The sequence below is a fragment of the Hyla sarda genome, chromosome 1, assembly GCF_029499605.1.
Source record: "Hyla sarda isolate aHylSar1 chromosome 1, aHylSar1.hap1, whole genome shotgun sequence".
Lineage (NCBI taxonomy): Eukaryota > Metazoa > Chordata > Amphibia > Anura > Hylidae > Hyla > Hyla sarda.
The window spans coordinates 179,866,745-180,155,102 of NC_079189.1; the positions used below are offsets into that span (position 1 = coordinate 179,866,745).

The following is a 288,358-nucleotide window of genomic DNA, read 5'->3' on the forward strand; positions in this document are numbered from 1 at the left end:
CTAAATATGAACCATAAAATCTCAATGATAAAATTTATACATAGGATCCCGTATTCACTCGGGTTTCTACACAGAATAGGAAAAAGAGCAGACTCAAAGTGTCCAAAGTGCGAGATGGAAGAAGCTGAATTACAGCATATGCTATGGACATGCCCGAAATTACACTCCTTCTGGAAAGAGGTTTATAAAACAATAGAAGAGAAAATGCAAATAAACATAGTATTCTATGTTAAATCGGTAATTTTGGGGATTGAACTAAGGGATCAGGAGAAGAACAGTGTGATTTTGAAGGTCTTTGGCATGCCAAAAATAATTATCTTGAGGAGATAGTTTGCGCCAGAGGGCCCAAGTTTCGATGAGTGGAAGAGAGAAATAGAACAAATGAGAAGTTTTGAGGAGATTTATTTCAGAGGAAGAAAGATTGGGTTAAAAATAAAAAAGGAATGGAAGAGATGGGAGGAGACATCCTAGCTGGTAAAAATAAAATTAAAATTAAAGCGCAAAATAACTGTGAACTCTCCCATTAAAAATGAATGGGGTCAGTTGTACCATCATTTTCTTTCCAGCTTTGAAGGGAAATGCTGCCTTTTTACTGGACACATGTGAAGGGGGTCTATAGACATGTGCCCAAGCAAAAATGAATGCTGACAAATTGGTGAGGTAAGTTATTAGGTAGAAAAAAAGTGTGTGTGCGTGTGATGGTTCGGGGGGGGGGGGGGGGGCATGCCAGGGGGGTCAAATAACTGTGTTGTTTTACTATGTGAGCTTTTAACCTCTTAAGGGCCCATGGCGTATTGGTATGTCATGAGTCCGCTCCTGATCTATAACGCGGGGCCACGGCGCTATTAACCTTTTAGACGCGGCATTCAAAGTTGAACGCCGCATCTAAAGTGAAAGTAAAACCATGCCGGTTAGCTCAGGGAGCTGTTTGGGATCGCCGCTGCAAAATCGTGGCATCCCGAACAGCTTACATGACAGCCGGAGGATCCCTACCTGCCTTCATGCTGTCCGATCGCCGAATGACTGCTCAGTGCCTGACATCCAGGCATGAGCAGTCAAGCGGCAGAATCATTGATCAGTGGTTTCTTATGAGAAACCACTGATCAATGTAAAAGATCAATGTGTGCAGTATTATAGTTCCCTATGGGAGCTATAACACTGCAAAAAAAAGTGGAAAAAAAAAGTGAATAAAGATCATTTTACAACTCCCCTATTAAAATTTTGAATCACCCCCCTTTTCCCATAAAAAAAGACCAGTGTCAATAAAAATAAACATATGTGGTATCGCCGCATGCGGAAATGTCCGAATTATAAAAATATATAATTAATTAAACCGCACGGTCAATGGCGTACGCGCCAAAAAATTCCAAAGTCCAAAATAGTCTTATCAATGCAAAAAGTCCAATAAGTCCTATCAATGCAAAAATGGTACCGCTAAAAACTTCAGATCATGGCGCCAAAAATTAGCCCTCATACCGCCCCATATGCTGAAAAATAAAAAAGTTATAGGGGTCAGAAGATGACAATTTTAAACGTATACATTTTTCTGCATGTAGTTATTATTTTTTCCAGAAGTATGACAAAATCAAACCTACATAAGTAGGGTATTATTTTAATTGCATAGACCTACAGAATAAAGATAAGGTGTTATTTTTACCGAAAAATTTACTGTGTAGAAGCGGAAGCCCCCAAAAGTTACAAAATGGCGTTTTGTTTTTCAATTTTGTCTCACAATGATTTTTATTTTCCGTTTCACCGTATATTTTTGGGTAAAATGACTGAAATCATTACAAAGTAGAATTGGTGGCACAAATAGTAAGCCACCATATGGATTTTTAGGGGCAAAATTGAAAGAGTTATGATTTTTTAAATGTAAGGAGGAAAAAACGAAAATGCAAAAACGGTCCTTAAGGGGTTAACTTGCTTTTTTTGTGAAACTTAGAATCTTCCACTGCAAGACAGTACAGAAAATGGTGAAAAATTTTATTAGTTGCATTAGTTTGTACTGAAATAATGTCAGTGTTGAGGGACTTAACCCCTTAAGGATGCAGCCCATTTGGGCCTTAAGGACGCAGAAAATGTTATTTTTACGTTTTAATTTTTTCCTCCTCGCCTTCAAAAAATCATAACTCTTTTATATTTTCATCCACAGACTAGTATGATGGCTTGTTTTTTTCACGACCAGTTGTCCTTTGTAATGTCATCACTCACTTTACCATAAAATGTATGGCACAACCAAAAAAATACTATTTGTGTGGGGAAATTAAAAAGAAAACCACAATTTTGCTAATTTTGGAAGGTTTCATTTTCGTGCCGTACAATTTATGGTAAAAGTGACATGTGTTCTTTACTCTTTGGGTGAATACGATTAAAATGATATCCATGATAACATACTTTTCTATTACTGTTGTGCTTAAAAAAAATCACAAACTTTTTAACCAAATTAGTACGTTTAAAATCCCCCTATTTTGAAGACCTATAACTTTTTCATTTTTCCGTATAAGCGGCGGTATGAGAGCAAATTTTTTGCGCCCTGATCTGTACTTCTTATTGATACCATATTTGCTTATATAAAACTTTTAATACTTTTTTTATTAATTTTTTTTTGAATAAAATGTTATAAAAAAGCAGCTATTTCAGACTTATTTTTTTACGTTCACGCAATTCACCGTACGGTATCATTAACATTTTATTTTAATAGTTACGATATTTACACATATGTATATAAAATATTTTTTAACCCTTTTTGGGGGTGAAATAGGGAAAATGGGACAATTTACGTTTTAATTGGGGAGGGGGTTTCTCAAATTTTTTTTACTTTATTTTTTTACTTTTATTTTTACACTTTAATAGTCTCCATAGGGGACTATTTAAAGCAATCATTCGATTGCTAATCCTGTTCAGTGCTATGTATAGGACATAGCACTGATCAAGGTTATCGTTCATCTTCTGCTCTGGTCTGCGGGAAGGCAGATCAGAGCAGAAGACTCCTGGAAGAAAGCGGAGGCAATTGAGGGGACCTCCGGCTGCCGTGCTAGATGACCGGATCGCCGCGGCAGCGCTGCGGGCGACTCTATCATCCAATTAAGTGACCGCGATGCTGCAGATGCCATGATCTGTATTGATCACGGCATCTGAAGGGTTAATGGCGGACATCCGCGCAGCGCATGATCCGGTCAGCGCTCCGATGCCCGCGGTTATGCTTAGGACGTAAATGTACGTCCTGGTGCGTTAAGTAGCGCATCACCAGGACGTACATTTACGTCCTTCGTCGTTAAAGGGGTTATCAAGAAAAAAACTTTTTTTATATATATATCAACTGGCTCCAGAAAGTTAAACAGATTTGTAAATTACTTCTATTAAAAAAATCTTAACCCTTTCAGTACTTATGAGCTGCTGAAGTTGAATTGTTCTTTTCTAAGTGCTCTCTGATGACACCTGTCTCGAGAAATGTCCAGAGTAGAAGCAAATCCCCATGGCAAACCTCTTCTACTCTGTGCAGCTCCCGAGACAAGCAGAGATGTGAGCAGAGAGCACTGTTGCCAGACAGAAAAGAACAACTCAACTTCAGCAGCTAATAATTATTGGAAGGATTAAGATTTTTTTAATAGAAGTAATTTACAAATCTGTTTAACTTTCTGGAGCCAGTTGATATATAAAAAAAAGTTTTTTCCTGGATAACCCCTTTATCTAGAAATGTGTTCTGGGGGTAGAAACTAGGACTGCTACTGACAATTGGGGCATGGGCTGACACCTTGAGCTATGCTGAGAAGCCACCGATGGCATGGGATTGAAGGACTCTGAGGGTAAGGAGTTGTGTAGGATTTATTTGTAAAGGAGCACCTTGGTTGCCAAATATTTCTAATTTTCTGTACAGTCTGTAAAAATATGCAACTTTTTTCTAGTCTTTGTAATACAAAAACATAGATGTATCCATGATTTTGTCAAGGCTCCTGGTACTTAAAGCGGTATTCCACTGGAAATTATTATTTTTTTAATCAACTGGTTTCCGAAAGTTAAACAGATTTGAAAATTACTTCTATTTAAAAATCGTAATCCTTCCAGTACTTATCAGCTGCTGTATACTACTGAGGAAGTTCTTTTCTTTTTAAATTTATTTTCTGTCTGACCGCAGTGCTCTCTGCTGACACCTCTGTCCATGTCAAGAACTGTCCAGAGTAGGAGAGGTTTGCTATGGGGATTTGCTCCTGCTCTGGGCAGTTCCCAACATGGACAGAGGTGTCAGCAGAGAGCACTGTGGTCAGACAGAAAATAAATTTAAAAAGAGAAGAACTTCCTGTAGCTGATAAGTCTTGGAAGGATTAAGACTTTTAAATAGAAGTAATTTACAAAATTGATTAATTTTCTGGCACCAGTTGATTTAAAAAAAAAAAAAAAAAAAATGTTTTCCAGTGGAGTACCCCTTTAAGCAGGTCATTGTGACTGTGTATCTCATGCTGAAATGAGTTCATAGCAGGATATTGAATTATCCACATACATATTTCTCATTTCCTTTATTTTTTCATTTGTCTGTGAAAAATGCTGGCTGAATTTTGGATAATTTGCCTTAAAAAAGAAAAATTTGGGTTGGTGCTTAACACATAGTAATAGACTCTATATAAGCCCAACATAATTGTAAGGCTCAACTTTTATTATCCCTATATTGTAGTATGTTAAATAAATGTGGTCATTTATTTTTCAGGAAGTTATCAAATGTTTTCAGTTTCATATGTTTTACCCTGGACAATGTTCATGGCTTCTAACTGCAGGTATCACGATCAACTAAACTCTTCCAGCTTCTTTATAGTTTTTAAAACAGAGAATGATGGGAAGAAAGAAGATGCAGAGCATTACCACAACAGTAATTCAGCTACAAATGTAAGGAATTGACCTACAGATCAAAAAGGTCGAAGGGCACAAGGCAAAGAGAAAGGCAATCTGGAGAAAGGCAAAACCCCTATCATGTGCACGTGTCTTAGGTCATGGAAGGCTTGTTCTCTAAAGACCCAAATAATGTGTGTCAGAAACCCCCCTCCACCTGTGATTTACTTCGCTATTCTAGGAGAAATTGTGTTTTCAGCAATTCCCCAATATAATAACATTGTTGCCATTGATCCTTTAATAAAAGGATGAACTGTTAAAATCCTAGAAACTAAACATTCATTCAACAATGATTCAACAGACTAACAGCAAACAGGGTATTCCCATCTCCTTGATAGGGCTTCCCAGCCCCCTCCAGCCTCTTTGTGGCTCCAAAGGGGGTTTATTTTATGCAATTTGCGTAAGGCCTATTATAGCTGCGTAAGCAGCGTAGCACTATGTAGGTCGAGGTGTGCAATATTATACATATATATCAGGGGCGGATCCAGAATCTAGTCTCGGGAGGGGCACTATTAGAGAATTTCGTTTTGGTGGACAGAAAATAAGGTGTTTCTTAAATCAAATAATAATAATAATAATCAAATACACCAATTGCCACAGAATGGGAAAGCGCTAAAGAAGTTTTTACCATTTAAAACTACAGCTCCCAGTATGACCTAAGTAGTGGTGAGGAGATGCTGGGAGTTGTTGTTTCACCCATCATTACTGCAAAACTTACAAGTGACTACAGCTCTGATGGGACAGTCAGGACAATACACAATGATATCAGTGACTATAGGTGATGTCTTCTCTATAGTCTTTCCTTATCTAATTCAGATGGTACATACCACCGGGTCCAGCTAAATATTCTCGCTGCATAACTTGACGACCAGACGGCTCTTCACTGTGTCAGCGGATTCTGATCCTCTATATGAAAAAAGTATTATTATAATACTGCCAAACACCATATCCTTTGAATATAATTCTGACAAACTGTACTCTCCGAATATACTACAACTCACTTTACCCTTTGAATACAATACTGCCACACACTGTACCCTCTGAATATAATACTGCCACACACTGTACCAACTGAATATAATACTGCCACACATTGTACCCACTGAATATAATACTGCCACACACTGTACCCTCTGAATATAATATTGCCACACACTGTACCCACTGAATATAATACTGCCCACACACTGTACCCAATGAATATAATACTGCCACACACTGTACTCACTGAATAATACTGCCACACACTGTACCCAATGAATATAATACTGCCACACACTGTAACCTCAGAATATAATACTGCCACACACTGTACCCTCAGAATATAATAATGCCACACACTGTACCCTCAGAATATAATACTGCCACACACTGTACCCCAGAATATAATACTGCCACACACTGTACCCCTGAATATAATACTGCCCACACACTGTACCCTCAGAATATAATACTGCCACACACTGTACCCTCTGAATAATATACTACCACACACTGTACGCTCTAAATATCCCTCTGAATACAATACCGTGATGTAATTTCTTATACTCTGTGCCCCTCATATATAGTAGTAATACCCCATCCTGTGCCCCCACATAATTACCTGTCCTGTTTCCCCTCATAATAATAATGCCCTCTGTCCTGTGCCCCTACATATAATGCCTCCTGTGCTGTGCCCCTCACATATAATGCCCCTGCAATGTTTCCCTTACATATAATGCCCCTCAAACCTGCTCCCTCAGGGGGCATTATAAGTGAGGGGAACATAACAGGGGGGCATTATAAGACAGGGCACATTATATGTTAGGGGCACAGGACAGGGGGGCATTATATGTGAGGGGCACATGACAGGGGTTTCCTCACTTATAATGCCCCCCTATCATGTGCCCCTCACATATAATGCCCCTGCAATGCTCCCCTCACATATATTGCCCACTGTCCTGCCCCTTCAGGGTGCATTATAAGTAAGGGGCACATAACAGTGGGCATTATAAGTTGAAGTACATTATATGTTAGCGGCCCAAGACAGGGGGGCATTATAAGTGAGGGCTCAAGACAGGGGGCATTATAAGTGAGGGTCTGTTATGTGCCCCTCACTTATAATGCCCCCCTGTCATGTGCCCCTCACATTTAATGCCCCCTGTCATGTGCCCCTCACATTTAACGCCCCCTGTCATGTGCCCCTCACATTTAATGCCCCCTGGCATTGCTGACCACGAGCGCTGCTCCCTGGTCCCTGGAGGGGACGCGATCCGGGGCACGGCTCGTGCCCACCCTCGGATCGCGCCCCATCTCACTCACCTTTTGCCCCCGTATGCTTCCTCCCGGCACGCGTGGCCCCACTCCCTAGGGCGCGTGCGGGCCGGCTTGCTAAAATTTAAAGGGCCAGTGCACCACTAATTGGTGCCTGGCCCAATCATTTCCAATCACTCCCTAACATATAAAAACCCACTTCTCCTTCCTCTCCTTTCCGGATCTTGTTGCCTTGTGCCCTGAGAAAGCGTTATAGTGTGTCCAAAGCCTGTGTACCCAGACCTTCTGCTGTTGCCCCTGACTACGAACCTCGCTGCCTGCCCTGACCTTCTGCTACGTCTGACCTCGCCTCTGTCTAGTCCTCGTGTAGAGCGCCAGTCTCAGCTGCCAGAGAGGTCGAGTCGCTACTGGGGAACACGACCTGGTAGTTACTGCCGCAGCAAGTCCATCCTGCTTTGCGGCGGGTTCTGGTGAACACCAGTAACTACTTAGAACCGATTCCCCAGTACGGCCCGCGTCATCGCCTCTCTGGCACAGAGGATCCACCTCCAATGTCTTCACCAGCCGCTAGTCCGGACCCTGACACCCCTGTTATGTGCCCCTAACTTATAATGCCCCCTTCATGTGCCCTCACATTTAATGCCCCGTTATGTTCCCCTCACATATAATGCCCCCTGTCCTGCACCCTCAGGGGGCATTTTAAGTAAGGGGCACATGACAGGGGGCATTAAATGTGAGGGGCACATGACAGGGGGCATTAAATGTGAGGGGCATATGACAGGGGGGCATTATACGTGAGGAGCCCCCCTGTCATGTGCCCCTCACTTATAATGCCCCCCTGTCATGTGCCCCTCACTTATAATGCCCCCCTGTCATGTGCCCCTCACTTATAATGCCCCCCTGTCATGTGCCCCTCACTTATAATGCCCCCTCTGTCATGTGCCCCTCACTTATAATGCCCCCCTGTCTTGGGCCGCTAATATATAATGTGGTTCGACTTATAATGCCCCGTTATGTTCCCCTCACATATAATGCCCCCTGTCTCGCACCCTCAGGGGGCATTTTAAGTAAGGGGCACATAAAAGGAGGGCATTATAAATCAGAGCACATTATTTGCTAGCGGCACATGACAGGGGGGTATTATAAGTGAGGGGCACATGACAGGGGGACATTATAAGTGAAGGGCACATGACAGGGGGGCATTATAAGTGAGGGGCACATGACAGGGGGGCATTATAAGTGAGGGGCACATGACAGGGGGGCATTATAAGTGAGGGGCACATAACGGGGCCCTGTCAGTCTGCCGGAAGTGGCCATTCCAATGTCCCCCGCAGGAAGCTCCGTGCAGGGTTCAGCACCCCCTTCCAGCAGACTGCAGGGGCCCTGTTCGGGAGATTGTAGGGGGTCCTAGCGCTCGGATCCCCCACAATCTATAACTTATCCCCTGTCTCAGCGTCTACATAGGCTGTAAGTAAATGAAAAATAGTAGCTGGCAGCAGTGGGATAGGTATGATATAGATATATAGATAGATATGAGATAGATAGATAGATATGAGATAGATAGATAGATATGAGATAGATAGATAGATAGATATGAGATAGATAGATAGATAGGAGATAGATATATATAGATAAATAGGTAGATAGATAGATACATAGATAGATATGAGATAGATAGATAGATAGACAGATATGAGATAGATAGGTAGATAGATAGATATGAGATAGATTGATATGAGATAAATAGATAGGTAGATGATAGATAGATATGAGATAGATAGATAGATAGATTGATATGAGATAGATAGATAGATAGGTAGATAGATAGATAAATAGATTGATATGAGATAGATAGATAGATAGGAGATAGATAGGAGATAGATAGATAGATAGATTGATATGAGATAGATAGGTAGATAGATAGATAGATAGATATGAGATAGATAGATGATATATAGATATGGGATAGCTAGAGGATAGATAGATATGAGATAGATAGATAGATAGATACATAGATAAGAGAGATAGATAGGAGATAGAAAGACAGATAGATCAGTGTTCCCCAACCAGGGTGCCTCCAGCTGTTGTAAAACTACAACTCCCAGTATGCCCACAAAGCCAAATACATGCTGGGAGTTGTAGTTTTACTATAGTTAGAGGCCTCTGCTGGGAAACACTGATAAGAGTTCCCCTTTACCTGTCTCCCGAGCCTGACCCCCCCTCCCTCCTCCTCCCCCAAAGTTACTTACCATGAAGGGCAGCATCAGGGTGGGCAGGGGGGGGGGGTCTGGAGGCATTGAGTGGGTGTCCGGGCCTGTGGTGGAGGGCAGTAAGCTGAGCCTGGCCTGCAGGAAATACAGAGGGGTGAGAGGGGGAGGAGCTTATCTCTTCCCAGCCCCTGCACAGTGTAATGGCTGCAGACTGCATGATGCTGAGACCGGAGCATTCTCAGCACTGACAGGCAGCCAGCGCGGCCTGCAGAGAATGGTGTCCTTGGCGATTCACACGCTGCAGGGGAGGGGACAGTGCAGCCGGGGCTGACAGCTCCCGCTCATCACTAATATAGTATCGGGAGGGGCAGCAATCTCGGGGGCGGGCAATTGCCCCCCCCCCCCTGGATCCGCCACTGATATATATATATATATATATATATTTATATATATATATATATATATATATATATATATATATATTGTAGGCGTTTCACCCTGGGATCGTTCTTTGCCATAGCTAAAGGACACATTTTTTCACAATAAACCAGCAAACAGCAAGTCCTTTCTGCAATTCTGGCTCCTTGTCAGGTTTATTAAAGCGTTATTCTGCTCCCCAGCGTCCGGAACTCAATGTTCCAAATGCTGGGTGCGGGCTTCCGTGGGAAGCCCGCACCCAGCTTTCGGAACATTGAGTTCCAGACACTGGGGAGCGGAGTAACCCTTTAAACAGGTTGCAGGATAAACAAAAATAAACAAAGCATAAAAATAACACCTAGGCCGTCTAGCCACTTCACTTCACATGTAGCATGCCCTGACTCTTAACTGGGGGGCTTTTCCCTGCCATTTTAAACACAATGGGGGGGATTCATCAATCTATATAGAGTCATTTTAGGTGTATTTTCTTGCGCAAAATCTTGCGCAAGGTTATTTCCTGCGTTATTCTTGTGCGTCTTTTTGGTGGAACTTTTTCTAAAGATGTCACCCTTCAGGTGTACTGTAGAGCTGTTTTTCTGGTAGACATGAATTTATTAACTGCGTCTTTTTTTTTTTTGCGCAAAAAAGGACGCAAGTGTAATTTTCTTGCGCAAATATACACCAGCTCCGAGCACACGTACAAGTCTGCCTTATATTTTTTTCAAGAGCTGAGATGGGCTGGATTCTATTACTGCACATGATTCACAGAGAACCGTGCGCAAGTTTAGTAAATTTTGCGCAGGTAAATGACAAATACACGCAACAGAAAGGGGTAAAAAAGCTCTACCATACACTGATGTTGATGAATCCCCCCCAATAAGTCCTGCAGCCTTATAAGATACAGTTCACATTTGAACATAAAGTCCCATTCATAGATACACCTGCTGTATGTTACCAGAGCCACTGCTCTCACCCCGGGAGTCCACGCTTGTGTCCTTTGCAGCTCTTACTGTGCCCGCCTGGCAATGGACACGATGTCTCCCCCTCTAATAGCCACTGCTGTCTAAGGGAGAGCCCAGACTATTCTGTTTTTCGGCTTTTTAAACAGACTTCCCCTCTCTGCTGCCTCATTGATTAGGCCCCAGGTGGTGGTTCCTCCAGGATCAGGTAATGAAATACACCCTTTCCTTGCCACACTGTCACAATATATATAATTTGTATACTATGTATTTGCCACAGCGGTATGCACCCATGTATTAGGTAGTTATGCTGGCTGTGTGTTTCTTGCAGTGCAACTGAGGAAAACCCACTATAGCCATGTACCCCTCCCTTTCCTCAGGAGGTTTTTAAATTGATAGTGGACCCTGCATGTCATCCAGTCAGAGGCTATATGCCCAGCAGAGGTGAGTAGAGTGTGTTAGGGTCCCATCTAATGTGAGGCCAACTCCGCGTAGTGGATGTGGGGCACATTTTGATCATAAAGTGCACAACATTTTTTGACCAAGATTGCAGCTGCAACCTTCTGTTTGTATATTATACAGTATAGTGTGAAAGAGAAGGGCTTTGTGACCCTTCTCTTTTCCATTTTATTACGGTATGATGACTGCATTAATTGGGTTGGTCCCACTATAGGTTTACAAAGATTTCAAGAAAAAGAATGTATCCAGCCGGACTTGGCTTAAAGAGTCCATCCACTGCAGAAGTCACACACTTTTTGATGAAAATTGATGATTTCAACCCTAATGAATGTCAGTCAAATAAAGCCACAATCATTGTAGCTGACATGCTGAATTTTTAACCACCTGACATTTTGTTCTGGGTGGGATAAACCGGTGCTGGAGCTCTATGTCTATGGCTCAAACCGTAATCCCCTCCCCCTTAGTGAACGCAAAAACATTTAGCCGTGTTTTCTTCCCATTGTCTGTCCATTAAAAGGCGATGAGTAACAACTGTGGTTTTCCATCATTCTGCTGTCTCTCACTGCACACCTTGACTATGTGCAAGACAGAGGGGACCTGGGAAATGATGTACTCTCTTTTGCCGGGTGTCACATTCACGCTTCAAGGCAGAGACACATAATGACAGGCCATAAATAGGTGCAATACAAGAACTAAAACAAAAAAATGGATGGAACCCCTTTTATGTTTTGGAATAAATAACTTGTATATGTTTAATCAATACTTCTGCCAGTACTGTTGTCCATTTGCTTTAAGAGCTCTGTAAGCAGTCCTACCATCATACCAAGGCTTCCCCCTCTCTGTATTGACAATAAGCTTAGAGCTCACATTAGATATAGATTTGTACTTTTCATATTACCTAGAAGGACAGCATGAAAAACCACCATGTTTGTTATGATGCAATGGCAAGGGTCAGTCCTTTTTAAATTAAAATTCAAATCTATCTGGAAGACTGATGTGTTCTATCCAGATATACATCGTCTGAGCTATATTTTGTGCATCACCCTCAAATAACATAGTTCATGACCCAGACATTAGAGAAAACATATCATAGTAGAATACCAGATGAGTAGAAGCTTTGCAAATAATTATAATATATATATATATATATATATATATATATATATATATATATATGCTACTATTCAGCCATACTATTTAGTGCATTGTTGGTAAACACTGGCCATTCCTAGCATTAACTGAAGAGTTAGCATCCATTGCTATCAACCTTATAATACAGTGATGAAGAGGATCTCACATAAGTCCATACCTCACATTTTTGTAAATATTTTATTATATCTTTTCATGTGACAATACTGAATAAATGACACTCTGCTACAATGTAAAGTAGTGAGTGCACAGCAGGTATAAGTGTTTAATGTTTTGTCCCTCAAAATAACTCAACACAGCAATTAAGGTCTAAACCTTGGCAACAAAAGTGGAAATGTCTAAATTGAGCACAAAATGTCAATATTTTGTGTGACTACCATTATTTTTTAGCACTACCTTAATGGGGTACTCTGCCCCTAGACATCTTATATCCTATCCAAAGGATAAGGGATAAGATGTCTAATTGCGGAAAGTCCCTGTGGCGGATCTCTGCAGAGCACCTGGCATTCTATACAGTATGTTTAGTCACTGGGTTCCTGCGGTGGGAAGATGTCTAGGGGTGGAGCACCCATTTAAGTCACTAGGGAATGGAGTACACCAGAGCTTCATAGGTTGTCACTGGAATCCTCTTCCAATTTTCCATGACGACATCACAGAGCTGGTGGATGTTAGAGACCTTGCCCTCCACCCACTTTCCATTTAAAGGGGTACTCCGGTGCTTAGACATCTTATCCCCTATCCAAAGGATAGGGGATAAAATGCCTGATCGCGGTAGTCCCGCCGCTGGGGACCCCTGGGATCATGCACGCGGCACCCCATTTGTAATCAGTCACCGGAGCGTGTTCGCTCCGGGACTGATTACGCCCCCTCCTGTAGGCTTGCATTGAGGGGCGGAGCCTGACATCACACGGGGGCGGAGGCATGACGTCACATGCCGCCAGCCCTGCGGTCAACCGTAATCTGTCCCGGAGCGAACACGCTCCGGGGACTGATTACAAACGGGGTGCCGTGTGCATGATCCCGGGGGTCCCCAGCGGCGGGACTCCCACGATCAGGCATCTTATCCCCTATCCTTTGGATGGGGGATAAGATGTCTAAGCACCGGAGTACCCCTTTAAGGATGCCCCACATATTGCATCAGTCCATCACTTTTACCCTCTGCTTCTTTAGCAAGGCAGTGGTCGTCTTAGAGGTGTGTTTGGGGTCTTTGTCATGTTGGAATATTGCCCTGCAGCCCAGTCCCCGAAGGGAGGGGTTATGGTCTGCTTTAGTATGTCACAGTTGGCATTCGTGATTCCCTCAATGAACTGTAGCTCCTTATTGTCCTCAGCACCCATGCAGCCCCGGACCATGATACTTCCACAACCATGCAGGCAAGAACCAAATTAGTTTATGAAGCTTAGCACCTGTACTCAACTTCCTTGGTGTGCCATGGCAAGGCCTCTTCTGAGTGGAACCTGTCCTGTGAAACTGCTATGTGGTCTTGACTACCATGCTGCAGCTCAGGGTCTTTGAAATCTTCTTACAGCCTAGGCCATCTTTATGTAGAGTAAACATTATTTTTTTCAGATCCTCGGTGAGTTCTTTGCCATGATGTGCCATGTTAAACTTCGTATGACCAGTATTAGAGAGTTTAAGAGAGCGATAACACCAATTTTAAGACACCTGCTCCCTATTCAGGGAGGGAAAATGGCTATTTGGGCCCAATTTGAAACACTTCCACTTAGGGTGTACTCACTTTTGTTGCCAAGGTTTAGACATTAAAGGGGTTCTCCGGTGCTTAAACATCTTATCCCCTAGCCTGATCAGGGGAGTCCCGCCGGGAGTCGAACACGCTCCGGGTCTGATTACAAACGGGGTGCCGCGTGCATGATCCCGGGGGTCACCAGCTGCGGGACTCCCGCGATCAGGCATCTTATCCCCTATCCTTTGGATAGGGGATAAGATGTTTAAGCACCGGAGTACCCCTTTAATAGCTGTGTTGAGGGGACACAAAACTAAACACTGTTATACAGGCTGTGCTCTCACTACTTTACATTGTAGCAGAGTGTTCTTCATTCAGTTCATGTTTTATCTGTATCTGTGTGCTAGCAGTGTGCTGCTGTATTCTCCTGTTTATTTCTTCAGTGTTGTCACATGAAAAAGTGATACAATTTTTACAAAAATGTGAGGGGTGTACTTACTTATATGAAATACTGTATGTGAGAAATATGATAAAGATGTTTGTCCATTAAAAATGCTATCTGATGCAAATGTCTGAAAGAGCTCAGGCACATTACATCCCATCGATCAGATAACATAACATATATACACCCTAGCCCTGTGACAGTTTTTTGCACAATGCACTTCCATATTCCACTACCTGCCCCACATACACAGAACAGGCCACCTCCCAAGCACAAAGCATATGTTGAAGGTTGTAACAGTAGACTAATCTGAGTTTGGATTACAGCTGCTTGAAGTTTCGGTATTTACCTTGCAATCTAATCCATGACGTCCCTTGCACAAGACCTACCACGTTCACATGCTTTGCGTTACATTTAAAACAGCTGTAAGCTAAATAAACACGTAGAATTCAATATGAGCAGAGAGGACCATTTATAATGCACTGTACATCTGCCTGCATGGACTCTATTAACACCTTAAGGACTCAGCCCTTTTTTGCAATTCTGACCGCTGTCACTTTATGCATTAACCCCTTAAGGACCTGGGGGTTTTCCGTTTTTTCCTCCTTAGCTTTAAAAAACCATAACTCTTTAAATTTTGAACCTAACAATCCATATGATGGCTTATTTTTGCGCCACCAATTCTACTTTGTAATGACATCAGTCATTTTATCCAACAATCTACTGCGAAATGGGAAAAAAAATCATTGTGAGACAAAAAATTTTTTTCAAACGCCATTTTGTAACTTTTGGGGGCTTCTGTTTCTACGCTGTACATTTTCCAGTAAAAATGACAAATTCTCTTTATTCTGTAGGTCCGTACAATTAAAATGATACCCTACTTTTATAGGTTTGATTTTGTAGTACTTCTGAAAAAAATCATAACTACATGCAGGAAAATTTACACGTTTAAAATTGTCATCTTCTGACCCCTATAACTTTTCTATTTTTCCGCATATTGGGCGGTATGAGGGCTCATTTTTTGCAACGTGATCTGAAGTTTTTAGCGGTACCGTTTTTGTATTGATCGGACTTATTGACCACTTTTTATTCATTTTTTCATGATAAAAAAAGTACCAAAAATACACTATTTTGGACATTGGAATTTTTTTGCGCATAATACATTGACCGTGCGGTTTAATTAATCCTATATTTTTATAATTAGGACATTTCCGCATGCGGCAATACCACATATGTTTATTTACACTGTTTTTTTTAATGGCTAAAGCCGGGTGATTCAAACTTTTATTAGGGAAGGGGTTAAATGACCTTTATTCACTTTTTTTTTTAAATTTTTTTTCAGTGTTATAGCTCCCATAGGGGGATATAAAACTGCACACACTGATCTCTTACATTGTTCAATGGTTTCTCATAGGAAACCATTGATCAATGATTCTGCCGCTTGACTGCTCATGCCTGGATCTCAGGCACTGAGCAGTCCTTCGGTGATCGGACAACAGGAGGCAAGGTAGGATAGCAGCAATTTAAAAAAATGTTCACGAAAATTTCAAAATCTGAATTTTCCAGGGACCAGTTAAGTTTGAAGTGGATTTGAGGGACCTTTCTGTGAGAAATACCCCATAAATGACCCATTATAGAAACTACACCCCTCAAATTATTCAAAACAACATTCAGAAAGTTTGTTAACCCTTTAGGTGTTTCACAAGAATAGCAGCAAAGTGGAGGAGAAAATCTAAATCTGCATTTTTTACACTAACACGTTCTTGTCGCCCCATTTTTTTCATTTTTAAAAGTGGTAAATGGAGAAAAAGCCCCATAAAATGTGTAGCCCAATTTCTCTTGAAAGTGCGTACCTGTAGGCCCTGAGTCCTTAAGGACTTGGAAACGGGGGCATATGGGTACACCCTGCATCCTTAAGGGGTTAAACCACAGTAGAGAACACAATATTGCGCCAACTTTCTAATAAGTTATCTCTTACATTTATTGGAATTGTTGGCACACGGCTTCATTAAGTGACACAAGAGAAGTTGCAGATCATACAGTTTTACTCTGTGTTCAAATTTCTACAAAACGTGTTACTAAAACATAACTTTAATACACTAACAACAAGAAGGGAAAGCCATAAAATTATGGAAATCAGAGGATCAATAGACATGTTAATAATATACAAATTCTAAAAAAGTTAAAACACAATATAAAAAACATCTTGATTTATTCAGTATTGAGTATGATGTGCAGAAATACACATACCCACACACCTTGGCATGCTATCATTGAGGATTTTAATGGTTGTCTGGGTAATGTTCTGCGATGCTTAATGCACTTTGGCATGGAAATCATCATCTTTTACACTGCTAACAAATGATGTCCCAGATGTACTTGATGGGAGAATGAAGATGGCCTATTTTAGGCCACAAAGGCTGCTCACAGTCTGTCATTTTTATGTTGAAAAAACGGCACCTGTGACACTTCTGAGAAATGGCCACCAAATCAATGTAACACCAATTGTTTATATACAGTGGGGCAAAAAAGTATTTAGTCAGCCCCCAATTGTGCAAGTTCTCCCACCTAAAAAAAGATGAGAGGCCTGTAATTTTCATCATAGGTATACCTCAACTATGAGAGACATAAAGAGAAAAAAAAATCCATAAAATCACATTGTCTGATTTAGAATTTATTTGCAAATTATGGTGGAAAATAAGTATTTGGTCACCTACAAACAAGCAAGATTTCTGGCTCTCACAGACCTGTGACTACTTCTTTAAGAGTCTCCTCTGTCCTCCACTAGTTACCTGTATTAATGGCTCCTGTTTGAACTTGTTATCTAGGGATCGACCGATATCGTTTTTTTAGGGCCGATACCGATAATCGGTGGAGGTTAGGGCCGATAGCCGATAACTTATACCGATATTCCGGTATAAGTTATCGGCTATTTATCCCCCCTCGACACCGCTGCAGATCATTGATTTAAAGCGGGCGCTTTAAATCAATGCACTGCAGTGGCTTTTGCGGTGCCATAGGCCACCGCCACCACCCGCTTCTCTCCCCCTACCTGTCAGGGTGGTCCGGGCCATCCATCCTTCCTTCCTTTATTGACTCGGAGGGTGGGGGAGGGGCCCGACCAATATAGCGGTATGTGCAAAAATCCATACCGTTATACCGCCCAGCACTACGGTGGGGGGGTGCGACGTGGTGCGGTGGGTCGGGGGGGGGCGGTCGCGGTGCGGCAGGTCGGGGGGGAGGTCGCGGTCGGGGGCGGGGCATTATCGGCTTATCGGCAAGGTAATTCCCGATACCGATAATGCCCAAAATCGGGATTATCGGCCGATAATATCGGCCATACCGATAATCGGTCGATCCCTATTGTTATCAGTATAAAAGACACCTGTCCACAACCTCAAATAGTCACATTCCAAACTCCACTATGGCCAAGACCAAACAGCTGTCAAAGGACACCAGAAACAACATTTTAACCCTGCACCAGACTGGGAAGACTGAATCTGCAATAGACAAGCGGCTTGGTGTGAAGAAATTACTGTGGGAGCAATTATTAGAAAATGGAAGACATACAAGACCACTGACAATCTCCTTCGATCCTGGACTCCACGCAAGATGGAGATACTCCTGTGGTGTCAAAATTATCACAAGAACGGTGAGAAAAAAAATCCCAGAACCACACGGGGGGACCTTCTGAATGGACTGTAGAAAGCTGGGACCAAAGTAACAAAGGCTACCATCAGTAACACTCTACACTTCCAGGGACTCAAATCATGCAATGCCAGATGTGTCCCCCTGCTTAAGCCAGTACATGTCCGGGCCCATCCGAAGTTTTCTAGAGAGCATTTTGATGATCCAGAAGAGTATTGGGAGAATGTCATATGGTCAGATGAAACCAAAGCAGAACTTTTTGGTAAAAACACAACTCGTCGTGTTTGGAGGATCAAGAATGCTGAGTTGCATCCAAAGAACACCATACCTACTATGGAGCATGGGGGTGAAAACGTCATGTTTTGGGGCTGTTTTTCTGCTTAGGGACCAGGACAACTGATCTGTGTAAAGGAAAGAATGAATGGGGCCATGTATCGTGAGATTTTGAAAATCTCCTTCCATCAGCAAGGGCATTGAAGATGAAATGTGGTTGGGTCTTTCAGCATGACAATGATCCCAAACACACCACCCAGGCAATGAAGGAGTGGCTTCGTAAGAAGCATTTCAAGGTCCTGGAGTGGCCTAGCCAGTCTCCAGATTTCAACCCCATAGAAAACCTTTGGAGGGAGTTGAAAGTCTGTGTTGCCCAGCGACAGACCTAAAACATCACTGCTCTAGAGGAGATCTGCATGGAGGAATGGGCCAAAATACCAGCAACAGTGTGTGAAAACCTTGTGAAGACTTACAGAAAATGTTTAACCTCTGTCATTGCCAACAAAGGGTATATAACTAAGTATGGAGATGGACTTTTGTTATTGACCAAGTACTTATTTTCCACCATAATTTGCAAATAAATTCTTTAAAAAAACAAAGTGATTTTATGGATTTTTTTTTCTCATTATGTCTCTCATAGTTGAGGTATACCTTTGATGAAAATTACAGGCCTCTCTCATCTTTTTAAGTGGGAGAATCCCACAATTGGTGGCTGACTAAAATACTTTTGTGCCCCACTGTGTCTTGAATGAAGACTACAGGTGTCCAGCTACAATGCAATATGTCTCCTCACACCATAATCCCAGACTAGACCAGTGGGATGTTCCCTCTTGAAGGACTCTTCATTGCATTACCCAGATGTTCTTCAAACAAATATCTGGCTATCATAGCATCCTTGACAAAAGCTGGATGGATAGACCTTCATTCCAGCCATCTTGCTCTGCACCATGATAGCCTTTAAGAGCGGTGATGTGAGGTCAATGTTATACTTTTAGCTGAACATACGGCTTGTTACAAAAAAAGTCCTATACACTGGGACACTTCTAAGTCTCTTTTTCTTCCTTCCTCCATCTCGGGTGCTCATTGACTGTATATAGAGCTAGCACAGCATTATAGCAATATCCAAATCAAGGATGAAAGTCTATAGCACTCAACCAGTGAGTCATTGTCATTCTGCTCTTCATACACTGTTCTCCATACCACCATTTACACAGACTCCTGCTCTTCGCTCCCTCTATTCTGTGACTGTGACTCTTGTCAAAATGGGGCTTGCAGAAATCTGTGCACTTGCTGTAGAACAATTTACTGTAAATGCATGGAACTGATATTTTATTCACAGAAATTTCTGCACTGAATATGCTGAATATGAACATATCCTTAAAGGGGTATTCCAGGCAAAAACATTTTATCCCCTATCCAATGGATAGGGGATAAGATGTCTGATCGCGGGGGGGCCCGCCGCTGGGACCCCCTGAGATCTCCCTGCAGCACCCGCATTCTATGTGGGAGCTGCGTCTCCAGTTTCGGAAACCTCCGGGTTTCCGGGACTGGGGACGTGACGTGCCGTCACGCCACGCCCCCTCCATTCATGTCTATGGGAGGGGGCGTGATGGTCGTCACACCCCCTCCCATAGACATGAATAAAGGGGGCGTGGTGTGACGGCACGTCACGTCCCCAGTCCTGGGATAGGGGATAAAATGTTTTTGCCCGGAATACCCCTTTAAATAGCTAGTGAAATCTCCCACAATTCATCTATTGGAAATTTCAAGGAACTGTCAGGATGATGTGAGATACATACATGGATGAACACACGTAAACAAATAAACAACAGGTGTAGTCTGAAGTATTTTTTTTATTCAATCAGGAAATAAGACATTTGATAAAGCCTATGTATCTGCATTAAAGGGACACTAAACCTAAATTCTCTGGACAGTACAATGCTGTCTATTTTCCCAAGTTATCAGACCAGGAGAGGCTAACTTTGGTGTTCTTCAATTAGATTAATGTCGGAAATATTTCTCCTCCCATGATCGCTACTTTATCTTATATATATGTCCAGATCTGCGGACCTTCGCTCCTTAGGTTTTGTGCTCCTTTACATGTCGTAATGCATTTGTATTGGTGTCTTATGATCAATGTCCTTTGTAAATGTAACATACTTATATCTGTGGTTGTGGACTATATTAACAGCAGCTGTAGACACAGTAGAGATGACTTATGTATTTCACAAGAGATGTATGCAATGCATTTGTTTTTGTGTTCATTTCAGCAGTATTAGACAATATATACATTAATGGAAACATAACATCTAGCTTCATTAGGAGTGGGTCATACATAGGGGCCATCTCTACACAAAAAATGTTTGCCTTGTTCAGTAGTTGCGGGCATAATGATATCACAATAATCCAGGTACCTGGGAATATTTGACATACCAGCCCTTTTGGCAATACAACAGTCTACTCCCACATATTACCCGATTCCCAAATATTTTCCATAGGTGAGCATCTGCACATTATTTTCCAGGTGAGAAAAGCATGGAGAAGAGTGAATCTGTTCTCGTCTGGACTGTGGAATCCTTAGTGATTTATTCACAGTTAGATCTTTGTCCAATTCACTATTAGTTTATACATGACAGGGTGCTTGGGCCACACTCTGTAGACCAATAACATGTCCATTCCCCGATTTCTCAGCCTCACTGGACACTGCACAAAAGAAAGAATGCAGATAAGTCAGCAGCACGTACAACTAATATTAGTGCTTCCAGTTATGCAGAAACATATTTGCAGTTGTGACAAGCAGACATGACATGACAGAATGTGATTACAAGTGGTAAGGACTCCCTCCTAAGAAAAAATAATAATAATTCAGAATAGGAAAAAGAAAATTCAATAAATTTAGGAAAATTTGGAATTTTGTATGATATCGCCATCCATAGTATATAGTTTATATTGTATAAAACTGATTGTAGTATATCCCAAAAATCTTTGGTATATATTTTGGTATATATTGCATCACATAACAAACAGGAGCAGGTACATTGGGGGACATGTATCCTTATTTGTGTATGGTAGAAGCAGTTTACCCTTTTCCCGAACTCTAAATTATGCGCAGAAGCGCTAAATTTATCAATCAAGCGCAATGAGCTTCATAAATTGCTGGTAAATATAGTAATTTCCTTAATCCACTCTTTGGAAAATAGAATCAATGATTTAGAGCATCTTGCTACGTTAAGTCCAAGATGGCTTATATTTGCGCAAAAAAAACAGCTCTTGCGGCAAAATTTTGGGTGTAAAAAAAAAAGTACGCAGTTAATAAATCCAATGTACCCTGATTCATCCACATCTGGAGGACATGCTCTACCAAAATGTGCGCAAAAAAATGTGCAAAAAAAGGGCTTGCGCAAAATTTTGCGCAAAAAAATGCACACAAAACAGGGGTAAAATCTTTGATACATGTCCCCCATTGAGTGTACTCTAGTAAGAATATATGTATATTTATTTATACAGTTAGGTCCAGAACTATCTGGACAGTGAAACAATTTTCATCATTTAGTCACTGTACATCACAATATACAAAGCCATTTAATATTTGACAGAAGCATAGAGTATCAGCCTTGAAGCGGACTTGCCAACAGGAAAAAAAGGATTTAAATAAGCACATAATAGTTCCAGGTGTACCTTTTTATTTTATTAGTCCTCTGCATATAAGCATTGTTGTCATTATGTAAATGTGGCTCAAGTGCCTATGGGAGTGTTCCCCAGCATGGAAAGAGCCCAGCCAAATCCAATCCATGCCCATTTTCTCAACACCCCTTGGTCTGCTTGCACCGACCTACCCAGTTTGACTGACAGTGAATAGATAAAGAGGACATGGGTTGGACTTATCTTGGCTCTTGCCATGTTGGAGAGTACCCCCACTCGACACTTAAGCTTCATTTGCATATAAACAAAAAGGCGTCTACCTTTGCCCTGTAAACTGTATAAATTAAAGAAAGATATGCTTGGAATCTTGGAAAGAAGCCCTATCAAGCCATGTGCTTATTTTACCTCTGTTCTCATGCTGACTGGCCCGCTTTAATTCAAAATGGTTTAACAAAAATATTGTATTAACCTTTTAAGAATTACAGCCATGCATTCCATAGTTCCTACATTTTTATAACCCTAAAAGTAGTTGGACAAGCTAAAATAAATATAAGGATTATTTTTAATACATGGATGCAAACACTTTGCAGCCAATACCTGCTCATAGTCTAGACATCCCCAAATACTAAGTCTCCTCCCTTGAGATGCTTTGCTGGACCTTTACTTTAGCAGCTTCAGTTGCTGTTTGTTTGCAGGTCTTTCTGTTCTCACTTTTGTCTACAGTAAGTAAAATGTTCAACCAGGAAGATCATGAAATTCATTAAACTATATCCAATTAATTTGCCCTAAAAAGTTCTTGGGTTGCTTTTGTGGTATATTTAGTGTAAAGCGCTGTCCTACCATTTTTGCAGCATTTGACTCAATCTGATCAGAAGTATAGGGGGTTTTCCCCTGGATGGAAGGGCCCAGGATTTACTCCAGAATTCATCCTGCTACATCTACCAATTACTGATGAACATCAATTGATTGATAAATAATAGTGACCCCCGTCTGTGTAGGGACTATGTAAAAAAATAACTATAATTTTTAAATGGTTTATGCGTTTTTTTTTCTTGCTAAAACAAATACATTTTGAAAGTCTACACTTCTATTAGATATTGATGGCTTTGTTTCATGTACATATACAAAGACTAAATTATGAAAGAAATCTGTCACTGTATAAATACTTCTGGACCCAAGTGTACATTTTTTTTGTTGCTATGATTTTGTACTATTTTATACTGCCTCGATGTAGGAGATAAAGAGAATGAAAGAGTTAGTCTGCAGCAATAGAACCTCACACAGAAAACTTCAGCTGACACAGGGCTTAGGAGTATAGCTTTAGAAGCAATAAGAAAACTGACCTCAGATACAAAAAGACATTTCATTGCTCTCCTTCCCTAAATGTCACTATGATTCATATGCCTTTTGTGTACAATTTTTATTAATGGTAAGAAAACATACATGTGGCAGTAAATCCTCTGGAGGAAAATACTAATTATCAAGGCATGGTAAATAAACTTAATATGGGGACCTGTTTCCTGGAACAGATAGATGCGGTTTAGCAATGAATATACACTGGTCTACTGTGCTGTGGATCTAGGCCCTTTTTATTCTCTCCGCATAGTCTCTAGCTGACATTTACATTCCTGTCGCCTATAGTTTATATAGAGAAATTATGCGGTGATGTGTGTATCCTTTGGAGACTGCCGACAGCACAGTTAAATGCAAGTTTGTGTTATTAATATATACATCATGGAATATATTATTGTAATAAACAGAATGAAAAATGACTTTCCTCCTAGTTACCCTAATGTGTTATGGACTTGTATTAGCCCTGTGTTTGGTCTCAGAGAAAATAGAAACATTTATTATATGAACAAAAAAAGTTTAAAATACTAGTTCTCTATGAGGTCAACAAGAATCTCTTAAAGAAGCACTCAAGTTTTTTTTTCCAATTTATGCATGCCTCCCATCACTAGTCATACACAGCTATTTGTTTTGTTACAGCACAGCTGCATCTATGTGGGTTATTACTATAACTTGGTCATGTGATCACCAGCTTGACTTCAAATCTTCCAGTGTTTAAAGGAAATCTGTCATCAGCATCACCCGCACTAAACCTGTTACACAGGCTCGTAGTGCGGGTGATGCTGATTAAAACGCTATGTACCTTATTAAAAACCGAGCAGTGGATGTTTAGAAATCTTTATATTTACTTACCTGTCAATCACAGGCTTGGGGCTCAGTTACGTCAGCGGGACTCGGAAGCGGGACTCGGCCGGCCATTGATGTAAAGTTTCCTGTGATCTAAAGTTTTTACAAGTGCGCATGCGCAGGTTAACGCTAGCGTAAACTCGGAAGCGGGACTCGGGACTCGGAAGCAGGACTCGGCCGGCCATTGATGTAAAGTCTCCTGTGATCTAAAGTTTTTACAAGTGCGCATGTGTGGGTTAAAACTAGCGTAAACCCGTGCATGCGCACTTGTAAAAACTTTAGATCACAGGAAACTTTACATCAATGGCCGGCCGAGTCCCGCTTCCGAGTCCCGAGTCCCGCTGACATAACTGAGCCCCAAGCCTGTGATTGACAGGTAAGTAAATATAAAGATTTCTAGACATCCACTGCTCGGTTTTTAATAAGGTACATAGCGTATTAATCAGCATCACCCGCACTACAAGCCTGTGTAACAGGCTTTGTGCGGGTGATGCTGATGACAGATTTCCTTTAATGTGTCAGTCCTGGGTTCTTATATCCCATCAACTACAGGATGACATCATCATCTACCAGATTCCTCCCAGAAGCAAACAAATCCCTCCCTTTTGAGCTCCATCTGCTATCTCTATGGGATCAGGATATATCACACTTATACACCTCCCCTGAGGCTGTGTTCACACAATGTGTTTTTTTTTTTTTTTTTTTTTTTTTGCTGTGTTTAAGCTATCTTTTTCTGTGATTCCCCCCCCCCCCCCCCCACATTGTGGCAAAATATGTAGATATTTGACCACAAATATAGATATTTGACCACAATTGTGCAAATTACGGTAAAAAGTTTTGCAGCCAAAATGCTGAAAACTTGTGTAAAAAATGCCGTAAAAATGCAATGTGCAATCACAGCCTAAACAACTCCATTGTGAATATAAGTCTAATGACTTTTTCCTCACGGCAATATTTTTCTAAAAATGAAATATGAATAGGAAAATGCATCAAAACTATGGGTTAACTCCAGCACTAGCAACTTAATTGGATAAACAGGCTATGATGATTTATATAAGGAAAATATAAAGCAGCATCTTCAATCCTCTATTAGTAAGGGTCATATGACGTGCTGAAGAGCAATATAAAAAAGTACAGATCTTGCAGATCAGTGCTCATTAGAAAAGCCTATTAGAAGGCTTGACCATTGCACAAGGAGGGCTGCACATGGTCACTGGATAGATACTTCCATGGTTCATCGGCCACTCATCACCTATTGCAGAGGAGATGTGCTGCCAATGAAAGGTCAAAACAATGTGATCTGCCGAGGAACGTCCTCATTCATCGCTGGCCCTATTAAACAAGGTGGTATCAATCTCTTTGGCCAATAATCACAAATAAGGCAAAAGATTTCACAGTGATTTTCCCCAAGAAAGTAACCTAGTTACAAATTGCCATAGAGGTAAAAGAGATGAGTATGGAAAAGCAGTGGGAGCTATTATGTCTAATGTGTTATGTAAAAAACGCAGTTGTGGGTTCATTGATTATTCATTTGCACCTATAAATAGGAATGGTGAATACGAGAGGATCACATACTGTTTTGAATAACTAAAGCGAGCTACACAGGGATATATATGTCATAGACTGTGCAGTGGGTTTAGTGCAGGTGAACCAGCTGTCAGTTTCCCTTTAAGTGTAGTTTTTTTTAGTCTTGACTTGAACATCATTTGAACCTTTAAATGTCTGGTCAGTTGCAAACCATTCCAGAAATGAATGTTTTACGTTAGAGGTCCCATGCCGGACCCAATGGGAAAAAGAGCAGGACTGGCTAAAATGTTTTCGGGATTTCCAATGGTTTCTCAGATTATCACAAACTTTGTATTTTGTGACAGTTTCATTTTATAAAGATGATATCCAGCACTCACCAATCTTGCAAAGTGAAAGTTTATTAAGCCATAGCGGGTACAAGGATGCGTTTCGACATAGAAGCTTTGCTCAGCTGTCTGCAAAAGGCAGACAGCTGAAGTAGGCTCCTACGCTGAAACGCATCCATGTACCCGCTATGGCTTAATAAACTTTCACTTTGCAAGATTGGTGAGTGCTGGATATCATCTTTATTACAAGTTACTTTACCCTACCTCGTGCACAACCACATATTCTACTGAAGTGCCGACATACTTTCTACATTGAATCAGCTGCATTTTATAGGCTGGTAAAAAAAAACCCTGTATACATGAAACTTATCATTCTTGGCTCAAAAGCCATATCTAGCAGTTTTCAAACTCTGTGCAATATGACAAAGAAATCTATCTGTCTGTCTATCTATTCATCACCTATTTATTTATTTATTTATCTGTCTGTCTATCTATTTATCTATCTATTATCTAGCATTATCATCACATATCTGTCTGTCTATCTATTTATCTATCTATCTATCTATCTATCTATCTATCATCTATCTATCTATCTATCTATCATCTATCTATCATTATCATGACATATCTATCTATCTGTCTAATAGTTTTTTATTGTCAAATTGGACAAACAGCTCCCTGCCTCTGAAGCCCAAGGGTGCCCACTTATTTGCTGGGGTGACGCTGTGTCATCACTTTGTCATTTCCTTAACCTGTTCAGGACCCATGACGTATGCATACGTCTTCACACCCTGGGTCTTAAGGACCCATGACGTATGCATACGTCATGGCGTTTTCCGGTCTCTGCCGCTCGCCGGGCAGAGATCGGAACTGGATGCCTGCTGAAATCCTTCAGCAGGCATCCAGGGCAAACGCCGAGGGGGGCCATGTAGGCCCCCCATGTCGGCGATCGCCGCAAATCGCAAGGGAAATCGCCCTTGCGATCTGCGGCGATACCGGGCTGATCGGGTCTCTGGGACCCGACCGCCCGGTAATTTCGCATGATCCCGGCTGTCACAGACAGCCAGGACCATGCTGGAGTATCGGAGCGAGGTGGCAAGCCGGCCACCTCCTCCGATCCCCTGCGATCTGTCGGTTAGTTAACCGACCAATCGCTGGGGGGGGGGGGGGGCGGTTACTTCCTCCCGTCCTGCCCGGCCCCTTGAAATCCGGAGATGACAGGAGGAAGACCGGAGGACGCGGCGGGGGACGGGGGAGTGCTGGGGACCGGCCCCGGTACTTACCTCGTCCCTGAAGACCCGGATCCCGGCGAGGAAGATGGCGGCGGCGACAGGTGAGTAGATCTTCAGCCGCGGTCGGGCCCTTTACAGCAATGCACGTCGCCGTAAAGCGACATGCATTGCTGTAATAGGACCCTGTAAACTACAACTCCCAGCATGCCCAGACAGCCCTTGGCGTCTGGGCATGCTGGGAGTTGCAGTTTTGCAACATCTGGAGGTACACAGTTTGGAGACCACTGTGCCCTTCCAGATGTTGCAAAACTACACATCCTCAGCATGCCCTTACTGTCCAGGCATGCTGGGAGTTGTAGTTCTGTAACATCTGGCCCTTCAGATGTTGCAGAACTACAACTCCCAGCATGCCTGGACAGTTTTGGCATACTGGGAGTTGTAGTTTTGCAACATCTGGAAGGGCACAGATTGGGAACCACTGTATTAGTGGTCTGCAAACTGTAGTCCTCCAGATGTTGCAAAACTACAACTCCAAGCATGCTGGGAGTTGTAGTTCGGCAACATCTGGCTCTAAAGATGTTGCCGAACTACTACTCCCAGCATGCCTGAGAATGTTTGGGAGTTGTGGTTTTGCAACAGCTGGAGGCACACTGGTTGGGAAACATTGTTTCCTAACTCAGTGTTTCCCAACCCGTGTGCCTCCAGCTGTTGCAAAACCACAACTCCCAAACATTCTCAGGCATGCTGGGAGTTGTAGTTTTGCAACAGCTGGAGGTCCCCCCCCTGTGAATGTACAGGGTACATTCACATGGGCAGGGGGCTTACAGTGAGTATCGGGCTGCAAGTTTGCGATGCAGCAAATTTTGCGCGGCAGCTCAAACTCGCTGTAATCCCCCGCCCGTGCGACTGTACCCTAAAAACACTACACTACACTAACACAAAATAAAATAAAAAGTAAAAAACACTACATATACACATACCCCTACACAGCCCCCCTCCCTCCCCAATAAAAATGAAAAACGTCTGGTACGCCACTCTTTCCAAAATGGAGCCTCCAGCTGTTGCAAAACAACAACTCCCAGTATTGCCAGACAGCCGTTGACTGTCCAGGCATGCTGGGAGTTTTACAACAGCTGGAGGCACCCTGTTTGGGAATCACCCCTATGCAAATCCCTAATTCAGGCCTCAAATGCGCATGGCGCTCTCACTTTGGAGCCCTGTCGTATTTCAGGGCAACAGTTTAGGGCCACATATGGGGTATCGCCGTACTCGGGAGAAATTGCCTTACAAATCTTGGGGGTCTTTTTCTCCTTTCACCCCTTATGAAAAGGTGAAGTTGGGGTCTACACCAGCATGTTAGTGTAAAAAAAAATAAACTTTTTACACTAACATGCTGGTGTTGCCCTATACTTTTCATTTTGACAAGAGGTAAAGGGGGAAAAAGCCCCACAAAATTTGTAACACAATTTCTCCCGACTACGGAGATACCCCATATGTGGGCGCAAAGTGCTCTGGGGGCGCACAACAAGACCCAGAAGGGAGAGTGCGCCATGTACATTTGAGGTGATTTGCACAGGGGTGGCTGATTGTTACAGCGGTTTTGACAAACGCAAAAAAAACAAAACCCCACATGTGACCCCATTTCGGAAACTAGACCCCTCACGGAATGTAATGAGGGGTGCAGTGAGAATTTACACCCCACAGGTGTCTGACGGATCTTTGGAACAGTGGGCTGTGCAAATTAAAAATGTTGTACAGCCCACTGTTCCAAAGATTTGACAGACACCAGTGGGGGGTAAATGCTCATTTTATTCCTTGTTACCTTCCTCAAGGGGTCTAGTTTCCAAAATGATATGCCATGTGGGGGTTATTTTGCTGTCCTGGCACCATATGGGCTTCCTAAATGCGACATGCCCCCCGAGCAAAATTTGCTCTCAAAAAGCCAAATATGACTCCTTCTCTTCTGAGCATTGTAGTTCGCCCGTAGTGCACTTCAGGTCAACTTATGGGGTACCTCCATACTCAGAAGAGATGTGGTTACAAATTTTGGGGGGTATTTTCTGCTATTAACCCTTGTAAAAATGTGAAATTTGGGGGGAAACACACATTTTAGTGATTTTTTTTATTTTTTTTTTTACGTATGCAAAAGTCGTGAAACCCCTGTGGGGTATTAAGGCTCACTTTATTTCTTGTTACGTTCCACAAGGGGTCTAGTTTCCAAAATGGTATGCCATGTGTTTTTTTTTTGCTGTCCTGGCACCATAGGGGCTTCCTAAATGCGACATGCCCCCGAGCAAAATTTGCTCTCAAAAAGCCAAATATGACTCCTTCTCTTCTGAGCATTGTAGTTCACTCATAGTACACCTCAGGTCAACTTATGGGGTACCTCCATACTCAGAAGAGATGGGGTTACAATGTTTGGGGGGTATTTTCTGCTATTAACCCTTGCAAAAATGTGAAATTTGGGGGGAAACACATTTTAGTGAAATTTTATTTTTATTTTTTTAAATATGCAAAAGTCGTGAAACCCCTGTGGGGTATTAAGGCTCACTTTATTCCTTGTTACGTACCTCAAGGGGTCTAGTTTCCAAAATGGTATGCCATGTGGGGGATTTTTGCTGTTCTGGCACCATAGGGGCTTCCTAAATGCAACATGCCTCCCAAAAACCATTTCAAAAAAACGTACTCTCCAAAATCCCCTTGTCGCTCCTTCGCTTCTGAGCCCTCTACTGCGCCCGCCGAACACTTTACATAGACATATGAGGCATGTGCTTACTCGAGAGAAATTGGGCTACAAATATAAGTATACATTTTCTCCTTTTTCCCCTTGTAAAAATTCAAAAATTGGGTCTACAAGAACATGCGAGTGTAAAAAATGGAGATTGTGAATTTTCTCCTTCACTTTGCTGTTATTCCTGTGAAACACCTAAAGGGTTAAAACGCAGACTGAATGCCATTTTGAATACTCTGGGGGGTGCAGTTTTTATAATGGGGTCATTTATGGGGTATTTCTAATATGAAGACCCTTCAAATCCACTTCAAACCTGAACTGGTCCATGAAAAATTGTGAGTTTGGAAATTTTGTGAAAAATTGGAAAATTGCTGCTGAACTTTGAAGCCCTCTGGTGACTTCCAAAAGTAAAAACACGTAAATTTTATGATGCAAACATAAAGTAGACATATTGTATATGTGAATAAAAAAAAAATTATTTGGAATATCCATTTTCCTTACAAGCAGAGAGCTTCAAAGTTAAAAAAAAATGCAAAATTTTCAAATTTTTCATAAAATGTTGGGATTTTTCACCAAGAAAGGATGCAAGTTACCACAAAATTTTACCACTATGTTAAAGTAGAATATGTCACGAAAAAACAATCTCGGAATCAGAATGATAACTAAAAGCATTCCAGAGTTATTCATGTTTAAAGTGACAGTGGTCAGAATTGCAAAAAATGGCCGGGTCCTGAGGTGTAAAATGGCTGGGTCCTTAAGGGGTTAATATAGAATTTGTTCTCCAACTGTTGTGTGCCACGGCTAACAATAACACTAGCTCATAGCTGCAGTATATCCAGGCAGCTGGGAACTTTGAGGGATAACAATGAAGTAAGATGAACTGAAGTTCAGGGCAAAGCATTAGATGAATCTGGCAGCTACTTAATGTATAGAAGATGTGAATTATTTCATGGCTAATCTCAAGTGGATCCCTTCTACCCTTTGATCCTTCCCTCTGTGACTTATTACTAATAAAGGGTTACAGTACCGTAGGCCGCCTTCCACTCGCTGCTAATGCTGCTCGCCGTGGCGTCTGCCAGTGTTTCTGCTTTGCTTGAGCTGATGCCTTGTAATAAAAACAAAAATAGATTGATGGCCAAATCACACAAGGCATGGAAGCTTGTGAAAAGTTCATTGCTAATAATGTTGTATTGTATGGACATCCTTATCATTATTCCCAACCAACTGCTGGTAAAACATGGTATTAACAACTCAACCTTTCCCCTTAGATCCCTCAATATCCAGGAAACACACAAAAAACTTATCTTTGAAATTTTATTTGGGAACACAAAAAATGTAAAATGTACATAGTAAAATGTAAATAGGCATAATGGCTTATTTTTCCTGTGATAATAATAAGTCACCTGATAATATCACCCATCATTTTTTTTCCATAATAAAACATAATAGGTACTAGGTGGCTGGAGGTGGGCAAATGATCAAGAAAGTTTCTGCTATGTTTACAACATATTACAACTCCCTTAATATTAAACCTTAATTTATTGGCTACCACCCTTTGCAGTCACACAAGAAGAAAGCCAAAACTGTTTTTTTTATTAAAGAGTATCTATGTATGTTTCTGTGTTTCTTCATTGGGAGTTTCATATGCTACTTAATGAATGAATTGACAAGTTGGTACTATTAGGCTCTTTTTGCACCATGGTTTCTGGAAGCCAAGACGGCAGCGCTGTAGCCCACAGAGCAAAGGACACAAAGTGGGCCCTATAGACCCCACTGACATATAATGAAGTCTGTCAAGTTCCAGCTGTCTGTCTGTTGTTTTGACAGGAAAACTAATGAAGAATGCTGCACTTCTTCCTGTCAAATCTAATGGAACTATTAATGGATGCTCCAAATGGCGCATCTGATGGTAGTATGGACATATTCACTGTCAACTGGGCATTATAGTTTTCCAGGAATATACTATTGATTGCCTATCTATGAACCCTAGGACCCCCCCCCCCCCATCAGCTGTTAAAATATTGACCAAAATACGTCTAAACTCAGGCTAGAGGAGATGGAAAATGGAAGTCACAGATAGAGAAGGATCTGGGTATACTTAGACCATAGACCACAGAACAGCATACAATGCCAAGCAGCTGCTTCTAAGGCAAACAGGATATTGTCATGTATCAAAAGAGGCATGGACTTGCGGAACAGGGACATAATACTACCACTTGATAAGGCGATGGTGCTTTAGTATGGAGTATGCTGTTTTGCTTTGGACCTCCCAGAATAGATTCCACAGAGTTATACAATAAGGGACATGGAGGATCTTAGTTATCAGGAAAGATTTATTTATTTGCTCTTGAGATGTTCAAGTCTATAATGGCCCATACTATGTAAAACCCCTTTAAAAGAAAAGGAGCAGTCCTTCTGCTTGGAGAAAAAAAGGTTACATTTCTTCTTTACCATAAGAACTATGGCCCAGATTTATCATACTGTGTGAGGGAAAAAGTGGAGAGATTTCCCCACAGTAACCAATCACAGCTCAGCTAACGAGCTGAGGTAAAGTGAAAGATGAGCTGTGATTGGTTGCTGTGGGAAAATCACTCCCCTTTTTCTCTCACACAGTTTGATAAATCTGGGCCTATATGTATGGAACAGTCTACCTCAGGAGCTGGTCACAGAAAGAACAGCTGAGGGCTTCAGAACAGGCTTAGAAGATTTCTTAGAACAAAATAACATTCATACTCATGTAAATGTACAGCATCCCTTGCACAGTGTACAGTACCAGTCCAATTTCACTGGGGATTTCATAGAGGCAGCAACGCTGACTAGAAGGCGAGTGGATGGGTTACCCATACCTCTTTTCTTCATCCATGCATCATTCTATGTAAGCATGAAAGTCTGCTGCCCCTGCTGGTTAGGCTGTTTCACGAGTTTCAGGAACAGGATCCTTTAAAGGGGTACTCCACTGGAAAGCATAAAAAAAAAAAAAATTGTAAAATTTCTTCTTTTGAAAAATCTCAGTCCTTCCAGTACTTTTCAGCTGCTGTTATGATCCACAGGAAGTTCTTCTCTTTTTGAATTTCCTTTCTGCCTGACCACAGTGCTTGCTGCTGACACCTCTGTAAATTTTAGGAACTGTCCAGCGTAGGAATAAATCTCCATAGAAAACCTCTCCTGCTCTAAACAGTTCCTAAAATGGACAGAGGTGTCAGCAGAGAGCTCCGTGGCCAGGCAGAACTTCCTGGGGATCATAACAGCAGCTGATAAGTACTGGAAGGATTAAGATTTTTAAATAGAAGTAATTTACAAATCTGTTTAACTTTCTGACACGAGTTAATAAAAAATAAAAAAATGTTTTCCAGTGGAGTACCCCTTTAGCTGTGCAGTATGGGAGAAAACAAGAAATCTGAAGACCCTTTCATTTTAAGGAGATGCTTGTAATTCTTTATTTCCCGTAAAGTGGTGCAGCAGGGTAACTGACTTAACCCTTGCTTACCCTGTTATGATTCGTAAAAAAGGGGCTTGTTCAAAGCATATAAACCCCTCTTAAGCATGCTAAATTTTTAAGCACCTCATAAATATATTTTGTATTTGCAATGTGCACATAGTAAAACAACAGAATAAGATAATAAAAGTAATGCATTATAGAGAAAAATAGTTTTGTGCTCATTCAATAAGCACCAGATCAGTAGCATTGGCCACACATGTGCTTGCTTATTTTATATAACACCTTATAGACAATATCTCATTCCCTGTACACCACACATGGTTTCTAGCACCATTACATTATGTCATCCGGTGAACTAACATGTCAGCCCGGGTGGGTGATCTGAGACCATAATGAGTAAGGATGCAGTGGTCTATATACCACTTGTCTTCACAGATCATTGAGATGTACTGTTTCCAGGGTTCCATGAAAACACTCATCCACAAATATAGTCATCTAAGTCAAGATAGCTAAGATAACTGTGACGTGATGGTGAAATCAGGAACAGATGGAGGAAGTGAGGGATTATTATATTGCTGGAATTCGATCATAACATGCCAGTTCTCAGTAGGAATAAGTATCCATTTCCTTTTAATACTGGCTGTACCCATTAGACAGCGTTCACATGTGTTTGAGAAATCCAAAGGTACATTATTATCAATAGTATTAATCTATAATAGTAAGGGTTTGCCTGTTTTGGACAATCCCTGATTGATAAAAGAGTACTCCAATGATAAATCCTGCAGGGACCACTAGGGATCAGCTCTAACGTGTGGGAAAACTAACAGTAAGTGTTTCATTTTAATGCAGCGCCACCAGAGAAGAAATGAATCATTACACCATTCTCATTAAAATGGGCAGTAAATGTCATTTTAGGAACAAGTCAGGTCCTTTAGGGAGAGAGCTGCGGTGTAGTTTGTTGAATGATGGGAGACTCCTCTTTATGAATGCAGAATTCCTTTATAGACTATCTGTATATGGGTTTACTAAGCTCTAAATGTGTCTATATTAGGTACTGCTGTTATAGAAGTCTTCAGTGGATTTACATACTATTCAGCTAAGCAGCGGCTAGAGTAACACTAGCGTTAAATACTATTCTGTATTTTAATGCTGTTGAATAGCACAATTAATGTGTAGTGGCATCTGAGGAAGGAGGGTTCTACCTCCGAAATGCGTCATTGGTTCTTACTTTAATAAATATAGTGCCTGCTGGCACTTTAACCGCCATTTTGCTTTGGCTACGTTTATTTTACCTTGGAAATTGGAACAGGGCCTGACGTATGGCCAACCGTAAGGCTGGTGCCCTGCCCTAACCCTCATTCCACCCTGTGTCTTGGGTAATACACGAGGCGCGGTCCCTCTTCTTTCTCTTTTATTATAGATATGGACAATACATGTCCTTTACGGCCCACTGGGTAAATGTGGTTCCTGCACTGCCACAACAGCAACTTGGACAGGTCACACCGCTTCCGCCTCCACGATCTCAGGCCGTTGGTCATGTGACACTGTGCGACTCTGCCTCCTCATCCTCCACAGTGTCCTCAGCCTCCACTGTACAGACAGTGTCACGCTGTTCTTCACATAGTTTGCCTTGGCAAATGGAGTCACACAGGGGAGGAACTGCTAAAACTAATTCATCAAGAAATCAAATCATGGCTTAATCCATGAAAACTGAAAATGGGAACCATGGTGACCGACAGCGGGAAGAACAACTTGTCTGCGCTGCAACAACGAAGCCTGAGCCTTGCGCCCTGCAGGGCACACGTGTTCAATCTGGTTGTCAAGCGGTTCCTGAAGTGTTCCCCCCCATCTGCAAGACATCCTAACAATGGGAAGGAAACTTTGCATGCACTTGAGCCACTCGTACACCACAAAGCACACCCTCCTTGAGCTGCAGCGTCAGAACGGTATCCCCCAACATAGTCTGATTTGCGACGTTTCCACACGTTGGAATTCCATCCTCCATATGTTGGACAGACTATAAAAACAGAGAAAAGCCATCACCGATTTCTTGATGATCCAAGCAGATAGAGGGACACCCCTGTGTAACTTCAATGTCAACCAGTGGCAGCTCCTACGTGACACCTGCCATTTGCTTAGGCCCTTTGAGGAAGCCACATTATTTGTCAGTCACCAGGATTACGGGATGAACGATGTCATGCCACTGCTTCATTTACTACAACACATGTTGGAAACAATGGCTGGTCAGGGCACTGGAGATGAGGTGCCTACATCTCATGGCCACATGAGCCCTGTGGGGGCTGAACTGGAGGTGGAGGAGGAGGAGGGGCACAGTGGTGCACAGTTTAGGTTTTGCAAGATGGGTGGTTTTTCTAGTCATCTGACAGGAGAGGAGGAGCAGGAGCAGATAGAGGAGCTAGAAGGTTATGAGGAAGGCGAGAGAGAGGACCCAGACACACCATGGAAGTATGCAGTGGAGATGGAGGCAGGGAGTCCCTCCGAGTCACTTGCACAAATGGCACGATGCATGCTCACCTGCTTGCGTAGTGACTGCCGAATTGTCACCATTCGGCAGCGGGATGACTTCTGGCTCTCCACCTTATTGGACCCTTGCTACCGGCACAAAATGGGGCACTTTTTTACACCCACTGAGAGGGAGGACAAACTGATCTACTACAGAGACATCCTACGTAGTCAGTTGGCCGATGCCTATCTGCGCCATCGTCCATCCTCTTGCAGGTCTGATTCGGGGGGCCCTCTGCGCTCACCTTTCACTGCCATGGCTGCTGGGAGGGGTGGCTGGAGCAGTACCAGCACCAGCTCCATCAGCAGCCTGAGTCTACAGTCGCTGATGAGTACCTTTCTTTACCCGCATAGTGAAGCAACTAATCAGCAGCAGGTAGACCTGGAGCAGGACCTGAACCAGCAGGTGGTGGCATATCTTGACATGACCATGCCAACACACCTTGAAGAGCCGCTGGACTTCTGGGCAGCCAAATTTGATTTGAGGCCACAACTAGCAGAGTTTGCCCTGAAAAAGCTGTCCTGCCCGGCCAGTAGTGTGCCATCAGAGCGGGTGATTAGTGCGGCGGGGGCCATAGTAACCACAAGGAGAACTCGTCTGTCCACGAAAAATGTGGAGAGATTGACCTTTGTGAAGATGAATCAGCATTTCCCCCCACCAATGCCTGATGCATCAGAGTAGATTGGCCATGGTGCCACACCAACACTTCACAAATATGTAACATAGTAACATAGTTAATTAGGTCAAAAAAAGACCAGAGTCAATCAAGTTTAACCTATAACCCTAATGAGTCCCTACTGAGTTCATATAGATTGATATAGATCTAGAATCCATAACCTGTAATGTTATTATTCTCCAAAAATGCATCCAGACCCCTTCACCATGACCACCTCCTCTGGCAGAGAATTCCACAGTCTCACTGCTCTTACAGTAAAGAACCCCAGTCTGTGCTGGTGTAGAAACCTTCTTTCCTCTAGACGTTGAGGCTGCCCCCTTGTTATAGATATAGTCCTGGGTATAAATAGACCATGGGAGAGATCTCTGTAAGGTCCCCTGATATATTTATACATAGTTATTAGGTCGCCCCTAAGCCTTCTTTTTTCTAAACTTAATAACCCTAATTCTGATAATCTTTCTGGGTACTATAGTCCTCCCATTTCCCGTATTACTCTGGTTGACCGTCTTTGAACCCTCTCCAGCTCCACTATTTTCTTGTACACAGGTGCACAGTACTGTACACAGAATTCCATGTGTGGTCTGACTAGTGATTTGTACAGTGGCAAAATTATTTCCTTGTCATAGGCATCTATACCCCCTATTGATGCACCCCATGATTTTATATGCCTTGGCAGCAGCTGCCCGACACTGGTCACTACAGCTAAATTTACTATTAACTAAGACTCCCAAGTCCTTTTCCACGTCAGTCGTCCCAAGTGTTCTCCCATTTAATACATAATCCCAGCCCGGATTTTTCTTCCCCATGTGCATTACCTTACATTTATCAGTGTTGAACCTCATGTGCCACTTCCCAGCCCAAACCTCTAACCTATCCAGATCCATTTGTAATAGTGCACAGTCCTCTATAGTGTTTATTACTTTACAGAGTTTAGTATAATCTGCAAAGATTACTACTTTACTATTCAACCCCTCTACAAGGTCATTAATTCATATATTAAACAGAACAGGACCCAAGACTGACCCCTGTGGTACCCCACTAGTAAGTCACCCAATCAGAATAAGTACCATTAATAACCCCCCTCTGTTTCCTATCACTGAACCAGTTACTTACCCACTTGCATACATTTCCCCCCAGTCCAAGCATTCTCTGTAACGCTCACGTTTCACAAGACAGGAACTCCGGTGGATGTGGATCCGTGGACCTGTGTGGCAGATGACTCAGACTGTACCAGGTAGCGGAGTCTAAGGTGCCGCTAGTTTTCACCGGAGCCCGCCGCAAAGTGGGATGGACTTGCTGCAGCAGGCGACACCCAGGTCGCTACCCCTGGCATAGCTCAACCACACAGGCGGCTGAGGAGATGCAAGGCACAGGAGGGATAAGGCAGCTCGTAGTCAGAGTAGCAGAAGGTCATGGCAGGCGGCACAGTAGCGTAGTCAGGAGGTCAGTAGCCAGGTGGCAGAGGAGCAAGGTAAAGTCACAAGGCAAAGGATCAGATACATGGCAAGACAATACTCAGGAATGCTTTCTCTCAAGCACAAGGCAACAAAGATCAGGCAGGGAAGTGAGGAGGTAACGGAACCATGCACTCAGGGCCAGCCTTTGCGGCCGGAGCGCATAACGTAACAGTACCCCCCCTTTGGTCTCCCCCTCCTTTTATTCAGAAAACTCCTGAGAAAGTCAAGGTCCAGGATATTCTCCTCAGGCTCCCAAGATCTCTCCTCAGGACCGTAACCATCCCAGTCGACAAAAAAAAAAATTGTTTACCTCTCACGGTTTTTGTAGCAAGAATCTCTTTAACCTTGAAGATGTCAGAAGAGCCGGAGACAGGTGTGGGGACAAGATTCTTCTGAGAAAATCAGTTTATGACAAGAAGCTTGAGGAGAGAGACGTGGAAGGAATTGGGAATACGTAACATAGCTGGTAGACAGAGTTTGTAGAAGACAGGGTGGATTTTTTGTAGAATCTGGAAGGGACCAAGGTAGCGAGGATCAAACTTGTAACAGGAGAACTTGAAGCGGATGTATTTGGATGAAAGCCACACCATGTCACCAGGAGAGAAGGATGGAGTAGGTCTTCTACTTTATCAGCTTGCACCTTCATACGTGAAGAAGCCTGGGATAAAGACTGTCGGGTCTGTTGCCAGATGGTGGAGAAGTCACGGACCAGTTCATCAACAGCAGGCACTCCGGAGGAAATTGGGAGAGGAAGAGGAAAACGGAGATGGAGTCCGTAGACAACAAAAAAGAGAGACAACCTCAGGACTCGGAATCCTTATGATTATAAGAGAATTCAGCCCCGTCTTGGTGAGTTGAAACAAAATGCCAATGATAAGTCTCAAGGATTTGATTAACCCTCTCTGCCTGACCGTTGGACTGAGGGTGGTAGGCTGAGGAGAAGTCCAGCTTGATGTCCAGAAGGTTACAAAGGGCTCGCCAGAATTTAGAGACAAACTGCACACCACGATCCGAAACGATATGCTGAGGAAGACCATGTAAGCGAAAGACATGCAGCAAGAAGTACTTTGCCAGCTGTGGAGCAGAAGGAAGACCTGGTAGAGGAATGAAATGAGCCATCTTGGAAAACCGATCTGCAATGACCCAAATGAAAGCGTTATTATGAGATGGTGGCAAAACAGTGATGAAATCCATGGCAATATGGGACCAGCGAGTCTCCGGAATGGGTAAAGGCTGTAAGAGTCATGCAGGTCTCTGTCAAGGGGTTTTGTCACAGGCACAAGTTTCACAGGAACGAACAAAATCAGAAACATCACGTTCAAGATGGGGCCACCAGTAATGCCTGGAGATTAGAAGTAGAGTCTTGCGTATTCCAGGATGTCCTGCTGTCAAGGAAGAATGATCCCATTTTAGCACCTTGCGTCTTAATCTGGCAGGCACAAAGATTTTTCCCGGAGTAACTTGCTGAATTTCGGCAGGGGCGGCAGGAATCAAACAGTCAGGAGGAATAATATGCCTAGGCGTGGAGTCCAAACCAATGACGTCAGAGGACCTGGAGAGATCATCTGCTCTAATCTTCTTGTCTGCATGATGGAAGTGGATGAAGAAGTTGAATCTAGAAAAGAACGCTGAACGCTGAACAGACTGAAGGTATAGAAGATTCTTATGGTCGGAGTAGATGCTGACTGGATGAGAAGAACATTCCAATAAATGTCACCATTCCTCCAAAGCTAGCTTGATAGCAAGGAGTTCACGATCTCCAATGGAGTAATTCCTCTCAGCAGGAGAGAATGTCTTGGAGAAGAACGCACAAGTTACAGTCTTGCCCTTGGCGTTTTTCTGAGTAAGAACCGCACCCGCTCCAATAGATGAAGCATCAACCTCCATAGCAAAGGGCTTCTCCGGGTCAGGTCTTGTAAGCACGGGAGCAGAGGCAAACGCAGACTTTAAATGGGAGAAGGCCTCTTCAGCATCTTGAGGCCAAGACTTAGGATTAGAAGCCTTCTTAGTGAGAGCCACAATTGGAGCAACCAAGGACGAAAAATGTGGGATAAATTGATGTTAATAGTTAGCAAATCCCAGAAAGCGTTGAATAGCACGTAGGCCCGAAGGACGAGGCCAATCCAACACTGCAGACAATTTATCAGGATCCATCTGCAGGCCTCGATGAGAGACAATGTAGCCAAGAAAACAAAAGACTAGACTTCTCGAACAGACATTTCTCCAGTTTGGCGTAGAGATGATTCTTCCGTAGTCGCCAAAGAACCAGACGAACATGAGTACGATGCTCCTCTAAGTTGGAAGAGAAGATCAGGATGTCATCCAGGTATATGACAACACAGGTGTAGAGAAGATCACAGAAGATATCATTAACAAACTCTTGAAAAATGGCTGGAGCAATGCAGAGACCAAAAGGCATTACCAGATACTCAGAATGTCCATCACGAGTATTGAAGGCCGCTTTCCTTTCATCTCCCTTGTGGATACGAATGAGGGTATACGCTCCACGTAAGTCCAACTTGGAGAAGACCTTGACACCACGTAGACGGTCAAAAAGTTCTGAGATAAGTGGTAGTGGGTAACGGTTCTTGACCGTGATTTTGTTAAGTTCCCTGTAGTCAATGCATGGACGGAGTGAGCCATCCTTCTTCCCTACAAAGAAGAAACCAGCTCCAGCAGGAGAAGAGGATTTACAGATAAATCCCTTTTGGAGATTCTCCTGGATATACTCAGCCATAGCTGTGGTCTCAGGAACTGATAGAGGTTATATCCTTCCACGAGGAGGAGTGGTACCAGGCAGAAGATCAACAGGGCAGTTGTAAGGACGATGTGGAGGCAGAGACTAAGCCTGTTTCTTGCAGAATGCGTCGAAAAATCTTGGTAAGGTGGAGGCAGACCAGGCAAAGGAGGAGGAAGAGGAGAAACAATTTTAGACTGGACTGAACTGTCCCCAGCGAATTTCTCCAGTTCTCCAATCTAGTTGCGGAGAGTGACATCTGAGCCAAGGTAGGCCAAGAAGAAGCTCAGAAGTACAGTGAGGCAGTATGCAAGACACCCACATGCATGGCGAGAGGCTCAGAACGGAATAGCACCTCTGTCCATTAACAGAGGAGATGAACAAAGGCTTGGCAAGCAGAGTAACAGGAATATGATATTTGTGGACCAAAGAAGCATCAATAAAGTCACCTGCAGATTCAGAATCCAAAATGCTGTAGCGCTAAAGTAAGACTTGGCAGAGGCGAAGACTTGTACAGAAATAGTCAAGCGAGGAGAGGTGGTATTCACACCTAGGGACGCCTCTCCTACGTGACCTAGGTGCGAGCATTTTCCCGAATACTGAGGAAGAACAGGACAGTCTTTGAGGAAGTACTCCGGGCTAGCACAATACAAACACAAATTCTCACTGCATCGTCGTGATCTCTCCTGTTGGGTAAGACGGGAATGATCCACTTGCATAGCCTCTTCAGCAAGAGGCACAGGAAACTGTAAAGGAGGACGTTGAAACACGGGTGCCAGGCGAGGATATCTCAGTTTTCGAGCAGATTCCCTCTTTAAGCCCAGTTCTTCCTGCCTCTCAGCAAAATGCATTTCAATACATGTGGCCAGGTGGATAAGTTCAGTCAGAGAACTGAACTTACCTGCACATTAGTTACTCTGTCAGGTCTGTTGGTTAATAGGTGCCCCCTCTGGTCGGGCCCTGCACCATTTGTGACAGATAATTGTCTTTAGCTATAGTCACAAACCTGTTCCCTTTATTAGATTCACAGGTCTCAGTCTCCCAGTTTATATCAGGATAGTTTAAGTCCCCCCTTATTATCACGATTCTAATTTGTTGCCTTGTTTATTTGCCTCAGTAATTGATCTTCTGGCTCTTCCATTATGTTTGGTGGCTTATAGCAAACCCCTAATATAATTTTTAGTATTTCAGTATTTCAGACTGAAAAAGCCAGTCAAACTACTTCCCCCCCCCCCCCTTCCTGCTTGGACACATACTAGTCCTGCTGCGTCCATGCATCATCAACTATGTCATGGACACACTTCCTTGATTGACAGCTGTGAGCGCAGGGCCAATTTCAGCTTGTGTCCCGCTACGGTCAGTGAGGACAGGCTGGGAGTTGTAGTTTTGCTAATGCTAGGAGAGATGTGAGCCGACAGCATACTGAGGGAGGGGGTGGAGACCTGCACAATGAGGCCACACCCCCTCCCTTTGAGAGGAATTCAGACTAGTGAGCTAAATTAAAAGTGTAATAAAATAAAATAAAGGTGCTAGACACAAAAATTTGATGTACATGGTCAGGATTAGGTACTTAGTGATATATTAAAATATGTTTTTTGTTGGATCTGACGGGTACGCTTTAAGCTTGCGGCCTAAGTCCCTGAAATCATTTTTAAAGGACACTCCACCTACCTCTTACTTTGTCATTGGTGCCAATATGTACCATAGTATAGAACAAAGACAACAGGTGTCTTGGACTCACCGTGTAGATTCTGATAAATCATCTCTAATCTCGGGCTTTTAATCCAGCATGGCAGACGAGGTAGCGTGGGGCGTTCAAAGGCGACTGCCGGCGGTTTCACGCATAGGAATGCGCTTCTTCCTGCCTGTCTTTGTTCTATACTCTTGATTTACTACGTTTCCTATTGTCCTAGCACCACCAGCCTCTGATTCTATCTGGTTACCTGCCCAATTGTTACTTTGTCCATCTTGAGGAGCTGTTTTCCCAAGGTACCGATGCCCCTAGTTTTTCCTCTTTTTTGTTTCCCAATATGTACCATGACTGCTGGGTCCTCTCCAGCCCCACACAGCAACCTGTCAACCTGATCCACAATGTGCCGAACTCGAGCGCCAGGAAGACGACACACTGTTCAGCGATCCCGGTCTTTGTGACAGATTGCCCTGTCTGTCCACCTAATATGCAAAACATATTTAAGGGGCTGCGCCCCAGTTACAGACATTACTCGGTACCAGACCACAAGTAAGTATTTAAATAAGTATAAAACTTAGCTTTTCTTAGGATAAAATATATGTACCCAAAATTTTATTGAAATCAAACAAAAGTAAAGGTGTGCAAAAAACCCCATGTGCCACCTACACCACAAAGTATTGATGTGATGCAAAGACCTCTAAAAGGTGCAAGTTAACAATATATGGTCCATTGTAACCGGCGGGAGGTAAAAACTTCCCCTGTAAGGCCTTACTCTCGCATTATTAATTCCCTTCTTGGCAAGTGTTACTTGCCCTAAAAAGGGCGGCCGCACACAGGAACCTCTCCCTATTTCTCCCTACAAACACTGCCATTTCACTGGGTTTTTAGGTGGAAATAGGGAGAGTTTCCTGTGCGGGGCCGCCCTTTTTAGGGAGAGTAACACTTGCCAAGAAGGGAATTAATAGAGCGAGAGTAGGGCCTTAAAGGGGAATTTTTTACCCCCACCTGCTACAATGGACAATACGTTGTTCCCTTCCACCTTTTCGAGCAAAGTGTTACTCGTCATAAAAAGGGCGGCCCCACACAGAAACCCCTCCCTATTTCCACCTAAAAACCCTGGGAAATGGCAGTGTGTGCAGGTGGAAATAGGGAGAGGTTCCTTAGTGGGGCCACCCTTTTTAGGACGAGTAACATTTGCCAAGAAGGGAATTAATAATGCGAGTGTAGGGCCCCACAGGGGAAGTTTTTACCCCCACTGGTTACAATGAACCATACTTGTTCCCTTCCACCTTTTAGAGGTCTTTGCATCACATCAATACTTGGTGGTGTAGGTGGCACATGGTGTTTTTTGCACACCTTTCCTTTTGTTTGATTTAAAAAAAAATTGGGATAGATTTATTTTATCTTAAGAATATTATTAAAAGTTAAGTTTTATGTAATGCCTATCCTCAATACTTACTTGTGCACACTTACACTTTTACAAAAGAGACTGTTTTCTTCTGCCTACCTGCCTCAGCTACTATTCTGATCCTACCACCCACCTGATGCCACACATCTGATGCCAAACTATCGTTTTGTCACCCACTTTCATCACCGGGTACTGATATTGCCACCCACCGCTCCACTATTTCACCGGGTCACTTTCAAGATTCCTGATGCTGCTGATACCACCTCCAAGCTGCCTCATACTGCCACCATATGTTCTCCTCATGCTGATGCAAGCTCCAGGATGTCTCATTCTGCCACCATATGTTCTCCTCATCCTGCTGCCACCTTCAGGCTGTGTCATTTAGCCACTATATGGTCTCTCATGCTGCCGCCAACTCCAGGCTGTCATTAAGCCACTATATGGTCTCCTCATGCTGCTGCCAACTCCAGGCTGTGTCATTCAGCCACTATATAGTCTGCTCTTGCTGCTGCCAACTCCAGGCTGTGTCATTCAGCCACTATATGGTCTCCTCATACTGATGCCCTCCAGGCTCTGTCATTGTGTCACTCTGCGACAGTGATTCTAATAGCGACACCTCTGATCTGCATGTCATACTGAATAATAGTGTTGCTCACGAATATTCGCAATTCAAATATTATTCGCGAATATCGCATATTCGCGAATTCGCGAATTTCGCGAATATAGCGCTATATATTTGTAATTACGAATATTCGTGTTTTTTGTTTTTTTTTCACAGTACACATCACAGTGATCATCCCTCTCTGCTTCCAGCTTGTGTGGTGTAAAGAAGGCTGTAATACTACTGTGTGAGACTGGCGTGCGAAAATTCGCATATGCGAAAATTAGCATATGCTAATTTTCGTATATGCGAATTTTCGCGTAAGCTAATTTTGTATATGCTAATATTCACATATGTTAATTTTCGCATACGTGAATTTACGTATATGCGAAAATAAAACGAGAATATGCGAATATTCGCGAATATTCGCGAATATATGACGAATATTCATCCATATATTCGCGAATATTCGCGAATTCGAATATGGCCTATGCTGCTCAACACTACTGAATAACAGCATTATTTTACTAACCCAGCACACACCCTATGCGTGTTACAGCAAGGCAAAGTTTTCTACACCCCTATTGAGGTTCTCTGTAGGCCAGAAATAGCAGTTTTTAATACAGACTCGCTGCAAATAAATTCAGACCAAACCAAATTTTTTCGGAAAATTCAGCGAATCAGCCAAATTGAATTTTTCAAAAATTCGCTCATCTCTACACTTCACAGGTACTTTAGCTTTACATGGCAGCTTACAGAGGCCTGCTCTGGTGATAGATCTCCAAACAGCCTCCAAAAACAGATATGCAAAATAGTTTGTAATGTCAAACCTTTCAAACAGAATAATAGCTAGAATAATTATGAGTGTAGTCACCTGTAATAGTATACTGCGAAAAAAACAAGTCCCAGAACAAGGAGGAGGACAATCACTGAAACACTAATGGTGACATTGCGAATCTTTAGCTGGGTAGTTTGCCTCTCCAACCACTTCAGATCCTCAGTCTGACATCGCTCGCCAAAATATCCTGGAATACAACTGAAATACAGTGCACAAATAAACACCTGCCAGGCATGTCAGTCTGCATAAGGACAATATTGCTTGTCATAGGTACAATTTCTTATTTACATGTATCACAATGCTGTAGTACTATTGAATAGTGTCTATGTTGGTTCATTTTTATAAAACTTTTTCATAAAGAGAGTTCATCATCAACATAATTATAAGTCTATATTTTTTGTACTGGATCCATATCCTTGCTAAAATAACAAGCTAAAATATTATTAGCACCAATCTCAACAGGCAAGAGGGTGATTGTAAGCCCAACAGCACCATCTACAGGCCACATTGGACATTCATAATAAAAAAATGTTTTTTTTTTTTTTGTTTTTTTACAAAATTAAGAATTAAACATAAAAGTAATAATATTAGTTAGGTAAATTGAAGTGACAACTGCAGATAGGATTATATTTGTTTTTGTCGAGTATTCTCATATAAAGACAATCACTAGGAACTCTTCTCATGGTACTAATGTAATATATGTAATAGTTAACTATTGGAATCCGCAGGGTTTGGAAAATATATAGTGATGATGTCAAAATTTCTATTCAGGTATTTGTGTTTCATAGTATGATGGGTGACATGCAGTATGATCACCATTATAACTGCTTTACCCTGCTTTCCTGGAATACTGAATAGTAATTTTGCCTAGCTATAATAATAATATTTATTTATATAGTGCTAACAAATTATGCATCACTATACAGTTGGAGGGTACAATTAAAGAAAAGTATCAGACATTACAAAATGACACTGTAAATATTCTAACAGGTGGAGTGAGGACCTGTTCCCAAGAGCTTACAATCTATGAGGGATTCAGCTATAAGACAACAGAGGTGACTGCACTGCAGAACTTCTATTCTATTTAGGGATATGGGAAAGAAATCTGGCTGGTGAACTGTTAATGCGGAATCATAGGCAACATTTTTACAGCCATCATCAATGAATAAATCTTTATATTAGCGATTTACACAACTTACACACAAGCATATTCGTCTAGATCCGGGAAGTATCTGCACGTTCCATGGAAACAGAAATGATCATGGGAGGCAGGACATTCCTTTGTGTGACTCCTTCCTGATGTGTCATTTACGGTCATATTAACAGTGCCTGCAGTTGTGAAGGACTCTGAAAAATTATCCATATGAATATAGGTTATACAACGTAATAAAGGAGCGCCACTTTATAGTATGGGCAATGTGTTTCTGCAGGTAAAGTATAAATACAGCTTACAATGTACTGCATGAAATCATAGCATACAGGTGTAACTGTATAGACCATTTCACTTTTTGTTATTGTTTGTGCATCATCTCTAGAGCACAGTCAGCTAAGGCTTCTTTCACACTGTCGCTAAGCTCCGCTAAAGGGAGTTCTGTTACAAAATGACGGAGTTAAGCGGAGAAGAAATGACTGCATGTCTGGTATTTTCTCTGCTCAAATCCTCCAAAATAATGGACACCCAACAACCCCATGCAAAGTCAATGGAATCTGTCAAGACCCAGCAGTGTTCGTTGTGCTCTAACTCGTTCAGGGTCCGTTAAGCGGGGGGAAAAAAGAGCCTAACGGACCCTTAATGGGATGGAGCATAGCGGTAATGTGAAACTAGCCTAAGTCCCATGTAGCATCCTATCCTACACATGGTTATATATCAGATGACACAGAATTGCTTCATGTCTTATTGAGTAACAAGACATGTTTGTCCATATTTAGTCATTTGGATCTTGTTTTTTGTTAATGCAAAGTTCATGTAGAAACTTACACTCAGGTTGTGTGTGGTATTGCAGCTGAGTTCCACTAAAGTAAATGGAGCCGACTTGTAATACCACACACAACCTGAGGACAGGTGTGGTGCTGTTTTTGAAAGAAAGCAGGCATGTTTTTCTAATCCTGGATAATCTCTTTATTGTTCAAGATAGAAGCAATGGAAAAGTAGCTCTATTATTTGTTTGCAACCAGATGCAATAAAAAAGATGCAATAAATAAAGCAGCCCGCTCAACTTGGACACTGTGTAGTGACCACTTCAGAATAAGATAACATCAGTTTAGTTCTCCCTAGTGTTTTAAGTTCTTACAGATAAATAAAGATTCAAATTCATTTAGTTTTATAGACAAAAAATGCAGCATAGCAAGCTACATGTTGTATAAAGCAAACTCTATTACATCTCCTCCTCTTCCTGAAAATGTGTTATATTCTAATAATGCAGTTCAATATACATAAAGCACATACATAATTTATACCAACAGGACTGCACTTAGTACACACCAGACAAGACACACTCCAGGCTGAAAACAGAGCTCCAGACAGAAGAGGAGTTAGGCTAAGTGCATGCAATTATTCAGATGACTTAAATAGAGAAAACACAGGAACAAAGACAGAAAATAGTAATATACGCATAGAACAATAATAATAGTAACAATATACTCCATTACATAGTGGAATTATATTTGCTTATTAGTTTAATACATGTGGTTATTCCATTCTAAATGGAATTGTTCTGGATCTGACTTCTCTAACTTAATCAGCGAATATTGAGGAGGGAGAGCCATGTTCACCCAGGCAATAGCTGTTTATGTATTGCATGGACATGCTGGATCAACCTGAGCATCTCCCTTCTAGACCCTGTGTGATGCCCATGTGCCCTATTAGGGTGTATCATCAAGGTCTGTTGTCATAACACAATGCCTTTTGCTATTTATAATTTTACATTTTGGGATAAGCCAGAGTATTCCAGTAGAAAGAGAGAAGTGCTCATGCCGCTGTACAGAACACTGGTGAGACCTCACTTGGAGTATTGTGCGCAGTACTGGAGGCCGTATCTCCAGAAGGATATAGATACTCTAGAGAGAGTTCAGAGAAGAGCCACCAAACTAGTAAATGGATTGCAGGATAAAACTTACCAGGAAAGGTTAAAGGACCTTAACATGTATAGCTTGGAAGAAAGAAGAGACAGAGGGGATATGATAGAGACTTTTATAAACATAATGGTAAAGAAGGAGAGCATATTTAACCTGTTGGAGACGAAGGGCGTATGCATACGCAATTGCATCCTGGTACTTAAGGACGAAGGGCGTATCCATACGCCCGTGGGAATTTCGGTCCCCGCCGCGCACCGGGCAGGGACCGGACCGCGTTGACTGCTGATATCTATCAGCAGGCACCCCGTGCAAATGCCCAGGGGGGTCATTAGACCCCCCCATGTCGGCGATCGGCGCAAATTGCAAGTGAATTCACACTTGCGATTTGCGCCGATTCCGGGTCATTACGGGTCTATGGTGACCCGGAATATAAGGGGGATCGCGGGTGTCTAAGACACCCACGATCCCCCTGTAGCGATAGGAGTGAGGTGGCAGGGGTGCCACCCCTCCTATCCCTGCTATTGGTGGTCTAGACGCGACCACCAATAGCAGATCGGGGGCAGGGGGGGTTTACTTTCGTTTTCCCTGTCCTAGCCACCAACAATAGGCGGGCCAGAACAGGGAAAACGAAGAGGAGCGGCGCCGAAGATCACTTACCCGTCCAGAGGCAGCGGAGCGACGGTGATCGGTGGGCGGTGACGGAGATCTACGGGCGGCGTGTGGCAGAAGAGGACGGCTCCCTGGATGCGACGGAAGCCATTAAGTCGCCTAGCAACATCTAGAGGGCTACAGTCTGAGACCTCTATAGTGGTCTCTAGACTGTAGCCCTCCAGATGCTGCCAAACTACAACTACCAGCATGCCCAGACAGCTGTTTGCTGTGTGGGCATGCTGGGATTTGTAGTTTTGCAACAGCTGGAGGTCTACAGTTGAGAGACCACTGCACAGTGATCTCTATACTGCCCTCTAGATCTTGCAAAACTACAACTCCTAGCATGTCTACACAGCTGTTTGCTGTCTGGGCATGCTGGGAGTTGTAGTTTTGCAACTTCTGGAGGTCCACAGTTTGGAGATCACTGTTCAGTGGTCTCTAAATTGTAGCACTCCAGATGTTGCAAAACTGCAAATCGCAGCATGCCCAAACAGCAAACAGCTGTCTCGGCATGCTGGGTGTTGTAGTTGCGTACCACCAGCTGTTGCATAACTACATCTCCCAGCATGCCCTTCTGTGATCAGTACATGCTGGGAATTGTAGTTTTGCAACAGCTGGAGGCACACTGGTTGGAAAATACTGAGTTAGGAAACAGAACCTAACTGAAGGTTTTCCAACCAGTGTGCCTCCAGCTGTTGCAAAACTACAACTCCCAGCATGTACTGACAGACCGTGCATGCTGGGAGTTGTAGTTTTGCAACAGTTGGAGGCACACTGGTTGGAAAATACTGAGTTAGGTAACAGAACCTAACTGAAGGTTTTCCAACCAGTGTGCCTCCAGCTGTTGCAAAACTACAACTCCCAGCATGTACTGACAGACCGTGCATGCTGGGAGTTGTAGTTTTGCAACAGCTGGAGGCACACTGGCTGGAAAATACTGAGTTAGGTAACAGAACCTAACTGAAGGTTTTCCAACCAGTGTGCCTCCAGCTGTTGCAAAACTACAACTCCCAGCATGTACTGACAGACCGTGCATGCTGGGAGTTGTAGTTTTGCAGCAGCTGGAGGCACACTGGCTGGAAAATACTGAGTTAGGTAACAGAACCTAACTGAAGGTTTTCCAACTAGTGTGACTCCAGCTGTTGCAAAACTACAACTCCCAGCATGCATGGTCTGTCAGTACATGCTGGGAGTTGTAGTTTTGAAACAGCTGGAGGTTTGCCCCCCCCATGTGAATGTACAGGGTACATCCACACGGGCGGGTTTACAGTAAGTTTCCTGCTTCAAGTATGAGCTGCGGCAAATTTTTCGCGGCAGCGCAAATTCCTAGCGGGAAACTCACCGTAACACGCCAGTGGGAATGTACCTTAAAAACACCACACTAACACCTAATAAAGAGTAAAACACTACATATACACCCTCTTACACTGTCCCCCCCCCCAATAAAAATTAAAAACGTATTGTACGGCAGTGTTTCCAAAACGGAGCCTCCAGCTTTTGCAAAACAACAACTCCATGCAGCTGGAGGCACCCTGATTGGGAATCACTGGCGTAGAATACGCCTATGTCCACCCCTATGCAATCCCTAATTTAGTCCTCAAATGCGCATGGTGCTTCCTCACTTCGGAGCCCTGTGGTATTTCAACGAAACAGTTTAGGACCACATATGGGGTATTTCCGTACTCAAGAGAAATTGCACTACAAATTTTGGGGGGCTTTTTCTCCTTTTACCCCTTATGAAAAGGAAAAGTTGGGGTCTACACCAGCCTGTTAGTGTAAAAAAAAATTTTTTTACACTAACATGCTGGTGTTGCCCTTTACTTTTTATTTTCACAAGAGGTAAAAGGAAAAAAAGACCCCCAAAATTTGTAACGCAATTTCTCCTGAGTACGGAAATACCCCATATGTGGGCGTAAAATGCTCTGCGGGCGCATAACAAGGCTCAGGAGTGAGAGCGCACTATGTACATTTGAAGCCTAAATTGGTGATTTGCACAGGGGTGGCTGATTTTACAGCTGTTCTGACATAAACCCCAAAAAATAAATACCCATATGGGACCCCATTTTGGAAGCTACACCCCTCACGGAATGTAACAAGGGGTACAGTGAGCATTTACGCCCCACAGGTGTCTGACAGATTTTTGGAACAGTGGTCAGTGAAAAGGAAAAATAATTTTTTTTTGTTTGCACAGCCCACTGTTGCAAAGATCTGTCAAACGCCAGTAGGGTGTAAATGCTCACTGTACCCCTTATTACATTCCATGAGGGGTGTAGTTTCCAAAATGGGGTCACATGTGGGGGGGTCCACTGTTCTGGCACCACGGGGGGCTTTGTAAACGCACACGGCCCCCGACTTCCATTCCAAACAAATTATCTCTCTAAAAGCTCAATGACGCTCCTTCTCTTCTGAGCATTGTAGTTTGCTCGCAGTGCACTTGACGTCCACACATAGGGTATTTCCATACTCAGAAGAAATGGGGTTACAAATTTTGGGGGGCATTTTCTCCTATTACCTCTTGTAAAAAAAGTAAAATTTGGGGAAAAACCTGCATTTTAGTGAATTTTTTTATTTTTTTTTTTATTTGCACATCCGACTTTAACAAAAAGTTGTCAAACACCTGTGGGGGGTTAAGGCTCACCGTACCCCTTGTTACGTTCCTTGAGGGGTGTAGTTTCCATAATAGTGTGCGATGTGGGGTGGGGGGTTGCTGTCCTGGCACGATAGGGGCTTCCTAAATGGGACATGCCCCCCAAAAACCATTTCAGAAAAACTCACTCTCCAAAATCCCATTGTTGCTCCTTCGCTTCTGAGCCCTCTAGTGCACCCGCCAAACACTTGACATACACATATGAGGTATTTTCTTACTTGAGAGAAATTGGGTTACAAATTTTGAGAGATTTTTTTCCTTTTACCCCTTGTAAAAATTCAAAAACTGGGTCTACAAGAACATGCGAAGATTTTGAATTTTCTCCTTCACTTTGCTGCTATTCCTGTGAAACACCTAAAGGGTTAACACACTTACTGAATGTCATTTTGAATACTTTGAGGGGTGCAGTTTTTCTAATTGGGTCATTTATGGGGTATTTCTAACCAGAAGACCCTTCAAATCCACTTCAAACCTGAACTGGTCCCTGAAAAATTCAGATTTAGAAAATTTTGCGAAAAATTTGAAAATTGATGCTGAACTTTGAAGCCCTCTGATGTTTTCCAAAAGTAAAAACATGTCAACTTTATGATGGAAACATAAAGAAGACATATTGTATATGTGAATCAATATATAATTTATTTGGAATGTCTATTTTCCTTACAAGCAGACAGCTTCAAAGTTAGAAAAATGCGAAATTTTAAAAATTTTCATGAAATTTTTGCATTTTTCACCAAGAAATGATGCAAGTATCGACGAAAATTTACCACTACCATAAAGTTGAATATTTCACAAAAAACAATCTCGGAATCAAATTTATAAGTAAAAGCATCCCAGAGTTATTAATGCTTAAAGTGACAGTGGTCAGATTTGCAAAAAATGCTCCCATCCTTAGGGTTATAATTGGCTCCGTCCCCAAAGGGTTAAAAGAAAAAAAAAACTACCACAATAGGACATAGCTTTATATTAGAGGGAGATAGTTTTATGCAGTAATATCAGGAGGTATTACTACTGAGAGAGTAGTGGATACATGGAATAGTCTTCCTGTAGTAGTGGTAGCTGCAAATACAATGAAGGAATTTAGAGGTGTACTCTGTCGAAAACCATCTTATCCTCTATCCAAAGAATAGGGGATAAGATATCTTTTCACAGGGGTCCCACCGCTGGGGACTCCCGTGATCTCTGGCACAGCACCCCAGTCATCCGTAAACAGAGCGAACTCTGCTCCGTACTGAATGACTGGCGACTACAGCCGCCACGCCTCTTCCATTCATGTTTATGGGAAGAGGCATGACGGCGTGATGGCCACGCCCCCTTCCATAGCCATGAATAGAGGGGGCATGGCGTGACGTCACGAATGCTGAAGCTCCAAGCTTCTGTGTTCCCGATGAAACCACGGCCGCCTTGCCGCTGGGGACCCCCGTGATCAGACATCTTATCCCCTATCCTATTTATAATCACACAAAATGGAAACTAAGTGGAAAATGGGAAGACATATGCAGTAGGAGACGTATGAAAAGCTTATTAAATATGTAACAATATGTTGGCTCCAGAGTAAATTTTTGTTGGTTAACCAACATCCCTATCTGCACTTAGGTTTCTCACTGTCAGGCCCTTCTGCAACATCTTCCCCATGCAGTTAACCGAAGTTCCTGGAAACACATCATTGTATGTATAGTACAAGTGTAAATCTCTAGTGTGGTTTTGCATTAAACTATTGTGTGCATTCACTGACAACTGCCAAGCAATGGCTTCCAGTTAATACTTTAGAGTGTCTGGGATCGCACAAAAGGGGAAAGTAGTGTATAATCAGCAGAGAGAACCTTAGATCAGATTTATCATCTCTCCTGACCTGTGTGTTGTAGTAAATATAAAATAACAGTTCTGAAGCATTACTTCATTAGTCTGTTAGGGTCTATGCATACTATGGAATTTCTGCTCGGAGAAACTCTGGGCTGCGATTCCGAGGGAGGTCAGCACTAGGACCGTGTGGACACAGGCGGTCCCCATAGATCCGTTAATTCTGTTCAGTATTTTGCTAAAAGAATTAACATGTTCATTATTTTGATGGATGAATTTCAGCGGCTAGAAAAAATAGAATTTCTCCACTCGGAAATTCCGTAGTGTGCATGGGCCCTTATTCTCCTGAAAATAAATAAATAAATAAATTATTATACAACTGGATATTACCATTACCCTTGTTAATATACTAATATACTTTAGGACTGGGTGTAGGGAGGGTCTGACACTCTAAGGGTACGTTCCACACAGGTTTTTCTGCCATTTATTTTGGAATACTGCTACTGCAGCTTTTAAGCTAAAGTCAGATCCAGTAGGAAGATCCAGGATCCAGGTGGATCCAGAAGGAAGTATAAGTCCTTGTGTTATTTTTTGGCTCAATGGCAGTTTTTCAAAAAACACCAGAAAAAAAAAAAAAGAAAAGCATTAAAAAATTATAATAATACTAAAATATGCATTAAAACTGCAGGGGATGTAAGTATTTCCTAGAGCTGAGAGGTCAGGAGAGGACAAGTTCTCTTTACATCCTACATAGACTATTGTGTTAACAGTGCCCATGTACCACAAGCATCGGGAAAGCTTCTGGCATATGCGGTAAAAAAAAAAACAGACAAAACTAACCAGAGAGGAAAAAAATAGTTGTTTTGTCCTTGATTCTTTTTTTTATTTTTTATTAAGGAATAGCACTATAACATGCAGAATAATGTATTAAATACTGTATGCTTCATGGTTTATGTTTTTTTGAAGGAGGGGGTGTTATTGTTTTGTTTTCATTTTTTTGTGTTTTTAACATGGGAGCCTATGTATGATGGATGATAGGGTTTGGGGTATCTATAGTAGGTGTATGTTGGAGAAACAACCAATGTATACTTTCAATGGATACTGTGAAACACAGTATGAATGTAGCCTAAGAAACGTTCTTGGTTTTGTCAATCCCTATAGGTAAAATAATATGTTATATAAGTGGATACCATATTCAGGCGCTATGATGGATGTTAACTAGTTAAAGGAGTGCTCCGGTGCACACTTTTTTCATGTTATCCCGTCCGGCCTGCAAAATAAAAGAAAACACACTTTCTCTTACCTGTCAACGAGCCCCTGGAGCTCCGGTACAGGTGTTCGGTCCTCGGGCTGTATTCTTCTTACTTCCTGTTAGCCCGGCTCGTCACACGGAGCTTCAGCCTGTCACTGGCCGCAGCGATGTCCCGCCTCGGCCAGTGATAGGCTGAAGCTCCGTGTGACGAGCCGGGCTAACAGGAAGTAAGAAAAATACAGCCAGGGGACCGAACACCTGTACCGGAGTGTACCGGAGCTCCGGGGGCTCGTTGGCAGGTAAGAGAAAGTGTGTTTTCTTTTATTTTGCAGCCTGGATGGGATAACATGAAAAAAGTGTGCACCGGAGTACTCCTTTAACTCCACAGAAGGACCTCTTGTAGGGCACGCTGAGATATCTAGTGTATGTGGAAATTTCAATCTTACTATGATCAGGGGTAAGACATGCAAATAAGTCATGAGGAAAGTTTCAGCTATTAGCCATGCCAGAAAACACTGCACCTAGAATAAAATATCACCTCGTAGTGCCATAATGTAGGCAAAACATATGTATCTGCTTATAATGCAGTATGCCTACAATATCAAGAATGTGGGGGAGATTTATCAAAACCTGTGCAAAGGGAAAGTTGCTGAGTTGCCCATAGCAACCAATCAGATTGCTTCTTTCATTTTTAAAAGAGTCCTCTGAGAAGTGAAAGAAGCGATCTGATTGGTTGCTATGGGCAACTCAGCAACTTTCCCTTTGCACAGGTTTTGATAAATCTCCCCCAGTATTCCGTATTAAAAAAACATGTTACCCAATGTTTCCCAACCAGTGTGCCTCTAGCTGTTGCAAACCTACAACTCCCAGTATGCTGGCATGCTGGGAGTTGTCGTTTTACAACAGCTGGAGGCACACTGGTTAGCAAACACTGCTCTAAAATGTGGCAAAAAGTTAGGAAATGTTTACAGAAACATCTGGATTTGGAGACAATACAACATAAAATGTTAAGAAATACATTCACAGTTTTACATTGTATCAGTTTACAATGAATTCATCAACAGCATTTTCCTGTCTATTATAATGGCGAAGTGCTACATCTAAGTGTCATCTCCATGACCCTCATGACTATTCAACAGGACCAGTTATCTGATGGGTTTAACAACTGGGTCACTGTTGATTTGAGCTTTGTATTCATAAGAATGATTTCCAATAAATCCATGGACGTGTTCCATTCTTGTCCTTTTCTTCCTCAGCTGGCATAGGAATCAGAGAGAAATGCAGATATAAGCACTGAAGATTTTTAGCATTAGCCATTGATCTGAAAGCAGAGCCGGCAATTGTGGTACCCTAAGAGATCTCTAAGCATACGCTTAGACATTACCCATAGTATGCATACCAGTGAAATATATACAGCAGTGGTCTCCAACCTGCGGACCTCCAGATGTTGCAAAACTACAACTCCCAGCATGCCCGGACAGCCAACGGCTGTCCGGGCATGCTGGGAGTTGTGGTTTTGCAACATCTGGAGGTCCGCAGGTTGAAGACCACTGATATACAGATTACCACAGATATAGGAAATGCATTTAATCAAAAATGATAGCCTTTTGGGTGTAGTGATACGAGTAAAGCAATATGGTGGTACATGATTGACTAGACAACATTAACCCATTAACGACCACGGACGTAAATGTACGTCCTGGTTTGGCGGGACTTCCCGCACCAGGACGTACATTTACGTCCCGTGTATGACCGCGAGCATCGGAAGGGTGCTCGCGTCATACACGGCAGGTTCCGGCTACTAGCAGCAGCCGGGGACCCGCCCGTAATGGCTGACATCCGCGATCGCGCGGATGTCCGCCATTAACCCCTCCGATGCCGTGATCAATACAGATCACGGCATCTGGGGCATTGCGGCACTTTGATTGGAGGATCGGATCGCCCACAGCGCTGCCGCGGGGATCCGATCATCCAGCATGACAGCCGGAGGTCCCCTTACCTAGCTCCGGCCGTCTCCCGGGGTCTTCTGCTCTGGTCTGCGGTCGAACAGACCAGAGCAGAAGATCACCGATAATACTGGGCAGTGCTGTGTCCTATGCATAGCACTGCACAGTGTTAGCAATCAAACATTTGCTAAAGATAGTCCCCTATGGGGACATAAAAAGTGTAAAAAAAAAGTTGAAAAATGTAAAAATAAAAAGTAAAAAAAAAGTGAAAAATCTCCTCCCCCAATAAAAATGAAAATGGTCTGTTTTTCCCATTCTACCCCCAAAAACATAATTTTTTTTAAATAAACATGTTTGTATCGCCGCGTGCGTAAATGTCCGATCTATCAAAATATTATGGTAATGATCCCGTACGGTGAATGGCGTAAACGTAAAAAATTACAAAAGTCCAAAAATGCTGCTTTTTTGTCACATTTTATTAAAAAAAAATTTATAAAAAATGATCTAAAAGTTTTATATATGCAAATGTGGTATGTAAAAAAAGTACAGATGACGGTGCAAAAAATTAGCCCTCATACCGCCCTATATACGGAAAAAGTTATAGGTGGTCAAAATAGGGCGATTTTAGATTACTGATTTTGTACAAAAAGTTTTAGATTTTTTTTAAGCGGTACAAAAATATAAAAGTATCTAGCCATGGGTATCATTTTAATCGTATTGACCCACAGAATAAAGAACACATGTCATTTTTACCATAAAATTTACAGTGTGAAAACAAAACCCTCCAAAATGTGCAAAATTTTGGTTTTCATTTAAATTTCCTCCCTAAAAAATATTTATTTGGGTTCGCCGTACATTTTATGGTAAAATGAGAGGTTTCATTACAAAGTACAATTGGTCACGCAAAAAACAAGCCCTTATATGGGTCTGTAGATGGAAATATAAAAGAGTTATGGATTTTAGAAGGCGCGGAGGAAAAAACTAAAAACGCTAAAATAAAATTGGCCTGGTCCTTATGGTGAAAATGGGATTGGTCATTAAGGAGTTAAAGCCCATTGCTTTACCAATACTGTTTACCATGTTTACAGTGAGAGACCAAAAAGTTCCTCAAATTACATGTATACTTCTGTGTATACAGGTTTAGGATTAGGTTACCCACTATGTTCAATGGCCATCTGAGATGCGATGTCTCATGGTCACTAACAATAATCAACACCAGAAAAACAGACCATGTAAGACGAAACTACCAGAAAATATTGAAAAGTATAAATCTTTATTTGAAAAACAATCAATTTGTTAAAAACAAGTAAAAGACATTTAATGGTACAACAAACAAACGCCCCCTGCGAAAACGCGTTTGGGGTAGGAGGTAAGAGGCATTGCTCTCTAGGGTGCATGATTTCCATCAGATACCTGTTTCTTGATTGGTTTACCTCTAGGTGGTTTTTGTAATATGTACTGACTTATATCCAGTGATTATGTCCCTGTACTTATGTCATTTGCATAGTAATACTGCATATACCTTGGGCAACATTTATGTTCTCATCCTCCACTCTTCTGCCTGAGCTCTTGTTTGTTGTACCATTAAATATTTTTTTTACTTGTTTTTAACAAATTGATTGTTTTTCAAATAAAGATTTATACTTTTCAATATTTTCTGGTAGTTTCGTCTTACATGGTCTAATTTTTTCGGTGTTGTGTATACAGGGATTAGTTTAGGGGCCGCGTTTAAATAAGTAAACCATTACCTCAGGTATTCGAAAAACCTTGAACCTGTGCAGCTAGAAAGACCTGCCAGATCAGGCGTGTCACTGGAGACATTTCTATGTCTGGGCATTGAAATTCTAACACATTAGACTATTTTTAGGAAAAAAGAATCCACAGAGGGGGAAAAAAAGGGAAATAAAGACAATGGGGGACATATATCATTGTTTGCTTTAGTAAGCAATTTCTGAAGTCTTTTTTTTTCTTTAGTTTTGCTTATGTGCTACATAATTATCATACTATCACAGGGGTTTGATAAATTTGGAGCACATAAGCAAAACAAAAAAGTCGCAGCTGAGAATTTTGGGAGACTTTTTTTGCGACTTTTTACATTTACTCACATAGGGGATTTTTTTCCTCCAGGCCAGACCTGGATCAGACTTGCAACTTTTTGTAAGGGGTTTGCAAATTTTTTTTTTTGCCTACATGCGACTTTCGCCCATCATAAATTTGTGACCACTGCAAAGTGAAAACTTAAAGGGTACCTCTCATCAAATAAACTTTTGATATATTTTAGATTAATGAATGTTAAATAACTTTCCAATAGCATGTTAATGAAAAATTTGCTTCTTTCTATTGTATTTTTCCCGATCAGTCCTGTCAGCAAGCATTTCTGACTCATGCTGGAGTCCTAAACACTCAGAGCTGCCAGCCTGCTTTGTTCACAGCCAAACAGGCTGTGAACAAAGCAGGCTGGCAGCTCTGAGTGTTCTCCTTTGTGAACAAAGCAGACTGGCAGCTCGTAGTGTTTAGGACTCCAGCATGAGTCTGAAATGCTTGCTGCCAGGACTGGTAGGGAGACCCCTAGTGGTCATTTCTTCAAAGGGGAAAATTAAATAGAAAGAAGCATATTTTTTAATAACATGCAATTGTAAAGTTATTCTGCATACATTAATCTATAATATATCAACAGTTTTTTTGATGAGAGGTACCCTTTAAATTTGCTTAGGTAAGGCTGTTTGTAACTTTTTGCTTACCCACAAAAGTCGCAGAAAAAAGTGCTTAGGCACATATGCGACTTTTTGTTCGCCTGGCGTAAGCAAAAATTAGGCTCTAAGTACTTTCATAAATGTCCCCTATTGGGACCAAATATCAATGTGCTTCATTAAATGGCATAATATGACCAGAAAACTCTCAATACAAGTTCTTCCAGCACAGTATGTGTGTGAGGAGACAACATAGAAATGCATACTCCTTTGCAACTTTCCCAGTAAGTGAAGAGCAAGAACTCACCAAACAACAAAGTTAAAGGGGTACTCCGGTGAAAAACTTTTTTTTTTAAAATCAACTGGTGCCAGAAAGTTAAACAGATTTGTAAATGACTTCTATTAAAAAATCTTAATCCTTCCTGTACGTATTAGCTGCTGAATACTACAGCGGAAATGCTTCTCTTTTTGAAACACAGAGCTGTCTGTTGACATCATGAGCACAGTTCTCTCTGCTGACATCTCTGTCCATTTCAGGAACTGTCCAGAACAGCAAACTGGTGCCAGAAATCTTAATCCTTCTAGTACTTATTAGCTGCTGAATACTACAGAGGAAATTATTTTCTTTTTGGAACACACTGCTCTCTGCTGACATCATGAGCACAGTGTTCTCTGATGACATCTCTGTCCATTTTAAGAACTGTCCAGAGTAGGAGAAAATCCCCATAGCAAACATATGCTGCTCTGGTCAGTTCCTAAAATGGACAGAGATGTCAGCAGAGAGCACTGTGCTCGTGAATCAGCAGAGAGCACTGTGTTCCAAAAAGAAAATAATTTCCTCTGTAGTATTCAGCAGCTAATAGGTACTGGAAGGATTAAGATTTTTTAATAGAAGTAATTTACAAATCTGTTTAACTTTCTGGCACCAGTTGATTTAAAAAAAATATATGTTTCCCGCCAAAGTACCCCTTTAACTTAAAGTCGATGCCTATTGTAATTTATTTTAATTTGATGTCATACAGGAAATTATGTTTGTGCTATTACACCTTTTTTTGTATTATGTCACATATACTGTGGGCATTGTTTCTGTTTCTTACACCTGATGAATGGGCTAACCGAGCCCAGAAACATGTTGTGTGTTCATAATAAATTATCCTTTATATTAACAGTTACTTATTATCTTCCTTGCAACTTTTATCCATATTACAGACATAGAAATTCAGCCATAACATGTGTGTCTGAAAAGGTCTTTATTTGCAAATGTCCTGGATTACTTTCTATAGAATATTCACTTCATAGGGTGTGTGCCCTTCCATTGATATTAGGGCGGCGAACAAAGCTGATTCAAAGTCTAACTATGTAAATCAGTGTTTGCCAACCATTGTGCCTCCAGCTGTTGCAAAAGTACAAGTTGTAGCAGAGAGTTGTAGTTTTACAACAGCTGGAGGCGCACTGGTTGGAAAACATTGATGTAAATGTAAAGCTCCATAGACCTCAATAAAGATACTATATGAGCAACAGACATAGTGCTATTATAATGTAGCAGAGGTGGGACTGGTATAGGGGTAGGAATACCTACAAAAGCAATGTATGAAAAGCAAACAGTTCATAAATATTAAAAATCAACAAATTTTCTTAACCATATCCACCAATGGATTTCTATGAACACAGGCATACAAAACAACAAAGAGCATTTGTGCAGTTTTTTAAATGTTCTCACTTACCACTGCACTCAAGACCATTTCCCAGAAAACCTTCCATGCATTTGCAGATATAACCACCCTCCATATTAATACATTCTGCTCCGTGTAGGTCACAAGCCGTAATTTGTAAAAGGCATTCATCAATATCTGAATAAGGAGCAATAAATGACATTCTATTAGCATAAAAAAAATTATAAATGCGCTTGAGTATTGTATACTATGACAGCAAATATAGCATCCTTTTTTACTACCAATATTTACAAACTCCACTCAAAATACTGAAGCATTTCCTCTACACTAACAACAAATGCCTAATAACATCATTTTATAGGTTTATAAACTCAGGACATTAAGTGTGGATTGTAGTGGTCCTGCAATGACCCCAATAGGTTAACTCTTCCCAGCAATCAAGGATATCAAAATATTGTGCAAAGGAAAAGTGCTTAAATAATACATAACTTTTATTATTTATGTTTCTAAAATCAATCTAGCAGTGATCAAACATTTGTATCGCCTACACCTCTAAAATATGGTTCCATCCACAGGCAATTGGTGCGGCCAGTAAATGGTCTATAGTATCTTAGGTACATTAGAGTAAAAGCATGTCCCTGAGCATGCTCAGCTAGGTAGAGTATACTCCAGAAAGATCTGGCAGACACTGGAGTTGTGGTACACTATTCCACTATAAAGAGATACTTGTACAAATATGGTCTTCATGGAAGAGTCATCAGAAGAAAACCTCTTCCTCACCACAAAAATCAGCGTTTGAACTTTGCAAATGAACATAGAGACAAGCCTGATGCCTTTTAGAAACAAGTTCTGTGGACCTATGAGGTTAAAATTTAGCCAGTGGCACAGGGAACATCTCACGAGTAGAAGGAAAAATGGATTCAATAAAATGTCAGCAAATTTTGGATGCTAACTTGATGCCATCTGTGAAAAAGCTGAAGTTAAAGAGAGGATGGCTTCTACAAATGGATAATGATCCTAAACACACCTCGAAATCCATGGGGGATTACATCAAGAGGCGTAAACTGTAGGTTTTGTCATGGCCTGCACAATCTCCTGACGTCAACATAATTGAAAATCTATGGATAGACCTTAAAAGAGCAATGCGTGACAGACAGCCCAGAAATCTTAAAGAACTGGAAGACTTTTGTAAGGAAGAATGGGCAAAGATACCTCAAACAAGAATTGAAAGACTCTTGGCTGGCTACAAAAAGCATTTACAAGCTGTGATACTTGCCAAAGGGGGCAGTACAAGACATTAACTCTGCAGGGTGCCCAAACTTTTGTATGCCATTTTTTTGTTTTCTGTTATTTTGAAAGTGTAAATGATGGAAATAAAATCTAACTTTTGTTGACATATTATAAGAATGTCTAATCTGTAATTCGATGCCTTTTGGAGGTTTTTCCATCTTTCCTTGGCTTCTTTATGCACATTAATACAAATTTGTACCTGGGGTGCCCAAACTTTTGATCCCCACTGTATTACTACAAATGTTAGGGTTTGCATGTCAGCTATTTTTAACAGAAGAAAGTTCAATGAAGGGTTTTTACTAAAAATTTTACTAATATACAGCACAGTGTTACTGAGAGTTTACATTCCACTCTCACAGTATGTTTCATTTACAGGAGATCTGTGCTGTATTTGTTATGAAATGACACATATGTATGTGTGATATTAAATGATGGAATAACTTGTCTCGCTCAACATTAATTATCTCAAGGACTAAATTCAGTCAAATACATTTCCATCAGACATGATCAGCCTATTTTTTCATTGTGTCAAACAAAGGATGGGAATCATCTGCTTTAATGATTTTATTTAAGGCTAAAGAATCATAGTGGATAAAATGGACACTTGCACTCTGCTGTTTGTGAACAGTATCTTCAAAAAAATCAAGTAGGTAATATAAGTAGTCATATGAATGCATAATAGCTTAAATGGGCACTGTCACTTTACAAAAATACTTTTGACACATTGGACCTTGTCGGTTAGGTTTTTTCTTTTCAGTGTACTCTTCTTTTTTTTCCTTGTGATTTACTAATCTGTCGCATGTGTCGGTTTTTTTTTGTACCGCACGATATTAAATTCTGTCGCACGGGAATAAAAAGTGTCGCACTGGAAAAATAAAAATTAAACCAAATAAATAAAGTAAAGTTACTCTGCACAAGGATGTAACTTTACATTCATGATTGTTAATGGGTTAACAACCCAAAAGTTTTTAAAAAATATATATATTAATAAAAATATATAAATTAAAAAAATCTATTACATAATTTAATCATAAAAGCGTTGAGGGGTTAAAAATGCTTTTAAAGTATAAAACAAGTAATTTAATCATGAACCACAATGGTCAGCTGTCCCTTCCTCAAAAACACTCAATTTTTCCATTTTCACTCGACCCCTGGGCTGTCAGTTTTTCAGAGTTGAGAAATCACACTTTTTTCAGAGTGATTTCGCAATTACTCTGAGTGATTTTTACATTTTGTCGGGTTAACGCCCATTTTTGAGTAAACCACGCCCATTTTGTGGGTTAAATTAAACTCTCCGAGTGTTTTTGAAAATGTAGTGGGCGCAGATTTGGTCGCATGCGGGATGCGATCAAATTTTGGGCGCAATAACTGAGAAAAAACGTTGGTTCTCCTTTAGTAAATGAGGGCCATTATATAGACAAGTTTTGATCAGTTGGGGTTCAGATTGTATGTTCAGATTGCATCCGATATCTAGAACAAGCTTACAGTGTAAGTCTATGGGATGCTTTTGGTCAGCTGCACTTTTCTTCCTGCTCGTTCTAACAATTGGTCAGGGTCTGAACACTGAAACCCTGACCGATCAAAACTTTGGATGTGCCTTTAGGTCATGATAACAATGTTTTTAAAGGGACAGGTTCACTATTTATCTAATTTTTTTTTAAAAGGGCATCAAAATGTGACATCCCTAATTACACAGAACAGAACTAAAGAAAGTAGGAGTCACTTTTAGACATATAATCAAATGTAAATGTTATTGTAAATGTAAATGTTATAATCAAATGTAAATGTTATAAAAGGGAGGAAATTCTACAAATGGTGGAACAATGAAGCAAGTAGCAGTAGCCACAAATATATAATAAATTCAAGATAGATATGGGTATATAACAATATATCAGGGGGGGGGGGTGCTTAGATCCACACTCACATGCATACAAAAGTACTAGAATGTATAGATCAAATAAAAAAGCATAAGATAATTTTATAGGACAAGGACTTGTTTGTGAGGAACCATAGTTTTTTTTTCTTTTTTCATTACACTATTTTTATAGGTCACACAATAATAAATACATTTATGAATTAAATCCGCACATTATTACATACTGTACATGATCCTACGTTCATGCTTTGGAACTTAGCAAGGTAGCAATTTTCCTGTAAATATCAGCCTTCTTATGTATTTTAATAGATCTGTACATTCAATCTGATATATACCCTTATCCGTCTTGTATTTATTATACATTTTTGGTTATGGGGTCCCTGGGGTGTCTCTCGATTGTCCCACTGTTTGTATGAATGTTCTCCCTATTCTTTAATTTTATATTTCTGGTATCAATAAATTCTAAAAATGTAATTGGTATAAAGTGCAACTGTCATGAAATCTGGGTGCTATACCCGCACACAGACTTTGTACTGTGTGCAGGTGGTGGGTATAGCAATTTTTTTACCTAATATTTGCAGGCTTTCATGACCTCAAAAAATACTTTTGATCACAGCCACTGACAGTCGGATAGGCATATCGCGAGGTACGCGATACCCCGCTGCCGCCACGCCCAACCCCTGCATGTCAGCGCTGGGACTGCTGTGTGATTGACACACAGGTCTCAGCGCATGCGCCCTTCAGTTTCGGATACTAGGGGCAGAGAGAAAGCGCTCTCTCTGAACCTAGCACTGCACAGGAGGAGGCACTGAGGAGGCATACGGGAGCAAGTGCTTGCTGGAGGAGCGAGTGCTTGCCTGGATAAAATGCGGTGGCGCGCACGTTAGATGAGCTGAAAGGCGCAAGCGCTGGGACCAATCACACAGCTGTCCCAGCGCTGACATACAGGTGGTGGCCGTGGCGGCATGGCATCATGTACCTCGCACCACGCCTATCCGACTGTTAGTAGCTATGATCAAAAGCATTTTTTGGGGTGATGAAAGCCTGCAAATATTAGCTAAAAACATTGCTATGCACACCACCTGCACACAGTACAAAGGCTGTGTGCAGGCTATTGCACCCAGATTTCATGACAGTTGCGCTTTAACCTCTATGGCAGGTACTCAAGGGTGGTTTAGGTGAATGGTTTTTCTACATCTTTAATTTGTGTGGTGATATTGTGTATGTGCACCAAATTTATTAAATGGTTTCATAGCGTTTGATAAATATGGTGCTAGTACATATTTCTGAGGAATTACACTGAAGCACACTATTTTGTATGATTCCTCCTGACTTTTTAACCCATTGCGTAATTTGGGCAACTATTTTTTTTCTGTCCACAGCTAGTTTTGTTACCCAGTTCTGGGGTAGTGTACGTTTTCAGTTAAATGAGGGCATTTCACTACGCTTGCGAGTCCCACTTCATTAATCAGACATCACTGCAAAATGAAAAACCAAAAGTGTGTACCTAAGTCATTTTAGTAAAAATTGGAGCATCAAAAAGCCTGTTTGCAAAACAGAGACCTTTCTTGTTGATTTATCTACAACGAAAAAAGCTCTAAACCTGTTGATAAATCCCCCTATATTTTTGGGCCACGCTGAGAATTTTCCATTGTTGTCTTCCCTATGAGCAAAGAACTTTTGACCCTGGGAAGCCCAGGGTCACTGAAACCCTTATTATCTCCCACCCCTAAAATTTAACCTTTATTCATATATTATTAAAAGAATTTATAAGGTGAGTGTATAACTTAAAAAATACGGGCTTGTGTGTGCTTAATAGTATTGTTTGTATTTACTGTGGAACTGCAGTCCACATATGGACCAATTCATTTACCAGTGATAACTGGATGAAATACAAACAATACTATTAAGCACACACAAGCCCGTATTTTTTAAGTTATACACTCACCTTATAAATTCTTTTAATAATATATGAATAAAGGTTAAATTTTAGGGGTGGGAGATAATAAGGGTTTCAGTGACCCTGGGCTTCCCAGGGTCAAAAGTTCTTTGATTAATTTTCACCCTAACCCATCCTGGGAATCGGTTGTTGCGGCTTCCCTATGAGCCTTTCCTTTTTTCACCAGCTCTCCACCCATCACATTTTTTGTACGTTTATTGTTTGAAAAATAATAAATAAGCTATTTTGGACAATTTTTTATTTTTTTTCAAAACTTTAATTTGTTAAAGAAAAAGAGTATTTTCATTGTACAAGATAGAAGCTATAGTATAATATGAATCATTTTCTACTACCATTATATTATGCTTAATTTTTTTTTTTAAAGTGGGGTCAACAACATTTAAAAAAATGTATTAATTTCAGCCCTATCTCAAGGAAAGCATGAGCAGCTAAAGTTGGCTGAGGTACTACATACCCTAAAATGGTGATTTGTATTAAATGTCAGTGACACTTAAAGGATTACTGCAGTCTTAGATGCAATCTCTTGTAGGGGGAACTGACATTGCCGCGGCTCTCCATGGCTAATGCACGTGTCGTCAACCTCACTGGGGTCGAAGACACGTCCCCTTCATACAGCTATATGGAAGAGGTGGGAATGCATGAACACTGCATCTCCTCCTCTGGATGGGGATGGGGCAGAGCAAGGGCCCCGTACAGTAGATCGTGGGGGGTCCGAACGCTGGGATAGGGGATAAGTGTCTAGAACTGCAGATCTCCTTTTAATAGAAATGTAATTTGGTGATGCACTCTGCATTTCTGAAAGCCTGGAATAAAATGTATTGCTTGTTAAGAGTGCTTAACATACTTTACCTACTATAAGGGTTTGGTTCTTGCAGTGTAAAATAAAAAAAACTGCTGTAAAATACTTATAAAAAGCCACAGTCTTTCAAAAATTCTTAGCCAGTGCAGACGGACAGACTTCAAATACACCAGAATTATCACAGTGTATCAGGCTGTTTGATAAATCTGTTGCATCTGTGGACTGTCTAGTTTAAAGGGGTACTCCGGTGAAAACCTTTTTTCTTTTAAATCAACTGGTGGCAGAAAGTTAAACATATTTGTAAATTACTTCTATTAAAAAATCCTTCCTGTACTTATTAGCTGCTGAATACTACAGAGGAAATTCTTTTCTTTTTGGAATGCTCTCTGATGACATCACGACCACAGTTCTCTCTGCTGACGTTATTATAATAATAATAATAACACTTTATTTATTGTTGTCCTTAGTGGGATTTGAACCCAAGTCCCCAGCACTGCAAGGCAGCAGTGATAACCACTGAGCCACCATGCTGCCCTTAGCATACATCTGCTATGCATGGTTGCTAAAATGGACAGAGATGTCAGCAGAGAGCACTGTGTTCGTGATGTCATCAGTGTTCCAAAAAGAAAGGAATTTCCTCTGTAGCATTCAGCAGCTAATAAGTACTGGAAGGATTAAGATTGTTTAATAGAAGTAATATACAAATATGTTTAACTTTCTGCCAACAGTTGATTTAAAAGAAAAAAGGTTTTCACCGGAGTACCCCTTTAAGCTTACACTATTAAACATGCACCAAAATATGTAGTGCTTTTCGTTGAATTTAAAGCCACCCCTTTCCCACTAACCCTTCCCCCTGGTTTACCAACACTACATTCCTTTTTAGGACCCAGTGAATAAGTGTAAAAAAAAAAAAGTGCAAAAAATGCATTGTAAATTTAGCGGAAGTCCTATAAGTTATTAGCACAAATTGTGCTAGAAAGTCACAAAAAATGTTGATAAATTATAGTAAATTAGTGCCATTGTTTTAAAATAAGGCAGTAATTCCAATGTTGTAATCATGTTATTTTTTTATACAATGACTGCTGCTTTACCATAGACTTTAATGAAACACATTATTATTTTATACCTCTTTTACTGCCATTTTTGATTTTACAATGTGTGAGCTCAACCTAAAAATAATGTCATAAAGAATGAATTGCCAAATGTCTTTACCATTACAGGTCCTTCCATTTCCAGTATAGCCTTCCAAGCATTGGCATCTTGGTCCATCTTCTGATAGCGCACAGCGTGCATTGATATCACACTGGATGTGTACACAGAAACGCTCATCTGTTTGGAGAACAAAGTTAACAGCCTCACAAATCTTCCAATTACACACAACAGGTGCACCTACTATGTGACCTTTTAAAATCACTTTTTCAGGTCAATATGGATTATTCTTAAAATACAATCATGGCAACTAGTTATTAGAGTATATAGCTGTCTATAGTTTCCAACTAGGAAAGATTTGGCTAGATTAAGAGTGTGAATCCCTAGCTCAGGTCTATACCGCAAATAAAACAACACAGATTTACTAAAGTCTCTATATGTGTAAATGAGCAACCCATCATTACTTATACTTACTAAGAATAACTATAGGGATAAATAAAAAGTTAATTAGTGTTGAGGCTCTCTCCAAGCTCCCTGCATGTATATTTTTTCCATACATAGATGTATGTAATACACTGATCAGCTATAATATTAAAACCACTGACAATGATTAACATATTAGGGGCAGGATATATATTAGGGAGTAAGTGAACAGTCAGTTCTTGAAGTTGATATAGTAGAAGCAGGATAAATGGGCAAAATCTAAGCAACTATGAAAGGGGTCAACATATGATGCCTAGGCAACTTGGTCAGGACATATCCAAAATGGTAGGTCCTATGAGGTTTTCCAATTACCCAGTGGATAGTACCTAACATAAGAAATAGGGCAGCTATGGCTCAATGATGCGTGTGGGACAGAAAGTTTCCCCATTTAGTTTGATCCCACAGAAGTGCTGCTCTAGCACAAATTTCTGAAAAAGTTAAAGGCGTTGTCTTGGGGAATGAAAGAATCTTAAAAGGGGTTTAGGCACCATAAAAATAAAATATGCTGCAAATTCGCCTACCTAATCTCCAGCCGTGCCTGTGTCCTCGCTGCTCATTACTTCCTGGTGACATGTCAACACCCAGGAAATGTGAGTAAAGCCAATCCTCGGCCACAAAATTGTCAGTGACTGGCTGAATGGGCATTACTTGCATGTCAACATGTCACCAGGAAGTGGTAAGCTGGCCATTGAAACGGGAACACTGGAGGATCAGGGAGATGAGTAACATTTTTAAATGTTATTCTTTCCCTAGACAAACTGTTTTACCATTCACTTTTCATGGAGACTTTGATAGTGAGGTGTCAGAATACACAGTGCATCCCAGCTTGCTGTCTATGGTACTGCATAGCCTCAGAGCGCTGAAAATGTATCCTGCCATAATGCAAAAATGTTTAGAAATGGTTTGGAACATGACCAATAGCTCAAGATGCTGACCACAAACTTCCACATTTTCAATGTAATCGAGCAAATGTGGGAAGTGCTGGAAAAGTCCAATTCCTTTACAGTTCTTATAGGATCTTTTGCCAACATCATGGTGCCAGATTCAGAGGTTTTGTGGAGTCAATTTCTTGATGGGTAAAATGGGTAAGAGCTGTTTTGAGGGTACAAGGACAAACAAAACAAAATTAAGCAGGTGGGTTTAAATTTTATAGCTGATCAGCGTATTTACTCAAAATTAGGCTATCTGTTCAGAGCCTTTATTGTAGAAATGTTTTAGTGGGAAATATAGAACTGCACCTGAGCTAAACTGAGCCCTTGAAGTCTGTCAGACAACTATGATGGATAGGGCACAGAATTGTGTCTGCCATTAAAAATAGAGGCCCCAATGCTTACATGAACAGAGCCTTAGAATTTCAAGTTTACGCATATATATATATATATATATATATATATATATATATATATATATATATATCAAAATGCATTAGACAAATGTATACGAATCTATTGGATACAGTGCGAACCTACATTACTTTATAAACATGTGGAAAATTATTTATTTCAATCACATATAATTTTATAATGTGTATAGGTGAACATATATTTTCCTATTTATAGCAGTTTTCTGAACATCAAAAAAAATTGGGAAAGTGCGGCTCACCCCCTGATACCGCCGAGTGTCTATCCTGCAACTCCCTAAATATAACAACTCAGGACGACTCCTCTAGGCTTCACAGTTTTCTGAACATGTACTGACTATTCATTATTAGGCCAGTCCAGGAATAGCAAATTTACTGCAGATTTGCCACAAGAATCATTAAACTCTAGAGTCATTAAACTCTAATTAAATAGGAAAATATGTTTTCTTAAGATGCATCTATAGGTTGGTCACTACTATTTCCTATAATGAATTAAATGTATTTTCTTTGAAAAAAACTTTAACAGGATGTATTTTTTAAGATCTGATAATGACATTGATAATAATTTCAATACAGTTATTATGTGGTCAATTGGTCTAACTGCTGCATGTAAAGAGGAGTCATTTTCAGCCACTGGACCTCCTACAATGCAGAGTTCTCTTTTGATCACAATTGTCTGGTGTGTAAATACTTTTTATACAATTATTTTAAAACATAATTATAATCACATTACAAGCTGATTTTAGAAGGTGGCAAACTGGTACTGTATCGTAGGACCCCCTCATAATGGAAACTTCTAGATTACAAATGTAATTATTACAATATCTTAGTGGTTGATATGGTATATCAACATTTCATTACTTACAGTAAAAAGTTAATTCTCGTGAATTTACAATTCATAAAGCTGTGCTTTATTTTTATTGTCACAAATGTTCAAATAAATGAAAAGAATTTAGACAAGAAACTGAAATACATTGTAGTCACATCCCTGCTTGTCATAAAACATTTCAGTCTATACACAGTTCTACATACCAAATCATTACTACATCAAAAAGAAAACAAAAATACATTAAACCAACAAAGCTATAAAATATTTAAAAGATCTCAAGACGATTTTTGTTATTAAATGATGTATTATAATATTGAAATTATTAAATCATAACAATATGCTAAAATATCAGCCCAAAAAATATAAAATGGGTTATTTAGAAAAAGTATTTTCTAGATGTCTCTGTATTAGAAAAGTCAAACTCTATTTCAGGAATATATTGAATATCAAAGTAATTATGAGTGTCTTTTATTATTTCACTAACACGTGACTGGAAAATGCTCCAGTTTGTTTATTTTTTTAAGATAAATACTAAATAGATTATGATAGATGATAAATAGATAGATAGATGATAAATAGATAGATAGATAATGATAGATAGATAGATGATAAATAGATAGATAGATAATGATAGATAGATAGATGATAAATAAATAGATAGATAGATAATGATAAATAGATAGATAATGATAGATAGATAGATAGATGATAAATAGATAGGTAATGATAGATAGATAGATATGGTTGTGGAGGACATTGAAATGTAAACTTTATGCGCTAAATAAATCCACCACTTTTTCCTCAGATTGGAAGTAGTGCTGCACTTGTTTGATGATAGATAAATAGATAGAAAATAGATAGATAGATAAAAAGTAACAGGATAAAAAAGGACTGTTACATGCATGGCAATAATTATTATAAATTCCATTTACAACCAAATAATGTGTTTGCCATACACAATAACAATCTAAAATAAAAACTTTCATAAATCCGTAGCACTCAGGTGATTTTTGAGTAGGAAATATCTTACCTGACACCAATATTTCAGCAACCAGAGCATTACTGGCATGAGAATCATCAACTCCCCCATAGAAGACAGTGGTTAGTGGGCCATGGAGGAAGAGCTCATCATATGTCGTGTCGTTGCCTACAGTTATGTCTTTTCTAGGTTTGGGGATGTTGTCAGTAATGGCTGCAACAGAGAAAAGAATCAAACTTCATCTTAAACTAATTACACCTTCATTATATCACACAGCTTTCTTATTATTGCTAGTATTATAAGGGGCATTATGAGTATAATAGGATCAGTGGATAAATATAGACAGCTAGAAGTAGAATTCTTTTTTATTATAGTCAGGTGCCTGCTGGACTGTCCCATAATTTGGTACATGTTTTCTTATAAGCAGAGACTAAGTTTAAACTGAATAAAAGTGTTACGCTTCTAACAACCTAATGCATTTCACTTTGAACATGAGCCAGGGCTTAAGCCCTAGGCCTATAAAGAAGATGGATGAGGACACTCCCTCAGAACACAGCGGGTGCCAAGCCAGAATATCTGGACACATCACAAGTATTCTCAGATTAGATACTCAGCACAGTAAAGCTTCCATTATGCTACATCAAGGCATGTAAAGCAGTTCTCTTCCCCTTTTCCATTCTTTATGTTGCAGCCAGAAATACAATTCAATCCATGAAGGGTATCAAAACAAAGTGGATCTTCTAATTCCATCCTCCTAACACTATAAAAGATTATGATTGCAATGTAGTTATGAGCGCGTAGAAAAACAATGACTCACATGTGCTTTATTGTCTATTTAGGGAGAACGTGCAGAGGACCCACAGTCTAATGACACAATAAGCTCACAAAACAAGACTCTTAGAAATGATATACCTGAGAGCGTCCTGTAAATAAAGACATATTTGGGAGGAGATTACCTTAATCCCACACTACCTGCTGTTGTTTCAGGGGCATTAGCACTTTTTCCATGGCTCCGTTTTAGAAAGTCTTTATTGGTCAAATGAAAAGCCTGCAGCCTGCTGTCATACCTCACCACTCTGACACCTTTTATGAATGGACAACTGTTCTCCTGTAATGAGCTCATCAGTGTCAGCCGCCAGCTCCTAGCTTTCCAGGTAGATGTGGAAAAGGTATATTAAAGGGGTTATCCAGGGTTAGAAAAATAGAGCTGATTTGTTTTTAAAACAGCACCACCCCTGTCCTCAGGTTGTGTGTGGCATTGCAGCTCAACACAAAAACACCCTATCTGGGTGGGTAAGGGTCCAACTAATACACAGCACAAATATCTCTTGGGCCATTGCCATTGTTACCTCCTGATAACGCTGTTATTACAGCGAAACATGTCGAGGAAGGAACGACCGTTGCAATTTAACCATCATACTGGGTATACCTGTGAATCACATGATCAGTTTAATATTCTTTTGTTTGGGGCTCTTTTGTCTTCTATGAAAACACCTCCTTAATTCCTTTAGGAAGTATTGTTAACATTTTATTCCAAAATGGAAGGAACTAAGCAAGATACCTAGGAAACTGTAACAATTTTACAACAATAATGTAGTGTTCCTTATTAAACATATAAAACTCTATCATGTTATGTGTGAAAAGGATTGGACCACCAATAAAAACTCATTTTTATAATCCAATGACTTCAGTCTCAAAATAACACTACCATACTATGGCTTAGGTTTGGTTAACATCACATTTTTTCCATTCTTTTGAAACGTATTGTTATCTTAAAAAAAGAAGAAAAAAAAGTTTTTCTTACAAATAGCTTGTTTTTTTGTGCTGTTTATTTTATTTGTAAGTTCATCATCTTGAAACAGGATGGTTTGTTGTTGAAATAAACAGATTCTGCTGGAAACTGGTCTTATGGAGGCCAGTGGTCACTTGATGGCAAATGATTTAGGTAAACTAGAAAAATGGTCAGAACTCCGGCAACTGTCATTGGTATTAGCAGTAGAAAGAGGGAAGTGCTCATGGATGTATAGGGAGAGGTATTAGCAGTGGAGAGGGAAGTGCTCATGGATGTATAGGGAGAGGTATTAGCAGTAGAGAGGGAAGTGCTCATAAATTCATAATGCTGTACAGAACACTGGTGAGACCTCACTTGGGGTATTGTGCTCAGTACTGAAGACCATATCTCCAGAAGGATATAGATACTCTAGAGAGAGTTCAGAGAAGAGCTACTAAACTAGTACTTGGATTGCAGGATAAAACTTACCAGAAAAGGTTAAAGGACCTAAACATGTATAGCTTGGAAGAAAGAAGAGACAGAGGACATATGATAAAAACTTGTATTTACATAAAGGGAATCAACATGGTAAAGGAGGAGAGCATATTTAAAAGAAGAAAAACTACCACAGGAGGACATAATTGTATATTAGAGGGGTGAAGGTTTATGCAGTAATATCAGTAATGTTGTTGAGAGAGTAATGGCTGCATGGCTAACCTTCCTGTAGAAGTAGTAGCTGCAAGTACTATGAAGAAGTTTAGGCCTGCATGGGATAAGCATAAGGCTATCCTACATATAAGATAGAGCCAGGGACTATTGGTAGTATTCTGGATATTTGGCAGACTAGATGGGCCAAATGGTTCTTATCTGCCGACACAGTCTATGTTTACCAAGGTAGCCAACAGAGATTTAAAGAATAGATTTGACATCTGATGAACAAAGAACTTTAGATGCAAAACAATACAGTTGAAAAGCCCTGCATGCAATGCATGCTTCTTACTGTTTTTGCAGTCAATAGAGAATTTGAGACAACGTAAGTAAAAAAACAAATGTATTAGGTATCCAAACCCTACCGCACATTAAACCTGTATAAACAGTAGGAGCTGTTGGATAGGTGTCTGATCTGGGCTTTGTAAGAACAGGGCAGCTTTAGGACCATTTTGTAAATGCATTTTTGTTAATTAGGCTCGGACCCAAAAAGTGACTTAGTATGAAGTTTGACTTAGGAATCCATTCCTAGAAAAACAGAAACGACACTGTGTAAACTGTACAGTATGGTCACAGCACTCAGTTAACTAGTTGGTCATATCAGACAAAATTCAGCTGTTCAGGGTCTCACCAAGGTGCAGGGTATGTCGCCTGCAACCTAATTTTAATGTCAAAGTACATGGGTATAAACTGTGCTTGACAACAAAAGAATCTGACATTTAATAGTAGATATATTTCCTTTCATGTGCTGGCACAATAAAGTATGGTCATTCTTTGGTGCATAAAGAACTTCTAGGTTTCTACAGTTAAAATTAAAGCCTTATGTGCCATGTAGCATTCTGTCCTTATTGCTGTGCCCATAGATCTTAATAAACAAATGTATTTTACACTTTGCAATATCCATTATGCCAAAAATTGGCCTTGGGCAAGGATGGGAATCATAGGTGTTGTATGGTATTGCTGCCTATATTAGAAGATGTCCTTTAAATTCATTAGTTTTTATGCTACTTTTAGACCAAAAAATGGTCCTACAGTCCCTGTAAGTTCTCCGGAAAACCCTTAACCTTTATAATGACACAGTCAGTTTAATCTCAGACATACAGTACTAGAATCTTTAACAGTATGAATCTGAAGAAACCTTTTGTGTGAAGTTTACGCTTTTTTTTTTCACTGCAGCGTGTGAAATGCTGATAGGATTTGGCTACTTTTCAACTTCAATATTTTCCTTTAGAAACAAGAAGAAAGGAATGATTTGCCAGAGGCATCTGAAATATGTCATAGATAAGCACAATATGGACTTGCCGCTTGCTCATATATCACGTTGGCTTACAATAGCTTTGTACACAGTGTCCTGATATTGACTCTATAATATGAAAATAGACACTGGACTGGTGGTGGTTGTATTTGGTATGACCGTACTCGGGTTTGTCAGTGTTGTCACATTTACGAGTACTGTAGTCCCTTATTAGATAAGGTGACTATTTAAGACAACATTGTGTCATGACATGACCCTCCAAGCACAATTATGTTGTCATGTGTCATGTTTATGGGGTCAGCGTGTTTTCCAAATAGCCTCAAAAAGTTTGTGGCCAATGGTAATAATGCCTTCTGTCGTTATTATCACTTTTGCCTCTAGTTACTACTTAAATAGGGAACATGAATGACATGATGACAATGAGGATTACTGCGGCTTCTGCCACCCCATCCTCCCCCCCCCCCCCCAGCTGTTGTTAGAGTCTGCATGCAATTCCACTGTAAGTAATAGGACAACAGCCTAAAGTTGAGGACAGCAGTCTGGAATGTAGAAACCTGAGACCTCGTCACAGTTATCTGTCCAGGCTGAGAAATCTAACAAAGAATACTGTCATTTGTTGGATTATTTCTATTCAAAATGAGCTATAATGTTCAGAGCAGGATGTGGTTTTGTAGTTTTGTCTTGAGTTTTGAAGGGGAGATTCATAGGTGTGTATCTTTCCGCTGTAGATTTGGTTGTGACAAACATCACTCTATGCAATGTATAGGTGCATATCTGAAACCTCATTGAAAGAGCCCTCACCATGTTGGTCACTGGTAATACATTTTTCAAGTTTTCTAAGTAATGGATGGATGCCTTTCCATGGACTTTAACCCCTTAAGGACATAGAATTTTTCCATTTTTGCACTTTCGTTTTTTCCTCCTAACCTTTTAAAAATCATAACCCTTACAATTTTGCACCTAAATATCCATATGATGGCTTATTTTTTGTACCACCAATTCTACTTTGTAATGACATCAGTCGTTTTTCCCAAAAATCTACGGCGAAACAGAAAAAAAATATCAACTTTTGGGGGCTTCCGTTACGCAGTACATTTTTCGGTAAAAATGACACCTTATCTTTATTCTGTAGGTCCAGACGGTTAAAATGATACCCTACTTATATAGGTTTGATTTTGTATTACTTCTGAAAAAACTACATGCAGGAAAATGTATACGTTTAACATTGTCCCCTATAACTTTTTTATTTTTCCACGTACGGGGAGGTATGAGAGCTCATTTTTTGCACCGTGATATGGTATAAAAGTGACCAAAAATACGCTATTTTGGACTTTGCAAAAAAGTGGGAAAAAAATGGCATTGATTCAATACACTGATCAATGCCATTTTTTTCACTTTTTTTTTGCAATGTTATAGCCCCCATAGGGGACTATAACATGCAGTACATTGATTCAATACACTGATCAATGCCATTGCATTGCAATGCATTGATCAGTGTTATCGGCAATTGATTGCTCAAGCCTGGATTTCAGGTAAGGCACCCTTCTGCTGCGATTTTACCGGGATGGTTCCGATCAGCCCGACAGAGCTGCCGGGATGCTTTCACTTGCACTTTAGACGTGGCGATCAACTTTGATCGCCACGTCTAAAGAGTTAATGCCGGACATCTGCCTGAACTGCGATATTCGGCATTAGCCACGGGTCCTGGCTGCTGATAGCAGCCGGGACCCTGCAGGTTGTTACGCCGAGCGCTCCGGGTCCCCGCTCCTCCCCGGAGCGCTCGCTTCACTCTCCCCGCTGCAGCGCTCCGGTCAGATCCACTGACCCGGGGCGCTGCGATTCCGCTGCCAGCCGGGATGCGATTCGCGATGCGGGTAGCGCCCGCTCGCGATGCGCACCCCGGCTCCCGTACCTGACTCGCTCTCCCTCGGTCCTGTCCCGGCGCGCGCGGCCCCGCTCCCTAGGGCGCGCGCGCGCCGGGTCTTTGCGATTTAAAGGGCCACTGCGCCGCTGATTGGCGCAGTGATTCCAATTAGTGTCTTCACCTGTGCACTTCCCTATATCACCTCACTTCCCCTGCACTTCCTTGCCGGATCTTGTTGCCATTGTGCCAGTGAAAGCGTTCCTTGTGTGTTCCTAGCCTGTGTTCCAGACCTCCTGCCGTTGCCCCTGACTACGATCCTTGCTGCCTGCCCCGACCTTCTGCTACGTCCGACCTTGCTTCTGTCTACTCCCTTGTACCGCGCCTATCTTCAGCAGCCAGAGAGGTTGAGCCGTTGCTAGTGGATACGACCTGGTCACTACCGCCGCAGCAAGACCATCCCGCTTTGCGGCGGGCTCTGGTGAAAACCAGTAGTGGCTTAGAACCGATCCACTAGCACGGTCCACGCCAATCCCTCTCTGGCACAGAGGATCCACTACCTGCCAGCCGGCATCGTGACAGTAGATCCGGCCATGGATCCCGCTGAAGTTCCTCTGCCAGTTGTCGCTGACCTTACCACGGTGGTCGCCCAGCAGTCACAACAGATAGCGCAACAAGGCCAACAGCTGTCTCAACTGACCGTTATGCTACAGCAGTTACTACCACAGCTTCAGCAGTCATCTCCTCCACCGGCTCCTGCACCTCCTCCGCAGCGAGTGGCCGCTCCTGGTCTACGCCTATCCTTGCCGGATAAATTTGATGGGGACTCTAAGTTTTGCCGTGGCTTTCTTTCCCAATGTTCCCTGCATCTGGAGATGATGTCGGACCTGTTTCCCACTGAAAGGTCTAAGGTGGCTTTCGTAGTCAGCCTTCTGTCTGGAAAAGCCCTGTCTTGGGCCACACCGCTCTGGGACCGCAATGACCCCGTCACTGCCTCTGTACACTCCTTCTTCTCGGAAATCCGAAGTGTCTTTGAGGAACCTGCCCGAGCCTCTTCTGCTGAGACTGCCCTGTTGAACCTGGTCCAGGGTAATTCTTCCGTTGGCGAGTATGCCGTACAATTCCGTACTCTTGCTTCAGAATTATCCTGGAATAATGAGGCCCTCTGCGCGACCTTTAAAAAAGGCCTATCCAGCAACATTAAAGATGTTCTGGCCGCACGAGAAATTCCTGCTAATCTACATGAACTTATTCACCTAGCCACTCGCATTGACATGCGTTTTTCCGAAAGGCGTCAGGAACTCCGCCAAGATATGGACTCTGTTCGCACGAGGCGTTTCTTCTCCTCGGCTCCTCTCTCCTCTGGTCCCCTGCAATCTGTTCCTGTGCCTCCCGCCGTGGAGGCTATGCAGGTCGACCGGTCTCGCCTGACACCTCAAGAGAGGACACGACGCCGTATGGAGAACCTCTGCCTGTACTGTGCTAGTACCGAACACTTCCTGAGGGATTGTCCTATCCGTCCTCCCCGCCTGGAAAGACGTACGCTGACTCCGCACAAAGGTGAGACAGTCCTTGATGTCTACTCTGCTTCTCCACGTCTTACTGTGCCTGTGCGGATGTCTGCCTCTGCCTTCTCCTTCTCAACTGTGGCCTTCTTGGACTCTGGATCTGCAGGAAATTTTATTTTGGCCTCTCTCGTCAACAAGTTCAACATCCCAGTGACCAGTCTCGCCAGACCCCTTTACATCAATTGTGTAAACAATGAAAGATTGGACTGTACCATACGTTTCCGCACGGAGCCCCTTCTTATGAGCATCGGATCTCATCACGAGAGGATTGAACTTTTGGTCCTCCCCAATTGCACCTCGGAAATTCTCCTTGGACTTCCCTGGCTTCAACTTCATTCCCCAACCCTGGATTGGTCCACTGGGGAGATCAAGAGTTGGGGGTCCTCTTGTTCCAAGAACTGTCTAAAACCGGTTCCCAGTAACCCTTGCCGTAACTCTGTGGTTCCTCCAGTAACCGGTCTCCCTAAGGCCTATATGGACTTCGCGGATGTTTTCTGCAAAAAACAAGCTGAGACTCTACCTCCTCACAGGCCTTATGATTGTCCTATCGACCTCCTCCCGGGCACTACTCCACCCCGGGGCAGAATTTATCCTCTCTCTGCCCCAGAGACTCTTGCCATGTCTGAATACGTCCAGGAGAATCTAAAAAAGGGCTTTATCCGTAAATCCTCCTCTCCTGCCGGAGCCGGATTTTTCTTTGTGTCCAAAAAAGATGGCTCCCTACGTCCTTGCATTGACTACCGCGGTCTTAATAAAATCACGGTTAAGAACCGCTACCCCTTACCCCTCATCTCTGAACTCTTTGATCGCCTCCAAGGTGCCCACATCTTTACTAAATTGGACTTAAGAGGCGCCTATAACCTCATCCGCATCAGAGAGGGGGATGAGTGGAAAACGGCATTTAACACCAGAGATGGACACTTTGAGTATCTGGTCATGCCCTTTGGCCTGTGCAACGCCCCTGCCGTCTTCCAAGACTTTGTTAATGAAATTTTTCGTGATCTGTTATACTCCTGTGTTGTTGTATATCTGGACGATATCCTAATTTTTTCTGCCAATCTAGAAGAACACCGCCAGCATGTCCGTATGGTTCTTCAGAGACTTCGTGACAATCAACTCTATGCAAAAATTGAGAAATGTCTGTTTGAATGCCAATCTCTTCCTTTTCTAGGATATTTGGTCTCTGGCCAGGGACTACAGATGGATCCAGACAAACTCTCTGCCATCTTAGATTGGCCACGCCCCTCCGGACTCCGTGCTATCCAACGCTTTTTGGGGTTCGCCAATTATTACAGGCAATTTATTCCACATTTTTCTACCGTTGTGGCTCCTATCGTGGCTTTAACCAAAAAAAATGCTGATCCCAAGTCTTGGCCTCCTCAAGCAGAAGACGCCTTTAAACGACTCAAGTCTGCCTTTTCTTCGGCTCCCGTGCTCTCCAGACCTGACCCTTCCAAACCCTTCCTATTGGAGGTTGATGCCTCCTCAGTGGGAGCTGGAGCTGTTCTTCTACAAAAAAATTCTTCCGGGCATGCTGTCACTTGTGGTTTTTTCTCTAGGACCTTCTCTCCAGCGGAGAGGAACTACTCCATCGGGGATCGAGAGCTTCTAGCCATTAAATTAGCACTTGAGGAATGGAGGCATCTGCTGGAGGGATCAAGTTTTCCTGTTATTATCTACACCGACCACAAGAACCTCTCCTACCTCCAGTCTGCCCAACGGCTGAATCCTCGCCAGGCCCGGTGGTCTCTGTTCTTTGCCCGATTTAATTTTGAGATTCACTTCCGTCCTGCCGATAAGAACATTAGGGCCGATGCTCTCTCTCGTTCCTCGGATGCCTCAGAAGTTGAACTCTCTCCGCAACACATCATTCCACCTGACTGCCTGATCTCCACTTCTCCTGCCTCCATCAGGCAAACTCCTCCAGGAAAGACCTTTGTTTCTCCACGCCGACGCCTCGGAATCCTCAAATGGGGTCACTCCTCCCATCTCGCAGGTCATGTGGGCATCAAGAAATCTCTGCAACTCATCTCCCGCTTCTATTGGTGGCCGACTCTGGAGACGGATGTTGTGGACTTTGTGCGAGCCTGCACTATCTGTGCCCGGGATAAGACTCCTCGCCAGAAGCCCGCTGGTTTTCTTCATCCCCTGCCTGTCCCCGAACAGCCTTGGTCTCTGATTGGTATGGATTTTATTACTGATTTACCCCCTTCCCGTGGCAACACTGTTATTTGGGTGGTCGTTGATCGATTCTCCAAAATGGCACATTTCATCCCTCTTCCTGGTCTTCCTTCTGCGCCTCAGTTGGCTAAACAATTTTTTGTACACATTTTTCGTCTTCACGGGTTGCCTACGCAGATTGTCTCGGATAGAGGCGTCCAATTCGTGTCTAAATTCTGGAGGGCTCTCTGTAAACAACTCAAGATTAAATTAAATTTTTCTTCTGCATATCATCCCCAGTCCAATGGACAAGTAGAAAGAATTAACCAGATCTTGGGTGATTATTTGCGACATTTTGTTTCCTCCCGCCAGGATGACTGGGCAGATCTCCTTCCATGGGCCGAATTCTCGTATAACTTCAGGGTCTCTGAATCTTCCTCCAAATCCCCATTTTTCGTGGTGTACGGCCGTCACCCTCTTCCCCCCCTCCCTACCCCCTTGCCCTCTGGTCTGCCCGCTGTGGATGAAATTTCTCGTGACCTTTCCATCATATGGAGAGAGACCCAAAATTCTCTCTTACAGGCTTCATCACGCATGAAGAAGTTCGCGGATAAGAAAAGAAGAGCTCCTCCCGTTTTTTCCCCTGGAGACAAGGTATGGCTCTCCGCTAAATATGTCCGCTTCCGTGTCCCTAGCTACAAGTTGGGACCACGCTATCTTGGTCCTTTCAAAATTTTGTGTCAAATTAATCCTGTCTCTTATAAACTTCTTCTTCCTCCTTCTCTTCGTATCCCTAATGCCTTTCACGTCTCTCTTCTCAAACCACTCATCCTCAACCGTTTTTCTCCCAAATCTGTTCCTCCCACTCCTGTTTCCGGCTCCTCGGACATCTTCTCTGTCAAAGAGATCTTAGCTTCCAAAAAGGTCAGAGGGAAAACTTTTTTTTTTAGTGGACTGGGAGGGTTGTGGTCCTGAAGAGAGATCCTGGGAACCTGAGGACAACATCCTAGACAAAAGTCTGCTCCTCAGGTTCTCAGGCTCTAAGAAGAGGGGGAGACCCAAGGGGGGGGGTACTGTTACGCCGAGCGCTCCGGGTCCCCGCTCCTCCCCGGAGCGCTCGCTTCACTCTCCCCGCTGCAGCGCTCCGGTCAGATCCACTGACCCGGGGCGCTGCGATTCCGCTGCCAGCCGGGATGCGATTCGCGATGCGGGTAGCGCCCGCTCGCGATGCGCACCCCGGCTCCCGTACCTGACTCGCTCTCCCTCGGTCCTGTCCCGGCGCGCGCGGCCCCGCTCCCTAGGGCGCGCGCGCGCCGGGTCTTTGCGATTTAAAGGGCCACTGCGCCGCTGATTGGCGCAGTGATTCCAATTAGTGTCTTCACCTGTGCACTTCCCTATATCACCTCACTTCCCCTGCACTTCCTTGCCGGATCTTGTTGCCATTGTGCCAGTGAAAGCGTTCCTTGTGTGTTCCTAGCCTGTGTTCCAGACCTCCTGCCGTTGCCCCTGACTACGATCCTTGCTGCCTGCCCCGACCTTCTGCTACGTCCGACCTTGCTTCTGTCTACTCCCTTGTACCGCGCCTATCTTCAGCAGCCAGAGAGGTTGAGCCGTTGCTAGTGGATACGACCTGGTCACTACCGCCGCAGCAAGACCATCCCGCTTTGCGGCGGGCTCTGGTGAAAACCAGTAGTGGCTTAGAACCGATCCACTAGCACGGTCCACGCCAATCCCTCTCTGGCACAGAGGATCCACTACCTGCCAGCCGGCATCGTGACACAGGTATGATGTGAGCTCAGCTCCTGAGCTCGCTTCATAACACCCCCGTGCCGCAGCGCCGTTTAGAGATGGCGTTTTGCGGCAAGGGGTTAATAAAAAACATTATTAGTTTAAAAACTTTTATACTTATTTCAAAACAGTTTGTTTTGATTGTACAGTGTGTAAACTTACCCTAAATGTTCATGCCAGCAGGAAGACCCCTTTAGTTCTTATTTTTTCTTAACTGTTACTATTTTCTGACTGTAATTTTTTTTAAATATTTTTAGTATGCCCCTTTAATGAAGGGAAACACCTTGACTGAGCTGTTTTTAAAATAATTTAGAGATATGCTTTACCTCAGGCTCCATGGACATAGACACAATAGACTGGGCCAGACCCTATTCATAAAAATGGGAGAGTGTTTCAGGCATTCTAAAGGGAGGGCTGAGCTCTAAGTATCAACTATTGTAAATGGTGTCTTATCTATATACTGGTATCCCCTTTTACTGTATTCATGGATGTTATCTGTACAAAATAAGAAAGTCTCAGTTTAATGTTAGGCCTAGTGGCCAGAATGAAAACTGCAAGATTTCAGGACTATTTTATAATATACATAGCAAAATTTAAAATGAGAAAAAATATCACCAAAAAGTCTTTAAAATATGTTTAACATAAAAAGTTAATTTAAGCAATAGGTCATTTCTGATTACATATTCCCTTTAAAGGGGTTATCCAGGAAAAAACTTTTTTTTATATATCAACTGGTTCCAGAAAGTTAAACAGATTTGTAAATTACTTATATTAAAAAAATCTTAATCCTTTCAGTACTTATGAGCTTCTGAAGTTAAGGTTGTTCTTTTCTGTCTAAGTAATCTCTGATTACACGTGTCTCGGAAAACGCCCAGTTTAGAAGCAAATTCCCATAGCAAACCTCTTCTAAAGTGGGCGGTTCCCGAGACACGTGTCATCAGAGATTACTTAGACAGAAAAGAACAACCTAAACTTCAGAAGCTCATAAGTACTGAAAGGATTAAGATTTTTTAATAGAAGTAATTTACAAATCTGTTTAGCTTTCTGGAGCCAGTTGATATATATATAAAAAAGTTTTTCCTGGATAACCCCTTTAAGATATTTACTTAAATACCAATAGTTTTACACTATTGCAGAAATACTGATAGTAGACGTTATAGAAAATGTATACAAAATATCTTTCATTATACTCCTCCGTCTTGGTATCAGTGTAGAAATATTTCACAATTATGTCACATTTAAGTTAAATTCCTTGGTGAAGGCATAATCTCATAAACAATCAGATGTGTCAAGCTGAGACACTTTGTGTAATTTCTGTCCTTTTTTTTCTTTTGCAAAATTGCATTGACATATAATAGTAAACATATAATAATCTATTTTTAGACAAGAATTCGGTATAAGTGCACTTTTTGAGCCATTTTCCAATAGTAAAGGAATCTTAATGAAAGCAAGACTTGGAATGCTGTATAGAATGCTGTTTTTCAAAGTGCTGTTAAATGCAGGAGAGGACTGCTACCAGAAAACATAAATCCTTACTGTATACAAACCAAACAACATACTTTGGCCTCATGCACACAGCAGTGCCTTGCAATAGCCATAAAGTGTCATTGTTTGATCAGTGGGGGTCTGAGCACCTTGATCTCTACCAATAAAAAGTGACAAACTGATCGCATTTGTACCTGTCTTGCTGATCACTGCATAACATGGGCTCTGTAAACTTACTGGGATGTCCCAGTACGGGACATGCTCCTACAGTCCTGTCTGGTTGAGCCCCTGTACGTCCTCAGGGCTCACCTGCAGTGTCCCCCATAATGTGTATAAGTTATATATTAGGGGAAAAGGACCTTTGATAAGTCAGTGTGGCTGTGCTAAAGTCTGTCAAGTCACTGCAAGTCCCAGCAAACTGCGAGGTCCCCTGTGTTACTGGTCACCTGGGATCCTGGCCGAGCTGTAAAGACTGTACCATCTGTTTACCTCAGCAGAAGCTACCGTTAACCTTAATCTGGCCTCGGCCTAGTAATTGCCCTGCCTAGCAGTGCTACCTTCGGGTGGTTACATAGGCAAACTACGCCCTGGCGTCACGAACACTAAGGGGTTAACACCGTCTACCCCTGGGCAACACCATCTGCCCCTACACCTTACATCACACCCCGACACCACAACACTTTTTGGCGTCACAAACAGGATTCGGGTGTGTGCCATATGCCACAAAGCCATAAGTCCTCCCCCATAGTCTGAACTGTGTCTGAGAAAAATTGCATGCTGATGCAACAGAAATTTGAGACAGCAGTCGCAGCTCCACCCCCTCAGTCCCCAGCAGCGACGCCTCTTCAGTGTTGCGTGGAGGAACTAAACGTCCACCCTGTGTTGACAGGGGAAGACTTTACCGACCGGACCAAAACAGGAAATTCCCCGGGCGCAGCCATATTGGTGGTACTGGCGGCTGCGTCCGGCACCACTGTCCCCAGTCAAGCATCCGCTGCAGCACAGACTCTGCATATACTAACGATCATCGCAAGTAAGTCTCTGGTGCCGGTGGCTCCATTAAAGGGGTACTCCGCCCATAGACATCTTATCCCCTATCCAAAGGATAGGGGATAAGATGTTAGATCGCCGCGGTCCTGCTGCTGGGGACCCCGGGGATCGCTGCTGCAGCACCCCGCTATCATTACTGCGCAGAGCGAGATCGCTCTGCACGTAATGACGGGCAATACAGGGTTCGGAGCATCGTTACATCAAGGCTCCGCCCCTCGTGACGTCACGGCCCGCCCCCGTCAATACAAGTCTATGGGAGGGGGCGTGGTGATCATTAAGGGGACGGGCCATGATGTCATGAGGGGCGGAGCCATGATGTCACGCTGCTCCAGCCCCTGTATCGCCCGTCATTACGCACAGAGTGAACTCGCTCTGTGCAGTAATGATGGCGGGGTGCCGCAGCGGCGATCCCCGGGGTCCCCAGCAGCGGGGCCGTGGCGATCTAACATCTTATCCCCTATCCTTTGGATAGGGGATAAGATGCCAGGGGCAGAGTACCCCTTTAAACCTCTAGTGCCCAGCAGCATCACCGGGTACTTACCACATCGAGGGGGAGTGCCCCCCAGAGTGTTCCTGTCAGTCAAGACTAAGCTGCTGCAACACCTCATCAAGCATCTTAAAGGGCCAGCACACTCAAGTCATCTTAAAGCGACAGCACACTCAATTCTTAAAGTGACAACGTGCTCAATTCTTCTTAAAGTGACGGTGTACACAAAAAGTCTACAAGATATCAGCACCAGTATTCATAGCGAACTCTGTCCCCCCTACCTACAACAGAGACCCCATCACCCTGAGGGATTTCAAGGAGAGGATCCAGAGTTTGTTTGTCTTTTATTTTCTCTCTCCCCCCCCCCCCCCCCTGAATCAACAGGTGCAGATGCTCACAGGACAGCTACAGGGACCAGCGCTAGAGGAAGTCAGTACCCGGCCCGCCTCCGAGAAGATGGCTGTTGAGCAGATCTTTGAAGGACTGTACCAGGTATTTGAGTCACATTCTCCGTCAGAGGTACGTCTCCGGCTGTATGAAAGGCGACAGAAGCCAGGTGAGACCTTGAGAGCTTATGCCGTAGCCTTGCAGAATGCCCTAGAGACTGTCCAAAAATTGGATAGTATAACTCCCGAGCAGGGCAACAAGGGGTTAATAGACAGATTTATTGATGGGGCTCTTAATAGGTGGGACAAAGCCCAACTGAGAATGTTAGCAGTTCAGAATCCGAACATACCATTCCCCGCTTTCAAGAGACTGGCTATACAAGTGATTGAGTCCGGGACTGAGTTAGAGGAGGTCTGTACACCCCTTACACCCATCCAAGAACCACTAGGGGTGTTGCCAGACCAATACCACCACCGTCACCTGTCCCTGCCTCAGTGTCATCTACTTTGCCAGTCACCGCAGTCCAAGCAACCCTGTCAGTCACTACAGATTCAGACCTACAGTGTATTAAACAAGACATTGCACAATTGACTAAGGTGGTCCATGAGCTAGCCACCCAGCCACAATCCTTGCCTACAGAAACCTCCTCTGTTCCTGCCCCATGTAATCCCAGTTACTGTGCTCCTTCACCCGCTAGATATTCTGGGAGTAATAGACCCTTCAAGCCTCATCCAATCATAGCTCCTCTCACACTTAACTGCCATATGCTGTTGGTTGGACACACAGCCCTCAGCACTCCTGGCTGCACTTCCTGTGTTTGGACTTTGGTCCAAAGTCTGTGTATGAGATGGGGGAAAATGTGCTCTTGAGCTTTTTTGGCACAAATAAAACATAGAGAACTTCACTTTTTTAAAACAAAGTATATTAGAAATATTTTTTATTTACCATAAGGAGTGTAATAGCAAAAATTTGTTTTAATTAGAGTGACCATTTAAATAGTAAGGAATTGTATATGATTTTAAAATAATTCCATGTTCCAGTAAAAGAGCAAAAAAGCCATAGGGAATTCAACATGGAATTTAGAGATATATGAACAGACAAAAAATCCCATATCACTTATATAAACTACACTGTATTTGAAAGAAAATCTGGAATCTGAAATATCCTCAGGCCTGCAAGTGTTTTATCTGATCATTCCTGCCTGTGAGAAAAGCAATTGAGATGCCTTTCTTAGTTAAGATTAGTTGAGATTTATGCAATTACCTCCTACTGTAGATAGGGCTTGGTTCACCAATGCTGAATGCATACACACTGTTCAAACTGGTTTTCTAGGTGTTAAAGGGGTATTCCGGTGAACAAATGTTTTCAAATCAACTGGTGCCAGAAAGTTAAACATATTTGTAAATTACTTCTATTTAAAAATCTTATCCTTCCAGTACTTATCAGTTGCTGTATACTACAGAAGTGTAGTTCTTTCCTGTGTGACCACAGTGCTCTCTCTCTGACACCTCTGTCCATGTCAGGAACTGTCCAGGGTAGGAGGAAATCACCACAACAAACCTCTCCCGCTACGGACAGTTCCCGACACATACAGAGATTACTGTGGTCAGACTAGAAAGAACTACACAACTTCCTCTGTATTATACAGAAGCTGTGAAGTATTGGAAGGATTAAGATTTTTAAATGGAAGTATTTTACAAATATGTTTAACCCTCTGGCACCAGTACTCACACTGCAGAGACCAGGAGAATAAAGCCATTTACAGTACAATTTCACAATTTTAGTCAGAATTTGCATCAGTATTTTTAAGCCAGAAAATAGAAGAGAACCTATAACATGGAAGATGTGCATATTTTCCATAATTGTTTTTCTATGGGTAGATTCATTCCTGACTCGGGCTTACAAATACACAATGGTTCACATGAATCATTGCAGTCCCATTTTCCTCTGTTGATTATTTGGACTTACCGTATATACTCGAGTATAAGCCGACCCAAATATAAGGCGAGGACCCTAGTTTCCCCCCAAAAACCCAGGAAAAGTTATTGACTCGACTATAAGCCTAGGGTGGAAAATACATCATCCCCCCATGTCATCATCACCCCCATCATTATCCCCCCCCCTTCATCATCACCGCCTGTCAATCCCTTCTCAGTGGTCTTCAACCTGCGGACCTCCAGATGTTGCAAAACGACAACTCCCAGCATGCCCGGACAGACATCGGCTGTCCGGCAATGCTGGGAGTTGTAGTTTTGAAACATCTGGAGGTCCGCAGGTTGAAGACCACTGCGGCCTTCGTCATCATCCAGACCCCCCTTTTAATTTTCTACTCCCCTCCACTCGGTGGGAAGGAAGGGTGAGCTGGTCCGGGCCATCTATGCTGCAGGGACTGTCCGGTGGGGAGGGTTGGTCGTTCCGGCCTGTCCATTTTCACTGGGAGGCCCTCTTCTCCGCTTCGGGCCGGCCCCGGCCTAGTGATGTTGCCTTGACAACTTCGCAGAGGGACGTCCGTGCGCATGAACGTCCCTGTGCGTCATCGTCAAGGCAACATCACTAGGCCGGGGCCGGCCCGGAGCAGAGAAGAGGGCCTCCCGGTGAAGATGGACGGACCGGAACGACTAACCCTCCCCACCAGACAGTCCCTGCAGCATAGATGGCCCGGACCAGCTCACCTTTCCTTCCCACCGAGGGGAGGTGAGTAGAAAACTAAAGGGGGGGTCTGGATGATGACGAAGGCTGAAGGGGTTGACAGGCGGAGAGTTCACTCGAGTATAAGCCGAGGGGGGCATTTTCAGCACGAAAAATCGCGCTGAAAAACTCGGCTTATACTCGAGTATATACGGGTATATGTCTATGGTTTATTAGATCTATGGTTCATGGAACAGAAAATGAACCACGTTAAGAATTACACAGTTTTAGGTCAAAATAAAGCTGGCATTGTTTGTGTCAAAATCTTGCTCTAAAATTCAAGTTCCAATTTGGAATGTCTAATACACTAGCTGTGTTATATTAAAATTCTTGTATGCAGATGGAGTGTGGGCTGTTCAAACCCAGATCACAGGCTTCCCATGTAGACAATCAGCCAAAAAATCTGCAAAAAGGCACAGCAGTACTGTTTTTTGTTACTCAGGCTATGTTCACACGGCTGACAATGTATGCATGCCACACATTTGCTTGTTTAGATGGCGCTGGGACCGCACAGAAATGTGCCATCTCTATAGACGGCAATGCATTTCCAAGCAGAATCCACAGAAACATTGAACAGTTTCAATGTTTCTACGGATGCCAAAATTGGGATTTCCACGGTAGAAAAATCTGCCGCAGAAATTCTGCCATGTGCACACTGCTGCAGAATCCCATTAAAATCAATGGGACTCTGCAGTGAAATTTCTCAAGTGAATATTCTGTCATGTGAGCATAGTCTTAGATGCTGTCCACTCATCACTGCTACCCTAGGCACAAGCTCACAGCTGCCAAAAGGCAAATATAGCCCTGGTCGTGAGGGAAAAAATATTAATATATGTATGTAAAGATTACCTAGCTTCACCAAAGGGTGTACAACTACAAGTGCTGAAGGCCTCTTCATGTTGCCCTGCACACGTATCCAGCTGTTTCCTTCTCTCTTGTGCATTCTTACTAGAGATGGCTGCAGCCAGTCAGACAACCATATATGATCCTCAAATACTGCTATACCGAAAGGATGGCCTGTAAAATGTATATATTTAGTGTACAGGAAAAGCAACCTACCAGGTAGAATAACTATAGATTATTACTAAAATATTAATACAATATGGGAATATACACAATATAATCAAATTTGACATTAAGGGTATGTTCATACATATTGTATAGTATATGGCGCATATGTCATGCATCGAATGAACAGATTTTATGCTCCTAAATCAATGATAAAATGCACAGCATAAAAACTTCAGCACATGTAGTATGTGTGATTATACCCTTATGGAGTTGCCTCATAAATCATCTTTCTCTGCAGTCCACATGGTTACTCTATAATGACCTAACTATGCAGCCTAAGCAAACAACCAAGCAAAGCCAACAGGAGACACTTTTATAGGGATGGTTGGCCAGTTTGACCACCACCAAACTGACGCTGATGTGATACCACTTTAAATAACTACATTCAGTGTGCACTTTCACCTTTAGAGATCCCACACACATTAGAAAACTATATAAACAGCAGTTGTTTAACATGTAATAATGAATTATTTAGAATACTAAAAAACAATAATGTGACTATGGGATATTGCCACCATATGCATGAATCCATGTTGTCTATATTAAGTTTCCTCTTATCAGTAATATCCTGCATGAGATTAAATGAGTTTCCCAATTAAATGTAAAAGTTAGGTATATGCCTCCCCTGCATTAAAGCAATAAAAGTCAGCACACTTGCCTCCCCTGCTCCCCTCATGCAGCCAACTTCAGATCTTCCAGTTCGTGTTTCTGTACTGTTCTTTCTTCTTCTGTTGTTCCTTCTGGCGCCCACATCATCAGAAACTGACAGAACAGGAGCGCAGCCCAGGCTAGGAGCTCTGACAGGAGCACCAGGGGAGCAGGGGAGGTAAATGTGCCAGCTTTTTATTGTTTTAATGCCGGGGGAGGCATATACGGTACCTAACTTTTATACTGTCTTAGAAGACTCCTTTAGAGTACAACAGAAGAAAAGGGCAGCTTTTCCTAATCCAAGCGCAAGGAAAGGCAGGAACCAGCGCTGTAGAATCTCCAGATTTATTGGAGGTTAAAACACAGAGCAGGATAATAACACATACACAGAGCAGGATAAGAACAAATACCGACACGTGGAAATAGGAGTGATGCGTTTCAGGTCACGTGACCCTTCGTCAGATTGATACAAGGTGAATGAAACACACATATTTATGCGGCGATTCACAGGTGAGGCCAAGTGGTCAAGAAAGAAACTTCATTAACCTCTTGTAGTCCTTTTTTTGTTCCATGTCCCATGTACTATGTTTCCGTACCTTTATATGGAATGTAAGGTGTATTTCACAGCATCAGGATTACTAGAGGTTAATGAAGTTTCTTTCTTGACCACTTGGCCTCACCTTTGAATCGCCGCATAAATATGTGTGTTTCATTCACCTTGCATCAGTCTGACAAAGGGTCACATGATCTGAAATGCGTCACTGCTATTTCCGCGTGTCAGTATGTGTTCTTATCCTGCTCTGTGTTTTAACCTCCAATAAATCTAAAGATTCTACAGCGCTGGTTCCTGCCTTTCCTTACCCTTTAGGGTATGTTCACATGTACAGGATCCTGTGCAGATTTGATGCGCAGGATTTCTAACTGCTGATTAGATGCTGTGCCCAGTCATTTAATTTACACTGAAATCTGCAGCAGCAAATCCTGTGAATCAAATCTTGTGCATCAAAGCTGCGTACGTGTGAACATACCCGGATCCAGTTACATGTAATGGCCACAATCTAAGATTGCGCAGTGAGAAATACACCAACATGCATTTTAGCTGCAAATTGACGCAGTATTCAAGTTAGTTCAAATTTACCATATACCAGATGAAAACTTTGACTACTCACCAGCTGATGGGAAATCCACCAGCAGTTGAAACTCCCAATGACTTCTCTGCATGATAGTAAGGATGAAACCACACGAGCAGGTTGTGTTGCAGTTGCCTTGCAGTTTGTTACTGCACCATGTCAGTTCCAACAGTAAGTAATGGAAGAATTTCACTGCAATGCAATAGTGTTGAGCGGCATAGGCCATATTCGAATTCGCGAATATTCGTGAATATATGGACGAATATTCGTCATATATTCGCGAATATTCGCATATTCGTAATATTCTCGTTTTAGTTTCGCACATGCGAAAATTCACGTATGCAAGAATTAGCATATGCAAAAATTAGCAAATACAAAAATTAGCGTAAGCGAACATTCGCATATGTGAAAATTAGCATATGCAAATGTTCGCATATGCGAAAATTCGCACGTCAGTCTCACACAGTAGTATTAGAGCCTTCTTTACACCACACAAGCTGGAAGCAGAGAGGGGTGATCACTGTGATGTGTACTGTGAAAAAAAAAAAAAACGAATATTCGTAATTACAAATATATAGTGCTATATTCGCGAATATTCGCGAATATGCAAAATTTGCGAATAAAATTCGCTTTGCGAATATTCGCGAGCAACACTACAATGCAATGCATCTGCCACACAACCTGATTGTGTGGTTTCATCCTAAAAACATAAGGTCTTTTAAAATAAGCAATAGGGTCATATCTAATGGCAATTACTACTCATCCAATATATTCTGTGTGGTAGTGTCTAGTGATGAGTGGCATAGGCCATGTTTGAATTTGTGATATTTTGCAAATAAATAGATAAATATTCATCCTATGTTCACGTATTTCGCATATTCATTCACTTTTTTCCATGCAAAATTTGTAATTAAATTTGTATAGTGCGCATGCGCGATTATATCTTTTAACTAATTATCTGTGGGCAACTTTCCTATTGGTTGCTAGCTTCTGACAACTGTATTTGCATCCTTCTCCACAAGCTAAAAGAAGGGAGGGATCAGTGTCCTCTGGAAGTGCCGATATTCGCAAATATTCGCATATACGAAATATTCGCACTCCACACCGACTCACACAGTAAATACTATTGTAATAATAATAAAATAAATAATATTATAGAGAATTCCTTTGTGGACACATTTCCTAGCATAGAACACATGGACAGAAATTTAAAAATGTGGTTGGCTCCCATGCACCCATGCTCTCTCCTGTGGTCCTCGTCCTCTCCCTCTATGTCAAGGAACCTACTTGGCTCCATGAGATTGACCCTCCACATTTGGGTGAAGGCGACTGCAAACTACCCCTTAAAGTCTTCCTTTTCTCCGCTAACTCCCTTCCTATTTCATCCTTCTATACCTGATAGTGATGACCCGGAGGTGATTTCTCCTTGGATCATTGCCAAAATTTTCACCTTGCTGATATAATAGATCCTCTTAAGTGCTTAATCCTGCCCTTCCAAGCTGGTAATTTCTATTGCCCCATTATTGACAATTTAGCAATCCTGACACCAGTCACCCTCTTTAGCCAACCTACCCCATTTGAACATCTCTGTAAAAATGAAGTGTCTACAAGAGGTCTGATCTCGAACATTTATAATATCTTAATTTCTCCACCTGACCTCTACAGCATTAGGCACGCTAACATGTACAAATGGGAATCATATCTGGGCAACCCTATGTCTCCGGCTACCTGGAGGATTATTCCTCTGGTATAACACTCCTGAGGTTCTTGGTCTCTTTTACCCACAGTTGTCCTCCTTATTACTGGAGATGTAATCTCGATTTAGGCTGCCTACCAAACAGTTTTTTGGGACTGTTCCTCGCTCTGTTATTTTTGGTTAGAGGTACAGTCTATGGTACGTGAAATCCTGGGTACACCGATTCCACTGCACCCCTTAACATACCTCCTTAATCTCCCTCCTCCGGGTCTCTATAAACATAAGACTAAACTTTTCCAATATATTTTAACAGTGGTTAAATGTCTAGTTGATCAAAATTGGGGAAAAAAGGAGAACCCAACAGTTCAGAACCTGATAAATAGAATCATGGAAGTTCTTAGGATGGAGCATTTCTCGACTATGGCTGATAACCTTCTACCCCGATTCCAGAATATTTGGAGGTACTAGGACGACTATGTGGAGAAATTATTACATTCCTAGGGGACGTAATAACACCTGAGGGACCTCACAGGACCTTCTTTTTTTCTTGACTCTTATTTTACCTTTTTTCTCCTCTTTTCTAACTCTGCCGTTTCTATTCTAGTTTTTTTTTTTTCTCTTTTGTTTGCGCCATTTGGCACAAGTATTAATGGAGAAATTGCTGGACCAAAAACATTGTTCTTATCCTCCTTTATACTGAGATGTGACAGAGGGATTTCCTTCAAGTTTGTAATTAGCTCATATCACTCTGGATAACTGTGTTTATTTCTTAGATAAAGTCATCAGAAGGTAATCTGAACTATACTGATTATTTTGAGACAGATCTCTTGTCATTTCATCCATACTCTATTTATAATACTGACTTCTTACTTAGATATTATGACATTGATGTAAATGTAATGATAATATTTTTTTGGGAACTCCCATTGATATCTTTTCTTAATAATTTTTTTTTTCTATATGTTATTTGTATGTTACTGCAAAACTGTAAAATTTTACATATATATATATATATATCTTGTAGCCTTCTTTGGACCACAAGCTGGAAGCAGGGAGGGATGATCACTTTTTTTTTTTTTTTACACAGTGCACATTATTGTGATGTGTATTGTGAAAATAAAAATAGAACATTCGTCATCACGAACATATATTGCTATATTCTAAATGTTCGCGTAATCGCAAAGTGGCGATATTCACGGTAAAAATTTGCAATTCGAATATTCGCGCTCAACACTAGTAGTGTCTATGTAGGTCCACTTAATCATTTATTCACAAGAAAGTATATTACCCCAAAACCTCACCTACATCATTCTGGGAAAGAACGAGTCGGTTGGATCCATCCAAATCAGAAAATTCAACAACCGATCTCTTGGTGTCACACCAGTACAGTTTATTTGTGAGGATGTCCACAGTAATCCCACTAGGCCATATTAAATTCGAGCTGATCACATCCATCCTTACACGACCATCTAGACTGCAGCTTCCTATATGGGGATTGGGTCCGATATCTGTCCAAAATATTCTCCTTAAAAGTAAGAAATCATAAATCAGTGCAGTCTGTTCAGACAGGTTTAATATATGCATTATGGTTGTGATATTTTATACTATGTAGCTCAAATATTTCTGTACTTTGGTCTTGGGGTGATTTTTGTAAAAGGTAAAGCTGTATGAAATCAGTAACATAGTATGGGCTTATAGATTTCAATAACAAGGATCTATAATATAGCAGTGTGTATGAGCCCTTAACCCCTTAAGGACTCAGGGTTTTTCCGTTTTTGCACTTTCGTTTTTTCCTCCTTACCTTTTAAAAATCAATTTTCCACCTAAAAATCCATATTATGGCTTATTTTTTGCGTCGCCAATTCTACTTTGCAGTGACTGTCATTTTACCCAAAAATGCACGGCGAAACGGAAAAAAAAATCATTGTGCGACAAAATCGAAAAAAAAAACGCCATTTTGTAACTTTTGGGGGCTTCCGTTTCTACGCAGTGCATATTTCGGTAAAAATTACACCTTATCATTATTCTGTAGGTCCATACGGTTAAAATGATACCCTACTTATATAGGTTTGATTTTGTCGCACTTCTGGAAAAAATCATAACTACATGCAGGAAAATTTATACGTTTAAAAATGTCATATTCTGACCCCTATAACTTTTTTATTTTTCCACTTACGGGGCGGTATGAGGACTCATTTTTTGCGCTGTGATCTGAAGTTTTTATCGGTATGATTTTTGTTTTGATCGGACTTTTTGATCACTTTTTATTCATTTTTTTAATGGTATAAAAAGTGACCAAAATACGCTTTTTTGGACTTTGGAATTTTCTTGCGCGTACGCCATTGACCGTGCGGTTTAATTAATTATATATTTTTATAGTTTGGACATTTAAGCACGTGGCGATACCACATATGTTTATTTTATTTTTTTTACACTGTTTTATTTTTAGAACACTTTTTTTTTACATTTTTTTTGCAGTGTTATAGGTCCCATAGGGACCTATAACACTGCACACACTGATCTCCTATGCTGATCACTGGCGTGTATTAACACGCCTGTGATCAGCATTATTGGTGCTTGACTACTCCTGCCTGGATCTCAGGCACGGAGCAGTCATTCGTCGATCGGACACCGAGGAGGCAGGTAAGGGCCCTCCCGGTGTCCGATCAGCTGTTCGGGACGCCGCGATTTCACCGCGGCGGTCCCAATCAGCCCGACTGGGCAGCCGGGTAGCTTTCAGTTTCACTTTAGAAGCGGCGGTCAGCATTGACCGCCGCTTCTAAAGGGTTAATACCGCACATCGCCGCGATCGGCGATGTGTGGTATTAGCCGCAGGTCCCGGCCGTTGATGAGCGCCGGGACCGAAGCGATATGATGCAGGATCGCGGCACGATCCCGCTTCATATCGAGGGAGCCGGCGCAGGACATAAATATACGTCCTGCGTCGTTAAGGGGTTAAATGGGCACTGTCAGATATAAAAACTTTTGATATGTTGTAAAGCATGTAAAACCAACAGGTTTTGCAATTGCTTTCATTAGAAAATTTTCAGTATTTCATAATGAAAAAGCCAGTCAAACAACTGCCCCCCCTGCCTGCTTGGACACATACTAGTCCTGTTGTGTCCACTTCTCATCACCTATGTCATGGACACACTTCCTTGATTGACAGCTTTGAGCGCAGGGCTCACAGCTGGAGGAAAAATTCTCCAACTGTCAGCTTGTGTCCTGCTACTGTCAGTGAGGACAAGCTGGGAGTTGTAGTTTTGATAATGCTAGGGGAGATGTGAGCAGGCAGCACACTGAGGGAGGGGGCGGAGACCTGCACAGCGAGGAATTCAGACTAGTGAGCTAAATTAAAAGTGTGATAAAATAAATAAATAAAGGTGCTAGACACATAAAAATTAGATTTACATGGTCAGGATTAGGTACTGAGTGATATATGAAAAAAAAAATGTTGGTAAATTTAACGGGTACGCTTTAAGATGAACAATTTGCCAATTTTCATTCCACACTGCTGACACTGTTAGATGAGACAGCAATGAGACACATGGTGCCTTTCATGGTGTTCCATAAAAACTGTTCCCAAGCCCCTTGAGTGCTGAGAGCTACTACACCTCCTTAGTCCCCTTCTCATTCCTGTCCCTGCTTGATTGACAGTCAGTGCTCAGCCTCCAAATTTTATGCATGATTTGAAAATAGGGCTTAGCTTCCAGCTGTCTATCAATCCGGGTCAGGGATAAGTAGGGGCATTAAGAAGGCGTTCCAGCCCCCAGCACTTCGGGGGTTTGGAAATGCCTCTAGTTGGAGAAGCATGACTTCTCACCACCTGATGCAGATGTGTAGCAGAAGAGTCCTGCACCACTTACAGTGGGGATCAAAAGATTGGGCAACCCAGGTGAAAATTTGCATTAATGTGCATAAAGAAGCCAAGGAAAGATGGTAAAATCTCTAAAAGGCATCAAATTACAGATTAAACATTCTTATAATATGTCAACAAAAGTTAGATTTTATTTCCATCATTTACACTTTCAAAATAACAGAAAACAAAAAAATGGCATCTGCAAAAGTTTGGGCACCCTGCAGAGTTAATATCTTGTACTGCCCCCTTTGGCAAGTATCACAGCTTGTAAACGCTTTTTGTAGCAAGCCAAGAGTCTTTCAATTCTTGTTTGAGGTATTTTTGCCCATTCTTCCTTACAAAAGTCTTCCAGTTCTTTGAGATTTCTTGGCTGTCTGTCACGCACTGCTCTTTTAAGGTCTATCCATAGATTTTCAATTATGTTGAGGTCAGGAGATTGTGAAAGCCATGGCAAAACCTTCAGTTTACGCCTCTTGATGTAATCCCCCGTGGATTTCGAGATGTGTTTAGGATCATTATCCATTTTTAGAAGCCATCCTCTCTTTAACTTCAGCTTTTTCACAGATGGCATCAAGTTAGCATCCCAAATTTGCTGAAATTTTATTGAATCAATTTTTCCTTCTACTCGTGGATGTTTCCTGTGCCACTGGCTGCAATACAACCCCAAAGCATGATTGATCCACCCCCATGCTTAACAGCTGGACAGAGGTTCTTTTCATTAAATTCTGTTCCCCTTCTTCTCCAAACGTACCTTTGCTCATTCCAGCCAAAAAGTTACATTTTAACCTCATCGGTCCACAGAACTTGTTTCCAAAATGCATAAGGTTTGTCTATATGTTCATTTGCAAAGTTCAAATGCTGATTTTTGTGGTGAGGACGTAGAAGAGGTTTTCTTCTTATGACTCTTCCATGAAGAACAGCTTTGTGAGCGTCAACTATTTTCAGTTTCAGATTTCTAGACAACTGCTTAAAAGAACCCATGGTGCTGATTGTTGGGGCAAGGTCAGATGAGTCTGGGCATTTAAAACCTTTGAGATTGAGATCACCTGGTCTTCCCAGATGATGATTGAGAACAATCCATGACAATGGCAGGTCTCAGCTTTGCAAAGTGGGCAGTGCATGCTATAAACTCTGCAGGGTGCCCAAACTTTTGCAGATGCCATTTTTTAGTTTTCTGTTATTTTTAAAGTGTAAATGATGGAAATAAAATCTAACTTTTGTTGACATATTATAACAATGTGTAATCTGTAATTTGATGCCTTTTGGAGATTTTTCCATCTTTCCTTGGCTTCTTTATGCACATTAATACAGATTTTTACCTGGGGTGCCCAAACTTTTGATCCCCACTGTAGTACATTCTGGGCATCTTCAACATTAACAGTATCAACATTTTCAGTATTTTCAATGTAGAATGCTGTTCTATAATAAAATTCCCTCTTTGTATATTATTGTATCTTACCCAGCCCTTGGATGAACACAAATTCCTCTTGGCTGCTGTATATTTTCCTTTACAATAATTTTCCTGTTCCATCCATTCAAATCACTGACTTCTATACAAGATTTTCTATTATAAAATAAAAGAAGAACATTTCAGAAACATAAAATCAAATCATGGATTTTTAAACAACAGTTATACATATGGTTACTAAAGTTACTAATCTACTAACACCATCCTATTGTAAAGGGGATTAAATGGTCACTTCGCTCAAAAAGAAAATTTTGAGACATTTTGTGACATTGAAAAGTACAAAATCAAACCCTGCTGCCCAGTCATGCTCCACTATATTGCTATATTTTAAAAAGTAAAGCTATATTCATAGTCGGCAGATTCCATAAATAGGAGCTGTGTCTGCAGGAAAAATTAAATCATATGTCTGTGGGTGCTATGGAGGCTCTGTCTTTTAATGCACAGGTATGAGAATCCAGGATTGTGGACGACGGTCACTTCATACAAATATTTAGATTCCAATTAAAGAAGCTAAAGTAATTTAGAAAAATTATTATTGTGCACTGTGCTGCACTATAATAATTTTGCATTTAATTCTTCTCCCTGAAATTCACAGTTTCCTTTTCTCAGCTCCATAGGGAGGAATATTTTAATCACAGGCAGGTGGTCTATGGGGAGGGGGTAAGCAATACAACTCGAGTACATCTATCTACTACTTGCAATTGCCAGCACAAAGTACATTGTGGTATGGGTACTGAAACTCTATTTTCACAAGGCAAAATCTAATAGCATTAAATCTAATAGCATTTTAAGAGATATTTAACATTGCAAGCACTATTTTCCCCTAGACAGGCTCTCTTTAGATTCAGCTCTGCTGCATCACTATAGTCATATTTGCAGAATAACCTCACAGATAAAATGTATGTACCCTCTATCTGTCCAGTAAAGTTTTCTGTTAATGGCATCAACAGCAAGACCCTCTGGTGTGTCCATGGCTTCTACAATCAGCTTTTCACGACCACTGCCATCCATCTTTGCACTTTCAATGCACTTCAGAGCTGTGTGTGCAAAGTAAATCTGAGAATAAAATTATGCAGATACATAAGATATATTCACTACTTGCTAGAGATTCACAGAACACTGCCGAATGCATGAATATAGTCAACAGAATTGTACTCATTAGGGTCCTGAATTATTATATTAGTTACATAAGATTAAGAAGCTAATGTTCAAAAATGGAAATATAAATATTATTTTTTTTGCACAACAAATAAAGCCTATAAAACACATGAATTTATGATGACATGTTAAAAAAAAAAGAAAAGAAATGGAGGAGGAATATACGGTAAGAAATATAAGGCTGAGAACACACTGCATTTTTATGCGCACATTTTCTTGGTATTATGTTCCAAAAAACATATGCAATGCCAGATAAGCGGGAATCAGTGATATGTCCCTTCTGATTCTGATAAGGAGAAATGCATTGGAAATGTGGGACACACATTGATTCGGTTGAATAGTGCTAATCCTCATACAAAACTGTATAAAAAAAGGTCATCACTGGTCCTGCGTGTCCTCTTGCATTATTGAAGGAGTCACTTGTACCATACCATTTAAGTCAGATAATATAGGTAAGCAAACTGATTTTCAGCAGTGAAAATGCAGAAAGTCTTCTGAATGTGACACAAGGGAGCCCTAGACACTGGTGTACAATATCCAGTATATACTTTTCTAACTCCTTCAATCAAGGCTGGATTAATGTAAAGTTCTAGCGATCACATAGATAATTGTTGAAATACTCGTCTAATTTACAATTAATCACAGTGCAAACAGGTTAGTGCTTACTGTTACCACTATGACATGTGCCTGCAGCTGACTAATGCTCGGATAAGAGTGCCATCTTGTGCTGCATTGTGATATTACAATCAAACGAACCTGAAGATCCTGTTTGTAGATCATAATGTTTCTTACTACAACAGTGTCTACTCTTTATAGGATATCAAGACCCGGATCATTTAACCCCAACATTAATGTAACTCACTACTTACTGGCTCTTTAATAGACAGACTGTCTCCACCTTAGTCCATCATGAATACAACAGCCAGGATCATTTATATTGCTATGAATCACAGAACAAAATAATGTTTTCTATTGAATGGTTATACTAACAGCGCTACTCTCTGTCCCTGGTTATCTGTTTCTAACTCAAATAAATTCAGAACGCTCCTACTAGTCAATAAAGCTCTCCATACTGCTACACTGTCATACATAAAGTGGGGCAAAAAGTATTTAGTCAGCCACCAATTGTGCAAGTTTTCCCGCTTAAAAAGATGTCTGATATTCAAAGAATTTATTTGCTAATTATGGTGGAAAATGAGTATTTAAAAGTTAATCTCAATACTTTGTTGGCAATGACAGAGGTCAAATATTTTCTGTAAGTCGTCACAAGGTTTTCACACACTGTTGCTGGTATTTTGGCCCATTCCTCCATGCAGATCTCCTCTAGAGCAGTAATGTTTTGGGGCTGTCGCTGGGCAACATGGACTTTCAACTCCCTCCAAAAGTTTTCTATGGGGTTGAAATCTGGAGACTGGCTAGGCCACTCCAGGACCTTGAAATGCTTATTACGAAGCCACTTCTTCGTTGCCCGGACGGTGTGTTTGGGATCATTGTCATGCTGAAAGAACCAGCCACGATTCATCTTCAATGCCCTTGCTGATGGAAGGAGGTTTTCACTCAAAATCTCACGATAAATGGCCCCATTCATTCTTTGCTTTACACAGATCAGTCGTCCTGGTCCCTTAGCAGAAAAACTGCCACAAAGTATGATGTTTCCACCCTCATACTTCACAGTAGGTATGGTGTTCTTTAGATGCAACTCAGCATTCTTTTTCCTCCAAACACAACGAGTTGAGTTTTTACCAAAAAGTTCTACTTTGGACATTCTCCCAATACTCTTCTGGATCATCCAAATATTCTCTAGCAAACTTCAGATGGGCCTGGACATGTACTGGCTTAAGCAGGGGGACACGTCTGGCACTGCATGATTTGAGTTCCTGGTGGCATTGTGTGTTACTGATAGTAACATAGTAACATAGTTCATAAGGTTGAAAAAAGACCAGAGTCCATCAAGTTCAACCTATAAAGCTAATAAATCCCTACTGAGTTGATCCAGAGGAAGGCAAAAAACCTTCATACTAGAGATAAGAATTCCTCCCCGACTCCAATATGGCAGTCAGAATAAATCCCTGGATCAACGTTCTGTCCCTATAAATCTATTATCTATAACCAGTGATGTTATTACTCTCCAAAAATGCATCCAGACCCTTTTGAACTCTTTTACAGAGTTCACCATGACCACCTCCTCTGGCAGAGAGTTCCATAGTCTCACAGTCTTACAGTAAAGAACCCCTGTCTGTGCTGGTGTAGAAACCTTCTTTCCTCTAAACGAACAGGATGCCCCCTTGTTATAGATACAGTCCTGGGTATAAATAGGTCATGGGAGAGATCTCTGTTAGGTCCCCTGATATATTTATACATAGTTATTAGGTCGCCCCTAGGCCTTCTTTTTTCTAAACTAAATAACCCTAATTCTGGTCATCTTTCTGGGTACTGTAGTCCAATTCCTCGTATTACCCTGGTTGCCCATCTTTGAACCCTCTCCAGCTCCACTGTATCTTTCTTGTACACTGGTGCCCAGTACTGTACACAGTATTCTATGTGTGGTCTGACTAGTGATTTGTACAGCTGTAGAATTATTTCCTTGTCATGGGCCTCTATGCCCCTATTGATGCCCCCCATGATTTTATTTGCCTTGGCAGCAGTTGCCCGACACTGGTCACTACAGCTAAATTTACTGTTAACTAAGACCCCTAATTCCTTTTCCATGTCAGTCGTCCCAAGTGTTCTCCCATTTAATACATAATCCCGGCCCAGATTTTTCCTCCCCATGTGCATTACCTTACATTTATCAGTGTTAAACCTCATCTGCCAGGTAGCCTCTGTTACTTTGGTCCCAGCTCTCTGCAGGTCGTTCACTAGGTTCCCCCGTTTGGTTCTGGGATTTTTGCTTACCGTTATTGTGATCACTTTGACACCACGGGATGAGATCTTGCATGGAGCCCCAGATCGAAGGAGATTATCAGTGGCTTTGTATGTTTTCCACTTTATAATAATTGCTCCCACAGTTGATTTCTTCAAACCAAGCTGCTTGCCTATTGCAGATTCAGTCTTCCCAGCCCAGTGCAGTTCTATAATTTTGTTTCTGGTGTTCTTCGACAACTCTTTGCTCTTGGCCATAGTGGAGTTTGGAGTGTGACTGTTTGAGGTTGTGGACAGGTGTCTTTAATACTGATAACAAGTTCAAACAGGTGTCATTAATGCAGGTAATGAGTGGAGAACAGAGGAGACTCTTAAGAAGAAGTTACAGGTCTGTGAGAGACAGAAATCTTGCTTGTTTGTAGGTGACCAAATACTTGTTTTCCACCATAATTTGCAAATAAAGAGATTTTTTACACTTACCATAAAATCTTTTTCTCAGAAGCTCCATTGGGGGACACAGGAACCGTGGGTATATCTTGCTGCCACTAGGAGGCTGACACTAGGCATACAAAAAAAGAAGTCGGCCCCTCCCAGCAGGGTATACCCCACCTACTGCCTCAGAGACACTCAGTTTTAGTCCCAAAGCAATAGGAGGAACCGAAAAACAAGTCCAGAGGGCGCCCAGTCAAAACAACGAATCAACAGACTGACAGGTGACCAACTCTCAGATCACAACTAACTACACAGGGTGGGAGCTGTGTCCCCCAATGGAGCTTCTGAGAAAAATATTTTACGGTAAGTGTAAAAAATCTCCTTTTCTCACACAGCTCCATTGGGGGACACAGGAACCGTGGGACATACCAAAGCAGTCCCCGGGGGTGGGAAAACCATGTAACCCAGAATCAAGCGGACGGCAGAGCCACCACTGCCTGAAAGACCTTATGCCCTAAACAGTCGTCGGCACTTGGTAAAACTTGGTGAACGTGTGCACCGAAGACCAAGTAGCCACCTTACACACCTGTAGGGCGCAGAAGCCCTGTTAAAGACCACCCAAGAGGTCCCCACAGAGCGAGTGGAGTGAGCCGTAACCCGGAAGGGAGGATCCTTCCCCTTGGAACGGTATACTTCAGAAATGACGGACTGGATCCATCTGGAGATGGTGGCCTTGGAAGCCGGCAAACCTTTGTGTCGGCCCTCCGGAAGGACAAACAGTGACTCCGACCATCGGAAAGAAGAGGTGGCCTTGAGGTAGACTCGTAAGGCTTGTATCACATCCAGATTGTGGAGAGAACGCTCCTTAGGATGACATGGAGCAGGGCAGAAGGAAGGAAGAACGATGTCCTCGTTCAGATGAAAAGACAAAACCACCTTCGGTTGAAAGGAAGGAACTGGCCGAAGTACTGCCTTGTCTTGATGAAGAATCAGGAAGGGAGGTTGACAAGAAAGAGCTGCCAGCTCCGACACCCGACGGATCGAGGTCACAGCTACCAAAAAGGCGACCTTCCAGGAAAGGAAACGGAGAGAAATATCGCGGATAGGCTCGAAAGGAACGGATTGCAAGGCACTCAGGACCAAATTTAAGTCCCAAGGGGAGTAGGAGACCTGCATGGAGGAATCTCGTGAGCTACTCCTTGGAGGAAGGTGTTAACCGATGAGTCAGAAGCCAGATGCCGCTGAAAAAGAATAGACAGCGCCGACACTTGACCCTTGAGGGAACTAAGAGCTAGGCGCGTCTCAAGACCCGACTGCAGAAACGCCAGAAGGTTCGGCAGAAAAAAACGTACCGGGGAAAGAGAGCGGGCCTCACACCACCGAAAAGAAGCCCGCCAAGTCCTATGGTAGATCCTAGCCGACGACGGTTTACGCGCCCTGAGCATAGTGCGAATAACCCCAGATGAGAAACCGCGAGCCTTCAATACCGTTTCAACCGCCACGCCATCAAATGCAGCGGCTGTGAATTGGAGTGGCAAAGAGGACCCTGAGACAGAAGATCAAGGCGATCTGGCAGTCAGAAGGGAACGTCCGCCACGAGCCGAACCACGTCGGCGTACCAAGATCGGCGGGGCCAATCCGGAGCCACTAGGATGGCCGTTACGCCTTCCGCCTTGAGTTTCCTGAGCACTCGGGGAAGGAGGGGAATTGGCGGAAACAGGTACGGGAGAGTGAACCGAGACCAGGGAATGACGAGGGCGTCCGCGGCCAGCGCCAGAGGATCTCTGGACTTTGCCACGAAGCTTGGAACCTGCCAGTTTAAGCGGGACGCAAAGAGGTCCACGTTCGGAATCCCCCAACGACGGCAAATGGACTCGAACACCTCCGGGTGAAGGGACCACTCCCCGGGATCGGGAGAGGAGCGACTGAGAAAGTCCGCCTCCCAATTTTCCACCCCAGGAATGTGGATCGCTGATATGGAGGGAACCATGCATTCCGCCCAGGTCAAAATCTTGGACACCTCGGTCATGGCAGCACTGCTGCGAGTGCCCCCTTGGCGGTTGAGATACGCCACGGCTGTGGCATTGTCCGACTGAATGCGAACCGGGTGACCCTGAAGAAGAGACTCCCTGTCGGAGACAAAGGAATATCGCCCGGATCTCCAGGACCTTGATAGGAAGCCTGGCTTCCCAAGGTGACCACCGGCCCTGGACCGTCCGGTCCAGGAGAACACCCCCCCAACCGAGGAGGCTCGCATCCGTCATAAGAACTAGCCAGTTCAACGGTAGAAACGAGCGGCCGCTCAGAAGGAGGGGAGAGTGTAGCCACTAAAGAAGAGACTGGCGAGCCGAGGTGGGCAGACGAATCCGATGATCCAAGGACAGGGGGATCCGTCCCACAGAGACAGAATAGCCCACTGAAGCGGACAGCAACAGAACTGTGCAAACGGAACCGCAGTTATTGCCGCCACCATTCTGCCCAGCACTGCCATGTAAGCACGAATGGACACTGGATGCGGGCGTCTCAAGTGACGAATGCCTGACAGCAGAGCACTCCGCTTGTCCGAAGGGAGGAAGATTCGGGCACTCCCGGTATCGAACCGGAGGCCCAGAAGACCAGAGACCGGGAGGGAGAAAGGTTGGATTTCTCCTCGTTGATCAGCCACCCGAAGCTGGTTAGGGTCAGCAGGGTGATGCGGGACTCTCCTCGTTCTGGATCCAGGACGGGGCCTTGAAAGCAGATCGTCTAGGTAAGGAAGGACAGACACCCCCCGGGACCTGAGAATGGCCATGACAGCCGCCAGGACCTTGGTAAAAACCCGGGGGGCTGTAGCGAGGCCGAAGGGCAGAGCCACAAATTTAAAGTGACCCTGCGGAACGGCAAAGCGGAGGAAACGTTGATGAGGAGGAAAAATCGGAATGTGTAGATACGCATCCCGAATGTCCACTGAAGACAAGAATTCGCCTTGATCCATGGATGCCACGATCGACCATAGAGACTCCATATGGAAGTGGCGAAGGCGAATATGCCGGTTGAGGAGTTTCAGGTCCAAAAACGGACGGACTGAATCCTCCTTTTTGGGCACAACGAAGAGGTTTGAATAGAAACCCCTGAAACGGTCCTGAGGTGGAACGGGCACAATAACACCCTGCTGCAGCAGAGTGCAAATGGTAGAATGAAAACCTGCAGCCAGAGTAAGTGAACGAGGAGGCCGGGATTGAAAAAAGCGATCCTGGGGAAAAGAAGCGAACACGATTCGGTAACCGTCGGAGATGACGTCCCGAACCCAAAAGTCCTGGACTTGTGCCAATCAGACGTTCCGAAAAAGAAGTAAGCGACCGACCACCTGAGACGAAGTCCCAGGTGGGGGCGCCCCTTCAGGTCGAGGCAGGCTGGCGGGTTCCTGACTTAGCGGGAAATCGGTTGGAACGATTATCCGGCTTCCTGGAGGAGCGAAGTTGGAAGGACGGGCCCTGCCTACCTTGCGAGGGGCTCGATTTTTCCTGGCGCCCCTGACCCAGGGGGCGAAAGGACCGAAAGGAGGTTGACTTACAAAAACCCCCACAAGCCGCAGTGCGGCGAGCCCTGTTCTGGGTAAGCAAAGAACTTTTACCTCCCGTAGCCTCAGAGATTATGTCGTCTAGCCGTTTCCCAAAAAGGCGACCGCCAGTAAAGGCCATTGTCGTCAGAGATTTATTGGAAGCCGAATCGGCATTCCAAGCTTTGAGCCACATGGAGCGACGAATGGCGACTAGGTTGCCAGACACGACAGCCGCACAGCGAGCAGACTCCAACAAAACCTGCGTCTGACACCTGACGAGGCCCCGGACAACAGACCTTGACGAAGCTGAGAAGCCTACATCGCTAAGGCCTTCGCAACCCAGGTGGAAGAGAAGGCCGGAAGCAGGGAGGATCCCACCGCTTCAAATGCGTATTTGGCCAAATTCTCGATCCGCTTGTCCGTGGGATCCTTAAAGGAAGTGGCATCCGCCAACGGTAGAATGTCATGGATTTGGATAAACGGGAGACTGGGGGGTCCATAGATGGAGGAACAGTTTATTTAGAAATAAGGTCCTGAGGGAATGGACACAAGGTCTTCAACCTTTTAGTGCCTTGGAAGCGCTTCTCTGGAAGCTTCCAGGCAGTCTCCAGAAGCACATCAAACTCCTTATGAGGATGGAAAAACTTTGGAGAACGAGGAGTACGGGCAAAGAAACCTCAGGAGCAGGGTCCAAGGGTCCAGGGTCCTGTAGATGGAAAGTGTCTCTGACTGCAGACACCAGGCCATCCACCAAGTCAGACATGGAGGACAGCTCTTCAGAATCCGAATTAGGTTCTGAGTCCGCCAATTCACCCCGAGATCGGGAACGGTTAGTGAGGCTCCTGATCTGGGAGACCGAGATCTAGAATGGTGGTTTGGGGAACGGCCCCTAGGAGAGCGGTTGCGTGACCGGGAACGCCGCCTAGGAGCGGGGATCTGGAGCGCGAGCGGCGCCTGTTTTCAGCAGAGGAGTCAGGATAAAAAAACCATGGGCGTCTGTGGGAGCGTCGACGGTCCAAAGACGCCGAACTAGCTTCCCGAGGGGGACGTAGGGAAGACTGCCTTAGGGCTGTAGCCACCTCCTTGGAAACCTGCGTCAGGTCTGAGATAGTCTTGGAGAGGGTAGACACCCAAACCAGTGCCGGTTCAGGGGCTACTGACCCCGAAGGAGCATCTTGGGTCGGAGTAGTAAGGCGTGAGGAAGAGCAGGCAGAACAAGTGGGTACAGCCGAACCCCCCCCCCCCCCCCCCGAAAATTTAACCCTACACCCTGTACAAGCATAGTAAGTGACCAAAGCAGGGGCCGCCTGTCTGAGGGAAGGTTCAATACTGGGGGTAGATGTTGCCAAGCACAGCCAAATAGTGACTGAAGAACTGGAATTAGCTCACCCAGGTTCCTGGCTGACGTCCCCACACCTTCTGAACACAGGACAGCCGTCTGGAAACAGGCATGGAAGACCCACAGGAGCAGCGTGCAGCAGCGTCTGAAGAACGGCGCTGGAAATGGGAGCTACTCGGGCTCCTGGAGTCACGTGACCTGAGGGGAGGAGTACTGTGCGGGCGCTAGCACAGAAGAGGCTGAGGAAGCCTGGGAAACCCGCGCTGCCGCCTGAGAGGCTGAACCAGCCTTCCCCCTGCCGGCGCTGAATTGATTGGGCGCTCAAAGAGCGTGAAGTGGGCGGAGCTACACTCGGCCGGGACCAGGCCAAAGCCGCGGCCTAAAGTAGCGACCTGGCTCCCGCCCGAAACCGCCCTAAAACCGTGAAGCCAGCAGCCATCTCCCTTAGCGGGGACGGCTGCCGGAGGATATAGACGAGACCGCCCGTGGGGCGGAGCTACACTCGGCCGGGACCAGGCTAAGCTGCGATGAAAGAAGCGCCTGGCTCCCGGCCGAAACACCGCCCCGACAGAGAAGCTTGCAGCCGTCTCCCCCGTGGGGACGGCTGCCTGAAAAACACAAGGCAGAGGCTGCCCACGGCGGAACTATCCCTCGGCCGGGACCAGGCCGAAGCCGGGGGCTAAATTAGCGGCCTGGCGCCGGCCGAACACGCCGTCCAATATTAGAAGCCGGCAACCGTCTCCACTGTAGGGACGGCTGCCGGAAGCCAGACCGTACTGCTCAGACATCGTCCGGAGGTGAGTGGAGGTTGTAGCCCACAGTAAAATGGTCGCAGCCAGTGCCCACAAGTTACAGGTCCCCCAATGCCCTTACCCCTAACAACTTAATAAAGCCATCCCCCTGTAACACTTGATGGAGCCCTAAATGGGGGGGGGGGGGTTAACTCACCTGATTATGAAAGTATACTTACCTCCAAAGAAGTTCTGTCCCCAAAAGTCTTCGCCAGACTAAGCCTGCTGCATCATGCCAGGCTTCTTTAAGCGGGGCGAGCAGAGGCAATAGGCGACCCGGACCCAAGGTACAGACCTGGTGCTGGCCGGTGGCGAGGAAGGGTTAACGGACCATACTCTATGGAACCGTGCCCTTCAGTCGCATGCGGGGAAACAGGCAGCGCCTTGCTCCTGTCGCCCCTACCTAGAAAATAAAAAAAGAAGAAAAATTCTAAACACTATCACTAAAAAATAATAAAAGACCAGGCCTGGAGCAATCCAGGCCCGTGTTGCCTCCTATGACACTAAGCTAAAACTGAGTGTCTCTGAGGCAGTAGGTGGGGTATACCCTGCTGGGAGGGGCCGACTTCTTTTTTTGTATGCCTAGTTTCAGCCTCCTAGTGGCAGCAAGATATACCCACGGTTCCTGTGTCCCCCAATGGAGCTGTACGAGAAAAATTCTTTAAAAATCAGACAATGTGATTTTATGTTTTTTTCTTTTTTCTCATTATGTCTCTCATAGTCGAGGTATACCTATGATGAAAATTACAGGCCTCTCTCATCTTTTTAACTGGGAGGACTTGCCCAATTGCCGACACTGCTTGTGTGACCTATATCTTCTCACTCACATCTGCAGGACTTCTCCCATGGTGTGCCTATTTTGTGAAACTTGCTGCCCCAAACCATAAGACAGTTCTACATGTACCTTTGAAACACTTTTCTTCAAGGAGATCTATGTCACACAACCATTATTCTTGACCTATACACAACTGACAGATGATGAGTTCATGCAGTTTAATGTGCTGCATATTCCCCATGCAAACACAAGGAGTTGATTCAATGGACAATTGTAATACCTTGTATTTAAAGTGGCACTCCTCCCACAACATTAAAGCATACATCCAGCAATGTTGCGTCAGGATATGTATTCAAAATTACTGGGCAACTTCAGTGCCTAAGACTTTCCAGAGATCTGGAATAGTACTAGATAAAAAATATGTAACTACATAGAAGATGGGTTCCATAACTACATAAAGAATACATAAACCATAACTTTATAAAGAATAGGCAAGCCATAACAACATAAAGAAGAGCGGAGCCATGGCAGAGCAACAGTATTGTGTTTTATGTGTAACATTGGTTCATGCCATCATACACTCTCTCTCAATGACCCAGATCTAGAGAAATCGTTGTGCAGGTTTACACAGCAGTGAAAATAGGATTGCGTTATGTAACAATAAATATGGTGGACACAAAGTCTGGAAGTAAATGACTGCCTTTAAAGGGGTACTCTGGTGGAAACCTTTTTTTTTTTTTTTTTTTTAAATCAACTGATGCCAGAAAGTTAAACAGATTTGTAAATTACTTCTATTAAAAAATCTTAATCCTTCCAGTACTCATTAGTGGCTGTATACTACAGAGGAAATGCTTTACTTTTTGGATTTCTTTTCTGTCATGACCACAGTGCTCTCTGCTGACACCTCTGTACATGTCAGGAACTGTCCAGAGCAGGAGAAAATCCCCACAGCAAACATATGCTGCTCTGGGCAGTTCCTAAAATGGACAGAGGTGTCAGCAGAGAGCACTGTGGTCATGACAGAAAAGAAATCTAAAAAGAAAATAATTTCTTCTAATATACAGCCGCTATTAAGTACTGGAAGGATTAAGAATTTTTAATAGAAGTAATTTACAAATCTGTTTAACTTTCTGGCACAAGTTCATTTAAAAAAAAAAAAAAAAGTTTTCCACCGGAGTACCCCTTTAGTCTGTTATTCGAAAAGAAGAATTTTCTGAATACCTTATTTTCCACAGGGTCGTAATCCAGTGCCAAGACTCTCCCCATCTGTGAGGCCAAAGGACTTTCATACTGTGTCCCATCAAAGTTCATTCTCTGTATGTCTTGCATATTTGCAAACAGTAGAAATGGCCGAGGACCTGTACTTGAGGCATAAAACATTTTCAAAATTAAGTATTAGGCTGCTTTCACACTATGAATTTCTCCGTTTAGGAACTTCCGTCGGAAGTTCCGTCACTACAGCTGCGAAACCCGTCCGTTACAAAACCCCTGACGGCCGTGACTAAATTGCATTGCAGCCTTAGGGGTTTTGTAACTGCCCGTTTGTACCCGTATATGCCCGTAATTCATTACGGGCGTTATACAGTGACGGGACATCATGGCGGAAAAATTACTGCATGCATTAGAATATGAGTAAGATCTTTTATTCAAAGATATATAAATAAACAAGTACGTATACTGTATGAACAAGCCAATGTTTACACAAACAAATCTCTGAAGTCTTACCGACCTGAAGCAAGACAACTTTTCTTGTCCTCCTGAAGAATATAACCTGGAAAACAATCACATTCCCAGCTGTCATCTCTGGATCTCCTGCATATCTGGCTACATCCTCCATTGTCTGGAGAAAAACAACCTGGAAAAACATTAGTATTTTGACTTTATTCTGTATAACAGGTAAAGAGCAGGCATATAGCTATAGGGTTTGGATAAGTAGCAGTCCTGGTCCAAGCTATGGAGATTCACGGGGCCAAAGTGCCCCTCTGCTACTTAAGACACCAAATTATTATAAATGGCACAAAGTGTGCATTGGAACTGCAAGTTATACCCTGGAGGAAGAGTGAACCTGCACTAGTGATGCCACTGTGTCCAGACCATAACATTATTTATTGTGAGATGTTAGCAAAATGGTCAACCAGTAAAAGCTTCTATGAAAAGTCTATTAGTGAACCCCACTTTTATGTATGTTAGCAGTAGAACCTAGGAACCCCCACAACGTAACCTTTGTCACTTCATGTATTACCTAGCTGTGTAGTCTCCACCTGCTTTATCATGTACTACGGAAATATAGAGCGCTATAAAGTTAATTTATTATCTATGATATCCCACAGCACCTCTGCTTTAAATCCAGAGCCATCTGTGGGGAAAGAAACCTTTTATAATGCATGTGAGGTAGGGTAATTGGGCATATTGCCCATGCCCATGGCAGTGCCATATGTATGGACCCCAGAAAGTAATGGCTCTGTATAACACAGTATGCAATGATGCATGACATAAAATATTGTGATATGCAGCATGGAAGATCAGAGATATATGTTCTATAGTGTACCCTTGTGCGCTTTCATTGCATGCTTTATTATGCAGGTATGCTCCCTTACTAATACATTACAATGGGTTGCAGATTTTCTAGATTGTTTTACATGTATTGTGTAACTTATTATTTGGACACAGTCATAGTAGTTTGTATAGATATCGATATATAATGACAAATCACCAGGACAAAATCTATACTTCTTTTTATATTCCTTTCATATTGTACCTCTGCATGTTTTGCCATCACTTCCAAGAACCGACCCTTCAGGACAGAAACAGACAGGTCCTCCCGCTGTCTGTACACAGCCATGACTGCAGTTCTTATCCTGTACACATGGTGTATCATCTGGTGGATTTAACAAAAATATATGATACTAGTCTTAGTAGTAGAAAAGCCTTGTAACATTTTGTATCGAAAATCTTAGTCGCATGTAAGAAAAGGTAATACACCAAGGCACACAGACTCATATACCGTATATATTCGAGTATAAGCCGAGTTTTTCAGCACGATTTTTCGTGCTGAAAATGGCCCCCTCGGCATATACTCGAGTGAACTCTCCGACTGTCAATGCCTTCTCAGTGGACTTCAACCTGCGGACCTCCAGATGTTTCAAAACTACAACTCCCAGCATGCCCGGACAGCCATCAGCTGTCCGGGCATGCTGGGAGTTGTAGTTTTGAAACATCTGGTGGTCCGCAGGTTGAGGACGACTACGGCCTTCGTCATCATCCAGACCCCCCCTTTAGTTTTCTACTCACCACCCCTCGGTGGGAAGGAAGGGTGAGCTGGTCCGGGCCATCTATGCTGCAGGGACCGTTCGGTGGGGAGGGTTAGTCGTTCCGGGCTGTTCATTTTCACCGGGAGGCCCTCTTCTCCACTCCGGGCCGGCCCCGGCCTAATAACGTTGCCTTGACGATGACGCACAGGGACGTCCGTGCGCCTGCGCATGAATGTCCCTGTGCGTCATCGTCAAGGCAACGTCACTAGTCCGGGGCCGGCCCGGAGCGGAGAAGAGGGCCTCCAGGTGAAAATGGACAGCCGGAACGACTAACCCTCCCCACCGGACGGTCCCTGCAGCATAGATGGCCCTGACCAGCTCACCCTTCCTTCCCACCGAGGGGAGGTGAGTAGAAAACTAAAATAGGGTCTGGATGATGATGAAGGCCGCTGTGGTCTTCAACCTGCGGACCTCCAGATGTTTCAAAACTACAACTCCCAGCATGCCCGGACAGCCGATGGCTGTCCGGGCATGCTGGGAGTTGTAGTTTTGCAACATTTGGAGGTCCGGAGGTTGAAGACCACTGATTGAAGGGATTGACAGGCAGTGATGATGGGGTGGGGGGGGGGGGGATGATGACGAGGGGGATGATGACGAGGGGGATGATGACGAGGGGGATGATGACGAGGGGGATGATGACAGGGTGATGATGACAGGGTGATGATGACGGGGTGATGATGACGGGGTGATGATGACAGGGGTGAAGATGACAAGGTGATGATGACGGGGGTGAAGATGACAGGCGGTGATGATGACGGGGGTGTTAATGACGGGGTCGGGATGATGACAGGGGGGGATGATGACATGGGGGGATGATGTATTTCCCACCCTAGACTAGTAGTTGAGTCAATAACTTTTCCTGGGTTTTTGGGGTGAAATTAGGGGCCTCGGCTTATATTCGGGTCGGCTTATACTCGAGTATATACGGTACCATGGCAGCAAAACATTGCCAACTTCTGAGAGATTGGGATAATAACAGCATAGATCTTGTCAGTGGAAAGGCATGTATAGCGTGTGTTCTCTGCTAAACATGCTATATTCAATTGTTTTGTATTTTGAATAAGCAGACACAACTAACTAAACATAAGAGATGTGGTTCACCACATAAACAATATTTAGAATAGAGGCAATAGTTTCCACATTTCATTAAGCTAATGGAAAACTCCAATGCAAAAGAAAACTTAGCTTACACCTAGGGATTGTGTGTGCTGTTTGACTGCATTTGCTGGTTCGGTGTGGTTTCTACAGCTTTGTAGCTATTATGGTCATGACTCGCCAGGAAATGTATTAGCTTCATGTTCACCAACTTTTCCTACAGAGGTGCACCAGGTAAACACTTCCTAATGGGGGGGCAGAACAGCCATATGGGAAACCTGTGCAGCTGCACTGCCACCTTGAAAGCGGATTCTGACATTTTATTCGATTCGATTCTAAATGTCTCTGCTTAAATGGGTACTCCAGTGGAAAACAAATGTTTTCATATAAACTGGTGCCAGACAGATTTGTAAATTACTTCCGTTTAAACATATTAATCCTTCCAGTACTTATCAGCTGCTGTATACTCCACAGGATATCAGCTGCTGTATGCTCCACAGGAAGTTCTTTTCTTTTTGAATTTCTTTTATGTCTAACCACAGTGCTCTCAGCTGAAACCTCTGTCTGTGTCAGGAACTGTCTGGGATACAAGCAAATCCCCATAGCAAACCTCTCCTGCTCTGGACAGTTCCCGATATGGACAGCGGTGTCAGCAGAGAGCACTGTGGTCAGACTAAAAAGAACTCCAGAAAGATCTAGGATCCCCTGCAATCTCCAGAACTGGGACCTGGCTTGTGCCGACACACAACTCTATGCAGAAAGGAGAGCTGGAGGCCCATTTGGAGATAATGGAGGGTCCCAGTGGTAAGACACCTACAATCCCCTCAGGCTGACATCTCTCACAGGCCATTGCAGACCATCCAGAGCTGACAGTTGTGGTGGCCCAGTACAGGAGTTGCACCCCTATACCTTTGATGCCCTGTCAGGCAGTGTCCCTACAGTGTCCCCTGGGCCCCCCTGCACCTGTTCCACTGAGTATTCATTCATATGTTATCTAATGTATTATGCCTGTAATGTGTTATAGATTTAAGAACAAGTGACATGTGAATAACCAGTTGTCATGTGATTGTAACCCAGTGAGGTATCGGTGACCATGTGACCTAAGGGTGACCTATGGGACCCCTCCTAGTCTCCCCATATAAGCCCTGGGTGGAGCTAGCTCAGTCTCTTATGCTCTTGATTCCAGTTAAGTCTTTACTGAGGTCCAGTGCAGTCAAGTCCTAAGAGTGTGTCTGGAGTCCAGAGGAGGCCTCAAGTCAACCATGCAGCCACAAGTCTACAGGTCCACTACCCCCAGGTCCCAGTCAGAGCCTGGTATGCTACAAATGAGGTATAATCAGTCTCAGTCAAGTCAGTCAAAGTAAACCTGTCTTCAGTCAGTGTGGCCTGCATCAAAATCGTCTCAGTCCACTACATGTCCCAGGAAGCCCTAAGGTCTCTGAAGTCACTGGTCACCTCTGCGGGCCTTGCTAAACTGTACAGACTATTCCACCTGTCTAACTCAGTAAAGCTACCATTGTCTGTAACTTGGCGTCGGAGTCATTATTGCCCACGTGCCTAACCCAGGATCCAGCGGTATACCTTCAGGTGGTATTGAGGATAAACCACTCACTGGCATCACGAATACAAGGGGTTAATGCCATCTGCCCTGCATCACACCCTCTACCACACAGTACTCTATGGGCTTATAGTACTCTCTGCCCAATCCACTATGTCTTCTCCCCAGACTAAAAGTACACTCACCCTACAATCTACCCTAAATTACCAACGTCAGAACAGGACATGGTGGTGCCACCACATACCAGGAACACCCCAATAAATCTGCCATTTGGGGGATTCTCTGACCCATTTCTCTAGCCATGACAATCTTGTCATAGTTGCTCAGATCCATATGCTTGCCTGTGTTTCCTGCTTTTTCCACCTCAACCTGGTGAATTGATTGTTTACTTTCTGCCTAATATCTTGCACCTCCTGTCAGGTGCCATTGTGGTGATATAATCCATGTAACTCACCTGTAGGTGGTTTAAAATTATGACTGACCAATGCATTCTGCAGGACTGCATACCAGCCGTGAGAAGAGAAAAATTAGAAAAGTATTTAAATCTTATATGTATTTTATTGTATTGTATGTATTTTACAGCCATGTAAACACAATCACTGTACCTACTGTGCATTGTAAAGGAGTAACTCTCTTAAAACACAGGGTATATTTAATATTTTTACGCAAGGGATGTCTGATGCACGTCTCAGCATACTAATGCTGACTTATGCAGTTTCCACTACTTTAAGGCTTGCTGAAAAACTTTATAACATGCTGTTATGATAATACAGCAGCCGCTTCCCTAGTTATGAATCTTTTGTCTTAGAATTATTGATGCTAAGTATGTTAATATAATAGCCAATAAAATAATGGATAGTTAAGTGTATGTTATGTGTCTATGTTTCCGGCAACGTATAATTGTCAATTAATTAAGACATTACGGTCGCCTGAATATGCCCGTAAAACACACACAACAAAAGTAACTCGTATTAAACAACAATTCATTTGGCTGTAGAACATTTAGCTACCAATAAAAGCAGCATTTACTGGAAATGTGTAATCTTACAGATGAATTCTTTTGCTAAGGTATGTTATGAAGCTAGTAACTAGGAGCGACAATAATGTCAGTCATAAAAATGTCATTATTTTAATTGCTTGCAGTTACTCTACTAGTGAGAGTACTCCTAATCTAACTTAACTGACAGTTTCCTATGAGGATGCTGATAGCATTCAGTAGTTACAATAATGACTCCAATAATTACATGCTAGAACCATGGCCATGAGAAAAACACATTCACGCCAATTAGAAGCTAATTGTACACCTTGTACTTTATACAAACAATATGGTTGAAGCATGCAAAATAATAGTAAAAAATTATTTTTTTCTTATTTTTTATGTAGAGTCTGTTTGTCTAAAACCTTTCTGTCATCATCTGTCAGTTCACACATCCTAAAATGTAGCATCGCATGTAATTTAACACACACATTTTTGTAGAGTGTCAAAAAATGGTTGATTACTGACATAAATGTCCACAGAAAATAAGATATATCACCTACATTTTAGGATGTGTGACCTTGGCCTTGGTTTATGTGTAGGTTAGTAAAAGTAAGTTAATGTTGGCAGGTTCCGTACTTACCATGGCATGACTTGTTATCTGGGAGAAGGACATAACCTTTTGGACAGCTACAGTAATAAGAGCCGGGGATATTTTCACAGCCTAGAGTGCAGCCATGGCTCCATAAGGCACATTCATTAATATCTAATGACAGAGAGAATTAAACTTCAGCAGTTTTTGTTACATACCTGGACCTCAGTCCACCAGAGATAAAGATAACAATCTGTCTTGTCTGTTTTCCTTCCATTTTAAACATGTTTAGGTTCACCTGAATGTGAAAGTCTACAAGACCACCTCTAACCTCATCCGGTAAACATTTAGAGCTCAACCAGCTGGGACTGTCCGCCTCTATAGTAATAGTGTACATAAATCAGCCATTCAAGAAGGCTGTAAGTGTAATGCAAAAGTACCTACATCCAGCAAGCTACAGAAGCCATCACGGGCCTGCTTTTATAGGTGAAGTGCACTTTACTAGAAAACTATGTGTTGCTGGTCGTGTTTAACTAGAAGATTCCCATTGAGGATAGGCTATCAGTTTTACAGGGAATATCTGGGTTTTTAGAATTGATGGCTTATCCTAAGGCCATCATATTTGATCAGCAGGGGAGCTAGAATTCAGACCCTTGCCAATCTAATATTAACCCCTTGGGGACGGAGCCCATTATGACCCTAAGGACGGGAGCATTTTTTGCAAATCTGACCACTGTCACTTTAAGCATTAATAACTAAGGAATGCTTTTACTTATAAATTTGATTCCGAGATAGTTTTTTCGTGACATATTCTACTTTATGTTAGTGGTAAATTTTCGGCGATACTTGCATCCTTTCTTGGTGAAAAATTTGAAAATTTCATGAAAAATTTGAAAATTTAGCATTTTTCTAACTTTGAAGCTCTCTGCTTATAAGGAATATGGATATTCCAAATAAATTATATATTGATTCACATATAAAACATGTCTACTTTATGTTTGCATAATAAAATTGATGAGTTTTTACTTTTGGAAGACACCAGAGGGCTTCAAAGTTCAGCAACAATTTTTCGCAAAATTTTCAAAATCAGAATTTTTCAGGGACCAGTTCAGGTTTGATGTGGATTTGAAGGGTCTTCTGGTTAGAAATATCCGATATATGACCCCATTATAAAAACTGCACCCCTCAAAGTATTCAAAATGACATTCAGTAAGTGTGTTAACCCTTTAGGTGTTTCACAGGAATAGTGAAGGAGAAAATTCAAAATCTTCATTTTTTACACTGGCATGTTCTTGTAGACCCAGTTTTTGAATTTTTACAAGGGGTAAAAGGAAAAAATCCTCTCAAAATTTGTAACCCAATTTCTCTCGAGTAAGAAAATACCTCATATGTGTATGTCAAGTGTTTGGCGGGTGCACTAGAGGGCTCAGAAGCGAAGGAGCAACAAGGGGATTTAGGAGAGTGAGTTTTTCTGAAATGGTTTTTGGGGGGCATGTCCCATTTAGGAAGCCCGTATGGTGCCAGGACAGCAAAACCCCTAACATCGCACACTATTATGGAAACAACACCCCTCAAGGAACGTAACAAGGGGTACGGTGAGCCTTAACACCCCACAGGTGTTTGACAACTTTTTGTTAAAGTCGGATGTGTAAATGAAAAAAAAATATTTTTCCACTAAAATGCTGGTTTTTCCCCAAATTTTACTTTTTTACAAAGGGTAGTAGGAGAAAATGCCCCCCAAAATTTGTAACCCCATTTCTTCTGAGTATGGAAATACCCCATATTTGGACGTCAAGTGCACTGCGAGCGAACTACAACGCTCAGATGAGAAGGAGCGCCATTGAGCTTTTAGAGAGATAATTTGTTTGGAATGGAAGTCGGGGGCCATGTGCATTTACAAAGCCCCCCGTGGTGCCAGAACAGTGGACCCCCCCCCCACATGGAACCCCATTTTGGAAACTACACCCCTCACGGAATGTAATAAGGGGTACAGTGAGTATTTACACCCTACTGGCGTTTGACAGATATTTGGAACAGTGGGCTGTGCAAACAAAAAAATTTTATTTTTCATTTTCACGTACCACTGTCCCAAAAATCTGTCAGACCCCTGTGGGGCGTAAATGCTCACTGTACCCCTTATTACATTCCGTGAGGGGTGTAGTTTCCAAAATGTGGTCACATGTGGGTATTAATTTTTTTGCATTTATGTCAGAACCGCTGTAAAATCAGCCACCCCTGTGCATATCACCAATTTCGGCCTCAAATGTACATAGTGCGCTCTCACTCCTGAGCCTTGTTGTGCGCCCGCAGAGCATTTTACGCCTACATATGGGGTATTTCCATACTCAGGAGAAATTGCGTTACAAATTTTGGGGGTCTTTTTTTCCTTTTACCTCTTGTGAAAATAAAAAGTAAAGGGCAACACCAGCATGTTAGTGTAAAAATTTTTTTTTTTTACACTAACAGGCTGGTGTAGACCCCAACTTTTCCTTTTCATAAGGGGTAAAAGGAGAAAAAGCCTCCCAAAATTTGTAGTGCAATTTCTCCCGAGTACAGAGATACCCCATATGTGGCCCTAAACTGTTTCCTTGAAATACGACAGGGCTCCAAAGTGAGAGAGCGCCATGCGCATTTGAGGACTAAATTAGAGATTGCATAGGGGTGGACATAGGGGTATTCTACGCCAGTGATTTCCAAACAGGGTGCCTTCAGCTGTTGCAAAACTCCCAGCATGCCTGAACAATCAGTGGCTGTCCGGAAATGCTGGGAGTTGTAGTTTTGCAACAGCTGGAGGCTCCGTTTTGTAAACACTGCTGTACAATACGTTTTTCATTTTTATTGGGGGGGGGGCAGTGTAAGGGGGTGTATATGTAGTGTTTTACTCTTTATTAGGTGTTAGTGAAGTGTAGTGTTGAGCGGCATAGGTCATATTCGAATTCGCAAATATTCGCGCATATATGGACGAATATTCGTCATATATTCGCGAATATTCGCATATTCGTAATATCCCCGTTTTATTTTCGCATATGCGAACATTCGCGTATGCGAAAATTAACATATGCGGAAATTAACATATGCAAAATTAGCATGCGCGGAAATTCGCATATGCGAAAATTAGCACATGCTACATTTTCGCATATGCGAATTTCCGTTCGGCAGTCTCATACAGTAGTATTAGAGCCTTCTTTACACCACACAAGCTGGAAGCAGAGAGGGGTGATCACTGTGATGTGTACTGTGAAGAAAAAAAAACAAAAAAACGAATATTCGTAATTACGAATATATAGCGCTATATTCGCGAAATTCGCAAATTCGCGAATATGCGATATTCGCGAATAATATTCGAATTGCGAATATTCGCGAGCAACACTAGTGAAGTGTAGTGTTTTTAGGGTACATTCACACTGGCGGGTTACGGTGAGTTTCCCGCTAGGAATTTGCGCTGCGGTGAAAAATTTGCCGCAGCTCATACTTGAAGCAGGAAACTTGCTGTAAACCCGCCCGTGTGAATGTACCCTGTACGTTCACATGGGGGGGCAAACCTCCAGCTGTTTCAAAACTACAACTCTCAGCATGCACGGTCTGTCAGTACATGCTGGGAGTTGTAGTTTTGCAAAAGCTGGAGGCACACTGGTTGGAAAACCTTCAGTTAGGTTCTGTTACCTAACTCAGTATTTTCCAACCAGTGAGCCTCCAGCTGTTGCAAAACTACAACTCCCAGCATGCACGGTCTGTCAGTACATTCTGGGAGTTGTAGTTTTGCAACAGCTGGAGGCACACTGGTTGGAAAACCTTCAGTTAGGTTCTGTTACTTAACTCAGTATTTTCCAACCAATGAGCCTCCAGCTGTTGCAAAACTACAACTCCCAGCATGCACGGTCTGTCAGTACATGCTGGGAGTTGTAGTTTTGAAACAGCTGGAGGCACACTGGTTGGAAAATACTGAGTTGGGTTCTGTTACCTAACTCAATATTTTCCAACCAGTGTGCCTCCAGCTGTTGCAAAACTACAATTCCCAGCATGTCTGATCACAGAAGGGCATGCTGGGAGATGTAGTTATGCAACAGCTGGAGGTACGCAACTACAACTCCCAGCATGCCGAGACAGCTGTTTTCTGTGTGGGCATGCTGGAATTTGTAGTTTTGCAACATCTGGAGTGCTACAATTTAGAGACCACTGAACAGTGATCTCCAAACTGTGGACCTCCAGATGTTGCAAAACTACAACTCCTAGCATGCCCAGACAGCAAACAGCTGTGTGGGCATGCTAGGAGTAGTAGTTTTGCAAGATCTAGAGGGCAGTATAGAGATCACTGTGCAGTGGTCTCTAAACTGCAGACCTCCAGCTGTTGCAAAACTACAAATTCCAGCATGCCCACACAGCAAACAGCTGTCTGGGCATGCTGGGAGTTGTAGTTTTGCAACATCTGGAGGGCTACAGTCTAGAGACCACTATAGTGGTCTCAGACTGTAGCCCTCTAGATGTTGCTAGGCAACTACTCACCGGCTTCCGTCGCATCCGGGAGCCGTCCTCTTCTGCCACACGCCGCCGCCGATCTCCGTCGCCGACCCCCGTCGCTCCGCTGCCTCCGGAGGGGTAAGTGGACTCCGGCGCCGCTCCTCTTCATTTTCCCCATTCTGCCCCGCCTATTGTGGGAGGGCAGGACGGGGAAAACGAAAGTAAACCCCTCCGCCCCTAATCTGCTATTGGTGGTCGCGTCTAGACCACCAATAGCAGAGATAGGAGGGGTGGCAACTCTGCCACCTCACTCCTATCGCTTTAGGAGGATCGTGGGTGTCTTAGACACCCGCGATCCCCCTTCTATTCCGGGTCACCGGGTCACCATAGACCCGTAATGACCCGAAATCGGCGCAAATCGCAAGTGTGAATTCACTTGCGATTTGCGCCGATCGCTGACATGGGGGGGTCTAATGACCCCCCCTGGGCATTTGCACAGGGTGCCTGCTGATAGATATCAGCAGTCACCCCGACCCGGTCCCCGCCCGGCGCGCGGCGGGGGCCGAAATTCCCACGGGCGTATGGATACGCCCTTCGTCCTTAAGTACCAGGACGCAAGGGCGTATGCATACGCCCTTCGTCCCCAACAGGTTAAAGGCCTATCCTAAAAATAAGCCCATCAGTTTTTAAAGGGGTACTCCGGTGAAAACCTTTTTTCTTTTAAATCAACTGGTGGCAGAAAGTTAAACATATTTGTAAATTACTTCTATTAAAAAATCTTAATCCTTCCAGTACTTATTAGCTGCTGAATGCTACAGAGGAGATTCCTTTCTTTTTGGAACACTGATGACATCACGAGCACAGTGCTCTCTGCTGACATCTCTGTCCATTTTAGCAACCATGCATAGCAGCTGTATGCTAAGGGCAGCATGGTGGCTCAGTGGTTAGCACTGCTGCCTTGCAGTGCTGGGGACTTGGGTTCAAATCCCACTAAGGACAACAATAAGTAAAGCATTATTATAATAACGTCAGCAGAGAGAACTGTGCTCGTGATGTCATCAGAGAGCATTCCAAAAAGAAAAGAATTTCCTCTGTAGTATTCAGCAGCTAATAAGTACAGGAAGGATTAAGATTTTTTTAATAGAAGTAATTTACAAATATGTTTAACTTTCTGCCACCAGTTTATTTAAAAGAAAAAAGATTTTCACTGGAGTACCCCTTTAAGATCTGGATAAACCCTTTTCAGTGTGGGGCCATCTTCTGTACATTTACAGTGGAATGGCGCTTAGCCCACTTCATTTATTAGTTTGCTAAGTCAAGGTCTTCCACCGAACAGAAAAAAATCATAGGTATTTACATGCTGTAAATTATGTAAACATTGATACGGAAACGCATACTGCAAGTAATAGTTAATATTATATATGAAGTATACTTATTTATATACAATTGTGCCTGTATGTCTGAATAATATGGACACTATGGGGGTGTTTTACACTAGGGTGGCAAACCATGTGCCTCTTGTTACATTCCTAACAAACACAATGGACTGCAACGTGATTACAAAAAACCCTATTTTTCCCATCCACTAATATGAATGTAAAACGTAACTTCTATTTGAGCCTAAAATGGTTAAAAACCTCAACCCACTGGTCTCATCGGTATGAGAAAGACATAAATTTATATATGAAAAACCATGCAGCTACATGTCAACCTAAAGTGCACATATGAGGGTGTTGTGGCTGCAGTCCAATACCAGGATGACCAAGTGGGTGATTATTAAAATTTAAAAGTTACATTTTACAGTTGTGGTGAGGGTGTGATGAGGGAAGATGTTATTACCCTAGGGGCAGATGGCATCAACCCCTTGTATTTGTGATGCCAGGGCGTGGTTAACCTCTGCACCATCCAAGGTATGGCCGCTGGATCCTGCAAATTATGACTCCGACGCCAAGTTACGGGCAGACTTTGGAGGGGTCCTGTTACGCCGAGCGCTCCGGGTCCCCGCTCCTCCCCGGAGCGCTCGCTTCACTCCCTCCGCTGCAGCGCTCCGGTCACGTCCTCTGACCCGGGGCGCTGCGATCCTGCTGCCAGCCGGGATGCGATTCGCGATGCGGGTAGCGCCCGCTCGCGATGCGCACCCCGGCTCCCCTACCTGACTCGCTCCCCGTCTGTTCTGTCCCGGCGCGCGCGGCCCCGCTCCCTAGGGCGCGCGCGCGCCGGGTCTCTGCGATTTAAAGGGCCACTGCGCCGCTGATTGGCGCAGTGGTTCCAATTAGGGTTTTCACCTGTGCACTTCCCTATATTACCTCACTTCCCTTGCACTCCCTTGCCGGATCTTGTTGCCTTAGTGCCAGTGAAAGCGTTCCTTGTGTGTTCCTTGCCTGTGTTTCCAGACCTTCTGCCGTTGCCCTGACTACGATCCTTGCTGCCTGCCCCGACCTTCTGCTACGTCCGACCTTGCTTCTGCCTACTCCCTTGTACCGCGCCTATCTTCAGCAGCCAGAGAGGTGAGCCGTTGCTAGTGGATACGACCTGGTCACTACCGCCGCAGCAAGACCATCCCGCTTTGCGGCGGGCTCTGGTGAAAACCAGTAGTGGCTTAGAACCGGTCCACTAGCACGGTCCACGCCAATCCCTCTCTGGCACAGAGGGTCCACTACCTGCCAGCCGGCATCGTGACAGTAGATCCGGCCCCCCAGAGACTCTTGCCATGTCCGAATACGTCCAGGAGAATCTAAAAAAGGGCTTTATCCGTAAATCCTCCTCTCCTGCCGGAGCCGGATTTTTCTTTGTGTCCAAAAAAGATGGCTCCCTACGTCCTTGCATTGACTACCGCGGTCTTAATAAAATCACGGTTAAGAACCGCTACCCCTTACCCCTCATCTCTGAACTCTTTGATCGCCTCCAAGGTGCCCACATCTTCACTAAATTGGACTTAAGAGGCGCCTATAACCTCATCCGCATCAGAGAGGGGGACGAGTGGAAAACGGCATTTAACACCAGAGATGGACACTTTGAGTATCTGGTCATGCCCTTTGGACTGTGCAATGCCCCTGCCGTCTTCCAAGACTTTGTCAATGAAATTTTTCGTGATCTGTTATACTCCTGTGTTGTGGTATATCTGGACGATATCCTAATTTTTTCTGCCAATCTAGAAGAACACCGCCAGCATGTCCGTATGGTTCTTCAGAGACTTCGTGACAACCAACTCTATGCCAAAATTGAGAAATGTCTGTTTGAATGCCAATCTCTTCCTTTTCTAGGATATTTGGTCTCTGGCCAGGGACTACAGATGGATCCAGACAAACTCTCTGCCGTCTTAAATTGGCCACGCCCCTCCGGACTCCGTGCTATCCAACGCTTTTTGGGGTTCGCCAATTATTACAGGCAATTTATTCCACATTTTTCTACCATTGTGGCTCCTATCGTGGCTTTAACCAAGAAAAATGCTGATCCCAAGTCCTGGCCTCCTCAAGCAGAAGACTCCTTTAAACGACTCAAGTCTGCCTTTTCTTCGGCTCCCGTGCTCTCCAGACCTGACCCTTCCAAACCCTTCCTATTGGAGGTTGATGCCTCCTCAGTAGGAGCTGGAGCTGTTCTTCTACAAAAAAATCCTTCCGGGCATGCTGTCACTTGTGGTTTTTTCTCTAGGACCTTCTCTCCAGCGGAGAGGAACTACTCCATCGGGGATCGAGAGCTTCTAGCCATTAAATTAGCACTTGAGGAATGGAGGCATCTGCTGGAGGGATCAAGATTTCCTGTTATTATCTACACCGACCACAAGAACCTCTCCTACCTCCAGTCGGCCCAACGGCTGAATCCTCGCCAGGCCCGGTGGTCTCTGTTCTTTGCCCGATTTAATTTTGAGATTCACTTTCGTCCTGCCGATAAGAACATTAGGGCCGATGCTCTCTCTCGTTCCTCGGATGCCTCAGAAGTTGATCTCCCTCCGCAACACATCATTCCACCTGACTGCCTGATCTCCACTTCTCCTGCCTCCATCAGGCAGACTCCTCCAGGAAAGACCTTTGTTTCTCCACGCCAACGCCTCGGAATCCTCAAATGGGGTCACTCCTCCCATCTCGCAGGTCATGCGGGCATCAAGAAATCTGTGCAACTCATCTCCCGCTTCTATTGGTGGCCGACTCTGGAGACGGATGTTGGGGACTTTGTGCGAGCCTGCACTATCTGTGCCCGGGATAAGACTCCTCGCCAGAAGCCCGCTGGTTTTCTTCATCCTCTGCCTGTCCCCGAACAGCCTTGGTCTCTGATTGGTATGGATTTTATTACTGATTTACCCCCTTCCCGTGGCAACACCGTTATTTGGGTGGTCGTTGATCGATTCTCCAAAATGGCACATTTCATCCCTCTTCCTGGTCTTCCTTCTGCGCCTCAGTTGGCTAAACAATTTTTTGTACACATTTTTCGTCTTCACGGGTTGCCTACGCAGATTGTCTCGGATAGAGGGGTCCAATTCGTGTCTAAATTCTGGAGGGCTCTCTGTAAACAACTCAAGATTAAATTAAATTTTTCCTCTGCATATCATCCCCAGTCCAATGGACAAGTAGAAAGAATTAACCAGATCCTGGGTGATTATTTGCGACATTTTGTTTCCTCCCGCCAGGATGACTGGGCAGATCTCCTTCCATGGGCCGAATTTTCGTATAACTTCAGGGTCTCTGAATCTTCCTCCAAATCCCCATTTTTCGTGGTGTACGGCCGTCACCCTCTTCCCCCCCTCCCTACCCCCTTGCCCTCTGGTCTGCCCGCTGTGGATGAAATTTCTCGTGACCTTTCCATTATATGGAGAGAGACCCAAAATTCTCTCTTACAGGCTTCTTCACGCATGAAGAGGTTCGCGGATAAGAAAAGAAGAGCTCCCCCCGTTTTTTCCCCTGGAGACAAGGTATGGCTCTCCGCTAAATATGTCCGCTTCCGTGTCCCTAGCTACAAGTTGGGACCACGCTATCTTGGTCCTTTCAAAATTTTGTGTCAAATTAATCCTGTCTCTTATAAACTTCTTCTTCCTCCTTCTCTTCGTATCCCTAATGCCTTTCACGTCTCTCTTCTCAAACCACTCATCCTCAACCGTTTTTCTCCCAAATCTGTTCCTCCCACTCCTGTTTCCGGCTCCTCGGACGTCTTCTCGGTCAAGGAAATTTTGGCTGCCAAAAAGGTCAGAGGGAAAAATTTTTTTTTAGTAGACTGGGAGGGTTGTGGTCCTGAAGAGAGATCCTGGGAACCTGAGGACAACATCCTTGACAAAAGTCTGCTCCTCAGGTTCTCAGGCTCCAAGAAGAGGGGGAGACCCAAGGGGGGGGGTACTGTTACGCCGAGCGCTCCGGGTCCCCGCTCCTCCCCGGAGCGCTCGCTTCACTCCCTCCGCTGCAGCGCTCCGGTCACGTCCTCTGACCCGGGGCGCTGCGATCCTGCTGCCAGCCGGGATGCGATTCGCGATGCGGGTAGCGCCCGCTCGCGATGCGCACCCCGGCTCCCCTACCTGACTCGCTCCCCGTCTGTTCTGTCCCGGCGCGCGCGGCCCCGCTCCCTAGGGCGCGCGCGCGCCGGGTCTCTGCGATTTAAAGGGCCACTGCGCCGCTGATTGGCGCAGTGGTTCCAATTAGGGTTTTCACCTGTGCACTTCCCTATATTACCTCACTTCCCTTGCACTCCCTTGCCGGATCTTGTTGCCTTAGTGCCAGTGAAAGCGTTCCTTGTGTGTTCCTTGCCTGTGTTTCCAGACCTTCTGCCGTTGCCCTGACTACGATCCTTGCTGCCTGCCCCGACCTTCTGCTACGTCCGACCTTGCTTCTGCCTACTCCCTTGTACCGCGCCTATCTTCAGCAGCCAGAGAGGTGAGCCGTTGCTAGTGGATACGACCTGGTCACTACCGCCGCAGCAAGACCATCCCGCTTTGCGGCGGGCTCTGGTGAAAACCAGTAGTGGCTTAGAACCGGTCCACTAGCACGGTCCACGCCAATCCCTCTCTGGCACAGAGGGTCCACTACCTGCCAGCCGGCATCGTGACAGGTCCTTTAGGTCAGCCACAAGTTATCTGACCTTCCCTGGTTACAAGACTTGGCAACAACATTTAAAGGTACATAAAATTATATAGACAATACAATAGATAACATAGGGTATTATTAACCATTTATGATACACAGATTAAGGGGGACTCAAGGGACATTGCAATAGATATGTCACCTACACTCTTCCTGGGAATATATCCTATAGTATACCAGGTAGCAATATTAAGCCAGATTATATAACCTACACTTGTCACCTTAAAAAATAAACAACAGGATCTTGCACGCGGCACCTCGTTTGTAATTAGTCCCAGAACGAACACGCTCCAGGTCTGATTACTGTCGATCACGGGGGCCGGCGGCGTGTGACGTCACGCCTCCGCCCCGTGTAACCTCACGCTCCGCCCCTCAATGCAAGTCTATGGGAGGGGGCGTGACAGGAGCGTGACGTCACACGCCGTCGGCCCTGTGGTCGCCGGTAATCAGATCCGGAGCGAACACGCTCCGGGGACTGATTATAAACGGGGTGCCGCGTGCAAGATCATGGGGGTCCCCAGCGGCAGGACTCCCGCGATCAGGCATCTTATCCCCTATCCTTTGGATAGGGGATAAGATGTCTAAGCACTGGAGAACCCCTTTAACAAAAATGTATTAAATAACAATATCACATTGCATGTAAGACAGACAACACCTATCCCATAAAACACGTGTACACCATAAAGCACAGGTGTCCCCAACCACATAATTCCCAATGGTTGTATTAAGCACAATTAGCTTATTGTACCTCCATACATAGAATCAACGTAATGAACCTAATCCATATCTATAACAGTGCATGACAAGTTGTTAAGATTCCCATCTGGGGACCCTGTGCACCCTCAACAGACGTCGTTTCTTGGGTTGCCCCACTTTGTCAGGAGGTATCACTGCAATAGAGTCCACCAGACAGGACAGCAAGGGTATAGGGGTGCAACTCCTGTACTGGGCCACCACAAACTCCCCCTCTTAACAACAGCTGTCCTCGTCGCCCAGTCCTGGAGGGCAGATGATATAAAGTGGCCACTGGGGACCATGAAATGATAACAGAGACAGGTATAAAATTTTAGGTACAAAAAATATGCTATGTACATTACTTACTATCTGTACATGAAATTACATTAGAATTAGTTATTCTATAATGATTGGACATTAATATGCTATAGACTGGTAACTTTTATATACATAGGTACTTTATTCTCTATACCTAGCAGTTAGTTGGCCTTGTGTGGACCACTGGGATCTGCACAACACCACCTCTGGAGAATCAGAAACTGATGGAACTTCTGCAATCTCAGCAAGCTCTTCTTCAGCCATCATGGGAGCTGGAACTTGATCAGGAGTCATTGGAATCAGGACTGTTGGTACATGAACCGGAGAGGATGGAACTATTGTTGGCACTCTGGGAGCAGGTACATAAACTGGAGCCAATGGAGATAGGGCAGGAGCTGGCGTGTTGACTTCTGTCTGGTTCTGTCAGCAGACTTTAAGAGCTCGGAACGATGTCTCTTGCTCTTCGTCCCATTGAATAGGTAGCCTTCTATTGTAATTCTCCTTCGCCGTACCCTGCAGGATAGCTGTGAGGGGTTCTGCAATTTGGGCGAAGTGTGGGATGAAATGGCGGTAATAGCCGGAGAAATCCCAAGAAGCTCCTGACATCCTTCACCGTGCGCGGTGTAGGCCAGTTCTTGACAGCATCCACCTTTTCAGGATTTGGCTGAACTCCCTCTGCACTGACAATGTGGCCGAGGTAATGGACTTGGGGTTTGAGCAAGTGACACTTTGATAGTTTGATCTTTAGCCCATGTTTGATCAGGACTTGAAAGACATCTGACAGATGGCTGAGGTGTTCCTGGTAGGACTTGGAATACACAATGACATCATTAAGATACAATAAGACACTTAGGAATTTCAAGTGTCCCAGGCACCTTTCCATCAGATGCTGGAACGTAGCAGGGGCATTACATACCTCAAATGGCATACTTTCAAACTCAAACAACCCCATGGGTGTCACAAAGGCAGTATTCTCCTGATCCTCCGCGGCCATGGGCACTTGCCAGTACCCGCTGGTTAAGCCCAGGGTGGAGAAGTGAGCAGCAGACCCGAGGGCAGTAAGCGACTCCTCAATTCTTGGCAAAGGATAAGCATCCTCATGTGTGACATTGTTCAGTTTCCTGTAGTAGACACAGAAGCGGTTCCATCTTTCTTCTTGACCAGGACGAGGGATGCCGCCCAGGGACTCTGACTTTCTTGCATCACGTCCGCCTCTTTCATGTCGGCTAGCATCTTTTTGACAGTCTGATACATGCAGGGCGTGTCCGGATGGTGTCTCTCCTTGATAGGCGAGCTGTCACCTGTGAGGATATGGTTCTGGATCATGGAAGTTTTTCCGAAGTCTGTGGGGTGTTAGCTGAAAGCTTCATGATACCTCTTGGCGACATTGACGACTCCATTAATCTGGTCCCGGGGGGGGTAGTGTCCTCCCCAACCTGGAGCTGTGCCCACCTGAGCTCTGGTTGATTAGTACTGGATTCCCCGGTAACTTGAGCTGCACGCTGTCGGGCAACTAGATGCTCTGTCACGATGTCCTTCGGCTCTAGAAGGTACAACTGAGCCACTGGAGTGTATTTGGGTAAGACAGTAGCAGAATCAGACAGGTTCACTAACTGTACTGGGACTCTTCCATTGGAGACAGTGATGAGGCTCCTTGCAGCTTGGACTAAAGGATTATCTTCTAGCTGCATGGGTTCCAGCAGGGCCTGATTGTTGACTTCGGGACGTGCACGGCACCATATGATGGTTTCAGTGTTGGGTTGTAAGGTCACCGACCTGATATCTTAAACTTGTACTCTGCAGATCTAGCCTTGCTTGTGGGCAAACTTCTGTTCCGCTTTGTGGGACTTTCAGGTGGTGCTGCACAGCCTGCTGGTCTGAAGGGGACATATGGGGGAGAGAGGCATACAAAGCATCTAGAATTTCAGCAAAACAATTCCTCAGAATATAAATTCAGCAGACCCCTTATCTGTCACATTGGTTACAATCACTTCCTGTCCTTTAAGTACATGTTCACCCAATTGAATAGTTGGCTCCAAGTATCCATGTCTGGGGACTGGTTGCCCATTACCTGTAACTACTCTGAAATGAACATCATCAGGCTCACACAACAGACTAGCATCCCAAAGTTTGTAGAAAACACGTTTATATATGGTAAACACTTGTGACCCTGTCTCTAAAAGGTACACCTTCTCCAATAACTGTTACAAGGGGGTAGGAGGTGACATAAAGTTAGAGTCCTGATTTCGGTCGTTTGGGGGTTGGACCTGGTGACTGTTTTCCAGAGGGCCGGTCCTCGACCTCTAGGTAAATCCGTTTTAATCCCGGCACTGCATTTTCCAATGGCCGGGCTTCTTACAATAGGTAAAAAAAAAGGTCTCTGAGTCCCCGAATATCTATTGGGTGGAGGATTACGGTAACTGGGAATGCGGGGGGCAAGAGCAGGGGCAGGCTTCCTAGGCAAAGGTGGTTCACAGTCAGGTGGAGCAGGCCAGGTGGCAAGCTCTTTAACAGCCTTAGTCAATTGCTCAATGTCCTGCCTAACACTCTGTCGATCCGAGACTGTGGGGACTGGCAAAGGAGGTTGCACTGGGGTGGGGACAGGGGATGGTGAGGGTATAGGCCTGAGCAGGTGTAAGGGGAGTACAAATATCTTCAATCTCAGTCCAGGACTCAATTACTTGAATAGCTATTCTTTTAAAAGTAGGAAACAACATATTGGGGTTTTGGACTGCTAACATTCTCAGTTGGGCCTTGTCCCACGTATTGTGGGCTCCATCAATGAATCTGTCCATTATCACTTTGTTGCCCTGCTCGGGAATTATACCATCTAATCTTTGGGCAGTCTCCAGGGCATTCTGTAGGACTACAGCATATTCTCTTATGGTCTCACCTTGCTTTTGTCGCCTTTCATACAGCAGGAGACGTACCTCTGATGGAGAATGGGACTCAAATACCTGGTACAGTCCTTCAAAGATCTGTTCCACTGTCACTTTCTCAGAAGCTGGCCAGGTGCGGACTTCCTCTTGTGCAGCTCCCTGAAGTTGTCCTGTTAACAGTTGCACCTATTGGTTAGGAGGAAAAGAGTAAAAGACAAACAAGCTCTGAATCCTCTCTTTGAAATCCCTCAGGGTGAAGGGGTCTCCATTGTATGTGGGAAGGACAGGGTTCCCCATGGATACCGATGCTGTCGCTGGAACACCAGGGTTGTTGATGCTTGCAGGACACTAGCTGCTGGACTGGAGATGGAGGTGCGATCTGTAGTGCTGGGTCAGACATCTTGTAGAATTTTGAGTGTGCTGTCGCTTTAAGAAGAATGAGGTGCGTTCCCCTTTAAGAGAGCTGATGAAGTGCTGCAGCGGCTCCGGTTTGGATGATATTGATGACAAACTGTGGCACCGGAGACTCTATCCTGATGATTGGTGATACTTGCAGAATGTGCAGTGCAGACTTGGTGAGCAGCAGCCAAGGACAAGCGCAGCAGCCGGAACTTTCAATATGGTTGCGCCCAGTGAACTTCCTGCTTTCCGGTCAGGAAAGTCTTCCCCTGTGCAACACAGGATGGTCCTTTTGGTTCCTTCTCGCTGGCCACATTAACCCTTTCAGGTACAGGTTTTACACAGGACTGCACAATTCTTTTACTGTTCACAATGGCAGATAGCAAATGTTTCTTCACCTCCCCCTCTATTTCACAAGCGCCTCGCAACAGACAAGTTTCACTGACAAAGTCCTGTACACTTTCTGGCGCAATTTCTTTTCGCATCAGCGTGCAAATTTTCAGCAATGCTGGACACAGTTCAGACTGGGGGGGTACTTTTTGTATAAGGCGCACACCTGTATCCTGTTCGTGACGCCAAAAGTTGTGATGAGGGTGTGATGAGGGCAGATGTTATAACCCTAGGGGCAGATGGCATTAACCCCTTGTATTCATGACGCCAGGGTGTGGTTAACCTCTGCACCACCCGAGGTATGGCCGCTGGATCCTGGGCTAGGCACGGGGCAAATAAGGACTCCGACGCCAAGTTACAGAACAACAGCAGCTTTACTGAGGTAAACAGATGGAATAGTCTTTACAGTTCAGTTAGGCCCAAGGAGGTGACCAGTGACTTTAGAGACTTGCGGGCTCGCTGGGACTTGTAGTAGACTTGGAAAAAAATGCTGCAGGCCCACTCTGAATTTAGACAGACTTGACTGACTTGACTAGGACTGACTAGTGTGTAGCTTACCAGGCTTTGACATTCACCTGTGGGGCACTTGGTGGTGGAAGCGTGGCTGCGTGACTTGGCCCAGTACAGGACTCCTCAGGACAACAGACACTCTCAGGTCTTGACTTCACTGCACTCAGCATAGAACAGAACTAGCTAGCTCCTCCCAGGATTTATATGGGGGAGACTTTGGAGGGGTCCTTTAGGTCACCCACAAGTCAAATGGTCACTGACACCTTCTCTGGTTACAAGACTTGGCAACAACTTTTAAAAGGTACATAACATTATGCAGACAATGCAATAGATAACATAGGGTATAATAAACCATTTATGATACACAGATTAAGGAGGGACTCAGGGGACACTGCAATAGAGTCCGCCAGACAGGACAGCAAGGGTACAGGGGTGCAACTCCTGTACTGGGCCACAACACATTTATATTAGTGGATGGGAAAAAAAGGGGTTTTGTGATCGCTTTGCGATCAATTGTGTTTGTTAAGTGCATAATTAACTCTCCATCCATAGGTCCTTTAGTATTTTGTCTTGTTACATGCCAGATCAAGCTTAAACCTTACTCTTTTGGACTTTTGGATCGCCCAAAGTGCACAGATTTGCTCAGCATGCGATCCAAATACACATGACTGAGCGTAAGCTTGATAAATGTGTCAGGTAAAGGACACCTGGCAACCTGGCAGCCATACACTATTGAGCGTTGCCTAGCAAAGCACTCTATAGTGCACTGGGCTCCAGACTCTGAGCTGTCCAGAGTCCCTGCTCTGAGCTGGCATCAGGCCAGCTCAGAGCATTGACTTTGGGGCTCAGCAGAAGGTATTCTCTACATTGCTTCATATCTCATTGGGGACCCGATACAGCAATGTCAATACATTGCTGGACAGTGTATCCCAATGCTGGGCTGAGGGCTCTGCACCCACCCAGCAATGAAGGGCTTAACTTGGGATGCTGAGCAATGACTTAGCAAAAGCAAGGTTGCCTGAAACATACGCCAGAATTCTAGTGCAAATGATTCCACCTAATAAGTGGTGTAATCTTTGACTAAACAGTTTTAAGATTAACCAAATGTATCAAACAGGCTGAACCAATGTGATAAATCTGTCACATTCTTAGACTGTCTAGTCTAAGTTTACATTGTCTAAGAGTTGTGTGATTCATTCTAACCAAGCATTTATTCAGTATATTAATATTAACATGGTACATCTCACCTTCACAGTGTTTGCCATCATAAGAAAGTTGAAACCCGTCCTTACATGTGCACTGCTGGCTCACTCCGCTGATTTGGCATGTTTCTGTACAAAGGTCATTCACTAAGGCACACACGTCTGACCCTGGAATTATAGAATAAGTTAGAATAGCTCAGTGTGCATGCTTCTGTCTTTGAAAAAATGTAATGCTTTTGAGTAGTTTAATATGGTTATCCTTTAGCCTCAAAGCCCCTGTAAAGATGCAGATTTAAAGGGGTTCTCCGATGCTTACACATCTTATCCCCTATCCAAAGGATAGGGGATTAGATGCCTGATTGCGGGAGTCCCGCAGCTGGGGACGCCAGCGATCATGCACGCGGCACCCCGTTTGTAATCAGTCCCCGGAGCGTGTTCGCTCCGGGTCTGATTACGGGCGACTACAGGGCCCGCGGCGTGTGACGTCAAGCTCTGCCCCTCAATGCAAGCCGACGGGAGGGGGCGTGAAAGCTATCACGCCCCCTCCCGCCGGCTTCAATTGAGGGGCGGAGCGTGACTCCCGCGATCAGGCTTCTCATCCCCTTTCCTTTGGATAGGGGATAAGATGTGTAAGCACCAGAGAACCCCTTTAAAAGGGTACTCCCAACTCCAGAAGTTATCCCCTATTCTCAGGATAAGTATAACAAGCTGATCAACTGCTGGGACCCCTTCAGATCCTGAGAACAGAGAGAAATTGGCCCCAGAATGAATGTGCAGAGCTAAGCTCCTTTGCATATATCAGTTGTCCGGCGGCGCTTCCCTCCTGCGTGCATCGCTAGCATGATAGCAGAACTAATCATCTGGCATCTCAGTTTGGACGCCGGATGATTGGACTCACAGGACCAGCACAGGCAGGAGAACGCATCTTTCTGTGTTCCCCTGTCCGGCGATCACAAACAATGGACGCCGGATGCTACACAACTGATGCCAACTAATGCACTTCTCTCATCAGTTGTGGTGAGTCTTGACCAGTTTTGCTGGAGCAGGATGCCAGATATATGTAACTCTAGTGTTAGAATGAAAGGGGCACTGGCTGAGCACAAATGCTACACTCCATTCAACTGAAGGAATCAATGGTGATCCCAGCAATCAGACCCCCACCAATCATTTTGTTATCCCCTATCCTGTGTATTGGGAATTCGTTTTGGAGTTGCGAATACCCCTTTTATTCTGCAGAGTTCAATGTAAACTAATTGAACATGTCTTCCAATCTGCAGCTTTAAATCCTGTGCATCAAATATGCATAGAATACGTGTGAATAGACCCTCAGAGAATAACATTCAGGTGCCACTAGAGGGCGCTTAGGTGCAAACTGCAGAATATTATCCAGCAAACTCATAACAATTGACAGAGATCTAAAATAATAATAACAATAATAATAGTAAGACCTGGAAACTATAACAGACCACATTGACTCCACAAATATATATTTTGTGTACCACATATCTCAAATTCCCAACCTCAGTTTCTTGTGAGACGAGGGATCTTAATGATTGGTGGGTTGGATGTATACTACATTGCCCTACACGCCATATTATCACTGCCCTAGTGATTTTCCTGTCAAGAGTCTGAGCCATCTTCTGAGTCCCAACACAGACCAATATAATAAAAAAAAAATTAAACATGTATAATACACTTAAAATAATACCAAGTATACTCTTTAGATTTTATTTTATCATGCATTTGATTTATAAACAAAGGCACATACATATTTTAATATGATAATATTTAAAAGACTAAAAGAACATAAGGATATCTTTCTTTTAATACACTAGTTGTATAATAATGACCACCAGGCCATTTGTGGCTATGACTGTTAGGTACCTAACTAAAGTAACATATAAGTGTTAGCTGTGACCCCCAGCAGAAAGTTGGGAATCACGATCTACAACATAGTCACCGATTAGCAGTGAGACATGGCAGTGATGAGGGCACTGGATGGCAGTTGTGAATCAGAACCATGTGGACTGCATGAAATCTTAAATGCAGAAGGTGAGTGAGTCCAAGCCAGAGGTCAAACAGCAGACAGAACCAACAATTCTATTAAGAGAGGCAACCATAAAACACAGATATCCATATTGGGAAGATATGCAACAAATATTTAGTAAATCTACAGTTTAAAGTGTACCTTTCATCAAAAAAACTTTTGATATATTATAGATTAATGTATGCAGAATAACTTTCCAATAGCATGTTATTAAAAAATATGCTTCTTTCTTTTTAATTTTCCACTTTGAAAAAATGACCACTAGGGGTCTCCCTACCAGTCCTTTTTCATAGATTTCAAACTCATGCTGGAGTCCTAAATCTCAGACTGCAGCTGGAACACAGACAAACTCACCTGCTCACTGCCAGGGAGCAGTGATGTGCTTGTCTGTGTCCCTGATGCAGTATGAGATTTAGGACTCCTGCATGAGTCTGAAATCTATAAAAAAAAAAAAAAAGGACTGGTAGGGAGACCCCTAGTGGTAATTTTTTCAAAGTGGAAAATGAAAAAGAAAGAAGCATATTTTTTAATAACATACTATTGGAAAGTTATTCTGCATACATTAATCTATAATATATCAAAAGTTTTTTTGAGGAAAGGTACCCTTTAACTGCCACGTGTGAGCATAGATAGCAGCTGAAGCTAGGGACCAGAGTTTTATAGGGTCTAATCAGGTGTAGAACATAGTAATTTTTAAGAAAAGAAAAAACCATGTAAGGAATCCAGGAAAAAAAAAACACTGAATTTCAGATGTATAGCTTGATGTGGGTTCTCCTTTGTGAAATATTACACTGCTATCCATCTTTTGGTGCATGTTCAAGTAAAATTAATGTCATTTAGAATACCCCAATTGATATTACTATCAACAAGATGGAGGGCTATATGGCACTTTATTGGGCCATATATTACAGTTTTGATTTGAAAAAAGATACTTGGAGAGAGAGAACTTGGGGGGGAGTTTAGCTAAAGGCTGTTTTCAGAGTATTGAAAGCAATAGGTAAACTTACCGAATGTGTAAGGATAGCTTGATGTCAGCTGAGGCACTATCTTTATATCTGTGATGTCTGCCACGGATGGTCTTAAAGTTATTATTACAGTCTCTTTTCCTGTATATTTATTTAGAGTCCAAATGGAAGAGGATTTTCTCTCTGTATAGTAGATATAGTCTGAGAAAACTGAAAGTCCCCAATTGTTTTGTCTTGGATAACTATGGAGTAAAAAATAAATTCATTATGCAAAAATCATACCTAAATAAAATCTGCTTGGCAAGAAGTCAAAAATTTGCTAAAACACAGTTCCCAACTTTCCAAGATTCAGTGGAACAGTCTTTATCTTTGAGTGATCTCTTGTCCAAAGACTGTCATGTGTTACGCTATTTTTCTATAATTGCTGCTGTGACAGTAAGATGCTTAAAGGGGTACTCCACCCCTATCCAAAGCATAGGGAATAAGATGTCTGATCGCGGGGGTCATGCCGTTGGGGACCCGCGCAATATAGCATGCAGCACCCACCATATCTGCTTCCGGAACCGCTGGAGGTTCTGGCTCCCGACTACGGGGACGGAAGATCTTGACGTAACGACTTAACCCCTGTGTGGCATCACACCCCGCCCCCTCAATGCAAGTCTATGGGAGGGGGCGTGACGGCTGTCACGCCCTCTCCCATAGACTTGCATTGAGGGGGCAGGGCCTGACGTCACACAGGTCTGGTTAAAGAATAAGGTAGAAACTAGTCCATAACCTTTTTACCTCTACATAATGTACTCTGCCTCTTTTAAACTTTTAGTTTCAGGGGAACCCTCTGGCCAGTAGAGTACCCTATACACGAGGACAGAAAAATGTTAGACAGATATATACATTGGACATTTGTGGACTGGGACTACAAGTAATTTAAGTGTTTACATATGACCTGACTATGTGTGTTACATAACCTTGTATACTATATTGTGAGCTAATCTTTGTACCTTGCGGAAATTTGTCCTTGTGTTGAGGTAGTGGCTAGTGTTGGACGATATAACGGTTCATACCGAATACCGTTTTTTTAATTCTGTACGATATGAAAATTTTCCTATACCGCAAAACTGGTCGGGCCCCTCCCCTCCTTCGAATGAAGGAATTATCAGCCGCAGCGCTGATAAGTTCCCCGATGTGGGGACAGCACTGCGGCTTATAATTCATTGGGGGGGAGGGTTTAGAGAAGCAGAACAGCACCCACGGGTCACATATGATTAGTTCCCCAGTGTGGGGGGGAATACCGTTAAATACCGTGGAACCGCCATAACTTACAAAAATACCGTGATATGCATTTTTTGTCATACCGCCCAGCACTAGTAGTGGCTACGCTTTTCCAGACCTCTTATAGAATACCTCTTATATAAATTGCCATGCACAACAGAAACTGTACACCTTGACATTTTGTACAAACACATTATATACATTTTATTATAATACACAATAACCGTTATAGTACACCAACATAAGTATCTACTTGTGCAAAGAGAATGAGCAAAAATATACTACTCTAATGCTATATACATGTTTTCATTGTACCGCTCCCCAGTCCTGGTACACTTTGGGAGCTCTTAGTAAGGTATCACGGCTAAAAGCCGGGCACATACACTTACGCAAATGGTTACAAATAAACTTCTTGACAAGTTCGTCAGGCACTTCTTAAACATTGCATAACCTGTGGAGAACAAAAGTACTTCACAAGGAAAGTTAGTGATGTACAGTAGAATTATCATGGTAGACTCCTTTAACTTAGGGACCTTGCCATACCAGCCTCGCTGGTCTGACTGCTTCCAAGGCTGGCACTTGTAACAGGATCCACGGGACTGTGCCCCCTCTAATGGACTCACTCGGGTGTTCCAGTTCACCAGTAGTGTTGCTCGCGAATATTTGCAATGCGAATTTTATTCGCGAATATCGCATATTCGCGAATTCGCGAATATTCACAAATATAGCACTATATATTCGTAATTACGAATATTCTTTTTTTTTTTTTTCACAGTACACATCACAGTGATCACCCCTCTCTGCTTCCAGCTTGTGTGGTGTAAAGAAGGCTCTAATACTACTGTGTGAGACTGGTGTGTTAGCATATGCAAATTTTTGCATATGCAAATTTTTGCTTATGTTCATTTTTGTGTATGCAAATTTTCGCATATGCTAATTTTCGCATACGCGAATTTTTGCATATGCGAAAATAAACCGCGAATATTCGCGAATATATGACGAATATTCGTCCATATATTCGCGAATATTCGCGAATTCGAATATGGCCTATGCCGCTCAACACTATTCACCAGGGACAACGTGCACTCTGTAATGGTGGGGCTGATGGTGACCACCATTTGCACTGCAGAGGCTTGTGCCACTGGGGGAACAGCAGTTGGTTCCTGTTGGGCTGGCCAAACCTCCTCTGCGGGAGTAGGCCAAGGCACTTCAGCTGGTGCCCACTGGTTGAGCCAAACCTCTTCGACCACAGGAGTAGGCCTGGGCACATTCACAGACGACTGTGGTAAATACTTTGGTGTTCGGCCATGTAGACCTCCTCCTGGATAGTACCTCTGACTTTAGGCGGTAGCAACGCAAAGGGATCAGCGTCCAAGTCGTCCAATGGGAAGTAGGCAAACGGAATCTGGGTTGGATTCTTCGGACGGGTCACTGCAGCCGGCCACTCTCCTCTCAAGCTCTGTACAGGAGTATACTCCACAATCTCCCCGTTCTCTAGAGAATGCAATGATGAAGGGGGGGGGGGGAGATAGTCTTTCTGCACTGCCTGACGATTAACCAAGATGGTCCCACCATGACGACAGTCCATGAGGGTGCCAAACACCCGCACTTTGTAAAATTTTATGACCGTGGCTCTGCAATGTTTCAGGGATGGCTCTCCCTCTCGGGGATGTTCTAGCTTCCTAATGTACAGGGCCTCCAATGCTTTTGTGTCCTGCTGCTGCGCTTGTCGCACCTCATATGGCAGCAGCTTCGCCCCATATCTTTCCATTCTTTGTGCCCTCAGCCCTTCTACAATCTCAGCCACCTGAGCTTCTCTTCTGGCCCTCTCAGACTAGGCCGGTGGGACTAGGGGGATGGGACTTCCCTGGCAAGGGAAGAAGGTGCTCCCTCATATATTGTATTAGTCCAGGCTCATCGCCAAACAACCACTTTGGTAAAGGTGGGGACCGGGGATGTGCTGCAGACTTCTGGGCCTGGGGGGTATGCTCTAGGCTAGGGGTAGAAGGAAGGGTAGAGAAAGTGGCCTCAGCCTGGGTACTCACTTCTGACTCCTTGTTGTGAATTTCGGCCCAGGACTCAGGACAGCCTCACCGGCGATGATGCACAAGAAGATTCCGGCGTTCCCTCCCCCGGGGTTGGTGGCCAGTCTCCATCATCCTTCGGAAGCAAGATTTGGTAGCAGGCCTCTTCGGCCCCAAGGGAGATGTGCTGTAAATGATCTGCCAGCTCCTGAAACATTTGCGCCACGGAAACTTTCTGGGCCACCAACGCCATCTTGGGACTCTCTGCATGTGTGCTTGCCTATTCCGCCAGGTTGCTCCTCAGACTGACTTCCGGCAAACTGGGAGGATCAAGCAGCGCTGCTCCTTTTATGCAAGGCTTTGGGAAAATGGCCACCAGCTGGAAGTGCGTCAGCGGTACTTCTGCTCCCCCGGCAACAAGGGGCAGATCTTCACCGTTCCACTTCGGCATGGATACAGCAACATGGTTTCCACAGTGAGGGACATTTTCATGCACTTCCCTTGCACATCTTTAACCCTTGCAGGTACAGGCAATACTTGGCAACGTAACATAGCTTCAGACCGAATCTTGCACATGGTTAACACAGTACTTTTCTTCATCTACCCCTCTATTTCACAAGCTCCACGAGTAAACCACTTTTCATTTGCAAAGTTCCATACACATTCTGGCACAGACTTAAATTGCATCGGCATGCGGTTTTTGCAGACAATGTTGGACACAGTTCAGACTAGGGGTAAAATTGTGGCATAAGGCACACACCCACATCCTGTTCATAGGACGCCAAAAAGTTGTGGTAGCGGGGTGTCATGAGGGCAGATGTTGTTACCCTAGGGGCAGATGGCATTAACCCCTTGTATTCGTGACGCCAGGGCGTGGTTTAGCCTAAAACCAAGGCAGCAAGGGTACGGGCAGCATCTCCCGTACTGGGCAACAACAGGTGGTTTAGCAGGGACCTCGCCCTTTCTAAGACCACATATAGGTATGTAATACAGTATAATTCCCTTTAAGCTATCTGTTCTGCCTTAATACGATTGGGCCACTAGCAATCACTATATAAGATACAACATGCATTACTTTATCATAGACTTTTACAAAGGAGAACAGTAGCATAGAACTATAATACAGTGCTGGCTTTGGGTGGAGTGTCTTTAGGGGTAGTTGTTATAAAACCATGTAGTTGGATACTGCACAATTTCAACGTTGGATGAATGGGTGTAAAGCATGCTACCAATGGATACTAGAGCAGTGCAAATGTGTTCTGTGGAGTGATGAACCAACTGTGTTGTGTACCAAATGTAAAGTTTGGTGGAGAAGGGTTAACACCAGCTCCATTCCGCTTTCCCCCCAATGCTGGCTAATTTCTCTGTTCCAGTCACTGAAAAACACACCCACAGCATGATATTGCCACCACAATGCTTCACTGTAGGGCTAGTTTTGGGTAGGTGAGGAGCAGTACCTGGTTTCCTGCACATATAAAGCTTAAAATGAAAGGAGGACTCCAGGATACAAAACCTTCTGAATGGGGAGTGCTCTATGGGAGAGCCGGAGATTGCTGAGTGCTCCCATAGAGCTGCATTGAGGGTGTGTGTTGGCCGCCGCTTCATGTGGTGGTCACCACGCCCCATTCAGGAGGAGAGCCGGGGCCCCGTAGAGGAGATCTGACACTTATCCCCTATCCTTAGGATAGCTCAAGGAAGAGTCCTAGTTTTTCAAAAAATCTTTAAAGGGGTTATCCAGGAAAAAACTTTTTTTTATATATCAACTGGCTCCAGAAAGTTAAACAGATTTGTAAATTACTTCTATTAAAAAATCTTAATCCTTTCAGTACTTACGAGCTTCTGAAGTTGAGTTGTTCTTTTCTGTCTAAGTGCTCTCTGATGACACGTGTCTTGGGAACCGCCCAGTTTAGAAGAAAATCCCCATAGCAAACCTCTACTAAACTGGGTGGTTTCCGAGACACGTGTCATCAGAGAGCACTTAGACAGAAAAGAACAACCTTAACTTTAGAAGCTCATAAGTACTGAAAGGATTAAGATTTTTTAATAGAAGTAATTTACAAATCTGTTTAACTTTCTCGAACCAGTTGATATATATAAAAAAAAGTTTTTTTTCCTGGATAACCCCTTTAATTCAAGATGTATGCTCTTGGAAACTTTCAGTGAAGCAGAAAATGTTGTCCCTTTCTCCAGACCTGTGCTTCCACATAACCCTGTTTTTGAGCTCTACAGGCAGTTCTTTCCCACTTATGGCTTGGTTTTTGCTCTGATATGCATTTTCATCTGAAAGACCTTATTTACACCCGGCTCTGTCTATCCAAATCTTGTCCAATCAGCTGAGATGATCAAGAGAAATGGGAGACCCCCAGAGCTAAATATCAAGTGTCATAGCAAAGGGTCTGAATGCTTATGTACATATGAAACAGATATTTACATTTGATCCTAATATAAATATACACAGTGTATATATATATATATATATATATATATATATATATATATATATTCCTTTAAAAAAAACACTGAGAGGGCTGTAGTGCTCTTTTAGTGCTGCATGCCTTAAATTTTTTGAATCTAGTGACTCTGGGCGAAATGGTTGTGCGTGTACAGTGATAGAGGGGCTTGGGTTAACATAAAAATGTTTATGTGGTACACTGTCCATCTTTTTTTCCTTACAAAGTTGGGGAGGTATTGCTTATGGCTTGCAGCTATGCCACCAATTTTTCCTCAAAGAAATAAGTATGAGTGTAACAGTCCGGGCTACCTCTCTTTATAAATTTCTCTACATTGAATATTGGAGACCCACAATCTTCCCTGCTGGCAATGTAAATTACATTTGCAGAAGTCCCAGGCAAAGAGAGACTCCCCTCTTCTTGTAATCTGTATTGTCAGTAGGAAATTGGGAAAGGAACTGACACCAAAGGCAAGATAGAAAAAAAGAGGGCCCACGTAGTTCATTGTAGAATCAATTTAATAGCTTATTTCTACAACAATCAGCTATTATGTCTGGATTGTAGTCCACTATTAGTTACAAGCCATGGGAATCATTAAAGGGGTACGCCGGTGGAAAACTTTTTTTCTTTAAATCAACTAGTGCCAGAAAGTTGAACAGATTTGTAAATTACTTCTATTAAAAAAATCTTAATCCTTCCAGTACTTATTAACTGCTGAATACTACAGAGGAAATTCTTTTCTTTTTGGAACACAGAGCTCTCTGCTGACATCATGACCACAGTGCTCTCTGCTGACATCTCTGTCTATTTTAATAACTGTCCAGAGCAGCATATGTTTGCTATGGGGATTTTCTCCTACTCCGGACAGTTCTTAAAATGGACAGAGATGTCAGCAGAGAGCACTGTGTTCGTGATTCAGCAGAGAGCTCTGTGTTCCAAAAAGAAAATAATTTCCTCTGTAGTATTCAGCAGCTAATAAGTACTGGAAGGATTACGATTTTTTAATAGAAGTAATATACAAATCTGTTTAACTTTCTGGCACCAGTTGATTAAAAAAAAAAAAAAGTTTTCCCCAGAGTACCCCTTTAACACATTACTTTTCATACAATCTAGTTAAGAATTCTTCTTTTGGTGGTTTGGCCCTTTGCCTATTGCTCATTTAGTATGTTGGCTCTGGCAAACACAAAATCAAACAATATTTTGTCAGTGCTTGAGCAGCAAAATGTCTAAAAAGAGAGGTGAGGTTCCATGTTAGACACTTAGCCAAAACAACTGCTGATAATATACATTTCATGTGCTCGCACCATTTTTACAGCCATAACTTACTGGCCTATTTTCTTGATTACTGTTACAGAATCCCCATAGTAAGTACAAGAGCCAATGCTTTGGTCTGCGTCTTCTTCATTAGATAAGATCCAGTATATTTTCTTAGCTGCTGTGTCCAGTGCAAGGGCTTTAATATCTCCTCTCATTTCAGCAACAGATATTATGGTAGTTGCATTCAGGTTAGATTTTTGAATCACTGACATCAAACTACTGGATGTCCAGAAGAGCAATCTGAAAACCAGAAACATTTATGGTAATGTCAGAGAGGTGTATACTGTCTATCTAAAAGTAATCTAACAGATTTAAGATTATTTTAAAGCTTCAGAACATTTTTACATGTGCTGCAGTGTGCATTATGACCACTAGTGGGCAGTAGAAACACACTGGACAAAACAAACCCAATGTACTTGTACTACATTTTTGTAACACACAACATGCAATCTTTTGTACTTCAGGGTGTTATGCTTGTCAGTGTAAAACTTCCAGGAATGTAATTATAGGCTACAAGGAGTATACATATGGAAGACCCAGGGGCCTTCAGTAGTCTATCAGGTGACATGAAAATACACTGGCAGCTCGCAAACTTGGTTGCTTTTGACCATTGCATCTAAGCCTAAATGGTATAATCACAGACAATAGGCCATACTTACTGCTTACTGGTACAATTCCCACTATGATACAGATAAGCCACTATGCATATAGGTGATAACAGTTTCATGCACCCCAACAACTACTATCATTTCCATTCTTTCTCTTCACCCTCACAAGTGCAATAAAGTGGGGCTGCATGGAGCATGTGCATCACCACTCCATACAAACTCTATGGCCCAGATTTATCAAACTGCGTGAGAGAAAAAAATGTAGTGATTTTCCCCACAGCAACCAATCACAGTTCAGCTTTCACTTTATCTCAGCTTGTTAGCTGAGCTGTGATTGGTTGCTGTTGGAAAATCACTATTTTTTCTCTCACACAGTTTGATAAATCTGGGCCTATGTCACTCAAGGAAGCAGCCAAGATGAAAGTATTTTAAAGGGAACCTGTCAGCTGCAATTCACATTCCAAACTGCTGCTGTTAGATGTTAGGACAAGGAGACACAAGGTGCCTTTCATGTTTCTGTCTGTGCTTCCATAACATAGTAAAACTTGCTTATATTCTCTGGTGCCAAGTATCAAAGAGGCGTACCCAAGCCCCTTAAGTGAAGTGTTGAGGGGTGGAACACCTCCATGCTCCTTCTCCCATCCCTGTCCCTACTTGCTTGATTGACAGTCAGGGCTTAGCCACCAAATCTTGTTCCTGCACAGACCACAGGTGCAAGATTTGGTAACAGGGCTCAGCTTCCAGGTAACTGTCAATCAAGCAGGGACAGGGCTGGGATGGGAAGCAAGAAGGCCTTCCAAACATCAGCAATTCAGGGGCTTGGGAACACCTTTTTGACTTTTCACATAAGAGAATAAAAGCATTTTTCTTTCTTATGGAAGCACAGACAGATTTATGAAAGGTACCATCTGTCTCCATGCTCTAACAGCTATATAACAGTGTCCGCAGTTTGGAATGTGAGTCACAGCTAACAGATTCCCTTTAATAAATAAGATATTAATACGTTGTAAGACAAATCATCAAAGTAAGGTTCTAAAGTTGCATATACCCCTCTACTGGATCAACAGAAATGAAGGTGGGATGAACTAAACCTCTCAGAAGGATTCTAGCTTTCTTTCCACTCATGTCAGTCCACTCTATGGTTCCCTTCTGCTGGTTAGACCAGTAAATATTCCTGTTTTTCCAATCCACTGTGAATTGTGTTGCCCCTTTTATTACAGCACGCATTCTCTGAAATACAAAAACACCTGTGTTACCAGTAAGTCACATATTAGTGAAATAAGATTTTACTAACGCATGAGATTTTTCTTACTGGTACTTATATATACTATTTTTAAAGACATTTTTGAAGAATTTACTAATCCTCATGTGCCATATCCATCCGTGTGCTAAAGATTGGAACAAGGCAGGTACATGACATTTACTGTTAAAGGGGTATTCTAGTTCTCAGAAAATTGCATTTAAATAAAACCATTACCCCAAGATATATACAGTAACTTACTAATATAGCTAGCCCCCCAGAGCGGATAGCATGGGAGAGGGGGCACATGACTAGGGCCGTATAAGGATAAGAAGAGGAAAGGGGTAGTGCAAGAGTTAAGTGCTCAAGGAAGGGGCGGAGCAGGAGGAGTACCCCTTGTACACTGAACTTGGAGTACCCCTTGTACACTGTTTGAGCAACACTTTTCTGACATGTTTATGTTTGAAGGTTTAGTTACCAATAAGGGGTGGCTACAGCTACATTTTACTGATGAATTTACCAATCAAAAGGGATCATTTAAGTGAAAGCTACACAAAAAAGCAGAAGCATAAACTATTGTGCATTTTCCATCTGGACAGGGACTTACTAAACAATGTGGACCAAAATAGTAAATTACACAAAAACAATTTGCACAATGTAGCTAATGTGTTAAACACCCAACAAACAACAGAACACCCCCCCACCCCGAACCCCCCCCCCCCCCACCCTTCTTGTTCTGTATGTCCGTGGCATAAAAAAATAACTACAAGGGAGATAATTTGATTGATATTGGCAGTAGAAGGAACATTCGGCCTAAAGGATGGAAGAAACATGTGAAGGACCTTGTCTGAAAGAAAAACTGAAACTCAATTACTCTCTTAGCAGTTGTAATTGCTACGGGGAAGGTAACGTTCTAAAAGAGGAAAGAAAAGGACCTCCAAAAGCTCAGAGACTAACACGGTGGCTTTAGGACCAAATAGATAAACAGGGAAAAATGAAGAAACTATGGGGATAAGTGAACTAGAAGGAGAAAGATAGACAAAATATAAATGTAGAGGCGGGAGGAAACAACCAATAGAAACACTGGCAGGTGACAGGCCCATACAACTTTATGTATAATCCCCAGACAGCAATAGAGGGTGACCTCTTGTAAATGTTTCAGACCAAAGAGCAATATGTGTACCCTGGTGGCATTAAACATGTGGTACAGAATTTTGTACAATTTTATGGGGAGTGAAACTTGGAAAAAAAGGAAAACTCTAGACTGAGACGGTACGAATGGATTTGGACATCCCCCTCCCCAATCTAGTAAATTATGTACCCCCTTAAAGGGGTATTCCAGGGAAGTAAAACTTATCCCCTATCCACAAGATAGGAAATACATTTCTGATCGCGGGGGGACCGAACACTGGGCCCCCTACCACGATCTCCTGTAAGGGGGCCAGCTAGCCCTTGTCCTCGTCACGCTCTGATCCCGATCCTTGGAGATGAGCTTCAGTGGCAGCCTACTCAGCAAATCATCAGCTGAGCTGGGACCCCAGAGGTCAGACCCTCCACTTTCAGAAGCCTCAGCAGTCAGACTACTGATGAAGTGTGACCAAGAAGTTAAGAAACAAGAAATCACTGGATACCAAGTGTGAAATTAAAACAAATGGACATCAGGGAGTTAAGACAACAAGCTACATGGCACGAATGACTGGACAGGGAGCTAGGGGCCCTTTGAAACAGACTGACTGCTGCCACGACATGAGCGTCTGTCTGGTAATTTTGTATATTTTTATGGATCTTTTACATTTTGATGAACATGCGGACAGGATCACATGAATGATCACTGGATTGTCGGTGCTGCCCTTTACTTCCATCAGTCGTTGGCCACACTTCCCCTATTACATATGTAAATGTACTGCTGACAAACAAGTATTTTAAAACCTGCTAAAGCATGCTATCTGCTGGAAAACAAACATATGTTCTTTTTTTGGCTGATTGCTGGGCCTGTCACACGGCAATTTCAGCCTGCTCGACAAATTCCCTGTATCATAGTAGGGCCCTTTGACAACAAAATATAGAGCACCAGGGACTAAAATGGATGGATATCAGGTAGTAAGAAAATAAAACCCACAAGGACGAAGCATCAACACCCCCAAGGTTAGGGCACTAGCTAACCAAAACACAGTGTAGCAAGTGATGAGGCACAAACCAATAGACAAGAGGGACTTGACAACATAAATCTCTAGAAACATTACTCTAGGTCATTTTTTGTCTAATGTGAAAAAAAGCTTTGCTTAGACCAGGATTCGTGGCGCTGATCAGGACACAGGACTCACAGGATCAGGATAACATCCAACAGACTTTAATACTAATAATGCAACGCATTTCGCTGCGTATGCGCAGCGAAACGCATTGCATTATTGGTATTAAAGTCTGTTGGATGTTATCCTGATCCTGTGAGTCCTGTGTCCTGATCAGCGCCACGAATCCTGGTCTAAACTAAGCTTTTTTTCACATTACCCTACTCTTTTCCAGGAAGGCTGCAGATGGACCTTATATAACTACACACCTGTACCATTGTTGTGCATGTTGCTACACAACCCTATCTGTTAAGCGGTATTGAATTCCCCTATCTTCCTACCATTACCACCTATGTTACTTCACAAGGAGCGCCTTTGCTGTTTTCTTTTTATTTTTTTGTCTAAGACAGATTGATAAATCTGAGCCAGTGGACTAAACTGCTACATATCCTGAACTAGGATTTATAATGGGTGCCCATAAAATAAAGGGCATATAGGCTTATTTTTAAAGGGGCACTCCACTGGAAAACATTTTCTTTTAAATCAACTAGTGCCAGAAAGTTAAACAGATTTGTAAATTACTTCTATTAAAAAATCTTATTCCTTCTAGTACTTATCAGCTGCTGTATGCTCCACAGCAAGTTCTTTTCTTTTTGAATTTCCTTTCTGTCTGACCACAAGTTCTCCCTGCTGACACCTCTGTCCACGTCTGGAACTGTCCAGAGCAGGATAGGTTTTCTAGGGATTTGCTTGTACTCTAGACAGTTCCTAAAATAGACAGATGTGTCAGCAGAAAGCACTGTGGTCAGGTAGAAAAGGATTCCAGAAAGAAATACATCTTCCTCTGGAGCATACAGCAGATAATAAGTACTGGAAGGATTAAGATTTTTAAATAGAAGTAATTTTCAAATCTTTTTAACTTTCTGGCACCAGTTGATAATTTTTTTTTCCAGAGTACCCTTTTAAGCTATTTTTTAATTAATCTCCTGTGATTTGCACATTTAGAAAAGAGATAAAGATGCTGTAAAAAGATATGGTGGCTATAAACTTTATTCATATCTTTACCCTGATCTCTTTCAGGAAAACTATCCAGCCATTATTTTCTGCTCCATGGCAAGTAAAACATTCACAAATCTGCCAAAAAGGGCTGAGAAGAATGTAGTTATTTGTGCTCAAGAGCAAGAGTCTGAATTCAATAAAAATTCTACTACAGCAACAGCAATTTGTTTTAGTAAAAAACTAATCAAAAATACAAATTTTGCTCACATCTTCTATGATGTCAATGATAGGTATTACCTTTATAGTTACATTTACAGATGCTGACATTTTTATTTATTAGTTAATGACAATTTACCTCACGTTTACTTTTATTTAACAATATCCTCTGTATAAATCCTCTGTTAGGATCAAGCCAGTAAAGTCTTTGTTCCTGATAGTCAAAATCCAGCAACACCGAAGATCCTGCGCTCCGCACTATGGTCTTGAGATTAGTGCCATCAATGTCAATGCTAAGAATATCTTTTCCACGGCTGAACAACAGGAAAGGTGGTGGACCTGAAAAATATAGATGGGCAAGAAATGTCAACTTTTTGGGGGGCAAAAACTGCTTTATTAGTTCATTAATGAGTATGCCATAGACACTTAGGAAGCACCAGAGGTCATGTATTTTAATTTAGCATTCACGATTACACGATATAGATTTTCATGTATAAAGATAATATAGGACCCAGTTAAAGTAGTATTTCCATCTAATTATGCCATGATATTGATGGGGGCCTGTCCTGTGGAACCTCAACCATTCAAAGAATGAAGGGGCCGCAGATAGATTTTATGTTGTGTCCACTTCATTAGTCTTTCCTGACCAGCTTTGCCCTACTACCCACTGTGCAGGAAACTATAGTACAGATAGATCCATTTAAGTCAATTCAGGTCTCGCTGCAGTTCCCTTTTTATTGGAAGTAAGCAACACATAGTAAGATGGAGCATTGGAAGGACCCTTCCACTATTAAAAAAAAAAAGTATCTAAAGTGAAAAAACAGGTTGCTACTTGAAATTAACCTCTAATGTCATATAAAAATGTCTTCTTGGCTAAGATCACAACAATATATTTAGCCTCTATGCACAGCATAAATGGGGTATAGGAGATTAGCTGTGTAGAACTAGTCAAATAGGGGAAAAAAGCAGTCAGAGACAGGGACACAGTAACAATGTCTAAACAGGGCTTCTCCTGTTTTTATTTTTTAGTAACAAAACAAATGCAGCCTTTAAATTCAGGTACAAATGAATACATAAAAAAGCCTGCTTGTCCAGAACTCGTTCGCTCTCTGTACAGGTGGCTTACTACCAGCCAGTCAAGAAAAGTCACCAAAAATGTGTTCTTCACACAAGGTAAATGTCTCCTTTAGGACTCCAGCTCTCATCAAAGGTTCCTCACAGCCTCTCAGTGTAGACTTCTGTAAGCACAATATTATTCGGTCTCAACACATGAGGCTGACCTGAAAATCTGGACTGGCTCTGGAAAGGTGTTGTAAGGTTACTACCAAACTACTAAATCTGCCATTCATCTTACCGAGCTTTCCCTGGATGGGATATGCACTTCTCAAAACTGGTGTCAGCGTAGAACCAGTACCTTAGGGAAATATATGAAAAACTTATATTTCAGATCTGGGGTATCTAAGTAAATACTCCTCAATCATCAATGCATAATATGCAAAATATATACCCCCATAATGAATGCTGCTATATGACCTCTTAGATACATACAAACTTACAAAAAAAAAAAACTGGAGTCATTTGAACCATAATTATTACAAAGTATAAAAATCTTTATTAATGTATATCGCATAAAAATGGAGGGATTCCACCCAAGGCGGGATAAAACAAAAAGGGTGCCACTCGGGTGTCACAATCACTGCTCATATTACATCAATACTGCCAAAAAATGACTTGCATACATAACGCAAAAACTGTTATAATACAGAAAGGTATGAATAACACTAAATAATAGATGATACATATAAGCATAATACTTCACCATACCAATACTGTTGAGGGGCAGAAGGACACCGGAGCGACACCACCCCAACGCGGCCAACCCCAAGGTTGGGGTGGTGTTGCTCCGGTGTCCTTCTGCCCATCAACAGTATTGGTATGGTGACGAATTATGCTTATATGTATCATATATTATTTAGTGTTCTTCATACTTTTTTGGCAGTATTGATGTAATATGAGCAGTGATTGTGACACCCGAGTGGCACCCTTTTTGTTTCTTTTTAAATACTTTCGTCTTTACATAGTTGAATGTGCTGACAACAAAATCACGCAAAAATTATCAATGGAAATCAAATTTATCAACCCATGGAGGTCTGGATATGGAGTCACACTGAAAATCAAAGTGGAAAACCACACTACAAGCTGATCCAACTTTAATGTAATGTCCCTAAAACAAGTCAAAATGACGCTCAAGAGTGTGTGTGGCCTCCACGTGCCAGTGTGATCTCCCTACAATGCCTGGGCATGCTCCTGATGAGGTGGCTGATGGTCTCCTGAGGGATGTCCTCCCAGACCTGGACTAAAGCACCCGCCAACTCCAACTCCTAGACAGTCTGTGGTGCAACGTGGCGTTGGTGGATGGAGCGAGACATGATGTCCCAGATGTGCTCAATCGGATTATGGTCTGGGGAGCGGGTGGGCCAGTCCATAGCATCAATGCCTTCCTCTTGCAGGAACTGCTGACACACTCCAGCCACTTGAGGTCTAGCATTGTCTTATATTAGAGGGAACCCAGGGTCAACCGCACCAGCATATGGTCTCACAAGGGGTCTGAGGATCTAATTTCGGTACCTAATGGCAGTCAGGCTACCTCTGGCAAGCACATGAATGACTGTGCAGCCCCCCAAAGAAATGCCAACCCACACCATTACTGACCCACCGCCAAACCAGTCATGCTGGAGGATGTTGCAGGCAGCAGAACGTTCTCCACGGTGTCTCCAGACTCTTTTCACATCTGTCACATGTGATCAGTGTGAACCTGCTTTCACTGTGGAGAGCACAGGGTTCCAGTGGCGAATTTGCCAATCTTGGTGTTCTCTGTCAAATGCCAAAAGTCTTGCATGGTGTTGGGCTGTAAGCACAACCCCCACCTGTGGATGTTGGGCCCTCATACCACCCTCATGGAATCTGTTTCTGACCGATTGAGTGCACATTTGTGTCCTGCTGGAGGTCATTTTGCAGGGCTCTGGCAGTGCTCCTACTTGTACAAAGGCGGAGGTAGCGGTCCTGCTGCTGGGTTGTTGCCCTCCTACGGCCTCCTCCACATCTCCTGATGTACTGGCCTGTCTCCTGGTAGCGCCACCATGCTCTGGACACTATGCTGACAGACACAGCAAACCTTCTTGCCACAGCTGGCATTGATGTGCCTTCCTGGATGAGCTGCACTACCTGAGCCACTTGTGTGGGTTGTAGACTCCGTCTCATGCTACCACTAGAGTTAAAGCACTTCCAGTATTCAAAATGACCAAAACTTTAGCCAGGAAGCATAGGAACTGAAAAGTGGTCTGTGGTCACCACCTGCTGAACCATTTTTTGTTATTGGACTTGTCTTGCTAATTGCCTATAATTTACACCTGTTGTCTGTTCCATTTGCACAACAGCATGTAAAATTGATTGTCAATCAGTGTTGCTTCCTGAGTGGACAGTGTGATTTAACAGAAGTGTGATTGACTTGGAGTTACATTGTGTTGTTTAAGTGTTCCCTTTATTTTTTTGAGCAGTGTACATTATTAAAGATTATAGTTCAAATTACTCCAGTTTTTTTCTTTTGTAAGTTTCTTAGGGATAATGTAGCATTCCCCAATGATCATTCCTATCACTGTCTCACAGGGGATATATTCTTTGTATGTTGAAAGTACTGGGGCTATTACTAACCAGAAATATCCCTAAAGAGTGTCCTATTGTCATGCATTTATCTGTCAGTTGCATGAAATATTTTTAAAAAGTGCAGTTTAGTTTAAAAAAAAAAAAACACAGTATTTAATACAACTGGTCTGACCAGTTTGCACAGAATAACTATTGCAGCTACTGGTAAAGGCATTTCCTAATTGAAAGGTTTCTGTGCTACAGATTGTTTACACTGAACAATATAGTGTGAGAATATGTTAAAAATGTACACATTGCATACGTAAGTGGCAAACATATGCTGAACCTGTCCATTCCTCCTGAGAGAGATCAGATCTGGAAGCACATTTTGTAAGCCAGGAAACCCCCTTTAACCCCTTAAGGACACAGCCCATTTGAGCCTAAAGGACGCAGAAAATTTTAGTTTTACGTTTCTGTTTTTTCCTCCTCGCCTTCAAAAAATCATAACTCTTTTATATTTTCATCCACAGACTAGTATGAGGGCTTGTTTTTTGCGCGACCAGTTGTCCGTTGTAATGCCATCACTCACTTTACCATAAAATGTATGGAGCAACCAAAAAAATGCTATTTGTGTGGGGAAATTAAAAAGAAAACCGCAATTTTTCTAATTTTGGAAGGTTTCTTTTTCACGCCGTACAATTTATGGTAAGAATGACATGTGTTATTTATTCTTTGGGTCAATATGATTAAAATGATACCCATGATAACATACATTTCTATTACTGTTGCGCTTAAAAAAAATCACAAACTTTTTAACCAAATTAGTGCGTTTAAGATCCCCCTATTTTGAAGACCAATAACTTTTTCATTTTTCCGTATAAGCAGCGGTATGAGGGCTCATTTGTTGCGCCTTGATCTGTACTTTTTATTGATACCACATTTGCTTATATAAAACTTTTAATACATTTTTATAGAGTTTTTTGGAATAAAATGTTAGAAAAAAAGCAGCTATTTTGGACTTTTTTTTTTTACGTTCACGCCGTTCACCATACGGTATCATTAACATTTTCATTTTAATAGTTCAGATATTTACGCACGCGGCGATATCAAATATGTATATAAAAAAAATGTTTACACTTTTTGGGGGTGAAATAGGGGAAATGGGACAATTTACATTTTTATTGGGGGAGGGGTTTTTTCACTTTTTTTTTTTGCCTAATTTTTTTACACTGTATAACTATTTATAGCAATCATTTGATTGCTAATCCTGTTCAGTGCTATGTATAGGACATAGCACTGATCAGTGTTATAGGTCATCTTCTGCTCTGGTCTGCAGGAAGGCAGATCAGAGCAGAAGACTCCAGGAAGACAGCGGAGCCAGGTGAGGGACCTCCGTCTGCTGTGGTGGATGATCGGATTGCCGCATTGATCACGGCATCTGAGGGGTTAATGGCGGACATCCGCGGGATCGCGGATGTCCACCATTACCGGCGGGTCCCTGGCTGCGATCAACAGCCGGGACCTGCCGCGCATGATCCGGGCATCGCTCCGATGCCCGCGGTTATGCTTAGGACGTAAATGTACATCCTGGTGCGTTAAGTACCACCTCACCAGGACGTACATTTACGTCCTTCGTCCTTAAGGGGTTAAAGGGGTACTCCGGTGGAAAACAATTTTTTTTTAATAAACTGGTGCCAGAAAGTTAAACAGATATGTAAATTACTTCTATTTAAAAATCTTAATCCTTCCAGTTCTTATCAGCCGCTGTGTGCTACAGAGGAAGTTCTTTTCTTTTTTTAATTTCTTTTCTGTCTGACCACAGTGCTCTCTGCTGACACCTCTGTCCATGTCAGGAACTGTCCAGAGCAGGAGCAAATCCCCATAGAAAACCTATCCTGCTCTGAACAGTTCCTGACATGGGCAAAGGTGTTAGCAGAGAGCACTGTGGTCAGACAGAAAATAAATTAAAAAAGAAAAGAACTTCCTCTGTAGCATACAGTGGCTGTTAAGTACTGAAAGGATTAAGATTTTTAATAGAAGTCATTTATAAATCTGTTTAACTTTCTGGCACCAGTTAATTTAAAAAAAAAATTGTTTTCCTCCGGAGTACCTCACACATACCTCACACATAGTATAGTATTAGAACATCACATTACCATATCATACCATATACGATCTTTGCTTCTGTCTATTTGTTTGCACATTTAAAGATCACTCTAACAACATGGGGGGGGTGTATTATCTTAACCCCTTAAGGACCGGGCGTTTTTCCGTTTTTGCTCTTTCATTTTTTCCTCCTTACCTTTAAAAAAATCATAACTCTTTCAATTTTGCACCTAAAAATCTGTATTAAGGCTTATTTTTTGCGCCACCAATTCTACTTTGTAATGATATCAGTAATTTTACCCAAAAATCTATGGCGAAACGAAAAAAAAATAATTGTGTGACAAAATTGAAAAAATACAGCCATTTTGTAACTTTTGGGGGCTTCCGCTTCTACGTAGTACAATTTTCGGTAAAAATGACACCTTATCTTTATTCTGTAGGTCCATACAGTTAAAATGATCCCCTACTTATATAGGTTTGATTTTGTATCACTTCAGAAAAAAAATCCTAACTACATGCAGGAAAATGTATACGTTTAAAATTGTCATCTTCTGACCCCTATAACTTTTTTATTTTTCTGTGTTCAGGTCGCTATGAGGGTTAATTTTTTGTGCCGTGATCTGAAGTTTTTGTCGGTACCATTTTTGCATTGATCTGACTTTTTGATCGCTTTTTATTCATCTTTTCATGATATAAAAAGTGACCAAAAATACGCTATTTTGGAATTTTTTTGCGCGTACGCCATTGACCGTGTGGTTTAATTAGCAGTATATTTTTTTAATTCGGACATTTCCGCACGTGGCGATACCACATTTGTTTATTTTTGTTTTTATTTACACTGGTTTTTTTTTTAATTATTGGAAATGCCGGACGATTCAAACTTTTATTAGGGGAAGGGATAATTCAAAGGGTTAATGATTTTTTTACACTTTTCTTTTGCAATATTATAGCCCTCATAGGGGGCTATAACATTACATTTACTGATCTTTAACAGTGTTCAATGCATCTCCATAGAGATGCAATGATCAGTGTTTTCAGCGATTGATTGCTCAAGCCTGGATCTCAATCAATTTCACATGCAATTATAGGCATATATATAAATTATAGGCATTTAGCAAGACACCCCAATAAAGGAGTGGTTCTGCAGGTGGTGACCACAGACCACTTCTCAGTTGCTATGCTTCCAGGCTGATGTGACAGAGATGACAGAGTCTGGAGACACCGTGAAGAGCATTCTGCTGCCTGCAACATCCTCCAGCATGACCGGTTTGGCGGTGTGTCAGTAATGGTGTGCTGGGGGCATTTCTTTAGGGGGCCTCACAGCCCTACATGTGCTTGCCAGAGGTAGCAGGACTGCCATTAGGTACCGAAATGAGATCCTCAAACCCATTGTGAGACCATATGCTGGTGCGGTTGGCCCTGGGTTCCTCCTAATGCAAGACAATGCTAGACCTCATGTGGCTGGAGTGTGTCAGCAGTTCCTGCAAGAGGAATGCATTGATGCTATGGACAGGCCCACCCATTACCCAGACCTGTGTGTAGGGGAGATGGTGCTTAGCACATGGTGGTTTACAATGGCACAGGGGGATCAGAGATAGGGGAATTGAAATTGGACAGTTAATAAATCTAAATTAACCCCCTCCCTAATAATTTAAAATCACCCCCCCCCTTTTCCCATCTATATATATATATACGTATATAAAACTCAATGGCAGGCATATTCAAAGATTGATGTATTTTTCTGCACGTTTTATCTTTTACGTTAATTATTAATTTACTTGGGATTTACAAAGCCCCCCCCCCCCGTTTTTTTTATATATGGTTATAAAATTTTCGCGCCACTTTTTGGATTTTTCACACCAAGTAGTTACTTTTCTGCACCATTTTTGCCGAGCTACGTGCCAAAATTGCAACCTTGGGAAAAAACTGGCGGGGCAAGCTATATCTGAGGAAGAAAAAACGAAAATGCAAAAATAAAAATGACCTGGTCTTTAACCCCTTCGTTTTTTCATTTTTGTTTTTTCCTCCTTCCCTTCTAAAAATCATAAAGCTTTCAATTTTGCACCTACAGACCCATAAAAAGGCTTGTTTTTTACATCACAAATTGTGCTTTGTAATGAAATCACTTATTTTATAATATAACCTGCTACGAAACCCCCCAAAAAATATTTGTGGGGTGAAGTAAAAAAAGAAACACCATTTTGTAAATTTTGGGGACTCCCGTTTCTAAGCAGTGCACTTTTGGGTCAAAATGATACGATATCTTTACAAGCATACCCAATTTATATAGGTTTTATTTTATTTTAATTCTTAAAAAAATTATTAACTACATGCACCAAAATTAGTATGTTTAAAACTGGCATCTTCTGACTCCTATAACTTTTTGCACTGTGGTCTGTAGTTTTTATCAGAACCATTTTTGTTTTGATGGGACTTTTTGATCGCTTTTTATTAATATTTTTATGGTATATGAAGTGACCAAAAATTTTCAATTTTGGACTTTGTTTTTTTTTTACATGTACGCCATCGATTGTGTGGTTTAGCAAACCTTATATTTTAATAGTTCGGACATTTAAGCATGCGGTGGCACCACATATGATTAATTTTATTCTTTATTACATTATTTTATTTAAAAAAATGGGAAAAGGGAGGCGATTTAAACTTTTAATAGGGAAAGGCGTTAGTGAACTTTTATTAAAAAAATGTTTACACTTCTATTTTTATAATGAAATTTTAATTAATTTTTAATAAAATGTGTGTGTGTTTCACTTTTTTCTAATTTTTTTAGGTAGTACTACTACTCCCAGTATGGAGAAGACTGTACCATGATGGTAGTAGTAGTACGGAGCGGCTCTATACAGCACTCGCATCTCTGCTCTGTACTAGAATAGAAATTTACATCACTCATTCATATATTCCGGCCAGAGTGGGGATTGGCTGGATGGTTGCAGCCAATGCCCGCTCTCAGAGGGAAATATGAATGAGTGATGTTCTATTCATATCACTGGCCAGAGTATAGTTTTGATGTGAACCGTGCCAACCTTGCAGAAAACCAACATACACAGTTTTGAATATATATCGGGAATTTAATGCGCCAAAATTTTGCCGCGAAAATTTATTGTTTTCTTGTGACAAGCTTTGAATATCCCCCTCAATGTGTGTGTGTGTGTGTGTGAGTATGTATGTGTGTATGTTCCAGCATCACTTCCAAACAGCTGAAGATATTTAGATAAAACTTGGTACACGTTACTTATATGCTGACTACAAACATAGGATAGATAAATTAACCGTAACCCACCCCCATTTGCGAGGGTCGTGGTTTTTGTTAAAAGTCCCATGCAAGTCTATGGGAAATGTATGTTCCAGCATAAATTCCAAATGGCTGGAGATATTTTGATGAAACTTAGTACACATGTTACTTTTTTTTACTTTTATAGCTATCACGCCCCCTCCCATAGGCTTGCATGGTGTCACATGGGGGCGGAGGCGTGACGTCACACACCGCCGGCCCAAAGGTCGCCCGTAATCAGACCCGGAGCGAACACACTCCGGGGACTGATTACAAACGGGGTGCCGCGTGCATGATCACAGGCGTCCCCAGTGGCGGGACTCCCGCAATCAGGCATCTTATCTCCTATCCTTTGGATAGGGGATAAGATGTGTAAGCACCGGAGAACCCCTTTAAGCTTCCCGGCTCTGCAGTGTTTGCTTGTAGAGCCGGAAAGTTTAATTCAGAAGCTGGACATGAGGGGGCGATTCCGGGACAGTGGGACATGACCCCAAAAACGGGAATGTCCCGCCGGATCCGGGATGGTTGGGAGGTATGGTAGGATAGCCAGTTCATTCTGTGTATAAAGTATAGGGCAGCATTACTTTGCTTTGATGTAATACTGTGTAATTTGATTCTGTACACTAGGTATTGTTTTTCTGACACATATATGGTTTACACATGAGGTTGGGGTTTTGGATGGACTGAGCAGTATTATCTGCCTACCATTTATATACATGGGCCCTCTTGAGGGTGGTCCCCTCATGTTTTTGTAGCAGGTTGCTCTGATTAGAGCAATTTTAATTGTTTTTAATTGTACTGTGTGTTTTTTGTATCAATGTATTTTTGTATATAATTTGCTAACAAAGATTCATAATTTACACAGAATATTGTTGTTACTTATAGTATAACTGCTTTTTTCTCCTTTTGTTTTGTATATGAACTTGACTGACAGAAGGAGATTTTCCCAAGTACTTTGCTTACTGCCAGGCTTTGACAATTTACCTTTGTGCTGGGTATTCCTGAGATGTGGCATGGCTGTGGAATTTAGTAGACTTTTCTTCTCCATGAGCTTCTCCTCTTGGTACCTCAGCTTACAATCTGGAACACACTCTCTCCACTAAACTGCTACTGTAGCTAGACACACTAGACTGCACTCCAACAAGTCTGAGTTTTTAAATAAGGACATACTGAGAGGGGGACACACAGAGGGGGGACATGCTGAATAGGGACATACTGAGGGGGACATGCTGAATAGGGATGTGGTGCTGGGAGAGGAAATGTGGTGTCTAGGGTGTTGCGGTAATTGTGTAGGGTCTGGTGGTATTAACCCTTGAATGTCATGATGCCAGGGTGCGGTTTCCTCAATAGTAATGTTCCTAACCCCAACCGTCCAGGGAGACACAAACGGCAGAGAGAAATAATGGAATGTCCACAGCAGATTTTATGAGGAAAACTACTTACAGCTTTTATGCAACGGTATGGAACATAACAGTCTCTTAAGAGTGAACCGGGATACAGGTTCCTCACAGGTTTGCTGGGACTTGGAAGCAATGAGCTTTTAATGCTAGCCACTGTGCTACTATTTTAGAATATTTAAGTTGATAGTAGTCACACAGGATTCAGTAGTTTGAGCTTTGAGTAACTCACGTTTTGTGGCTGCAGGTTCTTAGGCTTTGGGCCTAGCTTGAATTGAATTGATGCTGATGCTTGTGCTGAGATGTGCTTTGCTTGATAATCCGGAATTAAGAGCAAGAATTGATTGACTACAGCCCTTTATCTAATAAGGGGCTGGACTAAAGCTCATTGGTCAGCAAACCTGTAAGTTATGAACCCAAAGGTCCTTAAGCATTTTATACCTTACAACTGTGTATCACGTGACCACTAAGGTCCTGTACATATATCTCCTATACATTAAATCAATATGTACACACTTTACTTAAGACGACTAGGGGTAAGCCCTACAGGAGAGCCCTATAGACATGGAGGAACTCTAGCTGCGGGGACCTTAGACAAGGACAGGACCAGGTCCTGTACCGGGACACCACCGGGACTGGGGGGGACATGCTGAATGGGTACATACTGAGGGGGGACATACTGAGAGGGGACATGCTGAAAAGGAACATTCTGAGGGTGAGACATGCTAAATAGGGACATACTGAGGGGGACATGCTCAATGGGGACATATTGGGAGGGGACATGCTGAATAGGTTCATACTGGGGGAAATACTAAAAGGTGACATGCTGAATGGTGTCATACTGAGGGGGAGACATGCTGAGTAGGGACATGCTGAGTAGGGACAAACTGAGAGGGATATGCTGAATGGGGACTTACTGAGGGGGGGCACATGCTGAATAGGGACATACGGGGGGTGGATGCTGAATGGGGACATACTGAGAAGGGATTTGCTGAATGGGGACATACTGAGGGAAGGACATGCTGAATAAGGACATACTGTGGGGGGGACATGCTGAGTAGGGACAAACTGAGAGTGGTTATGCTGAATGGGGATTTACTGAGGGGGGGGGGGACACATGCTGAATAGGGACATACCGGGGGGACATGCTGAATGGGGACATACTGAGAAGGGATTTCCTGAATGGGGACATACTGAGGGAAGGACATGCTGAATAAGGAAATACTGTGGGGGAACATGCTAAATGGGGACAAACGGAGAGGGGGATGTGCTGAATGGGGAATACTAGGGGGGAGGACATGCTGATTGGGGACATACAGAGGGGAAGGACATACTGAATAGGGACATACTGAGAGGGGACAGGCTAAATGGGAACATACTGAGTGGGGGACATGCTGAATGGGGACATGCTGAGGGGGGACATGCTGCATAGAGACATGCTGAGTCGCAGCGGCATTGCTAGGGAGGTGCAGGGGGTGCATGCCGCATCGGGTGACACCACCAAAATGGGGTAACACACCTTTGTAGGTGGAAAAATAAAAAAGTTATAGGGGTGACAACATAGTAATAAACAAAAATGTTTCTTTTCAAAGTTTTTTTTTTTTTTTAACCATAAAACGAAACAAATTATTCAAGTTGGGTATCATGTATTATTTTTTTCCTTCTCTCTCCCTGGCTGGTGGCTATAGAGTGTAGGGGAGTATTGTTCCTAGTGTGTCTGTAATGTATAATACACAAACTGTAAATGGATTCGATAAAATGTGCATATATGTTGTATGGTTGTTAATAACTTTTCAAATAAAAAGGATAAATAAAAATTAAAAAGTTTGGTATCATTGGAATTGTACTGACCCATACAATAAAGTTAGCATGTCAAATTTACCATATTTTAAACTGTGAAAAAATTATTGCCCTACAAAATTGTGCAATTCCGTATTTTTTTTTTCAATTTTCCCTCTACATATATATATTTTTGTTTCGTAACAAATTGTATGATAAAAAAAAAGTGTATCAGTGGACAACTCTTCATGCAGAAAAAAGCATTTTTTTCTCAAGTTGCCTGGGGGAGGATGGGGGAGGGGTGTTGGTGACTAGTGTTGCTCGCGAATATTCGCAATTCGAATATTATTCGCGAATATCGCATATTCGCGAATTCGCGAATTTCGCGAATATAGCGCTATATATTCGTAATTACGAATATTCGTTTTTTTTTTTTTTTTTTCTTCACAGTACACATCACAGTGATCATCCCTCTCTGCTTCCAGCTTGTGTGGTGTAAAGAAGGCTGTAATACTACTGTGTGAGACTGGCGTGCGAAAATTCGCATATACGAAAATTAGCATATGCTAAGTTTCGCATATGCGAATTTCCATATATACTAATTTTCGCATGCGTGTATTTTCGCATACGCGAAAATAAAACGAGAATATAACGAATATGCGAATATTCGCGAATATATGACGAATATTCGTCCATATATTCGCGAATATTCGCGAATTCGAATATGGCCTATGCCGCTCAACACTATTGGTGACTGAGAATGGGGTGGGTTGGTGGTGAAGGGGTCGGGATTGGGCACAAAAATGCAGCTTCGCTTGTGTAGGCAGAAATCCTTGCACCATCCCTGAGTATAAGGTATTATCAAGAAAATAATCTTTGCTATGGTTACATAAATATATATATATATATATATATATATATATATGTATATATTATTTATTTTATAGTCTATTAGTGCTTTTGGAGGGGAAATGGAATTAACTAGGTGGACCAGTGTTGTGTGCTTGCGCCCCAGGCTGAATTTTGCCAAATAGCCAGTTAATCTACCTTCAACTAACACTATTTCTTGGTACACAAATATCTAGCTAACCCTAAGAATATTACCATCCAGATTTACATCTGTGCAGTTGCATTAATAAGCCATTTGTATAAAATACAAATCTGAATAATGGATACTTCAGTCACAACCATCAAGAATCTCCATAAATTCAGCATAGTTTTCAATTAAGCATGACGCACCCTGACATTTTAGTGCCCCTGGTATCCCAGCAACTGTGGTATTATAGAGGCCGTGTCCTGAAAAAAAGTAGCTTAACAAAATACAAAGGCACTCTGCAGCATCGTGCCAGGCTGTTGTGAATAGAAGGATGAACTGCCCGAAGCAGGAATGAAAAGCCCCTTTATGTTACCTTAACGCATAATGCGTTAGAGGAACAAGTGAGAATAATGAACAATCTCCAATCCTTGGCAGCTCTCAATGGTACTGTAGACAAACACACATTTTACACTCATCTGAAGGCATGAGAAAGACCCCGATGAGGCAGAGCAGGGCATTAGTATGCAAAGCAGGAAGAGACAGGGACATGAATGTTAAGCCGTAGCTTTGGGCAGATATTAATGCATAAACCTTTTTATTGAATTATACTTCCACAACTAATACTAATATGTGTTCCAAACATTTTCATCAGTATAGTACTATGGGCAAGAATCTATAGAAAAGAGCACCTTTAATGCCAAGAGTACTGAACTCTGAAGTTTAAAACATATTAATAATGGAGCAATTGCCAATCCCTGGATAAAGTTACATTTGGGTATATTAAATGCCAGCATCATCATAAAAATTCTATTTGAGTTATTGTTGAGAACCTGTTTTCACAGTTCATGTGCCCAGTTGTAAAGCAGATCACACGCATGACAGACAAAATATCAATGCAAAATATAGGCCCTAATATACACTTGAATGCCATTTGTTCAGTGGAAGAAGCATCAATCCGTACTTGACATCACTAAACAACACTGACCAAACAAGGAACAAATTTAAAGCATGGTAGATTTGTTGCATATCTTTCTAAAACGCTTCTATTCATCTGAATGATGTAAAAACAACTCTTACAGATGCAAGGAAAAGGTTTTCAGTCACAGAAACTTCTGCATCATCGGGTAAAAATACCACCACCAAAAAATAGGCCACAAGATAACAATGAATATAGTAAACGTAACAAATTCAGCTTTATTGAACATATATTAAAAATGAGAGACAATATTAAAATGCATAGAAGGCAGAGCAGAAATCAGAATAGAAAAAATGAGGGGTATACTCCTAAATTCTATCCATATGTAATCAGTGAACACTGATGTAAACATTCGGTAATATAATGTGTATCAATAGGAATGGCTGCAAGTACAAGCAAGCTAAGAATAAAGAGCACTGTAAACCAAACAATAATGAAAGACTCCAAAATAACAGACTGTGCACCCTGTAGCGAGATACCTCACCTCCAGCCCCAAACGCACGTTTTCACCCTTCGCTTCATCATGGGGAGTGTACTCATACTCCGATAGCTGAATCCGTGTACAAGGTAAACAGCACCTAATGCAGTGCATGCGTCTAGCGATCGCACTTATATGACGTATAGGGCTCACATATGGACTTAATAATGACATAATGATCTCTGACATTGCGGCCGCTGCAGGAGGATGTGTGGGATTGGTTGAATTGGACTTCCATTACATGTATGAGGTGGATGATTGGTTACCTGCATATATATATATATATATATATATATATATATATATAATATATATATATATTTCTATATATATATATATATCTATATATATCTATCTATATATATATATATATATATATATATACCCTCCCTATCTGAGTATGAGTACACGCCCCCTGACAAAGCAAAGGGCGAAAACGTACGTTTGGGGCTGGAGGTGAGGTATCTCGCTACAGGGTGAACAGTCTGTTAGTTTGGAGTCTTGATTTCATTATTGTTTGGTTTACAGTGCTCTTTATTCTTCGCTTTATTCTTGTACTTGCAGCCATTCATATTGATACATACTATATTACCAAATATTTACATCTGTGTTCCCTGATTACATATGGATATAATTTAGGAGTATAGCCCTCATTTTTTTCTATTCTGATTTCTGCTGTGCCTACTATACATTTAGATATTGTCTGTCATTTTTAATATATGTTCAATAAAGCTGAATTTATTATGTTTACTATATTCATTGTTATCTTTTGGCCTATTTTTTGGTGGTGGTTATTGGGTGGCCACTGACATTATATACATGAGCCATTTTTATCTTTTGTGGTGAACGTGTGAAAATACTTTAAAGCTTCATCTATACTCTCAGCAAACAGATACCCCATAAATTGCTATATTTCTTATACATAAAGCTATTTTATGTTTTTCCTTAAGGTCAATGAAATTCATGATCTCCCCTGACTAGGGGATAGTCTAGTTGCTATAAACTCCTATACCACCCCAAAACCCCCTATAAAAGCCCAAAAATGATTGACACTTGGTGGTGGTATAAAGGCCACAGCAGACCCAATTTTATTACTAAACATAAGCATTCCAACAAATTGACCATGTATAAACATCATACAACACATTGTATAAACATCTGTAACACTTCAATAAGACACTGAGTATAACCACCAGGAGATGAACTTGAAGGCAACTAGCTCCCTTAAGCTGACAAGCTGGATACCATTAGTGATGAGCGTCAGGGGCCATATTCGAATTTGCGATATTCTGCGAATATATGAATATTAATCCTATGTTTGCGAAATTTGCATATTCGCTATGTTCATTCACGTTTTTCCATGCGAAAATCGCATTGAAATTTGTATAGTGCGCATGCACAATTATATCTTTCAACTAACTAACTAACTAACACTATACCCTACACTAGAACCTATGTGCTAAACTAACCTACCCTACACTACTAAAAGAAGGGAGGATCAGTGTCCTCTGGAAGTGCCAATATTCGTGAATATTTGCATATTCACATATACGAAATATTTGCACTCCATACCGACTCACACAGTAAATAATATTGGAGCCTTCTTTGGACCACAAGCTGGAAGCAGGGAGGGTGATCACTTTTTTTTTTACACAGTACACATCATTGTTGTGATGTGTACTGTGAAGAAAAAAGAACAAAAAGCATATATTACGAATATATATCGCTATATTAGAAATATTTGTGAAATTGCGAAGTGACGATATATGCGGTGAAAATTTCCATTTCAAATATTCGCACTCAACACTAGGTACCCACCCCAGCACACAATTAGAACCATCTTCCAAATCACCATCATTTCCATGGAGTACCTCTAAATCCTCTTTCTGCTACCGCTATAATGGCATGCGACACCTTACATGCCACTGTTCCTCCTCAAAAGCAGAGCTCGCCCAATAGCATCCCATATAACCAAAGTCCATTCCCATTGTGCTCAAATGAACCCCATAATGGCCCAAAACCTCAGACGACCCAGACTCCCCAAACTGCTGCTACATGCAAAAAAAAAAAAAAAAAAACAACCAATGAACTTATTTATCAAATTCACCACCAATTTAGCCTGGCATCATTGATAGTGGGCCACAATGTCAGCCCAAACAAAAAAAAGGCTTGGAAACGAAGACCATAACCTCAACTGATCCAATTTTATTTCCCTTATGATGGAGACAGAGAAAAAATCAAGGGAGCGGCCTCCGATCTTTCAATATATTCCAAGTGTGAATCACATATATATAACAGTGTAACTTACACTCAGTGAGTGGTCCCCGAACTGACCACTCACTAACTTCACAATGCATATAAACAGTTAATAACCGTTCTGTCCGCTACGCTTCTTTCGGAATGGGAGTCACTCTCTTCTGATGTATATAGAATCAGAAACAAAAAAAAAAAACAAGAAAATGAGCGGACAGCCCACTTTTCTTCAACAATGCCGCAGGCTATAGCAGTATAATACTTCAAATTACTTTCTTCACTGAGGGGCGCTTGGTCCTTATGCTCCCCCCGTGTCGGCTTGCTTCAAAAGTCACACTCCCAGCCTCGTCCCACTGGTGGTCTCCAGCTGTCTCTGGAAACTGAGCGCCCCTCAGTGAAGTAAGTCATTTGAAGTAGTATACTATGCTATAACCTGCGGCATTGTTAAAGAAAAGTGGTCTGTCCGCTCCTTTTAGTCAGTTTTTTTGTATCTGAGTCTATGTCCTCAGGATTGCCTTACCCCAATGTTGTTGCCTTCCCTGTGGATCACTATGACATCGGGAAACCTATCCATCCTGACGTACTATTGGATATTGCGCAGCAATCCAGACTACATGAAACCTTGTCTTCCCAACCAGCGCACCTGTACCTCCAAACACAAAAATCCCAACTGACGGCTAACCGGCCGCCCATCTGCTTTGTACATTGCACATTCCAGACCTCTTCCACCCCCCTGTGACACATAGGAATGCCCCACAATCCATTCTAAGCAGGGGCCAGCAACTGCAAAACAAAGCAGAAGAAAGGTAACATACAATATGGGAAAAAAAAAAACATTCAAATACAACCCACCCATTACAGCAAGTGAGGTTGAATAAAAATTCGAAACTGCTCAGACTCCCATCTCCCTATCCTCTTGATTAACTCCAGACCCAGGCCCCACTCAGACACCTCAGTGACCGCACCAATATGAAAAGAAAGGGAGCTGTTATCCTCCCACACACAGCCCGCCTTCGGCAAGTACTGGCAACAAAAACTTCAAAATTGAAACGGGGATCAGTAAAGGCCTTCCACCCAGAAGAAGCACTGGCAAAATATCCTGATAACATGCTACCGGACACATAGCCAACCCCCCGAGGGAGGCCACATCCCTATCTAACTGGTCCATCCCTGACTGGCGAACCCTGCACTCCAAAACCTTCCCAACTAGAAGGACATCTGTCATCAATAGACCCACCACCACTCATTTGCTCTGAGCCACCAGATCCGAGATTCGGAAAACCTCCCAAAAAAAAAAGGCAAGGCAAAACCCATCAAAACAACCCTAACTCAAAACCCAAAAAACAAACCCCTTCAACCATTTTAACAACGGAAAGGACATAAGCTTTCACATGTCCCTAGTGATCGCACCCTTATGAAAACCCCTCACCGCCTGTCTGTCCAAAATAGATTTTGTGACATTTGTCATGCCACAAAACTTAACAGAAAAGACTAAAGCAGTGCTCTGGTGCCTTCTCCACGATATCACTGACTAAAATGGCAAACAGCTGAAGCCATTTGGAAGTAAAACCTCCTCTCCTCTATCTAAATTGAACTTCTGTAAGGGCAACAACAAGAATATTTCCACAAGAAGATCAGCCCACACACATTTGTTAGTTGTCCAGATTAGCAGAAATCAGCAAGTTTGGCTAACTCATGCCTAATGTATGCATCCAGGTTTACTGATCTTTAAATGGGCACTGTCAGATGCAAAAACATTTTATATGTTGTACATGTTGGCAAAACATTAACTTTTCCAATATACTTCATAAGAATTCTTTTTTCCTTTTTATAGAAATCATGGCTTATATATTTGTTCAAACTGAAGCACAGGCATGGACAAAGTCCAGTAAGTTAGGGTGGGCTAGCACTCCTCTGTGCTCTCTCCTGTCTGATAGTACTCCTCTATGCTCTCTCCTGTCCGATAGGACTCCTCTGTGCTCTCTCCTAACCAGTTGGTCGCGCTAGACCATGTCAAGTTCCCTGCTTCCATGGTCCGGGTACACTTATGCTCTCACCATTGTGGATCACTACTCTAAGTGGGTTATTGCTGTACCCATTAAAGACCTCACAGCCAAAACAGCGGCCCAGATGTTCTACTCCAATTTAGTGAAAACCATTGAGTGTCCAGAGTCTGTCCTGACGGACGTGGAACAGCCTTCGAGGTCCAACTCTTCCAAGTGCTGTGTCAATTCCATGCCTGTAAGAATCTCCGGACTACTGCTTACAACCCCCAGGGGAACGGGGTTTGTGAGCGCATCAATCAAGTCTTTATCCACATGTTGCGAGCAGCCTCTGTTTCAAGGCAAGAAGAGTGGCCCTATTTGCTGCCCGAACTGTTGGAGATTTAAAATAATATAGTCCATTGTTCTATGGGATACACCCCTTTCTACTTGATGTGAATTCGGGTATGGTCGCCGCTCGGTGCTGCGCCATTTTATGCTAGGGACGTTAGGGACCCACTCAAAATAGGTGGCCTTGACGTGGCGAGTGGGCTTGTACTTTTTGATCAAAAATGTATACTAACAACCTGTTAGTTTTTGATATTATGCTGAGAAGCAATCAGATCATTATACAAGATTGTAGATGTGCACCATGTCTGTTTTTCTACCCGAATTCACATTGTGATTTCTATCCCCTCTTTTTTTTGTTTGAACATGTTGTTTGCACTCTTCCCCACCCCCTCAGCCCAACCCTATATAAGTAGTAGTTAGCTACACATGGGTCATTTCTTTCCTAGCAGCCTCCCAGTCTGACTGGGAGAGCATGGTAAGTGAGCCATTACACCCTGTTCACACTGGTGTGGTGCTGTGCGGTGTCCGTTACTGCCGTGGCGCCGTGTCTGCGGGGGGGTGCGGCCCAAAGACTGGTTTGAGTGGCATTGGGGCCGCTCTGCCGGTGGGTCGCTCCCCGCTGTGGGCATTGGTGTCGCGGCGGTGATGGTCGCCGCTCGGTGCTGCGCCATTTTATGCTAGGGACGTTAGGGACCCACTCAAAATAGGTGGCCTTGACGTGGCGAGTGGGCTTGTACTTTTTGATCAAAAATGTATACTAACAACCTGTTAGTTTTTGATATTATGCTGAGAAGCAATCAGATCATTATACAAGATTGTAGATGTGCACCATGTCTGTTTTTCTACCCGAATTCACATTGTGATTTCTATCCCCTCTTTTTTTTGTTTGAACATGTTGTTTGCACTCTTCCCCACCCCCTCAGCCCAACCCTATATAAGTAGTAGTTAGCTACACATGGGTCATTTCTTTCCTAGCAGCCTCCCAGTCTGACTGGGAGAGCATGGTAAGTGAGCCATTACACCCTGTTCACACTGGTGTGGTGCTGTGCGGTGTCCGTTACTGCCGTGGCGCCGTGTCTGCGGGGGGGTGCGGCCCAAAGACTGGTTTGAGTGGCATTGGGGCCGCTCTGCCGGTGGGTCGCTCCCCGCTGTGGGCATTGGTGTCGCGGCGGTGATGGTCGCCGCTCGGTGCTGCGCCATTTTATGCTAGGGACGTTAGGGACCCACTCAAAATAGGTGGCCTTGACGTGGCGAGTGGGCTTGTACTTTTTGATCAAAAATGTATACTAACAACCTGTTAGTTTTTGATATTATGCTGAGAAGCAATCAGATCATTATACAAGATTGTAGATGTGCACCATGTCTGTTTTTCTACCCGAATTCACATTGTGATTTCTATCCCCTCTTTTTTTTGTTTGAACATGTTGTTTGCACTCTTCCCCACCCCCTCAGCCCAACCCTATATAAGTAGTAGTTAGCTACACATGGGTCATTTCTTTCCTAGCAGCCTCCCAGTCTGACTGGGAGAGCATGGTAAGTGAGCCATTACACCCCGTTCACACTGGTGTGGTGCTGTGCGGTGTCCGTTACTGCCGTGGCGCCGTGTCTGCGGGGGGGTGCGGCCCAAAGACTGGTTTGAGTGGCATTGGGGCCGCTCTGCCGGTGGGTCGCTCCCCGCTGTGGGCATTGGTGTCGCGGCGGTGATGGTCGCCGCTCGGTGCTGCGCCATTTTATGCTAGGGACGTTAGGGACCCACTCAAAATAGGTGGCCTTGACGTGGCGAGTGGGCTTGTACTTTTTGATCAAAAATGTATACTAACAACCTGTTAGTTTTTGATATTATGCTGAGAAGCAATCAGATCATTATACAAGATTGTAGATGTGCACCATGTCTGTTTTTCTACCCGAATTCACATTGTGATTTCTATCCCCTCTTTTTTTTGTTTGAACATGTTGTTTGCACTCTTCCCCACCCCCTCAGCCCAACCCTATATAAGTAGTAGTTAGCTACACATGGGTCATTTCTTTCCTAGCAGCCTCCCAGTCTGACTGGGAGAGCATGGTAAGTGAGCCATTACACCCTGTTCACACTGGTGTGGTGCTGTGCGGTGTCCGTTACTGCCGTGGCGCCGTGTCTGCGGGGGGGTGCGGCCCAAAGACTGGTTTGAGTGGCATTGGGGCCGCTCTGCCGGTGGGTCGCTCCCCGCTGTGGGCATTGGTGTCGCGGCGGTGATGGTCGCCGCTCGGTGCTGCGCCATTTTATGCTAGGGACGTTAGGGACCCACTCAAAATAGGTGGCCTTGACGTGGCGAGTGGGCTTGTACTTTTTGATCAAAAATGTATACTAACAACCTGTTAGTTTTTGATATTATGCTGAGAAGCAATCAGATCATTATACAAGATTGTAGATGTGCACCATGTCTGTTTTTCTACCCGAATTCACCTTTCTACTTGATGATGAGGCAACATGGGCAGCTGCCTAAAGACCAAATTTTTGGGCTCCAAGCTCCGTTCAACAACTCTCTGCAAGCCTCCCTGGAGTGGGTCTCTGACCACCAGAGGAGAATCCAGGAAGCCAAAGAAATTGTCAGCAAGAAGATGGGCGAGGCTCAGCAAAGACAACAGGAGGATTATAATCATCATGCCTCTGCCAAATCGCTTCAATTGGGCGACAAAGTCTGGCTGCGGAAGTTTCCAAGGACCCACAAGTTAGACTCTATCTGGGAGACCGGACCGTACACAGTGACAGCCATACCCTATCCGGCAGGGGTAAAGTCCTCGGGAAAAAAAGTGTGGGAACTCACCCAATATTTTCACTCAAGGGCTGGTCCTTCTAATGGGAATGGTGTTCCTGCTGTGGAAAATGTGCAGGAACTCAGTTTCCTCACGTTCCTGCAGTACTTGAGCCCTGCTATCCGGTATGATGTATACGAAGTACAGAAGCCTGGGTATGAGCCGCAAGTTGGTCACTGAAACTGGATCAAGTTGTGTCTGAAAGAAGTCCTCCCAACGCCACCTCCTCCAGCTGTCAGACATGTGAGAGAGTATGTTCCAGGTGAGGGGATCCACCCATCTATGGATTTTCCCATGTTTTCTCCAAATCAGCCTGCAGTTTGTGTCGCACTAACCCCAGGGCTGGTTCAACCCACGCTGGTCTCTACACCAGTACCAGCCTTGTCACCATTAGCAGTACCAACTCTGTCTCCAGCCTCCCTAGTGCAGATGCCAGAAACTCTGGGTCCCGCCAGGCCCAGGACCAATACCCACTCTTGAATTTGTCAAGGAAGAGTTAGCTACAGCTTCAGAGTTTCCAAGAGCTCCAGAAGACGCAAGAGTTCCAGATTCCCCCGAAGTGGTGTTGTGTAGGTCAACACAAGGACAAATTCCCGCAAGGTACAAAGATTAGCTCACAATATAGTGTGTAAAGTTATGTACCACACATAGTTAGTCCATATAAAATCAAAATAGTCTACACTTATGTAAATATCTAAGTTAGGACTGTAATATTACTTAAGGTCTCAGTCCACGTATATCAATGTATATGTCTAACATTTTCTCCTGTCCACGTGTACAGGGTTCTCTACTGGCCCCTGCAAGATAAGATCAACAAGTATAAGGGCACAAGTACAAGTTGTAAAGGTAACACTATTGTATTGCATAAAAATGTATATTGAGTTCTGGGGAGAAGTGTTGTAATACTGAAGTGCCCCAGCAGCCAAGGCATTGGGCAGATAGCCTCAGGCAACCCAATCCACAACCAGTGAATTAAAGTGTTTAAAGAGTGTTAGCAATGCAGTTACAAGTGAAAACAATCCCACATTTTTACCCTGTTACTGTAAGTAAAGAGCCTTTATGGACATTTATCAGTGCTACATGGACTAATTTCAATTTTGTTTCATAATCAGACCTGAGAAGGACTGTACCAAAATGCCCCAGGAACTGTAATTGGGCCCCAGTGGCCACTTTGGTCATCCGCCCTCCAGGACTGGGCGTCGAGGACGACTGTATTTAAGAGGGGGAGTTTGTGGTGGCCCAGTAGAGTACCCTTGCTGCCCTGTCTGGCAGCCTCCCTTAAGTGTCCTCTGGGCTCCCTTGTACTTGTTTCCCCTCTGTACATATGTTCTGCATTGTATTGTATTACAAAATGTCTTGTTGCTTTAAGAGTTGTACATGTGATATGTCATGTGATTGTTACCCAGGAGGTATCAGTGACCAGGTGACCCCAAGAGGCTCGGCTAGGCCGAGGCTCCCCCATATAAGCCCTGGATGGAGCTACCTCTCTTTCTTTTTGCTCTTTGGAGATAACCCTTTGGTGAGGTCAGTCGTGCCTAGTGTGTGTGTACAGGGTGTTGGAGGCCTCAAAGTCAAGTCCTGCAGCCACCATCAAATGCAAGTAAGCTACAGTCATAGCTTTATCAGTCTTCAGTCAAGTCAAGTCAGTCCCTGTCATCTGTCAAGTCAACGTGGCCTGCATTAAATTGACCCCAGCTACTACAATTCCCAGCAAGCCCTTAAAGGGGTATTCTGGTGGAAAACTTTTTTTTTAATCAACTGGTGCCAGAAAGTTAAACAGATTTGTAAATTACTTCTATTAAAAAATCTTAATCCTTCCAGTACTTTTTAGCTGCTGAATACTACAGAGGAAATCAAAAGAAAATAATTTCATCTGTAGTATTCAGCAGCTAATAAGTTCTGGAAAGATTAAGATTTTTTAATAGAAGTAATTTACAAATTTGTTTAACTTTTTGACAATAGTTGATTTAGAAAAAAAAAAAAAAGTTTTCCACCAGAGTACCCCTTTAATGTTTCTGAGTCACTGACTGCTCACCTCTGTGGGCCCTGGCTGAACTGTATAGACTGTTCCACCTGTCTAACCTCAGTAAAGCTACCATTGTCTGTAACTTGGCATCGGAGTCATTATTGCCCACGTGCCTAGCCCAGGATCCAGCGATATACCTTCAGGTGGTATTGAAGATAAACCACGCCCTGGCATCACGAATACAAGGGGTTAATGCCATCTTCCCCTAGGATTATTCCATCTGCCCTTTGCATCACACCCTCTACCACATAGAGATTTTTAACTTTGTGAATAATTTTGTAGAAAATTTATTTTAAAATCCCCCCCCCTTAGCTAACACCTACTATATGACTAGTTTAATGGTCATACATGGGACATTTGCCAGCAGAAAGATAGAATCCAAACCCAAAAGGCACGCCTACAATGGTCTAACTATAATGATATTTCTTATATAACTATTGCGAGCCAATTTTTATGAACAGGTTTCAGCAAAACGTTATCACTGAAGTATGTAGCATTCTTAAAATACCAATCCGTTCTGAATATTCCAGCTGTGTTATGATTAGAAATATGTCAAAAACTACTGTGAACACCCCTTCTAATAAATGAGGTTAGGTTTTCAGCCATACACTTTACAAACAGGTGCAAAGAATAAAGCACATAGCCTTGCGATCTCCATAGATAAATATTGGCAGTAGTATGCATTGTACTGAAGACCTTACTGTCTTAGGAGGCCGCCTTTGCCACAAGTTAGTTTATAAAATGTATAATCATCTAGATTAGCCCTATTCAAGTATAACTGCAAGTAATAACAGCTCAGGCAACACAACACAACCCCAGAGAACATGCCCACCTATGGTGAAGCTTTTGTTGCATTATCCACACAAAATTTCAAATTGTTTCTGAAAGTGACATCAGGAAAAAGAACTCTGTGTCAGTAGCTTTGTAAAAATCAGTTGCCATGGTAAAGCAGACATAAGCAAGCTGAATGTCCTAGTCTGATCGAAGGCTGCTAAAGAGCTTAAAGGGGTATTCCATGAAAAAAAAAAACTTTTTTTTCTTTATCTCAACTGGCTCCAGAAAGTTAAACAGATTTATAAATTATTTCTATTAAAAAAATCTTAATCCTTCCAGTACTTGTCAGCTGCTCAAGTTGAGTTGTTCTTTTCTGTTTGACAACAGTGCTCTCTGCTGACACCTCTGTCTGTCACATGAACTGTCCAGAGTAGCAGCAAATCCCCATAGCAAACCTCTCCTGCTCTAGACAGTTCCTGAGACAGACAGAGGTGTCAGCAGAGAGCACTGTTGTCAGACAGAAAAGAACAACTCAACTTCAATAGCTGATAAGTACTGGAATGATTAATATTTTTTAATAGAAGGAATTTACAAATCTGTTTAACTTTCTGTAGCCAGTTGATTTTTCATGGAATACCCCTTTAAGGCCCAGCAAGTACTATCATGGGAGAATGGCTGGGAATAGAAGAAAAAGGAAAGAAGGTTTTACCATGATCACGAGGTTGTGATGGCTGACTCAGTAAACAAATTAAAAAATTCCATGGCCTAGATGCTTTTCTTGAAAAATATAATATTAAAATTTATGATTACAAAATGGATCCAGGGATTAATTCCGACTGCCATATTTGGAGTCAGAAAGAAATATTTCCCCTGGTATGGGTCAATTGGCCTGTATTTTGCCGTTCTCTAGATTAATAGAGTATGGTTACAATTGATGGACTTTTGTCTTTATTTAACCTTATAAACTACACTGCTCAAAAAAATAAAGGGAACACTAAGATAACACATCGTAGATCTGAATGAATTAACTAATTGTATGAAATACTTTCGTCTTTACATAGTTGAATGTGCTGACAACAAAATCACACAAAAATTATTAATGTAAATCAAATTTATCTACCCATGGAGGTCTGGATATGGAGCCACACTCATAATCAATGGAAAACCACAATACAGGCTGATCCAACTTTGATGTAATGTCCTCAAAACAAGTCAAAATGAGGCTCAGTAGTGTGTGTGGCCTCCACGTGCCCGTATGACCTCCCTACAATGCCTGGGCATGCTCCTGATGAGGTGGCGGATGGTCTTCTGAGGGCTTGTCCTCCCAGACCTGGACTACAGCATCCACCAACTCCTGGACAGCCTGTGATGCTACGTGGCGTTGGTGGATGGAGCTAGACATGATGTCCCAGATGTGCTCAATCGGATTCAGGCCTGGGGAACAGGGGGTGGGCCAGTCCATAGCATCAATGCCTTCCTCTTGCAGGAACTGCTGACAGACTCCAGCCACATGAGGTCTAGCATTGTCTTTCATTAGGAGGAACCCAGGGCCAACTGCACCAGCATATGGTCTCACAAGGGGTCTGAGGATCTCACCTTGGTACCTAATGGCAGTCAGGCTACCTCTGGCAAGCACATGGAAGGCTGTGCAGCCCCCCAAAGAAATGCCACCCACACTATTACTGACCCACTGCCAAACTGGTCATGCTGGAGGATGTTGCAGGCAGCAGAACATTCTCCACGGCGTCTCCAGACTCTGTCACGTCTGTCGCATGTACTCAGTGTGAAACTGCTTTCATCTGTGAAGAGCACTGGGCGTCAGTGGGTGGGGTCCTCTCTATTGAGAGACATGCTGCACACTCGATTCAGTTGTGCAAACCAGATTTGTTTATACATACCTGCCATGCAGAGAGGTGCAGATGCTTGTTAGAAAAAAAAAAACAGATATGAAACAACAAGGTGATTTATCAAGCTCCATAGTAAACATTTTTTGCTTATAAAAGATTTTTGCTTATTCTAACGCACATTTCTGAAATCTGCTCACATAGTAATTTTTCATCTTTTTTTACTTTGCAGTAGTCATGTATTTATCAAATGCGATAGTCGCTATTTATGAAGAAAAAAGTTGCATCTCCGTTTAAAAGTTGTATATGTATTCCAGGTCGAACCTGGTTAATGGTGGAGCGACAGCTCCCGTTCCACCATACTAGAGTACAGAGGTGGTGGGGGCAGCAATCTTGCAATTGCCCCTCCGCCCCCTTGATCCGCCACTGTCCCCTCCATTAATGGGCATTATGCTGGCACCCCACCCTCCCCTCTACATTACTATTCCTCATGAAAGCGGATCCAAAAACCACAAAACCATCAGCTAACATAAGTCACACCAACCCCCTACACACTGATAAGGCCCCCCTTACCCCCCCCCCCCCCCCAGCAAACATCTCGAGGTGGTTAACATACCTAGCTGGGGGTTTTTTTTTGGGGGGGGGGAACTTCACTATTGTTTATGTGCCTCAGCGCAGCGACACAAGACTCCGCCGACCAATGTCACGAAATGCAGCCTCAAAATTAAACAAAAAAGCCTAGGGATATTCATGGTGCAGCATAGTATGTTTTTAATATTTTTTTTATTTCTGAGGAGGGTGGATGGGTTGTTGCAGGATAGTTGGAGGGCAGCTATTTAGTGCCAGGCTGGCCAGTCAGGGTCCCACCCGGTGCGGTACACCCTCCCCCCCCCCCCCCCCCCCTCCCTGTCACTCTCTAGCAACACTGCTGGTAATAAAGGGTAGATAAAGAACTTCAGGTATTAACATATTTAACATATTTTAAAAAGCTTTTGTAAAAGGGTTTCCTGGGTTTTGCTTACGTGCGATTTATTTATCAAGGTTGTGCGACTATTTGATAAATAGGTCACATGTAAGCAAAAGTATGAAAAAAAATTGTCATATAAAAGCAATACGTTTGAAAAGAATGATAAATCTCCTTCCAAAAAACCAAACCCTCTAAAATGGACTCCAGAATACTTGATGATGTTAGTAGATACTCAAAATACAAAAGTCTGTTCACTTATCATGTACTGTATAATGTTTATGATATCTACAGGTCATGTAATTTTTTTTTATATATTTAAGTATTAGTGGTTCAAACAAACAAAAAAGGGAACAAAATATAGATAAGTACTGTTTTGTCAGGTAACATTCAATCGGAAACATCAAGAATCGCACAAGAGGTGACTGGTCTTGTTATGATCCTTCCTCTAGAACAGTCTACTTCTGCATATAATATAGTAAGCTATGCAGGCTTTTGGCCCTATGTAGGTCAGTCAGGAATGAAACAGCCTACGGCCACTGACTAGGCCCAGCAATAGGACAGTGCACAGTTCCAGTTTTGTAGCTCCCCGTGGTGTTTTGAGTTACATAGGCATTTACCACATAGTTTTTGACAGTAAGAACAAGTTGTGGCTTTCGCCTGTGGTTGGTGCCTTCTCACTGGTAGGGTCCTAGCAACCACTGGGGAAATCTTTCTTTTTTTTCTGAGTATAGCTTGGCCCTGAGATCCACCCTTCTAGTCACCTACTATTGTGGAGCAGGATGGGTCTCCAGGCAGGTCTATGTCTCGTCAAGGCTCTATCCTCCTTAATCCTCCAACCTCATAGAACTCTTCCTCAGTAGTGTTGCTCGCGAATATTCGCAATACGAATTTTATTCGCGAATATCGCATATTCGCGAATTCGCGAATATTCGCGAATATAGCACTATATATTCGTAATTACGAATATTCTTTTTTTTTTTTTTTTTCACAGTACACATCACAGTGATCACCACTCTCTGCTTCCAGCTTGTGTGGTGTAAAGAAGGCTCTAATACTACTGTGTGAGACTGGTGTGCGAATGTTCGCATATCCGAAAATTTGCATATGCAACTTTTCGCATATGCGAATTTTTGTTTGTACAGGTTTTCGTATATGCAAATTTTCGCATATGTTAATTTTTGCAAACGAGAATATTTGCATATGCGAAAATAAAACGCGAATATTCGCGAATATATGACGAATATTCGTCCATATATTCGCGAATTCGAATATGGCCTATGCCGCTCAACACTATTCCTCAGCACTGAACTATTAATGGTCATGTAATTAACCCCTTAAGGACGCAGGACGTAAATGTACGTCCTGGTGAGGTGGTACTTAACGCACCAGGACGTACATTTACGTCCTGTGCATAACCGCGGGCATCGGAGCGATGCCCGTGTCATGCGCGGCTGATCCCGGCTGCTGATCGCAGCCAGGGACCCGCCGGCAATGGCCGACGCCCGCGATCTCGCGGGCGTCCGCCATTAACCCCTCAGGTGCCGGGATCAATACAGATCCCGGCATCTGCGGCAGTTCGCGATTTAAATGAACGATCGGATCGCCCGCAGCGCTGCTGCGGGGATCCGATCATTCATAACGCCGCACGGAGGTCCCCTCACCTTCCTCCGTGCGGCTCCCGGCGTCTCCTGCTCTGGTCTGTGATCGAGCAGACCAGAGCAGAAGATCACCGAAAACACTGATCTGTTCTATGTCCTATACATAGAACAGATCAGTATTAGCAATCATGGTATTGCTATGAATAGTCCCCTATGGGGACTATTCAAGTGTAAAAAAAAATGTAAAAAAATGTAAAAGTAAAAAAAATGTGAAAAATCCCCTCCCCCAATAAAAAAGTAAAACGTCCGTTTTTTCCTATTTTACCCCCAAAAAGCGTAAAAAACATTTTTTATAGACATATTTGGTATCTCCGCGTGCGTAAATGTTCGAACTATTAAAATAAAATGTTAATGATCCCGTACGGTGAACGGGGTGAACGAAAAAAAAATAAAAAAAAGTCAAAAATTCCTACTTTTTTAATACATTTTATTTAAAAAAAAATATAAAAAATGTATTAAAAGTTTTTTTATATGCAAATGTGGTATCAAAAAAAAGTACAGATCATGGCGCAAAAAATGAGCCCCCATACTGCCACTTATACGGAAAAATAAAAAAGTTAGAGGTCATCAAAATAAAGGGATTATAAACGTACTGTCACGATGCCGGCTGGCAGGTAGTGGATCCTCTGTGCCAGAGAGGGATTGGCGTGGACCGTGCTAGTGGACCGGTTCTAAGCCACTACTGGTTTTCACCAGAGCCCGCCGCAAAGCGGGATGGTCTTGCTGCGGCGGTAGTGACCAGGTCGTATCCACTAGCAACGGCTCACCTCTCTGGCTGCTGAAGATAGGCGCGGTACAAGGGAGTAGGCAGAAGCAAGGTCGGACGTAGCAGAAGGTCGGGGCAGGCAGCAAGGATCGTAGTCAGGGGCAACGGCAGAAGGTCTGGAACACTGGCTAGGAACACACAAGGAACGCTTTCACTGGCACAATGGCAACAAGATCCGGCAAGGGAGTGCAGGGGAAGTGAGGTGATATAGGGAAGTGCACAGGTGAACACACTAATTGGAACCACTGCGCCAATCAGCGGCGCAGTGGCCCTTTAAATCGCAGAGACCCGGCGCGCGCGCGCCCTAGGGAGCGGGGCCGCGCGCGCCGGGACAGAACAGACGGAGAGCGAGTCAGGTACGGGAGCCGGGGTGCGCATCGCGAGCGGGCGCTACCCGCATCGCGAATCGCATCCCGGCTGGCAGCGGAATCGCAGCGCCCCGGGTCAGAGGATGTGACCGGAGCGCTGCAGCGGGGAGAGTGAAGCGAGCGCTCCGGGGAGGAGCGGGGACCCGGAGCGCTCGGCGTAACAGTACCCCCCCCCTTGGGTCTCCCCCTCTTCTTAGAGCCTGAGAACCTGAGAAGCAGACTTTTGTCTAGGATGTTGTCCTCAGGTTCCCAGGATCTCTCTTCAGGACCACAACCCTCCCAGTCCACTAAAAAAAAAGTTTTCCCTCTGACCTTTTTGGAAGCTAAGATCTCTTTGACAGAGAAGATGTCCGAGGAGCCGGAAACAGGAGTGGGAGGAACAGATTTGGGAGAAAAACGGTTGAGGATGAGTGGTTTGAGAAGAGAGACGTGAAAGGCATTAGGGATACGAAGAGAAGGAGGAAGAAGAAGTTTATAAGAGACAGGATTAATTTGACACAAAATTTTGAAAGGACCAAGATAGCGTGGTCCCAACTTGTAGCTAGGGACACGGAAGCGGACATATTTAGCGGAGAGCCATACCTTGTCTCCAGGGGAAAAAACGGGAGGAGCTCTTCTTTTCTTATCCGCGAACTTCTTCATGCGTGATGAAGCCTGTAAGAGAGAATTTTGGGTCTCTCTCCATATGATGGAAAGGTCACGAGAAATTTCATCCACAGCGGGCAGACCAGAGGGCAAGGGAGTAGGGAGGGGGGGAAGAGGGTGACGGCCGTACACCACGAAAAATGGGGATTTGGAGGAAGATTCAGAGACCCTGAAGTTATACGAGAATTCGGCCCATGGGAGGAGATCTGCCCAGTCATCCTGGCGGGAGGAAACAAAATGTCGCAAATAATCACCCAAGATCTGGTTAATTCTTTCTACTTGTCCATTGGACTGGGGATGATATGCAGAAGAAAAATTTAATTTAATCTTGAGTTGTTTACAGAGAGCCCTCCAGAATTTAGACACGAATTGGACGCCTCTATCCGAGACAATCTGCGTAGGCAACCCGTGAAGACGAAAAATGTGTACAAAAAATTGTTTAGCCAACTGAGGCGCAGAAGGAAGACCAGGAAGAGGGATGAAATGTGCCATTTTGGAGAATCGATCAACGACCACCCAAATAACAGTGTTGCCACGGGAAGGGGGTAAATCAGTAATAAAATCCATACCAATCAGAGACCAAGGCTGTTCGGGGACAGGCAGAGGATGAAGAAAACCAGCGGGCTTCTGGCGAGGAGTCTTATCCCGGGCACAGATAGTGCAGGCTCGCACAAAGTCCACAACATCCGTCTCCAGAGTCGGCCACCAATAGAAGCGGGAGATGAGTTGCACAGATTTCTTGATGCCCGCATGACCTGCGAGATGGGAGGAGTGACCCCATTTGAGGATTCCGAGGCGTTGGCGTGGAGAAACAAAGGTCTTTCCTGGAGGAGTCTGCCTGATGGAGGCAGGAGAAGTGGAGATCAGGCAGTCAGGTGGAATGATGTGTTGCGGAGAGAGTTCAACTTCTGAGGCATCCGAGGAACGAGAGAGAGCATCGGCCCTAATGTTCTTATCGGCAGGACGAAAGTGAATCTCAAAATTAAATCGGGCAAAGAACAGAGACCACCGGGCCTGGCGAGGATTCAGCCGTTGGGCAGACTGGAGGTAGGAGAGGTTCTTGTGGTCGGTGTAGATAATAACAGGAAAACTTGATCCCTCCAGCAGATGCCTCCATTCCTCAAGTGCTAATTTAATGGCTAGAAGCTCTCGATCCCCGATGGAGTAGTTCCTCTCCGCTGGAGAGAAGGTCCTAGAGAAAAAACCACAAGTGACAGCATGCCCGGAAGAATTTTTTTGTAGAAGAACAGCTCCAGCTCCCACTGAGGAGGCATCAACCTCCAATAGGAAGGGTTTGGAAGGGTCAGGTCTGGAGAGGACGGGAGCCGAAGAAAAGGCAGACTTGAGTCGTTTAAAGGCGTCTTCTGCTTGAGGAGGCCAGGACTTGGGATCAGCATTTTTTTTGGTTAAAGCCACGATAGGAGCCACAATGGTAGAAAAATGTGGAATAAATTGCCTGTAATAATTGGCGAACCCCAAAAAGCGTTGGATAGCACGGAGTCCGGAGGGGCGTGGCCAATCTAAGACGGCAGAGAGTTTGTCTGGATCCATCTGTAGTCCCTGGCCAGAGACCAAATATCCTAGAAAAGGAAGAGATTGGCATTCAAACAGACATTTCTCAATTTTGGCATAGAGTTGATTGTCACGAAGTCTCTGAAGAACCATACGGACATGCTGGCGGTGTTCTTCTAGATTGGCAGAAAAAATTAGGATATCGTCCAGATATACAACAACACAGGAGTATAACAGATCACGAAAAATTTCATTGACAAAGTCTTGGAAGACGGCAGGGGCGTTGCACAGGCCAAAGGGCATGACCAGATACTCAAAGTGTCCATCTCTGGTGTTAGATGCCGTTTTCCACTCATCCCCCTCTCTGATGCGGATGAGGTTATAGGCGCCTCTTAAGTCCAATTTAGTAAAGATGTGGGCACCTTGGAGGCGATCAAAGAGTTCAGAGATGAGGGGTAAGGGGTAGCGGTTCTTAACCGTGATTTTATTAAGACCGCGGTAGTCAATGCAAGGACGTAGGGAGCCATCTTTTTTGGACACAAAGAAAAATCTGGCTCCGGCAGGAGAGGAGGATTTACGGATAAAGCCCTTTTTTAGATTCTCCTGGACGTATTCAGACATGGCAAGAGTCTCTGGGGCAGAGAGAGGATAAATTCTGCCCCGGGGTGGAGTAGTGCCCGGGAGGAGGTCGATAGGACAATCATAAGGCCTGTGAGGAGGAAGAGTCTCAGCTTGTTTTTTGCAGAAAACATCCGCGAAGTCCATATAGGCCTTAGGGAGACCGGTTACTGGAGGAACCACAGAGTTACGGCAAGGGTTACTGGGAACCGGTTTTAGACAGTTCTTGGAACAAGAGGACCCCCAACTCTTGATCTCCCCAGTGGACCAATCCAGGGTTGGGGAATGAAGTTGAAGCCAGGGAAGTCCAAGGAGAATTTCCGAGGTGCAATTGGGGAGGACCAAAAGTTCAATCCTCTCGTGATGAGATCCGATGCTCATAAGAAGGGGCTCCGTGCGGAAACTTATGGTACAGTCCAATCTTTCATTATTTACACAATTGATGTAGAGGGGTCTGGCGAGACTGGTCACCGGGATGTTGAACCTGTTGACGAGAGAGGCCAAAATAAAATTTCCTGCAGATCCAGAGTCCAAGAAGGCCACAGTAGAGAAGGAGAAGGCAGAGGCAGACATCCGCACAGGCACAGTAAGACGTGGAGAAGCAGAGTAGACATCAAGGACTGTCTCACCCTTGTGCGGAGTCAGCGTACGTCTTTCCAGGCGGGGAGGACGGATAGGACAATCCCTCAGGAAGTGTTCGGTACTAGCACAGTACAGGCAGAGGTTCTCCATACGGCGTCGTGTCCTCTCTTGAGGTGTCAGGCGAGACCGGTCGACCTGCATAGCCTCCACGGCGGGAGGCACAGGAACAGATTGCAGGGGACCAGAGGAGAGAGGAGCCGAGGAGAAGAAACGCCTCGTGCGAACAGAGTCCATATCTTGGCGGAGTTCCTGACGCCTTTCGGAAAAACGCATGTCAATGCGAGTGGCTAGGTGAATAAGTTCATGTAGATTAGCAGGAATTTCTCGTGCGGCCAGAACTGTTACGCCGAGCGCTCCGGGTCCCCGCTCCTCCCCGGAGCGCTCGCTTCACTCCCTCCGCTGCAGCGCTCCGGTCACGTCCTCTGACCCGGGGCGCTGCGATCCCGCTGCCAGCCGGGATGCGATTCGCGATGCGGGTAGCGCCCGCTCGCGATGCGCACCCCGGCTCCCCTACCTGACTCGCTCCCCGTCTGTTCTGTCCCGGCGCGCGCGGCCCCGCTCCCTAGGGCGCGCGCGCGCCGGGTCTCTGCGATTTAAAGGGCCACTGCGCCGCTGATTGGCGCAGTGGTTCCAATTAGGGTTTTCACCTGTGCACTTCCCTATATTACCTCACTTCCCTTGCACTCCCTTGCCGGATCTTGTTGCCTTAGTGCCAGTGAAAGCGTTCCTTGTGTGTTCCTTGCCTGTGTTTCCAGACCTTCTGCCGTTGCCCCTGACTACGATCCTTGCTGCCTGCCCCGACCTTCTGCTACGTCCGACCTTGCTTCTGCCTACTCCCTTGTACCGCGCCTATCTTCAGCAGCCAGAGAGGTGAGCCGTTGCTAGTGGATACGACCTGGTCACTACCGCCGCAGCAAGACCATCCCGCTTTGCGGCGGGCTCTGGTGAAAACCAGTAGTGGCTTAGAACCGGTCCACTAGCACGGTCCACGCCAATCTCTCTCTGCCCCAGAGACTCTTGCCATGTCCGAATACGTCCAGGAGAATCTAAAAAAGGGCTTTATCCGTAAATCCTCCTCTCCTGCCGGAGCCGGATTTTTCTTTGTGTCCAAAAAAGATGGCTCCCTACGTCCTTGCATTGACTACCGCGGTCTTAATAAAATCACGGTTAAGAACCGCTACCCCTTACCCCTCATCTCTGAACTCTTTGATCGCCTCCAAGGTGCCCACATCTTCACTAAATTGGACTTAAGAGGCGCCTATAACCTCATCCGCATCAGAGAGGGGGACGAGTGGAAAACGGCATTTAACACCAGAGATGGACACTTTGAGTATCTGGTCATGCCCTTTGGACTGTGCAATGCCCCTGCCGTCTTCCAAGACTTTGTCAATGAAATTTTTCGTGATCTGTTATACTCCTGTGTTGTTGTATATCTGGACGATATCCTAATTTTTTCTGCCAATCTAGAAGAACACCGCCAGCATGTCCGTATGGTTCTTCAGAGACTTCGTGACAACCAACTCTATGCCAAAATTGAGAAATGTCTGTTTGAATGCCAATCTCTTCCTTTTCTAGGATATTTGGTCTCTGGCCAGGGACTACAGATGGATCCAGACAAACTCTCTGCCGTCTTAGATTGGCCACGCCCCTCCGGACTCCGTGCTATCCAACGCTTTTTGGGGTTCGCCAATTATTACAGGCAATTTATTCCACATTTTTCTACCATTGTGGCTCCTATCGTGGCTTTAACCAAAAAAAATGCTGATCCCAAGTCCTGGCCTCCTCAAGCAGAAGACTCCTTTAAACGACTCAAGTCTGCCTTTTCTTCGGCTCCCGTGCTCTCCAGACCTGACCCTTCCAAACCCTTCCTATTGGAGGTTGATGCCTCCTCAGTGGGAGCTGGAGCTGTTCTTCTACAAAAAAATTCTTCCGGGCATGCTGTCACTTGTGGTTTTTTCTCTAGGACCTTCTCTCCAGCGGAGAGGAACTACTCCATCGGGGATCGAGAGCTTCTAGCCATTAAATTAGCACTTGAGGAATGGAGGCATCTGCTGGAGGGATCAAGATTTCCTGTTATTATCTACACCGACCACAAGAACCTCTCCTACCTCCAGTCTGCCCAACGGCTGAATCCTCGCCAGGCCCGGTGGTCTCTGTTCTTTGCCCGATTTAATTTTGAGATTCACTTTCGTCCTGCCGATAAGAACATTAGGGCCGATGCTCTCTCTCGTTCCTCGGATGCCTCAGAAGTTGATCTCCCTCCGCAACACATCATTCCACCTGACTGCCTGATCTCCACTTCTCCTGCCTCCATCAGGCAGACTCCTCCAGGAAAGACCTTTGTTTCTCCACGCCAACGCCTCGGAATCCTCAAATGGGGTCACTCCTCCCATCTCGCAGGTCATGCGGGCATCAAGAAATCTGTGCAACTCATCTCCCGCTTCTATTGGTGGCCGACTCTGGAGACGGATGTTGGGGACTTTGTGCGAGCCTGCACTATCTGTGCCCGGGATAAGACTCCTCGCCAGAAGCCCGCTGGTTTTCTTCATCCTCTGCCTGTCCCCGAACAGCCTTGGTCTCTGATTGGTATGGATTTTATTACTGATTTACCCCCTTCCCGTGGCAACACTGTTATTTGGGTGGTCGTTGATCGATTCTCCAAAATGGCACATTTCATCCCTCTTCCTGGTCTTCCTTCTGCGCCTCAGTTGGCTAAACAATTTTTTGTACACATTTTTCGTCTTCACGGGTTGCCTACGCAGATTGTCTCGGATAGAGGGGTCCAATTCGTGTCTAAATTCTGGAGGGCTCTCTGTAAACAACTCAAGATTAAATTAAATTTTTCCTCTGCATATCATCCCCAGTCCAATGGACAAGTAGAAAGAATTAACCAGATCTTGGGTGATTATTTGCGACATTTTGTTTCCTCCCGCCAGGATGACTGGGCAGATCTCCTTCCATGGGCCGAATTCTCGTATAACTTCAGGGTCTCTGAATCTTCCTCCAAATCCCCATTTTTCGTGGTGTACGGCCGTCACCCTCTTCCCCCCCTCCCTACCCCCTTGCCCTCTGGTCTGCCCGCTGTGGATGAAATTTCTCGTGACCTTTCCATTATATGGAGAGAGACCCAAAATTCTCTCTTACAGGCTTCTTCACGCATGAAGAGGTTCGCGGATAAGAAAAGAAGAGCTCCCCCCGTTTTTTCCCCTGGAGACAAGGTATGGCTCTCCGCTAAATATGTCCGCTTCCGTGTCCCTAGCTACAAGTTGGGACCACGCTATCTTGGTCCTTTCAAAATTTTGTGTCAAATTAATCCTGTCTCTTATAAACTTCTTCTTCCTCCTTCTCTTCGTATCCCTAATGCCTTTCACGTCTCTCTTCTCAAACCACTCATCCTCAACCGTTTTTCTCCCAAATCTGTTCCTCCCACTCCTGTTTCCGGCTCCTCGGACGTCTTCTCGGTCAAGGAAATTTTGGCTGCCAAAAAGGTCAGAGGGAAAAATTTTTTTTTAGTAGACTGGGAGGGTTGTGGTCCTGAAGAGAGATCCTGGGAACCTGAGGACAACATCCTTGACAAAAGTCTGCTCCTCAGGTTCTCAGGCTCCAAGAAGAGGGGGAGACCCAAGGGGGGGGGGGGTACTGTTACGCCGAGCGCTCCGGGTCCCCGCTCCTCCCCGGAGCGCTCGCTTCACTCCCTCCGCTGCAGCGCTCCGGTCACGTCCTCTGACCCGGGGCGCTGCGATCCCGCTGCCAGCCGGGATGCGATTCGCGATGCGGGTAGCGCCCGCTCGCGATGCGCACCCCGGCTCCCCTACCTGACTCGCTCCCCGTCTGTTCTGTCCCGGCGCGCGCGGCCCCGCTCCCTAGGGCGCGCGCGCGCCGGGTCTCTGCGATTTAAAGGGCCACTGCGCCGCTGATTGGCGCAGTGGTTCCAATTAGGGTTTTCACCTGTGCACTTCCCTATATTACCTCACTTCCCTTGCACTCCCTTGCCGGATCTTGTTGCCTTAGTGCCAGTGAAAGCGTTCCTTGTGTGTTCCTTGCCTGTGTTTCCAGACCTTCTGCCGTTGCCCCTGACTACGATCCTTGCTGCCTGCCCCGACCTTCTGCTACGTCCGACCTTGCTTCTGCCTACTCCCTTGTACCGCGCCTATCTTCAGCAGCCAGAGAGGTGAGCCGTTGCTAGTGGATACGACCTGGTCACTACCGCCGCAGCAAGACCATCCCGCTTTGCGGCGGGCTCTGGTGAAAACCAGTAGTGGCTTAGAACCGGTCCACTAGCACGGTCCACGCCAATCCCTCTCTGGCACAGAGGGTCCACTACCTGCCAGCCGGCATCGTGACAAGAACATCTTTAATGTTGCTGGATAGGCCTTTTTTGAAGGTCGCGCAGAGGGCCTCATTATTCCAGGACAATTCTGAAGCAAGAGTACGGAATTGTACGGCATACTCGCCAACGGAAGAATTACCCTGGACCAGGTTCAACAGGGCAGTCTCAGCAGAAGAGGCTCGGGCAGGTTCCTCAAAGACACTTCGGATTTCCGAGAAGAAGGAGTGTACAGAGGCAGTGACGGGGTCATTGCGGTCCCAGAGCGGTGTGGCCCATGACAGGGCTTTTCCGGACAGAAGGCTGACTACGAAAGCCACCTTAGACCTTTCAGTGGGAAACAGGTCCGACATCATCTCCAGATGCAGGGAACATTGGGAAAGAAAGCCACGGCAAAACTTAGAGTCCCCATCAAATTTATCCGGCAAGGATAGGCGTAGCCCAGGAGCGGCCACTCGCTGCGGAGGAGGTGCAGGAGCTGGCGGAGGAGATGACTGCTGAAGCTGTGGTAGTAACTGTTGTAGCATAACGGTCAGTTGAGACAGCTGTTGGCCTTGTTGCGCTATCTGTTGTGACTGCTGGGCGACTACCGTGGTGAGGTCAGCGACAACTGGCAGAGGAACTTCAGCGGGATCCATGGCCGGATCTACTGTCACGATGCCGGCTGGCAGGTAGTGGATCCTCTGTGCCAGAGAGGGATTGGCGTGGACCGTGCTAGTGGACCGGTTCTAAGCCACTACTGGTTTTCACCAGAGCCCGCCGCAAAGCGGGATGGTCTTGCTGCGGCGGTAGTGACCAGGTCGTATCCACTAGCAACGGCTCACCTCTCTGGCTGCTGAAGATAGGCGCGGTACAAGGGAGTAGGCAGAAGCAAGGTCGGACGTAGCAGAAGGTCGGGGCAGGCAGCAAGGATCGTAGTCAGGGGCAACGGCAGAAGGTCTGGAACACTGGCTAGGAACACACAAGGAACGCTTTCACTGGCACAATGGCAACAAGATCCGGCAAGGGAGTGCAGGGGAAGTGAGGTGATATAGGGAAGTGCACAGGTGAACACACTAATTGGAACCACTGCGCCAATCAGCGGCGCAGTGGCCCTTTAAATCGCAGAGACCCGGCGCGCGCGCGCCCTAGGGAGCGGGGCCGCGCGCGCCGGGACAGAACAGACGGAGAGCGAGTCAGGTACGGGAGCCGGGGTGCGCATCGCGAGCAGGCGCTACCCGCATCGCGAATCGCATCCCGGCTGGCAGCGGAATCGCAGCGCCCCGGGTCAGAGGATGTGACCGGAGCGCTGCAGCGGGGAGAGTGAAGCGAGCGCTCCGGGTCCCCGCTCCTCCCCGGAGCGCTCGCTCGGCGTAACACGTACTAATTTGGTTAAAAAGTTTGTGATTTTTTTTAAGCGCAACAATAATATAAAAGAATATAATAATGGGTATCATTTTAATCGTATTGACCCTCAGAATAAAGAACACATGTCATTTTTACCATAAATTGTACGGTGTGAAAACAAAACCTTCCAAAATTAGCAAAATTGCGTTTTTCGTTTTAATTTCCCCACAAAAATAGTGTTTTTTGGTTGCGCCATACATTTTATGATATAATGAGTGATGTCATTACAAAGGACAACTGGTCGCGCAAAGAACAAGCCCTCATACTAGTCTGTGGATGAAAATATAAAAGAGTTATGATTTTTAGAAGGCGAGGAGGAAAAAATGAAAACGTAAAAATTAAATTGTCTGAGTCCTTAAGGCCAAAATGGGCTGAGTCCTTAAGGGGTTAAAGGGGTATTCCAGGAAAAATACCAACTGGCTCCAGAAAGTTAAACAGATTTGTAAATTACTTCTATTAAAAAATCTTAATCCTTTCAGTACTTATGAGCTTCTGAAGTTAACGTTGTTCTTTTCTGTCTAAATCCTCTCAGATGACACCTGTCTCAGGAACTGCCCAGTTTAGAAGAGGTTTGCTATGGGGATTTGATTCTAAACTGTGCGTTTCCTGAGACAAGTGTCATCAGAGAGGATTTAGACAGAAAAAAACAAAGGATTAAGATTTTTTAATAGAAGTCATTTACAAATCTGTTTAACTTTCTGGAGCCAGTTGATTTATAAAAAAAGTTTTTTCCTGGAATACCCCTTCAATAGGACATGGTCCTTTAATACCCTTAGGCCCTGTCAGGTTGAGACCCTCAGTGACCTGGGGGCTCCCCTGCAAGGTCTCCCCCTGTTGTTCCCAGAATGTTGTGCACATCACTTTAATGCCTAGACAGTATCCTTATGTATAGGTAGTACAAAGGACCTGTGTCAGTCTGTCACATGTTATGTTATGCAGTCACATGATTTGTTGTCACATGTTATCCCAGAGAGCACCAGCTTAACCCCTTAAGGACCTAGCCCTTTTTCACCTTAAGGACTCGACCATTTTTTGCAATTCTGACCACTGTCACTTTAAACATTAATAACTCTGGAATGCTTTTACTTATCATTCTGATTCCGAGAATGTTTTTTCGTGACAAATTCTACTTTAACATAGTGGTAAAATTTTATGTTAACTTGCATCCTTTCTTGGTGAAAAATCCCCAAATTTAATGAAAAAAATGAAAATTTAGCATTTTTCAATTTTTGAAGCTCTCTGCTTGTAAGGAAAATGGATATTCAAAATAATATTTTTTTGGTCACATATACAATATGTCTACTTTATGTTTGTATCATAAAATGTATGAGTTTTTACTTTTGAAAGACACCAGAGTGCTTCAAAGTTCAGCAGCAATTTTCCAATTTTTCACTAAATTTTCAAACTCGATATTTTTCAGGGACCAGTTCAGTTTTGAAGTGGATTTGAAGGGTCTTCATGTTAGAAATACCCCATAAATGACCCCATTATAAAAACGAAACCCCCAAAGTATTCAAAATGACATTCAGTCAGTGTTTTAACCCTTTAGGTGTTTCACAGGAATAGCAGCATGTTCTTGTAGACCCAATTTTTGAATTTTTGCAAGTGGTAAAAGGAGAACATTTTTACTTGTATTTGTAGCCCAATTTCTCTCGAGTAAGCACATACCTCATATGTCTATGTAAAGTGTTCGGCGAGCGCAGTAGAGGGCTCAGAAGGGAAGGAGCGACAAGGGGATTTTGGAGAGTACATTTTTCTGAAATGGTTTTCGGGGGGCATGTCACCTTTAGGAAGCCCCTAGGGTGTCAAAACAGCAAAAAAAAAAACAAAAAACATGGCATACCATTTTGGAAACTAGACCCCTCTGGGATAAAGTGAGCCTTAATACCCCACAGGTTTTTCCTGACTTTTGCAAATGTAAAGAAATTTTTTTTTATATAAAATGCTTGTTTTCCCAAAAATGTTACATTTTTAGAAAGGGTAATAGCAGAAAATACCCCCCAAAACTTGAAGCCCAATTTCTCCCGATTCAGAAAACACCACATATGGGGGTGAAAAGTGCTCTGCTGGTGCACTACAGGTCTCAGAAGAGGAGTAGTCACATTTGGCTTTTTGGAAGCAAATTTTACTCGGAAGCCCCTATGGTGCCAGGACAGCAAAAAAAAAAACACATGGCATACTATTTTGGAAACTAGACCCCTCGGGGAACGTAACAAGGGGTTAAGTGAACCTTTATACCCCACAGGTGTTTCACGGCTTTTGCATATGTAAAAAAAATATATATTTTTTTTTACCTAAAATGCTTGTTTTCCCAAAACTTTTACATTTTTAAAAAGGGTAAAAGCAGAAAATACCCTCCAAATTTTGTTAGGCAATTTCTCCCGAGTACGGCGATACCCCATATGTGACCGTAAACTGTTGCCTTGAAATACGACATGGCTCCAAAGTGAGAGCGCCATGCTCATTTGAGGCCTAAATTAGGGATTGCATAGGGGTGGACATAGGGGTATTCTACACCAGTGATTCCCAAACAGGGTGCCTCCAGCTGTTGTAAAACTCCCAGCATGCCTGGACAGTCAGTGGCTGTCTGGTAATACTGGGAGTAGTTGTTGTGCAACAGCTGGAGGCTCCGTTTTGGAAACAGTGGCGTACCAGACGTTTTTCATTTTTATTGGGGAGGGGAGGGGGGCTGTGTAGGGGTATGTGTATATGTAGTGTTTTTTACTTTTTACTTTATTGTGTGTTAGTGTAGTGTAGTGTAGTGTTTTTAGGGTACAGTCACACGGGCGGGGGTTCACAGCAGTTTCTCGCTGGCAGTTTGAGCTGCGGCAGAAAATTTGCTGCAGCTCAAACTTGCAGCCGGATACTTACTGTAAACCTCCGCCCATGTGAGTGTACCCTGTACATTCACATTGGGGAGGGGAGGAACTTCCAGCTGTTGCAAAACTACAACTCCCAGCATGCGCTGACAGACTGTACATGCTGAGAGTTTTGTAACAGCTGTAGGCACACTGGTTATGTATCACTGAGTTTGTGACCTAACTCAGTGTTTCACAACCAGTGTGCCTCCAGCTGTTGCAAAACTACAACTCCCAGCATGTACGGTGAATGCTGGGAGTTGTAGTTTGCAACAGCTGGAGGCACACCGGTCGTGAAACACTGAGTTAGGTAAAAAAAAAAAACTCTGAGTTTCACAACCAGTGTGCCTTCAGCTGTTGCAAAACTACAACTCTCAGCAGTCACCGACAGCCAACGGGCATGGTGGGAGTTGTAGTTATGCAACCAGCAGATGCACCACTACAACTCCCAGCATGCACTTTAGCTGTTTGTGCAAGCTGGGAGTTGTAGTTATACAACAGCTGAAGGTACACTTTTCCATAGAAAAAATGTGCCTCAAGCTGTTGCAAAACTATAAGTCCCAGCATGCCCATAAGGGAATGCTGGGAGTTGTGGTGGTCTGCCTCCTGCTGTTGCATAACTACAGCTCCCAGCATGCCCTTTGTGCATGCTGGGAGCTGTTGCTAAGCAACAGCAGGAGGCTGTCACTCACGTCTAACTGCTGCTCCTCAGGTCAGTCCCTCGCCGCCGCCGCCACCGCTCCTGGGGCCCTGATCCCAACAGGGACGCCGGGGATCGAGGTCCCCAGCTGCCGGGGTCCTCTTCCCGCACCCGATCACGTCCTCCGGAAGAGGGGCGGAGCGGGTTGCGGGAGTGACACCCGCAGCAGGTGCCCTGATTGGTCGGCCGGTGAACCGGCCGACGAATCAGGGCGATCGTGAGGTGGCACCAGTGCCACCTCACCCCTGCTGGCTATGGCTGTTCGGGGCCGTCAGAGACCGCCCCGAACAGCCTGTAATTCCGGGTCACCGGGTCACTGGAGACCCGATTGACCCGAAATCGCCACAGATCGCTGGGCTGAATTGTCCAGCGATCTGCAGCCATCGCCGACATGGGGGGACATCATGACCCCCCCTGGGCAATATGCCGCGATACCTGCTGAACGATTTCAGCAGGCATCCGGCTCCGGTCCCCAACCGGCTAGCGGTTTTTACCAGAATTCCCATGGGCGTATGGATACGCCCTGCGTCCTTAAGGACTCGGAATGAAGGGCGTATCCATACCTGAAGAGGTTAACCTATGACCCGCAGCTTGACCAATGGGCTTTAGTCCAGCCCCCCACTATGTAAAGGGGCAAATATTACAATTCAGTCTCTTAGCTCCTACCACCTGCTACCTGACTGAGCACAGCAAACACCAGAGATCTCAGTGCAAGTGATCAGCATCTGTAAGACCCCAAAAGCTACAGTCATTCCAGTAAGTCTCAAGTCCATGTCTCCTGTCACTGAAACTAGTCAAGTCCTGCATATAGTCAAGTCAAGTCCAATCTCGAGTCAAGTTAATTACAAGTATATTGGTCCAGCAAGCTGCGAGGTCCTTCTGGGTCCTGGACACCTCTCTGGGAAATCTGGCCTCAGCTGTGAAGATAATTCCATATGTCTTATACTTAGTAAAGCCTCCGTTTGACCATAACTGGTGGTGGACTCTCATTTCACTACTAGCAACTGGGATAGCAGAGGAACCGGGCGTGTGGTGTTCCGGAACCCTAAAACCACACTGGTGTCACAAACACTAGGGGTTAACAACATCTAGCCACCGGGGTTAATACCATCTGATCCCACCACTCACACCGCTACACCCGTTGTCCCGCCATACAACTGTGGGTCACCACAGTCACCCCTGTTATGATCTCTATCCTGTCTTCAGTCACTGTCAGACTCTGCAGAAAAGGTAATGGGGGGTATTTATCAATTTTGCCTGTTGACAGTTTCTTTTTACCCTTTTATTTTTTCACTTTGATTTTTGTGGACATGCACCAAATTTTGTGGACATGCACCAAACTCCCATGCTGGGAGTTGTAGTTTTGCAACATCTGGAGGTCCGCAGGTTGGAGACCACTGCTTTAGTGCTTACCTTTCCTGAACCTGTGTGGCCATGTCCAATGCTGGCTCAACGGAGGGTGAAGGTTCCTCTGGATAATATTGAGTGGCCCTTTTTAATGTATTTTGATGCCTTTACATTTTCTTACATTGCTAAGTGTGTTTTCCAAGTGCAACATTTCTTGGCGGTGATTTGTGCCCAAAAAACGGGATTTGCGCCAAAATTGCGCCAAAGATCGATTGGCGCATATGATGAATTACTGACTAAAGTTGAAATCACACACAGGACCGTATGATTTTGAGAAAGTTGTAAAAATGACAGTGGAGAAGATGCGCTAAACTTTGGTGCAAAAAGACACTGCGCCAAAGTATTGCGCCAAAGTTATGTTAAAAAAGACACATAAATCCTTTGATAAATACCCCCCAATGTCTCTGCTCTGTCCCTTCAGCACTCAGAATGGACAGGGGGCTTCCAGGTAACTGCTTACAACCCTTGGACAAAGTGTAACCCAAAATTACCCCCATAAACAACATTTATGCCAACAGTACAAACCAAAGAACAGCAGCAGCACAACAAAGTCAGGCTGATATAATGAGCAAAATCCCCAAAATCAAGAAGAAATACCTCAAAATTCCTTACACACTTTTGCACAGTAATGACTATAAACTCTCAAGTTGTTATTATAGGAGCACTGTGGTGTCATACAACTTATTCCTATCCAAAGGATACCACAGTACTTCTTTAACTATTATTACAAATTCCTATATAAATGGTAATAATGGTTCATAACAGTATGACATATACACTGCTCAAAGAAAAATAAAGGGAACACTAAGATAACATTCTACATCTGAACGAATGAACTAATCGTATGAAATACTTTCATCTTTACATAGTTGAATGTGCTAACAAAATCACACAAAAATTATCAATGGAAATTAAATTTATCAACCCATGGAGGTCTGGATATAGAGTCACACTCAAATTCAAAGTGGAAAACCACACTACTGGCTGATCCAACTTTGATGTAATGTCCTTAAAACAAGTCAAAATGAGGCTCAGTAGTGTGTGTGGCCACCACATGCCTTTATGACCTCCTTATAACGCCTGGGCATGCTCCTGATGAGGTGGCGGATGGTCTCCTGAGGGATGTCCTCCCAGACCTGGACTAAAGCATACGCCAACTCCTGGAGAGTCTGTGGTGGAACGTGGCATTGGTGGATCGATGGTGTTCTCTGCCAATCTTGGTGTTCTCTGGCAAATGCCAAATGTCCTGCACGGTGTTGGGCTGTAAGCTCAACCCCCACATGTGGACATCGGGCCCTCATACCACCCTCATGGAGTCTGTTTCTTACCGTTTGAGTGGACACATGCACATTTGTGGCCTGCTGGAGGTCATTTTGCAGGGCTCTGGCAGTGCTCCTCCTGCTCCTCCTTGCACAAAGGCAGAGGTAGCGGTCCTGCTGCTTGGTTGTTGCCCTCCTACGGCCTCCTCCACATCTCCTGATGTACTGGCCTGTCTCCTGATGTACTGGCTTGTCTCCTGGTAGTGCCTCCATGCTCTGGACATTACGCTGACAGACACAGCAAACCTTCTTGCCACAGCTCGCATTGATGTGCCATCCTGGCTGAGCTGCACTACCTGAACCACTTGTGTGGGTTGTAGACTCCGTCTCATGCGACTACTAGAGTGAAAGCACCGCCAGCATTCATCAGCCAGGAAGCATAGGAACTGAGAAGTGGTCTTTGGTAAGCACCTGAAGAACCATTCCTTTATTGAGGGTGTCTTGCTAATTGCCTATAATTTCCACCTGTTTTCTGTTCCATTTGCACAACAGCATGTGAAATTGATTGTCAATCAGTGTTGCTTCCTGAGTGGACAGTGTGATTTCACAGAAGTGTGATTGACCTGGAGTTACATTGTGTTGTTGAAGTGTTTCTTTTATTTTTTTTGAGCAGTGTATAAATAAATAAATAAATATATATATATATATATATATATATATATATATATATATATATACATATATATATATATATAGATATATGTGTGTGTGTCTGTGTGTGTTTGTAAATTTGAGTAGCCGTATTAGTCCAGTGATGCAGATGCAAATCATAAAATGTTGCAGTATCTTGTATTACCTTTTTTATTGGACTAACAGAATTTTGTAGAGATATGCTTTCGGGAGTCCTCCCTTTATCAAGTTGGACTTGATAAAGGGAGGAATCCCGAAAGCTTGTCTCTACAGAATTCTGTTAGTCCAATAGAAAAGGTAATACATATATGTTTCAAATAATTGCACCAGCATTTAGCAGTATAATTATAATTATGAACATAGTATGGTGTGTGTCTCTACTTCAGTGATCCAGCAAGCCTGTGCACAGGCTGGGCATTCTTTAGACTGCTGCTGTCTTGATAAATGCCCCCCTTAGATTTTATAGGAAGAGTTACTGGCCTAAACTATAAGATATGTTTGTCTGATGGACTTTCTATTCCCTCAGTGTTAGAGATAACAGCAAGGAAGGGGTTACACACCAGGTCCAGATACTAGACAGAGCTTCTGGACCCCTTTGAGTGTAATGTACTTTAGCCTCTATCCTTTTGAGACGGTGCCTTGTCAACTAGATGTGTCTCATTTTTACTGTACTTTCTATCCTCTTTCATAGACATCAACGAACCTGCAATGTCTTGCAACACTGCAGCAAGATCGAATGAATCAGCCGTCGATTAAATTAGTCTGGTGGAGACACATATTTTGAGCCTGATCGCGCCACATGTAAATATGCCCTTGAGGAGATCTTCTATTAATCCAGCATGCAATAATCCAGAAAGCACAATAACCAAGCACTTGTTTCCAGACTATTAAAAGTGAGTTTTATGTATAATTTATAATATTTTATAGACTATTTTAACCTGGCATCTATTAGGTACATACTCAACTCATTTGGCATTTTGTTAGTTGTACTCAATTGTATTTTTGATATGTACTCACTGTATACACTACTTGGACTACACTGACAATCCACTAATAAAATTTGCTTTGCAAGCTACATTCCTGCATACATATGTATTCTAAACATTGCATTCTCTAGGAAGCTATATCACATGCTTCTGTGCTCACTTCTATAAACTCTTATTTATCATGAAAAATGATTAGACATTATTAAAAAAAATATACAAAAAAGTTAATGCTTGACTATTCAGCCCCCAATACATGTGTTTGGGGGTTATTTTTTTTATTTTTTTACTTTCACTTTACATTCTGGCATGACTAGGTATTTCAATAATTTTGGATTAAAGTGAGTTACCGTATTTTTCGCCGTATAAGATGCACTTTTTCTTCCCCAAAACTGGGGGGGAAAAGTCGGTGCGTCTTATACGGCGAATACACCCCTATCGCGGCGGTCCCTGCGGCCATCAACGGCCGGGACCCGCGGCTAATTCAGGACATCACCGATCGCGGTGATGCCCTGTATTAACCCTTCAGATGCGGCGATCAAAGCTGACCGCCGCGTCTGAAGGGAAAGTGACACTAACCCGGCTGTTCAGTCGACTGATTAGCCGGGTTAGTGCTTACAGGACACCGGGAGGGACCTTACCTGCCTCCTCTGTGTCTTCTCCGTTCAGGGATCCCCTGTATGGCCGGCGCTCTCCTTCCTCGTCATCACGTCGTCGCGTACGTGCGTCGGCATGCGTAACGACGTGATGGCGGCGACGGAGAGCGAGGATACCCGGCCGGCAGCAGAGACGTTCCGGAGCGACGGGGACATGGCGACAGCGATGGAGCGACATCCAGGGCAGCGGTGATGGGTCCGGAGCGGCAGGGACACGTGAGTATTACCTCCTATGCAGTGGTCTTCAATCTGCGGACCTCCAGATGTTGCAAAACTACAACTCCCAGCATCACCGGACAGCCAACGGCTGTCCGGGCATGCTGGGAGTTGTAGTTTTGCAACATCTGGAGGTCCGCAGGTTGAAGACCACTATTGGGTTCAAAATCTTTATTTTTTTAGATTTTGCACCTATAAATTGGGTGCGTCTTATACGCCGGTGCGTCCTATAGGACGAAAAATACGGAAGTTTGATTTAAGTAGGCATGTCTAAATATGAGAAGGTGTTACCAATCAATACCACTATATAGTGTCTAAATAATAGTAACATATGTGCTCTAAACTATGTAAACACTACAACATCTATTCTTTAGCCAATACATAAAAGAGACAAAAAAAAAGAGAGTTTGATGGCCATTCTTGATGGGGCGCAATGGCAGTGTGAAAGTAGCATTACACTGCTGTCTTTTGTAAGAAATGCTTTTCATGGGGACAAGAACAGGCCCATAATATTAACCTGCCCTTGTCTCTACACAGTACCACCAATGAATGTCAGCCTGACTGGAATGGGAGTTGGATCTGATGTATCACCTTTCCACCAATAATTTGCCACACACTTTTTGCACAGTGTCTTTTTTGTTTCCATGCCAAAAAAAAAAACACAGTGTTTCCCAAAAATATACAATTTTAGAATTTTGTGTCTTTGTTTTTTACGTAATATCTGGCAAGTTCCTCATCCCTTATTTGTCCCTGCCTGATCCTGGTCTAACTCGTCTACATACCGATTCTCTTTAGAACAAGATATGTCATTTTAATTTCCTGAATAATGCCTGTGGTGGCCTAAGCAATTGTTTACCTCAACAAAGCAATACCTGGCCCCTGGTAAAATACCCTGTTTGAATTGAGAATTCAGAGACATGTGTCATGTCCTTGCTGTCTCACAGTCTTACAAGAATGTGCTTTTTCTACACATGTATACGTGATCCTGGAAGATCCATAAACAAATATGTTCACTGTCAGGGGGAGTTTTCACAGCATTAGGTGAGGGCTAAGGATTAGTTTTTGCCTCTTATGACCAGTAGTAGTAGTCGTCGTTTTTCAACTGGGAGATAAAACTTAAGATACTTTTTGCGTTTGCCGACTGAAAACCTTTCAGATGTATTCATAAATAAAAAGTGACGTAAGAGTCCATTCACACTGCTCCTGAACATATGCTTGAAGGACAAGTATCATGATTAAAAACATATCCCCTATGCGAAGGATAAGTGCTAAGTTTTAGATCGCAGGGGCTCCAAGTGCTGGGGCCCCCCGCGATCTCCTGTTTGGTGCCCCAGGTCTCCAGCACAGGAGCGCGTCACGACCCCAGCCCGAAACGGGAGCCACCACACCCCCTCCATACAGCTTTATGGGAGAGCTGTTCAGCAATCTTCGGCTCTCCCATACAGCTCTATGGAGGGGGTGTGGCGGCTCCCGTGTCGGGGGGGGGGGGGTTTCTTGACGTGCTCCAATGCTTGAGACCCGGGGCTCCAAACAGGAGATCGCGGTGGGCCCCAGCACTCGAAACCCCCCCCCCCATCTAAAACCTATCCCCTATCCTTCAATAGGGGATAAGTTTTCAATCATGATACTTGTCCTTTAACCCCTTAAGGACACATGACGTACTGGAACGTCATGTGTCCACTCCCGATCTATAACGCGGGGCCACGGCGTGGCCCCGCGTCATAGCGGGTCGGGCCCGGCCTCTAACAACGGCCGGGACCCGTGGCTAATAGCGCGCGGCATTGATCGCTGTGCCGCGCGCTATTAACCCTTTAGACGCGGCGTTCAAAGTTGAACGCCGCGTCTAAAGTGAAACCGAAAGCATCCCGGCTAGCTCAGTGGGCTGTTCGGGATAGCCGCGGTGAAATCGCGGCATCCCGAACAGCTGACAGGACAGCGGGAGGGCCCCTTCCTGCCTCCTCGCTGTCCGATCGCCGAATGACTGCTCAGTGCCTGAGATCCAGGCATGAGCAGTCATCCGGCAGAATCGTTGATCACTGGTTTCTTATGAGAAACCAGTGATCAACATAGAAGATCAGTGTGTGCAGTGTTATAGGTCCCTATGGGACCTATAACACTGCAAAAAAAAAGTGAAAAAAAAAAGTGAATAAAGATCATTTAACTCCTCCCCTATTAAAAGTTTGAATCACCCCCCTTTTCCAATAAAAAAAAAAAACACAGTGTAAATAAAAATAAAAATAAACATATGTGGTATCACCGCGTGCGGAAATGTCCGAATTATAAAAATATATCATTAATTAAACCGCTCGGTCAATGGCGTGCGCGCAAAAAAATTCCAAAGTCCAAAATAGTGCATTTTTGGTCACTTTTTATATCATTTAAAAATGAATAAAAAGTGATCAATAAGTCCTATCAATGCAAAAATGGTACCGTTAAAAACTTCAGATCACGGCGCAAAAAATGAGCCCTCATACCGCCCCATACACGGAAAAATAAAAAAGTTATAGGGGTCAGAAGATGACAATTTTAAACGTATTAATTTTCCTGCATGTAGTTATGATTTTTTCCAGAAGTCCGACAAAATCAAACCTATATAAGTAGGGTATCATTTTAATCGTATGGACCTACAGAATACATATCAGGTGTCATTTTTACCGAAAAATGTACTACGTAGAAACGGAAGCCCCCAAAAGTTACAAAACAGCGTTTTTTTTTTCAATTTTGTCGCACAATGATTTTTTTTCCCGCTTCACCATAGATTTTTGGGCAAAATGACTGACGTCATTACAAAGTAGAATTGGTGGCGCAAAAAATAAGCCATCATATGGATTTTTAGGTGTAAATTTGAAAGAGTTATGATTTTTTAAAGGCAAGGAGCAAAAAACGAAAATGCAAAAACGGAAAAACCTCCGGTCCTTAAGGGGTTAATGTACTTCATGCTAAATATTCAAAATATTAGTTCTTACTTTTTAATAATTTAGCAAAAAAATTCTAAAATTCTATTTTCACATTCTCATTATGGAGTATGGAGTGCAGATTGACAGAGTAAAACTTGAAGTTTGATAACTTATCAAAAAGAAATCAGCTTTTTTATATCTGAGTAATACCTCTAAGAAATGGATTCCACAAAACTTCAGAAGGTTCCCTGTGGTCTCTACCACCAAAATGTTTGCAGCAGAGCCTTTACATCTTGTAAATTTCTTTTTAGCATATCCGACAGATGTGTGATAGGATTGAGATCTGGGACATTTGGAGGTAAGGTCACATTTGGAGGCCAGGTCATGTTCCTCAAACTATTCCTGAATATTTTTTTTTCAGTATGGCAAAGCTCATAATGTTACTATTAAGAGGTCACTTTTATTAGAAATACTGTTCCTATAAAGGTGTGTACTTGGTCTGTAATAATGTATAGGTAGGAGATACATTCAAAGTAACATCCACATGAGTTCCAGTATTTAAGGTTTCCCGACATCTCACTTCCTCTGCAGACTTTACTTTTCTGCATAGTCCATAGTGCATTCTTGGGTCATCCCTTCCCAGTTAAGCACCACACATGTAACCAACCCTCTACATGATGTAAAGGAAACCCAGATTCATTGAACCAGGCAACCGGGGGGGTTGGACAATTGCCTTGGATCCCCCCCGGATCCGCCCCTGCTCCAGTTCTGGTACTCACTATTCAATTGTAGGCACCTTTTGTGGCATGGCTCAGAATGATTTCTGTATGTTACAATATCTCTCTGTGGGCATCAATGAGCCTTTGGCACCCAAAACCCTGTCACCTGTTCACTGGTTAGATTTTCATGAACTGCTTTTGGAATGTGCTGCCCACTGCATGCCAGCGAGACACCACAAGACCTATCATTTAGAAGATGATCTGACCTGATCGCAGTGTCCCACTGGGAACCCTGTGGGACCTTTCGGTTTGATGTAAATCATTAATTAGCCTATTTTGTATATCTGTTTATATTTTAATGCTGCTTTGTACTATATTATTATGTTTTATGCTGTAACCTTGCTTGTAACTTTAAGAGCAAATCAAATGGTTACATGTACTTACACTTATTCAGGGAATCTTTTAGAGAGGGGATGAGCTTGCTCTAATCCCAGCCTCTCTGCAGAGAGGAAAATGAAGTTTCTTTGAGTTCAGTTTAGCCTTTCTGTGAGGATGTGTTGAGTTCAGTGCAGCCTCTACCTGTGTGGGGTTGTATAGGGTTAGACTAGTAGAGAGTACCATGGAGGAAGGAAGTATAAAGCCTACATGAAAAAGTTAGCCTTTATACCCAAGACTGCTTAGGCCTGTTGCAGCTCCAGCATCATAACTGGTTGATCATGTTATCTCATGGGGCATTGTATAGGAGCCTGAAAACATAATTCTAGGACCTTACTGGGCATCATCCTGGGCCTAGAACTAAGTGGCTGCCAAGCTACAGAACCTCAAGAAACTTACACCCCACAATTGGGTATTGCAACCAGAGAAAAGAGATGAGATATTTAGAAAAGGATAGGAGCCTACCAGCTAGAATTTACCCCAGGAAAATAATTCAGGGGACTAGTGAAAGAACATATGGGCTAGAGGAAAGACAGTCAGTTCCAGAAATCCTGTTGCACCTCAGATTGTGGGTTACCTTGGCTCCAAGTTCATCAAGTTGTAAAAGAGACTGTGTCTCCATTAGAACAATGCATTAGCATGACTACCTGCTGCTATGCAGAGAACTACCATATCCTGTGTAAGATCTTTACCCTGACCTGAAGGACTTACTTCTTTTCTTCAGAACTGTCTAGTTGATTAGGGGGAATTGCTGAGCTAGGGTCCCATTTGCAAATCTGTGCCTTTGTGGACCTCCAGTAAGGCCAGATGAAAATGTCCTATTGGGAGCCAACCTCCAGAGTTTTTCCAAAGTCTTCAGGGAATTTGTTCAGGGAACTGCTTAAGTGAACATCTACACTCCACCTAGGTTAACTCCTTCAGTAATATCTACCAACTGCCATAATCTACTGCAGGTACTGTTTTTGTTGGGATGGTTTAAGATATGTGCCTTCACTATGTGGAAAAAGTTCAGTTCTAGTTGCCCGTTATAATCCATCACCCCTTCAATCCTGGTGTCTTGGTTTACACAACACTTAACACCACAGGTCTTACACACACTCAGTTAGCCAGGACATCATCACTAGGAAGCCCCCCAGGGAATATGGACTATATACCATCAGCGCAGCCCCTCACCCTTGACAAAAGCTTATAGAAACTCTAGGGGTTGCTTGGGAGTCATCACTACTCTAGCTATTTGTGACATCTGTGACCTTAACCGTGATTTCCCCCCCCCCCCCCCCCCCCCTATTTCTATTGAAAGCTGAAACAAATGTCCATTGATCACTTTTCAGGCCAAGATTTATACAAAGCTTATACATGACAAAGTTGCACATGTTATTATTTGGTTATATTCTGGAAGTGGTGATAAGTTGCTTTCCTTTGTTGCATGGCATGACAAAACAGTCATATGTTCATTGGAATAAATGAGAATGTAATCAGTTGTAACAATGACATTAATTATACAATTGAATGCATTCATATGGGCATTCATTGCATGATTGTGCAGCTTCCATATCCCTTGTGTTTTCTCATTTTCTATTGCCGTCTCTCCCTATTAACGTCAACCTGGCATGAAGTATTTAGTACCCACAATAATCGCAGACCTTATAGGACTTGATGTGCAATCTGTTGTCCAGTATTTGTGTCTTCTGCAGCCTTATTGACATGTTCATTGAGTATGTTGTTTTATCATGCCTAGTTTATACCTTCATTTAAATTAATTAGCACCAATATCAAACCAAGATGTCCGCACAGACAGCACTAGCTTAGAAGTATTATGTAATCACTAATATCAATACGTTGCATGCTGATATGATCATCAGTTGTTTTGAAACACTTCTGTATTATTTAATACTCATATTGATGCATTACATTTGGTAATGATGCACTTACCGTTACAAGTAGACCGGTTATTACCTAGGTATTGATAACTTCCCTGGCAGTCCCATTGCTCTATTCCTTTGGCATGATGTAAGCCGGTGAATAAAAATAATGTCCAGAAAACAGTTAATATAAGGAACATAATCTCCTCTTCTTGTGGTTTCTGTCCATAGGCTACATGTCACTTGTCTTTCATCCTGTGCAGCTCTATGTCTAATGTCTCATTCTCCTGAACGCAGCCTTTCAGATCCAATATCATTTTTTGCAGCAATCGCAGATCTTTGTTTTTCTTCTTTTTTCCTTCCTCCAACAATGCTGTGACCTCTCTCCGTATACAACTTTTCTAATTAGTTACGTGTCTTGTTTTTTTTTTTTTTTTTTTTTTCGAAGCAAAGTATGAAATGCCAGGCACCCTGGTGACAAATGTAGCACTTTCAGCTAATGCTTCTTGGGAGATTTTCTCCAACCATGTCAGAGCAAATTGCTTTGTGATAACCTTCTCTTGGTTGTGAACACTATGCCAGGGTCTGTCCTCCCCAAATACTGCCTTCTTTAAAATGATTCCTTGCCACACCTCCCAGTTCCTTAGTGCCAGCGGAGTGGAGCCTGTCTTAGGTCTTTTCCATGCTAGGAATGAGAGAATGCAGACTGAGAACAAATACACGAGCACTTGTAATTCTTTTCATACACTGAGGATACTGTGTACAGACTGTTTTGTGTGTTTTATGCTCTTTATGAGTCCGATACTGGAAATTAAAGACATTATTTGACTAATAAAATACTTGAAATCCACTTTAGTGTTTCTTGATAAAGAACCATGAAAGCAACAGGTAACCTCTTGCAAAACAAAGTTTTCTCACTTGTCCGGTACTAGAACAATTAAGAAGATAGATTATAAGAAACCTATTATTTACTCATACAGCCCAGACGTCTTGGAATGTCAGATGAGTATGGACAGTGAGTTATAGAACAAACATATTATTTCAGAGGGTTTGGTTTATATAACTATAGAAAATGTATTTTACTATGACATTCCAATAACAATTGATATTGATCTTAAATAAATAAATCAATAAAGTAAAGATTTGAAAAATAATTTAAATCTGAGAGGACAATGTGCCTCCTTGAGGAGACCACCAAGCTGACATAGGTAGTCTAATAGGCCAGGCAATGCTCTTGGGCAAAAAGGTATGCCAACTTAGGAGACACATTACCACCTCAGACACACATTAGAGATTACCCAGCTACCCCAGCACTCTGTTCTGTACTGATAAAGGGCAAAAAAAACAAAAAGCTGTCTGCAGATAGGGCACTTTTCCTTTAAGATTAAAGGGGTACTCTGGTGGAAAACAAATGTTTTTAAATCAACTGGTGCCCGAAAGTTAAACAGATTTGTAAATCATTTAAAAGTATTATGCAAAAATAGCCCAAACATCAAGGATAGTAGAATAAAAAAAAAAAGTTGGGAAAAAAATATATATTTTCAAGACCATGCTTCAATTAAACAGATTTTTTTACCGTATATAGCATACAGTGAGTTACTGATTCGGCTACTAGATGTCCGGATATTAAACAGTCTGTTAATGGTGAGGTGGTATTGGTGCAATGTCCATAAAGGTTATTGCAATAGTGGTTATATATTACCCGTTCCTGATGATGATATCGTGCTGTGGTATTGATGTCCGTATAGTACTCTCGCTGGTTAGTAAGCGCTGGCGTGCGGCTGGTCCAGACTGCGCTGGACCCGATGTTTTTCCACACAATGGCACTCCTCACTCGTCTGACATCAGCCAGGGAGGTGATCGTGGTTGTTGGATCTCAGGAGATGGATTGCAGGTCCCTGTTGACAGCAGATAGACAGGACGGCACGGAGGATCTCACAGCAAGCGAATCTCCAAATAGATGGATTGCAGTAACGGTAATGGTGATGATAATGAACGAGATATATAAATTCCGGGCTCATAGCAGCTGGCACACACTGTAGGCTTTCTATATGATGGTGGGCTAAACGCAAATCACTCTCGACCCCTTCCACCAGTGTGAATACCTACCATGTGCTCCCTTCCATGGAAGGTGCTCACACTGGTGTGATTCTCTGTGGCGGCCATTGTTTCTGTGATGCTTTGTCTGTGAGGTGGTGAGGCCCAAAGCCAGGGGCTTAGATGGGCAGCATTGGGCTGCCTGGCTACTGGGTCATTCCCCCTGTGGGCTTGGTGTCTCGGAGGCAGTGGTCGCCACCCGGCGCTACGCCAGTGTTAGGTTAGGGACCCACTCTGACAAAGTGGCCTTGACGTGGCGAGTGGGCTTGTACTTTTTTACCAAGTGTATACTAACAACCTGTGAGTTTTTAAATTATGCTGAGAAGCAAGTAGATCAAAGTACAAATGGTGGATGTGCGGCTATGTTTCTCTATTTTTGTTGCAGCTTAATCCTTCCAGTACTTATCAGCTGCTGTATACTACAAAGGTCATATAGTTATTTCCAGTCTGACCACAGTGCTCTCTGCTGACATCCCCATAGCAAACCTCTCCTGCTCTGGACAGTTCCTGACATCGACAGAGGTGTCAGAAGAGAGGACTGTGGTCAGACTGGAAAGAACTACACAACTTCCTCTGGAGCATGCAGCAGCTGATAAGCCCTGGAAGGTTTAAGATTTTTAAATAGAAGTAACTACAAATCTGTTTAACTTTCTGACACCAGTTGATTTGAAAACAGTTGTCTTTTGCCCATTTGAATTCTGATTTTGCTGATAATCCATAGTCATGTTTAAAGGCTCTTTTATGGGTTAGACATGGACAGAGTAGCTATCTCCAGTAGGTAGCACTAGAGAGCCATCTTTTTTTCTTCCAAAAAATATAGTATTTTTTGAAGAGTCTTTAGGAGCAACCATTCCTAAAAGCAATCATCATTTTCTTTATTGTTCTTGACTGTTGTAGCCCTCAGATGATATTGCAAAAGGAAGCCAATAACATAGTATATGTTGAGTTCTCTAGAGCAGAAGGTGCCCTGTGAAGCTGGGACTCATGTGTTTGCCTTTTCTCTATGAATGATGGAAGACTGATGTGTATTCCCAACCTGTAAGCCCTGTTAGGACCAATGGAACTCATGGAAAAGTTATCTGGAGGACTTGATAAAATCATATAACACATGCTGGTCAATTGACTTCTAGGTAAATTGGGAGGTGCCAACAGCTTGTCTCTTTGTTAATAGCTAAATTGGTTTATGCCTAGCTCTGCTAGATTATAGTGAAGTTGCAAAAACTGGTAAAATATGTGGATTTAAAGAGAATATAAAGATCTATCCACAGGCTGGAATTCAGTCTTCATCTAAGGAATCATTGGGGAAATTTCTGTCAGTTTTAGCACTTCATCTTAATGAGTGTATGAGACCCCATTTGTAACTTACACCAGTTCTGGGTGACACTGTTAGGACAGTCAAGCAATTGAGTCTTAGTGATGTCGCGAACCAACATGTCCTTTGATGTCCTAAAGTTCCGCAAAAGTTCAATGTGCAGGCGAATTTTAAAACCCACAGGGACTCTTTCTGGCCACAATAGTGATGGAAAAGTTGTTTCAAGGGGACTAATACCTGGACTGTGGCATGCTGGAGGGGGATCCATGGCAAAACTCCCATGGAAAATTACATAGTTGATGCAGAGTCTGGTTTTAATCCATAAAGGGCATAAATCATCTAACATTCCTAAATTGTTTGGAATAACATGCTTTAGTCCCCTTTAGGCAGCACATAGAGCCCCCCTTTAGGTATCACATAGTTAGATCCCCTCTTTAGACAGCACATAGATTCCCCCCTATTAGGCAGCACATAGTTAGAGCCTCCCTTTAGGCAGCACATAGAGCCCCCTTTAGGCAGCACATAGTTAGATCCCCCCCTTTAGGCATCACATAGTTAGATCCCCCCTTTAGGCAGCACATAGATTCCCCCACATTAGGCAGCACATAGTTAGAGCCTCCCTTTAGGCAGCACATAGGTAGAGCCTCCCTTTAGGCAGCACATAGAGCCCCCTTTAGGCAGCACATAGTTAGATCCCCCCTTTAGGCATCACATAGTTAGATCCCCCCTTTAGGCAGCACATAGATTCCCCCATATTAGGCAGCACATAGTTAGATCCTCCCTTTAGGCAGCACATAGGTAGAGCCTCCCTTTAGGCAGCACATAGAGCCCCCTTTAGGCAGCAAATAGTTAGATCCCCCCTTTAGGCAGCACATAGATTCCCCCATGTTAGGCAGAACATAGTTAGAGCCCCCCCTTTAGGCAGCACATAGAGCCCCCCTTTAGGCAGCACATAGATTCCACCATATTAGGCAGCACATAGTTAGAGCCCCCCTTTAGGCAGCACATAGATACCCCCATATTAGGCAGCACATAATGCAGGACGGTGGAACACCAAAAGAAATTATTTTCTAAATAAATTTTTTTTTATCAAATAAAGAAGCAGAGTTTATCCCTCTATGTAATTTTTTTGTTGTTGTTGAAAATTTAACTTAAAAAATCACACGCAACTGCTGGCTTGTCAAGTTTAACCCCTTAACGACGCAGGACGTATATTTACGCCCTGCGCCGGCTCCTGCGATATGAAGCAGGATCGCGCCGCGATCCCGCATCATATCGCGTCGGTCCTGGCGCTCATCAACGGCCGGGACCCGTGGCTAATACCACACATCGCCGATCGCGGCGATGTGCGGTATTAACCCTTTAGAAGCGGCGGTGAAAGCTGACCGCCGCTTCTAAAGTGAAAGTGAAAGTGACCCGGCTGCTCAGTCGGGCTATTCGGGACCGCCACGGTGAAATCGGGGTGTCCCGAACAGCTTGCAGAACACCGGGAGGGCCCTTACCTGCCTCCTCGGTGTCCGATTGGCGAATGACTGCTCCGTGCCTGAGATCCAGGCAGGAGCAGTCAAGCGCCGATAACACTGATCGTAGGCGTGTTAATACACACCTGTGATCAGGATGAGAGATCAGTGTGTGCAGTGCTATAGGTCCTTATGGGACCTATAACACTGCAAAAAAAAAGTAACAAAAAAGTGTTAATAAAGGTCATTTAACCCCTTCCCTAATAAAAGTTTGAATCACCCCCCTTTTCCCATAAAAAAAAATAAAACAGTGTAAAAAAAATAAATAAATAAACATATGTGGTATCGCCGTGTGCGTAAATGTCCGAACTATAAAAATATATCATTAATTAAACCGCACGGTCAATGGCGTATGTGCAAAAAAATTCCAAAGTCAAAAAAAGCGCATTTTTGGTCACTTTTTATACCATTAAAAAATGAATAAAAAGTGATCAAAAACTCCGATCAAAACAAAAGTCATACCGATAAAAACTTCATATCACGGCACAAAAAATGAGTCCTCATACCGCCCTGTATGTGGAAAAATAAAAAAGTTATAGGGATCAGAAGATGACATTTTTAAACGTATAAATTTTCCTGCATGTAGTTATGATTTTTTCCAGAAGTGCGACAAAATCAAACCTATATAAGTAGGGTATCATTTTAACCGTATGGACCTACAGAATAATGATAAGGTGTAAATTTTACCGAAATATGCACTGCGTAGAAATGGAAGCCCCCAAAAGTTACAAAATGGCGTTTTTTTCTTCGATTTTGTCGCACAATGATTTTTTTTCCGTTTCGCCGTGCATTTTTGGGTAAAATGACTAATGTCACTGCAGAGTAGAATTGGCGATGCAAAAAATAAGCCATAATATGGATTTTTAGGTGGAAAATTGAAAGGGTTATGATTTTTAAAAGGTAAGGAGGAAAAATCGAAAGTGCAAAAACTGGAAAAACCCTGAGTCCTTAAGGGGTTAAATTATCAGAAAGTCCAGAAGACTCCTGCAGATGCAGGACGGAGAAACACACAAAGAAATCATTTTCTAAATAAAATTTTTAATCAAATTAAGAAGCAGAGTTCATCCCTCTCTGTATTTTATTTTTGAAAATGTAACTTTAAGAAATCACACGCAACAAGCGTTCCATGGTGTAATGGTTAGTACTCTGGAAAATTCAAGTTTAAATTATCAGAAATTCCAGAAGACTCTATAATGCAGGACGGAGAAACACACAAAGAAATCCTTTTCAAAATAAAATTTTTCATCAAATAAAGATGAAAGCAGCGGCCAGAAGAATTGCAGTACCAGAAAAAGTGCAGCACCAGAGGCCAGAAAAATTAGGCATGTATACATGGCTGGAAAATTTGGTATTGTCGCAGCCGCTGCTGTAGCAGCGGCCAGAAAATTTTCTGTTTGTTTCCCAGGCAGAAAGTGCCCTAAAACATTGCGGCTTGAACCCTAGTTGGTGGCGGATAAGTCACATAAGTCATCCTTGGTCGCCACCTTACTCAGACGGAACGTGATTGGTCGGATTCTTCAAAAAAAGAGTTGCTGCCGATGCCTCTTGGAATTCTCCAAAGAGGAAATACACGTCTCATCCCTGATTGGTCGCCAGCCGGACATGCCCAGCAGCGATTGGTCGAATTCTTCAAAAAAGATTTGCCGCCGATGCCTCTAGGAATCCCCCAAAGAGGAATTATATGTCTTTAACCTGACTGGTTGCCGCCCGGACCTGTCCAGCTGCGATTGGTCAAATTCTTCAAAAAAAGATTTGCCGCCGATGCCTCTAGGAATCCCCCAAAGAGAAATTATACGTCTTTAACCTGATTGGTCGCCGCCCGGACCTGCCCAGCAGCGATTGGTCAAATTCTTCAAAAAAGATTTGCCACCGATGCCTCTAGGAATCCCCCAAAGAGGAATTATATGTCTTTAACCTGATTGGTCGCCGCCCGGACCTGTCCAGCAGCGATTGGTCAAATTCTTCAAAAAAAGATTTGCCACTGATGCCTCTAGGAATCCCCCAAAGAGGAATTATACGTCTTTAACCTGATTGGTCACCGCCCGGACCTGCCCAGCAGCGATTGGTCGAATTCTTCAAAAAAGATTTGCCACCGATGCCTCTAGGAATCCCCCAAAGAGGAATTATACGTCTTTAACGTGATTGGTCGCCGCCTGGACCTGCCCAGCAGCAATTGGCTGAAAGATTTGAAAGACATCCTGCCGCCACCAGCGGCAAAGACTTGCAACCTGAACTCATACGTCCCCTCTCTGATTGGCTCACTCGACATCCCGAACAACCAGAGTTAAGCCTACCATCCCCATGCCCATGCTTGGATGACATCCCCTCACCGACTTTTTCCTATGACAGCGTAACTGTACACGGCCATGTACAGCACAGCACGTTCCTGATTGGTCGCCCCATACCATCCAGCAGTGAGCGACCAATCAGCTTCAAGAGGCCCATCTTCATTCAAAATCCACCGCGGCAACCCTTCACAGCATCACCAGGTTTACCCAATGCGCAGTGTAGGTGATATACCTGCCCTGACCATGCTTTGCAGACCAGGTATCAGTGGTCAGATGGACCCTTGCCCCAACACTGTGTGCCAGGCATGCCATTACTCCCTGTTGCACAATCGAGTACAGGTTGGGGATTGCCTTGTGTGCAAAGAAATTTTGGCCGGGTCCCTTCCACTGCGGTGTCCCAATATCTAAAAAATTTTTTAGCCAAAGGATAAGTTAGCCTGCACTATTGGTTACAAACTATTATAGGGAACTGGCTAGCAGGTGCCAGCTGCTGGGCTAAAATATACAGCAACAGGAGAATACAGCAGCACACTGTTAGCACAAAGATATAGATAAAACATGAGCATATAGATACAACATGAAAAGCTATACAGCTATGGCGCAAAAAATGAAAATATAAAATGATGAAGTTATGAATAGTGAGGTACTTAGCTTGCAATTTGGTGGCCAAATAGCTTGGACCATCCCACCATGGTAAGGTGACCTCATTGGGACGGACCCTACAATATGAATATGCCTCTGTGTGAACAGTTCAGCAGGCATTGCAGGATTTGAAACATCCAAGACACCTAATATACACCTGATACAGGTGGGTGGGGTGCAAGAGCTGTAAAAAAAAATGTTAGCTATTTTTATGTAATTTCTTAAAATTTTTTTTTTTTTTTTTTTTTTTTTAAAGCTGGTGGGCTATGAGTTCAGGCAAGCCAGCTGTCACACCACATATGATTTGCACTAGTGTGACAATGAGCCCAGCATGCCCAAAAACTCCCAAGTGTGAAGTGAACTGAGTGATGTTAATTTCACAGCCAAAAAAGGTTTTTTTTTTACAAATTTACACTACAGTAACCACAAATATGATTTGCACTAGTGTGACAATGAGCCCTGAAGGCCAAAAGACTCCAAAGTGTTAAGTGAAGTGACTGATTTTATTTTACAGCCAATAAAGGTATTTTTTTTTCTAATTTACACTATGCTCACCCCAAAGGTGATTTGCACTAGTGTGACAATGAGCCCTGAAGGCCAAAAGACTCCCAAGTGGGAAGTGAAGTGACTGATTTTATTTTACAGCCCAAAAATTTTTTTATTTTTTTTTAATTTACACTAAGGTCACCCCAAAGATGATTTGTACTAGTTGCTGGAAAGAAAAAAAGGTTTCCAGTGGAATACCCCTTTTAAACAGTGGTTAGCCAACCAGGGTGCCTCCAGCTGTTGCAAAACACGGACTGATGTTTGAGCCCTTTTAATACTGTAGTTGCTGGACTGAAAAAAGTTTGCCAGCGGAGTACCCCTTTTAAACAGTGGTTACCCAACCAGGGTGCCTCCAGCTGTTGCAAAACACATGGACTGATGTTTGAGCCCTTTTAATACTGTAGTTGCTGGACTGAAAAAAAGTTTGCCAGCGGAGTACCCTTTTACACAGTGGTTACCCAACCAGGGTGCCTCCAGATGTTGCAAAACACATGGACTGATGTTTGAGCCCTTTTAATACTGTAGTTGCTGGACTGAAAAAAAGTTTGTCAGCGGAGTACCCCTTTTAAACAGTGGTTACCCAACCAGGGTGCCTCCAGCAGTTGCAAAACACACGGAGTGATGTTTGAGCCCTTTTAATACTGTAGTTGCTGGACTGAAACATTTTTTGCCAGCGGAGTACCCCTTAACCAGAGGTTACCCAACCAGGGTGCCTCCAGCTGTTGCAAAACACACGGACTGATGTTTGAGCCTTTTTAATACTGTAGTTGCTGGACTGAAAAAAAGTTTGCCAGCGGAGTACCCTTTTACACAGTGGTTACCCAACCAGGGTGCCTCCAGCTGCTGCAAAACACATGGACTGATGTTTGAGTCCTTTTAAAACTGTAGTTACTGGACTGAAAAAAAGTTTGCCAGCGGAGTACCCCTTAACCAGAGGTTACCCAACCAGGGTGCCTCCAGCTGTTGCAAAACACATGGACTGATCTTTGAGCCCTTCTAATACTGTAGCTGCTTGAAAGAAATCAAGTTTTCAACCGGAGTACCCCTTTTAACCCGTGGTTTCCGCCCAACCAAGGTGCCTCCAGCTGTTGCAAGACACGGACTGATATTTGAGCACTAAAAAGGGCTTTTTTGGGTGCTGTCCTTAAAGCAGATGTTATATTAGTGGTTTAGGAGTGTAGTGTACCCTGAATGAACCACTTAGCTATCGCTTTCCCTATTACAGCAAGAGCAGCTTCACTTTCCCTCCTCTCTCTAAGCCTACAGCATGCCGAATGAAAGTAAAATGTTGTCCGTGCCGGAGGTAGGAGGGTCTGGAAGGGAGGGTCTGCTAGTGATTGGCTGTAATGTGTCTGCTGACTGTGACACAGGGTCAAAGTTTACCGCAATGTTAATGAATAGGGGGCGGATTGAACTTCACATATGTTCGCCCGGCAAGGCGAACGCGGACGAGCAAAGTTCGCCGGGAACCGTTTGCCGGTGAACAATCCGCAACATCTCTATTGAGTCTAAGCATTGAAATGTTACCACAGATTTTGTCCCAAGAAGGGAAATTACAGAAAACCAACCTTTAGGTCAACTTATTTAAAAGCGAACAAAACTTGAAAGATGTAATACATAGAATGATAAAACTTGTCAGTAGTGCCTTCCATAAAGTCATATCTCAAATTGTAATTTTTGCAGGTTAGTTTTGAAACAATCATTTAAAATTATATATTATACTTATAAATGAGTTCCATTAGACATGTGCAGAACCCAAAATTTCGTTTTTTTCATTTTGTTCGTTTTCGTTTTTAAAAATTTTTCGGTTCTGTGAATATTCGGAATGCTGTGCATTCGTCATATTCGGTTTTCGGATGCATCTGCGAAATTTTTTTTCGGTTTCGGATGCATTCGTTAAAAAAAGGGATGCATTCGTTAATTCTGATTTTTGGTTCTGCACATGTCTAGTGATCCCTCAACATACGATGGTAATTCGTATGTTGAGGGATTCGTGCAATGTAAAAAAGTAAAGTCCTACTCACCTGTCCCCGCTGCTCCCGATGGTGTCCCTGGGCCTCCGCTGGTCTCTCCTAGTCCTCTTTGGTACTCCGCTGTGCTCTGCTGGGCTCTCCTGGTCTTCTCCGGTCCTCCGCTGTCTGCCGCAAGGCCTTACTGGGCCTCCGTAGCGACGTCATCACGTCGCTGCGCACACCGTTCCTATTGGATGACGGGACGGTGTGCGCGATGGCGTCATAACGACAACAGAGAGAGACCCGTATGAAGGCCCCGGACCAGCCCAGGACCCACCGGAGGAAGGCCCCGGACCAGCTCAGGACCCATCGGAGGAAGGGCGGGAGCAGCGTGGAAAGGTGAGTGAACCTGCCCTGGCTGCTTCAACTGCTATCCGGCAGCAGCTTAAGCATTATGCGGTGCCGGATAGCAGTTGATGCATGGCCCTGTCATTTGGTATACTGATAACGAATGCATTCGTTGTTTATTAACATGCATATTCGTTATGCATTAGTTAACAAATGCATTCATTAACTGTGTATTCGTATGCTTTTTCGGGATTTTGTGATTTTTTTTTGTGCATTTTTTTGTAACGAAATCGTTATGAAACGATTTGCACATGTCTAAGTTCCATCTCCAACTTCTAAACCATTGTTTGGTGCAAAGGCAAACTAGCTTTCTAGGTTCCGTAGCCCTTTTTGATCAGGGATCATTTGCTGAGCCATAGGACTCTATGTTACTACAGGTGTATGTATAACAGTGTTTACTATTCTGCCCCCTGAAAATAACTCAACACACAGCCATTAATGTCTAAATCTTGACAACAAAAGTGAGTACACCCCTGTGTGGAAATGTCCAAATTGGGCCCAAAGTTTTAACATTTTATGTGGCCACCATTACTTTTGTCCCAATCCTGATCATGTACATGTAATTTTATATCTCTATCACCCATATTTCACTAAAAAAAATTGCATATTACACCTGCTCAATGTCTTTTTCATCTATCCAACGGGAGGGGGCGTGTCCCTCTCTTGCCTGCACTGTGCGGACACCTCCTCCTCCCCCACTCTGCTGACTCACTGCTCCAGGGAGCCTTGCAGCCCTGCTCTGTAACCCTTTCCTCTCTGGTTTTATGCTGCACACACACACACACACACACACACACACACAGACACAATGATTATTGGAGATTGCCTGTACTCTGCCACAATATGGTGAGTGTATAACTTACATCTTCCTATGGCATTCATGTGAGTCATCCTTTGGCAGTCTTGTAATGCTGGGACTTGTAGTTTTGGAATAGAAATAGTTAGAGGTACAGTGTTTGGATAACTCTTTTTTGCAGCAGTGTTGCCTTCAGCTGTGTGCCTACAGCTTTTGAAAAACTACAACTAAAGTATGCTCAGACATCCTTTGGCTGTCCAAGGATGCTTGGAGTTGTAGTTTTGCAACAGCTGGAGACATATGTTTGGTAAAACTCTGTGTTACAGCAGTGTTGTTGCAGACTGTGTTCCTCCTGCAGCCTTGTCCATCAGCCATCTTGTGTCTATGACCCTTGGACACGCTCATGCTGCTGTGGGACTCATAAGTGTCTCAGGAGGAGATTTTCAAAGGAAGTTTTCTTTAATAAAATGTAATGACATTTTAAAGAAGTATATTAGAAAAACTTTTGTTTTGCCAAGATGTACAGCATATAAAAAGTTTATATATCTGACAATGTCCATTTAAGCTTCTTGGGAATGGAGTTCGCTAGAGCTTCACGGGTTGCCAGTGGAGTCCTCTTCCATTCCTACATGATGACGTGGTTGTCTTGGTGATGTGTTTGGGGTCAGTATCATGTTGGAATACTGCCCTGCTGCTCAGTCTCCGAAGGGAGGGGATCATGCTCTGTTTTGGTATGTCACAGTACATGTAAGAATTCATAGTTTCCTCAATGTACTGTAGCTTCCTAGCGCCGGCAGCGCTCATTCAGGCCCAGACCATGACACTCCCACCACCATGCTTGACACATGTATTTTTACCTGGTTACTGCAAAACACGCTTGACACCATTTAAGCCAAATAAGTTTATCTTGGTCTCATTGGCCAAGAGGACATAGTTTCAGTAAACCATGCCTTTAGTCTACTTGGCTTCAGTAAACTGTTTACGGACTTTCTTGTGCTTTATCTTTAGAAGATTCCTTCTGGGATGACAGTTATGGAGTCCGATTTGATGCAGTGTGCAGCATATGGTCTGAGCACTCACAGGCTGAGCTCTACCATCCGTTTAACCTCGGCAGCAATACTGGCAGCACTCATACGTTTATTTTCCAAAGACAACCTCTGGATATGACGCTGAGCACATGCACTTAACCTCTTTGGTCGACCATGGTCAGGCCTGTTTTGAGTGGAACCTTTCCTGTAAACCGCTGTTTGGTCTTGCCCACTGTGCTGCATATCAATTCTAGGGTCTTATGGCGCATATGGGGCATATGCACTCTTGCTCTGCCCGAGGGCCCGGTCCTAAGTGGGGGCCCGCAGCTGCCAGTGTTTTTATCTTTTTTTTAAATCCCAAATCTGCCCCCTGGGAGTTGTAATTTTGCAACAGCTGGAGGCACCCTGGTTGAAAAACACTGGTATACAGTATATACATCTGTTATACTCCCGAGCTGCATTTACTATTCTGCTTGTGGAGTCACTGTGTACATACATTACATTACGTATCCTGTACTGATCCTGAGTTATATCCTGTATTATACTCCATAGCTGTACTCACTATTCTGCTGGTGGAGTCACTGTGTACATACATTACATTACGTATCCTGTACTGAGCCTGAGTTATATCCTATATTATACTCCAGAGCTGTACTCACTATTCTGCTGGTGGGGTCACTGTGTACATACATTACATTACTTATCCTGTACTGATCCTGAGTTATATCCTGTATTATACTCCAGAACTGTACTCACTATTCTGCTGGTGGGGCACTGTGTACATACGTTACATTACTTATCCTGTACTGATTTTGAGTTATATCCTGTGTTATACTCCAGAGCTGCACTTACTATTCTGCTGGTGGAGTCACTGTGTACATATATTACATTACTTATCCTGTACTGATCCTAAGTTATCTCCAGAGCTGAACTTACTATTCTGCTGGTGGAGTCATTGTCTACATACATTACATTACTTGTGATGTTGTGGCGATATCAGGGGGTAATGTCAAGAGGGATGTCAGCAGTGATGTCAGTGAGCACTCAGTGGTGATATAAGGAGATAACAGTGAATGGCGTAAACGTAAAAAAATAAAGTCCAGAAATGCAAAAAAAAGGGTACCAATAAAAAGTACAGATCATGGCGCAAAAAAAGCCCCTCCCCCCCACCATACAGCCCTTTATACGGAAAAAGTGTTATAGGGGTCAGAAGAGGACAATTTCATGCATGTAAATTTTCTTTTATATACAACATGAATATAACATAATTTAAAAAAACCCTAGGGGTTAGGGTGGGGGTTCCATTTATGGGGTATTCATGTTGTATATTCAATAAAATTTAAAGCGTACCCATCAGATCACTCAAAAAAACAAAACTATTATATGGTGCTCAGTATCTCATCCTGATCATGTACATGTACTTTTTTATGTGTCTATGACCTACATTTCTCTCAGAATTAGCTTTATTTCTGAAATACCTTAATTTTGTCCACCAGAAGCAGGGGGGCGGGTACTCACTGTGATAACCACTTCCCCTCCTCCCCCTACCTCACCTCAGTCCAGTGCTTCCCAACCAGGGGGCCTCCAGCTGTTGCAAAACTACAGCTCCCAGCATGCCCACACATTATTTGGCTGTACAGGCATGCTGGGAGTTTTAGTTTTGCAACAGCTGGAGGCATATAATTGTAGTCCCCCATTATTACACACACACACACACACACACACACACACACACTGGCTTCATATATTCTTACACATGCACATTAGATAGACACACTGATATACACACATACACATATATCCACACACATACATGCAGGGACACTTACTTTTTCATCTGCAATGCAATGTGCTTCTGCCTCTCTCACACAGCAGACATCAGTGAGAGGCCGGCAGGAGTCTTCCTGCCCCTCCCCCTCCCCTTCTCTTCACATGAGTCTGCAGTGTATACAGCCCCTCCCCTTCTCTTCACATGAGTCTGCAGTGTATACAGCCCCTCCAACGTCCAGGACGAACCAGTGTACAGTGGTCCCTCAACATACGATGGTAATTCGTTCCAAATGAACGATCGTTAGTTGAAACAATCGTATATTGAGGAATCCGTGCAATCTAAAGTATAGGACAGTGGTCTCCAACATGCGTACCTCCAGATGTTGCAAAACTACAACTCCCAGCCAACGGCTGTCCGGGCATGCTGGGAGTTGTAGTTTTGCAACATCTGGAGGTATGCAGGTTGAAGACCACTGGTACAGGAGGTTATACAGTACAAACCTGTCCCCGCCCCTGCCCCGGCAGCTCACCGCTGCCCTGAATGTCGCCCTCCATCGCTGTCGCCGCGTCCCCGGACCGTCTCTGCTGCGTCTCTTCATCACCGTCATCATGTCGCTGTGTACACCGCTCCTATTGGATGACGGGACGGCGTGCGCTATGACGTGATGACGACGATGGAGAGCACCGGCGATGCAGGGGATCCCGAAGAGGACGGTCGGGAGCGCCGGTACAGGTGAGTGACACCCACCGGACCACACGGGGCACCGTAAACGGCTATCCGGTGGCAGCTGAAGCAGTCAGCGCTGCCGGATAGCCGTTTATGCGATGGCCCCCGACATAAAAAAGCATCGTATGTTGATGCTGCCTTCAATATGCGATGGCCTCTGAAAGGCCATCACATGTTGAAATTATGGTATGCCGGGGCCATCGTAGGTCGGGGGGGTCACTGTACACAGAAGGACTGAATGCATTCCAGAAGGCAGGGGGGGCAGTTCTTTGACTGGCTTTTTCAGTATGAAATACTGACACATTTTCTAATGAAAGCAATTGCAAAACCTATTGCTTTACAACATAGCAAAAGTTTTTATATCTGACAGTGCCCATTTAAGTATTTACTGGAATCATGACTATTATTTTTTATACTTATAGTTATTATAGGTGGCTCCTTGCAGATGTTGTCCTTGGTGTGATTTGATCCCACGTCTGCAGCACTGTAAGGAAACAGTGGTAGCCACCATGTCCCTCACATGGTAATTAAAAATGAATATAAACTGCTAATAAATCAATGCAAACTGATTCAAACGGTTTGTTATTTTGACAGACAATTCAATCGGATCCTTTAAAAAAAAAATGTGATAAAAAAAATCAAATAAATACCAGATGAAGTTACAGAATCGTATAATTATATTTTATTTACTATTTTATGATTTTTACTGAAGATTTTCTACCCTTACAAGTATGTTTTATATGAACTTCTGGTAATATAAACTATTTGATAATTTGGCACCAAAGGGGTCATATTGATGTAGGATTAAAGGGATTTTATCATATATGTATCTCGAATATGTATCGTATATGTATGATTAAAGGGGTACTCCACGGGCCAGCATTCGGAACATTTGCACGCGCGCTTCTGTTGTCGACCATGCCCCCTTGTGATGTCAAGCACCGCCCCCTCAGTGCAAGTCTATGGGAGGGGGTGGTGCTTGACATCACAAGGGGGCGTGGTTGACAACAGAAGGGCGCGCACAGTGTTCGGAACTAAATGTTCTGAATGCTGGCCAATGGAGTACCCCTTTATGGTCTATTCAGTATTCTGCACCAATTTGATGCGCAGGATTTTCTGCTGCAGATTTCAATGTAAACTGAATGATTGAACACAGCTTCAAATCCTCCGCATCAAATTTGCGTGTCAAATCTGCGTAGACTACTGTACGTGTGAATAGACCCTTAAAGGGATTTTATCGTATTTGTATCTCGTATATGTATCGTATATGTAAGATTAAAGGAATTTTATCGTATTTATATCTCGTATATGTATGGTATATGTAAGTTTAAAGGGATTTTATCGTATATGTATCTGGTATATGTAAGATTAAAGGAATTTTATCGTATTTATATCACGTATATGTATCGTATATGTAAGTTTAAAGGGATTTTATGGTATATGTATGTTGTATATGCATCGTATATGTAAGATTAAAGGGATTTTATCGTATATGTATCTCGTAAATGCATCGTATAGGTAAGATTAAAGGGTTTATTGTATATGTATCCAACTGGAGATTGAAGCAAGGCATTGAAGGTTTGCTTACAAAGCATTGCAATGAACAGAGTATGTGACTGAAATCAATCCTTATAAAATTCCTGTATTAAATTACTCCTAACATTCAGCAGAGATATAATGTTTAGCTTACCTATGCTGCATGAAGCCATAAAACAGTAGTCCTGCATGAAAGGCATAGTAGGCCATCTGGGCAGCGGATCGCACTCATGGGTGTGTTTGCAGTTCTCGGGTAGTTGACATGCTTAAATGATGACACCGGAGAGAGAATACATCTCCATAACCAACATTTAACTGCCAGGGTCTACCACCTGCATGTGCCCTGCAGAATTCTTAGCTTTATTCTGACTTTAGGGATCTTTTTTAAGAAAAGGTGAGCAGGCATGAAGGCAAGACATGATTTTCAAGAATGACTCTTTTAAGATGGATCACATTGCTTGACTCCTAAGTAGTACTGAATACATAGGACCAGCTGCTTGTAGAGTAAGCCAAAGAGCTGGTCAGTGGCCCAAGTGTCAGTGTGGGAAGAAGTAACAGACATCCTAGAGCTTGGCATTCAGGCTTAGCTACCAAACACACCCTTCAGAGGGGGCACAGCTGCAGATTCTGCTGCTCAAAAAGGAAAGAAAGGACAAGGAAAGGTTACGTTCAATGTGAACTCCGCTTCCCTGCTCTACAACTGCGCTCAATGAACAGCTATGAAGTATCAAGAATGCATTTGATCATGTGTACACTGTCACACAGATTCTTGAGAAGACATAAAAAGAACTAAAATGTCCCTGACTCTGGCACATTGTGTCACAGCAGGAAGATTGTACAGCAGAACAATGCAGGCATGTATGTGCTTCATTGATTCACCACATTCTAATCTCATAAATAATCCCTCAATTTGTCCAATGACGCACATTAAAATGACTAACCTTTCTAGCTAAATCTGATTTCTTTTACTTCTTCTTGCAGATTTTACTGTGCCTGGTATTTGGCACTTTGGCACTGCGCTTGTCTGGATTTCCTTCTATACGTGTTTTAGGGACATTAAATCATGGACCTTATTGGGAACATTAAATGACTCTCTAACTAATGTGAATGGCGATGATTTCTGTACAACTCTGCAAATATGTTGGAGCTATTGAAGCAGAAATGGCATAACATTGAGCCTTTGTCATTACAATTACAATAGGATATCTGGACAGTGTGTATTACACATTACACAATGGTATTAGTGATACCATTTTTGGGCGTGCTGTGGGTATTGCTGACTGTTGTTGAAAAGTAAGGAAATAAAAATTTAGGTTGCAAATAGAATATTCCATCTTTATATAAACTGGTCACTGCTTACTTGATATGGAACATTTGTTGCAGTGCAGCACTTTTAAACAATCTGATTAGAGATGAGCGAACTTACAGTAAATTCGATTCGTCACAAACTTCTCGGCTCGGCAGTTGATGACTTATCCTGCATAAATTAGTTCAGCCTTCAGGTGCTCCCGTGGGCTGGAAAAGGTGGATACAGTCCTAGGAAAGAGTCTCCTAGGACTGTATCCACCTTTTCCAGCCCACCGGAGCACCTGAAAGCTGAACTAATTTATGCAGGATAAGTCATCAACTGCCGAGCCGAGAAGTGCGTGACGAATCGAATTTACTGTAAGTTCGCTCATCTCTAAATCTGATATGTGCGCAAGATCTATAGACCTTATTTGTGAATAGAATACCAGACATACAACAAAGCCTGACACAAGCAAAAAGTAGAGTAGATATAGATACTGTAATATAGTGGGACAGAGGAAGCAAAGATGGGAGAATGTCACTATGTATAATAATGCATTTACAATGGGTGAAATAAGTATTTAACACGTCACCATTTTTCTCATTAAATATATTTCCAGAGGTGTTATTGACATTAATATTTTACCAGTTGTTGGAAACTACCCAAGTATGCCATACATATACAGAAACCAAAAGAAATATATCCAAAAAGTAAGTTACGTGTAATGATGAAACGACACCTGGAAAAAGTATTGAACACATGAGGAAAAGGAGGTGCAAAAAGGCATGGAAAGCCAAGACAAAATGTAAAATCTATCAGTATTTAAAATCAATTCAGCCCCTTGTCAGTGCAAATTAATATCAGCTGGGTCAGTCCCATACTGATGGCCTACAAAAAGGTCTCATTGCCAAGGTGTCACACAAGACACATCTCATGATGAGTAAAAACAAAGAGCTTTTTTAAGACCGTCACAACCTAATTGTTGCAAAACATCACAATGCTGTTGGTTACAGGTACATTTCTAAGTTTCTAAATGTTCCAGTGAGCACTGTTGGGGCCACAATACGGAAGTGGAAAGACAATCATTTCACCATAAAAAAATTATAATAAAAAAAAATAACACAATGCAAATCGAAAGAGACTTCTGCTTCTGAGCTGTTTGCCTCACATTTTCCTTACTTTTAGGGGTATTTATAGGCATCTTGTCAAAGCAAGACTACAGACTAGCTGTAGAGACTACAGCTACGGAAAAGCTATTTCCACTATGTATACTTTACAGCAATCGTGGCCTTTTGTCACTAGCTGTCTACATTTGGGCAATTCAAGTGAGTGGAGCCGCTGCCAGGATGCCATGAATTATGTCACCATCCCCTTTTGACCGGATGCCAATAGATTCCCATCCGCATTATAATAAATTGCACTTCATGGATGATAGCATAATATAAATATTGTGACTTACCTTTATTGCTTTGTTTTTTTTCACTGACATTTCCAAGTATGGATCATTGACCTGGTAATTGTTAGTTAGTTGCCCTTTACCTCCAGCAACGAACAATACTGCATTGTTCATGTACGGTTGCTGTCTAACCTATTTTCCTGCTCTGCACCTCCAGTATATTGTTAGCTTTGTTGATGCCTTCTAGCTAGATGAATACAGCAACCAGAGAAATAACAGTCTACCTCTGACTAATGTTTGTCCCACATTTATAGAATAGCTTCGATGTTTGTCATGTACTATGTTAGTGGGATTTATTACGAGATTTCAATCACCACACGGATGACTGTTCACACCTATTTTTATATAATGAAATATTTACTCAAGCAAAAAATATTGTAGTCACATACAGTCGGTGAAAAAAGTATTGAACACATCAACTTTTTTCACACTAAATAGTGTTTCTTTGAGACAACAGTACCTTCTTAAAACTACAGCTGTAGCCAGCGCCATTGTTATGTTTAGCCACAAAAAAAAGGTTGTGAAGGTCTTGAAACAGCTCTTTGCTTTTACCTATATTCCTTGTGTGACACCTGGGCCATGAGACCTTTTTTGTAGACCATCAGTATGGGACTGAACCAGCTGATATTCATTTGCACTGACAAGGGGCTGGATGGCTTTTTAATTGATAGATTTCAGCTGTTAACTGATAGATTTCAGCTGTTCTCTTGGCTTTCCGTGCCTTTTTGCTCCTCCATTTCTTTATGTGTTCAATATTTTCTTTTACCTGTATCATTTCGCATTATTACATATAACTTCATTTCTTAGTTTTTTGTTTCTTTATATGTATAAAAGATTACTTGGGTTGTTACCAACATCTGGTAAAATTTCAGAGCAATAGCACCTTTGGAAATACTGTATATTTAGTGAAAAAATGGTGACGTGTTTAGTACTTAAAGCAATGGTATAGCCCTTCAGCTTTTGCAAAACTAAAATTCCGAGAATGCCCGGACAGCTGTTGGCTGTCTGGGCATGCTGGGAGTTGTAGTTTTGCAACAGTTATATAGGGCCACAGTTTGTAGAGGAAGGCAAAAGCACCCTAGGAAGTTTTAGCCAATTTCAGTTACTAAACAAAAAAAGCTTTTGTAAGAGCTGGTAGTAGTAGCAGTAGTAGGAGTAGGAGTAGTAGTAGTAGTAGTAGTAGGAAGAGGAGGAGTAGTAATAGTAGTAGGAGTAGTAGTAGCAGTAGTAGTAGTAGTAGCAGTAGTAGTAGTAGCAGTAGTAGTAGTAGGAGTATTAGTAGCAGTAGTAGTAGTAGTAGCAGTAGTAGTAGGAGTAGTAGTAGTAGTAGTAGTAGGAGTATTAGTAGTAGTAGTAGTAGGAGTAGTAGTAGTAGTAGTATTAGGAGGAGGAGTAGTAGTAGTAGTAGGAGTAGTAGTAGTAGGAGTATTAGTAGCAGTAGTAGTAGTAGGAGTAGTAGTAGTAGGAGTATTAGTAGCAGTAGTAGTAGTAATAGTGGGAGTAGTAGTAGTAGGAGTAGTAGTAGGAGTAGTAGTAGTAGTAGTAGTTGAGCAGTGGCAACGTAGAAAACATTTTTGCTGTCAAACAAGTTTTCAGAGCTGGTAACTGCTGAACATTACATTTTGATCTGTTGCTTTTAAGGGCTAATAGCAGCGCAGAAAAGAACATTTTGTTTTCTTCCCAATAATTTTCTATTACTGTTAAGCACAGGCGCTTATTGTCAGAGGTGGCAAAAAATCCACAGTGCAAATTAGTTTTTCACATTAAATTACATATTGGTTTCTCGTAAACAGGTCATAGCACAGAAAGAAGAAAAAAATAATTTCAAAACATTTTCTATTACCGTACACAGATGTTTTTAGAGGTGATAAGGGTTCCACAGTACAAACATGTTATTCACATATTTTTTTTGTTTGTTTGTTTACATATAATTTTAGTTGAAAAAATAATGAAAATCCTACGTACGCCCCCGCCAAGCCTGATCTGAGGAATGGACGGAAGTTGAACGTTACAGTTATGATTTAGCAATAATAATAGTCTGCGCTAATCTTTAATTGAAAGATCGAGATCTGTTTATGTTATATTGACTATAACATAAATTACATAATAAATATAAATATTTTGTTGTGAAGAATAAACAAGGCAAGTTGTACTGACAAAAACAGTATCTTCCTCTCTCCCTCACAGGAAACAATATTCAAACAGTACATCAGTATTAAAAATATATAGCCCTAAACAAGTTCGGGTGTTATTTTACAAATATTTTCACAGTGTGTGGTCTATTCTGCACCTTGGTGAATAACTTTTTGACCAGATACTAGTTGGAGATACCAGCACAATTTTAAAGGAATAGTGCCATCAGTGTTAGGCTAGGTTCACTTTTTTGGAATTTCCGCCTGCAATTCCGCTTTGAAATTGCAGGCAGAAATTCCGCTTACTAAAATGTATAGTGTAGTGAATGGTTTTCCGTTCACAAATTCACACTTCGGAAATTGTGAATGGAAAATCCGCTTGGAAATTTCCACCTGAAGAATGGCATTGCTCATTATTCAGGCAGAAATACTGGCGGAACACATTGCAGTCTATTGGAGACTGCAGTGTCGTGGACAGTCCTAGCGCCGACTGATTCAGTCGGTGCTGGCCACACTCGGAATCCGCAGTGTGAACTTAGCCTTACCCTCACTGACCTATTGGTACAGGTGTGTACTGCAGGTAACACTGAAGAAAACCGTACTTACCTGTCCCCGTTCCGTGGTCCTGTTGTCCCGCTATCTTGCTCCGTATGATCCATTTGGCTGGCAGGTCTGGGGCATGGGCAGAGCTTCCTGGCATCAACTCTGATGTTTATCTGCTGGTTCCCACTTGGGGAAACGGCAGAGGTGATGTCAAGAAGCTCTGTTCATGCCCCAAGCCTGCTGCCAGAATGGAAGAAATGGAGCAAGAAAGTGGGCCAATGGAACCACTGAAGGGGACAGGTAAGTATAGTTGTCATCAGTGTCACTACACACCTGTACCAATAGGTTAGTGTGGGTAACACTGATGACAGCTTTTCTTTAAACATCCCGTTATGGCCTTTTACCACTTTAATGCCATGGTTAATAGTGACCTCATCATATAAACCAAGAAAAGGGGCCCCTATGAACACTGAAGGCCCCCAGGTCTGACATGTTACTACTACTATTATAATAGGATTGCAGAGACAGCACTACACACTGTAATACAAATGTATTTCAGTGCATTGTGTGCGTTATTATACCCCCTAGTAGTCAAGTCCTATATTGTATATTATATGTACTCTATACTATACTATAGCTTGCCCCACATCAAACAAGCAAAGGAAAAGCTTTTATTACTCAAAGTATTCCAACTGTTAAATGATTTCCATAAATAACAAATGGTTATGTGCATGAATATGCTAAGAAGCTTTTTTTCATATTTTATTTATTGAAATAAAAAACAACAATAGAACAAATGTAAACCAAAAGAAAAGTAAATACTTTTAGAATGTAATGTAAATATTAGCAGTAGTACTCGGGCCTGGATCCTTCACTTTTATAAGTCCCTTGTGAGTCCATACTTGACCTTGAACATAAAAGAAGTCTCTCTGACTCAGTTGTGTCTCTGCGTGTCCATAGCTCACCTCCGGTATTAATTGACCGTGGTCTAAGGGACAGTGTTTCAAATTTGACGTAAGTCTCTTTTAATAGGTCTTCTTCACCAGGAGAAGGGGGTTTACGTTGCAATTTTATAACTTTATAAAGCAAAAAGATGATGATAGGCAAAACAACAATGCAGGCGACACTGCTGGCTATTACTAAGACAGATATCTGGGAGTCACTCTCCACATTTTTAAGTAGAACATCTGTAGAGAACACAATGCATTGGTCCTTCTTTGGTTGAGCTGATTTTAGGCAGACACAGGCCATGTATTTTGTGCTAGGCTGCAAGCCGTCAATTGTTACTTTATTTTTACTTGGATCTGTGCTCAACCGTAACATTTCTTCCTCACCATACTTTGAATAGAGGACAGTCAGAGATGAGCTATTTGTGGTGTTCAGCGTCTTCCATGTTAGTGTGACCCGATCCTCTGTTTCAGTAATAACTCTCAGATTTCGGACAACAGAATTTGTTTCTGTATTAGCAGCCACATTTTTAAGCGCATCTCCTTCTTTATTGCCTTGGAAAAGTTGTGTTTTCTTGCCACCAGCAGCCTGTGTTTGGCCTTTGGAGGTTTTCTGTGGCTTCTTTTCTAAGACCCGAGTTGTTGTTGTGGTGGTAGTAGGCGCTACAGTTGGTTGTACTGTCGTTTGCTCTATTGGTGATAAAGATATTATTACTGTGGGCAGTGGGAATGAAGCTGGGCTTGTTTTGCCAATTTCTTCCTTTTCCTCCGCCAGCTGATCTATTGTCTGGTCTGCCCCTGGTCTCCAACCTTGCCGGGATGGTGATCCTGTTGTGGTGACCACACCGACTACTAAGACAGTTATTGATGCTTCGGATATGCCTGCCAAATTTTTAGCTTTGCATCGGTATTCTCCTGCATCTTTGTAGGAAATGCCATTCATACTTAGAATTGACCATCTCACACCATCTGCTGGAGACTCCTGGATAACTGTTATGTAAAGAAAATAAATCACATTTAGGAAGAGATTATGTTTATATTAGTCATAATTCTTATATGCAATATAGAGATTCTTCAGGTTGTGTCCTAATAATAAGGCTTTTGTCAAAGATATTACAAAACATAGTATGATTTTAATTTATTTTAGGTTTTCTTTCTAAAACTTTTCATACTTGCTAACCTACATTTTAAACAAATAGCCAATTCCAGACTGTTGGAAAATATGGCTTAAAGGAATAGGTGATAAGTATATGATCCCTGGGGGCTCCACCACTGAGACCCCCATGATCACAAAAACAGAGGGTCCTGTGTCCCCATTGAAATGCAGCAGTGGTCAGGCATGTAAAGTGATGTTCTGTTCAGCTTTATGAGTACTGTTGGATTTTGTGATGACTTCATAAAGAAGACCTTTTTTTCATCAAAGCTGGATAGCATTTTTTTTTATGGACCTTTTAAAGGGGCCGCAGCATTCAGGCTATTCCATGCAACAGTGGACATCGTGAGCCAGTGTTATTTTATTTTTCTACATTGAAACTGAAGATGTGATACCACTGTTTTTGTGATCTGTGAGCATTCTAAAAGTGACCAGACACATCTTGTGGTAAGGTAAAGTGTGGTTTGTGTTTAAACTATATTACTGTTCATCTAGCTGTGTTTTTGTAATTGCTGATTTTAGGACACACTGATAAAGTCTGACACCTTATTCCTTTTGATAACTTAACCCCTTAAGGACCCAGACAATTTTCTCTGTAGGACATGGCCATTTTTTGCACATCTGACACCACTGTCACTTTAAACATTAATAACTCTGGGATGCTTTTAGCTTTCATTCTGATTCCCAGATTTTTTTTGTGACATATTCTACTTTATGTTAGTGGTAAAATTTTGTCGATACTTGCATCATTTCTTGGTGAAAAATTCCAAAATTTGATGAAAAAGTTGAAAATTTTGCATTATTTTTTTTACTTTGAAGCTCTCTGCTTATAAGGAAAATGAATATTCCAAATAAATTATATATTGATTCACATATACAATATGTCTACTTTATATTTCCATCATAAAGTTGACATGTTTTTACTTTTGGAAGACATCAGAGGGCTTCAAAGTATAGCAGCAATTTTCCAATTTTTCACAAAATTTTCTAAATCAAAATTTTTCAGGGACCAGTTCTGTTTTGAAGTGGATTTGAAGGGCCTTCTTATTAGAAATTCCCCACAAATAACCCCATTATAAAAACTGCACCCCTCAAAGTATTCAAAAGGTTTGTTAACCCTTTAGGTGTTTCACAGGAATAGCACCAAATTGAAGGAGAAAATTCAAAATCTTCATTTTTTTACACTGGCATGTTCTTGTAGACCCAGTTATTGAATTTTTACAAGGGGTAAAAGGAGAGAAATCTTCCTAAAATGTGTAACCCAATTTCTCTCGAGTAAGAAAATAACTCATATGTGTATGTCAAGTGTTCGGTGGGCGCAGTAGAGGGCTCATAAGGGAAGGAGCGACAGTGGGATTTTGGAGAGTGAGTTTTTCTGAAATGGTTTTTGGGGGGCATGTCACATTTCGGAAGCCCCTATGGTGCCAGAACAGCAAAAAAAAAAAACACATGGCATACTATTTTGGAAACTACACCCCTCAAGGCACGTAACAAGGGGTCCTGTGAGCCTTAACACCCCACAGGTGTTTGACGACTTTTCGTTAAATTTTGATGTGAAAATGATTTTTTTTTTTCACTAAAATGCTAGTTTTCCCTCAAATTTTAAATTTTTACAAGGGGTAATAGGACAAAAATGCCCCCCAAAATTTGAAACCCCATCTCTTCTGAGTATGGAAATACTGAATGTGTGGACGTCAAGTGCTCTGCTGGTGCACTACAATGCTTAGAAGAGAAGGAGCGCCATTGAGCTTTTGGGAAAAAAATTGTTTGGAATGGAAGTCAGGGATCATGTGCGTTTACAAAGCCCCCGGTGGTGCCAGAACAGTGGACCCCCCCACATGTGACCCTATTTTGGAAACTAAACCCCTCACAGAATTTAATAAGGGGTGCAGTGAGTATTTACACCCCACTGGCGTTTGACAGATCTTTGGAACAGTGGGCTGTGCAAATGAAAAATTACATTTTTCATTTTCACGGACCACTGTTCCAAAAATCTGCCAGACCTCTGTGGGGCGTAAATGCTCACTGTACCCCTTATTACAATACGTGAGGGGTGTAGTTTCCAAAATGGGGTCACATGTGGGAATTTATTTTTTTGCGTTTATGTCGGAACCGCTGTAAAATCGGCCACCCCTGTGCAAATCACCAATTTAGGCCTCAAATGTACATGGTGCGCTCTTACTTCTGAGCCTTGTAGTGCGTCCGCAGAGCATTTTACGCCCACATATGGGGTATTTCTGTACTCAGGAGAAATTGCGTAACAAATTTACTTTTAACGCTTGTGAAAATAAAAAGTATGGGGCAACACCAGCATGTTAGTGTACATTTTTTTTATTTTTTTACACTAACAAGCTGGTGTAGACCCCAACTTTTCCTTTTCATAAGGGGTAAAAGGAGAAAAAGCCCCCCAAAATTTGAAGTGCAATTTCTCCCGAGTATGGAGATATCCCATATGTGGCCCTAAACTGTTTCCTTGAAATACGACAGGGCTCCGAAGTGAGAGAGTTCCATGCGCATTTGAGGACTAAATTAGGGATTGCTAGGGGTGGACATAGGGGTATTCTACACCAGTGATTCCCAAACAGGGTGCCTCCAGCTGTTGCTAAATTCCCAGCATGCCTGGACAGTCAGTGGCTGTCCGGAAATGCTGGAAGTTGTTGTTTTGCAACAGCTGGAGGCTCTGTTTTGGAAACACTGCCGTACAATACGTTTTTCATTTTTATTGGGGGGGACAGTGTAAGGGGGTGTGTATGTAGTGTTTTACCCTTTATTTTGTGTTAGTTTAGTGTAGTGTAGTCTTTTTAGAGTACATTCGCACAGGTGCGTTATGGTGACTTTCCCACTAGGAGTTTGCGCTGCAGTGAAAAATTTGCCGCAGCCCAAACTTGAAGCAGGAAACTTACTGTAAGCCTGCCCGTGTGAATGTACCCTGTACTTTCACATGTGGGGGCAAACCTCCGGCTGTTTCAAAACTACAACTCCCAGCATGTACTGACAGACCGTGCCTGCTGGGAGTTGTACTTTTGCAATAGCTGGAGACACACTGGTTGGAAAACATTCAGTTAGGTTCTGTTACCTAACTCAGTATTTTCCAACCAGTGTGCCTCCAGCTGTTGCAAAACTACAACTCCCAGCATGTACTGATCGCCGAAGGGCATGCTGGGAGATGTAGTTATGCAATTGCTGGAGGTACGCAACTACAACTCCCAGCATGCCGAGACAGTTGATTGCTGTTTGGACATGCTGGGATTTGCAGTTTTGCAACATCTGGAGGGCTACAGTTTTAGAGAACACTGCAAGGTGATCTCCAAACTGTGGTCGTCCAGCTGTTGCAAAACTACAAATTCCAGCATGCCCTGACAGCAAACAGTTGTTTGGGCATGCTAGGAGTTGTAGTTTTGCAAGATCTGGAGGGCTACAGTTTAGGGACCACTATATAGTGGTCTCAAACTGTAGCCCTCCAGCTGTTACAAAACTACAACTCCCGGCATGCCCAAACAGCTGTCTGGGCATGCTGGGAGTTGTAGTTTTGCAACATCTGGAGGGCTACAGTTAGAGACCACTGTATAATGGTCTCAAACTGTACCCTCCAGATGTTGCTAGACAACTCACCGCATGTCATCGCCACCCGCCGATCTCCGTCGCCCGCAAGTGGATCCAAGTGGATCTTTGGCGCCGGTCCCCGTCGTTTCGCCATCCTGCCCCGCCTATTGTGGGTGGGCAGGACGGGGAAAAGGAAAGTTAACCCCCCCGCCCCCGATCTGCTATTGGTGGTCGCGTCTAGACCACCAAAAGCAGGGATAGGAGGGGTGGCACCCCTGCCACCTCACTCCTATGCCTTCAGGGGGATCGTGGGTGTCTTAGACAACCGCGATCCCCCTTATATTCCGGGTCACCGGGTCACTATAGACACGTAATGACCCGGAATTGCGCAAATCGCAAGTATGAATTCACTTGCGATTTGCCGCGATCGCCGACATGGGGGGGTCTGATGGGGGGGAATGATTTCAGCAGGCATCCCGGTCCTATCCCCGCCCGGTGCGCGGCGGGTGCCGGAATTCTCCATGACGTACGCGTATGTCATGGGTCCTTAAGTACCAGGGTGTCATTACGTACGCGTACGTCAAGAGTCCTTAAGGGGTTAAACTAGTTGGAATCTCAGAAATCCAATATTCTTCTTGGTATATTAGGTTCAGAATTATTTCCTCTACTTCCAGTATGCTACATACCCATCTATATCCTATTATAGGTTGCCACAAAAAAACATATTAGGAGAAATTTATTAAAGCTTGTATGTCAGTTTTCTGGTGTAAAAAAAAAAAGTAGAAAATATTTTCTCAGAGAAGATCGGAGAGAGCAGCGCCTTGTGTCAGCGTGTAGGTGGTCAGTGTAGGGTTCCTCTGTGAGGAGTGCTGTCACTAGTAGTTACGTCCAAATAGGTAGCGGTAGATGGGAGGTATGCTAGCCTGCAGTGATAGTGACGGAACCTTGGCAGAGGTCCGTAGTAGGCAATAAGATAACGGAAGGGGAAAAAAAGGCAGTGCAGCGGCACTTCCATCCAGAAGGATCCAAATGAGTCGTGCTGTAGGTTTCAAAAGCTCCTTTATTGATAGCTTGACATAAAACGATATAAGCAATATGTACAACGACAGGCAGGCAAAACACGTTTCGGGAGGGTAATCTCCCTTTGTTAATTGCAGGTAAAAGTCGTATACATGATAGTGGGACTTATATAATGGGAGAAAAAGGCACCAAATAACAAGTGTGATGTCATGAATTAGCATAAAAAATGTAACATGTAGTGTAAACATAATCTGTATAAAAAAGGGCTGCAGGTAAGTGTGGCATACATATAGGTAAAACGTTTAAAACACAAATATAGTCATAGAATGGTTTACATAGTCTTTAATTAGTCTTTAAAGTGTACCTGTCATCAACAAAAACTTTTTAAATAATGTAGATAATACCAGTATATGTATATTTGTAATATACATTGGTTAAAAAATATGTATATTTTTGTCCCTGCAGCTATTGTCTGTGTGTCTCTATGAGGAGTCCAAATACAGGAAGTGAGGGTGGACAAGCAGGGCTCTGTGCACTGAGGACAAACAGGGCTCTGTGCAGTGAGGCTCTGTGACATGCTGCGGGCTCACCTATCAGGATGATTGACAAGCCAGGAGCCTGCACAGAGCCCTGCTTGTCCTACCATCACTCCCTGTATTTGGACTCCTCATAGACACACACAGGCAGTAGCGGCAGGAATAGCACTTTTTCACCCAAAAATATACACATGTTTTAACCAATGTATATGGCAAATATAAATATAATGGTGTTATCTACATTATATAAAAAGTTTTTGTTAATGACATGTACACTTTAAATAAACACGCTACAAATGTAGCGGTGATGGGACCAATCAGGAAGGAGGGTTTCCGGTAGCCAATCACTTGCCTGTCTTGGGGTGACGTCAGTGGGGTGGTGAATGGCGCTGTCCAGATTTGAAGTCGGTCATGTGACAATGGTCAGCCAATAGGAAACGGTTCATGGTGTTGTTGGAGACCTCATTCATTTGATAGGTCAATGCCAAAGTCCGGCAGCCAATCAGCAGTGGAGTATCATTATGTATGGTCTGTACGGCGCTGTTCTGTAGCGCTCAGGGTCGCTGTGAAAACGGCAGCCAATGGGATCTGAAGTCAGACGTACGGCAACCAATCAGTATGCGGCTGTGGTCTCAATGGTAGACAGTGATGCGGGAAAAACAAACACCATAGGGTAACCAATCAGAATAAGTGATGAGCAAGTGGCGGACAATCACAAGTTGGTGGGTTCGTTCTCTCATTCATGGCGTGAAAGTTGGGACTGATGAATGGAAAGATGCTGATGCAGGTGTAATTTAGGTTGTCATTACTTTTCTTTTTCCCGATGTAAGTAGGTGTTACGCCGAGCACTCTGGGTCCCTGCTCCTCCCCGGAGCGCTCCCGGCGTTCGTCTCTGTGCAGCGCCCCGGTCAGACCCGCTGACCGGGAGCGCTGCACTGGTGTCACCGGCGGGGATGCGATCCGCGTAGCGGGACGCGCCCGCCCGCGGGTCGCATCCCATTCTCCTCACCTGCCCCGTCCTCTGGCTACTCAGTCCCAGCGCGCGGCCCCGCTCTCTAGGGCGCGCGCGCCGGCTCTCTGAGGTTTAAAGGGCCAGTGCACCATTAATTGGTGCCTGGCCCAATCAGTACCTGCACATGTGCTATGTATATATAAACCCACTTCCCCTTCCTGTCCTCGCCGAATCTTGTTGCCTTGTGCCCTGTGAAAGCGTTTAGTGTGTTCCCAAGCCTGTGTACCCAGACCTTCTGCTGTTGCCCCTGACTACGACCCTTGCTGCCTGCCCTGACCTTCTGCTACGTCCGACCTTGCTCTTGCCTTGTCCATGTGTACCGCTCCTGTCTCAGCTGTCAGCTGGGGTTGAGTCGCTATCGGGTGCAACGACCTGGGGGTTACCTGCCGCTGCAAGTCCATCCCGCTTTGCGGCGGGCTCTGGTGAAAACCAGTAACCCCTTAGACTCCGTTCCCCTGGTACGGCCCACGCCTTCACCCCACTGACACAGAGGATCCACCACCAGTGTCCTCGCTGCATACCAGTCCGGATCCTGACAGTAGGATTGGTGGCAGGGTTGGTATAATTGATTTCTTCAGGTGCAATGCAGTTTTTTTTTGGGTTAGTGTCATCACTCTTTTTTTTTACATTTTGTGATAAGTGAACGTGGATAATTCTTTGCCTTGAAGTGCTGGTCCAAGATGGTACTCTGTTCCTTGTAGACACTGATATCAGTATAGTTATGTCGTATGCGCTTATATTGTCCAAATGGGGTATTGTTAGTCCATTTTTGATAATGGCAGCTATGATAGTCCAGGTAGCTGTTCCCATCTACGGCTTTGAAATAGGTCTTAGTTTTGATTTTGTGGTCAGGCGTGTGGTATGTGATGACATCTAGGTATTCAATATTGTTTTTGGAGCAGTTGTAGGTAAAATTGAGGTTCCAGGAGTTTTGGTTGAGAGAATTGATGAAGGTGGATAAATCTTCTTCTGTGCTGTCCCAGATGATGAAGATATCATCAATGTATCTTTTATATAGGATACAGTGTTTGAACAGTTCATGTTGGAATATAGTGGTTTCTTCAAAATGGCCCATAAAGAGGTTAGCCAGACTGGGTGCAAGCGGCTCCTCATCACGGTCCCACTGCTTTGCTGTAGGTGTTCCCATTAAATTAAAAGATGTTATGTTCAAGGATAAAGAAATGCTGGCTAGGATGAATTGTAGTTGTGGTGGTGGCATGGTTGGGTCTTTTCTCAGAAAATGGGCGACAGCAGTGATACCGAGTTGGTGGTCAATGATGGTGTATAGGGAGGTAATGTCCATGGTAAAGAAACTGTACTGTTCTTTCCATTCTATGTAAATTATGGATTGGATGAAGTTGGTAGTGTCGCTGGTATAGGAAGGGAGTGAAGTGACATATGGCTGAAGGAGGATATCCACATATTCTGAAAGGTTGGAGGTGAGTGAATTGAGTGAACTGAAATTAATGACGTCTCTAACAACACCACAAACCATTTCCTACTGGCTGACCATTGTCACGTGACCGACTTGAAATCTGGACAGCGCCATTCACCACCCCACTGACTATGTAAACCATTCTATGACTATATGTGTTTTAAACATGTTTTACCTATATGTGCGCGACAATTACCTGCAGCCCTTTTTATACAGATTATGTTCACACTACATGTTACAATTTTTATGCTAATTCATGACGTCACACTTGTTCTTTGGCACCTTTTTCTCCCATTATATAAACCCCTTGTCCCATTACCATGTATACGACTTTTACCTGCAATTAACAAAAGGAGATTACCCTCCTGAAACGCATTTTGCCTGCCTGTCGTTGTACGTATTGCTCATATGATTTTAAGTAAAGCTATCAATAAAGGAGCTTTTGAAGCCTACAGTACGACTCATTTGGATCCTTCTGGGTGGAAGCGCTGCTGCAGTGCCTTTTTTTCCTTCCATTATCCTATTTTCTGTGTTTTAGTCATTTTTGCAGCTCCTCCACTACAGGGGCATGGATTTGGTACAAAAGGCTGTATGATTTCAAAAAACGTTTATATGTCATACATCAGGACAAAACATTAACCTTTCTAATATACTTCATTAAAAAATGTATCTCTATTTAATAGAAATCAAGACTTATAAGAAAGACCACAAGGGGTCCCCATACCATCCAGAACATAATGTCTGGCTGCAGCGTCATCTTTGTCCCAACTGAAGCACATGCATGGACAAAGACCAGTAGGTGATGGCGGGACTAGCACTCCTCTAAGCTCACTCCTGTCCTGTCTATCAGACTCCTCTCTGAAAACACAGAGGAGGCGTTAAAGAGCAGCCTGCAGTGATTAGATGGAGACCCAGCACAGCACAGAGGACTCAGGTAGGAAGGGAATGCCTGATCACTGACAGTGGGCTCTGTGCTTGCCATGGACACTCCCCTTCCTGAGCAGTGGATGTCAGAATGAGTGATCAGCAGAACGGAGGGATTTGTGAATCAAATACAGAGGCTAGCCACATAAAAAAGGCATGTAAAGAATCTGCATGAAGTAATGAGTAACATATATAAGCATTATTGTTCTTTTGTGATATGACAATGGAGTAACTTTTTAGCAACATATATTATATGTTAAAAACAGATTATCAGCCACATGAAATTGACATTTGGGGTTCTGCAACCTTGTAATATTAAAAAATTTGTCCAAGACAGAAAAGCACAAGGAAAAAATGGGAATGAATGAAACATCACAGCTAAGTTTATGCTGTGTCTCCAGGTTTGTACATGCATGCTGTCGTACTGATGATATAACATGTGTATATAACATGTATGAACCATCACCTGTGTAATTGGCCGCAGAGTTGTTTGTCCGACTCCAGATCAATTGTGGGGTGGGAGAGCCAGTAGCATCACATCGCAGCAGAACATTGCTGCCCAATGGGGATGTGATTTTGGTCGCTGACGTCATCACGGAGGGTTTAAGACATTGCTCGAGTTCAGCTTTTTGAAAGAGGATTCCAGTCAGAGATTCAGGCCCACTGCAGACCACCATCACATCCAGGAATATCACCTGCGGGTCCACTATCTTGGAAAGTTCAATGAGCTTCGAAATGCGGCAGTCACAAAACCAAGGGTTGTCTTGTAGACCTTGAGTTGGAGAACAATAAGAAAGTATTTAACTTACTGGAACATATTATCCCACAAATTGTTAACTGTAGGATACAGGGCAGCACCTTCACAGGGGCAGCACATTGCTGACAGCGGCATCTAAAGATAGCTTTAAACCATCCCTGGTGGTCTAGTGGGGTGAATAATCCCACCGCAGCACGATCGGGGCGGGGAAAGGGGGGGCTATCCACTGTAGAGGTAGCCCGAGGGCTTACCGCTCCTTCATGCCTGTCCACAGCTCTGCATTTGATAGAGCCTGGCTGGACCAGGCTCTACCAATTGATTGCAGAGCATACAGATCAGTGAAGTTCTATGGATCCACATTGATCTTTATGAGGAATCTACTGCTTCCTCATAAAAGTCACTTAAAGGGTTACTCCGGTGGAGTTATTTTTTTTATCAACTGGTACCAGAAAGATAAACAGATTTTTAAATGACTTCTATTGAAAAATCTTTACCCTTCCAGTACTTTTAGCAGCTGTATGCTTCAGAGGAAATTCTTTTCTCTGTCCAGAGCAGGAGAAAATCCCCATTGCAAACCTATGCTGCTCTGGACAGTTCCTGACATGGACAGAGGTGTCAGCAGAGAGCACTGTGGACAACACAAAAAAGAAATGAAAAAAGAAAATAATTTCCTCTGTAGCATACAGGTGCTAAAAAGTACTGGAAGGATAAAGTAATTTACAAATCTGTTTAACTTTCTGGTACCAGTTGATAAAAAATAAAAAAAATAAATTCCACGGGAGTACCCTTTAAGGGACCAATAAAGTGAAAAAAAAGCATGATGTCTAGGGCCGGACCTGCCTCCAGCTGTTGCAAAACTACAACTCCCAGCATGCCCGGACAGCCTTTGGCTGGTTGGGAAACACTGTATTACAGGTTTTAATACATTGCATTAATGCATGACTATAAACAAGTATTACTTTACCACTAGATGTCACTGTTTTCCAATGTTCTTAGTATTCTTACCTAATTTACAGATGTACACAATGCATATTTCTGAATATAATTCTATAAAATGATTAGTGGCTCCTAATATTAAGAAGACATATATACAGTAACCCCCCGACCTACGATGGCCCCGACATATGATAAAATCGACATACAATGGCCTCTCAGTGGCCATCGCATGTCGATGTCAGCATCGACATACGATGCTTTTATATGTCGGGGCCATCGCATTAACTGCTATCCGACAGCGCAAAATGCTTAAGCTGCTATCGGATAGCAGTTTAAGCATCCCTGGCAGGTTCGCTTACCTATTCCGCTGCTCCGGTCCACTTCGCGATCCTCCGGTGTCTTGCGCATCTTCTCCAGGGTCCGGGCCTCGCTTTCCGGTGTCGTTATTACGTCACTACGCACGCCGCGCCGGCGCAGCAGCGTAATAACGTCACCAGAAAGCGAGGCCCGGACCCTGCAGAAGATGCGGAAGAAGCCGGAGGATCGAGAAGAAGACACTGGAGCAGCAGGACAGCATCAGGAGCCCCTGGGACAGCATCGGGAGCGGTGAGGACCTGGTCCGGAGCGACGGGGACAGGTGAGTACAGCTTCCTATACTTTACATTGCACGGATCCCTCAACATACGATGGATTCGACAAACGATGGGTCGTTTGGAACGAATTACCATCGTATGTTGAGGGACCACTGTATATATACATACTTGTTTAGCTTCTTATAATTCAGAGTTTATTCTATTTTCATTCAATATAGAAAACAATGCAAATGGTCAAACCATTGGGTATATTAAATGCAAATAATATCACCATACTTATTTAAACCCAAAGTCCCACTAATATTGCATAGCTAATGTATTGAGCTGACAACACTAGAAAACACATTGCAAAACTGATCACCCTCTTACGAATCTATCTCTAGAGCCAATCATTGTATTGGCAGTAAGAGGAGTAGAACAGGTAGAACAGCGGGAAATTAATGAGATATTATTTTGGTGCTTCCTGCCGAGTGGTCCCTGATTCTGGAATAACAAACAGTGGTTCTTGTCTTACATTGTTAAAGGGATTATCCAACATGAGGTGACTTTGATAATTAGGTGTCATGCAGTAATGGACATGCTTACCAAAAATCTGTGCTTGTGTTGGTGGTAAATAGCCACGTCCTGTGTCGCACTTTACACTGCTGAATTGTTTTTGGGAAATGGCTACTTCTTGTTTCTGTGGCCTCCCTCAGACTACAATCCCCAGGATCCTTTGTTTCAAGGTAGGAGGTGACTTATTTTCCTCCCACACATTAGTCGCCCCACCCATTGCAGCACAGCACAACTTGACACACAAGCTATGGATCTGTATGATGATGAATGCACATGTGCCCAGGTAACGTCATCGGGGGGCTGGCTTCACACACAACAGAAGAAACGGCCAAGCACCCTTTCAGCAGCTGACTTGTGATGTATTGTCTCGGGCAGCACAGCAAGCTGGGAAAGAGCAGAGACAACACTCCCTTTAGGCTGCAGAAAATGAACCTCCGGGGAAAAGAAAGACAAAGAAATTCGATACCAGCCACCAAACACAGGTAAGTGATATATTAGTAACTAGACAAATGTCTTGGCAATGTCTTACATTCAAAAAACCAAAAATCCCACAATACCCATTTAAGGCTTTAGTGTGCACATGATAAAATGCCTGGACAGGTCCTTTCCTACCAGTAATCTGATCAAGAGAACTTTACATCCTTTTCTGCTGTTTTGCGCCATCATTACTGCATCACACCTAAAACTCACACACTACTTTTAATAAATGATGTTGTACTGCAGATTTTCAGCGATCATAGGAAATGCTCTCCTTAACCAAAGATAGTCTGCAAGTAACTACATTTCTTCTGCTTCTAAACATTAACTGAAAGTTTGTGGGTCTCCAAAGTGCAGGCAGGCATGTTTTTGAGTCCAACAAAATTAGAGTATACACTTTAAAATGGACCAATGGATCCAGCAGGAAGGAGAAGTCTACCGTATATACTCAAGTATAAGCCGACCCGAATATAAGCCAAGGCCCCTAATTTCACCCCAAAAACCCAAGAAAAGTTATTGACTCGACTATAAGCCTAGGGTGGGAAATACATCATCCCCCCCCCATGTCATCATCCCCCCATGTCATCATCATCCCCCTCGTCATCATCCCCCCCCCCCCCCCCCCCGTTCATCATCACCGCCTGTCAATCCCTTCTCAGTGGTCTTCAACCTGTGGACTTCCAGATGTTGCAAAACTACAACTCGCTGTTCGGCATGCTGGGAGTTGTAGTTTTGAAACATCTGGAGGTCAGCAGGTTGAAGACCACTGCGGGCCTTCGTCATCATCCAGACCCCCTTTTAGTTTTCTACTCACCTCCCCTCGGTGGGAAGGAAGGGTGAGCTGGTCCGGGATATCTATGCTGCAGGGACCGTCCGGTGGGGAGGGTTAGTCGTTCCGGCCTGTCCATTTTTACCGGGAGGCCCCCTTCTCCGGCCCCGGCCTAGTGACGTTGCCTTGATGACGACGCACAGGGACGTCCGTGCGCAGCAGACGTCCCTGCACATGAACGTCCCTGTGAGTCGTCGTCAAGGCAACATCACTGGGCCGGCACCGGCCCGGAGCGAAGAAAAGGGCCTCCCGGTTAAAATGGACAGGCCGAAATGACTAACCCTTCCCCCTGCAGCATGGATGGCCCGGACCAGCTCACCCTTCCTTCCCACTGAGGGGAGGTGAGTAGAAAACTAAAAGGGGGTCTGGATGATGACAAAGGCCGAAGGGATTGACAGGCGGAGAGTTCACTCGAGTATAATCCGAGGGGGGCGTTTTCAGCACGAAAAATCGCGCTGAAAAACTCAGCTTATACTGAAGTATATACAGTAAGTCCTTTCTTTACATTTCCCATTCCGTTTAAATGCACTTCTGGCATTGGCTTAAAAACTGCAGTGGCAATTTTCCACAAAACGTCAGAAAAAAACCTGTGTGGAAACCTAGCCTTAGGGTATGTTCACATGTCAGAATGTCTGCCCAGAAAATTTCCAGGCGGACATTCAGCAGGCTGCAGTTAGCGGAAATGTGCTGTCTTCATAGATGGCATTGCATCTCAATTCTTTCTGCGGAGGCCAGAATTTTAATTTCCTTGACAGATGTTTCCGCGCCAGATGTTTAAAAACAATAGAATTCTGCTGCAACAGAATTTCCAAGCAGAATTTTTCCGCCATGTAAATGAAGCCTTGGACTACATTTGGTCCATTAAAATGAATGGACACGGCTTGGGTACAGAGCAGTGTTGCCGATGTATACAGTGGATGTATGACACTTGTGATATTACTGTCAACAGTGTGAAAATAGCAATGTTGGCCAAATATCAACATACCAGTATATGTAGGTATACCGGCCACTTGGCTCAAGTGTATATTCAGTGATAGATGTGGACTGCAGCCACACTATCAATCACAATGGTGTTTACATTGAGGCACTTTGTACAAGTCTAGTTCAAGTAGTTGTTCTATACCGATGAGACCAGTGGGTTGAGGTTTTTAATTGTTGTAAGGCAAATAAAAGTTGTGTTAGTGGCAGGCAATCTACACAGAGCCGCTATTGCATGTAGTTGTTATTCCCTACAACAATGTTTTGCTTTTTTAAATTATTGTAGATCAAGTGACAGATGCACCTTAAGGGTTTATTCACACGTACAGTATTCTGAGATTTGATGCGCAGGATTTCAAGCTGTATTCAGTCATTTAGTTTACATTGAAATCTGCAGCAGAAAATCCTACGCATCAAATCTGCACATCAAATCTGCGCAGAATACTGTACGTGGGAATAGACCGTAGAGGAGTTATCTGACCTTTAAAAATTGATGGCTCATCCTCTCGATAGGCCACCAATATCAGATCTGACTCCTGGCACCATGCCAATCAGCTGTATTCAGAGGCTGCCCTGCTCATGTGAGCACTGTACCCTCTATTGTTTACTGCTTCTCCTACTGCAATCCCCATTCTTGTTGTAGTAATAAATTGTGTTGTCACTGATAATCCCATATAAATTTTCATCCTCTCGATAGGCCACCAATATCAGATCTGACTCCTGGCACCATGCCAATCAGCTGTATTCAGAGGCTGCCCTGCTCATGTGAGCACTGTACCCTCTATTGTTTACTGCTTCTCCTACTGCAATCCCCATTCTTGTTGTAGTAATAAATTGTGTTGTCACTGATAATCCCATATAAATTTTCATCCTCTCGATAGGCCACCAATATCAGATCTGACTCCTGGCACCATGCCAATCAGCTGTATTCAGAGGCTGCCCTGCTCATGTGAGCACTGTACCCTCTATTGTTTACTGCTGCTCCTACTGCAATCCCCATTCTTGTTGTAGTAATAAATTGTGTTGTCACTGATAATCCCATATAAATATTCATCCTCTTGACTGCAAAGACTTTTATATCTATGACAGAGAAGAACAATGGAAAAAATAATGGTGGTGTGAATACCAGGTAGATATCTGATGCCTGGTTTCAAAACAGTTTGTCTCTTCCTCTGACCCTTTATTGCCATATATCTATCCACAAAATAGTCTCTATTCATTATAGCTATTAAGCACAAAGTAAATGAACGCAGTACTTAGGCTATATTCACATGAGTATCATACATTGAACTAGTCCATAGACCCCTATAGACCTGGTGGTGCCAAAAAAGTGTCCTTTTGTCATCTGCCAGGCAAGCATACTGTACATTGGCAAAACTTGTTTTATAATTGTATACTACAGTACAGCCTTCTGCTCTTTTCTTTATATACAGTTGGCCACAATCACTATATACTTTTTATTAATAGTATACAGTGGCATAAATTGAGGCTTACATTCAGTGAAAACGGCCAGAGATCTCCCTGGGGCATGCAGTGAATGTAACTCCATAACACAGTCTATAAGTGTTTTTGCTTGTACTCTAGTGACCCTGTGTAGGCCTCTTACAGAATTTCCATATTATTAAGATGACTGACTTAACTGCATCTAAACGGATACTCAGACATTTTACAACAACTATTCAACAACATTGTCATGAAGTTGGGCTTTCCAAATACTAGTGTATCTTTCCTCAACATCTTTCACTGTACATGAGGCAGATAGAAAACTGTGTGACTTCTGTATGTGCTGGTACACAGATAATATACTATTTCATAATACTAGTATTTCATGTTTAATTGTTGTAATGGGGGAGATTTATCAAAACCTGTGTAGATGAAAAGTTGCCCAGTTGCCCTTGGCAACCAATCAGATTTCTTCTTACATTTTTAACAAGGCCTCTGCAAAATAAAAGAAGCAATCTGATTGGTTGCTATTTGTAACTGGGCAACTTTTCCTCTGGACAGGTTTACTTTTTAGACAGGTGTCTAAAAAGTAAAATATTAAATCCAAAATGATTCAACTGTTAGACATTAAAACATGTCAAGGTACTAGAGGGGTTAAAGGGGTAGTCCAGTGGTGAAAAACGTATCCCCTATACTAAGGATAGGGAATAAGTTTCAGATCACGAGGGGTCCAACCGCTGGGGCCCCCCGCGATCTCCTGTACGGGGCCCTGGCCAGATAACGCGTGTTGACCACCCCACGAAGCGGCGGCCGACACGCCCCCTGAATACAACTCTATGGCAGAGCCGGAGATTGGCGGAGGCAGCGCTCCGGCTCTGCCATAGAGTTGTATTGAGGGGGCGTGTCATCCGCCGCTTCATGCGCTGGTCAACATGCCCCCTTCCCGCGGGCTGTCGGGGCCCTGTACAGGACATCGCGGGGGCCCCAGCGGTCGGACCCCCTGCGATCTGAAACTTAGACCCTATCCTTAGGATAGGACATACGTTTTTCACCACTGGATATCTCCTCGAATACTTTTGTTTATAGGCGCTGTAACAGACCAAAAGACATGTTCATCTTAAGAAGCATGGCCCGTTTCTTGGGTCCTTCCTAAGTAATGGAATGGTTTGTCTTATGCTCATATATAAGATTGTGGAATGGTTGATTTGGGACATTTCATTAATTAAAAGCTTTAGAAGAAGGTGAACTAAGGCTGGAGATTTAAGATGTGTGTTGCTTGAAGTCATGACTATCTGTCTTAAACACATGACCGAGATTAAATGATTTCGAGAGTACAAGGCTCCTAATTGAGAAATCCCTGCTAATCCTGCCTCTCATAGCACAGTTAACTCTGCCCTGCACTGGAGTGCAGACTATGTATTACTGCACGTGTCTTCTATTTAAACTAACATGATGTTTTTACTGACAAATTGACAGGGATACTTATGAAGCATTGCCACGTGACTCTGATGCCCTCAGTCCTTTCCCTATGTGAAAATGCTTAAGGGGGATTTATACAGACAGAAAAAAAGGCACCCAGACAGAAATGCTGGATTGCTGCAAAAAACATCTCAGCATGCAGTTATGTCTCAGGCAGCTATGTAAATGATTACAGTTATGGTCCGCATTGGTATTCGGCACAGAGATTCCGCTGCAGCAGAGTCTTATTGAATTCAACAGGATTCTGCTGTACTGTGCACACGGCAGAATTTCCTTGCCAGATGTTTTCAGCACCAAAATTATGATTTCCGTGTCTGCAGAAAGAATGAGCATGTTCATTCTTTCTGCAGATTCCGCACAGAATGCATAGCTGTCTTTGAGATGGTGCATTCCTGTGCTGTCTTAGCGCCGGCATGTTTTTACCTGCACCTGCAGCTTGCAAAATGCCCTGAGATTTTCTGTGTGGACATTCAAGTGTGTGAACATAGCCTAAGAGTAAACTGAGAGTTAATAAGACAAGTGAAAATTTTCCAGCTGATTTTGTTGACTTTAATGAAGTCTGATGCAGATTTTCTGCTGCAGAAAATCTGCAGCGGTTAAACCTGCTGCAGCTATACCTGTGGCGGAAAACTCACAGAAGATCCACCCGTGTGAACATAACCTAATAGTAGAAAAAATAAAGGGTGTTGGCACCTCAGGAAAACAAAGAGAAAACATAATCAGGTGGAGATGGGAGTGAAGGGTCCTCAGATCACATGGGAATGGAGGGGGGAACTGCTTTCAGGGGGCCGGAACACAGGCCCTAGCCGCACAGATAAGCGATCTCACCACCAAGCATTTGTAGTAGGAGAGCTCATATAAGTGCAACAGAACAAAGGCAGGTGATCTATGAATAGTCTGTAAACTTGCAGGTAAGGCACCAGGCTGTAGAAGATGGTAAGAGGGGCACTGGTCTGGAGAGAGATCAGTGTGGTGGTGGGGTGTGTGGTGCAGGGCAGATGTTGTTACCTTAGGGGCAGATGGCATTAACCCCTTGTATTCGTGATGCCAGAGCGTGGTTTAGCCTAAAACCACCGGAAGGTATACCGCTGAATCCTGGGCTGGGCACGGGGGCAATAAAGACTCCAACGCCAAGTTACGGACCATGGTAGCTTTACTGAGGGTAGACTGTTGGTGAAGTCTATACAGTTCAGCCAGGGCCCAAGGAGGTGAACAGTGGCGCAGGGACCTTAAGCGCTTGCTGGGACTTGTAGTAGGACTGGACAATTGAATGCAGACCACACTGACCTGACAGATGACTGGGACTGACTTGACTTGACTCATAATGCTGTGACTTTAGCTTACTTGACTTGATGGTGGCTGCAGGACTTGACTTTGAAGTCTCCAACCCTCTGGACACACACACTAGGCCCGACTTCACTGGACGTCAGCTTAGCAGCAAAGCAGAAGGAGAAAGAAGCTAGGGGCTTATAGGGGGACTAGCAGGGAGCCCATAGGTCACTCTTGGGATCACCTGGTCACTGGTACCTCCTGGGTAACAATCAGATGACATACCACATGGTACAACTCTTAAAGGAACATTACATTTTATAACACTTTACATGGCAAAACATATTTACAATGGGGAAACAAGAGCAGGGGGCCTTGGGGACACTGAAGGAGGCTGCCTGACAGGACAGCAGGAGCACGGGGTAACATCTCCCGCACTAGGCCACCAAATAAGAAACCTGTATGTGGTGTTCCGGTACAGGACCTGGTCCTGTCCCTGTCTAAAGTCCCCTCAGCCAGAGTCCCTTCATTTCCATAGGGCTCTCCTGCAGGGCTTACCCCTGGTCGCCTCATATAAATTGTGTATATTGTTTAACATATATATAGATAATATAAATGTATAGGAAATATAACTGTATAGGACCTTGGCAGGTCATGTGAATATAATTCTGGTTGTACTATTGTTCAAGGACCTTCCAGGGTCATGTGATGTACCCAGAGTTCACTGGGTTCAGGACTTACAGGTTTGCTGACCAATGAGCTTAGTCCAGCCCCTTATTATATAAAGGGCTGTAGCCACTAAATTCTCTCTCTTAGTTACTGCTCTTAGTTCCGGACTATCAAGCAAGCACAAACATAGTTGTCACGATGCCGGCTGGCAGGTAGTGGACCCTCTGAGCCAGAGAGGGATTGGCGTGGACCGTGCTAGTGGACCGGTTCTAAGCCACTACTGGTTTTCACCAGAGCCCGCCGCAAAGCGGGATGGTCTTGCTGCGGCGGTAGTGACCAGGTCGTATCCACTAGCAACGGCTCACCTCTCTGGCTGCTGAAGATAGGCGCGGTACAAGGGAGTAGGCAGAAGCAAGGTCGGACGTAGCAGAAGGTCGGGGCAGGCAGCAAGGATCGTAGTCAGGGGCAACGGCAGAAGGTCTGGAAACACAGGCAAGGAACACACAAGGAACGCTTTCACTGGCACTAAGGCAACAAGATCCGGCAAGGGAGTGCAAGGGAAGTGAGGTAATATAGGGAAGTGCACAGGTGATTACCCTAATTGGAACCACTGCGCCAATCAGCGGCGCAGTGGCCCTTTAAATCGCAGAGACCCGGCGCGCGCGCGCCCTAGGGAGCGGGGCCGCGCGCGCCGGGACAGAACAGACGGGGAGCGAGTCAGGTAGGGGAGCCGGGGTGCGCATCGCGAGCGGGCGCTACCCGCATCGCGAATCGCATCCCGGCTGGCAGCGGGATCGCAGCGCCCCGGGTCAGAGGACGTGACCGGAGCGCTGCAGCGGAGGGAGTGAAGCGAGCGCTCCGGGGAGGAGCGGGGACCCGGAGCGCTCGGCGTAACAGTACCCCCCCCCTTGGGTCTCCCCCTCTTCTTGGAGCCTGAGAACCTGAGGAGCAGACTTTTGTCAAGGATGTTGTCCTCAGGTTCCCAGGATCTCTCTTCAGGACCACAACCCTCCCAGTCTACTAAAAAAAAATTTTTCCCTCTGACCTTTTTGGCAGCCAAAATTTCCTTGACCGAGAAGACGTCCGAGGAGCCGGAAACAGGAGTGGGAGGAACAGATTTGGGAGAAAAACGGTTGAGGATGAGTGGTTTGAGAAGAGAGACGTGAAAGGCATTAGGGATACGAAGAGAAGGAGGAAGAAGAAGTTTATAAGAGACAGGATTAATTTGACACAAAATTTTGAAAGGACCAAGATAGCGTGGTCCCAACTTGTAGCTAGGGACACGGAAGCGGACATATTTAGCGGAGAGCCATACCTTGTCTCCAGGGGAAAAAACGGGGGGAGCTCTTCTTTTCTTATCCGCGAACCTCTTCATGCGTGAAGAAGCCTGTAAGAGAGAATTTTGGGTCTCTCTCCATATAATGGAAAGGTCACGAGAAATTTCATCCACAGCGGGCAGACCAGAGGGCAAGGGGGTAGGGAGGGGGGGAAGAGGGTGACGGCCGTACACCACGAAAAATGGGGATTTGGAGGAAGATTCAGAGACCCTGAAGTTATACGAGAATTCGGCCCATGGAAGGAGATCTGCCCAGTCATCCTGGCGGGAGGAAACAAAATGTCGCAAATAATCACCCAAGATCTGGTTAATTCTTTCTACTTGTCCATTGGATTGAGGATGATATGCAGAGGAAAAATTTAATTTAATCTTGAGTTGTTTACAGAGAGCCCTCCAGAATTTAGACACGAATTGGACACCTCTATCCGAGACAATCTGCGTAGGCAACCCGTGAAGACGAAAAATGTGTACAAAAAATTGTTTAGCCAACTGAGGCGCAGAAGGAAGACCAGGAAGAGGGATGAAATGTGCCATTTTGGAGAATCGATCAACGACCACCCAAATAACAGTGTTGCCACGGGAAGGGGGTAAATCAGTAATAAAATCCATACCAATCAGAGACCAAGGCTGTTCGGGGACAGGCAGAGGATGAAGAAAACCAGCGGGCTTCTGGCGAGGAGTCTTATCCCGGGCACAGATAGTGCAGGCTCGCACAAAGTCCCCAACATCCGTCTCCAGAGTCGGCCACCAATAGAAGCGGGAGATGAGTTGCACAGATTTCTTGATGCCCGCATGACCTGCGAGATGGGAGGAGTGACCCCATTTGAGGATTCCGAGGCGTTGGCGTGGAGAAACAAAGGTCTTTCCTGGAGGAGTCTGCCTGATGGAGGCAGGAGAAGTGGAGATCAGGCAGTCAGGTGGAATGATGTGTTGCGGAGGGAGATCAACTTCTGAGGCATCCGAGGAACGAGAGAGAGCATCGGCCCTAATGTTCTTATCGGCAGGACGAAAGTGAATCTCAAAATTAAATCGGGCAAAGAACAGAGACCACCGGGCCTGGCGAGGATTCAGCCGTTGGGCAGACTGGAGGTAGGAGAGGTTCTTGTGATCGGTGTAGATAATAACAGGAAATCTTGATCCCTCCAGCAGATGCCTCCATTCCTCAAGTGCTAATTTAATGGCTAAAAGCTCTCGATCCCCGATGGAGTAGTTCCTCTCCGCTGGAGAGAAGGTCCTAGAGAAAAAACCACAAGTGACAGCATGCCCGGAAGAATTTTTTTGTAGAAGAACAGCTCCAGCTCCCACTGAGGAGGCATCAACCTCCAATAGGAAGGGTTTGGAAGGGTCAGGTCTGGAGAGCACGGGAGCCGAAGAAAAGGCAGACTTGAGTCGTTTAAAGGCGTCTTCTGCTTGAGGAGGCCAGGACTTGGGATCAGCATTTTTTTTGGTTAAAGCCACGATAGGAGCCACAATGGTAGAAAAATGTGGAATAAATTGCCTGTAATAATTGGCGAACCCCAAAAAGCGTTGGATAGCACGGAGTCCGGAGGGGCGTGGCCAATCTAAGACGGCAGAGAGTTTGTCTGGATCCATCTGTAGTCCCTGGCCAGAGACCAAATATCCTAGAAAAGGAAGAGATTGGCATTCAAACAGACATTTCTCAATTTTGGCATAGAGTTGGTTGTCACGAAGTCTCTGAAGAACCATACGGACATGCTGGCGGTGTTCTTCTAGATTGGCAGAAAAAATTAGGATATCGTCCAGATATACAACAACACAGGAGTATAACAGATCACGAAAAATTTCATTGACAAAGTCTTGGAAGACGGCAGGGGCATTGCACAGTCCAAAGGGCATGACCAGGTACTCAAAGTGTCCATCTCTGGTGTTAAATGCCGTTTTCCACTCGTCCCCCTCTCTGATGCGGATGAGGTTATAGGCGCCTCTTAAGTCCAATTTAGTGAAGATGTGGGCACCTTGGAGGCGATCAAAGAGTTCAGAGATGAGGGGTAAGGGGTAGCGGTTCTTAACCGTGATTTTATTAAGACCGCGGTAGTCAATGCAAGGACGTAGGGAGCCATCTTTTTTGGACACAAAGAAAAATCCGGCTCCGGCAGGAGAGGAGGATTTACGGATAAAGCCCTTTTTTAGATTCTCCTGGACGTATTCGGACATGGCAAGAGTCTCTGGGGCAGAGAGAGGATAAATTCTGCCCCGGGGTGGAGTAGTGCCCGGGAGGAGGTCGATAGGGCAATCATAAGGCCTGTGAGGAGGTAGAGTCTCAGCTTGTTTTTTGCAGAAAACATCCGCGAAGTCCATATAGGCCTTAGGGAGACCGGTTACTGGAGGAACCACAGAGTTACGGCAAGGGTTACTGGGAACCGGTTTTAGACAGTTCTTGGAACAAGAGGACCCCCAACTCTTGATCTCCCCAGTGGACCAATCCAGGGTTGGGGAATGAAGTTGAAGCCAGGGAAGTCCAAGGAGAATTTCTGAGGTGCAATTGGGGAGGACCAAAAGTTCAATCCTCTCATGATGAGCTCCGATGCTCATAAGAAGGGGCTCCATGCGGAAACGTATGGTACAGTCCAATCTTTCATTATTTACACAATTGATGTAGAGGGGTCTGGCAAGACTGGTCACCGGGATGTTGAACCTGTAGACGAGAGAGGCCAAAATAAAATTTCCTGCAGATCCAGAGTCCAAGAAGGCCACCGTAGAGAAGGAGAAGGCAGAGGCAGACATCCGCACAGGCACAGTAAGACGTGGAGAAGCAGAGAAGACATCAAGGACTGTCTCACCTTTGTGCGGAGTCAGCGTACGTCTTTCCAGGCGGGGAGGACGGATAGGACAATCCCTCAGGAAGTGTTCGGTACTAGCACAGTACAGGCAGAGGTTCTCCATACGGCGTCGTGTCCTCTCTTGAGGTGTCAGGCGAGACCGGTCGACCTGCATAGCCTCCACGGCGGGAGGCACAGGAACAGATTGCAGGGGACCAGAGGAGAGAGGAGCCGAGGAGACGAAACGCCTCGTGCGAACAGAGTCCATATCTTGGCGGAGTTCCTGACGCCTTTCAGAAAAACGCATGTCAATGCGAGTGGCTAGGTGAATAAGTTCATGTAGATTAGCAGGAATTTCTCGTGCGGCCAGAACATCTTTAATGTTGCTGGATAGGCCTTTTTTGAAGGTCGCGCAGAGGGCCTCATTATTCCAGGACAATTCTGAAGCAAGTGTACGGAACTGTACGGCATACTCGCCAACGGAAGAATTACCCTGGACCAGGTTCAACAGGGCAGTCTCAGCAGAAGAGGCTCGGGCAGGTTCCTCAAAGACACTTCGGATTTCCGAGAAGAAGGAGTGTACAGAGGCAGTGACGGGGTCATTGCGGTCCCAGAGCGGTGTGGCCCATGACAGGGCTTTTCCGGACAGAAGACTGACTACGAAAGCCACCTTAGACCTTTCAGTGGGAAACAGGTCCGACATCATCTCCAGATGCAGGGAACATTGGGAAAGAAAGCCACGGCAAAACTTAGAGTCCCCATCAAATTTATCCGGCAAGGATAAGCGTATCCCAGGAGCGGCCACTCGCTGCGGAGGAGGTGCAGGAGCTGGCGGAGGAGATGACTGCTGAAGCTGTGGTAGTAACTGTTGTAGCATAACGGTCAGTTGAGACAGCTGTTGGCCTTGTTGCGCTATCTGTTGTGACTGCTGGGCGACCACCGTGGTGAGGTCAGCGACAACTGGCAGAGGAACTTCAGCGGGATCCATGGCCGGATCTACTGTCACGATGCCGGCTGGCAGGTAGTGGACCCTCTGAGCCAGAGAGGGATTGGCGTGGACCGTGCTAGTGGACCGGTTCTAAGCCACTACTGGTTTTCACCAGAGCCCGCCGCAAAGCGGGATGGTCTTGCTGCGGCGGTAGTGACCAGGTCGTATCCACTAGCAACGGCTCACCTCTCTGGCTGCTGAAGATAGGCGCGGTACAAGGGAGTAGGCAGAAGCAAGGTCGGACGTAGCAGAAGGTCGGGGCAGGCAGCAAGGATCGTAGTCAGGGGCAACGGCAGAAGGTCTGGAAACACAGGCAAGGAACACACAAGGAACGCTTTCACTGGCACTAAGGCAACAAGATCCGGCAAGGGAGTGCAAGGGAAGTGAGGTAATATAGGGAAGTGCACAGGTGATTACCCTAATTGGAACCACTGCGCCAATCAGCGGCGCAGTGGCCCTTTAAATCGCAGAGACCCGGCGCGCGCGCGCCCTAGGGAGCGGGGCCGCGCGCGCCGGGACAGAACAGACGGGGAGCGAGTCAGGTAGGGGAGCCGGGGTGCGCATCGCGAGCGGGCGCTACCCGCATCGCGAATCGCATCCCGGCTGGCAGCGGGATCGCAGCGCCCCGGGTCAGAGGACGTGACCGGAGCGCTGCAGCGGAGGGAGTGAAGCGAGCGCTCCGGGGAGGAGCGGGGACCCGGAGCGCTCGGCGTAACAATAGTTACATAGTTACATAGTTAGTACGGTCGAAAAAAGACATATGTCCATCAAGTTCAACCAGGGAAATAAGGGGTAGGGGTGTGGCGCGATATTGGGGAAGGGATGAGATTTTATATTTCTTCATAAGCATTAATCTTATTTTGTTCCAGGAATGTATCTAATCCTGTTTTAAAGCTGTTAATTGTTCCTGCTGTGACCAGTTCCTGAGGTAGACCGTTCCATAAATTCACAGTCCTCACGGTAAAGAAGGCGTGTTGCACCTTGAGACTAAACTTTTTCTTCTCCAGACGGAGGGAGTGCCCCCTCGTCCTTTGGGGGGGTTTAACCTGGAACAGTTTTTCTCCATATTTTTTGTATGGGCCATTAATATACTTATATACGTTTATCATATCCCCCCTTAAACGTCTCTTCTAAAGACTAAACAATTGTAACTCCTTTAATCGCTCCTCATAGCTAAGATGTTCCATGCCCCATATTAGTTTAGTCGCGTGTCTCTGCACCCTTTCCAACTCCGCAGTGTCCCTTTTATGGACAGGTGACCAAAACTGAACAGCATATTCCAGGTGAGGCCGTACCAATGCTTTATAAAGGGGGAGTGTTATGTCCCTGTCCCTTGAGTCCATGCCTCTTTTGATACATGACAATATCCTGCCGGCTTTGGAAGCAGCAGCCTGACATTGCATGCTATTCTGTAGTCTGTGATCTACAAGTACACCCAGATCCTTCTCTACCAGTGACTCTGCCAGTTTAATCCCCCCTAAGACATACGATGCATGCAGGTTATTAGTACCCAGATGCATAACTTTACATTTATCCACATTGAACCTCATTTGCCAAGTGGATGCCCAGACACTTAGTCTATCCAAGTCATCTTGTAACTTATGCACATCCTCTATAGACTGTACCGTGCTACAAAGCTTGGTGTCATCTGCAAAGATAGAAACAGAGCTGTTAATACCATCCTCTATATCATTGATAAATAAATTAAACAACAGTGGTCCCAGTACTGAACCTTGGGGTACACCACTAATAACCGGGGACCAATCAGAGTACGAATCATTGACCACCACTCTCTGGGTACGATCCATGAGCCAGTGTTCAATCCAGTTACAAACTAAAATTTCCAAACCCAAAGACCTTAACTTACCTGTCAGACGTCTATGAGGGACAGTATCAAATGCTTTAGCAAAATCCAGAAACACTATATCCACAGCCATTCCTCTGTCAAGGCTTCTACTCACCTCTTCATAAAAGCAAATTAGATTGGTTTGACAACTTCTATCCTTAGTAAACCCATGCTGGCTATCACTTATAATACAATTATCCCCTATGTATTCCTGTATGTAATCCCTTATAAGTCCTTCAAACAATTTACCCACAATGCACGTTAAACTTACCGGTCTATAGTTTCCTGGGGAAGACCTAGAGCCCTTCTTGAAGATTGGCACCACATTCGCCTTGCGCCAGTCCCTTGGCACAATACCAGACACCAGAGAATCTCTAAATATCATGAACTGGGGTACAGATATTACTGAACTTACCTCTCTAAGAACTCTTGGGTGTAGTCCATCCGGTCCTGGGGATTTGCTTACATTTATATAACATCTCAACAGAAATCTCAAGTCATCGAGGCAAAGCCTAAGAATCCTGCAGCCACTAAACTGTGAGTTACAAAGCTCAATCTATCAAATTTTGTGTGACTACTACCAGCTAAAATCTTATAATTAGTAGCACAGTGGCCTGCGTCAAAGCTCATTGCTTCAAAGTCCCAGCAAAACCTGTGAGGAACCTGTATTCCCGGTTCACTCTTAAGAGACTTTTATGTACAAAGACTGTTGCATAAAATCTTCAAGTAAAGTTCTCCAGTTTATTCATAAAGTCTGCCGTGGACATTCCGTTATTTTCCCTACCGTTTCTGGGACGGTTGGCGGAAGGACCATTAACATTAAGGAAACTACACCCTGGCGTCACAACATTCAAGGGTTAATACCACCAGACCCTGTAACATAACCGCAACACCCCAGACACCACAACTCTCCTGGTTCACCACATGTATATGAACAGATCCCAAAGTGAGCGCACTGAATGCTGCTGGGGCTTCTCTCACACTACCTACACCAGAAGAGAGATCCTGGGAGATGAAACCAGAAAAGCAGTCTATTTGTGTATACTTACAATGAATGTCCACCAGTATAATCCCTTTAATGTCTGTATTTATTCGAATGCAGCATAGAAAAGGTTTGTGACAATGGATAAAGATCAATGAAGACAGATGGCACTACATTTTTTTTAGCATAGCAGGTGGGAAACAAGTATATTCAAAAATCACTATGTTTATTTTTTACTAAAAAAAAAAACCTCTAATGTAATGCAGACAGGGGAAAAAAGACGTTACTCTCAGGATTACTGGGTGTTGCCGAATGTAGCAAATATTCCTGTTAGATCAAAAAATGCATACAATTGATCATATAATGAAATATGAAAATAATGTGTATATTAAGGTAGATATAGAGTACACTGTACCCACCTAATTGTGCTCGCTTGGTCTGTTTGTGAATGAAGACTTCTGCATATGGACCATATGCGTAGCTATATATGAGCGTGCGTATCTATGGGAAATAGATAATGTTAATAATCTTATTCAGGAGAAGTAGTGTATTCACAATCGGAGGATACTATTAAATTCACGGTCTCTTACTCTGTGTTATATAGTTCATTCAAAGATGCTGGAGACTAGGTTTGTCCAGACAGGTGGTAAAGTTTGTTTTCCAAATTTAGATTTAATGTTCTTTCTGTGTGTAAATATTAGTGTTGAGCGGCATAGGCCATATTCGAATTCGCGAATATTCGCGAATATATGGACGAATATTCGTCATATATTCGCGCATATTCGCATATTCGTTATATTCGCGTTTTATTTTCGCATATGCGAATATACGCGTATGCGAAAATTAACATATGTGAATATTAGCATATGCGAAAATTAGCATGTGCGCAAATTCGCATATGCGAACATTAGTATATGCTAATTTTCGCATATGCGAATATTACGCGCACCAGTCTCACACAGTAGTATTACAGCCTTCTTTACACCACACAAGCTGGAAGCAGAGAGGGGTGATCACTGTGATGTGTACTGTGAAGAAAAAAAAAAAAAAAAAACACGAATATTCGTAATTACGAATATATAGCGCTATATTCGCGAAATTCGCGAATTCGCGAATATGCGATATTCGCGAATAATATTCGAATTGCGAATATTCGCGAGCAACACTAGTAAATATATGTCATAAGAGACAAGCGGACTTGTTTGGTATATAGCCCCTATATATTCCCTATGTATCCAGGTGTTTAGTGACATCATTAGGGTAATGCGTTTTGAAGGCAGTATCGGCCTCCTTCGTCTTGGATGGGTGTATAATGGATCCACTATACATCCATCCCAGACGAAAGAGACTGATACTGTCTTTGGAACGCGTCGGAGGTTTTCTGGAAATCCACATTACCGTAGTGACTTCACTAGCGGCGACCAGCTCACCAACGTGCAATCCAGCGTGACCTGGTACGGTAGAGACGCCACTGGCCGGGGCAGTCTCCCGTCCGATCCCACCAAGCAGTGAACAACAGGACATTTCTACTAGATCCGGATGGAATTGAATCCCGAAAATCAGGCCCGAAACATACCCCATCCGCAGGTACATAACTAAACACCTGGATATATAGGGGACACATAGGGGGTATATACCAAACAAGTCCGCTTGTCTCTTATGACATATATTTACACACAACAAAAAACATGGTCTCAAATGTCTGGAGGTGCTCAACCCCAAATGCAGTTGTGCATATATACTGGGGGAGCAGATCCTGCCCTTGTAGTCCGTTGCTAGGGGAGATCCCTAGCATAAAAATGCATACAATGGAGGATGCCTGCAGCGGACTACAAGTGCCACAATAGAATCCTACAACAGATAAACGGTGTGGATGTGTAACAATTAGAATAATACAATACAGAAATTTAGGTGCACTACTGTGGTAGATGTATACAATGACATTGGCTATCCCTCAACACTGATGATAAAATTGAGACATTCGCCAGTGTATCCTTATATGAAGGACACACCAGAGCCCGCACACCAATGCCAAGGTTTCTCAGATGGCACGGGACCTAACGCTAACCTACCTGTGCGTAATAAGCAAAAACCAGGGGCCAGTGGGCAATTACAGCAGCACTAGGTCGACATGCAGCCTTCTCCCAGTTCCCTCCAGTGTGACTGAGCACACATACAATGGGAGGAGGGAGAGACAGGCTACAAGCCCCACCCAAGTTGGCTGATACAGGTGCATGGCCTCACAGGTGCAACCCTAATGCTGCCTGGAAAATGTTCAAGGCGCATTAACATATGGAGTTTACACACCTCCACGTATAAATTTACAAACAACAACAAAAAACGTGGTCTCAAATGGCTGGAGGTGCTCAACCCCAAATGCAGTTGTGCATATATACTGGGGGAGCAGATCCTGCCCTTGTAGTCCGTTGCTAGGGGCGAACCCCAGCATAAAAATGCATGCAATGGAGGATGTCTGCAGCGGACTACAAGTGCCACAATAGAATCCTACACCAGATACACCAGATAAACGGTGTGGATGTGCACCTGTGAGGCCATGCACCTATATCAGCCAACTTGGGTGGGGCTTGTAGCCTCTCTCCCCCTTCCATTGTATGTGTGCTTAGTCACGCTGGAGGGAACTGGGAGCAGGCTGCATGTCGACCTAGTGCTGCTGTAATTGCCCACTGGCCCCTGGTTTTTGCTTATTACGCACAGGTAGGTTAGCGTTAGGTCCCGTGCCATCTGAGAAACCTTGGCGTTGGTGTGCGGGCTCTGGTGTGTCCTTAATATAAGGATACACTGGCGAATGTCTCGATTTTAACATCAGTGTTGAGGGATTAGCCAATGTTATTGTATACATCTACCACAGTAGTGCACCTAAATTTCTGTATTATATATTTACACACAGAAAGAACATTAAACATTAACATTAAATCTAAATTTGGAAAACAACACCTCCTGTATGGACAAACCTAGTCTCCAGCATCTTTTAATTAACTATATAACAAAGGGTAAGAGACCGTGAATATAATAGTATCCTCCAATTGTGAATACACTACTCCTCCTGAATAAGATTATTAACATTATCTATTTCCCATAGATAGGCACCCTCATATAGAGCTACACATACGGTCCATATGCAGACCAAGCAAGCACAATTAGGTGGGTACAGTGTACTCTATATCTACCTTAATATACACATTCTTTTCATATTTCATTATGTGGTACCCTGGGGGATGTAGGGTATGGGCTGTGCGGGTATTAAAGGGTGTTTGTTAACCCTTGATATTCGTGACACCAGGGGGAGGGCTCCTCAATAAAGCTTTTCCTACTGCCGCCCTTCCCAGGAACGATAGGGAGGTAGATGATAATAGGTTCGAGGTAGTGAGTAATAATAGATTGTCCACAACCGGAAAGCTTCTGTAAACAGCGGTAACTTTACTGAAGATTTTCTGTACGCTTCATTAACATAACAGTCTCTCATCAATACAACAGCTTCCTTTAGGAGATTGACAATGGTTGGGAATTCAGCTTTAAATGTCAGTTGTGGTCCAGTAGTCATGCTAGCATCAGCAGGAATAAGGGTAAAACTCACGATTTTTGGTTCTGCTGAGGCCGTAGGTTTTGAGGCCTAGCGTGTCTTTGAAAGTTGTGAAGCACACCGTCCTGTTAGTCCGGCATCCACAAGAGCAGCAATCCAAGAGAGCGATAATTGGACGCAGCTCCCTTATATGGGCAGGGGCTGGCTAATTGGTCCAAACTGATGTCAATCACCTTAACAGAGATTTGTGGGTAACACGTGACCCAAGGACCTCCTAAGGTCCTGCAACATACCATAGAGGTTACTAGCCTGGTCACATGACCGAAGGACCTGCGACGTTGAACAAGGTAAGTACTATACATTCCTATACATCTCTATACAATTATAGATATAATTACTAATATATACATTTATGAACATGAAAGTTAGAATTAAGGAGAGGCGACTAGGGGTTGTCCTATCTGAGGAACCCTACCTGAACGTAGTTACTCTGACTTTGGGGACCTCTACAATAGGTACTGGATGCAATATGGTACCGGGACACCACAAACCCCCTTGCTTAAAATAAGTCGGCCTCGATGTCAGTCCCCTAAGACAGAGGGACGAAGTGAAGGTCGGGTACAACCTATAAACCTACTTAACATTTATTTTTGGTGTACATAAAGTGGTTTGAGTAAACTCACGAACAAGGTTGGTTAGTTCATGAATTTAGTAACAGGATGATATTAGTCACATGAGATACATCCTACTTAGCATTTTTCTTTCTCTAGCTCACTAGACAAGTAAAATCTCACTATACAATTTTTTTTATTTAGGTTCACTAGACAATTGAAATCTCACTATACATTTGTGCCGTATTAGCTACCTGTTTAGTACACTGCAAGTATATTGGCTTTCCTGAGGCTCTCTACCAATAAGGATGGCTACTAGCGTCTATTGGCTACACGCTCCTATCCCTAGAACACAACAGATAAACCTTATCTAGGTTACCTTTAAATACGTGCATTATTTTTAAGCTAGCAAGAGTATCTACTGGTCAGGCAGAACATCTCGCACACGTATAAGAACAGAGAATTAGTGTACATGACAGTGGCAGGAATTGGAAAAATTACATTAGCTACAATTCCCAAGGCATTTACTTTAGTGTGAGATAAATTTTTGTTGGTTTGGTGTACTAAATTTAAGTGAGGTAAGTACACTTAAGTGATTGTTTTGTGAAGTCTTGATATCTTAAGGGTAGTTTCCCTTGAGTGGACCTTTGAGAAGGTGTTAGTGATGGGCGACACAATTGTTATTCCTCAGCCGAGGAAGCCACCTATAAGCAACTACTACAACACCTATTATATAAAAAATTTTTATGTACATGTGTACAATAACCAATTACATTTAGTTACTCTAGCATGAATATTTATTAAACACTCCAACAGGGGTGCATTCATCTGATAAGTGCAACTTTTGCGAAGAATGTCACGTTATGATTGATTTATATGCATGCAAACGTGCATGCAAGGATCATCAGTCCACTTGAACTAAGAGTCTAAACTTTCTCGGCTGCAGCTATCAGCCGGGCACACACTTACGAATCTCCTAACTCTAGGAGTCTCTTGGTCTAAAGATCAGGCACAAAAGCTTGATGGTTACGTTACAACTTGAACAGTCTTAGCATAGTCCTGCTAGGCACATTTCTTGAACTTGTTGCAAACAGTCTGTGAAGACAGAGACAAAAGAATTCTCACAGTAGAATAAGTGTCAGCTTAGAAGAAACTCTGGAGATGTTGTCCTGCTCTTCGCCCAGAGCCTCTACCCCTCTCAGAATCACAAGCAGGCAAAGACTTAATGTGGCTCTCCCACACCACATTAGTCAGGGTAGAATGTGACACAGAAGGATTGAGGTTAACAGTTGGTTCGGACCCACCTCCTCATCAGGTGTGGGCCGCAGCACATTTGTTGATACCTGGGGAGCAGACCAAAGTTTCTTGTCGGGAGTAGGCCCAGGTACTTCTGTTGGCACCCGTGGTCGAGGCCAAACCTCCTGTACAGGAGTAGGCCAGGGTGCTTTGCTGTAGACAGTAGGAACTGGTTGCTGTTGTGGAGGCTCCTCCTCCTTGAGTACGTTGGTGGAGGCATCAGGAGCCGGACATTTCGGCCTCAGCGTGAAGGGGTCCGCTTCCCAATCATTTGACGAAAAATACTTGAAGGGCAGCTGTGTTGGAGCTGTTGGCCTGGTGACTGCGGCCACCCACTCTCCTCGCAGGCCCCGGACGGGAGTGTATTCCACTATCTCACCCACCTCCAGGTAATGGAACTTCTTATGTAGATATGACCTCTGTACAGCTCGCCAGTTTACGAGGATGGTATAGCCGGTATGGCAATCAATGAGGGTACCATAACCTCTGACCTTGTCGAAATTGGCCACTGTTGCTCTGCTACGTTCCAAGGGCTCCTCCCCTTCTCCGGGATGGTCCCATCTGCGGATAAAGAGTGCCTCCATTTCCTTGGTGTTCTCCTGATAGCAGATCCTCTCCTCCAGAGGCAGATGTACATGTTTAGGAGCATAAAGTTCTGTGTCGGGCCTTTAATTGTTCCATCACGTTGGCTATTTCAGCCTCCTGGCTGGCCCTTTCTTGTTGTGCCTTAGGAACCGATGGTAGAGGTTTCCCAGGCAGAGGTTGAAGCACATCATGCATATATTGGATAAAGTCAGGTTCATCCCCAAAGACCCATTGGGGCAATTTTGGTGAGCATGATCGTGCATTTTGCAGGGCAGATAAGGGTATCTCTGGTTCAGGGCTGCTAGCAGAGGAGAAGGCAGCCTCAGGCGGTGAGCTTGCTGAGGATTCCTCCGTCGGGATCTCAGCCCATGAGCCCCAGGTGCGGTGGTGAGGGGACAATCTCACCGGTGATGGACTTCCAGATGTCCCTGCGGTGTCCCCCGGAGGGGTATCCTGCCAGTCGTCGTCATCATCAGGCAGTGGAGGGAAGATTGCAGGCCCCCTCTTCATCCAATGACAACCGCTGCAAACGGTCGGCAAGATCGTGGAATAGTTGGGCTGCGACCGCCGCAACTTTCCTCTGTTCCGGTGCCATCTTCGTGTGCATGCCACGTGGACCGCTGCTCTCCGCCATGTCTGTACCTTCCAGCTCTACTTTGTGCAGACTGAAGAGGTCGCTGTGCAGGGTGTCCTTTATACTGGGCTTCGCCAAAATGGCTTCCGGCCGGAAGAACGTCATCGGTGCAGCCCCGACTTCCTGTTCCCCTGGAATCAACAACCGCGTCTCTATGTTCCCTTTCGGCTGTGATACACTCACTTGATAGCCACGGCCAGGGGTGGGTCGTTGCGCAGCGCAGGAATTCTTCACACGCTTTTCCGGCAGCGCGTTAACTCTTGCAATGCTGACCGGACCTGAGGATCGTAGCATACATTCGCATCTCACTTTACACATTTCTGCAGCAATAACATTTTCGTCTCCCCCTTACTTTTCGCGTGTGCTCTCTGCACGCGGCACCATATGCAATCTTCCATACACTTATATGGTACTCCGTAACACATGGGGCAGTCTATTATACAGGGGGAGTACACTTTACTTGGTGGCAACAGCTGGAGGCACACACCCGTATCCTGTTCGTAAGACGCCAAAAAGCTATGCATTTATGAATATGAAAGTTAGAATTAAGGAGAGGTGACTAGGGGTTGTCCAATCTGAGGAACCCTACCTGAACGTAGTTACTCTGACTTTGGGGACCTCTACACTAGGTACTGGATGCAATACGGTACCGGGACACCACAATTATATGATCAATTATATGCATTTTTTGGTCTAACAGGAATATTTGCTACATACGGCAACACCCAGTGATCCTGAGGGAAATGTCCTTTTTCCCCTGTCTGCGTTACATTAGAGGTTTCAATTTTTTAGTAAAAATTAAACATAGTGATTTTTTAATATACTTGTTGTGCCAGTATTTATTTATATTTTAGATTTATTTATTCACGTATGGGAAACAGGGACCCATAATTATACCATTACATGTATACCTTTTTTTCTGATATATCCTCTTCCACCCGTTCCATAGGAGCGCTAGTGAATTACTTTTATTATACAGAGGATGTCTAAGAGTTTCAGGCATGAAATCATTCTGTCAAAGGCCTTCTCTGTGTCCATTAACAGAAGGCATAGGTGTAGGGAGTTGGAAATGGCATGGTATATTAAATGAATGTCTCTAGTCACTTGGTTCCTGTGAACTATGTGTAACTGCAGGGAGAGTCCATCGGATTCATAGCTATAAAGGCTGCCAGAAACAGGTTTTCAAGTCATTGGATAGTCCCCAGTGGCTTCTCCCTACCAGGCTTGAGTGATAGATCTCTTCCTATACCAAAACAGGTTAAGATTTATCACTCAACTCCAGTGTGGTGGGAAAAAGCCACCAGGGATTGTCCTGCTGACTCGGAACCCCATATCTTGTCGCTTTCAAATCTTTACTGTCATTAGTAAGAAAATGTAAAAATAAATGCAACAAAAGTAAGTGTAGTAATGTGCCCTAAGACCTGTATGCATAATAATAATATGCATATGTTAAAGGGGTACTCCGCTGGAAAACTTTTTCTTTTTTAAATCAACTGGTGCCAGAAAGTTAAAGGGGTACTTCGCTGGAAAACATTATTATTATTATTATTATTATTATTATTATTATTTTAAATCAACTGGTGCCAGAAAGTTAAACAGATATGTAAATTACTTCTAGTAAAAAATGTAATCCTTCCAGTACTTGTTAGCTGCTGAATACTACAAAGGAAATTATTTTCTTTTTGGAACACAGTGCTATCTGCTGACATCACGAGCACGGTGCTCTCGGGTGACATCTCTGTCCATTTTAGGAACTGTCCAGAGCAGCATATGTTTGCTATGGGGATTTTCTTCTACTCTGGACAGTTCCTAAAATGGGCAGAGATGTCAGCAGAGAGCACTGTGGTCATGATGTCAGCAGAGAGCTCTGTATGCCAAAAAAAAAAAAATCCTCCTTAGTATTAAGCAGCTAATAAGTACTGGAAGCATTAAGATTTGTTAATAGAAGTAATTTACAAATCTATTTAACTTTCTGGCACCAGTTGATTTAAAAAATAAAAAAAGTTTACCTGTATGCCCTGAGACCGCTCCCGGTGTTTCACACTGGTTCAGTCCCGGCTGCTATTCATAGCCGGGACTCTGGGCTAACAGCGCGCGGCACCGATCGTTGTGCCGCGCGCTATTAACACCTCAGATGCGGCGGTCAAAGTTGACCGATGCATCTGAAAGTGAAAGTAAACGCTTCCCGGCAGCTCAGTCGGGCTGATCGGGACATTGCGATATAATCGTGATGTTCCGATCAGCTGGGACGCAAGCGGAGGTCTCCTTACCTGTCTCCGCGGCATCCGATCGGAGTTTGATTGCTCCAAGCCTGAGTTACAGGCTTGAGCAATCGAGCCCCTATCTCACTGATCCGTGCAAAGCTATGGCTTTGCAGGGATCAGCATAAGAGACCAGTGTGTGCAGTGCTATAGGTCCCTATGGGAGCTATAACACTGCAAAAAAAAAGTGAAAAAAAAAGTTAACAAAGGTCATTTAACCCCTTCCCTAATAAAAGTTTGAATCACCCCCCTTTTCCCATAAAAAAAAACTGTGTACGCCAGACCTCTGGGTATCCACTACTAGTCCCAGCAAGTCCCCAAATTAACCCTTAGCTAAACGTCTTTTACCAGAGCTGCCTTCAGAAAGGTGAGCTCATATATTTAGAGATCAAAGACCAGAGCATTTAATCTGATAAAAGGTATCACAGTGCTGACTATATAAAAATACAGAAACAAATGACATACAGTTACAAAAATATATAAAAGAGTTTAGCAAGACAAGTTCAGAAAACAAAAGATGAAGTTCTTACAGCATGATGATATAGCAGTCCATGTGAGAGTGCTGTTCTTAGGATGGTCTTGTCAGCTTATGGGCAGCCTTGAACACCCTGAGTCTAGCATTGTTAAATATTATATATCTGCTTTCTTTGGAGGGAAACTCCATTTCCCCCTCCCCTCTGATCCCACCAGGGGGGACATCTCTGTCTCTGGCCCTCTTATCTGGTTGATTATATGATGGGACCAGAGTGCATGACTTCCTGCTGCTTCAAAAAGAGCCTTTGACTTCAAAGGAGATGTAAACAAACAGCCAGACCCCCCAATAAAATGCAATACACAAAACACAGTCTGAATGACCCCTCACCCATGTCTTAGTTTATACACAGATATAATTTATTATACACATATAGGATTTTAATAATCAGGCCTTGGGCCTGACAGTAGGGTATCATTTTAACCCTACAGAATAAAGATAAGGTGTTATTTTTACTGAAAAATGCACTGCGTATAAACGGAAGCCCCCAAAAGTTACAAAATGACATGATTTTTCTTCAAGGGGTTAAACAGATTTGTAAATGACTTCTATTAAAAATCCTAATCCTTCCAGTACTTATCAGCTTCTGAATACTACAGAGGAAGTTCTTTTCTTTTTGAATTTCCTTTCTGTCTGACCACAGTGCTCTCTGCTGACACCTCTGTCCATTTTAGGAACTGCTCCTGACATGGACAGATGTGTCAGCAGAGAGCACTTGTGGTCAGGCAGAAAGAAAATTGAAAAAGAAAAGATCTTCCTCAGGAGCATACAGCAGCTGGTAAGTACTGGAAGGATTAAGATTTTTTAATAGAAGTAATTTACAAATCTGTTTCACTTTCTGGCACCAGTTGATTAATAAGAAAATGTTTTCCAGTGGAGTACATGTTAAATACCATTTGATATATGAATTACTGTGATGAGTCTTTCTGAAGTTCTCTGAGAGGCTGGGAGTGTTTCCCCTGGAGTATGATGAGCTCCTCTCCTCCCCCCCCCCCCCTCCCCTGTCAGGAGATCTGCACAAACATTCTTACATTTGCAGAGTTTTCTACTTAAATGCATGCTCTATATAACTATAGAAAACCTACATTCTGTGCCAAAAAAAGAAAGATTTTTAAACCAGGGTGGTCCAAGCACAATTTTCACCAGAAACTTTGAGCTTTTAGCTATGCCCTAGAGCAGTGGTTCTTAACCTGGGTTCGATCGAACCCCAGGGGTTCGGTGAGTCAGTCGATTGGGTTCGGCAGGGGAGGTCACAACAGGACAGGCAAACCAAGCAATTGCTTGGGGCCCTGAGCTGGCCCGGGGCCCCAAGCAGAGCCGGTGTTTGCCCGTCCTGTAGCGACGAGGCAATTCCCCCCATCACTATTAACTCCCTGCAGCCCTGCATTAAGTTTAAAACGCAGGGCCGCCGGGACATAGCGCACGCCGGGACGTCACTGATGTCCCGTGCGTGCGCCCATGGAAACGAAGGCTCTGAGGACCGGAGGATAGAGAAGGAGGAAGACGCGCGCTGGCCAGCTTGGTAAGTGACCAGCGGTACGTCATCTTCGGTGCTCCGACCACCGGTCCCGAGATCTACTGCTATAGCCGGAGTGGTGGTCGGCAGTGGCGTTGCGACCCGGGTGCGGGGGGTGCGGCCCGCACCGGGTGACACCAACCTAGTGGGGTGACACCAAGACGCTCTGCAGCACCCACACTCCCTCCCCAGCTACACTGACACCCCCCTATGTGCCCGACCGGCCTCCCATCCGTCAGCACCCCCCCCCCCTGTGCTGTGTGTGCAGTGCGCCCGTCCGTTAGCAACCCCCCCCTCTCCTTTCAGTGCGCCCGTCCGTCATCACGCCCCCCCCCCTCACCTTCACCAGTACTGTGCCCGGCCTCCGCTCCCACGTCTGCGCCGGCCTGACGTCACACCGCATTGGCCGCGCAGGGGGACGTCAGTTACGTCACTCGCATTGCGCCCGGTGAGAAGGATCGCTGAGCTGGATGGGTGAGTGTGTGTCTGTCTCTATCTATGTTTGTGTGTGTGACTCTGTGTGTGTGTGTGTGTGTGTGTGTGTGTGATTCTGTATTTGTGTGACTCTGTGTGTGACTGTGTGTTTGTGTGACTCTGTGTGTGTGTGTGACTGTGTGTGACTCTGTGTGTGTGTGACTGTGTGACTCTGTGTGTCTGTCTGTGAGTGAGTGTGTGTCTCTCTGACTGTGTGTTTGTGTGTGTGTCTCTCTGTGTTGTATGTGTTTTTTTTTTTTTGTGTGTGTGCATGTGTGTGTGTGTGTGGGGGGAGACTTTGATGCATTGTGGGGAACCTGCGGCCTAATGTGGGGAGTCTATGCTACCTAATGTGGGGAGTCTATGCTACCTAATGTGCGGAGTCTATGCTACCTAATGTGCGGAGTCTATGCTACCTAATGTGGGGAGTCTATGCCAGCTAATGTGGGGAATCTGTGCTACCGAATGTGGGGAAACTGCTACCTAATGTGGGGAATCTGTGCTACCTAATGTGGGGAAATTGCTACCTAATGTGGGGTAACTGGTACCTACTTAATGTGGGGAAACTGGTACCAAATGTGGGGAATCCATGCTGCCTAATGTGGGGAGTCTATGCTACCTAATGTGGGGAAACTGCTACCTACCTAATGTGGGGGAACTGCTGCCTACCTAATGCTCCCCCCCCTGGCAGTAGCACCCTCATCATCCGCCAGCAACTACCCCCCCCAGCAGCAGCACCTCCATCAGCAGATCCTGATGGTGGATGATGGCGGTGCTCCTGCCAGGAGGATGATCCTGCCGATGGATGATGGGGGTGATACTGCCAGGGGGGATGGCCAGTAGCACCCTCATCATCCTTCAGCAACACCCCCCCCCCCCCCCAGTAGTAGCACCCCGATCATCCACTAGCAACACCACCAATACCCCCCTCCAGTGGTAATAGCATCAGCTAACGGATGTTGAGGGGTGTTACTGCGGTTGCACTGTATGGCAACGTTATATTCAGAGGGCGCAGTTTGTGGTAGTATTATATTCAGAGGGCACAGTGGGTGGTAGTATTATATTCAGAGGGCGCAGTTTGTGGTAGTATTATATTCAGAGGGCACAGTGGGTGGTAGTATTATATTCAGAGGGCGCAGTTTGTGGTAGTATTATTAGAGATGAGCGAACTTACAGTAAATTCGATTTGTCACAAACTTCTCGGCTCAGCAGTTGATGTCTTATCCTGCGTAAATTAGTTCAGCCTTCAGGTGCGCCGGTGGGCTGGAAAAGGTGGATACATTCATAGGAAAGATTCTCCTAGGACAATATCCACCTTTTCCAGCCCACGGGAGCACCTGAAAGCTGAACTAATTTATGCAGGAAAATTCATCAACTGCCGAGCCGAGAAGTTTGTGACGAGTTGAATTTACTGTAGTTTGCTCATCTCTAAGTATTATATTCAGAGGGCGCAATGGGTGGTAGTAATATATTCAGAGTGTACGGTATGTGTTGGTATTATATTCAGAGGGTACAGTATGTGATAGTATTATATTCAGGGGTACAGTATGTGGCAGATTTATATTCAGAGGGTACAGTATGTGATGGTATTATATTCAGAATGTACAGTGAGTGGTATTATTATATTCAGTGGGTATGGTGTATGGAAGGTTTATAATCAAAGGGTGTAGTGTATAGTAGTATTATATTTAGAGGATACAGTGTCTGGCAGGTTTATAATAATAATTGTTTTCATATAGAGGATGAGAATGCGCTGACATAGTGAGGAGATGTCTGGGCGTCACATTCTACAGACAGAAGATTTAGCTGGACCAGGCGGTATGTACCATCTGAATTAGATAAGTGAAGACTATAGAGAAGACGTCACCTGTAGTCACTGATATCATTGTACATTCTCCTCACTATAGAGAAGACGTCACCTGTAGTCACCGATATCATTGTGTATTCTCCTCACTATAGAGAAGACGTCACCTGTAGTCACTGATATCATTGTGTATTCTCCTCACTATAGAGAAGACGTCACCTGTAGTCACTGATATCATTGTGTATTCTCTTCACTATAGAGAAGACGTCACCTGTAGTCACTGATATCATTGTGTATTCTCTTCACTATAGAGAAGACGTCACCTGTAATCACTGATATCATTGTGTATTCTCCTCACTATAGAGAAGATGTCACCTGTAGTCACTGATATCATTGTGTATTCTTCTCACTATAGAGAACACGTCACCAGTAGTCACTGATATCATTGTGTATTCTCCTCACTATAGAGAAGATGTCACCTGTAGTCACTGATATCATTGTGTATTCTCCTCACTATAGAGAAGACGTCACCTGTAGTCACTGATATCATTGTGTATTCTCTTCACTATAGAGAAGACGTCACCTGTAGTCACTGATATCATTGTGTATTCTCTTCACTATAGAGAAGACGTCACCTGTAATCACTGATATCATTGTGTATTCTCCTCACTATAGAGAAGACGTCACCTGTAAGCACTGATATCATTGTGTATTCTCCTCACTATAGAGAACACGTCACCTGTAGTCACTGATATCATTCTGTATTCTCCTCACTATAGAGAAGACGTCACCTCTAGTCACTGATATCATTGTACATTCTCCTCACTATAGAGAAGACGTCACCTGTAGTCACTGATATCATTGTACATTCTCCTCACTATGTCCTATCAGAGCTGTAGTCGCTTGTCAGTTCTACAGTTATGGTCAGTGAAACTACAACTCCCAGCATAACCTCACCACTACTCAAAGGGGTACTCTACTGGAAAACATTTTTTTTTAATCAACTGGTGCTACAAAGTTAAACAGATTTGTAAATTACTTCTATTTAAAAATCTTAATCCTTCCAGTACTTATTAGCTGCTGTATAACCGATTCACAGGAAGTTATTTTCTTTTTTAATTTCTTTTCTGTCTGACCACAGTGCTCTGTGCTGACACCTCTGTCCATGTCAAGAACTGTCCATAGTAGGAGCAAATCCCCATAGCAAACCTATCCTGCTCTGGACAGTTCCTGACATGGACAGAGGTGTCAGCAAATAGCACTGTGGTCAGATTGGAAAGAACTACACAACTTCCTGTGGAGCATACACCAGCTTATAAGTACTGTAAGTATTAAGATTTTAAATAGAAGTAATTTAAAAATCTGTTTAACTTTCTGGCACCAGTTGATATAAAAGTAAATGTTTTCCAGTGGAGTACCCCTTTAAGTAATTCTGGGAGCTGTATATTTAAATGGTGAAAACTTCTTTAACACTTTCCCATTCTGTGGCAACTGGTATATCTGATTATTATACTGGAATTTCTCACAATGCGCTACAACAGTGGTGTCTGTCACAACAGGCTAAAAACTTACTGGGGGGAGGGGGGAGGTATGGGGGTGACACCATTTTCTACCGCACCGGGTGACACCAACCCTAGCAACGCCACTGGTGGTCGGAGCACTGAAGTGGGCAGTACACAGGCATACAGCCTTCAGCCATACACTGTATATGGCTGGAGGCTGTATGTCTGTGGGGGAACACTGCCTACATCAGTGGTCTTCAACCTGTGGACCTCCAGATGTTGCAAGACTACAACTCCCAGCATGCCCGGACAGCTCGTAGTTTTGCAACATCTGGAGGTCCGCAGGTTGAAGACCACTGGCCTACATAATGTGGGGGAACACTGCCTGCCTAATGTGGAGGAACACTGCCTGCCTAATGTGGGGAACACTGTGTGCCTAATGTGGGGGAACTCTGTCTGCTTAATGTGGGGGAACTCTGTCTGCCTAATGTGGGGGAACACTGCCTGCCTAATGTGGGGGAACTCTGTCTGCCTAATGTGGGGGATTTGCCTAATGTGGGGAAACACTGCCTGCCTAATGTGGGGGAACACTGCCTGCCTAATGTGGGGGAACTCTGTCTGCCTAATGTGGGGGAACTGCCTAATATGGGGGAACACTGCCTGCGTAATGTGGGGGAACACTGCCTGCCTAATGTGGGGGAACACTGCCTGCCTAATGTAGGGGAACACTGCCTGCCTAATGGGGGGAACTCTGTCTGCCTAATGTGGGGGAACTCTGTCTGCCTAATGTGGGGAACACTGCCTGCCTAATGTGGGGGAACACTGCCTGTCTAATGTGGGGGGAACACTGCCTGCCTAATGTGGGGGAAACACTGCCTGCCTAATGTGGGGGAAAACTGCCTGCCTAATGTGGGGGAACTCTGTCTGCCTAATGTGGGGGAACTCTGTCTGCCTAATGTGATGCATTAAAAAAAAAAATGGTATACAATACTCAGGAGCTATTTAATTCTAATGCTTTACATTACACTGTCTGTATCATTACAATCATTATGTAACACAGTCAACCAGGAGAACTGAGCCTATTTATAGCAAATCCAAACATGCCAAGAATATCCCCTCTTGTCATAAGCTGGTAACGGATTAAACTATATATATATATATATATATATATATATATATATATATATATATATATTGAAAGTAGTTTTTGCAAAAGAACTAAAAAAATAACTGTTTATACAAACGTATTTACAGCCTGTGGTGCTTTGGTTTACGTTAAAAAAGGAATTATCGAGTGTCGAATGACAATCTTCATTATAACAGTAATGTGCAATCAGTGATCAGAAGGGAACTCTCACTATAGGAAATAGATGTGCACCAAGTGCACTCCTGTGCGGACATTTGGGAGTGAAGTAAGGGAATTCCCATCAATTGTTTTGTGTTGGCCAAAAGATATGCAGATTTGTCAGAAGCAGGAAGGGATTTCCTCAGTCTCCATCACAGGCTGACTGATTTACTAAGTAGGTGGTAGCCATCTGTAACATCTCCTTATAGCTCTGTGAACACAGTGTTCGAGTCTCCTTATGGAGGTATACTGTATGTTCTATGACTTATGAAAGTAGTCACTATGACAGTAATGTAGGGCTTTATTACACACAATCTGCAAAGAGGTATGGATAAAAGCTTTTTTTCTTTTTTTATAAACCTGTTTAAAGTAAATTATAGTATGTTTGAAAATTAAATCTATTGTATAATGTTTATGATCATTTTAACAGATTTAACCTGTTAAACGAGACCTCCGGGATAGAAAAACGTATCCCTTATACTAAGGATAGGGGATGAGTGTCAGATCATAGGGGGTCTGACCCCTTTGTGCGGTGGTCCCGTACAAGAGATTGCAGGGGTACCCCCTTCAATCTGACACTTATCCCCTATTTTTAGGAGAGGGGATGTTTTTCTATCCCGGATTACTTCTTTAAAGGGGTACTCTGGTGGGAAAAAAAATAATTTCATATCAACTGGCTCCAGAAAGTTTTGTAAACTGTAAAACAGATTTGTAAATTCCTTCTATTAAAAAATCTTAAAGGGGTACTCCGTCCCTAGACATCTTATCCCCTATCAAAAGGATAGGGGATAAGATGTCTGATCCTGGGGGTCATACCGCTGGGAACTCCAACGATCTCTCCTGCAGCACCCTGTGTCATCTGCTACATGGAGCGAACGTTGCTCCGTGCCTGATGACGGGCGATACAGGGGCCAGAGTATTGTGATGTCATGGCCCCGCCTCCTCATGAAATCACAGCCCGTCCCCCTCAATGTGAGTCTATGGGAGGGGACGTGGCAACTCTTTAAATGAGCTTTGTCAGATTCAAAAACTTTTTTTTATATGTTGTACTTCTTGGCAAAACATTATCCTTCCTAATATACTTCATAAGACATTTTTATTTCTTTTTTTTTTACAGAAATCATGGCTTATAAAATCATGGCTTTGTCCAAGTTGAAGTACAGGCATGGACAAAGTCCAGTATGTGAGGGTGGGCTAGCACTGAGCTCTCTTCTGTCTGATAGCACTCCTCTGTGCTCTCTCTTGTCTGATAGTACTCCTCTGTGCTTTCTCCTATCTGATAGTACTCCTCTGAGCTCTCTGCTGTCTGATAGTACTCTTCTGTGCTCTCTCCTGTCTGATAGTACTCCCCTGTGCTCTCTCCTGTCTGATAGTACTCCTCTGTGCTCTCTCCTGTCTGATAGTACTCCTCTGTGCTCTCTTCTGTCTGATAGTACTCCTCTGTTCTCTCCTGTCTGATAGCACTCCTCTGTGCTCTCGCCTGTCTGATAGTACTCCTCTGTGTTCTCTCCTTTCTGATAGCACTCCCCTGTGCTCTCTCCTGTCTGATAGGACTCCTCTGTGCTCTCTCCTGTCTGATACAACTCCCCTGTACTCTCTCTTGTCTGATAGGACTCCTTTGTGCTCTCTCCTGTCTGATAGTACTCCTCTGTGCTCTCTCCTATCTGATAGTACTCCTCTGTGCTCTCTTCTGTCTGATAGGACTCCTTTGTGCTCTCTCCTGTCTGATAGGACTCCTCTGTGCTCTCTCCTGTCTGATAGTACTCCTCTGTGCTCTCTCCTGTCTAATAGGACTCCCCTGTGCTCTCTCCTGACTGATAGGACTCCTCTGTGCACTCTCCTGTCAGATAGTACTCCTCTGTGTCTCTCCTGTCTGATAGCACTCCTTTGTGCTCTCTCATGTCTGATAGCACTCCTCTGTGCTCTCCCCTGTTTGATAGTACTCCTCTGTGTTCTCTCCTGTCTCATAGTACTCCTCTGTGCTCTCTCCTGTCTGATAGCACTCCTCTGTGTTCTCTCCTGTCTGATAGTACTCATCTGTGCTCTCTCCTGTCTGATAGCACTCCTCTGTGCTCTCTCCTCTCTGATAGTACTCCTCTGTGCTCTCTCCTGTCTGATAGGACTCCTCTGTGCTCTCTCCTGTCTGGTAGTACTCCTCTGTGCTCTCTCCTGTCTGATAGGACTCCTCTGTGCTCTCTCCTGTCTGGTAGTACTCCTCTGTGCTCTCTCCTGTCCTATCAGATAGAGGAGTGCTAGCCCACACTCACATACTAGACTTTGTCCATGCCTGTGCTTCAGCTTGGACAAAGCCATGATTTTATAAACCATGATTTATATAAAAAGGAAATAACATTTTCTTATGAAATATATTAGAAAGGTTAATGTTTTGCTAAGATGCACAACATATAAAAAGTTTTTGTATTTGACAGTGCCCATTTACCCCCTTAACGACCACGGATGTAAATGTATGCCCTGGGGCGGCAGTACTTCGCTCACCGCATGCGTAAAATGTCCTAACTATTAAAATATAATGTTAATGATCCCATACGGTGAACGGCGTGAGCGTAATTAAAAAAAATAGCAGATTTTTTGGCACATTTAAAAAAAAATTATTAAAAGTTTTATATAAACAAATGTGGCATCAATAAAAAGTACAGATCATGATGCAAAAAATTAGCCTTCATAACACCTTTAAGATAGAAAATGTAAGAAGTTATAGGTCGGTAAAATAAAGGGATTTTAAACGTACTAATTTGGTTAAAAAGTTTAAATTTTTTTAAAGCAGTACAGTGATCCCCCGACTTATGATGGCCACGACATATGATCATTTCAACATATGATGGCTTCTCAGAGCCCATCGTATGTTGAAGGCAGCCTCGACATATGATGCTGCTGTGTGTTGGGGCCATCGTACAAACAGCGCTGACAACTTCAGCAGATGACAGATAGTTGTATAATGTGCCCCGTGTGCCCCGTTCTGCCTCCTGTTACTCACATGCTGTCCTGCTAACTCACGGAGGCTTCCACTGTGAGCTCCGTGTAAGCCTTGCCCCCCAGTGCAGCCATAGCCAATAGCCTGCAGCATCTTGCTACAGGCATCCAATGAGCTGCTCCCCTTCCTTTCCTATAGAGCTGTAGTCGGCAGGATCGTAATGGAGGACATTCTGTCCCCCCCTGAAGGTATTTAAAGAACTGTACAGTACTGTATGTGATGTCACACATCACATACAATACATAGACACACTATACACCCCATACATCAATTTTTACCCTATCAGTGTGCCTCCAGCTGTTGCAAAACTATAACTCCCAGCATGCCCAGAGAGTCAATGGCTGTACATGCATGCTGGGAGTTGTAGTTGTGCAACAGCTGGAGGCACCCTGGTTTGTTAAACACTCCCCATACACTCCACATGCAATGGTCATCCCAGAACCAATTGGCAGTTTCCCATAGAGATATGTATTCAACATACAATGGTTCCGAGGCCCCAGAACCAATTACCATTTTTACATAGACATATGTACTCAACATATGATGGTTTCAACATATGATGGTTCTCCTGAAACCAATTAATATCATATGTTGAGGGACCACTGTACAATAATAGAAAAGCATGTAATCATGGGTAGCATTTTAATTGTATTGACCCACAGAATAAATAAAACAAGTCATTTTTACCGTAAATTGTGTGGTGTGAAAACGAAGCCTTCCAAAATTTGCAAAATTGCGGTTTTCTTTTGAATTTCACCACACAAATAGTATTTTTTTTGGTTGCGACATACATTTTATGGTAAAATGAGTGATGTAATTACAAAAGACAACTGGTCGCACAAAAAACAAGCCCTCATACTAGTCTGTAGATGAAAATATAAAAGAGTTTTGATTTTTAGAAGGCGAGGAGGAAAAAACTAAAACGCAAAAATAAAACTGGGCTGGTCCTTAAATGGCCACTGTCAGATATGAAAATTTTTAATATGTTGTAAAACATGCAAAACCAATAGGTTTTGCAATTGCTTTCATTATAACATTTTCAGTATTTCATACTGAAAAAGCCAGTCAAACAACTGCCCCCCTGCCTACTTGGACACATACTAGTCCTGCTGTGTCCATGCATCATCACCTATGTCATGGACACACTTCCTTGATTGACAGCTGTGAGCGCAGGGCTCACAGCTGGAGGAAAAATCCTCCCACTGTCAGCTTGTGTCCCGCTACTGTCAGTGAGGACAAGCTGGGAGTTGTAGTTTTGCTAATGCTAGGGGAGATGTGAGCAGACAGCATACTGAGGGAGGGGGTGGAGACCTGCACAGTGAGGCCACGCCCCCTCCCTTTGAGAGGAATTAAAACTAGTGAGCTAAATTAAAAGTGTAATAAAAAAAATTATGTGCTTGACACATAAAAATTTGATGTACATGGTCAGGATTAGGTACTGAGTAATATATTTAAAAAAAATTTTTGTTGGATCTGACGGGTACACTTTAAAGTCAAAATGGGCTTGATCCTTAATTGGTTAAGGATTGTCATGATGCCATTGTAAATATTGATTTATCAAAAAAAAACTTATTGGGGATGAAAAAATAATAAAACAAATGGTCCTGAATAATCAGATGTAATAGAAGACAGGCCATGGGCAACTATGGTGACTTAGTCTGGGTGTGTAGCAGCAAAATGTGAATGCAAATGTGAGTTATATGCAAAACTACTAACTCACCCTAGAGATACTGAAACAGAAAACTGTAAGATGTTAACAGGGATTAGAGATTAGGTATTAAAACTTGTTACATGAACACCACCTGGTATGGCTGCAACATAGTAATGCATGTGACTAAAAAGTATTAACTTGTATATAGTTACGTTGAGACGTTGTACTCTACTAACATACAGTGGAGCTGAGGGATGTATGAATAGAGGGGAAGACGTGGATTATGGAACAAGTATCCTTTGTTGGACTGTGCAATAGAGTAACATGCTAAACCCCTACTCCAGGGAAGTGTCTCATATACTAATTGCATATAACATAATTGCTAAGGCTGTGGATTTGTGTAGGCATGTAACTTATGAACAAGCATTTGTAGACGGATACGCCACCCTATATCACTTAACCGATCATAGCAATATGTTTGGCCAACAGTTTAGCAATTTACATGAACAAAAACTTGCAGATTCAATAATAACAACAATGTGTAATGCACAAAGTACATTTTCAGACCATACCTAGTACAACTCGTTGGTAAAGTTGCTCTGTACCCCGTAATGATGGGTCAGAGAATGGAGGCCAGATATCCATAAGGTCAGAAGGCAGAGTGGTCAGCTTGTTGCTGGATATGTCAAGGTATGTAATGTTCTTTAGGTAGCGTGCTGCCTCAGCTGGGATACTTGCTATCTTATTGTTATGTAGGTCCAGGGTTCGTAAACGAGGCATCTCTAATATTGATTCCCATGGAAAAATTGATATCAGATTTCCATCCAGACGTAATTCATGTAACTGTTTAAGATTGTAAAAGCTGCTCGAGTCAATACTAGTAACACTGTTGTAGGTGATCCAAAGATATTTCAGATCCACTAGGTAATAGAAGGCTTCAGTGGGAATTCTGCGGATAACAGTTTTTTCAACCCGAAGTTTAACAGTGTCAACGGGAACATTGACAGGCATGTCAAACATGTCAGGATCATTGCACAAAACAGACCTAGTATGACAAAAAAGACATTCATTTGGGGTATTACACATCCAAAATTTAAGAAGTAGTTAAAGAGCTATCCTCACTTACAGTTGTTCTCCCCTTTCTACAGGATGAAGGATAATAAGCTGATCAGTGGGGGTCCGACTGCTGGGACTTTCACTGATTCACAGAACAGGGACAAAATAATGGTACCCACTGCATATGTGTTGTTGCCACTCCATTTCTTCTTTATGGGACTGCCGAATATTACCGAGCACTGAACATAGAAATATGCAAAGTGACTCCATAGAGAAGGGATGGAGTGCTTGCCCTGCATGTGTGGTTCGAGTCAATCATTCCAGGGACAATTTCTTAGAATCACAGGGAGGGCAAAGGGGGGGAGTTGGGGGTTGGTGCTTAAAAGCAGTTGGACCCCTACTGATAAGAGCTTGTTATCCCCTATCCTATAGATAAGGAATAACATTATTCCAATGTTTAAGCACCTTTGGAGGGATTAAAGATGATTATATTGATCCACACCATCTATTGGGAAGGAAATAAAGATACCCTGAAACTCCCTTTTATATATATATATATATATAATGTACCAGGCTTTGTCCTAATTTTTGGATGTTTTGTCACTTTTTTAAACTTCCTAGAATAAAGAAGAGCCATTTAAAGTTATCCAGATATTAGGTAAAGTTGAAGGGGTAGTCCCATGTAGGAAAATGAATCCCCTATACCAAAAGGATAGAGAAAAGTATCTAACTGTTGGGGTCTGATGGCTGAGAGCCCCATCGATCTCCTGTATGGCACTCCGACTCTCCTTGTGCATGGAGCAAGGGTCTTTGTGGAAGAAGAAAAGATACACAAGCTGGTGCGCTTATGTATCTGGGATGCCCTGTGATCAGACACTTGTCCCATATCTTTGGCATATGGGATACATACTCCTTTTAGAGAAGAAAAACTGCCCAACATGTATAGGAAGTTTTGCCACATTTCTATTTCTGGGAATCACAACACTATTGATAAATTGATATATCTTATACTAAGTGGGTTTGTTCAGAATTCATTTGTTGAACTAGGAACTTATGATATGCTTAACGGGGTTCTCCAGGAAAAATATGGGTGCCTTCTGACAGAAATGGCATATTACCTGTCCATGGGTTCTGTCTAATATCAAAGGAAAAGTATCATAGTGAAAAATGTACCCCCAATCCGTAGGTTACGGGATAAGTTTTAGATTGCCGCAAATTCCTGTATGGGGCCCTGGCTCTCCCCTGGAGTGGTGCATCCCGACCCCCGCTCGAGGGGGCCGACACGCCCCTAAACGGCTCTTACATCCTCTCCCATCCCCCACCGATCTTAATCATAACCTCTATCCTGCAGAAAGGGGATACGTTTTTCACTATGATATATCTCCACTATAACATATCTCTAAAAGGTAGATTTATCTGATGTATAAGCAAATGCCATTATTGCAAGCCTGATGTGTTGTAAAGTAGTTAGAAGTTCTACTCTATTAGCACATCTTTGATGCATTTTAATGCTTTACTGATGCATTTTTAATAATATAGTATTTTTATGCCGTTTTTGAAGCAATTGTCAATGTTGTTTATAGTTCTATAGCTATTATTGCTTAGATAGGAGGTATTCAGATAGGGGAATCCATCTAGATGGATGCTTCAAGTATTACAAATTTTTTCTAATATTGTAGATTTGTTCTAGTGAAATGAATAGGGCTGAGCTGTAATACCCCTCACAACCTATATAGAGGTATGTTGCTATTTCCGAAAAAAATAGCATCCATGGCTCTCTAACTCTGTAGAAACATTTGAAGAAAATATCTGCATAAGCTTTAGGAGAGCCTTTAATTGTATATAAGTGGCACATTAATAACAATTTCTGCACTATACTTCTGAGGCCTTGGTTAGAATTAAATGCACTATGTAATGCTGTCCCTATATAACACATGGTGGTCCCAAGGTGGCCACACACGTAAGATAACTGTCAGTCAAAGGACTCTTTCCCTAATAGATGCCCTATCTATATATCTTTCTATATATGTTTCTGTCTTATTAAGTGTGGTCTGAAGGTGGTCACAGACAGATGATAACTTTAGGTTGAATTACTGTTTTCAATTTGGCAGGTGGATGATAAAATCTAAGTCAACATGCAGTCTATCTATTCAGTCTTATCAGTCCTATTCATGTATCTGTAATGTACTTACCTTGCTCCAGTCCCATCACTTCTCCCATGAAAAATACAAGTGCACTGTGATGGACAAAATGCCTCAAGAGTATCAAAAACCTGTACTAAAAAATAAAATAAAATATAGAAAATCATGGCTTCTGTACAATTAGGATAAAGTCAACCAATGTTGAGACTTCATTGTCCAAACCATGCAAGTAGCATTCTGAGAAAGAATGCTGGGATGTATACACTAATTTAGCAATAGGAGATTACATGAGATTAACTGAGATCTACAGTTACTTAACCTTCAAGTGTATTCGTCAAAGGATTGCAGGGTCACAGTTTGCAGATATAAACATATACGCCATGTGAAATTTATTTAACAAAATGCATTTTATACCTAACAACAGACATATTGTAACTTTTCATTAATTTCTATAAATTTTAAAAGTATTTACACTTAGGCAGGTATCTGCATTCAATTTATATCAGGGGGATAAAGAAACAACAATGAATGGAGGTAGCTGCAGGTGTATGGGGGCCCTTGGGCGGGCCTTCTGTGTACCTCAATACTGAAATGGCAATTGCAGTGTAAGTTTAGGCAAACTGCACTGCCCCCTCCTACCCCAGGCTCAGTGGACCCTGGCACAGGCCCTGTTCATGGATGTTGCAGTGATTACTTCCAAGTGATAAACCTTTGTTACCGTATAGAAGTCCAGATCCTTCTTATGTAAAGCAACAGATTTTAGGCTTTCAACATAAATAAAATAGCCGGTCAGAATATTGGCAGCAAAAACATTCTACAATTGAGATAATTGGTATATTGATGTTTTGGTTGAACTGTTTGAAAGACAAAATAAGGGATAACGTTCTTCCAACACATTTCTTATAAGCTCTACTGTTCATAAAGTAGTCTACACATGGCCATACATGTGCCTAAGCTACAGGTTCGGACTGGCCATAGGAGAGCATGAGAATCCTCCTGAGGGCAACTGAGGTAGACTGGGCCATCTATTGTGTCTAGTTTTAACAGAAACATAGTCACTTACTGTGTCTCTGTAGCTGACTGGCTGTGCATGTTGCAAAATTACAATGAAGTCATCTTGCATCCTGTATCAGAATAGTGTTGGACCCAACCTCTCCCTTCCTGGGCCCAGCTTCTGAACTCACAGTGATGCCAGATGAGCTTACCCTACCAACCTGCAGCTTCTTGCTGCAGACATCTCTTTCACCTAGGCATACCACAATACATTGGTTTCACAACAACAACAAAAAGAGCCCCCATATGGCCCTGTCGACAAAAAAGTAAAATAATAATTTCTCTTAGAAAGAAGACAAAACTATAATTGCCTGCAACATTACCATACCGTGATATAACAGTACCACAAGAGCCTTAGATAGTAAATACACCATCATTTTTTGCTACATTACGCATGGCCATTGCCACTGTGCCCATTCTATTAACGATGGTAAGTGCACACATTTATACACATGATCTAAAATGATAAGGTCATGTTTTGCTCAATAACTGTGCGGTGGGCCCCTAGACTCTGAAGCTTACCACTGCTGGCATTCTGATCATAAATATTTAAAACACCAGGGTGCCGGGCTGGAGATTGCGGGGGTCTGGCCTCTGGGATAAGGGATAAGATGTCTAGGGGAGGAGAACCCCTTTATGTTATAGTCTAAAGGAAATTGTCTAAGGTTATTGTCTAAAGGAAATGTGAAGGACATCACAGTCTTTGACCTGGAAAATTTTTAATGGAATGAATATGTATTGATTCCTATAAAGCTAGCCATATACACAGAATATCGCCTCAGGTGCAGCTACAGCCTCTGTAAAGGGGGCGCAGAATGGGACGTCACGTCAGTGATGATATACACGTCAGTGATGACATACAGGCCGGCAGAGAGAGGCGTGCAGCAGTTGCGCATGCGCCCTCCTCAGTCTACCTCATCGCGTCCACCCACCTGAGCTGCCGTCTAAGTGCCTCAGCTGCCTGTTCTGTTCATTGAAAACACCTGCCACTGCTGCCAGTGCCACCCACCATATTGGTAATCCCCCCACCAACCTGCCCCGCCACCTGCCTGCCAGTACCACCATATGTATATAGTTAACCCCCCACCTACCTACTCCGGCCTACCCCAATAATCCCTACCACCTGCTTACTCAAATAATTACCCCCACCTGCCTACCTCAATAATCCCCCCCACCTGCCTACCCCAATAACAATACACCCCCCCACCCCCCTAGTCCCACATACCTAACCAACCCTCATACCTTATTACTGCATCCTTAGGGTACGTTCAGACGAGCAGATCCACAGCGTATTTTACACTGCGTATCCGCCGCTGAAGGACCCCTACAGGGTGCCTTTAGATGTGCCTACTCGGAACGGCACTACGCCGCTATGAGCAGACACATTCTGCGATGTGCGGGTTGCCACGCATGTGTGGTGTACTCACACACATCGCGGCCGATCCCCCTACTCCCTGAGCTAGGCCGAGAGCAGCCGCGATGTGTGAGTATACTGCGCACAACGACTTGCATATCGCAGTGCGTCTGCTCGTAGCGGCGTAATGTCGCTCCGAGCAGGCACATCTAAAGGCACCCTGTAGGGGTCCTTCGGTGGCGGATCTGCAGCATAAAATTCTCTGTGGATCCGCTCGTCTGAACTTACCCTTATAGGAGTATTTCAGGTTAGAAAAATGTATCTCTAATCCATAGAATAAAGGATAACATTTTTATAGGGGGGGGGGAGAGGAGGGTTTTGGGCGTTGAGGGAAACATTTTCCTAACCCACAGTACCCCTTAAAGCCTTTTTTCAGCCATTATGCCCTGGCTGATATGATATAAATCAGACTGGACTTACCTGGCATTGCGCTTTTGGTGTCACAGCATCGCCACTCCAGTCCTCCGCTGGTGTCTTTTTCCTGGTTGCCCATGATCAATGCATCTAACTGCAGCTCAGCTAATCACCGGCCTTGGCCGACGATAGGCTGAGCGGCAGTGTGATGCTTTGAGCCCTGGCCCTGGTCTTCATCCTGGTGCCGAAGCTCAATGCATCACATTGTTGCTCACACTGTCGCGCACCGTACATGGTGGGCATTGCTGCAGCCAGCGATTACTTGTGACATGTTGACGGGGCAACAAGGAAAAAGACAGCAGCGGAGGACTGGAGGCACCAAGGAAGCTGTGGCAGGTGAGTGCCATTTGTTGTTTTAGATGCTGGCAGCCCAGGCATAATGGAAGAAAAGTTTTTTGTACCACCAATTGTACTTTGCAATCACTCATTATACCACAAAATATACAGTAAAACAAAAATAATATTATTTAAAGGGGGAAATACAACAAAAAAAAGCCCCTTTGTAAGTTTCGGGGGCTTCCCTTTCTACGCAGTGCACTTTTCTGTAAAAAAATATAACACCTTATCTTTATTCTATAGGTCCACTGCACTGCCGCTGTGCCCTTCTCCGGTCCCCGGGTGCAATCCTCTTCCTAAGCTGCAGTGTGATGCTTGGGCCCGGAGTGACATTGGGTCCAAGTGTTGTCATGCTGCTGCTTAGCTGGCCGAGGCGGGACATCACTATGGTCAGTGGTTGGCTTAGCAGCAGTATAACACATTGGGCCAAGATGTCACTCCAGGCCAAAAACATGCTGCAGCTCAGGAAAAGGATTGCACCCTGGGACAGGAACAGGGCGCAACAGGAGTGCTGGAGGTGAGTACAGTTTTTTTTTTTTCTAGAATGTAGTATGGGCATTCTTCTAATGCCTCCCTGTTTTATCCTCATCCTGTATTATACTCCAAGAGCTATCCTCATCCTGTATTATACTCCAAGAGCTGTCCTTACTATTCTGCTGGCGGGGTCACTGTGTACATACATTGCATAAATTATCCTGTACTGATCCTGAGTTATATCCTGTATTATACTCCAGAGCTGTACTCACTATTTTGCTGGTGGGGTCTCTGTTTACACACATTACATTACTTATCCTGTACTGATCCTGAGTTATATCCTGTATTATACTCCAGAGCTGTACTCATTATTCTGCTGATGGGGTCACTGTGTACATATATTACATTACTTATACTGTACTCATCCTGGGTTATATTTAATTGTAGTCTAGAGCTGCCACGGATATTGGAGAAACTGGGGAGCATCACATTAGTCAACTCTGTTTCCTTAGGAGACTAGGTAAGTGACCTGCGGCTTCCACAGAAAGTAATGTAATGTGTACTTGCATTTACTGCAATGGATAGATTTTTCACAATGGGTGCCACCCATCGGACAAAATCTCACTATTTTAGTAAATGCAAGGTCACATTACAATACTTATTCTGCACTGATCCTGAGCTATATCCTGTATTATACTCCAGAGCTGTACTCACTATTCTGCTGGTGGGGTCACTGTCACGATGCCGGCTGGCAGGTAGTGGATCCTCTGTGCCAGAGAGGGATTGGCGTGGACCGTGCTAGTGGACCGGTTCTAAGCCACTACTGGTTTTCACCAGAGCCCGCCGCAAAGCGGGATGGTCTTGCTGCGGCGGTAGTGACCAGGTCGTATCCACTAGCAACGGCTCACCTCTCTGGCTGCTGAAGATAGGCGCGGTACAAGGGAGTAGGCAGAAGCAAGGTCGGACGTAGCAGAAGGTCGGGGCAGGCAGCAAGGATCGTAGTCAGGGGCAACGGCAGAAGGTCTGGAAACACAGGCAAGGAACACACAAGGAACGCTTTCACTGGCACAATGGCAACAAGATCCGGCAAGGGAGTGCAAGGGAGGAGACCAGATATAGCCAGGGAACAGGTGGGAAGCAATTAAGCTAATTGGGCCAGGCACCAATCATTGGTGCACTGGCCCTTTAAGTCTCAGGGAGCTGGCGCGCGCGCGCCCTAGAGAGCGGAGCCGCGCGCGCCAGCACATGACCGCAGGAGACGGGAACGGGTAAGTGACCTGGGATGCGATTCGCGAGCGGGCGCGTCCCGCTGTGCGAATCGCATCCCCAACGGGCATGGCAGAGCAGCGCTCCCGGTCAGCGCTGACCGGGGAGCTGCAGGGAGAAAGACGCCGTGAGCGCTCCGGGGAGGAGCGGGGACCCGGAGCGCTAGGCGTAACAGTACCCCCCCCCTTAGGTCTCCCCTTCTCTTTATCGGGTAACTGCCTCCCCTGGGATGAGGACACCGGGAAAGGATGGAGGGATTCCTCAACGGCAGGCAGAACCGCAGGAGTAGGAATGGGGAGAGAGGGCAGAGGGCGAGACCTGGCACGGGGCAGTGTGACACCAGGACGAGGGCCATGAGGGGACACAGAAGCTTGCCTGATGGAACTGGGAGGGGGGGAGGGGCATTTCCTGTGGCAGGCAGAGTCCTTAATGACCTTAGGGGGACCGGATACAGGAGGAACCACAGGGTCACGGCAGGGAGTACTGGGAACCGGTAGAAGGCAGTCCTTGGAACAAGAGGGACCCCAACTCTTGATCTCCCCAGTGGACCAATCCAGGGTTGGGGAATGGTGTTGAAGCCAGGGTAGTCCAAGGAGAACTTCAGAAGAGCAATTAGGAAGGACAAAAAATATAATCTCCTCGTGATGAGGTCCGATGCACATTAGGAGGGGCTCCGTGCGGTAACGCACGGTGCAATCCAACCTGGCTCCGTTGACCGCGGAAATGTGGAGTGGCTTGACAAGACGGGTCACCGGAATGCGGAATTTATTCACCAAGGACTCCCGAATAAAATTCCCAGAAGCTCCAGAGTCCAGGCAGGCCACGGCTGAGAGGGGAGAGCTGGCTGAAGTGGAAATCCGAACAGGTACCGTGAGACGTGGAGAAGCCGACTTGACATCAAGAGACGCCACACCCACGAGAGCTGAGTGCGAGCGTGCGTTTCCCAGACGTGGAGGACGGATTGGGCAATCCACCAAAAAATGTTCAGTACTGGCACAGTACAGACAAAGATTCTCTTCCTTACGGCGATTCCTCTCTTCCAGGGTCAGGCGAGACCGATCCACTTGCATGGCTTCCTCGGCGGGAGGCCTAGGCGCAGATTGCAGTGGAGACTGTGGGAGAGGTGTCCAGAGATCTAAGTCCTTTTCCTGGCGGAGCTCTTGATGCCTCTCAGAAAAACGCATGTCAATGCGAGTGGCTAGATGAATGAGTTCATGCAGGTTAGCAGGAGTCTCTCGTGCGGCCAGAACATCTTTAATGTTGCTGGATAGGCCTTTTTTAAAGGTCGCGCAGAGAGCCTCATTATTCCAGGATAGTTCAGAAGCAAGAGTACGGAATTGAATGGCGTACTCGCCAACGGAGGAATTACCCTGGACCAGGTTCAGCAGGGCAGTCTCAGCAGAAGAGGCTCGGGCAGGTTCCTCAAAGACACTTCGAATTTCCGAGAAGAAGGAGTGTACAGAGGCAGTGACGGGGTCATCGCGGTCCCAGAGCGGTGTGGCCCATGAGAGGGCTTTTCCAGACAGAAGGCTGACTACGAAAGCCACCTTAGACCTTTCAGTAGGAAACTGATCCGACATCATCTCTAAGTGCAAGGAACATTGCGAAAGAAAGCCACGGCAAAACTTAGAGTCCCCATTAAATTTGTCCGGCAAGGACAGGCGGAGGCTAGGAGCGGCCACTCGCCGCGGAAGGGGTGCTGGAGCTGGCGGAGGAGATGATTGTTGCTGCTGTAGCTGCGACTGTACTTGCTGTAGTTGTGACTGGAGTTGCTGTGTCATGGTGGTCAAGTACGACAGCTGGTGATCTTGTTGCGCTATCTGTTGCGACTGCTGGGCGATCTGACGAGCTTGCTGGGCGACCAGCGTAGGGAGGTCAGCGACCACTGGCAGAGGAACTTCAGCGGGATCCATGGCCGGATCTACTGTCACGATGCCGGCTGGCAGGTAGTGGATCCTCTGTGCCAGAGAGGGATTGGCGTGGACCGTGCTAGTGGACCGGTTCTAAGCCACTACTGGTTTTCACCAGAGCCCGCCGCAAAGCGGGATGGTCTTGCTGCGGCGGTAGTGACCAGGTCGTATCCACTAGCAACGGCTCACCTCTCTGGCTGCTGAAGATAGGCGCGGTACAAGGGAGTAGGCAGAAGCAAGGTCGGACGTAGCAGAAGGTCGGGGCAGGCAGCAAGGATCGTAGTCAGGGGCAACGGCAGAAGGTCTGGAAACACAGGCAAGGAACACACAAGGAACGCTTTCACTGGCACAATGGCAACAAGATCCGGCAAGGGAGTGCAAGGGAGGAGACCAGATATAGCCAGGGAACAGGTGGGAAGCAATTAAGCTAATTGGGCCAGGCACCAATCATTGGTGCACTGGCCCTTTAAGTCTCAGGGAGCTGGCGCGCGCGCGCCCTAGAGAGCGGAGCCGCGCGCGCCAGCACATGACCGCAGGAGACGGGAACGGGTAAGTGACCTGGGATGCGATTCGCGAGCGGGCGCGTCCCGCTGTGCGAATCGCATCCCCAACGGGCATGGCAGAGCAGCGCTCCCGGTCAGCGCTGACCGGGGAGCTGCAGGGAGAAAGACGCCGTGAGCGCTCCGGGGAGGAGCGGGGACCCGGAGCGCTAGGCGTAACAGTCACTATGTACATACATTACATTACTTAATCTGTACTGATCCTGAGTTATATCCTGTACTATACGACAGAGTTGTACTCACTATTCTGCTGATGGGGTCATTGTGTACATACATTACATTACTTATCCTGTACAGATCCTGAGTTATATCCTGTATTTTATTAAGACAGGAGACTCCTAATATGTGCAACTCTTTCTCGTTTATTTGCTCCAGCAGCGAGATAGTTAAATGATTTGAAAGAGAAAAAACTTTAGGACAACCAAACATGAGGGACCATTAGCCAATCATATTAGAGCCTAGTCCATATATTGTGTGGCCAACAGGAATCTTCCTTCTTTCTCGCTGCTCCGCAGGACAGATACGTATTATTCATTATTAATGTGTTAATTATATATTCATATTGCTCTGTTAATTAGCTAATTCATTACAATATTTGATTTCATTACTCTCTTGCATCCTATAATTATTTCCCCCGATTACAGCGCTCCTTCTGCTTCACCGGGTTTGTGTTATCGCATTGTTTTTTATAGCCCCCCTTCTTACCCCTTCTTTCCCTCCTTTGTCCCCTTTTCCCTTTCCCCCCTCTCTGTCCATTATATTTCCTTACCTCTGGTCGTTTTTACTGCTCTTCGGTGGCTTTATTCGGCCGCCCGCACTTCCTTATACTCCCTTAGACTGTAATCTCGCGTCTCGCGAGACTTCGCATCACCTCAGGTTTCGCGCTCTAGCGATTTCTCCTCACAGCGTTTGTCAGGAGAATCTTGTCAGACACGTCTTCGGCTCGCTGCTTCGCTGCTTTCATTACCTGAGCTTGCTCACCGCTTGTACCACCACCTAATTAGTGTAATATTACTGTGCTTAATTAGCTAGTGTTCACCACTTGTACCACCACCTAATTAGTGTGCTAATTATTCTTATTAATTAAGCTACTGTTCACTACTTGTACCACCAACTATTAACCCTTAGTGAACCTCCAGGATATATTATTCTCTACCCATAATATATATATACTTGTACTTACCTCATATTATTAGGAAATTCTTTGGCCATAATACGGAAAATAAAAATTCCTCTCTGGACATTAACCTTTCCACCTCTAAAGATGCCCCCAGTCAAAATGAGCATTTACAAGCCATGATAGACATAAAGCCATTCTTAATCTTAAAGGGGTATTCCAGGCCAAAACTTTTTTTTATATATCAATTGGCTCTGGAAAGTTAAACAGATTTGTAAATTACTTCTATTAAAAAATCTTAATCCTTCCAATAGTTATTAGCTTCTGAAGTTGAGTTGTTGTTTTCTGTCTAACTGCTCTCTGATGACTCACGTGACGGGAGCTGTGCAGTTCCTATGGGGATATTCTCCCATCATGCACAGCTCCCGGGACGTGACATTATCATTGAGCAGTTAGACAGAAAACTTCAGAAGCTAATAACTATTGGAAGGATTAAGATTTTTTAATAGAAATAATTTACAAATCTGTTTAACTTTCCGGAGCCAGTTGATATATATATATATATTGTTACGCCAAGCGCTCCGGGTCCCCGCTCCTCCCCGGAGCGCTCGCTACACTCTCCTCACTGCAGCGCTCCGGTCATCCTCCAGCCGGGATGCGATTCGCGATGCGGGTAGCGCCCGCTCGCGATGCGCACCCCGGCTCCCGTACCTGACTCGCTCTCCGTCAGTCCTGTCCCGGCGCGCGCGGCCCCGCTCCCTAGGGCGCGCGCGCGCCGGGTCTTTGCGATTTAAAGGGCCACTGCGCCGCTGATTGGCGCAGTGGTTCCAATTAGTGTTATCACCTGTGCACTTCCCTATATCACCTCACTTCCCCTGCACTTCCTTGCCGGATCTTGTTGCCATCGTGCCAGTGAAAGCGTTTCCTTGTATGTTCCTAGCCTGTGTTCCAGACCTCCTGCCGTTGCCCCTGACTACGATCCTTGCTGCCTGTCCCGACCTTCTGCTACGTCCGACCTTGCTTCTGTCTACTCCCTTGTACCGCGCCTATCTTCAGCAGCCAGAGAGGTTGAGCCGTTGCTAGTGGATACGACCTGGTCACTACCGCCGCAGCAAGACCATCCCGCTTTGCGGCGGGCTCTGGTGAAAACCAGTAGTGACTTAGAACCGATCCACTAGCACGGTCCACGCCAATCCCTCTCTGGCACAGAGGATCCACTACCTGCCAGCCGGCATCGTGACAGTAGATCCGGCCATGGATCCCGCTGAAGTTCCTCTGCCAGTTGTCGCTGACCTCACCACGGTGGT

At 43.6% G+C, this 288,358-nt stretch overlaps 2 protein-coding genes across 8 annotated transcripts; both read right to left on the bottom strand.

Annotated features, from left to right (window-relative positions):
- Positions 1 to 20,210: 20,210 nt before the first annotated feature.
- On the bottom strand, positions 20,211 to 204,687 carry EGF (epidermal growth factor). 7 transcript variants are annotated; one of them, XM_056564592.1, is made up of 22 exons: positions 204,109 to 204,686; positions 149,881 to 150,080; positions 146,047 to 146,228; positions 144,400 to 144,630; positions 137,373 to 137,572; positions 134,364 to 134,486; positions 117,417 to 117,539; positions 116,252 to 116,296; positions 112,592 to 112,711; positions 111,559 to 111,688; positions 111,055 to 111,196; positions 99,843 to 99,991; positions 98,927 to 99,031; positions 94,910 to 95,133; positions 89,913 to 90,080; positions 71,907 to 72,068; positions 68,268 to 68,384; positions 61,182 to 61,307; positions 46,599 to 46,746; positions 45,436 to 45,597; positions 31,057 to 31,134; positions 20,211 to 21,078 (listed from the first exon to the last, which is right to left on the bottom strand). In XM_056564592.1, exons 1-21 carry the CDS (start codon positions 204,236 to 204,238, stop codon positions 31,080 to 31,082), a joined length of 3,042 nt encoding a protein of 1,013 aa, XP_056420567.1. In that variant the 5' UTR covers positions 204,239 to 204,686; the 3' UTR covers positions 20,211 to 21,078; positions 31,057 to 31,079. The 7 variants fall into 7 exon arrangements, with proteins under 7 accessions (XP_056420567.1, XP_056420574.1, XP_056420610.1 ...); XM_056564599.1 differs by having other exon boundaries at positions 111,055 to 111,191; positions 111,563 to 111,688; positions 204,109 to 204,684; XM_056564635.1 differs by lacking the exon at positions 89,913 to 90,080 and having other exon boundaries at positions 204,109 to 204,687.
- Positions 204,688 to 226,892: 22,205 nt separating this feature from the next.
- LRIT3 (leucine rich repeat, Ig-like and transmembrane domains 3) lies at positions 226,893 to 281,467 on the bottom strand. The gene is made up of 5 exons (XM_056555252.1): positions 281,395 to 281,467; positions 278,559 to 278,679; positions 275,883 to 276,355; positions 237,116 to 237,421; positions 226,893 to 228,016 (listed from the first exon to the last, which is right to left on the bottom strand). Exons 1-5 carry the CDS (start codon positions 281,465 to 281,467, stop codon positions 226,923 to 226,925), a joined length of 2,067 nt encoding a protein of 688 aa, XP_056411227.1. The 3' UTR covers positions 226,893 to 226,922.
- Positions 281,468 to 288,358: the final 6,891 nt, after the last annotated feature.

What these genes read in the sequence shown, in the direction of transcription:
- EGF (XM_056564592.1), bottom strand. Translation starts at nt 204,238, where the DNA reads ATGTTCCTTATATTAACTGTTTTCTGGACATTATTTTTATTCACCGGC. An exon ending in TAACCGGTCTACTTGTAACG is followed by an intron (nt 150,081 to 204,108) that starts GTAAGTGCATCA and finishes TATATTTTTCAG; the next exon opens with GTCCACCACCTTTCCTGTTG. An exon ending in AGTTGTCTTGCTTCAGGTCG is followed by an intron (nt 111,197 to 111,558) that starts GTAAGACTTCAG and finishes TTATGCCTCAAG; the next exon opens with TACAGGTCCTCGGCCATTTC.
- LRIT3 (XM_056555252.1), bottom strand. Translation starts at nt 281,467, where the DNA reads ATGGGCAACCAGGAAAAAGACACCAGCGGAGGACTGGAGTGGCGATGC. An exon ending in TTACCAACGAGTTGTACTAG is followed by an intron (nt 237,422 to 275,882) that starts GTATGGTCTGAA and finishes CTCCAACTCAAG; the next exon opens with GTCTACAAGACAACCCTTGG. An exon ending in CTCTGCGGCCAATTACACAG is followed by an intron (nt 228,017 to 237,115) that starts GTGATGGTTCAT and finishes TTTACATAACAG; the next exon opens with TTATCCAGGAGTCTCCAGCA.